Source organism: Meleagris gallopavo, chromosome 1 (genome assembly GCF_905368555.1).
Source record: "Meleagris gallopavo chromosome 1, MGAL_WU_HG_1.1, whole genome shotgun sequence".
NCBI classification, from domain to species: domain Eukaryota; kingdom Metazoa; phylum Chordata; class Aves; order Galliformes; family Phasianidae; genus Meleagris; species Meleagris gallopavo.
In genome coordinates, this window is record NC_139404.1 from 73,591,096 (window position 1) to 73,832,485 (window position 241,390).

A 241,390-nucleotide genomic window follows, 5' to 3' on the forward strand; every position below is an offset into this window, starting at 1 on the left:
GTAAGATAAATTCTCTGACATGGTGGTTTTTACAGCTTTATTCTAACAGGAGTGTGGTAAGGTCACAGCTACATCCCTCCTCTAATGTAATATACTCTGACTGCTGCATGGTGTTAGAAAACAGTAGTCCAGGAAAAAAAAAAAAAAAAGTAGTTAAGAACTGCTCCATAAAAATCTCAAATTGTTGCAACAAAAATTGCTTAATTAATCATTCTAATATTTCTAATATTTCTAATTTATTCAGCATAATGTCTGTCATAGGCCCCTGATCCCACTGAAGGAATTCAAGAGCATTTTGTACTGATCAAATTAAGTAAAATGACCTCATTTATTCATTTGTAGCCCCCATCTGTTACTCCCTTATTAATGAATCACAGACGTGCACTCGAAGGGTATCGGTATTTTTGAAAGGAGACCAGAATCACACCAATGACAGGGCACACGTATCTTTGTAGCAAGCCATTGGCAAAGTGATCTTATGTATATCTATTCTCTGCTTCAGTTTTTGGCTCTTTATTAAACAAATCACAAAATTTTCCTTACTTGCAGAATTCAGCGCCTTTCATACACCCTCTTACCTGTGCAGAGGGCTTCAAAGGAGGACTGTCTATAATCCCTGTTGCCTGAGATCATTACAGCCTGGGTGCATAGGAAAATTAGAGCCTGTAAAGCATGCCCAGGCCTTAGTGCACTGCAAGGATACTCTCAATAATATGTCTGAGATTTCCTTTTGGGAATACCAGATATCACTATTCGGAGAGTTGTTAGGGTATTTCTGTGGTTATGCTGTTGGAACAGGCAACAAATTTATAGTCAGGCTTGCTCAGAATTGGCTGTTCTGTACAGGAACAATGATATAGCCATTGGCTTCTTAGTGGGATTGATTTGCTATATAAAATAATATTAATATAGTATAATATATAAATATAATATTATATTAATAATATATAAAGTATGAAGTATAAAGTAAAATATGAAGTTATATAAATAGTATAATGTAAATAGCTAAACACCAATAGAATTTAATCTCTAAATTTTTGCAATACTTTCCCTATGATTAGAATTTAATGTTAGCACTTTCCCCAGTCTTATCATTTTCATTTTATCCTTGAGTTTACTCTGTACTTTCCTCTGGTTCCCACAAATAGGAAATCGACTTCAGAATCCTCAGAGTTAGTAGATACACCACCCATCTGTGTTTGCTCCAGACATAAGAGGCTATGACCTTCTTAGGCATCTTAGCACCAGTAGAATTATTTAAAAAGTATATGTTACAGTATATTTCAGGAAATATGGCGAATTTTCCTCCCTAACTGAAATGTCCTGAAATGCTGTGAGACTTATTTTGTTCTTAAAACACCAACTTGTATTATTTCACAGTCAAGTTAGTGAAGATAATACCAGATTTCAGTTCCCTATACTCAGTCCATCTGGTTTACACATCACTTTTTGTACAGCTGTATGGCTTGCAGCATTTTTTATCTTGTACTATAAATATGATTGTAGATATGATGTTATCGGTATGCCATGAAATGTTGTCAAATGTAACTTAAAATTGGATTCTTAATGAAGATCTAGTCCTGAATTTTCTTTTTCTTATACTTGAATCAGAGCAGAGTAGCAGCTCTGAAGGCAATGGACATGTGTCAATCTGTACATCTAAGGAACAACTCTGAAGATACTGAGCATGTGGGAATTGGAACCTGAATGTCATGTTTAATATTACACAATCTAAACTCTACTAATGGGTTAAGACTTCATGAATCCTGTCATCAATTAATGGGATCAAGGTTATTGTCTCAAGACTTTTTAATAATAGAAATCTGAAGGCAATCAATTAAAGGAGTTTCTTTTACCCTGCCACTGAAACAAAAAGGTCCTTGTGAGGCATTAATACAGGTAGGAAGAATTTACCATGCAGGGAAAAGAAAATTGGACAGGAAATGTTTCAATGCTTATTTTAAACATCTGGGTGAGGTAGCAGATAAATAAGACTAAGGAACTTCAGAGAGTTTGAAGTCTTTTCCTTTCTGAGCCAGACTGCTCTTTCCAGCTGCATACTCCTAAAAAATTAGGTATTAAAAGATTTATTAACTGAAGAGGGAAAAAGCTTTAAAATATTTTTCTTCATTGCTTTAACTTGAAGCAATTCAGAGAGTGTGTGCCCCCAGACATGAAGACAGAATAATATTCTTCCATGACAGAACTATGCTTTGATAAAACAAATCGCTTTAAGCTAAAGCTTGCTATGGAGTTTGGTAAAATTGTTTCAAAGCTGAATTTGTGTTTGAATACACGTAGATGCAAGAATTTGGTTAAGCAAACATATCAAGTTTTTCCAGTATAAGATTTCAGTATAAGATAAAAATTCATATTTTGCTTTATGAAATGCTACCACATCCTATACTAGATATTTATGCTACATATATATGCTCATGTCTGGTGTGCAGCTTTCAGCAGTCAAGGATATATCAGTCAGTACTCTATACAAAAACAGAAGTGCTATTTGGCGGCTGTGTGAAATTAATCTTCTCTGTCATAATTTCCACAGGTGAAAAAGCTTTCTTGAACATGTTTGGCTGAAATGCAGTATGTTAATAAAAGAGATAAAGTTCTTGGTAGCAGAAATCTGAAATATTTGTAAAAGAAATAGCAAGTAAGCAAAAGGAAGCAGCTCTGATGGGAAAAAAAAAAAAAAAGAAAAAGAAGAGAGACTATAGAAAAGATTTTCTGTCTATTGAAGACAATAGACACTCACTTATGAAAGCGGAGCAGAATAGGCAGCAGCAGGTTAAATTTTTCCAGTGATTCTCACAGAATTGGGACACAGAGTTTTCTTTGGCAAATAAACTAGCTGCAAGAGCCAAATGTCTTCAGAAAGAGCTTATTCTCTGGTAGCTGTCTTTTGCTTGAACTCTCTCAAGAAGCATCTGTAAAGCACTGTGAAGCATGAAGCCATTCCAAATGAAATCAGTTAGATAAGGCAACGTTGATTCTGATTTAGATGCTTGTTTTAACAAACTTAGTAATTAAAAGCTCTGTGGAGAAGAAATGTCAGACTGCCTGCTGTGCAGCAGAAGGTCAGGTTCTTATATAGAGGCCAAATAGTTCAGCAATAACTCAGCCAAGACGAAAAGACCAAAGGGAAAATCCTGCTCTTGTATCTGCAGGGCTGATCTCAAATCCCTACATCTATGCAATTAGAAAGCAGGTCGACCACTGCACATTTTTCCTTTTGTCTGCTTTCCTGTGATAAAGAACTGATGCAGAATTAAAGGTTGCTTGCAGAGAATATTCCTGTCTCTTTTCTGTATCTGATGTTTGATGTAAGACAGGAAGACATTCCACAAGAAAGAGCCTTTCTTCAAGGACATGCAAAGTTCCTGGATGGTTGCACTTTAAATCCATTCCATACAGGGCAATGATCTGATAGAAAAGGAAAGTCTCATGGGACACAGTGGCTTGTAAGAGGAAATTAATGGCTGTCACACAGCTGTTTATGTCCTCGTTTGTCAGCTACCAGGAACACAGACAAGAAATTCAATTCCAGTCAAAACCTGAATTACTGGTTGACAGTTTATCACTAGTTTCCCTGGTGTCATGTCCAAGTTGGCAAGAAGTCATAGTTCTAGAGTCACTCAAACATTTTATTTCTCATACATTTTATATAAATGATGGAAGACATCAGAAACAATTTCTAGAATGCCTTACATATTAACAGAAATAGACTGAATGTCAGACTTACGTATTCTATTTAAACCAGCACCTAAATAGATTTTCAAGAACTGGAAAAAATGATTCATCTGAACCCAGTTCCTTAAGCACTACTTATATGAAAAATTATACATATGCTTATTTTCACATAATGCCAAACCAGTAAATGGCAACAATGTGTTCATGTGTAAAAAGATGTCAGGAGATGTAGGATTAGACTGCTCATTTTCTACTTGAAATAGAACTTTTGTAGAAGTACTTCCTATTTAGCTGTACAAAAATAAAAATACATTTTTAAAATTGTAAAATTGTTTGAAATTGTTATGAATCTTACAGTACCCTAAGAGTAGATGCATCTTCAAAATAGATGGACAAAAGATAAGTATTATTTCATATGCATGGTAACTTTCACTGAAATATGTGATAGTGACATTAATTCTCAATATTAAGCTAGTATTTTTCATGTTTTATTTCTGTGTTTTTTTTTTGTTTGTTTGTTTTGTTTTTGTCTCTTAATATTGTCCATTTGTATAAGTAATTTTTTTTTCTAAATATGAACCCTAACTAGTGCAGCTCTCTTTAAAAGTGGAAACTCATGAAAGCTTTTTTTATTTATTCTAAGGGGCATAGGAATTCACCTGGATTTTTAACATTTTGATTTATTTTAATTGAAGTATGCCTACCATTTCATGTGAAAACTCCGCTGGACAGGGAATGGGGTGGATCAGGACACAAAAAACTGCTGCCTCACCACTCCTCAGAAGATCACATTCCTGTCTCCTCAGCATGTACACAGTTATCATAACAGAAGATAAGTTTCCACTTTCAGTATTCCAATTTTCATCACTTCTCTTTGATTCCTTTCCCCCTTTCTCTTGGGGACTTATAAAACAATCATGGCAATAATCAAATACTAATACTCGTTTGGGATATCTCTGTTTCCAAGCTAGGACATTATTTTGGTAGATACTGCAATTTAATAGGAATGACTCCCATGTAACATCATTGCGGTCAGATTTATTTATTTGTTTTTATTGAGAGAAAAAGAGAGAGAGAGAGAGTATTCAGCTCTTCCTTATTGCACAAATATCTGCCAAAAATAACATTTCAGAAATAACAGAGATCATAAGCATCTATACATGCTGTACTCTTAAGGAGAAGATATTTTGTAAAGGCTTTCAATAGCGGCCTTCTTGACTCCCAGTATATTCTACTTCTTGGAAGTAAAAGCAAATCCATAGGACTGAAAAGAAACAACTGAGTATACACACCTTCAATCACTATTCCAGTTCTGGATAATATGGAATTCAATAGAAAAACTACCTTTACTTTCCCTGAGGTTTGAGGAAAGCCTCAAGACAAGAAAGGGTACATAGTATAGACATAATGTTTTCCACCTTTTGATAGCTAAACTTTAAGAATGGTAAAGAGAGTTATGCAGAGCTTATTGCTTTTCTACTCAATTAAACTCTCCATATTTGGAAATGGAAAATAGCTCTATCTAGTGCATGTTGTTAACAATGGTAATTATAAGAGATTTCTTCCACTACCTATAATTATCAGCAACAATGTTATGTTCAGTTCAAGAGACAAAAAGTTATTTAAGCTTAGTGCCAAATAACTGCTTTAACTCACCTTTGAGAAGCAATTGTACTCTGTAAGCAGTTTTAACGTGCATGTCTCTACATTAATGTGAATAGCTTACCTGATTTACCAAGATCAGATTAGTAGTCAGCAAAGCTAAGCATAGCCCCGGGCAGGCAGAGGCCACCCCTGAAGGACATATAATTCCATGTCTCAAATAAGCTCAATACAATTTCATGTTTTTTTTTTTCAGTTAGGTAAGGTGGTACATCACAGAACATCCAGACAATCTGTAAGCAGACAGGAATCTGCGTGGACAAAGGGTTTGTCTTAAGAGTATGTCATGCTCCTTGCTGTTCCCCAAACCATGCTCGTATGTATGTAGCCAGACTTCTTACAAGATTAGCTATACTCTAATCTGATGGATGACACATTGCTTTTAATGAAGAATGTCACTTCTGAAGCAGATTTCAAAAGAAACTATGCACAGTAGTGCTTGAAATTTTCTGTATTTCTTTTTTGTGACTATTAGGTTGTAGCCACAAGTCCATATTGGCAACAGGTCTAGATAGCTCTTTGTTTTGTTATTTGTGCTTTTTTGTTGGTGGTTTTTGTCTTTTAAGAGCAGTCATACTTACAAAGAGATTTATTTGAAGACACTAGGAAGCTTAGTAGCAGATCCACCTGAAGAACCACTGTTTTACTTATTTATTTATTTCTAACATGTGGCATTATTCAAAGGCCCATGAATGCATCCAGGTCTTTGCGAATCTTTCATGAACAACTGATCATTCTCATTTGGTTACCTTGCTGAAACAACCCAATGGGAGGTATGGGGGACTGGGGAGAGAGGAGAAGGCAGGGAAGAGCTAGACTCACAAATCCATCATGAGAACACATACATTTGCTTTGGTTTTCATCCAGTATTTCAAGTAGTACATGTATCTTTCAACAAGGATGTAAAATCTGAGGGTTCAGTAGCTCTCCTTCTACTCCCAAAGGATCTCATGGGAATGTGTATACCCGTTAGGCGACACAGTAATGAAGAGGGGAGGTAGTGGAATGAAAATACTGTCTCTCTTCACTATTTAGTATGAATTCTCAGGGGAAGAGTTGTCCTGTGAAGAGTACCTGAATTTGCTTAATACTTCAGGGAGTGTAGAAATGCATTTTTTCTTTACATTTGCTGTGCTCAAGAACAAAATCTCAGTCTTTTGGAGACTTCTATTAAAAAGTTTATTGCATTAACAAAAGAATATTTGCTATGGATAGTTTGCTATGGATAAAGCCGCTTCAATGAGCCAACAAAGCAATAATTTCATTTATGGTGGCCAATGGTGCTGGGAACCTCTCTTCCACACATGCCAAAGTCTGCTTTTGGCAAAACCTTTCAAGGCAAACTGCAGGATGTTTTATTCTTCCTATTTTGTCTGCATGATTGCTCTGGATATTTGTGTGTGGAAGATGCATTGGGATTTGTGATTTCCTCTCTTGCAGTGCAGTGACTTTAAGTTTTACTTAAGGACATCCTGATCAGTTAGAAAAGATTATTTGAGCTAAATTTTGTCAAGGTGCCTTGAGTCTTGCAGTGCATTGGGTACTGGAGTGTGGAGAGAGAAGAAAAATACACTTATTATTTATGTAGACACAGCTCATTTTTGCTAGGCCTCCTCTCAGTCTTACATATCTGATGTGATTACACATTTATTACATATCTTTGTTGGAATTAAAACTCAGATGCTTAGCAACTGAGGCTCTTTGTCTATCAAAGGTGTTAATAACTTCAGAGTAAAGTTATTTTTGGCAGGGCTTTCTCCTCTCTACTGCATTTATCCATGTTTGTCTTCCAGTGTACAACTGGCTTAGACTTGTTCTTAAAACTGAAGATGAGCCACTCTATATATTTCTTAGGGAAAAGGGTGGTGATTTCTCCGCTAGATAGTCTAGATAACTCTGGTGGAGCTGAGGGAAGGATGTGCCGGATTTAGTGTCCTTCTCAGCTTATCTGCCTGCATGAAAACAATTCATTCTTGCTTGAATACAGACTGATGAGCTTGGACTAACAGCTCTGAGCAGTGATGAGAAGTGGATGACCACACCACCAGTTATAAGGATCTGTAATTTATCCTGTCTGTGAACGCATATCCTTCTCTGCATCCTGCTAGTGTAGCTTTTCTTTGAGAGCTATCCACTGCTCCCACATTTGAACTCCCCAATGTTCCTGTACTTGCCTGTTCATTAATGATGATAAACGGTTTGTGCCATTCTCTATTGCAGCATCAAGCAATGTTGTCTAATACTGTAATTGCATTAGTTTACACTGAAATAAATCCCAGATCAGCACATTTTAAACATAAAAAATAAAAAAAAAGAGGAAATGATCAAATAATAGTACTCTTCCTCGTGTGATGATATAGAATAAATGAAGGCAATGCAACTGCACTTGGTTATTTAAAAAAAAAAAAAAAAAAAAAAAAGGCCTCTGGCTTCCTGGAAAAAACAAAAATATATATCCTTTAGAAATCTCAGTTACCCAACACAATGAGATGGGGAAGATATCTGTCTCAGGCACAACGGACAGACTCCAAAGTGAATGTTTGCTTGAGTCAGCAGTCTGCTGAAGAAACACTTGCGGAATCAGGCTGACTGCTACTTTTTGTGTCACCAAGTTTCCAAGAGCCTGTCAGATAAGATAGGAAGAGGGCTCAGCTAAATGTAAAGGAAGTATTTTAAAAATCCTAGTGAAAGCTGTAATCTGGATAGTCATGCAACTGCACAAACCATCTGAAAAGATAGGAATTACTTAATTCAGAGCTGCTTCCAGGTAAAATCTCCATGAAGTCATGACATCAGGAAGAATAGTGCCTTGAAGGCCACACTACTGATGAACTATGTCAGTAGGGAATGCAGAAGGGAGTCAGACTTCTCCAGTCTTTTAAGCAGGGATGAATACTCCACTTTTTATGTAGGTTGCTCCAGAAGTAATGTTCCCTACTTATTTCCATCATACAGCAATAGATACCAAAAGAACAATAATACTATTTGATAGATCAATTTTTCAGCTACAAAACACTGATTTTCAACATAGTTATCACCATTAGTTATGCATTTTCACCAGGTATGGACAAAAGGCAGCAAGCCACACTCAAATCTACGCAACAGATCTGACTCACTGTCACTGTTGCCACTGCTAAAACACACTACCCACCACCTCACTCTGCTAACATCCACCATTTCATCTTCATAAATGTTCAACAAGTGTCAATGAATGTCTCTGGGAACAATTTCTGGTGCATGGAGGAATTAATTCCACACCTTTGTTTTATAAACTCTTCTGAATCAGGTACCATTTTGTCTAACTGCCTCTGCTGCCACCTGCTGCACAGCAACAAAATTTAATGGAATATTAGTGGAAAATTTCACCCTCTGCTGCTATCCCATCAACATCTGCCTCTGACATTGTAGACCAATACAATAAAATAGAAGGCATTACTTTCAGAGCAGCCCTTATATATACAACTAGTTGCCAAATCCATTGCTAGGATATCTCATTCTCACTCACATTTTTATCCTAAGCAAGAAGTTTGGTTTGCACAACCCCTGTCTCTTTTCTCTGAAGATCTCTGTGGTCATACAGCAGGCTTTCTCAAGTATCCTACATTCCATCCTGGTCTAGAAAGTCTTCACACAATATGGCCTTTTGCAATTCCTAAGGAAACAAATGAGTACAGGAAACAAGTTTTCTTTTCTGCTTTCTATAAATAACAGTGAAAACGTATTAGCTTACCCCTTCCAGATCATGCCGCCAATGGGCAAAAATCAACAGACATGAGAACACAAAGCAAGAACCTGGGGGACTAAGTTTCTAATATAGCAGTAACAAAGTGAGCGACCTTGACCCTGTCATATTTCATCTCCATATCTTTGTTTCTCCACCTATAAAGTTAGAATAGGATGATGTATAATTGAGTAGCACCATGTTAAAACTGAGCATTGTTATGTGATTGTTGAGAATAGAACCTAGTATGCTCCATCAGCTGGTTCTTTGGACGTCAACTGTCTCCCAAAAGAAGGCATCAAGAGATAGGAGAAACTCCTGTTATCTTTTATCAGGTAATTTAGTCACACTACTGTACTCCTTATACAGTAAGGAGAGCTGCAGCTTTAGACAGGTTTTAAATGAAGTTAAAAGCAGTCATCAGCACATGGAAACACAAATGACAGCCGTTCAGAATTAGCTCTGCCCCTTTTATCCTCATAAGTAGTCAAGCTAAACTTCTATCTTTGGATTCTCTTGACACATTAGCCTTTCATTAAGAATGAATGGCTGACCACATTATGACAGACAAATGATCAGCAGCAGGAGGGTCTACCACCATGCCACGCACTCCCACAGTCACTGAGTGGGAAGTCTAATGAGCAAATAACCTGCTGCAACTTTCTACTTATTTCCTGTAATGGAGAACTCTTCAGCACTTTGTCTGGAATGCAGATGCTTGTCAGTCACAAGGTCATAAATAGGATTAGAGGCTGTTTGTGGAAAGGCAGGCAACTAGCTTTAGATGCCTGGTTGAAAACACAGATGTTTTCTGGCTGCTCGACTGTTTGGCTGTGATGTCTCTAGGTCTGATTAAGCAGATTGGCAACTAGCTCTACTTTGAGGCCCAGTCTTGCAACAGGTGCATATTGCCACTGAGAGTGCAGAATCCTAATAAGTTTTGGCTGCCTAATCAGTTGCAAGATTCAAGCAGTGAAACCTCTGTTTAGACAGATACACCATGGAACATACTCTCTAGCCTCCAAACTTATCTCCAAAGTTTAATGAGCACATAGACCTTATTTCTGTTAAGAAATTTGTTTCAGACTATTGCACAAGAACTTAAAGTACAATCTCACAATCTCCCCACGAGGAGAATCTCTAAGTAATTTTCCTAGCTTACTGTAGAAAACCTGAAAAAAAAAAAAAAAGTCTGAGAAATTTAGTCTCCTTTATCCCAGCTATTGCTGCTGCATTTCAGAAATATATGAAAAACTTCTATTCACCAATATCTAGTTAGCTTTTCTGTGACATTGGCCAATACAATCATTTCACCACTATAGCTTCAAAAAGCAAATATTATGTAAAGAAAATAAAACTGTTAAAAGATTTTTTTTTTTATTTAATATCTTACAATGAACTGAGCTGTTTTTTTTCTGAGATTGTAAAACTTGTACAACTTTTGTCAAACTAACATGACCACTAATGGTAACTAACAGACTCTGCTCTACAGCTTTGCTACTCTTGTGTTTGTCTCTTCGTTTCCATATCTCTGTCAGAATTTATTTCTCTTGTCAGTAGAAGCTATGTCTCCTGTCAGTAAATCATATTAGTTTTACTCTTCTGATGATGTGTTGTTGCGCTAGTTATTCTGCCACAACAGAGCCTTAAGGACCCAACCAAGTTTAGGGCCGGTGAGTCCTTTCATAAGCACACAGAAAATAAATAAATAAAAATCTTGCCTTGAGAAGCACTTCAAATCTCCAGGATACAAAATATACAGGATGAGAGCTATTGTAGTGAAGTAATTTTGTCAGGGACACATAGGGAACAGCAACCAGATCAGGAACGTACCACCCCCACCTCACCTCTGTGCTCTATTTTCCTTTAGTAGAAAGGAGTCAGTGTTGAAGGCCATTTTAGCAGCTTATTCAGGATACACAAATCAGCTGAGAGCCTATTACATGATTAAATGTAATCAGAAAGAGGAAATCTTTAAAATCTTCAAGAGCAACAATATGACAGAGATTACTGTTTTTCAGTAATCTATGTCAAGTCACATAAGACTCCAGAGAAATATGGGGATGTGGTCAGTGCCCTGAGAAGCTGGCACTCTAATTATGCACAGAACAAAGAGGTCAGTGGATAAGATGAAGGTCAAAGTAAGGGAATTAGGTGGGGTTAGGAGGATGAAGACAAAATTATTCAGCAAAAACAAGCTCAAGCTATGTCTCCTTCCATCTTTGGGTTCATCCTAATGCATCCTCACTGGGGATTTCATTGTGAAGTGACTGTACCAAACACACCATTTTCTAACTGTGCCAGAAGAAAGTTTCAGGCAAATAATTCACTTCTCTGAAAAGCGTTCAGATATTCTAAGATCACTGCTTATTTTTAAGTCCTGGTCAGTCTCTTTCTGACGCACTCATACGTGCAGTATTTGCAGTTAAAAACATTCTACATATCTGCCAGCCTTACTTACCAATTTAATTTCCACGATATATATCACTTTCAGCATACATTTGTATTCCTCAAGTTGAATAATATTAACAAGAATACTGAGTTGGAAGCTGAGAGGTAGCAAGTATTAACATAAAAACTTCCCTTATTACATTTAACACTATGAAAGATAAATATATCTGGCTTTTGGAATGTGAAAAATTTGAATGAGTTTTATCTTGAGACCAAAAAAAAAAAAAAAAAAAGCAAAACTGATAATCTTGCATCCTTACATGTTTTTTGTTGTTTTCTGGGTTTCGTGTGTGTGTGTGTGTGTGTATTATCATTCAATCTGCTGTGGAAAATGGCAATATACTGTTCTGTAGATAAATTAAAATTCTATAAAGAATGCACCAATCAGTGCAAATCTAGTTCAGTTTAATACATTTTTTTATGTTCCTCTAACGTTACGTTTGCCTCAGCAACATACACAGAAATTAGTTTCACTTACCATATACATTTGTGCAATGCACACAACACTTCATATAAGATTTCAGCACACATCCAGTAGCAATAAGCTCAAAGACATATTCATGTGTTATTTTTATATAGCTTACAGAAGAGTTGAATTGTAACTTCAATACCTCAAGTAGTTAATAGGAGGGCAGTAAACCAGGAAGTTTACTCAGTTGCAGAAGTCTTCAGTTCTCAGAACCAGATTCTCAGATTTCCCAAAATCTCAACGTTTTCTTATCTTCCCCCAGCTGGAAGGGCTCTCATTGCAATGAAGAGTCTAAAGGTCTAGTACTTTGGATCCTCTAAAACTTAACAGATGTGCTTTGGGTTTGAAGTTCTGTGGAATTATTAGATATCCATTTTAGCAGTTACTTTGTGACCACAGTAATACCTTGTAATAATGTATCATAGGTATAAGTGGAAATGCTAAGTTACAGCTTGAACCAGTGATTGAGCACCTGGTTAGGAAGGCAGAGCCCTCCCAGGGGAGCTCAGGTGCAAGCAATGAGTGCAAGCAACCTGAGTGACCAGAAGGGGTGGAGCCAAGATCTACCCCTTCCCAGACTTCATTTAAAGCACTGATAGGGGGAGGTGAGTGTGGTGCCTCTGGAGATCCCTGCCTACCAGAGGATCTTATAGGTTTTTCTGTAGGCAATCAGTTGTGGCTTTTTTTTTTTTTTTTAATTATTTCCGCACCTACTATTGTCACATCTAAGCAGATCCACGCTTGCTATAGCCTGAGGCTTTACTATCTTGTTATGCTTTCTATAACATTACTGTAGGTCTCTAAAAATGTTTGGATGCCCAACAATACAGGTGGAATTAGCCAAAACTACCAGGTTACGTAAGATCACAAAAAAAAAAAAAACACCCCAAACCCATCATATTCCTCAGTCTCTGAGGTGCTCCAACATGAGAAATTTGACTTTGAAGAAAAGACAAAAATAGTAAGGGTCAAACTTTAATTTCTTTAAGTTCTAAGTAGTATTCAATTTCAGCAAAAGGAATGCAATCTTTCATAATCTTTAGTCTCATAGTTTTCTCCTGTTTATGAAGTATTTGGCTATGATTTTCCCTTATTCTTTCCCTGAATGTTTTGCAGTGTCTATGGACCACCCAGCTCACATCTATGCTGAAGACTGAAACTTCTCAAATACTTACTCTCCTGATGGAGCAGCTGTTACATGAAGTCACGTTCTTAAGCAATCCTTTTGATTACCCCTTCAATTTCTATTGTTAAGCAATATCTGTTCCAGGAGTATTAGCCCAATACAAAAACACTTGTCACCCTCATATATTTCAGGTTTTCTTCGGCATCTGGTCTGGGATATCCGGTTTTCCAGGGCTTCTCTCCTTTTTACTCCCTTCCAGCTCCCTTGTTTCCCTTCACTCTCTCTACTCCTGTGACAGAAGCAGATATCCTGTAGTTTTTCACCTGTAAGACAGTAAAATTCAGTTTTGTATGACATTGCTAAGATGACCTCAGCTGGCTCAGACTACAAAATATAAATTTTATAGCACTGTGCAGATTGGAAACTAGGCAAAAGGAGTTGCCTTATGTATTTGTCTCTGTCCATTTGAGTTCTCTAAGCATAATTCAGCTCACTTCCAACTGTCCTCGTAGAAAGTCACAGGTCTCTAATAGGATTTCTGTCAAATGAAGCAGATCCATTGGGATGTTTCTGATAGCGTCTCTGAGTAGATAAGAACATGTTTGCATGGGGGTAACTGAGTTGATTCTCAGTTTCTATTCTTACTGTTTATCACTAGATGTTTTTGTCAGTAGCTTACATTGCCATAAGCATCACAAAACAAGAGCCTTGAAGATAGAATCTGTTTTAAGAGGTGATTTACTTATGTCAGGTTGACAGTGGAGACTAATGACTCAAACATCAAGAGGGATAGCCAAGGCAGAAACAACTGACACAGTCAGCAAAGCTGTATCATGAAAGAACATGAAGGAAAATAAAAGAATAAAGGAAAAAATTATCATTTGTATAGGAACATGACCCAACAGCAATGATTTTTTTTTTTCCCCATTCCTGCATGCGTACACATGAGCATCTGTACCAACAAACTGGTGAACAGTAAATACAATCAATTTGAAAGGACTGATGGTGACACAGACCTCATTGCTTCTTGGCCTCCAGGCAATACATTTTAAAAATAATAGAAAATGTTCCCTGGTGCTCTTTCACAAGGCATTCTTGAGTACAACTGTGCACCCTGAAAGTGCGATGGCTTTCCTACAGCAAAGCATTTAACTAGCTCTTCAGTGGTATCTGGGATATCATTAGCAATGATATTCAAGAGCATCAGGAAGTCCTTCAGGAGGGAGAGTGGGATATTTAGGAAGGTATTAGGTGGAGCACATCATGGATGTGAAGGGAATGTATCTCTTACTAGATTCTATCAATTGACAGAAAACAGATTGGATGGGTAGGCTGCATGATTTTTTATTTTTTTTTTTTAAAGAAAAATTGCTATCTCTAGAAGAAAAGTTCATACAAAAAAAAAAAAATCACAGAGAAGCCTAATTCTCATATGTCATTTTTCCAATTACCAGAAGTAAGGAAAAACAGTAAAAAAATTGTAGATTGATCCTGTTTTTCTATAGTGTCTACCCAGTCACTGAGACAGATGTATAATAAATGAACATAGAGATGTTATAATTAAGAAATATACAGAAAAGTTAAGCTAAGTAAAATCATTGCAACAGGAAAATAATGCATAGAAAACACCAATGTTGTAGGCTCATAAGATACTCTACAAGGAGTGATCTCTAGAAAGAGATTATCCCTCAGTAGCAGTCAGCAGTTAAATGTGATCTAGGAGAGGTAAAGCTAGGCTCCACCCCTTCCAACAGCACAGATGATTTACCTTCACCTGTGCTCCTGTGGCTGACTCATTACTTACCTCAGGTGGTCAATCAAAGATTCAGCAGTTCCCATACAACGGGGAATGCACACTGAAGAAACACATCACCTGCTCTGCCAGTGCAAAATGTGGCTAACTTTAGAGGATTGTTTCCTGTAAGATACTTTGAATCTCCACTACTCTGACCTTAAGACATTAACACTGAAGTCTTAAAGAACAAGTAGTGCTGGTGGAGTTTGAATGAGCTCAGGAGAGGTAAAGTGAGCTGATTAGAAGTATCACGTTCTCCAGAGATTTGCTTTATAAAAGACTATAGGGGGGTTAAAGTTTCTGGAAACTCTAAGACTTAATGTTATTCCTATAATCCTCCACGTGGGAATCAAATGTTGTTTCTGAATTAGAATTGGATAATGTTTTTTTTTTTATTTTTATGGTCTCCACTGACATAGTTCTTTTTGGGAGTCTTTCTACTTTACTTGGGGTGGGAGGGTCTCTGATAGTTTGCATCACTTATCTTCTAGATGAACCTTCCACAAGAATGTATGCTCTGCACATAGTTGTATAAATGTATATTTTATCATACACATATATATGTATATTTTATCATACACATTGCAAGAATATCCTGCACAAAATTGATCAAACCAGAGAACAAGTCATGGCATGTCCAAGGAAGCACCTGAAGAGATATCGGGAAGGCCTGGCATCACCCCCACCCTCCGGTGCTCTTTGTTTGATGAAGACTTTGAAGAAAATCAATACAATAAGAAGAGCACTGAAACATCTTGGAAACAACAGGATGGCTACTGACTGACACCAGATAACACACCAATTAACAAATGTAAACTTTGATAAGACTGTGAACCTGGAGTACCCAGCCAATGGGGAATCAGGGGAGTGGGATAGGCAAAGGGAGAAACAAGGTACAAGAAGCTGTCATTGTGTTCATTGTGTCCTTAAGGGTGCTTCTGCTTACAGGACACCCGCCATTGCAATCGTGAATAGAATCTGCTTTTATCAGAGATACTGTCCAGACAAAATTATTTGGATATTTTCAACACTCCAGGTGGTGGATTTGTTTTGATTATTTAAGGTAATAACATAACTAGATAGAGAAAAATAGTAAGTTCTGCGTGTCTTAAACATGCTGTACATTTTGTACAACACTCACAGTATTCCCTGTATAGAATTCCACTGTATTTACAGTTATTCTCAAATCGATGAAAACTGGATGACATAACACAAAGTGATCAGCCTGTGACGTGTGGCACTGTTTCAAAGTGAGAAGTGTGTAATTAGCTACCAGAGAGGAATTAGTGTTCAAGCTGGGCTTGCTAATTTTCTAATTGTTTAAACTGAACACATACTAATATTATCAGTACACTTAGTATGCAGTTAGATTTTGTTCTTGGCTTCAGATGTTTTTTTACAACACAGAAACTTGCTATACATGAGACACATTCTTATTTCCAGGAATTTCCATTTGCTGCTTATTTTGCAGTAGGACCTGAAGAATAACTGAGTAAACAGAGTTGCTAATTATTTTTTTCCATTTAAAGAGTGTTTCCACATCACAACAGTTTGTTTACTGTAGAGGAACCACATAATTTTTTCTTTCAATGAAAGGTCAGACTTTTGAGTAAAGGTCAAGTTTTGAATAATGGGCTTTCTTAGAATTACAGAATCACCAAGATTGGAAAAGACCTTGAAGATCATCTAGTCCAACTGTCCACCTATCACTAATATTTCCCACTAAACCATGTCTCTCAGTATACCATTTAAACATTTCTTGAACATCTCCATTGATGGTGACTCCATAACCCCTCCTGGACAGCCCATTCCAGTGCCTGACCACTCTCTCAGAGAAGTATTTCCTAACATCCAAACTAAATCTTTCCTCGTGCAACTTGAGGCCATTTCCTCTAGTCCTATTGCTAGTTATGAGGGAGAGAAGGCCAACACCCACTTTGCCACAGCCTCCTTTCAGATAGCTGTAGAATGCAATAAGGTCACATCTGAGCCTCCTCTTCTCCAGATTAAACAATTCCAGCTCCCTCAGCTGCTCCTCATAAAGCTTGTACTCCAGACCCCTCACCAGCTTCACTGCCCTTCTCTGAACATGTTACAGGGCCTCAATGTCTTTCTTGTAATGAGGGGCCCAAAACTGAATGCAGTACACAAGGTCCAAACTCACCAGTGCAGAGCACAGAGAAGGTTGATCACTTCCCTGTTCCTCCTGTTAACACTATCTCTGATACAATCCAGGATGCCATTGTCCTTTCTGGCCACCTGGGCACACTACTGGCTCACAGTCAGATGAGCATTGACCAATACAAGACCGTCTCTTTCCTCTACATAGTCTTCCAGCCACTCTGCCCCAAACCTGTGGTGGTCTTGTGGCCAAAGTGCAGGACCTGGCACTTGGTCTTGTTGAAGTTCATCCCACTGGCCCCAGCTCAGCTATCCAGTCTGTCCAGATAGGGGCCCCAGGCAGATCAACACTTCTTGCCAACTTGGTGTCATCTGCAAACTTACTGAGAGCACTCAGTGCACTCACCCAGGTCATCAGTAAAAATATTGAGCAAGACAGGCCACAGTACCACTTCTGACCAGACACCATACGTTTTTAACTCCATTCACCACCACTCCCTGGGCCCCGCAATCATGCCAGTTCTTTACCCAGCAAAGAGTATATCTGTCCAAGCTATGGGATGCCAGCTTCACTAGGAGAATATTATGGGAGACAATGCTGAAGGTTTTGCTGAAGTCTAGGCAGACTACATCAACAGCCTTTCCCTCATCCACCAGGAGGATCACTTGATTGTAGAAGGAGATCAGGCAGGTCAAAGAGGCCTTTCATGAACCCATGCTGGCTGGGCCTGATCCCCCATTTGTCCCACACATGCCATGTGATCTCCTTCAAGATGATCTGCTCCATAATCTTACCTGGCATAGAGGTCAGGATGACAGGCCTGTAGTTCCCTGGATCCTACTTACAGCCTTTGTAGATGGGAGTCACGCTGGCAAGCCTCCAATCCTCCAGGACCTCTCTGGTTGACCAGAAAAGCCGACAGATGATGTAAAGTGGCTTGGCTATTACCCCCACCAGATCCCTTAGCAGCCTTGGGTGGATCCTATCCAGCCCAGTGGACTTCTGGCAGCCCAGGTGGAGTAGTAGGTCTCTAACTGCTTCCACCTGAATCATGGAAGTTTTATTATGCTCCTCACCTGAAACGTTCAGATCAGAGGGTAGAGCACCTTGAGGATAACTGGTCTGACTTTTAAAGACAGAAGAAAGACGTCATTGAGAACCTCAGTTTTTTCCTTATCTATCCATAGTGGTCACATTTTCCACTGCATCCAGTAAAGGATGGAGATTCTCCTTAGCCCTACTCTTACTGTCAATATTTTTGTAAAAATGTTTTTTGTTCTTTTTTACCCCAACAGCCAAGCTGAATTCAAGCTCGGCATTTTCCTTTCTAATTTTCTCCCTGCACATCCTAATAACCTCTCTGTATTCTCACAAAGCTGTCTGTCCTTTCTTCCATAGGAAGTAGATTCTCTTATTTCTCCTGAAACCTCAGGAAAAGTTCCCTTTTCATCCACACCTGCCTTCCTCCCAGCCAGCTCATCTTGTGGCACAGGGAGATAGCCTGCTCCTGTATCTTTAAGGCTTCCTTTTTGAGGAGTGTCCAGCCTTCCTAGACTCCTTTATCCTTCAGGACTAAATCCCAAGGGACTTTTTCTACCAGTGTCCTGAACAATTCAAAGTCCTCCCTCTGGAAGTTCAAAGTAGGAGTTTTGCTGCCCCCTTCCCCTTCACCTCCCGCTTCCCCCCTTCCTCTCTCCTCCCCAGCTTCACCAACAATTGAGAACTCTACCGTTTCATGGTCACTCTGTCCAAGATAGCTCTGGATGTCCACATCTCTCACCAGTCCTTCTCTGTTTGTGAACAGTGGGTCCAACAGGGCACCTACCCTGGTAGGCTCTCTTATAAGCTGCTTCAGGAAGATTTCTTTCATACACTCTGGAAACCTCCCAGTCCACACTGTATTATATTTCCAGCATATAACAGGAAAGTTGAAGTCCCCCATGAGAACAAGAACTGGCAATTGCACAACTTCTGCCAGACCACAGAATGCCTCATCTGCCTCTTCATTCTGGTTAGGTGGTCTATAACAGACCCCCACCAGGATGTTAGCTCTGTTGGCCCTTCCCCTGATCCTTACTCATAGAGATTCAACCTCAAGCTCAACAAAATCAAAACACTCTCTAACATAAAGAGCCACACCACCACACTTCCTTCCTTATCTATCCTTTCTGGAGAGCTTATAGCCATCCACTGCAGCACTCCAGTCATGGAAGCAATCCCACCATGTTTCTATAATGGCAACTAAGTCATAGTTTGCCTGCTGCACAATGACTTTCAGCTCCTCCTGTTTGTTGCCCATGCTGTGTGCGCTGATGTAGATGCACTTCAGTGAGCCGCTTGCCTCACCCCCAGTCCCAACATCATTCTCCTTGGCCCATCTCTAGTGGATCTGGTTTTAACCCCTCTCCCCTTCATATCCAGTTTAAAGCCCTCTCAATGAGCCCCACTGGGGCTCATCTGTTTCCCCCTTTGAAACGGATGAAACTCATCAGCAGACATCAGGACATTAGGCCAGTTGCTGAGTAAACTGCCCCATGGTAAAAAACAAAACAAAACAAAAACAAACAAACAAACAAACAAAAAAAAAAACAAAAAAACCCACAGAATTCTTGTGGTTGCTCCACTGTTTGGGGGGTATCATACCAATACCTTTCTCGCAAGTTCAGCAGAGTTACTCCACCAATCTATCTCCTGTTCACAGTCTCTCATACTCCTTAATCTCTCCACCTCTTCCTTGAGCTTCATCACCTTACTGAGCAGAGCGTCCACCTGCTCACACCTTACTCAGGTGGAATCCCTTCACCCTTCACTAACAGCAACAGGCTCAGCACTTGCAGCAGCCAGAGTCTTTAACTGCCACATTTTTAGGCAGATGCTCTGTCTGAGTTACCACATTCTTTCTTGTCAGAGTTTTCTGCCTAGCAGAGACCATGGCTAGATTTGTTGTCTGGGAGGCAGCCAGCAGGTGAGCTGGATGTCCTGAATGGACAGAAATATTCTCCCTCCTCACCTTCAAACAGCCTAGGCAAACTGCCATGCCACTCCCTTCTGACGTGCCACATGTTATGTTCCTGGGCCACTGTGCTCCCTAGAGAAAAGTTTTATACACAAAAGGAGTGATCCCTCCACTGCTCCTAGGTCCACCCTTGTGACATCAGAATGCTGCTGCCACATGGAGGACAGTGGCACCCAGAAGTTTCTCCCTGACAGGACTACCCCTCAACCAGGTTAGGCAATTCCCTGCTTTGGCACAGAATGAATCCACTCCAGAGCTGACTACCTTACCAAAAAGGCTGATAGTGGCTGTTTTTCTGGGTTTAAATTCCTCACTGCACTTGACTTGCTCAGTTAAAACATGAGGACATCTTTGTTCAAATGCTGGTGAAATGCTCTGTATGGATGTTCTGCCACCAACATAGGAAGCTCATTGCTCTTTTTAGACTGTATAGCTAACTAAACACTCTTTCTGGATGAAAAAGACAGTCAGTTATGAAGAGCCACTGCAGAGTCATAGACCTCAGTATATGAATCCTTCTTTGTTGTTGTTATTTTTTTTTTGGGGGGGGGGGGCTCAAAGCTTGCTTCCTGAGGTATTTCTTGTGATAAGACTTGTCTAGGAGATGAGTGATGGGTATTGCCGTGTGGCAATCAACATCACTGTGTGGACAATTTTAGCTGTTTGCCTTCAGAAGAGAGTGCTCAGAATTGTTTACTGGCAGAAGATCTAGCCTGTGATCAAATAACTCCAGCTTGCTATGGGAGATTGGGGGATGATATCACTGTATCCTGTGAAGGCAAGATACAAGTGGGCGCCTCCCTGCTCCCTCTTATCTGCTGGCAAGGCCTGGAAGATAGGAACAAAACGCGTTCCTGCGGAGATCCAAAAGCCAGAAGCTGTCACTCCAAAAAGAACTGACTCAACCACTTTGGACTTATAAATAAGTTGGTACTACCATGAGAAAGAAATTGCCATCATCGCCATAGTCACCGTTGTCGTCAACAGAACAACAATGCCCAATGACCCACCACTACTGAAGATCAATGACTGAACTACGAACCACGCTGGATCCATGATGGTGACTATCTTCCTCTTGCTTTCTATAAAGACTCTTTGCTTCTTCTTTCCTATCTTTTCTATTGTCCTCTTTCCCTTCCCCATTACCCTAATTCATAATAGTGTCCATCCTCCCCTTCCCCATCTCCCTGATTAAGCATCTATGACTCCTGGTAAAACAAAAAGTCCCATCTGTGTAACAGAAGAACATCCTAATAAGAGGGCGCTACGCCCATCCCCAAGGGGGCCCATGACACCTGTTGGAATGAGTGTCACGGTGCTGTCAGTCAGCGTCACTGTCTGGGTGGTGGCCAAATCCACTCCTGCGCTGCCAGTGGTGGCTGGTCTGAGTGAGCAGTGGCTGGTGGATTAGGGACCGTATTTGCTGTCATGGCGCATGGTCTCACACTCTTCTTCCCGTTTCCCGGAGGATCGCAGTGCCGTGCAGCAACAGGGAGTTTAGCTCGGCATTCTCTTGCCCACTGTAACCCCCTCCTGCACTGGGGACAGGGTCGAGTTGGAACAGCACAAGCATTTTTACTTGCTCACTTAGGCTTTTTGCAGTCCCTTTGTACATGACTGGGTTCCCCACAATTGTAACATTTCATTCTTTCAGCTGACCTTGCATTGAGTCGAGCTGCCAGCGTGTCTACTAACAAGTCCATTTTATGACTTTCTATGTCAATATCTTGACAGGCTTTAATCATGTCAGTAATGGATGGATCTGCATTCTTTAAGGATTGTAAAACCTTTCGACAGTCTGCATTTGTGTTTTCTATTGTTAATTGCTTAAACAAAACATCCCGGGTGGTTTGATTTTCTACTTGTCTCTCTAGCGTTTTTTGTAAACAGTCAAGAAATTTAATGTAGGGCTCGGCAGTCTCCTGCTTAATTGCTGTAAATGAGGAATTAGGCAAAGTAGTATCAGGTATCTGACAGATAGCACGCAACACCAAAGTGTTCACTTGTTCAAAGCATCGCCTATCCATCTGTGCCTGGGCCTGAGGTGTTGCCTGGACCCTCTCCCCCATGAGTTCCTCCATGCCAATATGATTTAAGTTATTGAAATTATTCATAGCCTGATTGGTAGCCTGTTCTTGGTATCCAGTCATAAACACAGCAAATTGCATGGGAGACAGGATCATTTGTAACAGAATTTTCCAATCGTGAAGGGTCATAACATAACTGTCACCAATTGCAACATAAAGGTTATATGTAAAGGAAGACTGAACTCCGTAATCTCTCACTGACTTCCTTAGCTCCTTTACTGCCTCGTACGGCAGGGATTCCCACTGGGGGAGCTGATTTGGATGATACATCACAGGAAAGGCTTGAATCGTATCAGCATCACCCTGTAATATTGCTTCTTTTCTGCACTTCTCTAAAGCACCGTAGTACTTTGTAGAAGAATTTATCTTACCCATACCCTTCAAATTATCATCAGGAGGGAAAATGCTCGGTTTGTCTTCCGGACCTACTGGACCAGAATTTAAAAGTTCTTCTAGTTCCGATCTATCCTTGTCTTTCATCAAGTTATACGCAGGCTGCAGAGACGCAGCAGCAGGCAACGCAGGCGGGGTGGAGGAAGGGAGGGGAGCGGCATGAGCGTCAGGGGAGGAGCCGAAGGCGGGAGCGGCGCGACGAGTGTCGGGGGCGGGGTCGAGGGCAACAGCGGGGATGTGGGGGGTTGCGATTTCTCTCCTCCGCGGACAGGGGTGAGGTCGGAGCCGCGGATCGAATCCGGACCAGGCTGCTTGCTGCACCGGGTGGCAGCGGCGGGGGTGGGAGGGAGGGCGATGGGGAATAGTCGGAAGAAATTCTTCGTTGTCGAATTTGTTTAAGCCGTTCCATTATTTGTTGCCAAACAGGTAAAAGTTTAGCAGCCGTTCTGTCTTTAGTAATAGAAGCTTCCTGGAGTTTTGCTCCAATTTGTCCCAAAGCTCTCCATCAAAAGAGTTTTCGGAAATTCGGGGACATTTTCGCTCATCCATTTGAGAAAAGTAGCTAATGCTGAGGTAGATGCAGGCTGATCCTGAAAGATTAAAACTAACTGTAATGCTGCAAGATTTACTTGCTGCTCCTTTGTTAGCGAGCTCCCCATAGTTCCGACTGCTCACCTTCTGTCCTGCAGAACAGCGCTGGCGCGTGCGAAACAGTCTCTCCATAGTTCAGTCAGGCGGCGCTGCCAGACCGGACTTGCTCAGCCTTGGCTTGATTTGTCCCTCGCAGTGGGCGCCATTTGCACCGTCTGATGCACGAACTCAGATGCGAATAATCCAAATCATTTATTACAATTCTCACATCACTTACATACTTTCACAAGTTTTTCTAGCTTTCCCATCCACCCCTACAACTTTCCCATCCACGTTTATATGTCAACAAGAGCATTCTACATAACACTCTTCAACCATTCACACAGACACTTATCCAATCAGAGCCGTGAGACGTTCTTTCTTCTTCTAGAGGTGTCCTTGGTTCTCATGCTGTTAATCTTGCTCCACAGCTTCTGCTCTGAACAGTTTTTCTTGTACTCCCACAGACACACATAGCATGTAGCAGGATATGAGAAATTTCAAACCATAGGAAAAATAAAACTGAAGCTGGCCAAGATGGAAATGTTTTCAATGGAAATTAGTATGTACATAAACTAGTTTCCATTAAATCTTTAGATAAATAGTGGCATTTAAATGCTTAAAAAATGTCTTCACTATTACAGAACTGGCCAACTTTTGTGATATCTGAGAGTACTTTATGACCACATAGTCTGTGTCTTGACAGTAAAGTTCATAATCAATTATCATTCCCATCATGAACATTAATTAGTAACTGATGCCTATTTTTTCTCATGTCTTTGGTATATTTTAAGAAAATATGATGGTTAATTGAAAATAAATGCTTTTCCCATATGGCCTGGAATGAATTTTAGGATAAGCAGAAGACTGAAGTGTCTGGAAACAACTGATGGCAGTATTTTTGAGATGAAGAGATGAAAGCTTGGATAACCAGTAGTAACATACGATGGAGGCAATGCACTTACATTTGGAAATTTAGCTCTACCATAATTTTAAAGGACTGAAATGTGTCCAAAATAGACAATGAGGTTGTTGGGAGAGGGACAGGAAAGTTATATGCCTGTCATACTCTATTTTATGGCTGTAATTAATGTTTCTAGAACATTTAGCAGATTTGGGATGGAGTTATACCATCATGCAAAGGTTTAAGCTGTCTCTATTATTGCTTTATTTGAAATCCTATGAGAAATACTTAAAAGAGGACAGGAGCAGGAAATGTAAAAAGATCAAGGTTCAAATGCATACAATAACTATGGTGCAAAATAAAATAATAAGTAACTTGCCCCATCCTTTAACCTATACTACAATCACATTACAGCTAGTTATCATGTAATATCATGTATTTAGCCATTATTAAAATGTCTTTTTCCTTGATACACAGAAGTAAGTGTAGCAGATTCATTTCAGTGATACCGCCACAGTTGGTACAAATTTTTGCATCAAATTGTGTTAATATTGAAAAATAATCCTGTCTGGCTGACATAGTCTTTGTTTTCCTCGATATAATGCTCATCAATATTTCTGAATCATTTTTGTGGGATATGTAACATTTTACAGAGAAATTTCTAGGACAGAAAATAAGACAATTCACCCTTTATATTTCCCTGTGATTATTTATATTTACTTTTTGGAGATGGGAGAAACAGAAGGGGAAAGAACAGAAAAAAGTCAAACTAAAGGATCTGTGATAAAGAAGAGATCCTCATTTGGTTTAAATCTTCACTGAAACATTTACAAATGTGGGCTTCTTTCATTTGTCCCAGGCTCAGGGCACTTTCTGCCAAGAGTATCACAGAATCACAGAATTGCAGGGGTTGGAAAGGACCTCAAGAGACCATCTCCCCAGCTAAAGCAGGTTTCCTACAATTGGTCATACAGGTAAGCATCCAGATGGCTCTTGAATATCTCCATAGAAGGAGACTCCACAACCTCTCTGAGTATGCTGTTCCAGTGCTCTCAAACCTTACCCGAAAGAAGTTCTTCCGCATGTTTTTATAGGACTTCCTACGTTCGAGTTTTAGGCCATTGCTCCTTGTCTTGTTGCTACACATCACTGAGAATAGCCTGACCTCATCCATTAGCCTCCCAATTCCCTTAGATATTTATAAACATTAATCAGATCCCCTCCCTAAGTCTTGTTTTCCCCAGGCTGAACAGACCCAGGTTACTTGTAGTGTTAATGCATGTGTACTAGCATAGAAACATTATCTTGAGAGATACAGCTAAGTCATGCAAGACTATAGTAGGAAGGAAAAATAACATTACCATTTGCTCTCAAAACTTGTATGCATAGAGCTTAAGATGGGACAGTACTTTCAGAATTACAGTAGAGGTACTGTTGGAAATCAGATATTAAAGTTCCTTATATGCATATAGACTTCAGGCTCCTCTAGTCAAGTGCCCCTTCTAAAAGAAATGCTGTTCTCAGAGCTTCACATATAACATTACTGGCAGGTCTCCCAGAAACACTAATTTCTGTTGCTGTAGACTATATTCTTCAGCTTCATTGCTCAGATTCACTTTCATCAGGATTCTGAAAGTAACATGAGGTAGATGTGCAAAGGAGGAGAAAAAAGCTGTGCCCCTTTGTTCTTTCTTTATACCACTGTGGAGGAATAAAGTCATAGAATAGAATCATAAAATCCTTAGAGAGGTCCATAATAGGAAGGAATCTCTGAAAGCAATCTAGTCCAACTCCCCTGCAATGAACAGGGACACCACAGTGCCTCGCTTCAATGTATAGGAGGGAGAGGAGGTTCTTTTAATATATGTATACCCAATGGTGAGATTAAGACACAACGGGTCAGATGTTAGCCTGATCAATTTATTACAAATCCTAGTAATTTAGGGAGATGGGGAAGGGAAGACTGGTGATAGAAAAGATAGGAAATAAAAGCAAGAAGTCTTTGTAGGAAGCAAGAGAGAGATAATTACCACACAGATTCCAGTATTGCTCGTAGGTCAGACATTGATCCTCAGTAGTCATCAGGGATTGTTTGGATGACGATGATGAGTAACTTTTCAATGGCAGTACAAACTTATTTATAAATCCAAGTGGCTCTCTTTGGAGTGACAATTTCTGGCTTTGGGATCTCAGCAGAAACTCTCTTGTTCCCATCTTCCAGGCCTTGCCAGCAGATAAGAGGGAGCAGGGAGCTGCCCACCTGCAACCTGTTTTTCACAGGATACAATGGTATCATTTCCCAGTTTTCCATACCAACATGGAGTTATTTGGTCACAGGCCAGATCTTCTGCCAGTAAACACTCCTGAGCATTCTTTTCTGGAAGCAAACAGCTCCAAAGAAATGCTTTCAAATTTAAAACTGTCCAAAAAGTGGTGGTGATGATTTCCACACAGCAACACCCAGCTCTCATCTCCTAGATAAGTCAGAGTCCTATCAAAAGAAATGCCTCAGAAAGCAAGCTTTGAGCCAAAAACAAAGAAGGGTCCAGACACACAGCTAGATCAGGTTGCCCAGGGCCTTATCCAGACTTGCCTTGAAAGTCTCCAGGAACGGGACATCAAAACCACACCACTGGGCAAACTGTTCCAGTGCCTCACTTCACCTCACTGTAAAGGACTTTTTCCTTATATTCAACCTAAATCTACCTTCTTTGAGCTTGAAACCATTTACCCTTGTTCTGTCACACAGACTCTACTAAAGAATCTGTCCCCTTCTTTCCTGTAGCTCCCCTTTAGATACTGAAAGGCCATGATCAGGTCACCTCAGAGCCTTTTCTTCTCAAGACTGAAGAGCCCCAGATCTTCCAGCCTGTCCTTGTAGAGGTGTTCCATCCCTTGGATAATTTTTGTGGCCCTTCTCTGGATGCTCTCCAACAGGTCCATGTCTCTCCTGTACTGAGGACTCCACATCTGGACGCAGTACCCCAGGCGAGGCCTCACCAGCTGTTGTGGTTTTGTGATTTTTTGTTGTCAGTATTCCACATCAGAAAATCATGTGGACCAGTGGGAGTTAACAAGTTAATGTTCTAGTTCCGTTTACTGTCTTTTATGGGCACTTTGAGTATCCTGATGGGAGGGAAGGGGGTGGAGGCATCCCTGGAGGACCTGGAGGGAAGAGGAAGTGGGGTGGAGCTCTGGACAGGAGCTCTCTCTCTGGCCCCTGCTCAACTGTCTCAGCTCCCCGTGAAGAAAAGCACTTGCTTTCCCTCACACCATCGTGGTTTGACTTGCATTTTGGATACTCATGTCTCTCATTTTGTTTTAGTTAAATTCAGTAAATTACTGTTCCTATTCAGATTGTTGCCATTATGTTTTCTCTTCGTTGAAACTACCTGCTAGTTCTCTGCCCTTTCCCCTCTCCCAGAGTGTATGCGGCCTGGGGCCGGCCAGGTCGTGGCAAATGTTAGTACTCCTTCCTTTTTTTTTTCTTTTACCCGGGGTCTGTGCCTCCCTGTCACAGACTTATATCTAAAGATAACCCCATGACACCAGCACAGAGTAGAGGGGCAGAATCACCTCCCTCGCCCTGCTGGCCACGCTTCTTTGGATGCAACTCAGGATATGGTTGACTCTCTGGTCTGCAAGGGCACATCACTGGCTCATGTTCAGCTTCTCATCCACCAGTACCCTCAGGTCTCTTTTGGCTTCAGTGGGGAGGAGCTTGACACAAAATGTCCTTTTGAGCATAGTCCTTCTGAGCAGAGGTAGAAGTCATCTTGCGTTGTTTGTATTTCTTTTCCCATGTTTCTAGAACATTTTATTATATTTTTTTTTATGTTTCATCATCAGTTTTGAGAACAAATTTCTTCGGTCTTTGCTCACAGAGTGCAGGACATCACTCTCAAAGCTGGATGCTTCAATGAAACCACATCTCACCCTTAAGTACAGAGTGAATTTTTTTGAGGATGTGCAAGTTTTTGCAGATAGAGTTTTATACAGTAGTTGTATGATTGTCATTAACACACTCCATACTCACATTAAAACAAATGGTCTTAAAATTCAGTAGGCCCTAAACATGCTTCTCTGAAACAGCTCTGATTTCCAAGATAATTTTTTTAATTAACATTCTTGGATTTGGATTATATATAGCTGTATTTTTTAAATTTCTTGGACCTGAAAGAGTAGGCTTTTTTGATTGTTACAGTGTTTTCATAACACTTTTTATTCATATATCCCACAGCTTCATACAGTTTTGTGTATGGAAATCATGCAAGACAAATGCACAAGCACATTCTAATAGACATCTTTCCTGAACAGTAGTATTAGGAAGTTAAATAACAGGAAGTATCACACGTAAATATTTTGCATGTGTATCTCACGTTCACTTGGGTTTTAATTTTATCTCATTTACAGAACTGAAGTAGTTCTTCACAGCACACTTACTAGCTGTTGGAATGAAACCCTTTAGGCTTTAGGCAAACTTTGTTAGCAACACTGGGCTTCCTGCACAGTTTGACAGTTTTGCCTGGAATCAGAGCTTCTTCCTCTCTCAAAGACATGAAATCAGGTGTGAGCTCTTTGGAATCAGTGGAGCAGCACCAGCATCAAATAAAGGTTGTTGTAAGTTAAGGCACCCTCAAACATAAGAATATGTAGGTTTTGATGCTATTTATTTAACAAATCCCACTCTTTTCCTGCCACAAACTATCTACAAGCAAGTGATTTTTTTTGTTTGTTTGTTTGTTTTTTGTAGGTTTTTATTTTGATTTTTAAAGTTGATGTAATAATAATAATAATAATAATAATAAAAACACTTACAGACTCAGAGCAGAATTCTTGTGCTGAATTCTTGCAAGATTCTAATCCTTGCTTTACTGTTGTGCCTCTTCAGGATGTGCCATGACTGCTCTTCTAAAAGATGTTATACAATTTGAAGACCATGATACTGGAATGACACTGACAACTAAATAGCAACTTGGAATGGAAAATGTTTGTGTCCAGACATAGAAATTTCCACCAATGTCAACTAATGATTAGACTCAGATCTTTCTCTATTCTTCGTACAACTCTCCTGTTCTCAATTTTGTTCTTCCAGTCCTGGACAAAAGGTATAGAAATTTTCCGTACAATTTCAGATGCTCTCCATGCAGTTGTTTCACCTTGTCAGAAGCTGCAGAACTCTAGAGATGTGAACAGTTTTTTGTTTCCCTGTCTTTCTTCTTTCATTAATGAACTGTCTCTCATCACTCAAGATGTCTTCTACTGAAGGGAAAGCTGTGTTTAATTCTTTGCACTGAGTGTTTACTCTCTTTGTGTTACTTCAGTAATGAGTGAATGTGCACAAATGCCTACCTGCTTATGCATCCAAATAATAGGCAAGCATGCAGGAACAAATCCTATTCATTCCCACTGATCCCCAGAAGTACCAGGAGGGGAGACCAGACCTCAACTTTCATCTATGTTCATGGATGATCACACCTTGAAGGTCACCTGAGTAACAGGTTGTTTTAAAGCAGGAGAAGAGGTGGCCTCCTTTTCCAGAATCTTTTGAACAAAATTATAAAGAAATTGGTAGCCTTAAAGGCGATTAGCATCTTTGTAGTGTTTTTTCCTGAATTATCTTTTTCCTTTTGTTCTGAAGAGATGAACCAATAAATTTTTATGTTATTTTCAATATGGCTTGTTTAATTCCATTTTGGAAATAAAAAGGGAAGAGCACAGGAAACTGAAGGGCAGTGAATACTTAAGGTGAGGTCAAGATGACCACTGCTGTCAGAAGATGTGTAAGGATAATAAAGGCTAGGTATAGAATGGCTTGAGAGCAGCCCTGAGGAGAAAGATTTCAGAATGTTGATTGATGAAAGAATGAACATGAGCTGGCAATGTGTGCTTCCAGCCCAGAAGTCCAACCATACCCTGGGTTGCATCAGGAGAAGAGTGACGAGCAGGTTGAGGGAGATTATTCTGCTCCTCAACTCTGCTCTAGTGAGACCCCACCTGGATTACTGCATCCAGTTCTGGGAGCCATCACTGGAAGGATTTCAAGCTGTTGAAGCAGTTCCAGTGAAGAGCCATGAAGATGGAGAGCTCAGAGGGCTGGAGCATCTGTTCTACAAGGACAGTCTGAGAGAGCTGGGGCTCTTCAGCCTGGAGAAAAGAAAGCTCCAGAAGGACCTTATAGTGACAGTAGAGTATCAGAAGGAGGACTCCAGGAAAGCTGGGGAAAGTCTTTTTAGAAGGGCATGAAGCGACAGGATGAGAGGAAATTGCTTTAAACTGGAAGAGAATAGACTTAGACTAGAAATTAGGAAGAAATTCTTTACTGTGAGGGTGGTGAGACACTGGAACTGCTTGCCCAGAGAGGCTGCAGATACCCCCTTCCTGGACGCATTCAAGGCCAGGCTGGATGGGGCTTTGAGAAACCTGATCTAGTGGGACGTGTCCCTGACTATAGCAGGGGTGTTGGAACTAAATGATCTTAAAGGTCCTTCCAACCCAAACCATTCTGTGATTCTATGATAATATCTGCAGGTTGGGGACAACGATGTAGGGCTTAAAAGAGACAACATAGGGCTTGTAGGGAGGTAGGAAAACAACAAGAGGAACAGGGCTGAAATCCCCAGAGCCAAAGTGGGGCAGGAGATCCTCCTTACTGTTAGCAAGTTTGGAGCTGTGCTTGTAAATATTCTTTTCTCCCTCCCACTCAGTGTCATAGAGTTCCTGGGTTGGTGACAAGACACAGACTTCATGGATGTTGCTGGCCAACAGCCAGAGGCTTCTGTGATAAATAGGCATGGTTAAGAAACCTTGCTGATAAGGGTAGGAGCTCTTTTGATTCATTTTCACTGAAAAAAATCTGTCTTATTATAGCTTTCTAGAAAATATATTAAAACGAGAGATAGAAAAGAGAAAGAAAGAGAAAAGAAAAAAAAAACAAACAAGAAAAACAAAGGAAAAAGGAAGGAAAAGCTATTTTATCTCCCATGAAGATCTGACATTACTTGCTCTGCAAAGGTTCTGTGGTGTTCCTAAGGAACTGTGGCTCAGCTGGCTTGCACCTGTGCAGGGCCTTCAGCCAGATTTCCTCCAGTACATCGTGTGTGCAGGACTCAGTTGTAAACAGAGAAACAGGGTCTGCACCTAGCATAAAGAGAAGGGCAGCAAACATAAAAGGCTAAGGAATCATATGGGGGATTTAAATCTTTTTTTCATTCAGTACTTTCTCGCAGCATTCACTTTTGTTAAAGGGTTAAGTGATCCTAATCTCCACTAAAGCCAAGAGAATAAAAGGCAAGTTACTATTCATTTATTTTCTTTGTTTCAGAGAAAATCCCAAGTGGTTATTTTTCTTTATCTACTAAACCCATTCAAAGGAAAAATCCATCGATGTCAGTTATGTGAAAAGTATTTCTGACTGAACTGGAACTCACAAAGTAACTTTTGAAGTACTTTGTTCTCGGATGGTTTGAGGTGTGTTCAGAGAACCTCTCTACTTTGCGTACCCTTTGTATAGGGCACTGTTTCTTTCTGCTTTCTTGCTCCATCTACTGGAATGAGTTTTGCATGGCATTTGAATGAATAAATCATATGATAGTTACAGAATCATAGAGTAATAGAATCAGTAATATTGGAAAAAAACAGTAAGATCTTCTAGTCCAACAATGAACACATCACCACCATGCCTACTATATCATGTCCCCCAGTGCCACATCTACTCTTCCTGAACACCTTTAGAGACAGTGACTCCATTGCCTCTCTGGGAAGTCTGTTCCAATACCTCACCACTCCTTCTGAGACTAAATGTTGACTAATAACCACCTGAAACTTCCCTGGCACAACTTAAGGCTGTTACATCTCTTCCTATTGCTTGTCACCTGGGAGAAGACAATCCCCACTTTGCTAAAACCTCCTTTCAGAGAGTTGAGGAGAGTGATAAGAAGCACAACTACTGATTTTTAAGAAAATCAGGCTGATAATATGACTGTAATGAGTTTCTCTTTAGGAGAAAAAAAAATCTCTGTGAAATACAAAAACAATGTTTCTGGTCACAGACAGCATCTCAAAAGTCTTTGTTGTTTCTCTTTTCCAAAGCTCACTTGAGATCTACCTGTGCTTAGAGGAACAGCATCATATTGACTAGGCTGCATGAGTTGGCATAGGTCTATTCCCTCCGGGAGGAGAAAAATTTGGATTCATAGGGAAGAAAAGTCATTGGTATTGCCAGGACATAGATGGGATTTCATCAGCCTTCCCAAAAGAGAAAGTTCTAGATGTCTTCTTTAATATTCTGCCATTCTTTATGTTATTCCTTCATGTTTGAGAAGTGCTTTCATCTCACAGTTTACAATGGGAATTTCTTCCAGTACTCTGAGAAGTGTACTTTGACTGTGATGACACAGGAGTATTCTGAAAGCTGCTCTTTGTGCTGCTCTTTCAACTTGAGGACAACAAAACTTCTGACTTGTCAAAGGAGCAGCATGAATGTCATGGAAAGTGTATTAAAGTTTCTGAAAAATCATGTACTTTGAAGGAGTGTTGTTCAGTCAAGTAAGACAGCAGAAAGTTCAAACTAAATTAGCCTATGGTTTATACCTTCCTCTTAATACACAGTGTTCTAAATAATCTGAGCTGTTGGTGCTTCATCAATTGTCATCTCCTGCATTCAGTGCTTATAAGATGTTTACAAGGGGGAAGCAGGGAGAGCAGGATATAGAGCAAAAGCTGAGAAAGGATCAGCAGAGAGACTGATCAGAAAGAACTGACATCAGGCTGTTATCCTTATACCCTTAGGAACAATAATCTCCAATAAATTCAGTTCTATTTTCTCTATCTACTTCCTTTCCTTCATGATTTGTGTAGCATAACTGTGCAATTGGACTCACAGTATGCTACATATATGTATGTGGGGGAAGACGTAACTGTGAGCAAGTTACCAAAGAGTTTATCAGACTCCTTGATAGACCCTATCGCTGTGAAACCTTGGGAGTCTGGAATGTAAGACAGAGAGCAAATGGTAACTGTTTGCGTCTAAGGGTAAACAGGAGGTTCTGTCTGTATGCATTGTTAACCTTATCACACTTAAGAAACCTTTCATCCTTTACCACTGTTGTCTGGGAGAAGCTAGGCCAATTAACTGATTAGAGGGACAGGAATTTCTGGCTTGTAAGTGAATGGTATATAAGATGTATGTTGAACACAATAAAGCAGAACTATTCGGAGAACTATTCTGATGCTACTAGAAATTGTGAGAGCTCTAACTTGACTGAGCGCCAACATATATATGTTTGTATATTTATTTTAGAAACATTTTCTTAATAAATGAAAAAAAAAATCCTCTAATCTAGTCTTTACAGTTGATATAACTTGTTCTTATAATTAAGAGTGTATTTTGCACACACTTTTTTATTTTTCAAACTTTTAATCAGAACCCCGACAATAATACTCTTCTTTATTTAGAAGTTCTTATAGTTTTATCTTCTTACCAACCTTCAGTGTTTCCAAATTCTTATGAAATTATGTTGTTGTTTCACAGAAGATTAGATTTAGTGAAATACAAACAAATGAGCAATCAGAAACTCTCCCAGCATCAACAGAAAGATATTTTGGATATTAGTTGGCTGTACTCTGAAAATTGCTATAAAATTCATAATTTGCATACATACTATTAAGTAAAAACAAAGGGGTAATTTCCTTTTAGTTTCTAATCTGTATTTTATTAGGCATATGTAACTATCTTCTCTCTTTTTCTCTCTTTTTTCTTCTTTTTTTCTTTTTTTTATTAAGTGTCAGAACAGATGGAAAAGAAACTGAAATCTAACAAGCAAGTTTAAATCATACCTGGAAAGCTCAAGATGACTTCATTTTTGTGTTTATCTGTTATTTAAAGAAGTGTCTACTAAAAATATTTTTAGAAAATAATCCCATTAGAGAATTGGCTTCTCAGGGTAAGGATAGCTTTCTGTTTAATTCCAAGGTAGAAAATGCAAGAAGCTCTCTCCCAATTTGTGTAGTTAAAGACCCCATTGCTTTCTGTTGTTGTTATTTGTTTGTTTCTTTTGTTGTGGTTTTTGTTTATCTGTTTTGTTTTAATTGCTGCTTTCCTTTGTGCATTAAAGTCAGAAGAGTAGTCAGAAATTACTCTGAAACAGACTTTGTCTTACGGGTCAGATTCAGATCAGACTGATTTCTTCCTTTTATTTCTCTTTAAGTAGAAAGTAGTTTGTTCCCCGATGTATTAATTTCAAATGAAACTGTTAAGACTTTATCGATATCAATATATCTGTCAAGGATCATCTCACATTAGTAATAGTAGTCAGTGCAAGAATAACAACTTACAGTGAATGGACCAAGGCATTTTCATTGTAGAATTTAGAAGTGCTAGCACTAGTGAGTGTTTTCCACTGATCCAGTTATGATAGTTAGAGCTCCACTAAAGATGAGGCTGCGGACTTGAATCTCATACTGACAACTTATAAAAGGTGTGTGTCTACTAACACTGTACAGAGATCTTTATTTGAATAAGAACAGCATTATTCTTACATCTTGGCTTTCCTGATGAATCTCTGCTTTCTTGGTCCAACCTTCTTAGCTAGTTTCTTTCTAAATTTAAAAGTGCAATTCACAGTCTTAAAACAGTTTTTCCCCAAAATATGTGGTTCATCTGCAAAGCACCAAAGCCTTTCCAAGCTAATGGATCACATTATTCTCCTATTTATTGAATTTACTGAAATCAACCACTACAACACATGATAACAGACTCTCTCTTACCAGAAGTTATATATCTTATATTACACACATAGATATAACTGCATTACAGAACAATGTTCTTATATTCTTCTCAATTTTATGTTATTTATACCAGCATCATGTACTACCACATCTTTAATCAGAATAGCTTTGATGATGCAATTCTTCTTTAATTTCTTATATACTTAAATTCAAACAGAATGCAAAGTTGCATAGAAGAAACTCTCTGATCAAGAGCACATTAAAGACAAAGGAAGGAAGACTTCCATTGATTCTATTGAGGTCTGAACCAGAAAATCATGGACCATGCTAGAGACAGACATGATATAATCTCAAGATTTTTAAACTGTGTAGGACTAGGACATCAGAGAAAACACCTTAGAAAATGTAGTGCATGTGAGTAAAATAAATGCTGTTAATGACTGCCTGAAGAATTGGAAAAAAGTAAACCTTCAGGACTGTGATAACAAGATGAATAAAATTCCATAGAAATAAACAGTTTTAATTAGATGATTATGTATGAACAAAGCTATTATTGGGCTGTCTCAGGAGTTACGGAATCTTCTAAATTTTAACAACTTCACTGACGCTGTGAAGAAGATAGTAAGGCAGCTCATTAATTAATGAAATGATTCATAGTTTAACAATCAATAATTATTGAGTACATTTCTACGTTATGGGAACTATAGGAAATATTCAGAGTTTTGGTAGTTCTGAGGGACTTAATATAATAATATAAAATAAAAATATAATAATATAAAATATAATAATATAAAAATATAATTAGACTTAGAGCTAATAAATCAAATTAAATGAGAGAGTGTCTGAAAGCCAAGGGCCTTACTCTAATGCAGAGGCGAGACATAAAGTCAGGACAAGCAGAAGGAAGGGGAGCCTCGTCTCGTGACCTTGCCAGGGGCTTTATCTCCTCTCTGAACACAAAGTCCTCTGGGGTATGTAGTTCTTCTGGGACAGGTATCCAGACTGGGAGAATTAAATCTTTAACTCCCAATGCATTACATGATGTTATGATGTGGAATACCAATAGCCCAAAATCGTAAAACCATGACACAGTGATAACAGGACATTGCAGATGTCCATGCAGATTTTGACAAGCATGGCACACAGATTCTTGTTCATGACTGGCAAAAATGCATAGCTAATTTGTTTAACTATGTTGAAAAAGCTGAGAATTTGCTCTGTCAAATACTGCTATTGTGTATTTTTGTTGTAGTTTTCAGGAAAATAAATAGATATTACTTTCAGAGCGATCCACTTACTTCCTTTTCCTTTCTTTTCTAAGTGCAGTAGAAACAATTCCTGCTGCTACATCTGAAAAACTGATGTTACCAGACGTGACATATATATGGCGTGGAGGAAGTTACCTACAAGAATGGGTCACACACACACAAAATAAATAAATAAAATAAATTAATAATAATAAATTGTTTGTAATTTCTTCTCAAAAGCAAAAGAATTGTACCAGGTGGAATATAAGGCCATCTATGCCTAGTTAAAGGATGAGAGTGTGTAACAGCAACAGAACAGAACAGCAACAGACTCTCCTGTAGTCAAAAGTGTTTATTGGTAACAGTGGTAGATACCATGCATGTTGAAGTAGATATTTCCAAGCAATAATTTAACAGATATACTTCCACATACGCTACCTTTTTATTCCCTGGACTATGTTTAACTAGTTTTTAATGCCATGAAAGATCAAATTGTAGGAGAGGTCTATATAACAACGTTTTTCTACTTTCTGAGAATGCTGAAAAAAATTACATTGATACTTCTACTAGTGATGATGCTTTAAAAAGAGGGCAAGTCTCCTTTAAAAAGGCATGATGGAAAGGGGTAACATCCCCCTGCAGCTTCGTTTAATTTTTGGAAGCCCTCTTTAAAACTGGAGATAGCCACCGTGGAGAGGTTAACCTGTCTGTATGGATTTGGATTCTCTAACTGAATGGTGCTTAAGTTCATAGTGTGACTCAGAAGCAAGGAGCAAAAACACCTTCAATCTGAGTCAATTTATTCTCTTGAATAACTTCAGAAAGCTGTTTTAATCTTGCACCAGCAGCACAAAGGAGAAGCTGTGGTATGTGGAACAACAATCTCTGTTAGTTACCATAAGATTCTGCTAGCAGTAGAGAGACTAAGAAGTAGAGACTCTTTACACTGCCTAATAATTACATCAGGACCAGTTATATCTCTGTTAAAGCTTTATATTACAGTCATTATATTTTTTTACTTCCTGTTCTCACTGTTCTGAATAGATATGTGTTATGTATGTCCCTCTTAATGCCACTAGACATGAAGCCTAGAATGTGGGTTCAGTATTTTGTGACTGTATCCAAGTAGCATTAAATATTTATACACAAAGGGATGTAGATTTTCATCTGTTTGCACTTACTGTTGTTTTTATTCTTACTTTACTGTTGGAATTATTGGATGGATCTACTAAAATCTGAACAGAATGTTTAGAGGGATCTGCACAAATTTCTTCTCTACTTCCTTTTCTCCTTTCTTTTGCAGAGATTTTAACTCATTTTCATTGCAAGGAATCACAAAAGCTCAGAGGCTTTGTAACTGCTTTGCATTTCTACTTGCATTCCTGCTCTCTTCTTCCCTAGAGAGAGCTTTCCATACATGTCTCTTGAAGTAGTCATTGTTTGCTTCTGAAATACATGTAATAGTAAGGGGGTACTTTGTGTCTGGACTTACAAGTATACTAATGAAAAGGGATCAGATAAAGTCTTTCTTTGTCCAAAGGAGAAAAGTTAGAAACTGGGAATGAATAAAGAATCAATCAGTGATCTACAGTTACAGGAACTGATGGAAATTAGTATCAGAAGAATCCAGAGGCTACCACAGAAGTGTAACAATGAATGCAGTCCTCAGGGACTGAGGTCAAGCAGCAAATGTGCAGGAATTTTCAGTGAAAGAAATCTCAAGAGAAACACAGAAAGCATATCACAGGTAAAGATAACTGAGCTGTGTGTGTCCTGCTTTTGATATCATAATAGATCCAAATCTGGACATCAGCTGTGTTTGCTGCAATGCCTCTTTCCCAGCCTTGTTTGGGTGAGATATACAAATCTCAAGAGAAATTTCAGAGCATCAGGGTATGTCTGCCTGCTTCTGTAGTTCCTTTTGCTAGGAAATCTAGAAGCACATTATCACAGAAAGCATTTCAGTTGCTCGTTACAGAAATTCTGTGCCTAATACATTCAACTTTGGCATAGTTTTTTTCTGACCATTTCTGAGTGACTCAGAATTTTTTAAAAGGGTATTTCCTGGTAGAGAGAAAGTGTGCAGAAATGGTTCCGTTAAGAAGAGTCTTCACTTTGACTATGTTGCATCCAGTTTGTTACTGGAAAAAGAGTGTAACTTATGAAACTCATTCTAAACCATGCATGTACTTCTGCCTATCTGAAAAAAGAAAAGGAGAATAAAATATTCTAAAGTTCTTGCTTGACTGTTATTTCTGCTGTTTAAAAACTTGACTTTTCTCCCCATCTGAGACATTTTGCTTTGAAGAAAGTTAATTGAATCAGTCAACTAGAAGTGTAAACCACAACAAGTAGACAGTTCCAAACCCTCAGATCTCCCTACCAAAATACTACATAGTGCAAATGAGATCATAGTTGTCATTAATATCAGCTGACATAAAATACGGGCCCTTAGATTCCCTGACAGGGCTTGTTGGTCCTTTGAAAGTAAAATAAGAGCCAAGAATTCGTGCATTTCTTTCAGACAGCAGTGTCAAGATGAGATGGGTAGCCAGTTTGCCAGTGCCTTTCTTTCTGAGGTAACTACAGAGGGAATCTACCTGAATTTTAATAGCTATGTTGTGATCATATCAAGTGCATTCTCTGATACACAAGATGCAGTATCATGACTTCTGTGCCTCACAAGGATGTTGTTTATCTGTCTGCAGGTGACTGTGAAGTAATCATACTAGGACAAATCTTAAATTGTATTTAAAAAGAACAATTTCCTGTAATTTTCCTACCTATTGGAATCACTTATGAACACCAAATATATACACTGTCAATAGTCTACATTCATTACATTGTTTCAGAAGGTCTTCAAATCACTCATTTTGGAAAATATGTATAAGAAGGAGTAATATAGTACGGCACAAAAAAAATTATACTGTCTGCATTAAGTTTATGTGAGAGAAGAATCAAACATGCAGTTTTCTGTTCAGGACGATGAATAACAATGAGCTTTCTAGTTCTAGCAGCTTTACTTAATTCTGATGCATACATTGTGGCCTCTGCTTATTATCACATGTGTTCAGTGTCCTGCAAAGCAAAATATGATATATATGGAGATATATAGGAAGTCCTCAGTTATTTTCAGTTCCTTCTGCTTTCAAAGTTGAGTGCACTTACCAGTGGCCCTGAATGCTCTGCCATGACATCACTAAGTGGCAGTACAAGTTAGGAAGGCACATTAACCCCCAAGACTCTACATGTTTATCAGCCATATAGTGACAGCTAAAAGCCATGAGACCATGTCTTGTGCACATTTCAGTAGGGTTGGTCAGATCTGCTAACAGACAGATATTAGGGCAGAAATATCCCTTCCATCTCCCATTCCTCACAGGGAATGTGTTCAGGGACTGCATAAGTGAGAAGCATTCCTGCTTACCTACTCAGTTGACATGCACCACTATGGGGACCAGCTACAGACTCAACATAGCCTATATCCTGTACTGGTAAACTCTGAAAATGTAGAAGCTCAGATAACATATAAAATGTAACAGAGACACTTACATATGGAGTTTCTAAAAAAGAAAAAGAAGCATCCTTTTTTGTTCCATTTCTTCCTTAACTGTTTCTCTCTCCCTTTCTTTTTTCAGAATCACAGCACACAGTAAAAAGTTATTGCAGAGGTTATCCTCCTTATGGAGTCATACTTCTGTGTGCTGTGAGCTGAAGGAGGCAGTGCTGCCTTTCTGACTCTGATTAAACTGAGAGAAGCTTGCAGCTCGGATTCTTTGGCCTTTGGTCCCACTTTCATGTTTGCTCTTGTCACATGTGATAAAGCTTTCAATTAATTTCAGTTTTTTGTGCTCTTCCTTTAAGAAGAAGTCAACAAGCACACTTTTTTCCTTTTTGATTTGTTCACTGATGTCCTTGGGGATGTCAGGAATCATCCAGTCAACCAAAATACTGAGGAACATCACCAAGTTCTGCAAACATAGAAACATACATGAAAGAAGAAGGAATAATACAAAACACCTTCCCTAAAGCAAAACCAAACCTGAGCTATAGGTATGATGTATATATCAACCACACTTTCCTGAAGTCACATAGTATTATATGGTTAATGACAGCCTTCTTTCAGAAAATCACTCACATTTGTATGCAGTTCCATCTTGGTGGTAAGACTGATTTAAACATGTTTCCATCAGATCGAAAAAGGATTTGACTTGGATTCATCAAATAGATGGCCTAAGTAGTTAAAATAGTCTTATTCCTCACAGAGGTTCAAAGGTATTCAGTTCTGAACATCAAGTTTGTTATTACTGAAGAGCAGCATTGCTGGAAGCATTTTTCTACACCATCATACCCATTTAGCTTTAAATGTCTTGCAGGTCATGGAAAATTTCTGAAGTCAGAGTAAAGAAGCAGAAGATGGCAATATAAACCAGGCAAAACTCTCAGGCACACTTAGGAATATTTGACAGATGAGAAGAAAATACAGGCAGATTTCAGTATCAGGGATGACACTGATTAAACTGTTAAGAGATCCCAGGTCAAGGAGGAGTACAGAAGGTTCTTGCCATTCAGAATATAAGCCATGACAGCAAATCAATGAACCAATGATCTTTCCATGCTGGGGGAGAATGTATTCTGTTGACTTATAGAAAGTAACAAAAGATCTCGGTGGATTTATTATTTCTGTTTATTTCTTGTTATGTGTAAAAAATACTATTTCACAAGCCTAGATAGTATTTGTGCTGACTCTGAGACAGCCCGCTTACCTGAAATGTTCAAGATCCTGTGCAGGCTGTGTAACTGCTCTTCCATGAAGAGAGAGAAAATTAAGGAATTATGCTACGCAGCTCCAAAGGGAGAATATTTGCTGCAGCCTAACGACACCTCAGAAAGACCAGTAAACTGAGTACAAGCAAAACAATTTGAATATTTGCAAGCAGAAAAACTCTATTGAAGATGGGCTTCTTTGGTATGTGCCTTTCTATCTCTAATAAATATTCCTGTGAAGAAAATTGCATAGCTTAACAGACTTACCTGAAATAGAATAACAAAAGCCAAGCGAGCAGATAAGACTGCCCAGTACTGTTTAGAAAACTCATACTGATTTTGGGACCAAGGTGGTTCTCTGTAATCTTTAAACCTGTCAATGAAAACAATTCATTTATCACAAAATTCCAGCAATATTGTCCTATACCAACTGCTTTGATTAACACTATTTTCCAATGACAAAATCTAAGGAATGAAATCTTCCAGATGTTTCTACTTTAAACTGTATTATATAATACAACTCTAGAATTATAGCTGGGCTATTGCCACTGAATGTAACCAAGAGCAGAATATTGTTCTAGTGTTGGACATTTTCAGATTTTTCTGAGTTCAAAATGTGTCATTTATTTTGTAAATTGATCTCAGTATACAGGGAATAAAGTATTGACACTTAGGCAGAAAGACAATCCAAGGCATTCTCAGACAAAAGGTGACAAGCTTGCATTCATCACACCTGAGTTCACTCTGGGAGTAAATTATCCAATGTAATATCTGATTCACATTCTTGCGGTTCCTGCCTCTGCATAAATGACAAGGCAAACCACAAGAAAGGCACTTCCTAAAATATCTGACTAGCCTTAGATAACATAAAACAGAGCCTTGATGGCTTAGTGCAAAGACTGATGCTTTTAGTATCACCATGAATCATTTGGAAATAAACAATAGACTAATAGAAATCACAGATGCTCCTAAATTGGAAAAATTTGCAAGTAGCGGGGAATATAGAAAGCAATAAGAAATACAGACAGGAAACACAATGAGCAAAATCTGAGAACACATAAAATAATTAAAAATAAAACAGCTGAAGGATCTTTGAAAGCATAAACATTGAAAGTAAATGCAATAAAAATAACCTTCAGCTTGTAGTGGTCTGGTTGACACAAGTTTGAAATATAGCAAAGTATGGCAACAGGTAAGTATTACTTGTGAATATATAAACAGAAGGCATGATGGTGTTGTGAGGTATTATCCCTTCTCTGAACAGCTTAGGTAAACCCCCACCTAGAATTTTGCATTCAGCCATTCAGCTGTGAGGATTTCAAAGGAAAAAGAAAGAAAAAAATCTGAACAAAAACAATAGAAGGAACAAACTGGAAGGAATTCAGCAAAAAAATGGAGGAGACTGGTTCACCAGAAGAGATTAAAGAAGGGCACATGTATTGCTCTGTTTTGGGAAGTAACAACCACAGTTGAAAATGATAACTACGCAGAAATTGTGCCCTTAGGACTGACAGAGACAACTGAATGCTGTTCAAAGAGTTTGGCTAGGAGTAATGGGATGAAATATTTGTTTTGAATACCACAAAACTCTTCCTGACAGTAGGATTCATTAGATTGTGAACATCCCTCCATCAGAGGATAATGAAGAAAGTTCACATATAAAATATGTCAGATTCACTTTGCAGGTGTTCTTACCAAAATTATCTTCAAGTTTTATACACAAGATTTTTACATATTAAATTACACATTTTCAAAAACCCCCAAACTCATAAGTAATTTAGTACAAAATGCTGGACGTAATTCCGAGTTGCACCTTTTGTAGAAGGTACCTAGGTTACAACCAGTGATGCAGAAAGGGAGGAGGAAGAAGAGGAGAAAAATTTAAAAGAAGTTTGTTTTTAATTTATGAAAGCAGTACCTGGGTTGGATTACACAATATCCCAGCATACACAGTATCCCAGCTTTCATTCCTATCTTATTTTGGGTTTGTATTTGGCTCTATGCTATGCCTGCATTGTGAGATTTCCCTCTTGCAATCTTTTGTACATGTAATTCCATTTGCTGCTGAAACAAGTGTAACAGGGCTGCAGTGAGGGCTAGAAGTAGTTCCATTGAATTTAATATGCTTGAATAACAAAGCCGAGGAAAGCTACCGAGTTTGTTGTGGAATAGGTCTAGCACTATAAACCAATTCCAGTCTAGGAACTGAGCAAAGGTCCACCTGGAATGATCACCAGCTGTGGTGGGCTTTCCATTTAATGTATTTGGAGATTCACAAACCATAACAGTATTGCAGGACATTAGATCCTGTAAAACGCCACCTGGCCAAGTGGGAAATTCTGCTGCTTATGATGTTGATCAACAGTCAGCAGAACACTAGCAAATGATTAATGGTGAAAGGTGGTGTTGTCAGAGCTACAGACAAGATATGTGGGCCTTGGCTACCCATTTCTCTTTTTAATTATTTTTTACCATGAGAAACTTTGAAGTTCAATAACCTAGGTCTTTTGTAATTACTACATTCTACAGGTAATTTCTTGGAGGGTGGGGAAGGTAGAGGATGGACAGAGTCCTGTATTTTCTCTCATCTCTTCAATTCTTTGCTTTTAAAATGCTTCATTCAAAATGTATGCTATAGGGAACAAACAGTTGATACTCCAAAGACTATTGCATTTTAAAGAGCAAACAACTCTTAATACCACTTTAATTCCACTTTAAAAAAAAAAAAAAAAGCAGTAATCAATTATGATTTTAAGAATAGAGCACAGAATAAAGAAAACTGCACACTGAAAGTAGAGAAATGTTGGGGAAGTTAAGTGAAATCAGAAAAATCAGGCATCACTTGGACAAAACTGATCTGCAGCTAGAGGTAAAAGAAATATACAGAGAAAGAAAGAAATATTTAGCAAGTAGATTGTTTGTCAAAAAGAAGAAAGACAGAAATAATCAGAATTGTGGATTGTGGGTAGGTAGTTGGAAATGCAAATGAATCTAAATAAGCTGATCTGTTTAGTCTCCTTTTAAAGCCAGTGTTTAACAAGAAATTGAAGACAGCATTACTGAATCAATAGGAAGTAGTGTTTCATCAGTGCAGAGATATATAAGAATTGTTCATAGAAAAAATTAGAATCCAATACTCATCACTGGGTGTAGGTTAGATGAATCCAAGGGCATTAAGGATATTAATTATTTCAAAGAGACATTTTATAAATTTGCTCAATATGGAAGCAGAGTTATGTTAAGGGAAAAGTCCTCGTAATTATCCCCTATCTTCTGCATTTTTTCCTTTCAATGTAACCAGAATGTTTGCATGTACTCCATTATCATACCTAATTATAAAGATTAAAAGGACTAGAGTTATGTCACATAACTTAGCAAGGTTTGCTTTGAATTTTGCTCCAGAAAAAAAAAAAAATTACAATAATGTTGTGTGTCTGTTTGGCACTACTGTAATGTTTATTTGGAAGCAGTGTGAAAGAGTTCACAGCATTGTATTAAATGCTGCTCAAAATCAACAAATGTATTCTGTATTTTTGATGGGAGAGTTGTTTTTGGTTTGCTGTCGTTATTTTTAAGATACCTTAATCTTTGGCAATGCCCATAAAGAGCAAAATTCAGGCTTATTTTAATCACGTTTATCTCTAGAGATCACAGAAATCTAAGAGAGGTCAACTTGTTCCCAACATACTTGCCAGAAGCAGAAAAACAGATTTTTTTTCCTGCTTAAGGAACAGGGCTTGTTGCCTGTCTCCTGGGACACAAGCAAGATACCTCCTGTTTTATCTCAATCGTAGTTCCATACAAAGTTGCGACTAGGAAGATGCAAATGAGGTGGGCTGATAATGAAACAATGAGTGGATATCTTTTCATAACTGTTTTCTGATAAGGGCACAGAAATAATTTCATAGTTGTTTCTCATTCAGAGTAGTATGTGGGCATGTTTGCAATCTATTTATTTATTCATTAAATGGTAGCACAGACCTGATATTCCTAGGCAGTGACTACTCTTATACCTAGTGTGTATTGTTCCCTTCCTGTATTTCACCTCCTCCATTAAACCCACAATAATCTGAGAAGTGAATTTCCAGATACACTGGTAGAGTCATACTCCAGAAGAGTCCAGTAACTGAGACCAGGCAAACAGTTGCAAAGTTAATACAGCAAAGTCACAACAAAGTGAGAGGTTCATATGGATGGAGGTATTTGCCGAAGAAAAATGCACACTAATTCTGTAATACAAATTAAAAGGTGCTAAGAACTGAGACCAATAAAGAGCTACACAGACTTACAAGTGGCTGAGACAAGTATAGAGATGCTGCACACTTTCATGTTTAACATAATGCTAAGCAATAACTCATAGCAAATGCTAACATAGGAAATAGCAAAGCTCATGGGAACAGAATAATGAGCGAAGAAAGAAGAGAGCCCTGAAGCTTAGGACATTTTACTTTGTCTACCATGAGTAGTTTTATATGCAGGAGAGCATTTATTTTCTCTTTTTGTCTGCTCTCAGCTCTCATCTGACTACATAAGAGGCAGCACAGATTCCTTCCCAGAAGTTCCTATGACTGGGAATGAATTTCCTGCTCTATTCTCTTTTCTTAACTGCCTAAAAGTTAGTAATCATAACCATATGCACTCATCTAGCCTTTGTCTGTAGTCAAAGTAAGCAGGTATATACATTCCATAGGCAATCTTGGAAGACATGCCCAAGATAGAGGGCATTTACTCTGTGCATTTACTCTGCCTCCAGTGACCATGGGAAAGAATATTTTCCATGGATTACAGCCAGGTGAGACAAATACCACAGCTTAATATCAGTGTGATCCTAAGCATGATTATATTTTACCTGTGCAGGAGTGGAAGATAAGCATGTGCAGACTACACCAACTTCTAGACTTCTTTCTCAAAAATGATTACATTCAAACATTTAATATTTTATGTAAGATGGGTATTGATGGGCCTCATGAAAGAACTTCCTTCCACCCCTCCTCTAGCAATATCAGCAAAACTCATTATTTCCTAAGAAAATCAAAGAATCATAGAATGGCTTGGGTTGGAAGGGGTATCAAGGATCATCCAGTTCTAGTTCTCCTACCATTTGTAGGTTGCAAGACACTACACCTGTCCAACCTGACCTTGAATGCCTTCAGAAATGAGGCATTCCACAACTTCTCCACACAACCTGCTCCCATGCCTCACCACACTCTTGAGTAAAAAATTTCCTCCTAACATCTAATCTAAACATCCCCTTTTAGTTTTAATCCACTGCCTTTTGTCCTTTTACTATCAATCCGTGCAAAAGTACTGGAAGACCACTGTGAGGTCTCCCTGGAGTTTTTTCTTCGTCAGGCTAAACAAGCCCAGCTCCCTCAACCTTGCTTCATTGTAGAGGTGCTCCAGCCCTCTGAACATCTTCATGGCTCCCCTCTGGACCCAATCCAACATCCTTCCTTTACTGGGGCCCCCAGGCCTGGACGCAGTACTCAAATGGGGTCTCACAAGGACAGAGCAGAGGGGACAATTACCTCCCTTTCCTTATGAGCCATTCCTCTTTCAGTGTAGCCCAGGATATTGTTGGCCTTCTGGACTGCAAGAGCACACTGCTGGCCCATGTCCAGCTTTTCATCCACCAGGACCCCCAAGTCCCTCACTGCAGGGCTGTTCTCAGTCAGAAAAATAAGCATGGTAAAAATTGATTTAGTAGCAATTAGGTATGTAGTCTTAATTCAGAAATATGCAATCATATAGAAGCAAGGGAACATTTTTGGCTACTTCAGTAATCTAACTAGAATATGATCCCTTAAATTATTTATCAATGAAAAGGGGTAGACTGCTCCAGAAGGCAATTTACAGAACCTAAGTTAGAAGCCTAATTACAAAGCAAGTTTCTCTCTTCACTTTCAGATGGTGGCTTGTCTTACTTTATTTTTAGAAGAGTAAACCCAACAAATAAGTAAGACCAATTGTATTATTTATTTATTTGTTGAATTGAAATGTGTGATTTTTTTCAGGTTTTTTTTTTTTTCCCCTCAAGAACTGTAAGATGAAGAAAAAGCTTTGGCAAGACAGACATGTGCATTCCAACTAGCTTTAGTTACAAGCTTTCCATGTCACTCTGAGAGTGTCTCTTAAAGATTTGTGGAAGAGATAAATAGTCATAACTTAACTGCAATCCTATTAAAAAAATCTGGCTGCCTTAGAGATCTGTATCTACTCTCTAAATACAATTTATTTTAAAAGTTACAAATACAGAAGTATATGGATCACTGGAAGTAATAGTGGGAGAAATATATCCGTATATTGAAAACAGATTTGTCAGTGAGAATAAAGTCAAGTGAATGGCAGGAAGAATTCTTAAGTTTTATTAAGAAAACACTCAATTCTATCTTCAATAACTACCAGTTTTTTTTGCCAGTATCTCAGGATTCAATATATATTGCAAGGAAAGGTGCATCTGATGTGAATTTCACCTGTAATATTTGTCTGATCATTCTGCTCTTCTTGGTAGTTAGTTTTGCAACCCTGCTTTGCCACTGATTTGAGAGAATATGCTGACAGATTTTCAGAATCCCACCTGTTTAACACTTCAGTGAAAATTTGATCTCTGAGTAAGACAACGAAAGCAGGAGACCCAAAATCTGAGTTGGAGAAAGGAGGTTGGAAAACACAGAGGTGAAACTAGTTTTGGGACTAGGAGAGTTACAGATGGTTTCCGTCAGGAATATGAGATTCAAAAACCATGGCATGTATCAGGAAAAAGAGAGGATGTATGAGAACATATCTCTCTGTCAAAACAAAGGAGACAAATTTAAGACGTCTGTGTAGTAAAAACCATATAAATTAAAGCTCTCCTTCAAAGGGAAATGAAAGAGAAAAATTTGCGATGATCTCTTTTGACTGCAGAAGCTAAATACATTGTGATTCCAAGAGAATCCAAAAGGAAAGTGGGCCAGGCTGTTGACTACAACGCTGACCATAGGGCTCAATTTTGAACAGCCTTCAGCTGTATCACCTTGAAGCAGTTCCCTGAATTCACGGATATTTTTATGGAAAAGCAAGGTTACATTAACAGTGTTGGAACTATTATAGTGATTTCTCTTATAAACTGTAACTGTTCCATAACTATTTCCACAGTACGGTTTTCTGCTCTTCCTGAGGAGTAGTGGGCTAGATATTTTCAACATATTTATTAGAAGTTAGACCTTGTTTCCCCAGCCTGAAAAGATGAAATTTAAGCATAAGATCTGTGTATAGGGGACAGTGTAGGTTTTAAAGATAGAGCATATTGAAAACTCAAATCTCCTAATGCAAACACTGAGCTTAACAAAGAGAAGGAAAGTCTGGTTCTAATTAGTGGGAATCTAGTTTAAAAGCTGAATTTTGTCCTTAATGAAAATTGTTTCTTACACATGTGGAAAGGATTTTTTATTTGATTAAGTCTGCAAAATTGTATATTTTGCCTTTTAATATGTGGGAAAACTCATTCTAAGCATCTTCTAACATTGGGAGAATAGTCTAAAAGCAGTATTCTTAAAACTCACCTTTTTAAGACACAACTATTATCAGTTCCTACTTGGGGAAACTTTTGTCTGTCAAAAGAAATAGAAAACTATCATCAGAAGTACTTTACCTGCAGAATAAAATGTCCTGTGCAAATGGGGAGTTTTCTGGTTGTGTTCCAGCCTTGAGATGACTGACATTGAAGTATGAGAGCGTGTGATTGATGAAGCCATGCATGCTTCCATTTTGACTATATGCGTATTGATACATAAGGCGTGGAATGAAATCAGATGTGACAGCAATTACAAAAGCCTGACACACACACACACACACACACAAATGGAAAAAAAAAAAAAAAGAGAGACAACACAGTGAATCTATGTCTAATGTGTCTCAGATTAAATTTATTTAGATGATAGTTTTCATGTTCAAATAAGTTTGGAAGAGTGATGAAGTGCAAGTTAAATGGACAGACCTTGTATTGGGGTACAATCACTGGGTGATTATATAAACACACAGTGATTTGCTTTGTGTCTGCAGGAGAAAGCAATAGTTAGGGAGATGGCATATATCTCAGATCATAGAGTAGCAAAAACAACTCATCCTTTTACATTTCTCCAACTTTTTATTCTCTTTCAAGCCATTAGAAGCTCTTTAGCTTTAAAGTGTAAGACATAATAGCTGGTTGGTATATTCTGAAGCATAATTTGGTATTGATACACAGTGTCATCTCAGTTAAATCATCTGAGTGTAAAGTAGTCATCCTCTACTCTCCATTCTGGAGCAGGACTTAAACATTTGGCACCACTGGATCTCATGCTGGAATAAAACTAGTGTAACTGTGAGTGAAAGATCACATCAACAAGAATTATCAGATTTGTTCGGAGCTACATGTTGCTAAATCTGCATCAATATTATACAGATGCAGAAAAGAAACAGATCTGGGCATTCAATTTTTTTCATATTGGGCATAAGCATATTTACATTTCTGTCAGCAACAAGTAACTAACTGATATTTCAATTAAATTTAAGAATGTTTAGAATTTTTTTGAGACAGTAAATAGTCAAACTTGCAAAGTTATTCAGATAAAACCAAGAAGCTGCAAAAATTTGCTCATCCAGCACAGATCAGTTATGGAAAGCCTGAAACCTATGCCTGACAGCAACTTCATGGGTATGTGCAAGGCTGCACAAATGTCCTGCCTTAAATCCTGCAAGCTGCTAACGCCCTAAGTGAACATCTTTGACTCATATCAAACAACTCTGCTTCTTTTGAGGTATTATAGTTGCCTAAGTTGTAATGATAGCTTACAAATTGATACAGAATGCTGCTGTGCTGGAAGTTATTTTATTAAATAAATTACATAGCACCTCTGCACACATTCTCCTTTAGTAATGACAATTAGCTACATTTCAAAAGTGCTTTGAAATCTATGGATCAAAAAGTCATAGTATTAAAACTAAACTCCTTTGCATGAGTTTTTTTTTAATCATAAAGCATACATAATATTTTTTCTTAAGGAATACATGTAGAACAATAAGCATAATAAATCTGTATACCAAACATATAGGTATTCTACATATATAATCAGTTTCGTTCTATTAAAGAATATATTTTCTCACTTACGTTTTGTAGCTTTGAAAATGTGTGAGCCAACTGCAAAAAAAAAAGCTACTCTTCCAGAAAAACTCATTCTGTGGGAGAAATTATACTTATTCCTCCATATTTGTAAAAATCAGAACAAAAAATAACACTTACTTCTATCTGGGGGCTAGAATGCACTTCTAGATTTTATTTTTACAACCTTTTCATTTGTATCAATAATTATAATAGCAGAGTGACAGAAAAATTATGGCAGCAAACAAGTTGAAAAATCTTTATCAACTCTCTGGAGTGTTGTTTGTTTAGATTCCATTCATATGAATTATTTTTATACGAATTGCTCTTCCTGTCCTATCTATCATAAGTGTATAGAAAATGAGGTGAGTGAATGGTCATCTCTTTCATAATTCAGATTCTGTTTTACACTTCCACAAGAAAGGACTGGATAACTTAGATTTTATTATATTTTACAGCGTTTAAGAATCACTTTTACATCATGTCAGAGGAATAATATAAGCTCCTAAAATCACATACTTACATTAATGATAACCGAAAGCTTTCCGATACAACTCAAAATGTTATACCAAATTCCTGTAAGTGAAAAACAGAACTTATTAAGAGGTTTAGTAATATCTTTTTTTTTTTTTTTTCTTTTTTTTCCCCCCTCCTTTGAATACTCGGTATTCTCATCATTTTAATGTTTTTCCATTACTTACCTATATCTTTTGCTCTTACTGTGTCTGGCCTCCTTAGTTCTGTAACAAACTTTTTTGCATCAAGCCGAACTTCTATGATATTGTTCAGAAGAGCAAAGAGTGGTGCCAGAGGAAAGGAGGCAACAAAGAGTGTGACAAAGCCGAACTGGATAACTGGAAGACAAACATGTATTGTTCTCAGATATATTTTGAAAAGAACAGGTAAATACAGGTGACAGTAAAATGTTGTGAGATTTACGGGTGATAAAACCTGCAACACTCCACTTTGCAGCTGGAACACAGCAGTATATATTGGAAAGCAAGGCTATGAAAGAGATGAAGGTTTGTCACTATGTTTTATGAATGGTTCTAATAATCTACTGGTATTGCATCAACACAAGCCAAAGTAAATAATAAATTTAATAAAGAACAAGGACTTTGCAGTGTATTCTGCTTTCCTATATAATCAGCTGAATGTGATGCTACTATTCATCTCCAGTGTTTACCCGTAGGAAAGTGATACTTTAGGGAATATCACTAAGGAATGATACATTAAAGGAGGAAATCTACAATAACTTTATATCATCACAGCTTCCTTTGGAAAATTTGGTGGCAATATAGCAAGAGTAGCGTATGAGAACTGCTGAATCACAGCCTGAACCTCTGATCACCTGAGGCGAGCAATGGGTCAGCCCTGAGAGCACAGTTGAAGGCAATTTTCACCTGTGCTGCCAGAAGGGGTGGAGCCTTGCTCCACCTCTCCTAGACCCCATTTAAGAGCTGACTACAAGTGGGGAAGGATCTTTTTTGGAGATTGCTCCTCTTGGAGTCTTCTCAGCAAGCCTAGGACAAGGGTAAGCTTTCCATCCATTTTTCTTAAGGATGATAACCCGTTTAGCCTATATTTCTTAATTATAACAGATGTATATTCATTAATTATACATGTGGTGAGCCAGCAGGCCAAATATACTAAAATTTACATCATGTCCTTTCTTTGGAATTTCTATAAATGGGTTAGGGGGGAAGAACGTTACCTACTAGATGAAATGATTCTGGGACAGATCCTTGGATTTGTGGGATCTCCCTACTCTGAATTAGCAGTTATCACTGAAAAATGGGTTCCCCTATGCTTTATGGGAAATATTTCCCCATGTCGCGTGGCAGACTACTTTCAAGGACTTAAAGACATACTAATCATGAAAGAATGACAACTAGCTGCCTCTGCAGTGGCATGGACACTATTAAATGCTTTAATTCATGCTGAAATGAGAAATAATACTTTAGAAAACGAAAACCAACTTTTGAAAGACCGTATTGAAAAGTTAGAGCAAGAACTTGGCATATTAACAGGGAGGAAACCAATTCTGCATCTTCCAATAGGTCAAGTTTGTAACATTTCAAAAAACAATGACCAGACTCTTCAATCAACACACTTAGTTGATCAAGAAAATAAAAATTCTAAATTAGATCTCAAATCTCCAATTCCAACAAATCCACTAGAGGTCCATCCTGTCACAACTCAGAAAACAAAAAAAATACAGGATAGACTGGCAGGGGCGTTGCCTAATCCGTGGCCCCCTGCCCAGACTTATTTGCATGTAACAGCCCAGCCATACACAGCAATGGACTTGATGGATTTAGTGCAACGAATTCAGCAGAAGCCTAAAGAAAGTGTGCCAGCTTGATTATTAAAACTGTGGGATTCTGGGGCAGAAAGTGTTTTGGTGAATGGCCCAGAAATAGCCAAGTTGGCCACCATTCTGCTCTCAGACAGAAGTTATATGTGGGTAATCAATGTCTTAACAAAAACATTCTATAATAGAATGGTTAATGGTGACCTGCTGCATGGTATGGCCAAATAAATCTGATATACGTCTACATACAGGGATGTGGTCCTCCATGGAGGACCTTCAAAATTATATCCATGAACTAGGCATAAGGGAAACAATTTACGAAGACACATTTGATGGCCCTGATATGGTCAAATTCTCTGCAGGCATGAGAGACTTAATTCTACAGTAAGCTCCCTCTCATTTGTATGGTACTTTGGTCTCTGTATTAAATCCCCTGGTGACCTCAGAAGCTGTAGTCCAGCCAGCTGCCCAGTTAGTGGCTGACCTAGGAGAAACAACGCCTGCGGACTAGGCACAATATTTGGACATTAGAAGAAGCTGAGGTCATGCCAGTGATTAAAACCAAGATGCCGGCTACTCAAACTCCTCAATCAGGACCCATAAGGGTCTCCCGAAAATAAATGTTTAATGATTTAATTTGGGCTGTGGTTTAATTTGCTAAGATTGACCACCAGCCCAATCATGTCCTTCTCCAGCTTTGGAGACAGCTAAAGGACAAACAAAAATTTCAGAATCTACCCTAAGAAACCAAGGGTAAGGGTTATAGAGAGAATACCAACAACAACATGGAACCTAGAAGATTTCATTGATCCTAATAGGGGGAAAAAAAAAGCCTCCTCAGGGCCATGATGCCTGAGCTACCAGAAACGAAAGAATTGGCATAGCACAATTCATGGTGGGACAAGGGATATTAGTCCCCCTAGGGCCTCCAGATGGGACCGGAGGCCCTAAGTAGAATTAACAATTTGCTGGTCCTGAAAAAATATTCAGAGAGTTATGGTGTTAGTGAACATTGGAGCAGAAACACCAATTATCTATGGAGATCTGACTAAATTTGGTGGAGACAGAGTGATGATTGGTGGTTTTGGGGATAGACTATTCCTGTCACACAAACATGGTTGAAACTCGGGATTGGGTGTCTCCCACCCTGGGAGTATAAAGTGTCTATTGCCCTAGTCCAGGAATACATCCTGGGCATAGATATTCTATGGGGTCTGGCTCTCCAGACAACCGTGGGAGAGCTTAGACTTTGACAGAGATGTATTAGTATCCAGGTAGTGCAGGCAATATTAAGAGGCCATGCGAAACATGGGCCTATTTGCCTGCTGATACCGTGCCGGATTACTAATGTAAGGCAGTGTAGACTCCTGGATGGCTTAGATGAAATATCAAGAACGGTGCAGGAATTAGAAAAAGTGGGTGTTATAAGACCTGCTCACAGACCATATAATTCCCCCATATGGCCAGTGCGAAAGTCAGATGTCACGTGGAGAATGACAGTGGATTACAGAGAATTAAATAAGGTCACGCTACCTATTCATGCGGCCATGCCCAATATTGCCTCCCTATTGGACATGTTGAGTAGGAAGATAAAAACCTATCACTGTGTCCTAGATTTAGCAAATGCGTTCTTTAGTATCCCAATTGCTGAAGAATCACAAGATCAGTTTGCATTTACGTGGGGAGGCAGGCAGTGGACCTGTCAGGTCCTGCCACAGGGGGTATGTGCATTCACCAACATATTGTCACAATCTAGTGGCGTGTGACCTGGCTGATTGGAGAAAACCTGATGATGTTAACCTGTATCATTATATTGATGATCTCCTGTTGATATCTGACTCACTGGAGGCAGTAGGACAGGTGGCAGATTCATTAAGTACCTATTTACAACAGAAGGGATGGGCTATAAATTCCCAAAAGGTGCAAGGTCCGGGCCCATCTGTAAAATTCCTGGGGGTGGTTTGGTCAGGAAAGACCGAAGTACTACCCAGTGCTGTCATAGATAAGGTTCAGGCGTTCCCTACAACATCGAAGCAGCTGCAAGAGTTTCTAGGTATATTGGGTTATTGGCATTCTTTTATACCTAACCTAGCGCAGCTGCTAAGGCCACTGTATAGACTTACAAAAAAGGGGCAGCTATGGGATTGGGGAAAAACAGAACAGGATGCTTTCCAACAGGCAAAACTGGCAGTTAAACAAGCCCAGGCATTGGGTATATTTGATCCTACCCTCCCAGCCGAGTTGGATGTTCACGTTACTCAAGATGGCTTCGGTTGGGGCCTGTGGCAACACCAGAGTTCTGTTCTAACCCGCACTGGTTTCTGGTCTCAGGTCTGGCATGGAGCAGAACAAAAATAGTTTTTGGCTACCTATTCTGCATTACAGTTAGAGCTGATAACTCAAATGGCTGAAGTTACAGTTAAGACCACTCAGCCGATTCAGGGGTGGATGAAAGATCTTACCCACCTTCCTAAGACGGGGTGGCCCAACCACAAACAGTGGAACAATGGGTTGCCTACCTCAGCCAGAGGAGTAGTCTGTCTTCATTACCATTAAAAGAACTTCAGAAGATCCTGTATCCAGTGACATGTCACAGTAATGCACCATAAGAAACATTGGTCACTCCACCAGGGAAGAGCCCTGTTCAGGAGGGAAAGTATCCTATCCCTGAAGATGCCTGGTACACAGGTGGGTCTAGTAAGGGCAACCTGAGCTAGTGGAGAGCAATGGCATACCATCCCTCCACTGAAACAATCTGGTTTGATGAGGGGGATGGTCAGAGCAGCAAGTGGGTAGAACTGTGAACCGCATGGATGGTTATAATAAGGAACCCAGTGATGGTATCCTGAATATCTGTACAGATAGTTAGGCCATGTACCAGGGGCTCACTCTTTGGATTGCACAGTGAGCGACCCAAGAATGAACTATGCACCCCTGACCAATCTGGGGCAAAGACATGTGGTTAGACATATGGAATACAGTGAAACACAGGACTGTACGTGTCTACCACATTTCTGGTCATCAGCTCCTACAGTCAGTAGGAAATGATGAAGCTGACATGTTGGCCCAAGTTCAACATTGATTGAGAATTCACCATCTGAGAACATTGCCCGTTGGTTACATCAGAAGCTGCGACATGCAGAACAAAAGTCAATGTGGGCAGCTGCTAAAGCATGGGGACTGCCCACATAGCTACCTGACGTCGTCCAGGCGTGCCGGGATTGCTACGCTTGCTCTAAGATGAGACCGAGATTGCTGCCTGAAACAACAGCCCATCTTGCTAGAGGACACAATCCTCTCCAGCGATGACAAGTCAACTACATTGGGCCCCTTGTTTGGTCTGAGGGGGCGAGATATGCCCTGATCTGTGTCAACACTGCAAGTGGGCTACTGCAAGCCTATCCAGAACCAAAAGCAAACCAGGCATATACCATCAAGGGACTCACTAAATTTATGTCTGCCTATGGGACACCTCAGGTCATCCAGGGCAACCAAGGGACTCATTTTACTGGTGCAATGATACAGCGCTGGGTAGAAGAAAATAACTCCGAATGGTGATTCCACCTGCCATATAATCCAACAGGAGCAAGCCTCATTGAACGTTATAACGGTATTCTTAAGGTTGTCCTGAAGACAGACTCCCAGTCCCTGCAGGGGTGGACAAAAAGACTCTATGAAACCTTGTGGGACCTGAATGAAAGACCCCAAGATGGCAGACCCAATGCCCTGAGAATGTTACAGACAACATGGGCTACCCATGTGGGATCCAAATTATGGGCACTGATCATCAGGTAAGACCCCAGATTGGTAATGAAAATAATATTCTGCTCCCTGCCCCATGAGAATTTAGATCCTGGCACCCATAGAATAAAATGGCCTTGGAAGGTGCATTTGAACCGAAGTGGTGTGGCCTACTTGCACCTTGGGGGAGATTATTAGAGGTGGGATGCTCAGTAGTCCCTCCGGTAATAGATACATGGCCTACAGATACTGTGGTCAACACTCTAACCTTCATTGCGAAAGGGACTCCCATCATGTCCCTGTGGCAGATCAAGACACCCCTTTTGGTGCTTGATATAGTTATGCAGCCGCAGACATCTGACCAGAAAGTGTGGTACGGGCAGCCAGGACAAGCCCCAGTACAAGCTGAAGTACTGACCCAGGATAGAAATACGGCCTGTATCTTTCCCTGGAGAGCAAACCTTCCCCTCCTGGTACCCCTGAAACATCTGTATTACTCCCCACAAGTCTTTGAGCCTTCAGGATCACTGGAAGAAGACAAATGCCATCAGAGCATTCCAGTGTTACTGTCAGATCACATGCAACACCTCCTAATGACAACATGCCTCCAGTAACATCATCGAGCACTGGCCCATAAAAGAATATGGACATTCACTGATTGTCACTCATCTTGAATTGTATCAACATGCTTCGTGACAGATACTGTATAATCATTGCCATGTATCAGATCTCTGTAATAGAGAAAGCTTACCCGTTAGTTGACTCAATCACTTATGTTGTGATATCAACTCATGTTGTGAAGGGGTGGAGTGTATGAAACTGCTGAATCACAGCCTGAACTTCTGATTGATCACCTTAGGTGAGCAATGAGTCAACCCTGGGAGCACAGGTGAAGGCAATTCACCTGTGCTGCCAGAAGGGGTGGAACATGGCTCCACCTCTCCTAAACCCCCATTTAAGAGCTTACTACCTTTAGGGAAGGATCTCTTTGGAGATCACTCCTCTTGGGGTATTCTCAGTGAGCCCAGGACAAGGGTAAGCTTTCCATCCATTCTTCTTTAATGTGGTAACCTATTTAGTCTAACTTTATTGTATATTTCTTAATTATAACATCCATATATTTGTTAATTATACAAGTAGGAAGACAAATATTTTCACACATGAGACTGTGGTGCCATATGGCATTTTCCTCCTTAATTGTGTTGATATTCTCCAAAATTAGAGATCTGCTCAAGGTCTTAGCAAAATAGAATTCTATTTCAGTGCTTTTTTTTTTATTAGGGTTCCAATTTGGGTAAAGTAGCTAGGTAGCAAAAAGCACTGTCCCTAAAGAACAAGTAGTATTTCAACAAGTGGAACCATCCTGAGTTCTCTGTGCTTACCAAAACAGATATGCTACTAATAAGCCTGGCTTCTTCCATAAGAAGAAAATAACCAAACAAAAATTAAACATCTCTCACCTTGAAGTAGATGGCACGTTATTTCCACTGCTAGACTACCAATAACACAGGTTTCAGCTCAGCACCAATTGTATAAATAAAAAAAACCCTATAGTTTTCTATGTGAATTAGAGCTGTTTTCTAGGTCATAGGATGACTTGTCTCTATGCAAACTCTCTTCTAAGTAGCTGAAGAACTAACATCACCCTGTAAAGCACAATACTGACAAAACAGTATTTTTCTGAAACTTCTCAGTTCTCTAGAGATGATAATGTGAGAATAATGTAATAAAAGAACAAGTTCCTTCAATAAAGCTTCTTCAGCTTTTGAGTGGGTAGAGTATCACTAAGTCACTTGTCTTTCAATGGCACATTCAGATGCATAAAATTAAACCTGTCTGAGGGAATTTCATTTATCCATAATTAGAGCCCGGAAAGGTCTATCACTCTTTTACTCTGAGGCAATGAGAAATCAACAAACTGCCTAAGACTCTTCTTTCATGAAAAGGAGGCATAAGCAGTGAATGTTACTTTTGAGTCTGGATCATTCTGTTGTGAAAATGATACACTATTTTAATGCAATATTTCAGGGAAGTGAGAGAGGTTTTTATTACCCCAGAAAACCAATGAAGAGTAGAAGAGGAAGGGGACTAAAGATATGCTGCCCGAATGCAAAGTAATTTGAATAAAATTAAGCATATGAATCTAACCATGGAATTATATAAATAGCAGTATGAAATAGGGGTTAGTGTTAGCACTATACACTGTGGCATCTTTTTCATCAAATCTCTGTGAAAGTTCTCCCTCTACTGTGGCGCTTTTTGTGAAAGTCATGCCTTGTCATAGCTTAAGTGTTTAATTTAAAATCCTTCTCTTAGGCACTATAGTAGCAGCCTAAAACTAACTGATTTTAAAAAAAAAAAAGCTTTATTCAGGATCTTTTCTTGCACAGGATCTTTCGTGTGCACAGGCTGCAAGTCTTCTAATTTACTTTCCTGTATTTCTCTTGCAAGTGATAAAATATTTGCATGGTAAACTATTATCTGTGTCTTACGTATGTCCTTTTGATTTTCATTCTCATTGCTTTGCTTTGAGATAGAGTATGTCCTTACATGGAAGAACTTCAGTGGATTGGCCAGGGGACCCCATGCAGACAGGCAAAACTGTGATGAAGCTGTGACAAAACACTATGTAAAGAAACACAGGGTGGATAAGGGAGACCCAGTCCTCTCAAAGTGGGAAGAGAAGAGTTCCTGACAAGAAGCGGCTCTGATGCAGTGTAGGCGGAGATGTGAGTGATGGCAGCCAAACCTCTATGCATACAGAGGCAGCTCTAGGGAGGGCAGTGACCTGGAGCACTGTGAAGAGGACCTGCAAACAGGACATGATGTGTATGGTGTGGTGCAGCAGTTTGAGCTGCAGCTAATGCAGGGAGGGCATATTCCTCCTCCCCAGTGAGGAGGCCAGCCCATTTAACTCTCATCGCCTTCTTGGTGAAAGTAGACAGATCATGTTCTCCACTTAGGCAAAAGCCATTGCCAAGAAGGCTGCAATCCAGACTGAACACCTATGCAAACATGCAGCCATCCAGGTCTCTGGCTGCAGGTAGCGGCTGAGCCTGGCATGGGTACTGGGAGGTAGCAACTCTATCACCTGCACACAATATGAACAGGTGGATGATCTAGTCTTGGTAGAACAATTAAAGGAGGACATAGAATGTCAGAGAGCGTGAAAGTGAAAGTCTGGTAGAGCTGAAGAAAATCTATCCAGAGGGCTTTCTAGCTTGAAGCAGTCAACCCCACCTCAAAAGACAGTGCCTGCCAAGAACAAAAGAAAGGTGATTGTCATAGGTGACTCCCTTCTGAGGGGAACCAAGGCCCTGCTATGCAACTGGACCCTACTCACAAGGAAGCCTGCTTCCTCCCTTGTGCCCAGGTCAGAGACATCATAAGGAAGACCCCTAGTCTAGTACAGGCCTCAAATTATTGCCCACTTCTTGTATTTCAGGTAGGTAGTGATGAAGTCAAGAGGAAAAGCCTGAAGGCTACCATGCAGGAATCTCAGGCATTCAGGTGGTTAGTTTACCGGTGCAGGAGCTCAGGTGGCATTTTACTTGATCTCTTTGGTAGCAGGGAAAAATACTGAGATGAGCAGGAAAACCCACTTGATCAACATGGTTGAAAGGCTGGTGCCTCTTTGTTTCTTTTGGTCTTAAGGCAGTTCATCAGGCACCAGGTCTACTGGTGACAAAAGGGGCCCATCTGGGTGAAAAAACGGAAAAGGATTCCAACCAGGATTTGGCACAGCTCATTGATAGGGCTTTGAATTGCATTTGAAGGGGGAAGGGGTTAAGACCAGGCTTGTTAGGGATGAGCCTTTGAGCAACATTCCAGTATCAGAAGTGATATCAATTGCCCAGCTGAAGTGCATCTCCACCAATGTATGCAACATGGGCAACTAACAGGAGGAAGAAGTTACAAGAAAGAAAATGACTTGCTGCCATTACAGAAACATGGTGGGATTATTCCCATGACTGAAATGCAGTAATGGAGGACTATAAGCTCTTTAGTGGGGAATAGGCAAGGAAGGAGGGGTGGTGGGTTACATTAGGAAGCATTTTGATTCTGTAGAGATCAATACTGGGAATGAGAAGGTTTGATAATTATAGGCAAGGATCAGGGCGAAGGCCAATGGGGCTGACATCCTGGTGGGAGTCCAACCAGGATGAAGAGACAAAGCATTCTTCAAGCAGCTGGCATAATTCAGGTGATTGGTAGCCTTTGCTCTTGTGTGAGACTTCATCTTAACTGATAACCCAGAGAGTGGTGGTGAACAGAGCTAAACACAGCTGGCAACCAGTCACCAGTGATGTTCCTCAGGGGTTGTGTCTGGAGCTGACCCTATATAATATCACTATTGAGAATCACAGAATCACAGAATCACAGAATCACAGAATCACAGAATCACAGAATCACAGAATCACAGAATCACAGAATCACAGAATCACAGAATCACAGAATCACAGAATCACAGAATCACAGAATCACAGAATCACAGAATCACAGAATCACAGAATCACAGAATCACAGAATCACAGAATCACAGAATCACAGAATCACAGAATCACAGAATCACAGAATCACAGAATCACAGAATCACAGAATCACAGAATCACAGAATCACAGAATCACAGAATCACAGAATCACAGAATCACAGAATCACAGAATCACAGAATCACAGAATCACAGAATCACAGAATCACAGAATCACAGAATCACAGAATCACAGAATCACAGAATCTGGAAGAGAGGATTGAGTGCACCCTCAGTATGTTTGCAGATTACATCCAATTAGGAAAAAGTTTTGATCTGCCTGAGGGTAAGAAGGCCTTACAGGGGGGTCTGTATAGGCTGGATCAATAGGCTGAGGCCAATTGTATGAGATTCAGCAAAACCAAGTGCCAAGTCCTGCACTTTGGTCACAACAATCCCATGCAATGCTACAGGCTTAGGGAAAGGCAGCAGGAAGAGTGTGCAGAGGAAAATGAGGTATTAACTGACAGCCAGCTGAACATGAGCCAGCAGTGTGCCCAGGTTGTCAAGAACACTAATGGCATCCTGACTTGTATCAGAAATAGTGTGGTGAGCAGGGAGGTGATTGTCCTTCTTTACTCAGCACTGCTGAGGCCACACTTCAAGTAGTATTCTGTTTTGTGCCTCTTGGCACAAGAAAAATATTGGGGCCCGGAAGGACAGTGAAGCCAATGAAAATCTGGAACACAAATCTTATGAGGAGGAGGTGATGGAACTGAAATTGTTTAGTCTGAAGAGTAAACTCAGGGGAGACACAGCTCTCTACATCTACCTGAAAGGAGGTTGTAACAAGGTGGGGGTCAGCCTCTTTTCCCTGTTAGCTAGCAATACAATCAAGCACTAAGGGCTTTAAGTTACACCGAGGTAGATTCACGTTGGATAAGTGGAAAAATCTATTCTAAGGAAGAGTGGTGAGGTATTGGAATGGACTGTCAATGCAGGTGGTAGGGTCACCATCCCTGAAGATTTTCAAGAAAAGGGTAGATCTGGCACTGAATGACATGGTTTAGTGGGCATAGCTGTGATCAGTTCATTGTTGGACTAAGTGATCTTAGTGGTCTTTTCCAACCTTAATGATTCTGCAATTCGATACACTAACACAGAGACTTTTCAAAGCATATGACCATTTTACCCTTGAAATCATACTTTCCTGAATATTTTATATTCATAGTCAGGAAAGTTAAGTAACAAAGAAATAAAAACATGTTAGAGTAATGTCCCCAAAAAAACTGTGAAAAGCTTACAAAAATACGCAGAACTAAAATATGCCTTATTTGGTTTTATGTCAATTTAGCTGGAATAGAACTGGAAGGATTCAATTAAAAACAACCACAAAAGAGGCATTTGCAATGCTTCAAGTATAAGCCACATACATTTGCTTTAATGAAGCTTGCAGCCCTTTTTATTCACTGCCTGGGAAAATTCACTTTTTTCTTTTAAGTTCATAAAAGAATATTCAAGGTGTGCAAAGGTCTTCTGTATAACTGCTTAGGAATGTCTACTGAAAAGTCATTGAAAAGTCAATGCCAGCAGTATTTGTGTGGCCCTCTTAAAATCTCTTCAGTGTTCCAACCTCCTAATAGTAGCAATCTCGAATTCTGCAGACACCTGCTCAGTTACAACAGAACCATTTACACCACTTCTATCATAAAGATTTCCACTAATGACTGCTGATGTCAATACATCCTATTTTTGGCCAGAGTACATGAATACGTGGAATATCCATATTACATTCATTTTTATATCTACTGCAAGCTCTCCATGCAAGCTCTTCTAGTAGTCACATATAATCCTATGACCACTATTGGAGCCCTGCTTGACTTGAGTGATTATTCTTATATGCTTTGTGGCAAAAGGTTATAAAGACCAGTGTAAGACCTTCTGTACATCCAGCTTTTTTGATGGATTTCCTCCCTGTAGGCCAGATTGAAGGACTACAAAGATGAATATAACCCCATTTCATGTCAAAACCTAGTGAGCAAATTGAGAGTTGTTATATAGGGAAAACTTGAGCACAAGGGAAGTCTACTCAAAACAGAGCACTAGATGTGTGGTCAAATGACATAGGCTTTATTTCTGATGAGAGAAAAAAATCCAGACTGCTAGTGTCAAGGACAAGACACCTGCACTGTCAATTTTATTCAGGAAATAAGTAAAGGCCTTAGAGCCAGCACACATGGAACAGCATTCCCAACATCTGGTGCCATATATACAACATTTTATTTAGGCTTAGGCTGGTTGGACCCTGAGACAAACAGCATCAAGAGAAGTCTCCCAGATCAGAACAATTCTCAGAAGACCACTTTCTGTGGAAACTAATCACCTGTATGCAGGACCTAAATGGAACTGAATCCCACAGCAAACACTGTCCCTCTAAGGTAGCTTCCAAGATAAGATTAAGAGTGCAGGTTGTTGGTTATTTTTCTTGTGTAAGAATCAGTACCCAGTATAAGATCTCTCACAGTGAGTATCACTCAGGTTCTATTTGATTTACACACTGAGTAGCATGGGTAACCTTTGCTTTTTTTTTTTTTTAATCAAAACCTAACCTGAATGAAGGTAATTGCTTATAGTTGTTTTCCCTTTTCCTCATTTCTTTATCAATAATATGTCATAAAACTATGTATTACACTAAGGAAAAAAATGGAATAAGTTTCTGTATAATCAATGAATATTAAGATATTATAATTATGAAATAAATAAGAGAATTAGGCAAAGCAGATTATAATAACAAAAAGAGAATAGATAGAAAGCTTACCCATATCCTGGGCTCACTTATGAAACTCCAGCAGAGGAGATCTCCAGAAAAGATCCTTCTCTACTGGTAGCCAGCTCTTAAATGGGTGTAGGAGAGGAGAGGAGCCAGGCTCCACCCTTTCCGGCAGCACAGGTGAATTGCCTTCACCTGTGCTCCCATGGCTGACTCATTGCTCACCTCTCATTGTAGGAGAGGTTCAGGCCATGATTCAGCAGTTCCCATACAGTTTCTAAGAAGAAATTTTTCAACCAAGCCTGGCTGAGAAATTAAGAAATAGGTGTCATTTACTACTCTTTAGTAAACATATGTATAGCGAGTCTACATACAACAGACTGAACTGGTATTTTCAAATCCATACTCATTATAGAGATCATAGAAAAATGTAAGTTCCTTTTCAATTATTATTATTATTTTTCCTTTTGCTGCTTCACATGTTGCCTGTTTAATGGCTTTTCCTGCTGTAGGGAAAGTTCTTCCAAACCTTCCTTATGATAGTCATTTGCTACAGACACTGGATCTGATCACTTGGTTCTTAGAATTCAAAAAAGTGTTTTGCCCAACTGCTTTTTAACAGCAGTAAGATAATGAAACTCTTTATTATATCTCTGAGAAAAATATGTTTTCATTTAATTGCCTTATAAACCCTGGGCTCTTAGAGACTGGAGAAGAGTAAATAGGAATCTAAATTCATTGCTAATGTCAGTTTCTTCTCAAGAGAAAAGTCAGTATGGTGTAAACTTCACAAGCATCACTCAGATGGTTTTAGACAGTTCTTTCTAAAGTTATTTCATTAGCGATGCTTATTGCTCTTCTAAATATCAACTTCTTGCCAGCTCCTAATATTGTAGGCTGCTTGTTGTGAGCGTACTGCCAGCTGAATGGGAAGATTGCTATACATGCTGCGTACTTTGGGAGACTGATATATTGGACTGTGTAAAAAGTCATTTCAGAGTTTCAGCAATGGAAAGTACTCATTAAAAATCTGACACGTTTACAGTGACGATTTACATTTTAGGACTCATTGCACAAAATTCTCAGATCACTCAAACATTCAGAGTTTCTGCTAAAGAGTGTCTACTAAAAAAGATATATATCAGTTAATAGTACCAAAACAAACAATCACCAAAAATTTCATTAGTGCAAATCGAAACTATTATCGATTAATAAGGTCCGTTTAAGAAGGAAGTTCAGTACAGTCTGCTGAGTGAAATCAGATTCAGAGTACTGAAGAAATGACTCACAAGAGCATTCTCCAAGGAAAGCAGAGTTTATTTGCCATTAAACATTAGCCTCTTCCTCCCACACTACTAGCGTATGTAAAATGCCAGTGAAGCCAATGGAAATTTACTTGTAGACTTTGTGGTTTACTTCTTATTTGTTTTTCAGATTTATTTATGATTTCTACTTTTAAAGCTACGTGCCTTAGTCTCAATTTCTTGCTTGCTGTATGTTAAATCAAAGTCATGTTTTTGACTTCCATGGACTTGCTCCCAGTTTAATGTTTCAATTTCATGAATAATAATTGTTGAAATAGAATTTTATGCAATAATCAGAATCCATGAAGTCATCATTCCTTTCACTGGCTGCCCTGAATTTTCTCCAGTGCCTTTGTTCCATACTGAAGCTACTGACTTTCAGTCAAGTGGTTCCAAGCTATTCTAACACAATTCTTAAGGAAAACTTGTGCTTCAGTTTATGAATTGGAAATAGATTTTAAACTCATTTTCCTGGATTCGCCCTAGCTGTCTACTTCATTGTTGTTTTAATGCTATGCATTGAGCCTTTATTCAAGGCCAAAAAACATCCTAATGTCACAAACTGCTAGCCTGAAGTTTCAATATACACGCTTTCTTGACTAAAAAAGTAAAATGACAAGTGGCCATACTTCTCTGAGTATGTCTTTCTGGAGAAGAAAGAGCTCTCAGCAAACTAATGTGTCTTTTTGAACAGGGAGAAGGGTTGAGAAGTTAACAGTCTGGAGAAATTATCACCCTGCTGATGACATCTAGTGCAAATGACTGGAAACCTTTCTACAGGCAGGCACGTTTGTTTGGTTTTGGGTGGTAGGTCACTCCTGAAGTGGTAGAGGTATGCATGGTGGTGTAGCTGCTGGCCTAGGGATAGCTGGAAGTGGAAGTCCCAAGGAACAGGATCACCTGTGACTGATTTAATTTAGAGTGATATTAAACATCCAAGTCCAACAGAACATTTAAAAAGCTGAACATTCTCTACTGCAGCATTAAGCTGCCTTGTGAACTGCATGAACTGGAAGGTAATTCTCCTGGGGCACATGAGCATAGACCAGCTTTAAGACAGAAACTGCTGATTCTTCTTCTATGTTTGCTGTTCTTAATGTTTACTGTTAACAGATTAATCACAAAAGCACCAGCTTTTGTGATTCCATTAGCCATCACACTGCCTGTTGCTTTAATGGAGTGGTGCTTGTAACTGTTGAAATGGAGTACTGTGAATGCAAATTGATAGAAAAAAAGTCCAGAAAACAAAAGCAGAACCACATTTCTCCACATTAAAATTTGGGAGATTCAGAAAACAAAACAAAACAGTAAATCTCATTATTTCTATTAGTTTAAGTAGACATTAAATAAATAAATAAATAAATAAATAAATAAATAAATAAATAAAAAAGAGAAGCTAACCAAAGATGCTCAGATTTCTTAATATTATAAGTAAGAATAAAATAAAATCCCAGCAGGTTTGAAATGGCCATTAGAAAACAGAAGTGAGAGAGATATATCAAAAACTCCTCTGTTCTTGACATGTGTACGGCAAAGCACATCCTGGTATTGCTCCAAACATCATCACTCAAAGAAGTAGTGCCTCCTCAATGGTAGTTGTTTCATAAGGGAAAGCAAAGAGAATCCACGACCAGAGTTCAAGTTTCTTACAGAGAGGGTGTCCTTTTATAAAAATGAACAGAAGTTCCTGAACTTTCAAGGGGGGACTGCAGGAGCAAAATCCCTTCCAGTACAAGAGCAGAGCAAGTCTGTGACCACCTCATGAGGCTGAATGTGTACAAGCCTATGGCGCCATTTGACATGCATCCCAAATTTCCTGGAGGATTTGGCTGATGTGGTTGCCAAGCCACTCTCCATCACATTTGGAAAGTTGTGGTTGGCTGGTGAAGTCCCTGGTGACTGCAAAAAGGGAAATATCACTCCCATTTTTAACAAAAAGAGAAAGGAGGACTTGGGGAGAGAGAGGCTGGTGAACCCCATGTCTGAACCTGAGGACATCATGGAGCAGATCTTCCTGGAAGAGATGCTAAGGTACATGAGAGATGAAGAAGTGATCTGAGACAACCAGAAAGGCTTCACCAAGGGCACATCATGCCTCACAAATCTGGTGACCTTCTATAATGGAGTGACGGCATCATTGGACCATGGAAGGGCAAGTGACATCCTGTACCTGAACTTGTGCAAGGCCTCTGACATAGTGCCACACCACATCCTTACTTCTAAATTGGAGAGATACGGATTTGAAGGGTGGACTGTTCAGTGGATAATGAATTGGTTAGATGGTCATAGCCAGAGAGTTGTTGCCAATGGCTCTACTTCTGGGTGAAGGCTGGTCATGAGCAGTGTCCCTCAGGGGTCCATCTTGGAAGTGATGCTCTTCAACATCTTTATCAATGATTTAGACTGTGGGATTGAGTGTACCCTCAGCAAGTTTGGTGATGACATCAAGCTGAATAGTTTAGTCAGTACAATAAAAAGAAAGCCACTCAGAAGAATCTGGATAGATTTGAAAAGTGAGCCCACAAGAACTTAACGAGGTTCAATAAGCAAAGTGCAAGGTGTCGCACTTGGGTCAGGGCAATCCTAGATATGAGCACAGACTGGGAAATAACTCCTAGAAAGCAGTCCTGTTGAGAAGGACTTGGCCTAGCCCAGGGCCTTCTTGTTGTGAAGCTTCCTGGCTTTCTCCCATCCCCTCATGTGACCAGATGAGTTCCTGAGATAAATGACCGAACTACAAACCATGCTGGACGCATGGTGGTGGCTATCTCCCTCTTGTTTCCTACAAAGACTCCTTGCTTCTATTTCCTATCTTTTCTATTGCCCTTCTTCCCTTTCCCATCTCTCTGAATGACTAGGATTTGTAATAAACTGGTCAGACTACCATTTGAACCGTTGTTTCTTAATCTCAACCTGGGTGTATGTATATCTCAAAGAACCTCCTCTCCCTCCTATAAATTGGAGCGAGACGATTAGGAAGTGCCTTGCTAGCTGATCAAGAGAAGGAATCCTTCTCCTCAGCACAACTGTGAACACATTTGAAGTATTGTTTCCTTTTCTGTGCTCCCTAGTAGAGAAAGATATAGACATGCTGCAGTGAATTCAATAAAGAGGTGCTAAAATGACTGGTGGATCAAAGGATTTTATGTACAAGAAGTTTACATAGCTGGGACTGTTATTCCACAAGAAGGCTTGGGGGGCTCATCAAGTAATTCAAATATTCAATGGGACCATTGAAAAAGATGGTGCTAGGCCCTTCTCAGGGGTGCCAAGTGAAAGAACAGAAGACAATGGGATCAAACTGAAATAGAGGAAATTCAAGTTAAACATAAGGAAAAGACTGTTTTAGTAGTGTCGTGGTTTTATGATTTTAGTTATCAGTACTCCACATCATAACATCATGTAGTGCACTGGGAGTTAAAGAGTTAATGCTGCAGTTCCATGGATTGTTGACAGTTCTGTGTACCTGTCTCAGAAGATAAGAACTACAGCTCCTACAAGACTTCACTGTTCTTTTTCCATTCAGAGAGAAAGATAAAAGTTACTGGGAGTCTTGAGACTTATTTTTTTTTCTGCTTGTCTCTGTGGTGTATGCTCCCTTGCCATCTCGCCTTCAGCAATGGGGAAAGACCTTCTGTTTTATGGATTCTCTCACTTAATTGATTTGTTAGCTTCAATTCCTATTATATTGTGTTATCTCCCATTCCACATCTTATTTAGTAACTTAGTTTTCTCCCATAGCTTGTTGTCACTGTTTTGTTTCTAGGTCTATCTTCCTACACTTTCCCAATCTCTTTTCCCATAGGTCCCCCCACCCCATTAGTCACAGAGCCAGTCTAGACTGGGCCAGAACCATGTCAAGTATAAGGATGATCAAATACTGGAACAGGTTGCCCGGGTAACTTGTACAATATACATTCCTGGAAACATTGAAAACCAAGCTGGACAAGGCCCTGGGAAACGTGCTCCAGCTGACCAACCTGTAAACAGGAACTGGGTTATGTGATCTGGGGGGTCCCTTCCAACCACAGCCATTCTGTGATAGAACTTCCAGCTGGTAACAGCAGACTCTTTGATAATAGAAGTAGTAACAGATGCTAAGACTTATCGTTGCTTCTATGTTGGTAGTTCAGTAGTCTCATACCCCTGCTGTCTCCTATGAAAAGCTATGAAAGTATTTTCGTGTTGTCATGGCAGTCATACAATATGTGTTCGTTAGTCCTATGAAAAAACTATTGTTGCAGAAAGGGAATTCAGAAGTCTTACTCATTTCCATGTATTCTGGAGTCAGCCCAGTGAAAGGTTCCAGGCTATAGTCAAGATCCCACTGCTGAGGGTCCTTTGGTTGGTTGGTGTCCATTTCCTTTGGTTCAGTTCTTTCATCCTTCATCTTCCTGAACAGCTTCTTTAATTTCCTGAGGAACAAAAGGTCAGACCAAATCTTTTTTCCTTTCCTTGTTTTATTTTATTTTATTTTTAATTTCCCCAATAGGATCTGACCTAAATCTTTTTACTAGAACATAAAATGAATATCAAGTTGCTTTGGTGCCACAAAGGCTTGCTTTGCAGCTTCTCCTAAGCTGCTGCTTATTGCCAGTTAACAGGCTGCTGAATGAAGTGATTCCTGTGTTCCTGTATCAGAAGAAAGTTACAACACCATAATATGCTATGATAAAGTTGAAGCCAGTACTTCATAGTAATGACTTGTCTCTAGATTCATATTGAACAAGCTTATTTCTGAAGCTTAAGCACCTTGGGCTTAAATAATAGTAGCAGTTAATAACATACATCTCCTTCAAGAAGGAAAAACAGGCAAACAAAATTCTGGAAGGTAATGTAAAATCTTCGTACTTCATATGTTGCACAGGTGCACTTTTCTCTCAACATGAAATTTGGAAAATTCCATATAGTATATTTCGTGGTCAAAATGACTGAATGTATATATTGCCAATCAATGAGGATACTAGAATATACTCATTCATAAACCTGGTAGACATGAAATTTAAGCATAAAGATTTCCCACTGTCAACACCAAAAGATTGCCTCTGCTGATACATCTGCAGCACCAAAAAATAAGTCTATCTAACTTACTGATAGGTCTGAAGCCATAGTAGGACTCTAAAAATAAACATCAGTGACTTCCAGTCAGCCCTGTAACCAACAGAAAACACTTGAAGATGCTTGGGTTCCAGTCATCTCTAATCTCAAACACGTGCAGTATTTAAGTCAACAAATAGATGTCTCTATATATACATATCAACTGCTTGGGGAATCTTAAAGAGACAACAGCTGTCTCCATATTAAAAAAAAAAAAAAAAAAAAAGGGTCTACAATTAATAAGAATAATGAAATATATACATACAAAATGTCAAGTTTAAACATATCTTAATTTTATTCTTAATTCTATATCTATGCCACCAATTTAATTTCAGGGAAACTAGAATGGCTACAATGAGCACTGTAACTCTGATAGAGCAAATTCTCAGCTACAAATATTTTTGAGCATAGTCATCACCATTAGCTCTGCATTTTTGCCAGTGATGAACAAGAGCTTGTATGTCATACTTGTTAAAACCTGCACCTGTGAAGGTGATTCACAGTCTCTGTTGCCACTGCTGAAACACACCACCCACCTACTAACTGTGCTCACATCCAATATTTGGTTTCCAACAACATGCAGCAAGCTGTCAATGGGTGCAACTTTTTCTGCATGGGGGAATTCAATTCTACACCTTTGCTTGCAGACATGCTTCTGCATCAGAAATTATTTTGTCAGACTGACCTTTTGCTGACATCTGTCACAGAGCAACAAAATATAATGGAATATTGATGGGAAAGTTCAACATCTACTGCCATACCACCACCATCTGCCTATGAAACTGTGGGCCAATGTAGCAAAATAGGAGGCATTACTTTCAGAGCAGACCTCATAAAATATGTAATATAGTTAATACATATAAGTAAAAAAAAATATTATAACTATTAGTATTTTTATTAAAACATAAAAAAAGAAATCAATAAAGCCAGAACACTAGTGGGACATTTGACCTTGTTTTTGTGAAACTAATGCATCAATCTGATTCGATTGAAGTGGCTGCAACACATAGTGAGTTCTCAAGGTGTGATTTTTGATAAAATTTTACACTTCCTCTGCTTTCAGTTGTTCACAAATATACATACTGTCAAGAAGGAAAGACAAAGTGTGAATTTGAATTGAGGAATATTTTTCTCTGGTAAGATAGTTCTTATAGAAGGCTAATAAAGAGACGTGATCAAATTTTGAGTTGAATATCTGATTGCAAATATATGTTCCATTTAAAAATTCTCAGGTAATGTGTCAACTGAAAATGGATTTGCAAATATATGAAAAAGTGATTTCAGCAATCTTGAAACCTGTTCGTAAATTAATGTATCAGAATGGAGAGACTGCTTATTTTTCACTGTTTGTAGTACTGTGTTTACCTAATATATCAAGATGCATAAAATTATTTGCCATGACTTGAGTTATCACCACACTGCACTCTCTCCATGTCCTGGTTTCAGCCCAGACAGCATTAATAGGACACTGATGTTTGGTTGTTGCTAAGAGATGAGTGCACGCATGGGCTGGGCTGCTCAGTAGAGAAGAACCACTGCCTTTAAAGAAGAGGGCTGGGGCCACAATGGCCTGTAAAACAGTTTGCTAACAGTTCTTAGGTAAACACAGGTTATATTTCTCACATCTCATAGATCAGATGAGTTGGAATCTTAATTTCTCCTTTTGACCACGTTTTACAACAGCATCAGCCATTTTAGGCTCAGTTGCCGGAATCAGAACTGGAGCAACAGATCTCAAAGTATAAGGATGTTTTAGGGATTTCCTTTGCTGGGGAAACACTGAGAAGCAAACCTACAGCAATTGGCAGCTCTTGTGAGAGAGGCTGACACAGCATGGCCATTGCCAGGGCATACAAAGGCCAAACCCACACCCCCAGAGTGGGTGCAGTAAGGTGGGCAGCAGCTGGAGTAGTAGCTGACACAGCATAACACTGAGATTCTGCCAGCTGCAGAAGTGAAGGGAGCTCATTCCAACTGACCCTTGAGGTAGAATTTGTTTCTAAGACTGCAGCTTTGGCATGGGGGGGATATACCATTCACAAAATCCCCCTGGACATGACCACTGCTTCCACCCAAACTGAGCTGTTGAAGGCAGAAGTAGCTATGCAGACACTGATCTATGGGAAGTGCCTGGTCCTTACTCCTGGAGCAGAGGTGGTGGCAAACTCACCTGCAAAAGATATGCCCAGGTAGAGGACCTCCTACAACAGGTGACTGTGATTTAGAAGACAGTCAAAAGGCTGTGTACTGTCTGGGAGACAGAAATGGAAATAAATAGCTGGATTCACATGCAACCTGCACTGAATCCACAGTCTGTAGTCAAACAGCCCCAAACTCCTCCAGAGACACATCCAGTCAGAGGTGAAGCCAACAGTGGTGAGAAATGGCAAACTACCAGGACAAAGACTAACATGATGAAGATGGGCCTTCTACAGACCCATGAAAGAGAGAAAAAAGAAACTGTAATAAGTCCGCAAAACTGACTGAGGCAACCAAACCAGCTCTCACATGCATAGCATCTACTGCAACTAAGAAAGAGTGGCTGGTGAGAATGGTGTATGATTCTCTTTTTAGCCATATAAAGACACCCATCTGTAACCACAGCCCACTATCTAGAGAGGTCTGCTGCTGGCCAGGGGTCTGCATCAAGGATGTGACAGAGAGATTGCCTGACCTTGTATATCACACTGACTGCTGTTGTTTCACATTGGCACCACTAACATAGCTGTAAGTAACCTGAAAAATATGAAGAGCAATTACAAGGAGCAAAAGTGAAGGACTCAGAAGCACAGCTCATCTTTTTCATGAATCCTCCATTTTAAAGAGATGGGAAGTGTATGGGAACTGCTGAATCATGGCCTGAACCTCTGACTGATCACCTGAGGTGAGCAATAAGTCAGCCCTGGGAGCACAGGTGAAGGCAATTCATCTGTGCTGCCAGAATGGATGGAGCTTGGCTCCACCTCTCCTAGACCCCATTTAAGAATGACTACCGGGGAATGAATCTCTTTCTGGAGATCCTTCGTTTTGGAGTTCTCTAGCAAGCCCAGGATTAGAGTAAGTCCTCTATCTATTCTTTTTTAGTGTAATAGCCTGCTTAGCTAAATTTTCTTGTATGTTTATTAATAATAGCACCTATATATTCATTGAGTTTACAGGGAGGGAAAGGGCTGACAGAATTGAGAAAAGCAGTAAACCTTTAAAGGAGAAGTGTCATGAACTGGGCTTTGACTGCTTAGGTCCTGAACTAGCTTTGATAAATCTGATATTCTGAGAGAGGATGGGGTTAATCTTTCAGAGAAGGGGTAATAAGCTTTCCAATTTAGTCAGAAGGGTTTTAAGCTAGAGTTGCTGAGGGAGGGTATCCTTAACCCATCCTACTTTGAGACTGATGATGGTAATGGATGCTCTAGGCCTGGAATTGGATCATGGGCTAGGAAGACATTGCATAAAGTACTAAATAAAGGAATTCCAATTGGTATATCAGACTCGATAAGAGCTCATTTCAGATGCCTGTACACTGTCAAACAGAACATGAGGAACAACAAACAGATGTGCACATATCTCCAGGGTTATGATGTCATTGGCATTATTGTGGTGACATAGATAGCTCTCACAACTGGAATATAGGAATAGATGGAGATTAACTTCAGGAATGATAAGAAGGGGAGAAGAGAAGAGTGTGTTGCTCTTGCATCAACAACCAGTTGGAGTCCCTGGAGCTCCACCTGGGAATGGATGAGGAGCTGATAGAGAACTCATGAAAGAGGATTAAGGAAAAGAAAGAACAGGAGATGTAGTGGGAGTCTGCTACAAGCTGTCTGAGCAAGAAGGCCAAGTGGATGAGGCCCTTGCCCAGGCAGAAATATTGACAATATTGACCAAGGACTGTACTTCATGTTTTTTACTTTGAAGGGTGGGCTTGCTTGTTCTGGTACCAGTTAAACACTTATTTTACTTGAGTGATTACTGAGGAGCTCCACCTTATCCTGGCTCTGTTGGGTCTGGCTGCAGGTTACCTGGAATATGGATCCTTTTTTTTTTTAATTGCCTCTGGTAAAGTGTGACAGAAATCTCTATGGAGATTCCTCTCTATGGAGAGGAAGGGTAAAGGGGTACCCCACATGCCAATAGGGAGACAACCCAAGTATGGCAGGACAGATTCCACGTTTGACAGAAGTAACATAGTGAGGGGGTGCTTGAGAGAAGCCCCTAAAGAGAAATGGTGTGCTAGTCCCTGTTAAGGGGAGTGCTTGAGAGAAGTATCCCCCATGCTGTACATCTTCCCAAAAGTAATGTGGTGAGGTGGCACTTGAGAGATTCAAGGCCCTCAAGAGAAACTGAAGTGCTTCATTTATTGATAACTGTGTTGCATTATGGTTGCTGGCATTGTGATTTTTGTATGTGAGTATTACTGTAACGGTGCTGATGTCTTCATTTTTTTGCGTCTCCGTGCTGTGTGTATGTGGTGAATCTGCAGTCTGTTAAGCTTTACTTTTGTAGCTGCAGCAGTGTGTGAAGGCAATTTGTACATTCCAGACTTTCCAGACATGGTGGAGTCAGTTGTGGAAATTGCAGAGGAAACTTGTTGAAAATTGTAATAATTGATGGATTGGAGAAATAATTAAAATTATTTGTGGAAATCTGGAATGTGTGGAAAGAAAAAGAAAAAAGAAAAAAAGTTCCCATCTTGCTAGGAGATATTGGTTATGATTTATCCTTGTAGAAATTCAGTATACAATTGTGCCTTGAGGGAGCTGATGGACTCCATTACTTAGCAATTTGTGGAGGGACAGTTGTCCAGTATGAAGAGTATTTCAATTATTGTGTATTTAGGTTGTTGTGATTGGTTGCTGTTTGTCAAGACAAATGAGTAGTGTGAGGAGAAACCCTGGTACTGCCCCCTCCTCCTCCTTCCCCCCCACCCCGTAGCTTGTGAACAGAATGCTCACAGAGATGAAGAGCCTAGGCCCGAGACACTTGCAAACTACTGTTCTAAAACAGTGTTATCTGAGGGGTGGAGAGCATTATACTGCAAGTGAGAGAATGTCCTTATCTGCAGAGATCCAGGAAACCAGATTATCTTCCAGCACTGGAAGCTTCCAGGGCCGGAGATGAAACTGAAATTTGGTGGATGCTATCATTTTGTATCTGCTAGGGCCAACAAAGCCCTTAATTGGTCGAGATTGGTAGGAGAGAAAACTAAAATTTAAAAATGGGGTCTTTCCTAGGCAGGAGAGGTGCCTGGAAGATCAAAGATTGCTGAGCCAGTTTGTAATGATGAAAGTTTGGGAAGAAAAAAAAGAGACTTGAGAAAGGCTTAGGCAGAGGAAGGCACAGGAGGGAACAGAGAGGAAACTCAGAAAGCAAAAGTAAGAAGGGAGAAGATAAGGATAGGAAATTACTGGTATTGGCCATAGCGCAAGGAACTGAAAGGAGGATGAGGAGAAACAAACAAAACAGTATATACAGAGGTCTAATATAGGTCTAACATAAATGCTGGAACCAAGAAGAGAGAATATAAGGCCAGAGATCTCAGTACTGGAACCTGATCAGTGTAGACAATGTTTGAGGTTTGGGCATTGGCAATGGGATTGCTCACAAAGAAACAGCAGCGGAGATCCAGAAGATCAGAGCCAGACGTCTCAAAAGCTATGGATATAATAGCAATAAATACAAAAAAGGAGGGGACGGGGATGAGACCCCAGCTGAACCAGCAACAGTAACTATCCAGCTGAAGATTGGAGCAACACCAATAAGACAAAATATTGTTTGGAATTATAGAGACTAGAGCCTTTGATAGAGTATTTTAGCTTGCTAACTGTTGTATGAAATCTTAAAAGGACAAATGGAAAACCTGGTGATGGACTCCAGAATGTGGTAGTCTTCAGAGATTGCGGGAAAGCCCCGGTTTAAAAGCAACCAACTACAATCTTGCATATGCAGGAGGACAGAAAATTGACTTTGGGAAATAAAATAACTTTGTATAGCCCACATATGTTTACTGCAGTACTGAATCAATCAAAAGGGAAATTACTGGTTATCCTGGAGCAGGATTATGAACTACCAAGTGATCCAGCAATCCTGGTGAAGCAAGAGCATATGAAAATGTCTGTGGATGGTAGCAGTTTTCTGTGAGATGGCTTAAGAAGGCTGGGTATGCTGTAACAACCAGAGATAGAACTCTGGCATTATCGCTTCAGCAGAGAAAGTAGAACTCATGCCTTGCTAAGACCACTAGACTTAGCAAAAGGGAAAAGTGTCAACATCTTGATGGACTTAAAATTTGCATTTGGGGTTGTGCATGTGCGTGGTGCTATCTAGAAAAAAAAAAAAGAGGCTATTAATCTCCCAGAGAACATTTGTGAAACATGAGAAACAATAATAGAATTGTTAGAAAAGGTTCAATTACCGGAAGTTGCTAATAATGCACTGCAAAGGCCACCAATCAAATGACAATATCAGTATGGTCAACAACTATATACAGATGGTTTGGCTGCAGATATAGCAGCCAAAATGCAGCAAAAGGAGTTTTCCTCCAATTAGTACCCTAGAGATATCAAGAATTGATTGATGAACCTGCAAAGCATCAGACAGAAGATGACAAATTGGCTTCCTTGCTAAAAGCTAAGAAAAATGAAACAGGATGGTGGGTAACTTCAAACAGTCAGGTAATAGTTCTCCAAGAAGATAATTATTGGGACATACACTGGAAATTAGATGCTATCATTGATAATCAAAAGACTCAAGTTTTAAGCATGCAGATGGGAGGAACTGTGAAAAGCATGGTAAGCAAGTGTGAAATATACCTGAAATATGCACAGAATGTAAAAAGACCACTCTATAGAGTTAAAAGGAGAGGAGACAGCCCAGGAAACAATGGGCAGGTGGACTTTTCTGAACTCCCCACTCAAGCCAGCTACAGATGCTTAGTGGTATTGGTTGATACTTACTCAGGATGGCCAGAGGCTTATCCCTGTCACACCAACAAAGCAAGGGAAATAGTAAAAATCTTGCTTAAAAGAACTCCTAGATTTGGGGTGCCAATAGGGATAACATCAGATAGAGGTTCATATTCTGTAGCTAAAATTGTTCAAAACCTAACAAATATCATTGAAATAGGATGAGAGTTACATACTCTATATTGGCCGCAGTCTAGTGGAAAGATGGAAAAAATGAATCAGACTTGGAAAAACGTTAATAAAATCTGTTACGAAACAGACTTGGAATGGCCTGAGGCCCTACCACTCACCTTACTGTATGTTATGGTAAAACTGTGCTAAATAGAAAACTGGTCCTTATGTATTTATTTAATTTATGATTATTATACAATATTATTATTTAATATAATTAGTCTGTATGTATTTGTCCATATGTATGTATTCTTATTATGTATGGAGTACCATTTTAGCTATTGGTGGGTAGTATTGATGTAAACCAATTGGACAAATTAAAACTAAGAGAATGTCATCTATTTAGTGAAAGTCTTAGCTTCTATCCAGAGATTTGTGGCTCAGGTGGCACCAACATTTCTAGAAGTCACAGTACATCCATTCTAACTCAGTGAGTGGGTGTATCTATGGACTTGGAGCTCTGAACCACTATCAGAGAAATGGAAAGGATCATATAAAATACTATTACAATGCACACCTGCTATCAAGGTGGCAGGAGTAGACTCTTACACAAGAACAAAGAAAGTGGAACAAACTGCACTGAAGAAATTGAAATTTCATGTAAATGAACACAACTTGTAAACAGGGAAATGGAAAATCATATTATGAACCTGAATGTAGTTACTGAGATATAATTACCTTTAGAGTATATAGTGATTTTTTTTTTGCCTTTTATTAATGCCTTAATTGTTTGCTTATGTTATTTATTTAAAAAAGAAACTTTTGCAGTACTTAAGGGATATATCCTGTTTGTCTAAAATGATAGTAATTTTAGCAATACTTATGCTTGTCATTTGGATGCATTGGGTCAAAACTAAGCACATGAAGTTGATGAAAAAGGTGGCTGTTGATAGCAATAATATCCTTGGAATTGCCAAAGTATGTGGTAAGTCCATACCTATTATGGGGAATACCGCTATCATAACAAAGTTGGGATACAGTATTTGTTAACAAATTCATAGACTACTTCGCAAATAAATACATAAAATCACAAACATGGATTGTAGGGACCCAGCCTATGAATGCTGTCTGACAGATGAAGGGACTAATCAAGTAGGGAATGCTTCAGAAGGAAAATAAACACATTGTAAATGGATAGTACAAATGACAGATAAGTATTTTTAAAAAACAGGCACAAATATTGGGTATCAGCTAAAGAAAAAGGATGATTATGTGGAGATTGAGTTGGAAGATATTACAAAGGTGGACCACAAGCTGTACCCTAGGAACAGTAATGCCAAAAGTGATGTGTTACAGATCAGTTAACTTCAATAATACAGGACTGAATACTCTCAAAGGTTAGGAGAAAAGTGTTCAATCCATTAGTAGAAAGGCTTAGTAGTTTTCATTCATTCACTAGGTGGTTAATTCCCTCTTTAGGAGTTGCAGAATTGGAAAAAGCTGTAGTAAATATCCCAGCAGTTATGGAACACCTCAAAAATGAAACATTAGATGCTATTATTGCCCTTAAGAAGTCCAAAGCTTAGCCAGGGTAGGACTGCAAAATAGAATGGCTTTACATATGTTGTTAGCTGCACAAAGAGGAGTTTGCACAGTAGTAAATGCTAGTTATTGTGTTTATGTAGATCAGAGTGGTAGAATAGAGACAGACATATATTAGATATGACACCAAACTGAAATATCGTGCAAAGTAAACCAGGATCATATAAGCTGAAATTTAACTGACATTTTAACTAAATTGACTTACTGGCTTCCCAAATTGGATTGGTTAAAGAAGTTATTCTTGTGGATAGTGTGTGTAATCATTATGTATCCTTGCTTGTTGCATTATTCAATGTGGGAAATGTATCTCTAAATAGGAAAGGTTGAGGATTATTAGAATATAAAAATTGTAAAAGATATCCATTTAAAAAAAAAAAAATGAGGGATTGATATAGGTTGACTTGTTTAGCTATAGGGATTAGTTTAAGAACCAATATATTAGTTTTACAAAATGAATCCATAAATTATAGTTTAAAAACTTTCCATTTCAGCTTTAGTGGGTGAATAGTCCTTTTTCCCTCAATAATTTTGCCACTGGGAACATAATAGAATACTCATATCTTTTGCCTCAAAACATGCAAAGACATTTTCCTCAGGGTCTAAAATATAATATAATAAATAATATATATATAATAAATAATATATATATATTATATATTTTATATATATTATTATATAATATATAATAAACTGTTTTTAATAAGTGGGTCATTATGGCCTAATAAGCAGTGGAAGTCTTTCAAACTAGGTAAAAGTGTATGGAAGTGGATCAAACTGTGATGATGAAAAAAGGGGAAGAAGACAGAAAATCCCCAGAATCCAGACCCCACAGATGAATGTCTGGATTCATCAGATGGTTTTTATTCTTTCTGTTAATACTTTTTCTTTTATAGAAAGCTAGTAAAATTTAAAGGGAGAAAACTGGATAGAAATTAAGAACCTGGAGCACCTTTATCTAGAGAAGAAGAAAGTTCAGTGACTCAGATTCTCCTGTTTGCTGCTTTGGGGAAGGAGCACTGAGAGTGTGATCTTTTCTTCAGTCATATTCCTGCAGTATGTTCACATAATGAAAGAACTTCTCGTATTAATGGGCAGAGTATACAAGAAGAAAGAGAGAATTGAAGTACTTAAATTTCACATCCTCATCTACAAGTTATTCTTTGCTGGTCCACCCAAACCTCCTGAATTCTATGGAAGCTTCAGCTGTATTTGTTAAGTATTGTATTTAAAAAAAAAAAAAAAAAAAAAAAAAAAACCAGCAAGTTACCCCATTAATTAAGAATAATTTTTGGTGAAATGCAACATACAACACGGCAGCTATGGTGTGGCTTTAAATTGATTTCATTATCTCTTGGTATTCTCATCCAGCACAGTTAAGAGCTTTCTGAAATAAGTGACAAAGACTAATGTTGAATAAAAGGCCAAAATTGCTGTTACATTGAAATCAATGGGAATTTTGTGATTGACTTCAATACGACCTGGATTTCACCTAGAGAGTATATCATCAAGGTCATGGACAGAGAGTAATAAAATAGATTTTTTTATTTTATGAGTTTTTTGTGTTTTGTGTGTGTGTGTTTGCTTCTTATTTTTATGTATTTTTTTCCCCAGCAAGTTGAGAAATTCAGAATAGAAGAAAAGTACTTTAGGTTAAGGCTCTCCAGACTTGCAGCCTTTTCTGGTCAATTTGCATGGAAACAGAAAAAGAATTATGGTATGTGACGAATCTGAACGAACTATTGGATAGTAATGTCCGTAGAAGTTCTGAATTCCAGCCCCAGTAATTCTAGCACTGTTACGTTAATCTAACTGTTGTGGTGTTCTTCAATGCAGAAATGGGAAAATAAATTGCAGAAAAGTTTAGAATAGCTGCAAGTCACATCTTTCATAGTTGTGCTTCAATTTCACAGAATCGCAGAGGTTGGAAGGGACCTCCAGAGATTGAGTCCAACCCCCACTGCCAAAGCAGGTTCCCTACACCAGGTCGCACAGGTAGGTGTCCAGGCAGGTCTTGAATATCTCCAGAGAAGGAGACTCCACAACCTCCCTGGGCAGCCTGTTCCAGCAGTCCGTCACCCTCACCGTGAAGAAGTTCTTGTGCACGTTTGTGCAGAACTTCCTATGCTGCAGCTTATGTCTGTTTCCCCTTGTCCTGTCTCCACACACTGCTGAAAAGAGTCTGGCTTCGCCACTCTGCCCCCCACACCTTCTATATTTATAGACCTGGATCAGGTCCCCTCTCAGTCTTCTTTTCTCAAGGCTAAACAGACCCAGTTCACTTAGCCTTTCTTCATCGGGGAGATGCTCCAGGCCCCTCACCATCTTTGTGGCCCTCCTCTGGACTCTTTCCAAGAGCTCCCTGTCTTTTTTGTACTGGGGAGCCCAGAACTGGACACACTACTCCAGGTGAGGCCTTACCAGGGCAGAGTAGAGGGGGAGGATCACCTCCCTTGACCTGCTGGCCACGGTCTTTTTAATGCACCCCAGAATGCCATTGGCCTTTTTGGCCACGAGGGCACACTGCTGGCTCATGGCCTACCTGTCGTCCACCAGGACGCCCAGGTCCCTCTCTGCAGAGCTCCTCTCCAGCAGCTCATCCCCCAGCCTGTATTGGTGCATGCAATTATTCCTCCCTAGGTGCAAGACTCTACACTTGCTTCTATTAACCCTCATCCGGTTTCTGACTGCCCAGCTCTCCAGCTTGTCCAGGTCTCAGCACAGCCTTCAGGTGTGTCTGCCAATCTTCCCAACTTTGTATCATCAGCAAACTTGCTGAGGGTGGCCACTATCCCCTCATCAAGGTCATTCATGAAGATGTTGAACAAGACCGACCCCTGAGGAACACCTAGTTGACCTAGTTACAGGTCTCCAACCGGACTCTGTACCGCCAATGATGACCCTCCGTGCTCTGCCAGTCAGCCAGTTCTCAACCCACCTCACTGTCCACTCATCTATCCCACACTTCCTCAGCTTTGTTATAAGGATGTCGTGGGAGACAGTATCAAATGCCTTGCTGAAATCAAGGTAGACTACATCCACTGCTCTCCCCCCATCCACCCAGCCAGTGACAACACTGTAGAGGGCTACCAGGTTGGTCAAGCATGACCTCCCCCTGGTGAACCCATGCTGATTACTCCTGATAACTTCCTTTTCTTCCAGTTGTCTGGAGATGGCATCCAGCACAAGCTGTTCCATCACCTTTCCAGGGACAGAGGTGAGGCTGACTGGCCTGTAATTACCTGCATCTTCCTTCTTGCCCTTTTTGAAGACTGGAGTGACATTGGATATCCTCCAGTCTTCAGGCACCTCCCCCATTCTCCAAGACCTCTCAAAAATGGAGAGCGGTTCACCTCTGCCAGCTCCCTCAGCACCCGTGGATGCATCCCATCGGGTCCCATGGATTTATGAACGTTGGTGTTGCCTGGGTGCTCTCGGACTGCCTCTTTCCTGACTAAAGAGAAGTCTTCCATTCCCCAGATCCTCTCACTAATCTCCAGGGTCTGGAATTCCTGCGGGAGAGCTTTTTCACTGAAGACAGAAGCAAAGAAGGCATTCATTATCTCCACCTTCTCAGCATCCCCCCGTTACCAGAACACTCCCCTCACTTAGTAGGGGAGCCACATTCTCCCTTGGCTTCCTTTTACTGTTAACATACTTCAAAAAGCCTTTTTATTATCCTTTATCACAGAAACGTAACAAGAAAAGGCAAGTATATGTTCCAATGACCCTGAGCAATGCAGAACTATTATGTGAAGTTTAATTCCATAGCTGCCGAGTCAGCACTGATAAGCCATAAAGAAGACCTCAAATGATGGTACCCAACTGCTTGAGCATTTGAGGTGCTATAGGCGTAACAAATGGCTGCTGCTAATAAACTCAGTCTATAGTCTGCCTAGTTGTATTTGTTTTTTTGTTTTTTTGTTTTTTTAGTGAAAGATGTAGAAAATGGGATTAAGGCTTTGTGATCTTCACCAAATCAATTAAACTGTTCTGGGTTTTATGACAAGTAAAATATGAAGATTTTCTGGAAATGACTCCAGAATCTTTTTGATCTGGGTCATTATATAATTTAGCAGAGAGATGATTCTATGTTATAGATGCCTAGAGGACAATTCCAAATTCTGAAGAATAAATCACCACTTATGATGTCCCTTCCATCCCTCCATATGTGTAAGGCTGATTGCAACACTTAACACTCTGACCTCAGTGAAAATGCAGGGAGGCAATGGAAGAATCCATCTTTAAATTTAAAGTGTCTCTCAGTCACTTCCAAACAGACACTAAGTAAGGGATAAAAATCACAGCTGCTAAAACTGGAGATAGAAAGGAGTGATCCATCTTTCTGCTACAGGACTATTTGTTGCACACTGCCTGAGTGAAAGTAATGCTGGGAAATAGAAGAAGAACCCTATTATGACATTATATCTTGGGAAGAAAACAAAAGCAGAAAACCCCTAATGGTAGATGAAGAATTGTCTAACATAGGAGATAAGGTTAGACAGGAAGCTCATGATCGAGCAGAAGGGGTAGCAGAGCAGAAAAAAAAAGAGAATATATTAGGAAAGCAGGCAAGAAAGCCAGGGGCTAGAGAGTGGTTTGTGTTTATCTACACATCTGTTACATCTGCTAACAGAAGCAGGCATAGATAGAACATGTGAGAAACAGACATGCTAGAAACCATGTTTGCACAACACATATGCATGTCTGTAGTCCCTATTGGTTTGTATTCATATGTGCCTAGCATCTTTGTGGCCAGCCCTCTGAAAATCTGTCTGATCCATACTGAAATTGTGGTGTCTCTGAGTGTGTGTGAGTGCAGGACAATGACTGAGTGCATCCTCAGCAAGTTTGCTGATGCAGCTGAGCAGTGTGGTTGATACAGCAGAAGGAAAGGATGTCATCCAGAGGGACCGTGTGAACATAATGAGGCAAAGTGCAAGGTTTTGCATCTGGGTTTAGGTAATCCCAGATACATATACAAACTGGGAGAAAAAATCCTTGACAGCAGCCCTGCTGAGAAAGACTTAGGAGTCTTGGTTGATGAAAAAGATATCATGAGCCAGCAGTGTGCACTTGCAGCCCAGAAAGCCAATGTTATCCTAGGTTCCATCAGAAGAGTAGCAGCCAGCAGGGCAAGTGAAGTGATTGTGCCCCTTTATTCAGCCCTGGTGAGGCCCCAGTTGGAGTACTGTGTCTATGTCTGGGGCCTCCAAAAAGGAAAGATGTGGGACTTTTGGAGAGGATACAAGAATGGCAGTAAAAAGGATCGAAAGAGGTGCTGGAGCACCTCTTCTACAAAGACAGGCTTAATGAACTGGTCTTGTTCAGCTGGGAAAAGAAAAGGCTGCAGGGAGAGTTCATTGCAGCCTTCCAATGTTTAAAGGGAATTTATAAACGTGAGGGAAATCAACTTTTTACACGGGAATATGGTGATAGAACAAGGGGGAATTGTTTTAAACTAAAGAAAGGGAGACATAGATTAGGTGTCAGGGGGAAGGTTTTTACTGAGAGAGTGGTAAGGTGCTGGAACAGGTTGCCCAGAGAGGTTGTGAATGTCCCATCACTGGAGGTGTTTAAGGCCAGGTTGGATGGGGCCCTGGGCAGCCCCAGTCCTGGTCTAGGACTCAATCTGGCAGTTGGTGAAGTTGGTAAGGTCCCTTCCAACCCAAGCTATTCTATGATTCTATGATTCTACGATTGTTTGACAGATGAGACAGAACAAAGTACCTTTAGGAACCTGGTCCAAACCAGTAGAGGGGTCCATGCAGAAATAAATTGTTAATTTAATGAGCTCAATTGCTCAATAAAGCACAGTGCTCCCCCTGTTGTAAATAGTTCTGGTGATAAGATATATAGATACTTTCTTGGTTTGCATGAGAATACAGAGCAGCAAAGGAAAACCATATGTGTTTATTTCATGACGCCAAGGTACTATTGTGACTGATATGAAGTATTTAGCTGGGAAGGAGAGGATGAAAGTATGACTGTTTTTTAAACTCCTACTCCGTTTTAAAAAATGAGGTCACTATATGGTGTCAGCAGAGTCAGAAAGCAGAAAACAGAAAAATTGGATGAAATTTCCACTAACAGATGTAGTCTTGGAACTGAGAAACAATTTGACAGTAGTATTCTGTTTTGACTGATCAAAGATAATAAACACAGTATTTTTAAGATCATAAAATTCTCATTAGAAAAGTCCAGTCAGTAAGTTTTTTGGGGAAAAAACATCACACCAGGTTTACACTGAGGAATTTTTAAGCCTTCAACATGTCAGATATTTTGGGAACAACTTGCCAACCTTTTCTCAAAATAAACCACGAACTCAATGAGATCTATACAGAAAACAGGCCTTCCTTGTGAACTTTGATGCAAGAATAATTAAACCATCCATAATCCATATTTGATTTGTTTGGGAAGTTTTTCTCTACATTTAAATTACTGTTAAACTATTTTGACAGGAAAGGGAGGGTAAAGGGCTCTCTTTTTAATTAGTTCATAATCTTCTAAGCATCACTCATTTTGGTGTCTCATTAGTATCATCAATGCCTTCAGTGATTCAGTAACTTTGTAAACTAGTGAAAATGTTCTAACTAACTTCACTGGGGCTGAGGCATGCACCTAAGCCAGACTCTTCACCTAATACAATTCACAGAGCACTGCCCTCAGTAGGGATGATTCACTTAACAGAAACAAAAGCTCTTAAGAGGCAGGAGCAGGACATTCTCAGTGGATTTTCCTAGCTGAAGATCCCCTTGGCACTGTAAACACACAAAGAGAGATTTCACATTGTGTTTGGAGCACAGGACACTGTGCAGGGAGCACCCTGTTTTAGTCAGCTGCTGAACAGCACAGCATTATCTCCCATATTCTCTGCCTCCTCTGTCATTCACAGGGACATAGAGGCAAATTAGAAGTGTGTGAACTTCATATGTAAACCTTTAAAACAGTTATAGATCAAGTAATATATTTTAACATCTTTTAGAAACTTGCTTTTCTCCCAGACCATTTCTCCTCTACCTTATACTAATTTGTATTCAGTACTGCTTCCCTGAAAGCTTCTCTAAAAACTTACAAGTCATCTATCATGCCTTCTCTGTTTTCCCAGGTTTCTAAAATGAATTTAGATAAATTATTTAGTATATTCAATCATTTTCTTTCAGACATTTACTGCAAATACAGCCAATCATTCAACATAAAATACAGTCATTCCATCACAACCAAAAATATGATTTAACATCACATTCTATTAGAAACCACTGAAGTCAGTGGTAAAACACCCACTCAGCTGAATAAAGATCAAGCCTGTAATTTACTGTGTCATACAAATAAAGTGTGGTAACAGATAAGGCTGGGATACGCACGGGATTCCAATTTCAAACAGATTGTTTTGAATCAATTGTTTTCCAAGCATAATGATGCTGAGCTGAATACAGAGTTCCATCAAACAGCCTCCTGGAGCACACTGTAATTAAACAAAAATGTAGAGTGTGAAGGAAATAAAACAATTAATTTAAAAGTATCCACCTAGAAGAGTACAAATGGGCCCCTCCAAACCTACACGAATTTCTGACCAAGTGCAGAACTCATTCATCAATGCAATCTATCCTTAACAAGGTATTTTAACTCTACTTATAAAACCACATTACAGAAAATATACAAAGCAGTAAAATAGTTAATTGTGCCCCTGGGCTACATATTTGCTTTTCAAATATTTACTGTATAATCAATGTAATAACCATAATGCAGTATCACCAATACTCTTCCAACCTGATGTCACCCAAGGGAAGAGAAAATCTTCAATCTTTCAAAGGTTTATGCATAAACTCTGCAATAATACCTTGGGTAAGTCTGTTGCTTTTCAAGGGGATACTCACAGCAGTTTTAAAGGAATGTTTGGGGAAAATTTTATGGATTTGCACCAAATGGCCGTTGTTTTAGGGTATTAAAATCACTAGGTTTGTAGTAATTTATAGAATAAGAACCCAGGCTAGTACTACCACAGGCTTCCAAAGGGTTTTCATCAAATCATGTAACGTTTGCATCTTAGTGGCTGTTTGTAAAACAGATAAATTGTGAAGCTTCACCTAAGAAGGACTGTCAAAACTGCAGAAAAAGAGAACATACAATTGCCAGAGAGAAAACTGGGGGTATATTCATTTATGTTAAAGTTTTAACAAATTGATAAACTAGTTCTCAGTAAGTGTTCAATTTTTCCCTCACTGTCTGGATTCCACTGAAACACTGTAAATGCACTTCAACTATTTCTTTTTTCAGTTTCTTGTGTACTTACTTCTTCCATTCGGTAACCATCAAACACATACACATAATGACCAGGACGGCCAACAAATCTGAAAGTGATGACAATACAAAATAAAGAAATAAAAAGTTAACTCCAGCAACATAATTGTTCTTTCATACTAGTTAAAACACTTCAGAACTGGATGCTTCAATTAATGAAATGTAAAAGACTGAAAACTTCAATTATTTGAATTTTTTTCAAAGTATTATGCCTATACACTTTTCCTACTACATATTGACAAAATAATTCTACTTAAATATTTTTCTGTGCTAAGAGCAAAAATCTCTCCCTTGATTAGAGATCACAGGCAAAACTGCAATATGTATTCTAAATCACATCCTCTTGGCATCTGAGTAACGCCCTGATTGGAGAACATTATTACACGCCTATGCATAATCAAGATTCTTCTGACTAAATTGGGTCAATGTTCTTTTCACTAAACTGGGAGAAACAATGAAATCGACTTTAGTATGACCATATGACACCAAAAAATGGTTAGAAAAGAGAGAAGTCAGAAATATTTTTCATTAATGTCTTATAATATTTACATCTTCTGATAAATTTTATCACTGATTCTTAAATCAGTGATGCTGCATAGGATTAGTGAACAACATAGATTAACTAACTTTACAGCCCCCGAAAGGAATGTAAATTGATTCAAAGAAGAATTCAGAAGATTCTTTTCATATTTTTGCTGAAGTTTTGGCAAACAGTTATTTGAAGTTTTCCATTCAAAAGCATGTGATAGGCTGTGGATAATTGCATCCCAAAGGAGAATGATCTTAGACTCATAAGAAGTAACACTTTATTTAGCAGAACAGCTGAATTAGTTTTTTGGCCGATCAGTTTATTTGCCAAAATATTCAACTTCCAGTTGACTGTGTTGTAATTTAACTTGGGTAAATAGTGCAAAATGTGAAGAAAGTAACAGGGAAAATCGTTCCAAAATTTTAAACCAAACTGGAACGTAGTGCTTTAAGAAAAAAACTCCAAAAGTTGAAAAGTGAACACAAGTGAGAATTCATTCACAGACCTTCATTTTTACAATGAAAGAAATTAGTTTCTAAGCTGTGGATTATTCTTAGTAAGAAAACTAAAACAACTGCATTTCAGAACAATGCTCTACTTTGAAGAGAGAAAGAACAGCAGTCAAAATAGCACTCAATGTCAGGCCCTCTCATTCAAGAGGTACCTTCACCACCACTGGTGAAGGTGGCCCAAATCAAAATTAATTAGGCTTTGTCTGTATTTTAGAACACAGATGCAAATCTGTGTTCATATCTATATGCATATCTTTCTATCCATCTATCTATATATAAATACACAAAAGACATTTATCCTACCTTCCTTTAAAAAAGGCAACATAAAAAATTGGTGCATATGAATTCACAAACTTCAGCAGGAATGCCTTCAAAATCAGTCTCTCCTCAAAAGTTTTCTCTGTTTTTGGCATCTCTGGAGAAGTTAAAAAAAAATAAAAATAAAAAAATAAAGCAAACCAGAGAAATCAATTAATCAATTCATAAATATGTAAATATCCATGATATCCCCGAATACAATACTAAACTACAAACTTCAGATTCACACTGTTTTTTCATTTCATCCTTTTAATTTCTGTTGAAGCACATTAACTCCTTCACCATCTAACTCTGGATTTCCAGAGAGCCTTTCCAATCTTCCAGATACAAATTAAAGATGCTTTGGTAGAAACTTTAATAATGACAACATAATGAACTTGATTTCAAGTTGCTTAAGTTTGTCTATGCAGTACGGTAGTATCAAAACCAATAAATCCTGACAGCCTGCCTGAATCTGACAATACCTCAGTTGTTTTCTCATCTTTTTCACTATGCTGCTGATAAATCTAGGCAGACCACATCAGCTTCAGGCCATGTCTGTGAAATCTTAGCTAAAACCTCCAAGTACTCTGACATTTATGATTAAACATATAGTAGCATTAAATATATTTTATTAATATAAGGTGTATATTGGTAAAAAATAGCAATAAAATGGAGGGAGGGAAGAGAAAATGATAAAGATGACATAAAGATGATAAAGATACAACTTATATTTACACAGTTCTACTAGCTATCTAGAGTCTAAAGAAAAAAAAAGAATTAGTTCTTGTCATTCAACTTCCTAAAGCTAAAGTGGAATATATATATATGTACATTCATATATAATGTGTATGTGTGCGCATGTGTATGTAGGTAACTTCAAAAGTAATACCTCCTATTTATTTCAATAGAAACTACAACAGATGCAAAAAAACACAATAACACTGTTTTGTAGAGTAGATTCTCAGCTACAAAACTCTATTTTTCAATATAGTAACAATTAGCTATGTATTTTCGGCTGTCATAAAAATTTGCACTTGAGGAGACGACCCACTGTTTCACAGATGTTATGATGGCATAGTTCCATATATCAATGTCATGCCCTAAAAATTGTGCCATTTCTTACTGAGGCAGGTGCAGTTGACAAAATTGCTCAGGTCATGCACAGTTTGTAACTTTTCAGTTATATGAAAGCTGAAAATCTGGATATAGTTTTGGCCTGAATGATAGGAAGCATGAGCTTCATTAAACTAGCACAGAGTTAATTTATGTAAATCTGCTAGATTCTGCCCAAAGTCTGATGCAAAATAGAAATAATCAAACAATTTAACCCCGTACAGTGGCTTTTTTTTTTTTTTTTCCTTTGAGAATGCTTTGCTTATTCTTGTGTTCTTTCAAATACTTTTGGAATCTAATATAAACGGTGAGGCTGTCCTTATTGGTACTATATTTCAAAAATTCAGGACTCAACCTATATGATAACTACAGAACTTTAAAAAAAAAAAAACAAAACAGGACTTAAATAGATGGTTTCACTTTAGACTTTTCTTGAGAAACTGAGAATAAGAGGCATAAGTTATGAGTTCCTAAGGTTTTAGATCCAAACACCTTTAGATCCCTGCAATTTCACATGGGAGGCAATATAAGATTTTGAATGAAGTTCCAATTGTCAAAAAGTTTCTCATTTGGCTGCCTAAATTTAGATACCCAAAAATTAACAGAGCACTTATTATAATTATAGGCATCTGTAGTCACTGATTGTCTTTTAGTCCCGAGAATAACTGACTTCACTTTCCTAGTGTTTGTAGCATCTAGAATTATAGGTGATATAAAAATATGCAAATCAATATTTAATGATAGCTGTAAGAATCACATTGTTAGAATCCTATCAGTAGACAGCTTTGACCTAATCTATATGACAAAATAAAATGCCAGCCTAATCTTCTATAGTTGTCAAAGAACCTTTAAATGATTCTAGTATATCACCAGGCTTATTGCAATACATCATCAAAAAAAAAAAAAAAATCAAACCCTTAATTAAAACAGGTATTATCATTAAAAAAGCCCGGTCTGGACAAATCCCTGTAACAACAGAAAAATTCTTTGACCTGATAAAAATTACATTAGATAAATAACATGGGAAGAATTTGCTTTTTAATAGTCAGCAATGTCTTTATAACAACCCACCCATTTTCAGCTCCTGGAGGTAAAATTATATTTCAAAATACATGCCAGGTCAAAAATTCTCAACTAATTCTAGATCTTGGTACAGAGCCAGTGCAATGCAGCCAGCTGAGATCCTGGAACCAGCACAGCTGCATTAACATAGCATTATGGTCAAGCTAATTAGTCCTATTAGTGGCACACTGCAAGTTGTAGCTCATACCCCCAGTTTACAAAGGCATGTCTGAGCATCTTGCCCCATAGGCCTGAATATTTTCACTGATACTCTTCCATGGGAAATATTCTTATTAGAATGTCCTTGAATACTCTCTTGTCAATACGTCTAATGTACTACCAAGGAATGTGGTGAGTTAGCTTTACCAATTTCTGTCAGCCATTTGGCAACAGCTCCATAAATTTCATCAAGTATAAGTATGACAATGAGATTAATGATGACAGCAGTGGCAGTTACAGTCACTCGAACATTTGACCTGGTTGTCTCACTTGTGCTGAATAACAAAGCTGCTGATGTAGTAATGCGGTATACGATCACACCAAATACTGCAGAAAATGTCAGTGTAATCTGTAAAGAAATATACACATATGTTAGTTTAATTGTGATACTAGCTTTTAAACAGAAGCACTGAATAATATGTTTAGTTTGTTGTATGACTTGAAACTCTGGTTATTTCTTCAAGCAAGACAATAATAAAGGTATAATTAAACTAAAATTTGAGAATTCAAAACTAATAGAGACATAATAAAAATAATCAATGCAGAACTATGAGGTAACACAACAATTCCTCAAAAAGTGCATTTCCTCTGAGATTAAGGCTCCAGAAATCATCCATTCAGTTCTGGTGGAACTCAGATGGTTCAGGTTTAAATGCAGGTATTAACAGTATTAACAAAATCTTTTACCTGCCAATAGGTTCTGGTGGTTTGGAATGAAGGACCTACATGTATGTGAAGCCAGGGAAGGAGGTCCTGCAGAAGTTCCACTTTATGATAGCAATTCTGTTGGTGTAAATATTGCTACAAATTAAAACATACTTATATATTTCCCTTACTTTTATTATTTTTAAGATAAAACACAGAGATTCATCTCACATTTCTGTCTTAAAAATCAGCTGGTATCCTGGGATACTTCAGGGGCTGCCTCTGGTCCATGAGATGAGGAAATTCAGCACTTCAACTAAAAGTAAAATTCTCACAAGAAGAATTTGATTTTCACAAGACTGTGTTGTTCTAGTTAAAGAAAATCTCCAAAACCCACAAGGAAAGATCAATTTAAAACAATAACAATTGAAAAATAGCCAATATTCATAGCCGTATCAAGAAAGAGAGAGAAGATTTATTTTCCCCTTCCATTTTTGCCTTTGGCAAGTATTCTAGTGGGTATTCGTTATTATATGTAAAACATCTTGAGATCCTCAGATAAAAAAGACTACTTAAATATAAATGATCAGACTATTGGGTAATTATTTCAGTGGGCCTAGGAGCCAAGGTTCAAAGCACAAGTTCAGCAAAATTTATGTATTAATTTTAATGACTCAGTAGAACTTTATTGAATCTGAATTGGTTAAGCACTGGAATAGGCTCCCCAGGGAAGTGGTTGAGTCACCATCACTGGATGTGTCTAAAAACCATTTGGATGTGGTGCTCAGGACATGATTTAGCAGAGGGCTGTTAGGGTAGTATGGTTAAGTTGCAATTGGACTTGCTTTTGAAGGTCTTTTCCAACTTGAGCAATTCTATGATTCTGTGATTCTCTGTATATAGAGAAAGACTGACTCGTGAATGGTACTAGACTAAAAGAACCAGAACAGGATTAAGAGCTAGTTTTTACAGGTTGCAGAGAAAAGCTACGCAAATTTTCTATAATAGTATTCATTATGAAGAGAACAAAAATGTGAAGATATCAGACAGAATTCACAAATAATTTTTCTGAGAAAACTGTAATAAAATGTTAAATTTAAAAATGTCATATTTTATCTCTTTAAAGGAATCATTCATTAATGTTAAATTAAATACAGATGACTTAAAAGTTTTTGCTTCGTGATAATATTTTTCATTCAAATCTTAGTCTAAAGAATTAGAATCTCAATATACAATATTCTGAATGAAAGTTTCTTTCCTTTTTTTAGTTTTCATTATTTTGCCTTTTTAGTTGTTCTTTTGATTTTTCTGCCAAGCATGCAAGTATACAATATGCACAGCTCTTACTATGACAGGAACACAAAGATCAGAACTATTATCTAACTTGGCCATTGAACTTGCCCACTACCAATTGCCAGATAGAGAGATTATCCTTGATAATAAGAAAAAATAAAACAAAGCTACATTGTTGTAATCTAATTCACTCTAGAGTCACTTGAAGCTTTTATTTTTCTTATTTTGGATAACAGTCTCCTTCCCCTTCATCACCTTGCAAGTATTCTTTTTTCTACCTCTTTTTCCTGTGAATTCCTTTATTTCTTTGACATTTTTACTTTTTTGATGGGCAAGCAAAACCAGCAAAGTAAGTTTGCATGCCATTCTGGAGCCAATGAGCAATCAGGACCTCCACAGACAACTATCTCTGTCACAAGCACCCACTTAAAAATAATAGCTTTACAGTTCAGGAAGAAGAGTTATTTTAAGAATAGTCATCACTAAACAGAGAAACTGGAAATTTCAACTGATGGAAGACAAATGCCAGAATCTTAAGCCTGACCAAAAGATTTAAACAAGACATTATTGGAAGATGAGATATCATCCTGGCACAAAACTTTCTGGGCTAAAGTGATACCTTCCTCCAAGTAGGATAACATTTTAATGTCCAAACAGTTCTCCAGTGGAACTATTCCAGAGTCAAGTATTATGCCATGTGACAGGAACAAGGCAGTAGTGTTCCAAAGAAGGAACAGACTGAACTCTTCTGCCATTACAATAATTGGTTTTCTTCTTCTGAGTCAAGCACATGTAACAGAAAGAAAGGTGATGCCAGACTACTCTCTAGCAGCAGCTACTGAGAATGTAATAACTACATTAGAAATCTTTGCTGCAACATATACTTTCTAAGTGCAAAGTTTATGAATTGTGACATAGATATGTTATTACTAATGACATACAAACAAAAATAGTATATGGACAGCTGAGGCTAGACCTCCTCCTACCACTAGTCTTATTGAGCAAAAATAAGATTTGTGAACTTATTTCAAAAATCCTTTCAAAAAGGACTGCTTAAATCAAGTTTGGATCTTGTGCCCTCTATAGTCAAGTAGAGGCTTTACATAAACAGAAGAGCTTTGATCAGATTTTAAAGCACCTGTAAAACTGGAATTGGAAACATTGGAATTATATGGTGGCATAAAACTATAAACCTGGTGTAACAACAAACTGAACAAGAAAACCAGTACACTTAGTTAAGAAGAGAAAGACCAGGAAAGAAAAACAAACACCGTTCTGCTTGAAAGGGGATTTTGCTTGAAAATGAGAAATAAAGAGAAAAACTTGCAATAAGAAAATTGCTAGCAGCTTTCGAGATTAGAATTTTCAGGAAAACTCCACTATATTAAGTTGGGAAAGAAAAGAATAGAACACAACATCCATGGCCTGTGGGCTGCAAGAGGCCAGCACAGCCTGTACTGTTGTACTGTAGTCAGCCCCCTACCACTGTGTCATCATGGCAGTGACTCCATCCCGCTGAAAGGAGGCATGCCCCATCTGTCAGCAACACTGATACTGTCAACAACCAAACACTGATGCATGATCAGCATTTTACAAGCTGAAACCAGGACACAGGGAGGTCACAGTGTGATGGTAACTCAAGTTATGGCAAATAACTTTAAGTATTTTCATAAACTGACTAAGCATAGCACTATGAACAGTAAAAAATAAGCAGCCTTACTTTCCATTTTGATACAGAAATTTGAGAACTGTTTTCAAGAATGCTGAAAAAATACATCCATTTTTTCATATATTTGCAGCTCCATTTTCAGTCACACAAATATATAACCGTGAATCTTTAAATGGAATGTGTAGTTACAATCAAATATTCAACTCAAAATTTGATCATGTCTCTTTACTAGACTTTTATGAGGACTATCTTACCAGGGAAAAATATCCCTTGGTTCACAATTGCACTTCATTTATGTCATCACTTATCAGCAGTATTAATGAACAACTATTTTCAAGGATGAAGCACAGGAAGAGTAAAACTTCATTAAAAAAAAAAAAATCACTGACAAGCATCTTAAGATCTCACTAAGGATTGCAAGCACTTCAATCAAACCATATTGATGCATTAGTTTCACAAAAACAAGATCAAACATCCCACTAGTCATATGTTTTCTTGCTCTCTTTTTTTTAATGTTTCAGTAAAATTAATAAAAACTAAAATAAGTATTTTTTACTTACATATATTAAATGTGTTATATGTTTTCTCTGTGGCCTAAAACAACCACTGTTCAGTAAATGGGACCCAGGCAACCCAAGTGTTCAGTACCCACTTTAACTAATGAGTTCATCTGCCTGACCTTTGGTCCTGGAAAAGATTATCTTAAACATCACTTTTCTGTACTCTCTTCTGCAACACTGAAAACACTGAAAAGCAGCATATGTGTGTGTATCATAAGCAAGAGCAGTAATACATAGGCTATGATGCAGGAAAGCATTTCAAGCTCAAGCTTAGCAGACATTTAAAGATGAAGTAAACTAACTTGAGAGCACCTGTAAGCACTCTATCTGAAAAAGAACAATTTGTTAAATTTAATCAGATCTTTGTGCTTAGTCATAACCACTATTACTATGTGACTGGTAACATCTGAGCTAGCTTTGAGAATGTAATTGTAGTTCTCTCAGTTATTTTGCAATTGTTGTTTCTTCTTGTTCGGTTTTATTCAGTGGCCAAAAAAAGCAAATATTTTAAGCATAAGCATGATGTTCCATTAATTCTAATCCAAATTAGTGAAAACATGTACACTGACTTAATAAAATGCAAATTTTTATTTATTTATTTATTTATTTATTTATTTATTTATTGTGCAGAGAAGAAAACTACTGTGGTTTAGCTTAGTCCCAGATGATGTCAGTCAGAAGTCCTGTGTAAAAAGTAAATGCTTCCTGTGACCTCAGGAAGACAATAGTCGTTCAAAATTTTGTAAATATAAACAAATGACACACCTAATACTCACATTCACATAAAATATACCTAGCATACTGTAAATACATCTCTCTCTCTAGATATATATACACGTTTATGAACATGTAAACATGAATTTGACTTGAATATGAACATGAAATGTCTTCTAGTATTAGAGAAAGAAATTAGACCTTCACATAACATCTTATGCAACTTATGCGATGTGTAGTAAACTAGAAATACAAACTTTTATGTATTTTAAAATAATTTAGTTGAGCAAGTTTCCCAGGTCAGAGTGTGATGCAAACTGGCATGTTTCATTGTTAGATGTGGATGAGAATGGATATTTGACAACATAATGTAAGGTTTATTAGCCAGTCATTCATATTTCTCTTCACAAAATCGAGCAGTTTCATCACACGATCTGCTACAAAATTTCTCTACAATTATAGTGTCCGTACTTTACACTTATCAGACCTGTACTCTTTATTCTTGTTCCCAGGTGAGGATTGTATATCATGGTCTTCCACAACTACAGTATAGTCCATCAGCATGTGTACTGGACAAATATTTCTCAACAGCATATTTATTTACCCTATACTTCACTAATTTCTTAAAATTAGAACACACTGAATTCTGTGCATTCAAGGAAATATGCAGCAGATTTCATTTTTTCAGATAATGGAGGATAGAGCAGAAGCCCTGTGGAGAGATGGCATCTAGTAACAAGCTGCTGTCATTACAGCATGTAATCCTCTCATAAGCAGCATTTCGAAAAAAAAAGAGGATAAAGTTGGAGATATATTTTAAGCTCTATGAATCTTCCTAGTAGGACATGTATTTCTCATCCTGTAGGTCATTATCCTAGCTATCTGTATATTTTAGCATCTTTGAGAGTATTATTCAAGTTTTCATCCAAGATACTCATCAATAAGTTTCTCACACCTAATAAATTTGGAGAAATAGATTATATTACCATAAATAACATCAATCCAAAATTTGCTGCATATCCAGGCATACGGTCATTCCAAGTCAATTTGTCTTCTCCATCCTGTGACAAAAAAAAAATAGACATTATAGAACTGTGTAAAAGCAAATATTAAAGTTCATAAGATCTATCAGTGAATAACCTTCTTACTTTCCCTTCTCCTGTTCTAGAATTGAAGTTGATTATAAGACGTAGAAGATTTAGTCCGATATTTTAAAGCAGACATTATGTTGAGGAAGAAACATGGTAAAAGTTGAAGACTATACAGAAAATACTTGAGAAATCAGGAAAAAAAGCGTAACTAGGTTTATAATATTTGCAAAAAAATGCAACCAGGTATATCTACCTTTCATCATGTCAGGATTAGGACCTAAAATTCACTTTAATTTACTTTCAGTCAGAGTAAGGTTCAACCACTCATTTTAAATTGCTTCTTGCAAAACTTCAGGAGAAATCATGAAAAGAATGCTATTCATCACTGGACCCAGATTTTCTGTCTAATGGCTTTATTAACTATATGTGGCCAGTAAGTTAATTCTTGCAATGATATCCTAATCATTCTTTGAGTACTTGGATTAACAGAAGAAGTACAATGGCAAACATCCTCTTTAACTTTTGCAGCCAACTTTTTTTCTTCTTCTCCCTCATTGTTGAATAATTTAAAGTAACTGCAATCGGTAAAAAATTGTATGCTTTTACTTTTCCCAAACTCAAGTCCATCTCATCTAAAAAGAGGTATGAAGATAGATTTAAGAGGAGGGAATCGTGTCTCCAATATAAAATAATAAGGTAGTTATTTTAAGATAAACTAAAACTTAACTAAACAAATTAACTATAGACTCTGAGCCCATTGCTGTTTGGATTTCAATGAACCACCATTGCAATCGCGTGGATGAGTATTTCATTTACTCTGGAGTTAGCCCAGAGTTAATTTGGAATTTAAATGAATTTGAATTGGATAAGAACTGAACTTGAACTGAAGTTTCAAATAAACCTTTTTCAAGATACAATTTTCCTAGATAAAAATAAAAATACAGAAGTATAACAATTTCATAAAAGGCTTTCCTAAAGTACCAGCAGGAATAGAACTTATACTCTAATAACTCATTTTAGAGAATTTTCTGAGATGTGGAATTAGACTGAAGACATGATCATAGGAGCATAGAATCCCATTGGGATGGGAGGGAGAATTGATAGAAACGGAGCAGAACTCATGGGTTGAGATAAAACTATTTATTAAAATAGAGAAAAGAAAAAGGATAATAGTTATGACTGTACATATGTATCTGTGAATGCATATAATAAATGATGCAGAAGAAATTGCTCACCACCCCAACCAGTGCCCAGCTAGCCTCTGAAGCAGTGGAAGAGAGCAAGATGAATTCCCACCCCTTTTTAAACTCCTTCTGCATGATATTTTATGGTACAGAATGTGCCTTTAAACAGTTTAAGTCAGCTATCCCAATGCTGTTCCCTCCCAGCTCCTTAGGCCCTTTGCTAAGAGTGGCCTTGGTTCTGTACAACACTGCTTAGCAGTAACTATAAATATCAGCATTGTTTTTCTCGCAGAACTAAAACACCTATCAGACACTCTAAAGAAAACATCTCTCTTTCAACTGGAACTAATACAGCAGGCCCTCATCCAACCTGGCCTTGAACACCTTCAGGAATAGGGCATCCACAACTCCTCTAGCCAATGTGTTCCAGCACATCTCCACTCATCTCTCCGTGGAAAACTTTCCCCTGACATCTAATCTAAATCTTCCCTCCCTTTGTTTTAAACCATTCCCTTTTTTCCTACCACTATTTACCTGCATAAAATATTTATTTCCCTCCTGTTTATAATCTAATCTCCCTTTTTAATTTTAGAAGGCCATAATGAGATCACCCCAAAGCCTTCTCTTCTCCAGACTGAACAAGCCCTGCTCCTTCAACCTGTATTCATGAGAGAGGTGCTCCAACCCTCTGATTATCTTTGTAGCCCTCCTCTGGGCTTTCTCCAAAAGCTTGACATTTTTCCTGTGCTGGGGACACCAGACCTGGATGTAATTCTCCAGACGGGGCAGAGGAGGAAAATCACCAAACAGCCCAGTACCTGGGCTAGTTTAACAGTTTTGCTAGTTTTGCTTGCTGGATTGCCTCTTGTTCCATTCTCCCCCAGTCCCATTTTTGATCTTTCATTGTGAGTAGATATGAAGGCCTCAGCGGCTGCATTAAGTGGAATATAAAGTAATGCCAGTATCCCAGTATACCCCAAAACTCTTGCAGCTGGCTTGGTGCAGTAGGGCCTGGGAGCACTTAAACATTGCCTATTATCTCAGTGTACTTTGGTCTTCCCTGACCTTGCACCTTCTGTGGGTTTATAGCCCACCCTTTCTCTTGTAGATGAGAAGTCAATGAACCTACTGCCTTTTCTAATGCCTCCAGTGAATCAGACATCAACACGAGATCATCAATATAGTGGTACAGTTTGATGTTATTGGGATTATTCCAGTCTGCTTGGTCGTGTGCTGTTAAGTTATGATGGTAAGTAGGTGAGTGCACATGCCCTTGCAGCAGGACCTGAAGGGTCCACTGCCTGCCTCCCCATGTAGATGCAAACTGGTGTTGCAATTCTTCATGGATGGGAATACTGAAGAATGCATTTCCCAAGTCTAGGACACAATGGTAGGTTTCTATCTCCCTATTCAGTGTATCCGTCAAGGAGGCAATATTAAGGATGGCTGCATGAATGGGCAGCATGACTTTATTTAATTCTCTGTAATCCACTGTTGTTCTCCACATGCTGTCTGACTTCCATATTAGCCATATGAGGGAATTATACAGGCTATGTGCAGGTCTTATGAATCCTACTTTTTCTAGTTCCCGCACTGTTCTGGAGACTTCTCTCCTGCTCCCCTGGGAGTCTATATTGTTTAGTATTAGTAATCCAGCGTGGACCTGACAGGTGAATAGGCTTGTGTTTCACGTGGTCTCTAAATACCATCTGCACTGTAAGATACTAGTGCATCTCTTTCTTAGTCTGAACTCTCCCACAGTCATCTGGAGAGAGAGACTCCATCGTGTATCTATGCCCAGTATATACACCAGGACTGGGGGAATAGACAACTTATACTCCCAGGTTGGAAGATGCCCAACCCCCAGCTTCAATCGTGTATGGATTACAAGGCTGGTCTGTCCTCCAACCCACCAGTCATCACCCTATCTCCATGGAATTTAGTTGGGTCACCATAAATATTTGAGGTTTCTGCACCTGTGTCTACTAACGCCATAGCTCACTGTATGTTCTTCCAGGACCAAAAAAATAGTTCAATATAGGGCCTTTGGTCTCTTCTGGAGGCCCTAGGTGGCATCCCCTGTCATGCAAGGAACTGCACAATCAACAATTCTTTTTTCTCAGGCGGCTCAGACATAGTGGCCCAGGTCACTTGAGGAGGCTTTTTCCTTTTGTTAGGAGCTATGAAATCTTCCAAGTTCCATGTTCTCATTGGTACTTTTTCAGTATTTCTTACCCCTGCTTTTTTGGGGATATTTTGAAACTTTTTATCTTCCTCCAGCTGCCTTCATAGCTGGAGGAGAGCATGATTGGGCTGGCAATCAGTTTTTGCAAATTGAACCCCAGCCCAGATTAAATAATTAAAATTCTGTTTTCAGGATACCCATAGAGGTCCCAATTGAGAAGTCTGTGGAGCAGGTTTCCTAGTTTTAGTTATAGGGAGGACCTCTGCCCCTTCCCATTTGCAGATATTGCACATGGTCCTAGGGCACTCTGTTTCTTCTAGATCAGCCACCAACTGGGTGGCTTGCTGGACAACAGCCTCCGAGGCTGCTAAAGAGTTTAGTATGGACACCAGTGTGACATATTTGTAGGGAGGAGCTTGTTGTAAGATAAGGTCCTTCATCCTGGCTGAGAACCAGGCCTGGACTCTCAAAAGCATCATCATGAATTGCCTCCTTCATTCCCAAATCTCTGATATAATTTTGAAGTTCCCCCATTGTGTCCACAGACCAGTTTTTGTTAGGACATTGCTTTTATTTGGACACTATGTGCAGCTATTATCCACTGAATCAGAGAATGATTTTCCTCATTATGCATCACAGTCCATGTGTGGGCCAAATGCGTGGTAATGGATGCAAGTTTAGAAATCTTGTGTCCATTAATAACCACACTTTCAGCCACTCACGTCCCCTAATCTTAAGAGGCAAGCTGGTATGCTCTCACGTGGTTTCTGTTTAAGTCATTGTAATAAATCCTTGAGTTTGGCAGCTGTGTGCACACAGTGTCACACGTAATGTGGTGTGGGCAGGGGGCTACTCCTCATGTGAAAACCCTGCTGGTCTATCTTGGACTTTCTTTGGTTGTTTTGTTTTTGTTTTTTTTGTGTTTTTTTTGTTTGTTTGTTTGTTTTTTGTTTTGTTTTGTTTTTTAGTAATTACTGGTCTTATTTCTACAGGATCTGACGTTCCCAGAATAATTTACTTTTATTTTCCAGTTGTCTGATATGGGCTTCTAAAAGCTTATTTTCATCTTTCAATCCTTTCTCAGAGGAGCGATACACATTAATTATAGGAGCAGCCATGCTACAGAGGCTCTACTGCTACTACTCCTTCCTCAGCTGTCAAAAAAAGGTTTGTTCTAGTTTATACAATAATTCAGCCATCTTACAAGGGCATTTAATAATGGGACCACTGTCCCTTATAGATCCCAGAGAAATCTCCGTACCTTTGGCTGGAGCACCTTTTTCTCCTCGTTCTTCTCTTCCTTTGCTGTTCACAGGCCTGTTTCTCATGTTTTCCCTCTCTCCTCTCTGCCTTCATGGCATTTTTCCCTTTCCTAAATACATTCTTCCAGAGCCACAGAGAGCTTTGCTGATGTCCCCTATTATAGGTCTAATGAAGATGTTGGAACTGACCATGTCCAGTACAGGTCATCCCCAGTCTCTTCTCAGAGCCCCTCAATGCCATGATACCAATTGCCCAGCACATTATATTTACTTTGCAATACTGAGCAAGAAAATGCAGGTTGAAGAGAACTCAGTGGAATGAAAATCACTGAAAGTGTTTTCCCAGCTTCTTGTAATGGAGGACACAAAGGTCTTGACAGAAGAAGGGAGGTCATGCAAGGAAAAGAACATTTGGATAAAGGAAGGAAAAGGTCAGAATACCATCTGGTCAGTTTTTTCTCTATTGGATATGTTTTCTTTAACCTTATGTGACCTTGCTATGAGTTTGCCATTCTCTATAACACCAAGCCAAAGGGGAAAATGAACATATGGTGGAATGAGAAGTCAGAAAAATTGGATGAAAATATTGTTACTTAGCATGGATGGCAATAATTTAAGTACCAAATTTTGAAATTTTTTGTCAATATAGTTTTTAAATGCTAATAGAAAATGCTATTTTCTGTTATGGCTCTTGGTAAGAAATTCAAATCTAGAACTTCACTTGGTATTTCACATCACATTCAATTCACTGTCAGTAGAACCATCTAGCCATGATAAGGCTGTACTGTGAGTTTTCAAGAACACCTTGTCTGAAAAGTGTTATGCTTGAGCATTGCAGATAATAACTGTGTTTTGTTCTAAATTAATGGAATTTGTCAGTAGATTTCTTAGGAAACTCATCTCATTTTAATCAATTGCATTCATTATTAAACATTTCTTGGATTTTAGAGGTTTCTGGGATTTTAGAAAAGCTTTCTGGGACATTAATGAAAACTCAACCAGATAGGTAAGGAATCTGTTTGGAGCAGTTCAAGAAATGTATACAGTTATTGACATAGTAGTCTAACACTGATCATCTGAATAACAGTCTCAGTGGCTGATATGTCATGCTGTGGCATGTTCCCCAAAGGAAACTACATTTCATGGAAATGTTTACATGAAGACAGCAAAGTTCTCAACAGAGATTATGTTTCTGTGGCAAACAAGCCAAGATAATAGATCATTTTTAAATTCTTTGAACACAATTCTATTTTCACTGCTGAATTAGAAGAAAAAGATATCAGGTATTTAGCTGTTTTGGATGTAGTCATGTATTCCTGATTTAATGTAATGTTTCTGGACATTTTTTTTCTTCCCATTAAGATTTTAAAAACATAAAACAAAAAAATCAGAAAAAAGATAATAAAACTAAACCAAACACCGTCTAGGCCAGGCACATCCAACCTGGTGCCCAAGGGCTAAATGCATTCTGGCACAGATCACACTGCAGCCAGACTTCTGCTTTGTTTCATCATGCTGGTGGCTCTACCCCACTGAGTAGCCTGGCTCAGCCCTGGGCATAACTTGGCAACAACCAAAATGGGTGCGCGATTAACCCTGTCTGCACTAAAAGCAGAGCATGGGGCACAGTGCAGTGCAGGCTCAAGTTACAGCAAATTAGTTTATTCATTTTGATAAGCTGGCTAAACACAGTCTTGAGAACAGTGAAAAAAAAAAAAAAAAAAAAAAAAGGCGTATTTGTCACTCCATTTTCAGTTAACATAAATACATGACCTGTAAATGTTTAAACTGAATGCACTGAGTAGCAATCAGACGTTCAACTGAAAAATTTGATCATGTCTCTCTACTGGACTTCTCTACACCTTATCTTACTAGAGAGAACTATCTCTCACTTTACAAGCATGCTGTATTTTGGCAGTATGTATATTTGTGAACAAATGTTTTCAAGGATGAAGCACAGGAAACTAAAATTTCATCAAAAAATCGCTGACAAACACCTTGAGAACTCACTAAGAATTGCAGCCTCTTCAATCAAACGAGATTGATGCTTTGGTCAAGGTCAAATAACCAGTATATATACCACAAATAACCAAAACCACTAGTTTTATGATTCTGTTGCTTTCTCTTTTCATGTTTTAATAAAAAATACTAAAAAATTTAAAAAATATATTACTTATATACGTTAACTGCATTATATATTTTATGAGGTCTGCTCTGAAAGTAATGTCTCCTATTTTATTATGTAGGCCTAAAACATCAGAGGCAGATGTTGATGATATGGCAGTAGTGGTTGAACATTCTCATCAGTATTTGATTATAATTTATTGTTTTGTGACAGATGTAGCAGGGGGTCAATCTGACAAAATGCCATCTGACATTGAAGTGCATATGCAAGCAAAGGTGTGAAACTGAATTATTTCATGCATAAAAAGCTACATTGAAATTGAAATTTATTGACACTTGCTACTCGTTGATGGAAACCAAACAGTGGATGTGAGCACAGTGGGAGATGAGTTTCAGCAGTAATGATAATGACAGTGCATCACTTCTTCTGGTGCAGATTTTTATGAGCATGATGTACAGGCTCTTGTTTATCAGTAATGGAAATGTAGAGCTAATTATGGTGAATGACTGCACTGAAAAATGTTGTTTCGTAGCTGAGAATTTGCTATATCAACTATTGTTGATTTCTTTGTATCTGTTTCAATTTCCATTGAAATAAATAGGAGACTATACTTTTGGAGCGACCTGTGCAACCAAAACAATTTCTCTTCACTCAGTGTGGCACAGGCAAGCCAGAATGTTAGACACCCATGATCAAGTTTTTGCTGGATAGTTCATTTTTGGATTATAACATCATATGTTACCTAACTTGATAAAGATCCAGCACATCTGCATAGTGCACCTGCATCTTCACATGAGCATTTTAGATGTGGAGGCATGGAAATATACCATGCTTGGACAGCACCAAGCAGCTTTGTGAAAGTTCTGTTTCTCCATGAATTAAATCACAGCCAGTTTGCTCACATCACAAGTATTACAGTTATTCATTTATATTTGTATTTTCCCACAAGAGAACATGTCAAAGGAGGTGTTTGTAACCATCAATAATGCCAGCTTAACCTGCTCTCAAGGAGTAAACAACATCTTTTATTTCTTATGTTTCCTGGCTTATAACTCTAGTTTTGCAGTTCAGGCTGTTCACTCACATGAACAACCTGAATGACATCACTGGATTTTACATATGTCATGGTTCTGTTTTTTTTTTTAATTGGAATTCCACATTATAACATCATGCAGTGTACTGGGGGTTAAACAGTTAATGCTGCAGTTTCTTGGATTGTTGATATTTCTGGTCTCCTGGACTCAGAAGAAAAGAATGAACTACAATTCCCAGAAGACTCCATTTTTCCATTTCTGTTTTTCATTCAGAGGGAAAGATAAAACTGACCAGGACTCACAGGACTTTCTTCTTCTTTCTTTGCTCCTCTGCTGTTTTGCTTACAGCATTAGTTACTCTACTAATGTAACTTTGATTTCAGAAACTCTCTCACTTTTATTTGACTTATTAGTTTCAATTATAGTCAAATTGTATTATATTTTATTATCTCGCATTCTACTACTATATTTAAGTTTTTTTTATCATTTGTCCAGGCCCATCTCCCTACCTTTTCCTCCCCCATATGTCTTTTCCCAGTCTGGGTCTGTGGGTCCCTTCTCCTTCTTGTCATTGATCTAGGTCAAACCAGGCCAAACCAAGACATAGAACTGCAGTAATTGACTGGAATATAGTAAAAGATGATCAGGAAAGAATAGAATCTAGGACCTCTTTCTCTTGGCTTCCTAAGATATTGCACAGCAACTAACAGTAAAAAGCTGTAGAATCATATTTCCAATAACAAAGTGCAGAAGTTCATCTGTAAGTACACGCAAAAAAATATCAAACAAGTTAATGCCATTTTCATATCTATATTTTTCTGAGCAGAAACAAAAGCTTTAAAATGTGCAAAAAATCTGATGTCAAAATAAACATCCAATATTAAGAATGGTGGCATGCTAAACAGTTCTGCATTTGAATAACACATCAAAAATTACATGTGTATTACAGGCTTAAACAAGGAATGAAATGAGCTTACTTTGAAATAAAGTGTCACTGTAATTTTACTTTAAGCATGGCATAAGATGAAGGCAAGGAGAAATGGATGCTTCAGAGCTATTGAGAGGGTAAAAGAAGCTAAGAGCCAGAAGGAACCTGCAGTGCAGGCAGTTTTTGAAGACAGCGTATACCAGGATGATCTTAGAAAAGGGGGTACAAATAAGACACATGAATATTTCTGGAATCTTACAGTGGTCCACAGTGACAACTACAGGTAGAAAACTGTTTTAGCAAATTCCTGGGACTGTTCCAGGAATTTGAGCAAGTCTGTACTAAGGCCCCCAAATTGTCTAAGAGGAAAGATAAAAATGCTGCTACCCTGACCATATGCCAATGCCTGTACCTGTACCATTTTTTTGCTAAAAGGATAATAAATCTGGTTTAACTAATATTCTTATTAGAAAAACCTCTAATCACAACTTAAGTATTTCTATGATGAAGTCACAAGCCTCATTAGGTCCTAACAATGTTAATTACCCTTGCTGTTGAAAATGCGTGACTTCTTTCCAGGCTGAATTTGCCTATCTTCATCTTCCAATCTTGGCATTTAGCTGCAACTTGGTTAAGAAAAACTACTAGCAGATTTCTGGTTTGGGCTGTAGGTTCTTACAGATGGTGACCAGGGCACCTCTTGGCTTTTATTCTAGCTTCAGCCACTCAGTCAGAACAGAATAAATCAGCCAAGAATGTAGCTGTGTTTTGTCCCCTGCACTACCATTGGAAACAATTCTACAGGCTACAAACTTGCCTTGAAATGGAGAAGTATGTCTGAGCAGCCAAGGTCCTTTGCCTCAAGATACCTATATCCCTTCCACAATAATAGACATATGATAGCACAGGTTACTATGCTAGATGAGGGTCATGGAGCACAAAAAAGCCTAGTGAAAGACGCCAGCCTCTTCTCTGTCAATACTGCAGAGAAACTGACAGAATGAAGGACAAGATAATTTAAAAAGTGTCTAGTCCTTATCCAACTTAAAAACTTTATTCTGAACATTCTCAAAAATGCTAAGTTGCGTATATACATATATAAATAGACACAGATATATATGTAGATAAGTGCATGCATGTTGACGTATGCATAGATATCATATGTATACGAGTATCTGAAAAAAAAAAACCGTCCTTTTTTTTTTTAATTTAGGACTAAGTTATGAGCAACAGTTCATAGATAAATATTTTATCAGCCTTCTACTCCAAGTTAGGGAATGTGGACATACACCTAATCATGCTAGTTCTTCTCAAAGATAATCTGCAACATTCTAACAAGCTCTCTTTCTGATTTTCTTTCTGCAGAAATAGCACATACCTAGGCTATGCTAGGAGATACATATTAGCTATCAAATATGATAGCTAGGGTTAGAAGACCTCAAAATTGCATTCCTATACAGTAATGTTACTGAAAATTCTACCTTAATTTCAAGTATAAGAAATCATTGTTCCTTGGAATAATTTCAGAGAAGTATTTCAAGTTGTTTAATTCACTTATAAATAATGACAAAAAGCCAGAAGTCTCCTACCAATGTAATTTAAGTTTGTAAGGCTAAACTTGTTTAATTTAATTCACTGTAGTTTATTCAGAAATAGAAATGTTTCCTTGATACACTGTATTTAATGCATACTTTGATAGTCATCTTAATGTTTCTGTTGCTATGATTGTAGCAAATAGTGATCATTATTGTATAAAAAGCATTAAGATGCTCAGTCTTCATATCACTGTTTAAAATCAACTTCTAGCTATTTACATATGGTTTGAGAGAGAACTGACAACTTTTTTTTTTTTTTTTTTTTTTTTTCCCCCTCTACAATGACAGTTTAACATATGGCTTTACAAGAATTGATTATTTATGAAAACAGAAGATATTCAGAACATTACCAGAAAAATACTGTAAAAACACGAATAATAAGTTTACAACTGTACTGTTAAGTATTCATTGTTTATCAGTAGTCTTCAAAATTGACAAAAATAGACTAGGTATATCAACAAAGTAAATTTCTGTAGTCTGGAAGCAGTTGCCATCTATGTATGAAACTGGCATGTATCTTGACAAGGATCAGTAAGCAGTTTGTCCTATACTTAACTTGATAATTCTGAAAGTCTTGCCACTAAGATGACCTCTGGGAAGTCTTGAGTCTAATAAGGCAATTTAGGATGATCCTTCTTCCCTTCAGACACTTTCTCAAAGTTCCCATGCCAAGCTGCAGATGTTCTGAACTTTCAGTGTTGTCACAGAATGTGAACAAGATCTTCTTATTCATAAACTGGAACATTCATGAACTGGGAATGGAGACAGGAATTTTTAGGGGAAATGCATCTCCCAGTAGAGGCAAGACTGCAAAGAGGCAGTGGTCCTTTTAAGACTCTCATGCAACATTTTTTTGCTGTGCACTTTCTGCAGTTTTAATCTGATGTATATTTTGCATCCTGAGGTATCACTGGCCTGTGCAAAAGACTCAGAGATCCTGCTACAGAGCATAGAAAAATGTAACATTGCTATGTAGGCAATTTCTAACTACATCATTTTGTATCTTTCTCTGGATACTACATGCCAGTTTCATGCATATATACAAAATATTTCTATATTCCTATATTTCTATATTTCTATAAGTACATTAACAGCAAGAGGAGGGCAAGGGGAAGTTTCCATCCCTTGTTGGACTCTGAGGGCAACACAGTAACCAAGGATCAGAATAAGGCTGAGGTACATAATGCCTTCTTTACCTCAGTCTTTAGTAGTAAGACTTGTTACTCCCTGGGAACATAGCACTTTGTACTGCTAGATAGGGATGGGGAACAGAATAGGCCCTGTATGATCCACTGTGAGATGGTTTAGGACCTGCTCCAAAAGCTGGATGCTCACAAGTCCATGGGACCAGGTGGATTGCACCCTAGAGTGCTGAGGGAGTTGGCAGATGTGGTTGCCAAACCACTCTTCATCATTCTTCGGCAGTCCTGGCAAACCAGGGATGTCCCAGTGGACTAGAGCAAATGTGACACCCATCTTCAAAAACATCCAGAAAGATGACCCTGGTAGCTACAGACCTATAAGTGTCACCTTGGTGCCTGGGAAGGTTATGGAACAGATAATCTCAGGAGCCATCATGGACCAATTAAAGGTCAACCAGGGGATCAGCCCAGTCATCATGGGTTTATGAATAGTAGATCCTGTTTGACAAACCTGATTTCATTCTATGACAAGGTGACCTACTTAGTGGGTGAAGGTAAGGCTGTTGATGTGGTCTACTTAGTCTTCAGTAAAGCCTTTGACACTGTCCCCCGTAACATTCTCATGGAGAAGCAGACTGTCCATGGTTTGGATGGGCATATGCTCTGCTGAGTGGATGGCTGGCTGGATGGCCAGGCCCGAAGAGTCGTGGTCAATGGAGTTAAATCCAGTTGGCACTGGTCACAAATGGTGTCCTCCAGGGCCCAGTACTATTCAAATCTTTATTAATGATCTTGATGAGGGGATTGAGTGCACCCTCAGTAAGTTTGCAGACAACACCAAGTTGGGAAGAAGTGTTGATCTGCCTGAGGGGAAAAAGGCTCTATAGAGGGACCTGGATAGACTGAATCGATGGGGCAAAGTTAACTGTATGAGTTTCAATAGGCCAGGTGTCTGGTCCTGCATTTTGGTCACAACCAAACCCCAGGCAACCCTACAGGGGTTGAGGAAGAGTGGCTAGAAAGCTGCTTGACGGAAAAGTACGTTGGTGTACTTATGGACAGTCGGCTGAATAAGAGCCAGCAATGTGTCCCGGTGGCCAAGAAGGTTTATTGAATAATTATGGAACAATATTGAACAATAAACCTTTCAGTCCTTCAAGCAGGCATAAATAACGCCTGGGACAAGTTCCTATCTTCATCACTGAAAATTTTTTAGTAAGAGGCTAAAGAAACATCTGGCAAACTTGACATGGTGTATAGCTTTGGAGCACAAGAACAGAAATAGATGTCTTCTCAGATTCTTTTTTTCTGTGATGCGTATGACTTTTGTAGTCTTAGAAAAAAAAAATTCTGAGTAGTTTGTTTCTTTTACTTGTTCTTCAGAAAAAAAATATCAAATGCTGATAAATCTCACAATCTTCATTTCAGGAGAACAATATCCACTGAAGAGATGCTGCTTATAAAGAAAGAGGGTATTGATGATTACCTCATGGAAATCTATACCCAGAATATAACCAGAAAAATCAGATATACCAGAACAGTGACTTCACAGCAGACAGAGCTCTGGAATGAAACCAAGGAGCTAGAGACTGGCTGAAGTACCACCTCACTAATATAGGTTCACTTTTCTATGTCAAGGCAACCCAACAACACTGCTAACCATTACAGTTACCATAACCAGCACATTCCCAGGGGAATCTATCCTCACAGAAAGACATAGGAAACACAATAGTGGCCTATTCCTTTACCTCTCTGTTTGGCAAAAATGGTTTTATGAGCCAACAGTCCTCTTACTTTTTTTTTTCTTTTGTTCAATTATGCTACTATTATTATATATTATTTTATATATATATTATTATATATAGCTCGTGGTCTTGAAACTGTTAAAATTCACCAACTGCAAATAGATGGAAGAATAAAAGATGTATCACCTATTCTTTCAGTAATAAAGCAATGCCACTGAAGTCTAACTAAGAATGAACAAATTAGCAACAGATTTAAGTATCTGAAGTTCTTTACATAGTTTGACTAAATGTGCAGGTTTATCAAGAATATGTTTTCTTCTATTGGGATTTCTGTTTAATATTTATTTCAGCACAGAAGAGCTTCATTGGGCAGCAGGAGAAACAGCCAAAGGAAAACAGTTTGCTTCTTTGCTCAATAAATAAACTATTCATTCTGTATTTTAAGGAAAGTGAAAATCAGCACTGCTAATCCTGCCAGGCATGGCCTGCATGTGGTTGGTCAACTGAACCCTGAAATATTGTTTGTAAAAGTCTGACAGGTTCAAAAGGAGACCGATGAGCTTAGTGAACTCGGACTTTCAAGGGAACGTTATACACTGGGGACTTCAGAGGCCCACCAAATTATTTAGCTCCCACTTTCCTACTACTAAGCTGAAACATGGAACCTGACACATTTAATTTCTCTGAAGAGCATCTACCTTACACTAGCATCATCTGCATCTACCTCTTTCTCTTTTGCTGAATTATCCTATTGTCAGTACCTCCAGGGATGTCAGGTGGCTATTCTACATGCAAAACAAGTTATTCAAAGATGCTGATCAGTATAGATTGCCAACCTTTGAACATAGAATGCCCTTTGGGGACCGTGAGTGGGTGGTAAGTTACCTAACAATTAAAAAGAAACTCTAACATGATTTCTAACACTGTGGATTTCTGCTACTCTAGAAATAACCCAGAAATATTAAAGCATTATTATCACAGAATTTCTAGAATCCATATTTTTCCATTCTTGTTTTAATTTTTTAGAGAGAGAAGGCAACTGCAGATATTTTCTTTGCTTTGACTCTCACATGAAGAATTATCTAGAGTGAGAAGTTGCATCCACGCATTGATGCTCTCAGAAAAATCTATTAATTTCAGCTACCTCATTCGTAGCATTCTTCTTCTGGTCCGATTTTTTCAAGCATGCTATGTGTGTGGCTTCACCTTAAAGAACATACAGCATTCATCTAATTCTTGTCAAACCCTATTTTTTGATGTCACTTTCTGCCTCTCTTTTTGAATGTGCCTGTGTTTGCTCTCTCTTTTGTCCATTATTCCTACTCTGTCCACAGAACCACTCATTTCACTGACACAGTCATTCTACTTCTATTTATTCTCACTCGCCTCTTCACACTGCCATGTTATTCACCAGTTCTCATCAAGTATTCATCTTAGACTGAAATCTCTCACTGTTAGGAATGGTATTCTGACTTGTGTTTCTATAAAATGTTCGATTTGCTTCCAGTCTGTTAGAATAAATTTGTGACCGTATCATAACTACTACCTTTCTTCTCAGTTAAGCTCATAGTGGTATGAAGAACAAAGAAGAAAGACCAAGGTGTTAATTTCAGTCTAAAAAAAGTAGTCAGAAAATTTGTTCTGAAGAGGTGCAAATGAAAAGCTAGACATTACAGGCACTTAAAGGTTAAGAATAGCAAAACATTAAATTTGCTTTCTACAGTGAAAAACATAATATTTCAGGAAAAAGAAATAAAGGGAGATATGACCCAAATTAGAACATAAAGTTTGTTTCCAAGTGTTCTTAATTACCATGAACCATAAGTCCAATGTCAACAACTTAGAATATTTTCAGTTCTTTACAAACTTTTTAAAAAGACATTTAATAACAGAACTTCAAAACTCCTTATTCTCTAAAAGTTGAACTAAGACATTTCACTAAAATCAAAACTTAAATAAATATATATTTATAAACTAAACCACATTTTCCAGTATAGTTGGGCTTCAGTTCTACTATTTTTTGGAAAAGATCTGTTCTCATTGTTCTTCCAACACAGAAATAACATGTCTGTAGAAGGGAAATGTTGTAGCATTAACCCTACTGTTAATACTTATTCATGCCATACAGTGCTATGGAAAATGACTTTAACTGGTAATGGAAGCTTCCACATAGTACCTACCCACTGGCATTAAACATACAATGAAGTATTTTAGTTTATCTGATCCTGCTAGTAAGGTTTGAAATAATTACTGTCAGTGCCTTATTGTGTACTGCATTGAATGCATTCCACCTAATCAACAGCTGCTGATGAAACAAGTAGTTCAGGATGAGATGAGGAAATGAGTTGAAAACTAAGGTCTCCTACGTGAAGCCCTGGTCAAATCTCACTGGTGTAGCACCATATCCTTGCATTCCTTGCAGAATTGTGGAAGACTTTCTTGCCTTTGACAAGGTCTAACAAAGGTGGATACAGCAAGGCCCTGAACAACATAAATTTTGATATTTTTATCTGGACAAAAATATGAGGAATTAGGTAATGCTGTTCAGATGTGTCAATTGTTTCATGATGTTTGTTCAGCTTGAAAAGAATGTATGATAAAGTGAGAAAGAAGAAGCTGTGGAAAACTAAAAACTTTCTCCCAGAATCATGTACATACATTACCAACATACTAAGCAAAAATCCAGCTTTTGCAAATACAGTCATATTTTCTCAGAAAATGTTAATCAATCAAAATAAAAAGGTAGCCTCTGTACCACCCCAGAGAATTAGTCTGTATTTGTATAGAGAAGTGTGAGAAACACATTAAGGAGTCGACTTCATGCTATAGTAAAAAAAGACCTTGTACGTATTTATCATACCTATATTCATAGAAGCATAGAATATCCAGAGTTAGAAGGAACACTAAAGGACTGTTAGGTCCACACAAAGGACCACTCAAAATTCAAACTCTTTGCCAAGACCGATGTCCAAAAACTTCTCAAACTGCAGCCTACTTGCTACTATGATCATTGCACTAGTGAACATGTTCCGATGCCCAACCACACTCTCAGAGAAGAATGTTTTTCTAACATCCAACCTAACACAAGATATGCATTAATTTTATAAAATTGAAGAAAATTGGCTGCAAAATTGAACCCTGGGGAATCCCAGTTGTGACAGGCCACCAGCCAACATAATCCCATTTAATATAACCCTTGAGTTCATTTTGTCAGTCAATTACCATAATTGTTATTGTAATAATAATAATACCCACTATATTATGCAGTTATGTTACAATCAAAAAGATCAACACAGTGGAAAGGTGATAGAGGAGCATAACAGCAAAGGGACTAGTGCAGATAGAATGGTGTTACAAAGGAAAAGTGTTCACCCGTTTCCAAAGATCTAGGCTTGCAGAAAAGATCTCTAATCAGAGCTCTTTCCCCAGTGGCAATCAACCCTTAAGTGAGGTCTAAGAGAGGTGGAGCTAGGATCCACCCCTTCCAGTTGCACAGGTGAAGCCTGGGGTTGCTGTAACCAAAGTTTAAGGATTAGCACTTGGTCTTGTTGAAGCCTTTGGCCTCAGCCTATTGATCCAGCCTATCCCAATCTCTCTGAAGGACCTTCCTACCTTCACACAGTTCAACACTCCCTACCAACTTGATAGGAAGTTGATCTTCAACTTTCATCTGCAAACTTTCTGAAGGTACACTCAATCCCCTTATCCAGATCATAAATAAAGATATTAAACAGGATATGCCCCAATACAGACCCCTGAGGAATACTACTCATGACTGGACACCAGCTGGATTTAATTCCATTCATCACCACCCTCTAGGCCTGGCCCTCCAGCCGGTTCTTTACCCAGTAGAGTGTACTTATCCAACCAATTGGGCTGCCAGCTTCCTCAGGAGAATACTGTGAAAGACAGTGTCAAAGGTTTTGCTGAAGTCTAGCTAGAATATGCCAACAGCCTTTCCCTAATCCATTAGTCTGTGTTATAGAAGGAGATCAGGTTGGTCAAGCAGAACCTGCCTTTCACGAACCCATGCTGGCTGGGCCTGATCCCCTGATTGTCCTGCACATGCCATGTGGTATCACTCAAGATGATCCATTCCATGACTTTCTCTGGCATTGAGGTCAGGCTGACACACTTGGAGTTCCCCCTGAAGGTCGTCCTTACAACCCTTCACATAGATGAAAGTCACATTTGCAAGCCTCCAGTCCTCTGGGACCTCTCCAGTTCAGGTGGAAAGTGGCTTAGCAATCACCTCCACCAGCTCCCTCAGCATCCTTGGGTGGATCCGATCTGATCCCATGGTCTTGTAACAGTCTAGACAGAGTAGGTCTCTGTCTCCACCTGAATTGTGGGGGGTTTATTCTCTTCCTCATCCTAGATTTCCAGATAGAGTACCCTGAGGATAACTGGTCTGACTATTAAAGACAGACATAAAGAAGGCATTGAGAACCTCAGCCTTTTCCTTATCCTCTGTGGTCACGAACCCTGAGTTGCCCATCCCTTCTTCCACCAGGGGCAGACTCTCTTTTTCTCCTGGAGTCTCTGTAAAACTTCCCCTTTCATCCATGCCAGTCTTCTTCCTGGCTCATTTTATGACACTCACGGACAGCCTGCCTCTTCGCCTTTAAGACTTTCTTCTTGAGGAGCGTCCACTCTTCCTGGATCACTTTACCTGTCAGGTCTGACTCCCAAGGAATTCTCCCTACCAGTGTCATGAATAGTTCAAAGTCTGCCCTCCAGAAATCCAAAGTAGCAATTTTGCTACCCCTCCCTCTGGACATTCCTTCACCAGGAATTCACCAAAAATTGAGAACTCTACCATTTTATGGTCACTCTGTCAAAGACAGTTCCTGACGTCCAAATCTCTCACCAGTCCTTCTCAGTGAATCAGGTCTTCTCAGCAGGTCCAGTGGGGCACGCACCTCCCTGGTAGGCTTTTTTACCAGCTGTGACGGAGAATTACCTTCCACAAATTCTAGAAACCTCCTAGACTGCTTCCTCTGCACTACATTATATTCCCAGCATACACCAGGGAAATTGAAGATAGAATGCCTCAACTCTTTCATCCTGATTAGGCAGCCTATAACAGACACCTTCAGGATGTCAGCCTTGTTGGCCTCCCAATTCTTACCCATAAAGACTCAACCTTATCATTGCCACTCCCAAGCTCAATAATATCTAAATACTCTCTAGCATAGAGAGCCACATCAACACTCCTCCTTCCTAGCATGTCTCTTCCAAACAGCTTATAGCCATCCATCACAGCATTCCAGTTTGGGAGTGATCCCAACATGTTTCAGTAAAGGTAACTAAGTCAAATTTGCCTACCATATGGTGGCTTCCAGCTCCTTCAGTTTGTTGCCCATGTTGCATGTCTTAGCATAAATGCACCTCAGCTGAGCCATTTGCTTCACCTCCAGCCCTAGCCTTATTCCTTCAGACTTTTCTTCAGCAAGCCTCATTTTATCCCCTTCCCCCTTCATACCTAGTTTAAAGCCCTATCAAATAGTCCTGCGAGCTCCTCAGCTAGGATCAGTTTCTTTCTTTGAGACAGGTGACATCTGCAGGTATCAGGCCTGGTACTGAGTAAACCACTCCATGGTCAAAAAAGCCAAAATTCCTGCAGTGGCACCAGTCTCTTAGCCACATTTTTATCACATGGATTTTTCTGGTTCTCTCAATATCCCTCACTGTCATGAAAGGCATAGAGGAAAACACCACCAGTACTTTTGCTCCATCAGCAAACCACCTCGATCCCCTGAAGCATAATCAAAGAGTAGAACCAGACCACAAAGTTTTTTACTCATGTCTTTGACTGAGGTCCCAGAGAGGCAGCACAATTGTCTACAACTAGAGTCTGATTAACGTATTGAGGCCTCTGTTCCTCTTGGAAGGGAGTTGCCCAGGACAATTATCCTTCTTAAGCATAGAATGTCATGTAAGCAATGCACCATTAGTGCAATTTTGATCAGAATGTGTTAAAGCCTAATTTTTTCCCACTGGGAGCTTACTCTTCCTTCATACCTGCCTCCTGCTTGGCATTTTACTGCTCTGTCTCAACAGAATGCTGTACATGGGACCCAGACTGCTTAGTCAAAGCTGCATTTTCTTCCTTAACTCTATTGTCAACTGATAATTATACTCATTTTGAAAATAATGGGACATTTACCCAGTGGCAGTATTTATAAAAGCATCCACTTTAATCATTTGCAATTTCTGTTCAGCAAATACTCAAAGCAAGAGCTGAAAACAGAAAAGAAAAAAAAGTAGCATTACCAAAAGTAATGCTGGAAGACAGCATCTCATATTATATCTCATAGATTTCTGCAAATTCAAGTGGAGTGTTAGTATGCCTACTGCTGCTTACTCCTAAATTATCTATAGTCAAAGAATAGCAGGCAGTGCCCCCTAGGTTGGATCTCTCTAGGTTGGAAATATTTTCTCTTATTTTTATGAGGTATCTAAGGCAGTGAGACAACACAAACTTCCCTCATTCTTTAGTTTCTACAGAGAGGAGCACTGACCAGAAAAGATAAATGCCAAGGCATCCTAAAAATTGCTTATTTGGGAAGAGTTCATTCTTTCAGTCCTTAAAAAGAGAAACTTTAGAGATTCTTTTTGTAAAGGCATATCTGGCCAGACTTTCAAGAGCTCTCAGCTCCCAAAAGGTTTTATGATTCTCAGTGGGCGATATAGTCTGTTAAACACTTCTGAAAATATAGTCATATATAAAATTAAAATGAATTGAATTCAGTGTATTCTTTGGCCTGTATTCCTGACAGCTGTGATCAGATACTTATATCTCTAGCTTGTGGATCAATCAGCAGCATCCCTGCCTGAGAACAGTCTAAATATAGGCTCTCTTTAGGAATGCACTCTACAACAGCAAATCTAGTAAGCAGCTACCTCTGCTATATACCTGGGTTATGTACTAACAGCAGCACAGTGTACCTGGTGGTGACTCAAGGTTTCTCTTCCTTATAATATTGCAGTCAAAATATTTGGTTGGCTTGGCAGTGAAATGCTTTGGCGCACTGTACGGATTCCAATTATTTCTACTCTGAAAGAGAGCATAATCCTTGGTAAACCAGAATTTAAATTGCATACTGCTACGTTATTGTACTAGGCCACTCCGAAGGACTGTTTCGTATTTATCTTGAGTGCTTGCAAAGCAGCATCCTGTCTGTATAAACCTTCAGGAGCAAAACAGGAAACCTGAAAAAACTTGATTGTCATAAACTTGGAACCCTCCAGATTTTCAGAGTTGGCTTGCCAAGGTTCATTGTTTAAATTTCATCTGACTGGCTCAGTTTTATTTTTGCTTGCCTGAAATTTCTACCTCCAATCCTTTCACCAAAAGTTATCCAGGGATTTAAAGAAATCTCTTAATCTCAGAATGGTCATTTTTCCTACCAAGCAGATATGATTGCAGCTGGCTGATCTACTTCCATTCAGAATTCAATCTTGCCATTAAGTATTATACGAAAGTTGATAGCTTTCTTTAAAAACAACCAGCAGTTGGACTGGTTTCTCAAAACCATGATGAGTCAACTGAGCAGCTAGGAATCATGAAAGTGAGGAACTCTTTCAGTAAATGCCTTCAGGTGGATAATAGATAGAAGAACTGTGTTCCTCCAGCATTTTGATTCTCTTTCAGCCTTGAATTCATTTGATTTGTCTAATGGCTTCTTCGGTAAAGAAAAATATTCAGACGAATGGAATTGACTTATTGGATTGACAACTGTGACTGCATGGGAACTGTTGAGTCATGGTCTGAACCACTGATTGATTACCTGAGGCAAGGCCTGGACGCCTACCTGTGCGACCTGGTGTAGGGAACCTGCTTTGGCAGGGGGGTTGGTCTCGATGATCTCTAGAGGTCCCTTCCAACCCCTACAATTCTGTGATTCTGTGACTGAGTCAACCATGGGAGCACAGGTGAAGGCAATTCATCTGTGTGACCAGAAGGGATGAAACCTGGCTCCATCTCTCCTACACCCTATTTAAGGGCTGACTGCCACTAGAGAAGGATCTCTTTCTGGAGATCTCTCCCTTTTGAGTTTTTTAGTGTGAGCATAGGGCACAGGTGATCGCTTCATTTATTTTTGATTGTCTCTTTCCACCACAATAATCTTTCTAACTATAAAACTGTAAAATACCATCCTATCCACACCACTCTTCTAACTGTGTGTTTGTTAATTGTACAGTGACATTTAGTTACTTTAGGCACTATAGCTACACATGCAACTGGAATGTATTCAATGCATCCTTTTTTTTCTACTACAGTTTCTCCAAAACTCAGCCCTAAGTTGGCTCTGGAGAGTTACAGCAGGGCTTTCAGAATTGTTTTGAGAATAGCAGGCCATTTTAAGAAGTACACGTGAAGCAATTCCTCTAGTTTTGTTGTGATCTTCATGATATCCAGTACTATAACTCACAAGCTTGAAATTATATTTCCTAAAGAACACTACAGTTTGCTATGTTGCCAGTTAATTGACAACAGATCCAGTGAAAGGAAAACAATAGCAATAGCTTCTTTATGGTTAAAGTTAATAACAATAAGAATTATTTGAAATTATTTTGTTTGCTTTATCTATAAGTTAAGGCCTCATATTCCACATTTCTATATTTGATAATATTGCCCTTAAAATATTGTCCAAGAAGATCATATTGGCTTTAATTTTTGTGTCATTCAGAATCATTTTTGTCAAGATAAAATATCTCCTTTCATGAAATGATGTTTTGCATAGTATTTGTAAGTTATCCTTCAGAAAAGCATAAGTAATGAAACAGCTACAATAAATATTAATCTCAAAAAAATAAAACACATTTTTTGTATGTTAGCAACTGCGTGGGAGGATTGATAAGGTAGCATATCTGATCATTGTCCCAGATCCATTACCTCAAAAGGCCTGGTAAAACTTCTTTGCTGATACCTTTAAATATGTGTTACATGCATTCGGACAAAAAGTGTAAAATTAATATCAGAATAATTGTCCTACAAAAAATTCAAACATAAAGACTCTTTCCTTACGCAATGTATATTGAAACATCATAAACCTGAAATTTCCAAATCATGATGTATTATTATAGGGAGCTGTTAGGTCACAACTTCAACTGGTGATTGAGCACCTGGTGAAGGGGTGTGGCTGGCCTAGGGAGCACAGGCAAACTGTTTGCGTCTGTGCTCTCCATGTGACCAGAAGGGGTGGACCCAGGGTGGAGCTACCCCTGGGTTCATGTAAGGGCCAGCCAGAGATGCAAGAGCATCTTTTGGACCTGGGTTATTCCCTGGGTTGCTGTGCAGCTGAAGATCCCCTTCATCAGCTGGATGAGTTCAACTCATCTGTATGTGTGTGACTATTGATTTATCTGTGAATATTTTTCTTGGTGTTGTGAAGAACCTATCAGAAGAAATTTTGCTTATTCATGAGCAGATCAATTATGAATATGTAAACCAGATTTTTTTTTCTGTATTTTGTTACATATTGATCTCTTTAAAGTACTTATGTCTTAAATCTGTAGGCAGAAATTAACCAAACCCTTTTAAGGACTTCCCAAGTAGGATGGATTTCTTCTATGAGAAATGTTGTGTGGTACACTTTTACTGCAATTCTCATTTGCAGCTTTGAATAAGGCAATCTTTTAATAAGGATCTTTCATTTCTTTCCATTGATGTACAATTACCAGGAAAAAAAAAAAAAAAAGAAATTTGTTCATCTGTCTCTTCGAAAGATTCCCTTATTTTGTTATTTAAGTTGCTTGAACATTTAGTTTATGAGTATAATCAATACTACAATTTCAGCTCTAAAGTGAAAAATTCTAGATGTTCCTGAACTTCAAACTATTAACAATTATTCCATAAGTAAACATGGGGTTTCTTCCTCCTTTAGCAGCTAGGCCTCTGTACCTTGCTATATTTCCTCTTACTGCTTATTTACTCATACTCTTTACAGGAAAATGAGACAGAATTGATGAGGAAAACACGAGATGCAAAGCATAGAGAAATAAAGACAGATATTTAGAGGTAGAGTAGAAGAAAAGCTCGGAAAGAAGGAGGAAAAAGAATAGAAAGGACTATGATAGGAGATACAGACCACTGTAATGGAAAGAAGAAAGGAAGGGAAGAAGTAGGTTAATTTTGAAAAATCTATTTGAAACATGGGAAATGTATCAACGCTTTTGAAATATTATTTGAATTGCTGTAGGAAATGAGGCCTGACCTATTTTTCAGATGATTCATCTCAATAAGAAAGCTGAACGTAGAACATGAAAATGAGGCCCAGATTAGGCATAAAAGTGTAATGCTTGATCCAGGAAGTTTTCTATGCTTTCCCTAAGACACTGAAATCTTCTAGACAAAGGAAAGATGACAGCCGGTATCTATGAGTTAGAAAACATTCTGGGTAGACGTTAAAGAAATTGTTCCACTGCTAATCTATGAGGATTTTCTTTATTGTTGTTTGGGGAAGGAGTGGGAAGGATTGGAATTATACAATACCATGTCAGTCAGGTGGAGTCTTCAAATAAGAGAATAATTTAATCATAGATTTTCAGCTAAGTTTGACAGTTAGACTACAGACAGCAGTAAAATATAGAACTATTCTTCCATGTTGGCATCAAACAACTGTAGAAGTTTCCTTTTGATTTTTCTGATTTTTATTCCATAGAACTTTAAGAATATAAGGAAATTACATGGAGGGTTGAATTTCTAACAGTTATGTTTGAAAAGATAAAATTCCATTTTAACTCATTACTGAATCTCTCTGATATTACAAATGCTTTACATTACAAACTAAGTCTTCTTTCATTAAATTTGTTTTTATGATTCCCAGGTGACATCAATAGGATAAAAATGATTTGAATGATCAAATAAGAATTCAAGTTTACCTATTTCATGAAATACTACAGTGTGAAAGATCTTCCAAACAGCTTGCCATTCTATTTCAAAATCAAGTGTATCATAAAAATTAACAGATCAGCAGGCAAGTGTTTTTTTCAACTAAGTGTAATAATAGCTAAAAAATTTTAGCGGTTTCAACTGGCTTCTTCAGCTTTTCAGGGAGTAGATACCCAAAGAAATTTAATGTAAATGTATTTAAAAATGCGGACACGATTGCGGCATGCATTAATATAATATCATAATCATCTTGGCAACTATCTTAATTTAATGTTGTTTCCACAGCCTATTTATGTAAATTTGTGCCAATTCTAGGCTTCTGTTTTAACCTTGGAAATCAATAGCATAAAATTTTCCCTATAAGTATGGTTAATGAAAGGTAAAAAATATACTCGGATACAGGATTTTGTAACCAGACACAGGAAAGAGAAAATACTCTAGTTTTCCTTATTCAAGCATTGGCATTAAATCAAAATCCAGCAGACTTCAGGAGTCTTATTATTTAATCTGAGACTTTGCTATAAATCTGTAACCTGTTATAGTCTTTCACTGGACACAATATGATAGTAAGTCAGTAACTGCAGACTTTATTACTTATTTTGGAGAAAATGGTTGCTATGGAGTTAGCATATGTGCCCAACAGCCCACCAGGTAGTGGACGTGATTGTTGCATGATCAACTGCTGACTCCCCTCCCCCAGTTCGGGGGAGGCCATTGCCTTGAGCAACCAGAGATGCATGAGTGCAGAATGAAGAATATATATTAAAAAAAAAAAGAAGTTCAGAGGTGGTGGTGGGTGCTCCCTCCACTGAACTGCAGCCATACAGGTCAACAAGACATCACTGATCAGCCTGCAGCCCCCTACAAACCAGCAAGATATTACTGGACTCCTAGTGGTTACTGTCTCTAATTCATAACCTGTTTAATAGGATTCCTGATTGCTGACTTCCCTATCTTCCCTGCATTCCTTAACTGCTTAGAACCTCTAATAAACCAGCTGGTAAACATTTGGACTCATTTGGTGTCTTAATCTTGTTCTGGGTATATATGTTGAACCATCTCCTCCAACAACTGGAGCAAGGCATCCACTCACTTTAATAGGAAGTTCTGCATCACTTTTGTAAATAAGCAGCTTAGGCTTCAGTTAGATAAAGCTCATAATTGTATCTGTACTCAGGACACTGAATGAAATTGTACTGAACATGAGATTTCCACAAAAACTCAATTTCTTGCTGTAAAACTAGTCACATCCTCACCAGAACAGAGGGACAAACATACTGGAAAAACACAAGTAGTATCATAGGAACATGCATCTAAGTAAACTCTAATTCAGTATTCTCATGAGCATAATTTTAGCATTATTTGTAGTCCAGAAAGCATCAGCTGCTGAACTGCAGACTTCTGATTTCATTTTAGGTAAGTAATTAGAAGTCTTAGTCACTAGTGTCAGAGCTGTCATGGTTTTATGACTTTTTTATTTGTATTTTGCATCATAACATCATATAGTGCACTGGGAGATAAAAGAATTAATGCTCTGGTTCTGTGGATATTTCCGGGTACCTGGTTCTCAGAAGAGAAGAACTACATACCCCAGAGGACTTTGCATAGTTCTGTTTGATTTCTCTTCAGAGGGAAACATAAAACTGTTGGTAGATCATAAGACTTCCCTCTTTTTTCCACCTTCTAGCATGTATGTGCTCCCAGCCATATCACCTCAGCTTACTTAGAGTAAGGCCTTTGGTTTTTCAAAGACTCTCATTTTATTTATTAGCTTCAGTTGTTATTATATAGTATTATGGTGTGTTATCTTGCATTCCAATATCATATTTAGTGAGTTCATTTATTTCTCTGCAGATGGTTGCGCTGTTTTGTTTTTAGGCCCATCTCCCTACTCTTTTCCCTTTCCTGGGGTGTGGGTCCATTGATTCCTCCATCCCACTAGTCACAGAATCAGGCCAAAACAACCCATAAACTGTTGACAGAGCATACAGCAAATTACAGCTGTTTACCAGCTATGTGCAAAATAAGTGACTTAATTATACTAGTTATCAAAAAATATTTAGGCAAGAAATTCATAGAGATCTATGTCATGGTATGACAGTGAATGAAGATACAATGAAACTGAGACTTCACAGGCATCTGTGTATTCACGTAAAACAAGGAAATCTTTAACTGCAGACAGACCTGTACTTTCATGAAAAGCCCAATACAACGGGATGTCCATTATTAATATGATCAAGTCTTGTACCCTGGCTTCTGTCCAAAAAGATGAAAGTACTGAGCCAGAGACCTCATGGAAGCCTATGCCTTAATATCAAGAAACCATGCAAAAGCTACCAAGTCTTGAAATGAGTAAAACATACAACTATTTAAAGGCAGAGAAATAAAGGATTAAAACCTCAAAAAATCAGGTGGAATGGCTACTCTAGTATTCAGTACTCATCATATTTAATGTCTAACTATTCAGTATCTTCTGAAGTGAAAAGCACTGGTACATTTGTGGGTTAAAATTAGGGACCAGACCAACAGAGGACATGTGGTGGTAATGGTCTTCTACAGGCTGTCTGGTAATGGGGAGATTGTTGACAAAGCCTTCTTCTGCTACAAGAGGCATTACACTCACAGGCTCACATCCCGATGCGTGATTTCAACCATCCAGATATCTGGTAGGAAAGCAACATGGCAAGCTGCAAGAAATCTATGTTGAGGATAGCTTCCTTGTCCAGGTATTGGACAGACCAACAAGAAGTGGTGTGTTACTAGACATGGTGCTAACCAACGCAGAGTAGATCATTAAAGAGGTTAAGACCAGAGACAGCCTGGGCTGTTGAGTAAGAGAAAAGATAAGCTGCAACTTACTTCATTTGTATTTTCTATTTTCATGTTTTTGTTTTTCAGCTTTTTCTGCAGCAGTTTGGTTTCATACTCTGGTCTGGGATGCTCCTAAAAAAAAAAAAAAAAAGGAATAAATAAAGAGAATAAACATTATGATCAGGAACTGTCTAAGACTGTACCTCAAATCAATAGGAGGTAATCAACACCACTATGTAGACAATTTTACATTTGGAAGCATCTCTCTAGAGTTGTTTGCTCCCTTTGAAAGGGAGGGCCCAGGAATGTTTATTGGCTGAAGATTGGCATGGGAGCAAATCAAACCAGCTTGATACAAGAAATAGATGATACTGTTTCATCCAGTGAAGACATACAAGCTGGCCTCTCCCTGCTGCTTCTTGTCTGCTGACTTAAATTTGCAAGGCCAGGAATAAAAGAGTTCTCGCTGAGATCCCAAACTCAGAATCTGTCACTCCAAAAGTAGCTCAGCCACTTCAGACTGTAAGTAAGAGTTTGTACTGTTGTATTTAGGCATTGTCAACTGAACAACACAACCTGCTATGGCCCATCTCTACTGAACATCAGCACCTGAAACCAAGACATCACTGGATCAGGGAGCAGTGAACTGCTCTGCTTTGCTGTGTTTGTATATCTGTCTGTCTTTTCTTGTTTTCTATTTTTTCTCTTCATTTTCTTTTATTTTTTTTACTCTTTGTAGTAGCCATTGCCTAAAATTGTCTTAACTGTAAAGCTTATTGATCATAATAGCAAATTAGCCAATTTTACCTTCAAGTAGTTGTTGTTGTTAGTTGTTGTTAAGAAAGCTTTCAATAAGTAATTCCTGTCTATTATTCCTTTGAGTCCTGAATGACTTCATCACAGTATATATCATATATTATGGTAGTATACCAAACAAATCTAAAGTAAACTCTAGCACTGTAGCTTGCTTTACAATTAAATTTCATATACTATTCAGATTAATAAAATATATTCAAGAAGAAAGCAAGAAAGGGTACCTATTGATCTACATTCAGTAGATCTCTGCTTTGAAAGTACAAGTATCACTTAACATCATGGAGTCCTTTTGCACTACTTATGCTTCACATAAAAATCAACATCACAATTAATGAAGTTCAGGAATCACTATAGCAATTCTTTTCTATTGCCAAGTTTTTCTTTAACTGTTCACATTTGGTCAAGTTATGTTTAATTTTCCTAGTAACCATTTCAACGTCCTTTAACTGCATTTCACGCACCTACATCTGGATCAGAACAGTTTATCTGTTTTCTCTGAATCTTACCCTTGAGTAAAGAGACTACAGGACCTCCTGGAATGCAGGTGTCTATATTTATTTTTTATGAGAATACCTCATGAAACAATATTTTATAATACAGATCTAGAGATATTTGAACAAAATTTTGATTATATATACATGGATATAAAGAAAAAGTTCAACTCTATGCTGTAAAAACAGCAGGATTCAGAATCAATTCTTTGTCTGAAAATGGGAAGAGTTCTACAGTTAGGACAATGAGCTAGAAATATCTGTGATGACTTGAGGAAATCCAAATACCCATATAAGGATAAATATGAATCCTACGATGCTGGAAGGGTACGGAGGGAGATGAGGTTCTTTTATTATTATATACCCAGCGTGAGATTAAGAAACAACGGTTCAAATGTTGGTCCGACCAGTTTATTATAATCCTAATCAGGGAGACGGGGAAGGGAAGGAGGGCGATAGAAAAGAGAGGAAATAAAGCAAGAATTGCGTAAAGCGGGGATAGTCACCACCAGGATCCCGCAGCAGTCCCGTTGCACGACGTTTCGATGATCCGGATCCGAGGTAGAAGCAGCAGGGGGGGAGAGAGAAGCAGCGTGGCCGGCCTTGGGCAGCAAGCAGGTGGCAGAAGGAAGTCGCAGAGCCGATCCACGAGGAAGCAGCAGGACTCAGGTAGCAGGCCCAGGGGAATCCGCCAGCACGCAGGAATTCGGTGGTGAGGGATCTGATGGCAGACTCCTTTCTCATGGTCCTTTTATCCTCCTTTTTCTCCTGCCTACGTGACATCCCTGGGCGCTTGAGCAAGAGTCATGTGCTATCCCCCGAGATGGCCATCATCCTGGGATAAGTCCACACAAAAGACCGCTTCACAGCTAATTAGCTGCAGCTTATCTTCCTCTCCTTGCCCCTGGCCTTGTCCATCAAGGTTCTCCAGACAAAGGATTTCACAACCTTTGCCCAGGACTTGCCTGGACTTGTTCATCTATGTCCTTCAGACAAAGGATTTCACCACCTTTGCCCAGGACTTGCCTGGACTTGTATAAGTCCATCTGTGTCCCCAGCAAGCTTTGAGACACTGATGTTAGCAGAATAATATCTTACACCATTATTGTAAGTCTAGGAAGGTTAAAAGATGGAAGTTAATGAATAAGCACATAGGAACTTGGTCTTCTAAAGTAACATAAAGAATAGAATCCTTAGAGTTGGAAGGGACACTTAAAGGTTATATAGTCCAGCTCCCCTGCAGTGAACAGAGACGTGCATTGCTAAATAAGGTTGTTCAGGGCTTGACCCAGCCTTGTCTTGACAGTCTCCAGGGACAGGGCACCAACCACACCTCTAGGCAAACTGTTCCAGTGCCTCACTACCCTCGCTGTAAAAGACTTTTTCCTTATAGCCAACCTAAGTCTACCCTCTTTGAGCTTGAAACCATTTCCTATTGTTCTATCACCACAAACCCTGGTAAAGAGTCTGTCCTCTTCTTTTTTGTAGCTCCCTTCAGATACTGAAAGGATGCTATGAGGTCACCTCGGAGCCTTCTCTTCACCAGACATTTCAGCCTGTCCTCATAGGAGAGGTGTTCCATCTCTTGGATCATTTTTGTGGTTCTTCTCTTAACATGCTCCAACAGGTCCATGTATCTCCTGCACTGAGGACTCCACAGTACACCAGGTGAGTCTTCTCCAGTGCAAAGTAGAGGGGCAGGATCACTTTCCTCGACCTGCTGGGCATGCTTATTTTGATGCAGACAAAGATACTTCCTGGGCTTTCTGGGCTGCAAAGGCACATTACTGGCTCATGTACATCTTCCCATCCACCAGTACCCCCGGGTCCTTTTTGGCAGGGTTCACTCAATTTTTTCATCCTAGATTGTACTGGTAGTGAAGGTTGCCTTGACTTAGTTGCAAGATCTTTCATTTAGATTTGTTGAACCTCATGAGATACACCTGGGCCCACTACTCAAGCCTGCCTAGGTCCCTCTGAATGAGATTCCATCCCTCTGGTGTGTCAATCACATCCCACTGCTTGGTGTTATCAGCAAACTTGCTGATGCTCAGCCCCACTGTAGTCAATGTCACTGATGAAAATACTAAAGATTATTGGTAGTACTGACCCCTGGGCCAGTGCATCACTGATCTCCATCCACACAATGAGCCATTGACCACTGCTCTTTAGACTTAATCCTGCGGTCAGTTCTTCGTCCACTGAACAGTCCATCCAACAAATCCATATCTTTCCAATTTGGAGAGAAAGATGTTGTGGAGTACTGTGTTGAAGGCTTTACTGAGGTCCAGATAGTGGCTCTTCACTTGTCCAATGATGCAGTGACACCATCATAAAAAGGCCACTTGGTTGGTCAGACGGGATTTGCCCTTGGTGAAGCCATGCTTATTCTCCCATATCACCTCTATATTTTCCATTTACCTTATCATAAATTCCAGGAGGATCTGCTCCATGATTTTTTCTGGCACAGAGGTGGGACTGGGGGTGGATTCCCAGGATCATCCTTTTTACCCTTCTAAAAAATGGGTCTAAATTTCCTTTTCTTTTCAGTCACCAGGGACTTCACCTATTGCCATGACTTTCCTAATATCATTGAGAGTGGCTTGGCAACTACATCAGCTAATTCCGTCAGGATTCTGGGATGCATCTCACTGGGACCCATAGACTTGCAAATGTTCAGGTTCCTCATGTGATCATGAACCTGATCTTCTCTTACAGTGGGAGGGACATTGCATCCCTGATCGCCTCCTATCAAACCAAACATTTGAAGGCTGTGTGGCAAGCAGTTACCAGAGAAGACTGAAGCAAAAATTTTGTTAAGTGTATCAGCCTTCTCCTTGTCTGTTGTTACAAGCTTGCCTGTGTCACTCACTGGGCAGATTATGCTTTTCTGGACTGTTCTTTTTTGATTGAGGTACCTGTAGAAGCCTTTCTTGTTCTTCTTGGCATCCCTTGCCAAATATAGTTCAAGCTGGGCATTAGCTTTCCTGATCCCATCCCTACACACCCAGCAGCTTTCTCATAGTCTTCCCACGGTACCTGTCCCTATTTCCACTGCCTGTGCATTTTCTTCTTGCTCTTCAGTTTGACCATCAGGTCCCGGTTCAGCCACACCAGTCTCTTGTGTTCCTGTCCTGATTTGCTACACCTGGGAATGGAAAGCTCTTGCATGCTGAGGAAAGCTTCTTTAATGATCTGCCAGCTCCACTCTGCACCTTTGCATATGAGAACAGTTTCCAGGAGGTTTTGTTGACTAAATCCCTGAAGAGCTGGATGTTAGCTTCCCTGAAATTTAGCATCCTAATTCTACTCTTTGCCTGTGTCATACCTCTCTGGAGCTTGCACTCAGTTATGGCATGGTCACTACAGCCCAGACAGCCTCTTATCCTGATGTTACCAATCAATTGATCATTTGCTTTGGTGAACAGCAGGTCCAGTATTCCATCCCCCTGGTGGGCCCTTCAATTATTTGACTCAGGAAGTTATCCTCAATGTGTTACAGGAACCTCTTGGATTGCCTACAGGTATCTATGCTACTTTTCCAGCAGATATCTGGCTGATTGAAGTCTGCTAAAAGGATGAGTGCTTGCAGTCACAATGCCTCCTGTACCTGGAGATAGAAGGCCTCATTGACAAGCTCTGACTGATCTGGTGGCCTGTATTCGACACCAATCACATCTCTCTTTGCCACCTCGGTCTCGATCTGTGATCCATTGTCTTTCAACTTGCTCATGACTATTTTTTAGCGACAGCTCTTCACATTCTATTCCTTTCCTAATGTAGATAGCAACACCTCCTCCCCTCCTTACTTGCCTGTCAATTCTAAACAGCTTGTGACTGTCAATAGCCACTCTATAGTCATGGGAATCATCCCACCAGGTTTCAGTGATGGCAACTATACCGTGGTTTTCTAGTAGCATGGTAGCTTCCAGCTCCTCCTGTTTATTTTCCAAGCTGCATGCATTGGTGTAGAGGCACTTCAGCTGGGCAGCTAGTCTTGTCACCTCCTTAAGGAGCAACTCTTTTATTCCTTTTAAATATTTCTCCATTGCCCCTTCCTATTTCCCCCAGAAGCTTCATCATCTTAAGGCTTCATATGTGCCGCAGTGTTTGCAGCACATCTCAAGGCAACAGGTCCTTCAAATTGAAGCAATCCAAATTAAAAAAATTATTATGTATGTTATGGAAATGTGTATTCTATATAGATAAACAGAAATAATGCATTGTAAATCAAGACCAGTAGTGTTTCTGAGCCATATATCTGTATGTGACTGTAAGGCTTGCTCCAAAAGTAATGCCTCCTACTTTATTATGTTGACCCACAATGTCACAGTGGGATGTTGATGGTATAAAGGTAGAGAATGAACCTTTCTACCAATATTCTGCATTTTGTTGCCATGCAACAAGTACCAGCAGAGGAGTCTGATAAATTGATGTCTGACATGGGAATATGTCTGAAGCAAAGATGTAGAGTTTGAATTTCTTTATACAGAAAGGACCCATTGACATTCAGTGATACTTGATGAATGTTTATGGAGACCAAACAGTGGACATGAGCACAGTGAGGTGGTGGATGGTGCATTTCAACAGTGGCAACAATGACATGAAAGACAAGTCATGTCCCAGATGACCATGTGACTGTTGTCACATTTCAAAATGAAGAATGTCTCAATCAGCTAATCAGCAAATTATGACCATGGAGCTGTGTATGGAGCTGAATATCAGTTTCAGTGCACTGCAAACAACAATGACAATGTTGGAATAGATATAAGTTTGCACCAGGTGGGCCCCACAAATGCTCACATAGGAACAGAAATAGCTCAATATGCAGCCTTTAGTAGGTAAAATGATGTGCACTGTCTTTTGGGAAAGGAAGAGGGAGATTCTTCTGGGTTTCCAGGAACCCTGAAAAACCATCAGTTCTGCTCACTCTATTGTGATTATGACTAAGCTGAAGGCTTGAATATCCAGAATCAGGCCTGGGACAATCATTCTCTTGCAACACAATAATGCCAGGCTCAGTACTGATTTGAAGACATGGAAGCACATTGGCAATCTTGTCTTGACTGTCCTACCCCTCCCATCATATGATCAGGATTTGGCTCCTGACTTCCATCTCTTCTGACCAATGAAAGATGGACTGCAGGGGCAACATTTTCTTAGCAGGTGAGAAACAGTGGATCTCATCCACTGGTGCAGATTTTTACAAGTGTGCCATGCATAGCTAATGGTTGTGACTATGTTGAAAAATAATTTTGTAATTGAGAATTTGCTTTATCAAATAGTGTCATTGTGCTCTTTGTATCTGTTGTAATTTCCATGGAAATAAATAGGAGGCAATACTTTCAGAGTTTTCCATGTATTTTGTACTGCATATATTTTGAAATGTACCCTCAGATTTTTAAGTGCCCTTAAAATGGAGCCAAAAAGCATATGCTGCCATTGCAATATCAAAATACCATGCTTTGTAGGAAACCGTGGTAGGATACAGCATCATTTATTTATCACTATTACATTTGATTCAAATGTAACCCATTGAAATACTTTTATGTTTGTAACAAGAATTTTAAGTTTGAAGCCAGATGCCCCTCAAATTGTTATGGGAATTTATGTTTTAAATTATTTGTTCTACTGCATGAGAAATCACCACTAAAACAAACATTGCAAACATATCATAAAACAAAAACAAAAACAAAAACAAAACAAAAACAGACACAAATCTGGGTATTAACACATTAAAATGTGGCATCACCCAACATGTCAGTAGAACAATGGAACAACTTTCTGTTCACTGTATTGAACTGTAATAAAAAATTTACCTGGATCCTAGAAAATTTGAAATATCTGCGCATATCAGTGTTATGTTCATTGTTTTCACTTGTCTTACAGGAGTATTTAAGTAGATACAGTTATGGACTTACTATCATATTCTTTTAGCCAATGTATAGGCATAGATCTCTTTCTCCAAACAAATGTTTTTGAAGAATGGATTGTTTCTTTCTTTATTTACTGGGCCTTGAACTTGTAATTGGTCCAAGGCATATTACACTCCACAGAGGTCTCAAGAATTTTTGAAAGAAAGTTAAAACAGACGGTAATTGATGCATGAAAGAAGCAAAAGTTTTATAGTTTCCTTCTATGAATGCTGCTCAGAGGTCATATATTTTATATTTATTATTGTCTGGGCAAACTCCTGCCCAAGTTGACAGATAAATCAAACTTGTAACATAATAATCTGATGGATGGGACTACTGAACATGTCATTTCTTTCCCTGTTGTTCCCTTAGCAGAGTTAGATAGGTGAATATAAGAATGTTTTTAGCATGCCAGATCTCTAAGTACCTATGAGTTTTTCACGTGTTAATAAGAATGCCTCACAAGTAGCATGTTTTTTTTCTGTTATCCATGAAATTCTCTACCAGATAGTATTTGTCAGTCTGGATTTTTGCTTATGAAATATTATTGTCTCAGCACTGATTATTTACGTTCCTGGAATTTTCATTTGCCAGGAGTATTCTTCCTTTCAACCTATTTGTCTCAAATCCATGACTTACTGGCAACCTGACTGTCATATATAGCATTTTAAGGAACACTTTATAAAACAACCTAAATCATACACATCAGAACCATACCAACAAAAACTTTACAATATTCAGAATTAATTGGTTCTAGAAGGTGACCAACCTGACCAATCACTGCATTTCCAAACCCTTGTGAACTTTTCAAGTTGAGCTATGATCCAGTTTGGAGCATATCTAATATTAAGAAGTAAAGATACTACTGCTAATCTGAACTGAAAATCTATTTTTGAACATAAAACTTTTTTCCAGGTTTTATTAATTTGTTTCAGCTGTACCAATGCCTTTTTTAAAAAGAGCATGGCCAAAAGAGCACAGTCAAGGGAGGTTAACCTCATCTACTCTGCCCTGGTGAGGCCACATCTGAAGTGCTGTGTCCAACTGGGTTCCCCAGATAAGAAAGACAGGGAAGTGCTGGAGGGAGACCAGACGAAGGTTACAAAAATAATTAGGGGCCTGGATCATTTTTTTATGAGGAAAGGCTAATAGACCTGGGACTGCTGAGAATGAGGAAGTGAAGACTGAGAGGAGATCTTACCAAAATTTCTTATAAATACTTAAAGAGCAAGCATCAAGAAATGGTGCCTTTTTTTTTTTTTTTTTTTTTTTTTTTCAGTGGTGCTCAAGGACAGAACAAGGGGGTAAAGGACACAAACTGGAACACAGGAAGTTACTGTGTAACCTTCTGAAGGGAACATGCTTTACAAAGAGGGTTTACTAGATTATCTCCAGAGGTCTCTTCCAACCTCTGTGTGATTCTTCCCTCCTCCTGCTCAATGCCCTTTAAAAACTCATATCGTTAATTTATTGCCTCACTACAAACACTGCCCAGTTTATTTCTGGAATTACTTTTCTGCAGCTTTAGTCAGTAGATTCAGATCACAGAAGAGACGCCAGAATTGATAGCAAGAATGTACAGGTGACATTTCTATCTATAGATAGCAGAGAACTGTTGAGCTGTTGAGGTCTAAGAAAGCTCCTTCCTCTTTTTCTGTAGAAGGTACAGTGGAATCAGAATATCTAATTCTCAGATTTCTTTGAAAATCTCATTTGAAGACATTTACCTTAACACACTCATATTTGAACATGTTATGGTAAGCATGCAATCAAATATGTTGAGAATTCCATTATTGCATAAGGGATTATTAGTTAACAAGGTACAGATCACAAGTTTTTTACATAAGCCTACACACAAAAATGCCAAAATAATTCTGTACTGCAAAGTACAAAGGCTGGTTTTATCAGTATTCCGTATCATAATATGTGACAGGCTGTTGGATGCAGAAAACACAATGCACTGCGGAGCGGTGTTTCTTGTTTATTTCTAGCAGTCTCACACAAGTTCTGAGTTTCCAAAGGGAAGATACATCTGATTGTCCAAAGGAAAGATATACGAGGATGTACTGTATCTTCCAGGAGCCTTCCGATTCTGAGTGATAGGGGAAGAGCTCTCTGGTCTCTTTCCAGGAGGTGAGTGATGGAGAGCCTGCTGATAAATATTTGGATTGATTTTCTCTCTTGCCTCCTGTTTTATTTTTTGTTTGTTTTCATTTATTACTCTTAATTATTTCGTATTATCTCACATTCCTTTAAATAAATTAGCATCGCCTATCTCAATCAGGTTTTTGATTCTTCATTCCACCTCACGCCCCTCTCCCGCCCCCCCCCTGCCCATTTTCTTCTGAGGGTAGGGAGGACTGTTGCATGATTAACTCCTCAAACTGCAACAGCTCCAAAAGTAATGCTTCCTATTTTGCTATGTTGACCCACAACACCAGAGGCAAATGTTGATAGGAGAGGTTAAACTTTCCAAACAATATTATGTTGCATTTCTTTTGCCATGCAAGAGATGATAGCAAAGAGAAGGTTTTGTTATCAAAATAGCATCTGATATAGAAGTGCATGTGAAGCAAAAGTGTGCAACCGAATTCCTCCACGTGGAAAAAATTGTACCTATCAACATTCATTGACATTTGCTGAATGTTTATGAAGACCAAACAGGGGATGTTATCAAAGTGAGGTGCTGGATGGTGCCTTTCAGTAATGGCAACAGATTTTTACAAGCACAGCATAGAGGCTCTTCTTTATCACTGGCAAAACGTATAACTAATGGTGGTATGTAAAACAAACAAAGGTGATGATGGAGCCTGTATTTGAGATACAAGCAGTATAGAACAAGATGACAAAGAAAGAGGAATTAAGTCACCCCTCCCAGCAACAGTTCAGAAAAAGGGTGAGCTCAGGAATGCAGCCCTTCCCAGTTCAAACTCTGGCATTTCAGAGGGGGACGGGCAAACCACTCAGGCTCTGAGTACATACAGTACATTATCAGCAGTAAGAGGAGGGTTAAGAAGAAATTGCATCCCTTGTTGGGGATACTGAGGACAACACAGTAACCAAGGATCAGAATAAGGCTGAGGTACATAATGCCTTCTTTACCTCAGTCTAGTAAGACTAGTTCCTTCCAGGGCACACAGCTCCTTGCACCACTAGATAAGGATGGGGAACAGAATAGGCCCTGCATGATCCACTGTGAGATGTTTTAGGACCTGCTCCAAAAGCTGGATGCTCACAAGTCCATGGGACCAGGTGGATTGCACCCTAGAGTGCTGAGGGAGTTGGCAGATGTGGTTGCCAAACCACTCTTCATCATTCTTCGGCAGTCCTGGCAAACCAGGGATGTCCCAGTGGACTGAAGACTGGCAAATGTGATTCCCATCTTCAAAAACATCCAGAAAGATGATCCTGGTAGCTACAGACCTATAAGTGTCATCTTGGTGTTGCGGAAGGTTATGGAACAGATAATCTCACGAACCATCATGAACCAAGTAGAGGTCAGCCAGGGGATAAGGCCCAGTCATCATGGGCTTATGAATAGTAGACCCTATCTGAAAAACCTGATTTCATTCTATGACAAGGTGACCTACCTAGTGGGTGAAGGATGTAGCCAACCTGGACTTCAGTAAAGCCTTTGACACTGTCCCCTACAACATTCTCATGGAGGAGATAGCTGCCCATGGTTTGAATTGGCATACACTCCAGTGGGTGAAACACTGCCTGGATGGCCAGGCCCAAAGAATTGTGGTCAATGGAGTTAAATGCAGTTGGGCAAGGGTAAACTGTATGAGTTTCAGTAGGCCAAGTGTCAGGTCCTACAGATCAAAACAACCACAGGCAACCCTACAAGCTTGGGGAGGACTGGCTAGAAAGCTGCCTGATGGAAAGATGCTTTGGTATTCTGATGGACAGTCAGCTGAATAAAAGCCAGTAGTGTGCCCAGGTGGCCAAGAAGGCAAGGGCATCCTGGCCTGTATCAGGAATGGAGTGGCAAGCAGGACTAGAGAAATAATCCTGTCCCCATACTCAGCACTGGTGAGTGCATTTCAGCTGTCATTAAATAATATCACACAGTTTTAAAATCCTTTCTCAACTTCATAAGTATATATGTTATATACATATTCTACAAATAACTTCCACTGAGTTTAGTATTATGCGAAGATTGAAAGAAGAACTATTTCTCCTTCCATTTTTTTTTTCTGGCTTATTCTTTCAGTGACTTTTTGGGAATAAAGATCATAAGATAAATAACAATAAAATGGAAGACTTTACAAAACATTGATATTTACACCTCTTTGTTCCAGTTCATTAAAACAAGAGTTTCTTCATACATTTCCAGAATTTTGCATATTCATTTGATGTTAAAGAACAGCAGCCTCCATTCAAATACAAGGATCAGGGCAACATAATAGTGCTGAGGTTTTTGAGTCAGGACCAGACTGATTGCCCTGTTAACATCAATAAATTAACCTTGCAAACTTCCAAAAGATTAATCTTGCAAGCTGCCAGTGTGGCTAATCTACTTAACAGTGAAGATGTCCTTCCTTCGTATACAGGAAAACTGACCTTTTTAGGTGCAACAGAGGAGAACAGAGAGGGGGAATAATGGTACTGAGAAAAAAAAAGAACTACAAATGGTGCCTAGGAGGCCTTGAATACAGATGGTTCTGGGAGAGAGAGTACTGTTTTATTGTGGGACCTGAAAAGTGCAGGCAGGACTTGTGGGACTGAGAATGGAGAAGGTCCACTCTCCGACTTTTCAGACCTGTCTCAGTCTCCCTCAGAATACATATTCCCTGGCAGTACAAGATCCTCTCACCTTATTCCATATCCTACTTCCACTAAGACAGCTGCCTCTAACCTTCTCTGCTCTGCAAGAAATTGCATTGCTGACAAACTGCTAAACTACCTGGATCTTCTGTATCACTGAGAAAAAGGAGGAAGGGCATAGAAATGGCCCCTGTTCCTAAAGGTGTTCAGTGTTGGATAGAAGATGCAGTAGGCCAAGACAGAACTGTTGGAAAGAAAGATTTTCCTCCTCATCACCCCTTTCCTCTAGCAGTATTTCTTATTTCCCATCATCCATGCAATGACCATGTCCTGATCAACAATGACTTCAGGTCTTCCAAACTCATTCCAGTTGCTGCTCCCACTCAAAGTAACTACCTGTTTCTACGCTTACACAGAAAAGGGTGGAGAAATTAGCTTCTTTTGTAAACTCAGGGAATTGCAGGACAAAAGGGATTATGTCATCCTGAATGGCTGGCCCATGGAAACATCCTAAGGAATTAAGACTACCTATAAGGAAGCAAAAGGTAGTAAGGTTTTTGAGTCAGTTCTGGAAAGGATACAGGAGATCATAACATAAAAGGAATAAAAGAAAGGAAATGATAGCTTGCTTATAGGTCTAGTAAAAGAGTAATGAAATGAACTGTATCTCCAGCATATTGTCATACTTCTCTGTCCCGACAGTGTTGGAATGAAAAAAATTCATGTATCTTAACTGACTCCTTGGCAAGCAATGAAGTTACCACCTGCTTTATTTCTTCCTGTTTACAAATTAAAACACATTTAAAGTGTGCCTTTGTATGTATTTTTCTAATGGAGAAACAGATGGTACTAAATACTTTCCCCTGATTTCTGAGAGATAACATTTGTTTTTCACATTTCTTCCCTAGTTTTTTCTGTTAAAACTCTTATCTTCCTAAACATAACCCTATTAAATCTAATGTTGGAGAGATCTGACCGGAAGATGAGGGCTAATTAGGTAATCCTAGTATCACTAAATAATCAGTGTTAACAGAATTTTAATGAAAATGAAAGAAAATCCACTGGAAGAAGTGATAAATTCTGAAGACATAATAAAACAACACAAATAGATTAAAAAGAATTGAAAACATGATCCTAGTGGGAAAAATCAGAATAGTCATAAGAAAAAGTGCTGGATAATACGTGAGGAAAGTAATCCAAAATATAGTAAAGTAGTAGTAAAGATGAAAGGGAGAGATCTGAGGCAACAGAAGTTATTGTAGCTACATATTTCTTTACCATCACCGATCACTTTTCCTAAGAGACATATACTGTGAATTATTTTGTTATTAGTTATTTCATTTGAGTCTGTTTCACTCTTCTTTTTAATCAAAAAATGTCTTAGTTTCTTTTAGTAGACATTGTTAAAACTTAAACAGTTTGCCTCCTTACTTTGCGATGTGGAAGACAAGCTGAAAACATCAAATCAATCAGCTCATTAAAAACTTACAAAAATTTAGTAGAGAAATTCAAATTAAACCATGACCCAAAATAAGAAAATAAGGGGAAAATAAGATACATCTGTAAACAATTAATATCCAAAAGGCTGCTTGATATTTAATTCTATTATCCAGCCTACCTTCCTTGTTATTTTATATAACCTCAGTTATAATCCTCAGAGTGTCTTAAAGATTTCCTTAAGGATTCAATAAATATCTGTTAGAAGTCAAACAGAAAAAGAGAAAAACTTGGGAATTGAAATCCACAAAAAAAAAAAAAAAAAGGAATTATTTTAAAGAGCAGAGGATCTAAACTTAAAATTGTAACTTACCAGGTATGTTTCTAACAAAGACAGACAGCTAAATTTCTCCCCATACTGATACAGTATAACAGCATTGAGTACTAATGCCTTTTCTGACTTGCATTTCAATTAGTATGGACTTTTCTGTCTGTCCATTTTTTATCCCAACTTCTGTTCCAGGTTCTAAGATGTCATCTATCAAATTTACTTTTTCATTCTGGATGACTTGGTAAAATAAGGTTCAATCTCTCCACCCAGAAAATCCGAAGCAGGAACATACTGGGTCCTAGAAATACAATTTCTGAATATTCATGGGAAGCCAGTAGTTTCTATTCTCCATATAATTAGAGTTTCTCAGTATTTCCTTACCCTTTTTCTCTTGCAAGTAAAAGGGAGTTCTTTCACATCCTCCTCAGCTACATCCTTTATTACACAAACAGAAAAACAGAACTTGCATTAGGTTTCACAGATACACATCTAGTATGAAAACACTCGCACTGAGTGCTTTCATAGTATTTCAAAGATTCATGTGATCTGTTTTCATGGTTCTAGTCTTTTTTTTTTTTTCCTTTTCCTCTCCCATTTAGTTATTAATCATTCAACTACTTTTCAAGACAATTACCCATCTAGCAGTCTAATACTCAATGACATCTATTATTTATGTGGATTTGAGATGTAGAAACATCACAAATCCTCTAAGCCTGTACAGCTGCCAGATGCACATATGCATATAAGCCTTGGGGAGTCTGCTTCCTCAAACAGCTATTTGCTAAATGAGTCTCTTGTGTGATTCTTCTAAAGCAAAAGATTCAGCCTAGCGTGTTTAAAGAAAGTAATTTTACTGAAATTTTTATAGTCGAGAGTCCAAAAAAAATTACACAGAACACATTTATTTCAATATAATTTTCACAATGCCCTTCTAAACTCATCAGCTCTTACAATCATCGTCATGTTTTGGTTCCATAACTTCCCTTTACCAAGAGACTTAATAACAAATAACTTAATCCCACCTGGTCTTAAAACTGTTAAGACTCCTGAACATATTGCCCCTTTCCTTCACACTCTGTTAAGTGATCCTGAGTGTTCCTCAGAGTCCTGTTACTTCCCTCTAGCCTAGCCTGATCAGACATGATTTTCCATGTTCCACCATGATTTTCATCAGTATATCAAGTCATCTGTAAACACTTCACTGCCTGAAGTGATTAGCACACCAATGAAACACAATGTCAACATCTATCTTAGAGACAAATTTATCTTCATCTCCATTAATTTAAAGGTGAACAAATCTGATCTAACTTTTTCATTTCTTCATTTATATCAAGAGAATGACAAAATGATATTCTGACTTCCTGTTTAAGTAAAATGTCAGTTCAAGTGTCCATTTTGACCATTACTTCTCACAAGAGATCTGGATCGGGTAGAAAATGTCCAGAATAGAACAAGAAAAAAAGACATATAGAAAATAAGTTCTAAGGAAAAAAACTGAAAAAGTAGAGGCTAGTTCATTTAAAAAAAAAAGAACAATATGTTGAATTTTGTTGAGGATGGGGTAATCTCTTTATCTTTGCATAAAGGAACAAGTGATAATGAACAAGGAAGTAGGTTTAAATTAGACATTAGGAAAAGCTTATCAGCAGTAAGAAGAATTAAATCAGTAGTATCAGAACAGATTGCTGAAGGAGGAAGTGAAATCTTCGCTTACAGATTTCTTTAAGAACAAATAAGACAAATATCTTTTTATAATAATTTAAATAGAACTGATCCTACCACACACAAGGGACAGCCCCTCACAATCCTCTCCAGCCTTTTTTTTTTTATGGTTCTGCACTCCTAATTCTTCAGCTTGTGTTAAGGTGTGTCAAACCCCTTTATTTGTCATAAACAAAGGATTCTTGCTGATCTCATGGTTCCTGTACACAAAACTTCAACACTTCACAACTCTTAATCACAGGGCTCACAAATCTATAGGTCCTTTCACAGCATTTTGCAAATACTGTGCGAAACCTCTGTATTTTGCAGTGTAAGGGATTAACTTGAAATTCAGTAAAATCTTCAGGGTTCATCAAGCACACTGCAGAGTAAAGAATTTTCTCTCCTTCCTCGGTTCGTAATGTAATCAGTACAAGATTGCTGTTCCCTCAGCTGACAGTATGACATTCCACATAGGACAAGCAATAATTTTTGATTGCTGTTGTACTGAGTTTATATCACACCTTAAAATGAAAGTATTGTCCACTTCATCATTGAATAGGGATTAGTAAAAATGTTGAGAAACCAGAGGCAAAATAGGGTAGGTTGGAAGGAATACTTCAGAGGTCTCTCACACTAAAAATGGTGCTGAAGGCTGCATTTTGGGACAGTGACAGGAGGTCACTAAGGTTTACTGTCTATGTTATTTTTTCCATTTTATCCAGTAATTCTTATCTGAAAAATTCTACAACAGTGGAAAATACAACCATACTACAGCATGAGGTACTGACTCATGACAAGATCTTAGTTTTCTCATTTATTTGAGCTCTACTTTCAATCTGAGCTGAGCTTAAGAAACAGGGCTGGAAAGTGGCCCTGTTCTAGCTTTGTATGTGGTCTGATATTAAAGGAACTGTGCTGGAACACAACAAAATGTGATCAGATTCCTGGAATGGGTGTTGTAGGACTGCCTTGATCTGATAGGAGAATTAGTCCATTTCTTCAAGTCAATAAAGAGAGCAATCAACAACAAATTATTCTTCATAGGTACAGAAAAGTGATAAAAGAATCTAATTGCTGCAATTCTTAACTTCTTTGTATTTTGAGCAGCATGATGCTGAATCTGACCCTATTTCAATGCCATGGCAGCATCTATCAGTATGGCATATGTAACGCAAATGCATAGTTACCATATTTAAAGGATATTAAGGGATATTTAGGACTAGTAGTTCCTCTCTTTTTAGTCAGAGTTTGAAATTAATCCTCCGATGACATTCAGTAATTTAAACAGACAGTACACTGACACAAAATAATATCTGTGAATAAAACTAAAAATGTACTTGGGATGTTGTAAATAGTAATAAACTATTATCTCTGACTTTTCAGCCAACTCATGTACAGTTTGAAGACCTATCAGTTTATTGCAAAGCACTTCAAAAATGTTCTTGAGTAATCAAACATATTGATTGCTTTAAAGAGCTCTGAGTGAGTACATGAAGCTTAGGATGTTTTTAATATGGCATCATAGATAGAGGACAGACCTAGATGCAAATATTACTTATGTTATCTTAACATATTACAATTGACATCAGAGGATTTGTTACACATAATGAAATGGCATCTATATGACGAAGTATTAACTTCATTCCGATATCATGTTCTGTACAATAGCATTTTCAACAAGGAATGGGCTGCTGACATCTTTCAATCCTTTTCAACACTGATTGTTAAAATTAGAATGCTACTACATATGTGAAGATTTCCTGAAGGATACATTGACACTCAAAACTGTACCGGGTCTAGCACTGAACTGAAGAACATTCATTAGAAAGTATCCTTGGATTGAGAATAACTTGTACAGTAAATAAACTCAGGGAGAGGAAACTTACTTCTTCCTCCAGTCCAGTCAGATCCCAGAAGTAACTCAGCCTCATCTGTAAACGCTTCCACTGCTCAAGGAAAATAGTAGCTTCAAAAAAAAAAAATAATAAATGGGAATTATAAATTCACTATTGTGAATGTTTGTGTTTCTTGTAAGCACCATCTGATATTTGAAGCCCATTATTCTAGACTCTTTAAAAATTAGAATTGGAATGGAGATCTTTCTTAAGAAAGAACATAGTACAAGTACAGAAACAGTAATTACTGTATTTTTTATTTTTTTTACAAATAAAGTACAGAAAAGAGACTTCACAGATTGCCCAAAGGCACTAGAAAGTTCTTGTCAGGAACTGAACCCTGAACTGTTGATATGTACCCCGAGAACATCATATCTCTTAGTTTATTATGAGCCACAAAGCATATAATGAAACAAAACTTAGACCTAAGTATTAATATTAACACTCTAATTATCCAAACAGTCTTTCAGTCAGAAACATGAGAAGAAAGTGTAGCCTGCTCCTGAAATCAGTCATTGATACATATATGTATATTATGATCCATTACTGTATGGATGAAAATAATCTTTATTTGAAATACATTAGGGAATAGTTGAATGATTTCACACTGTGTAAGCACATGACCTTAGGGTTTTGCAAAAAGCCATGGGCCAGTAGTTCAGTATTCTGTTTTTCCTTTTTCATTAATTTGAAATAACAGATCATGTAGTGCTGTATTTAGTCTCTTGACCTTCTCATAAATGCTGTTTCCTCTAGATACTCCTTTGCTTAGCTAGTTGTAATTTATGGACTTCTGGATTTACTAGAAATAGCACTTACTGTTTGCTTGTGGATACATATTTCCAGAAAATTATAGCAACATTATTCCAGAATATATCAAACATGTATATAAAAACAATACACAACAATGGACTGTTTTCCATTTTCTTATAGTTCTTTTCCTCTTTTCTGTTGTTTCAGAGAGGTTGTTTGATCACAGCTGTATTTAAATCACTTTGAATACCTTGTAGATAACTCCAAGACACAGAAGAATGGAGATTCAGATCTAGCTTCCTTCAGTTTCATCTACACTGGGTGTGAGCTACATGATAACAGTGTGAAGAGTTCCACTGCTATTAAAACAATCTGAATCTTACATAACACTATCCATTCCCACAGTTCACTGTGATCAAATATTTCCGCACTAGAATCCTTTATTTAAGAAATAAAAGACAAGATTGTCAGTATACTGGAAGTAAATCCAGGTGCTCAGTAATTAAGTTTCTAGTCTCTCTCTCCTTACAGAAGAGATGATATGCAAAAGTTATTTCAACTATGTTTTGAAAACTCAAAATATTTTAGATAGCCTAAAAAAAATTATTTTTTAAGGCGCTATTACTCACTGAATTTTTTCCAGTTTTTCTAGACATAATCACTACAGTGTACTAGCATTTCTGAAATTGGAAAGTTTGCATTAATTTACATAAGCAGAAAACTAGACCCACTTCATGTCGACAGGTAAACTGTGGCCCATTATCTGCCAATTTACTTTCCAAAAGGTAACCGAAGTAGGAACATAAGACACAAGACAGTAAATTCATCTTATTTGTAATCCCTCTAGCAGTGATTACATATTATAAAGCTTCTGTTGAATGATTTTCAGGAAGTGATAAACAAAATCTTTCAATTTATACAGACTATTCTCTGTCTGCAAGTTCCTAAAAACTTCAACACTGTTATGCTCAACCCCAAGATAATAGTCTTTTTCTAAAACAAGCTGTGAAATTTCAATAGAGTTAGAGTAAAGCACACTGCTGAGTTATAACTATAGAGAAATGTTTGCTCAATTTCATATTAAGAATTAAAATTTCCTTCTGTGAAAAATAAGAAAATTAAAAAAATCATTTTTACAGTAGCAATTACACCTTTAACTTTCACAGTAAACAAGATCTAGAGTGAATGAGGGCATAGCACCAGCAGTGACACACACACATAAGCACAGCGGTTGAGGTGAAGCTAGACAATACTACAATGCATTCATTGCTGTTTATGAAATGTTTTGACCCCTCAGTGAGGCAGAGTATTTTTACCATTAAAGAAAACCAAGCTTTCATAAATATATTCTAAGTACAAAAATAAGAATAATAGTTCCATTTTTCTCAGAATCTAATAAAGTTTTGACAAAATTGTGTCACTAAGTTGTCTCACTTGGAAGTGGAAGGGCTTAAATTAAACCCTTTTAGTTGCATACCCCATGGGAAAACCCAAATACACTCCAGTCCCAAATGCAGACGAGCTTAATAGGACTGCCACTTCAATAGAAAATGAAGGAAAACGTGACAAAAATTAGAAGTGAAATCAAACAAGGAAATAGAAGGGAAAAAAGATGCAGTTTCCCTACCTGGACTACCCATCTGTTCTTCATTCATTTCAAATTTTTCCGTTGACTTAATAATTGTAATAATTCCTTTTCCAGTTTCAGCACAGATTGTATTACTTGCCTTCTGAGGAAACTTTGCCAACTTTGGAAAACTATATGCATTACCACTCACTCTAATATCATTCTACTCTGTGTAAGACTACTATTTTCTACTGCCATGTATCAGCTTTAATTTCAATGAAAAGTCTGTGAAAGACAAAACTGTTTTTCTTTTGTTGTCTCAAAGTTTGCCTTTCTGGTAAAAAGACTCTAAATGAGAACTGCAAATTATCTAGGGGAGCAAGTGGTGGGTGTCACTATGCCACAGTACTTTTGCTTATAATTGTCAAGCAGAAGCAGACAAGCAGTCTTTTTTGGGGGCAGTTTGGAGGATGTAGTAACTGGAAAAGGCAATAATCTTGTGCATGGCAAGCCAGCAGGAAGTGGAGACTTCACTATCCGTTGGACCAGGTACATCACACTAACAGAGAGAAAAGAAGAAGGAAGACACCAGAGGAATGGGGGATGAAAAGCCCTCACTAAACTAAGGACTTTGGGGAAGAATTCCCAAAGAAACCTTTGATGGAAGACTACCCTGATGGGAAAAAAACCTCTTTGGAAGAACCCCTCCAGGCCTGCTTGCTGCAAACCTTCCTGCCTTTTTCCCATCCACTGCAGTGACTGGCTGAGTTTCTGAGATCAATAAGAGCACTAAAGACCATGCTTGGATCCACAGCGGTAACTATCTCTCTTGCTTTCTACAAAGACTCCTTGTTTTTTTCCCCCCCATCTTTTTTCTATCACCTATCTTCCCTTCCCCATATCCCTAAGCAACTAGGATTTGTAATGAACTGGTCAGGCTAGCACTTCACCCATCACATCTTTATCACGCCATCAGGTATACATATATTAAAAAGAACCTCCTCTCCGTACTATAAGTTGAAGCAAGACAGAGTCCAATGATCAAGCTTTGGAAATCTTACTCACCCCAGAGAGCCATAAAGATAGAGAAGAAGACTGTGGCAGGATTGTCAAATAAGTGGCTAGCTTGAGCTGTAGAACATGCAGAGCTGAGGTTCCAGTAATCACAGAACTTGTCACAGAGAGGGCACATGGTGAAGGTATTATGCTGGTCACACATTTCCTTACTGTCAATGATAAGACCATGAGTTCTTAGAGTAAGAAAAGGGTTGTACAATAGTGATATCAAGAAGCAATTTACAAGATATTTTCAATATGTGGCTTGCAGTAATAGGGAAGAAAAGCCTATCAGCTCCGTGTCTCTTAACAACATATTGCCAACCTCTGTAATATTAAAATACTGATACCTTACCACCAGAAAATTAAAAACAATGTCCAATTTAATAAATCACTATATACATTGTTAGTGATTTTGTGAAGACTACAGTAAAGATTTGAATTAACAGTACTACAAGAAAATAATTAAAACACAATCAAAGTGGAATTTGCCATCTCTGCATTTAGCTACATGATTTTAAATAGATCAGATTTGAATCAAAGAAAAAGAATTTTGTAGTAGCTGGAATGGAAATTCTATGGGTTCTTATCTCATTTGCCCCCGACAAAACAAATTTTTATATGATGGCACAAAAATCCACATTTAATACCATATTACTTTACGCATTTTTGTGCATATTACTGGCCACATCATTCTACATAAAAGCCAGGTCCAACATGCAGGCATTTTAGTTGTTCTGTGTCACGGACATAGATTACATCTACAATATCATTTGCTAGGAAGATACACTAGGTTGTTGTAGAAGCAACACAGGCATTGTACACTGTTCAAGAGTCTCATTTTTTTAGGAAAGATGTTATATTTCCCATTTCCTTTGTCTCCATTCTGCATTTTATTTTGAAGGATATTTATAATAGCAATGAGTGTTCACTTAAGATAGGGCTTAACACAAATTCTGGTCTGTACTACCATTTACCATAAAGTTTTGGCTAAGTTCTTAAAGTGCACCTAAGCAAATATATATTAAGAGTGTTCAGATATTGTGTCCACAGTGGTTTCAGAAAATGAAGTTCAAGGTCCTTGACACAGTTTCCTGACAGTTACAGGGCTCTTTGGCTGAATAGCTCCTTATTTTTCTAGTATAGAGTGCTAATCTAATTTTTGAATTTAAATAAAAGTTGTAGATCTTGTAAGAACTTAAAAATTTCACTTCTGCCCTATTTATTCATTTGCTAAGCAGTATTTCCTTTCCCTCCTTACTCTACAAGATCTGTTCAACTACCCTCCAGAAAACATGACATAAGAGACTGACAAATAGAAAAAAATTTCTTTAAGATCACTTTAATTTCTAGCCTTATTTACTATGCATTTCCTCAGTACCTACAAATAATTTAAAAATCATTGTCACTATTTCTTTAATATACCAAATCTTACTTGACTCTCCTGAATATGCTTTCAATTTTTTCCATAAGGTTTATATGTGAAATAACTTCATACCAGCACAGTCTCACTCAAATTGACTCATGAAAACCTCAAGTGTCCTTACCCAAGACTGTGAAATAGGGTAAAACTTGCAGCATTTTCACTTACAGCTGGTAAGTTGTGATAAGATCTACTTCTAAATCAACCACCATTAGATAGTACTTTCTCTATTACTTCAAATAAAAGAGCTCTTCAAACTGTACTATCAGTATGCTTTCTATTATATAATTTCAATGGCATATAGCTGTTAGCAGTTATTGTATAATTAAAATATTGCTTTATTTTCGAAGGCATTAGAGGATAGCGAAGATATATCTTTGAGATAAATCTCACTTCATTTTTTAATGTTACTACAAGCTCTCTCACAGACAAGCACAGCCCATAATTTGGAAGAAAATACAACTTAACTTAGATGTATTCATCCTTACCTACCAGCAGTAATGTTCTACTGCAGAATGATTTGCTTTTAAAGTTGCTAATTATTTGAAAGAACGCAAGAACTACTGCAAAAAACATGACCAATAGCTCTATTAAGCCAGTATGCTGTCTTTACCAAGAGTCAGTCCCAGACAGCGTTTTTTTCCCCCCCCCCCCACTGTGAAGCAGACTTCAATGCATCAATATTCATAGAATCATAGAATTCCTGAGTAGAAGGGAATCAAAGAATTGTTAAATACAACTCCCAGTCCCCTACACACGACCATCCAGAACTCAAACCTTATATCTGAGAGAATTGTTTAAAAAGCTTCTTGAACTTGAGCAGGGTTGATACCATGACAATTGTCCTGGGGATCCTCTACCAGTGCCTGACCACACTCTCAATTAAGAGCATTTTTCTAATACCCAACCTTTTTCTCCTGAGAAAACACCATGTCCCTCAGCGGCCACGAGGACGCCCTCAATCTCATCTTCTCTTGGTGACCAAACCAATGCACCCTTCTCACATCTTGTTCTCTAGACTCTTGTACTCCTCCTTTAGACACTCTGTAACTGTAGTAGTTTAATGTCTTTCCTGTATTATGGTGCCCAAAACTGCATGCAATAATCAAGGTGAAGCCCCACCACTTTCGAGAAGAATGAGTTTTCTTATGTATTTGTAGAGGAAATGCTACGTCATGGCTTGAACCTGGTAGGAAAGTAGGGCCAACCCAGGGGAGCTTAGTTGCAAGAGATGCACTTAACTGACCAGAAGCGGGGGGAGCTAGAATCCAGGATCCTTTTAAGAGTTGGTAGTTGAGGCAAGGGTCTCTCTCTGGAGATCCATGCTTATTTGTGGATCTTACAGTCCTCCTAAAGGAGTTTCTGCTATTTCTGCAGCAAATACTATCACATCTAAGCAGATCCTCACTTGCTGTAGCTTAAGACTTTGCTGCTCTGCCATCTTGTTACCCTTTTTATCACCTTGCAGTGTTGTATCTGGACACAGAGAGCAACACTAAACTTTTTTTCTAGTTGTCTAGATATCCATATAATTGATCTTATCTGCTAGGGAACATTTGTCTTGTGCAAATAACTTGATTTTACTATGTCACGAAGTTACCCCTAGATCTAAGTCTGTGACAGCAGGGGCATAGGCCTGGGTAAAAGAGCAAAGAAAAAAGAAGTTTTACTAGCAGTTTGCCGTGCGATCTGACAGGCCCTGGCCCTACAGCAAGGCACACTGTGGGCCACGCACTCCAGGAGAGGGGGAAAGGCAGAGAGCTAGCAGATGGGTCCAACAGAAGAAACACAACAGCAACAAGCTGAGGAGGAATGGTGATATACTAAATCCAACAAAAATTAAACAAACAGAGAGAGAAAGAGATAGATCAGAGCACCCAAAGTGCAAGTCCCCATGATAGTGTAAGGGGAGCATGCACATTTCTCCACCGCAAGCTGAGTGTGGCCAGGGGGAGAGCCACTGGGGTCCACTCCAGACCTCCACCTATCTTCCTCTGCACCAAGTCCTCCAGGAATGCCGCTCCTCCTCTACCATCCAAATATTCAAAATACCATAAAAGGCAGTAAAGCAAACCATAGCATTAACTTTAACTCCCACTGGTTCACATGCTGTTCTGATGTGGAATACTGACAACAACAATAACAAAAAATAATAATCACAAAACCACAACATACTAAGATGAACAAAGCTGTCCAAAACATGGTATTTTCATTAACTTCTGTGAGTTCTGGACTTTCCCAATAATAAATATTCATTCACAGAAAACAATTGGATGGCATAAAAAGAGAACTTACAAGTAGTCCAATACTTTGATCTATGCTTATTAAAATAATGCTGTGGACTTACTAAACATTTTTACATCAGAATCTGCAATACGGAGCAGACAAATGAATATTAGTCATTCAAGTGTCTCATCTACTCAGCGGATGTGTATTTCCAGTGCCCGAAGTATTAGTGCTGCATCACTGTACTTCAGACTCGTTAAAAGCAACTCTTCTCACTAAGGCTTACAATAGAAAAAAGTGCAGTCATAACTTTCAAGTAATAAAATATCTTCATAGAGAAGCTTACCTAGGAATGTCGCTCTCAATGGTTATACATCCATAAAGAAATACAATAATCCCAATGACTGAAGATGGAATGAGGAATTCTGTATATAAGCCCAGCCATGCAAAATAAAGTCCTATTTTTTCCCCAAAATACTTCCTGAAAGAGAAACAAAAGAAAAAACATAAGCCAAGGGTATCATTTTTGAAATGTATTTTAGTTTCTTAACAATCTCCAAAATTTAAAATAACTCTCAAAAACATGAATGAAAAGTCTGTATTTTGAAGTTAGTACCAAATGAAGTAGATGATTTGAGTAGTTTGAAGAACTTTGCTCTGAGAAGTTAAAGAGAATCCTGTTTCAGTATAATACATACTCAAAATCTGCTCAGAAAAAAACTACCTCTTATATCTTTGAACTGAAGTCAGTCAAATACTCCTCACTTCCATCAAAAGTAATAGTATTTCACCCAAATGTTTGGCAGAAAATGATGGGAAGGATTCAGTTCTCCAAAAGCACATCTAGGTGAGCCATCATTCTTTGCTTCTATAAATCCTCCTGGATTTATTTGGAGACTAATGTGGAAATAAGATCTGTAGGAATGTAATGATAGCATCCTCTGATATCTTTATAGAGTAAGAAACTTGAATTTCTATTAAAACAGGAAGGTTTACCTGAATATCTAGCATTTTCTCTTTAGAAAGAATAAATAGTTTTGACAAGTGTGCAGACCATACAGCTGGTTTGAAAAAAATAACTCCTGCTCTGAGGAACAGATTATTGTTGATACTAAAAAATGTTACTAAAAGCAGCATACTGAAAGCAGCCAAGTAAGCACAGATGAAAGTCATTGATCAAAATACTGATAGGAAAGATTACAAACACAACAACAAGAAATTCAAAGAGCTCAAGAACTTGACAATGACAATATCAACATTAAAATGAGACTAAATTTACATAAAATACATGCTGGTTTGAAACATATCACAAGCCAAAGGATAAGATGGAAGAGTGCTGTTCAGAAGACAGTTATGTACACTGAGTACGTGATTACATTTAGCCAGAAAAAATACACATTTATGAAGTAGAGGTGGAAAGAACAAGAATTTTGATAATATATCTAATTAAAAAATTGGCAATACTTGTTCCTGAGTTGAGCATGATCCCACTTAGAAACTGACTCTAAATCTCCTGACACTAGGAAAGTTTTACCCAGACTTTGTATTCTTCATTTAAGTTAATCCTAACAGGAAATGAGATTTTTGCAAGCCTGGGACAAACACTGCAGAAATAACTCTATTCTGACAGAAATTAGTACCAAAAATTCACACATGTGGAGCCTTTCAACATCATAGTAGTGCAGAAGTTTTCTATGCTGAAATATTCTATTCCAGAAACTAACTCTTAGGGCAAGCCTGCTCCTGCCACGAGAGACAGCAAAGAACTAGAAACAAGAAGGAAAGAAATGATGTAACATTAAAAGCCTCCACAGTCAAATTTACAGCTCCCAGGAAAGGATTAATGGTTGAAACAGTGGATTTTTTTTTCCATCACTACTGTTCCTGCTGCTGTTCTCATACCATCACTGCTGCAGCTAACTTCCCGTTCCTAAGCTCTTATATAGGGAAGAGGGCAGTGTTGTCATACTTATTTCAGTGTTGTCTTACATGAATGCCTATGTTTTATTTGTTCCAGAGAGAGCTTATCACTAAGGGAGGAGATATGCAATTTAAAGGGAGAAATAAAAGCACTAAAAGGTGATAAATAGTGTTGATCTTCAGTATGAGAGAATGCTGTAACTTGGAGAACACATGCAAAAGCAAGGCAAATTTCATTTCCATGGAAGACATACAGCCATTACACCCGAAATTTGCAAGATTGTAATAAACATCTGCAATCCAAGAAAGTCAAATTCCTTCATTTATGAAAAGATCAGAGAGAGTGAGGAATTTTAAATAAGGGATGTAAACATCACAGAATCACAGATTCATAGGGGTTGGAAGAGACCTCTGGGGATCATCAAGTCCAACTCTCTTGCTTTAGTAGGTTCTCTACAGCAGGTTGCATAGGAAAGCATCCAAGTGGGTCTTGAATTCCTCCAGAGAAGGAGACTCCATGACCTCTCTGGGCAGCCTGTTCCAGTGCTCTGTAAGTCTTACAGTAAAGAAGTTCTTCCCCGTATTTATATGGAACTTCCATATTGAAATTTTTACCTGTTTCCCCTTGTCTTGTTGCTGCGCAGCACTGAAAAAAGACAAGCCCCATCATTTTGACTCCTTCACTTCAGCTAATGAGATTCCCCTCTTAGTCTTACCTTCTCCAGGCTGAACAGCCTCAGCTCTCTCAGCCTTTCTTCATGTCTTAGTTTCAGCTGGAATTGGATTGTTTTCTTCAGTGTCTGGTATGACATCTGGTTTTGGTTGTAGAAGATAAATATGTTGATAACGTACCAATATTTACAGTTTGCTGCTTAACAGTGTTGTACAGACCAAGGCCACTCTCAAAAAAGGCCTTAAGAATCTAGAAGGGAACAGTGTTAGGACAGCTGACTTAAACAGGTTTCACATCCCCAACCAGCCCTTACTTGTTAGTAAGAACAAGGTTCAGCAACACAACTCTCCTCATTGGCTGCTCTGCCACTGGCATCAGAAAGTTACTCTCAATACGTTGCAAGTACCTCTTGGATTGTGAGTGCTTAAGAGTGTTGTTTTTTCCAACAAGCATCCACAAGAATGAGTGCCTCAGAACGTGAGGCTACTTTCAGCTGTCTGTATAAGACCTCAGCAACTTCCTCCTCCTGATCAGGTGGCCTGTAGTAAACACCCACAGTAGTGTCACCCATTTGTGTCCCCTTACTTCTCACTCATCAACTCCAACTCTCTATTCATTTTATGTTTATCCCTAGGCAGAGCTCAATAAATTCCAGTTGTTCTCTCACATAAAGAACAAGTCCCTGCCTTGCTGGCCTGTCTTTCCTAAAGAAGGCATACCCATCCATGATGCACTCCGGTCATGCAAGCTGTCCAACGACATCTTTGACTGCACAAAGAATGGTTTGAGTTGGAAGGGACTCCTAAGATCATCTAGTTCCAGCCTCCCTGCTATAGGCAGAAACATTTCCCTCTAGACCAGGTAGCTCAAAGCCATATTCAACCTGGCCTTGAATGCTTCTGGGAAGGAAGGAGGGAGCATTCACAACCTCACTGGGAAACCTCTTCCAACACTCACAGGAAAGAATTTCTTCCTAATATCTAGTCTAAATCTACCCTCTTCCAATTTAAAACCATTTCCTCTCATCTCTGTTGTTTCTCCCCAACTTTCCAGTAGGCTCCCTTCAGGTCTCTGGTTCTTTCTGTTTAATCCTATGATCCATACATTGGTGTACAGGCACTTTAAGAAAATAGAAGAGACTGTGTATCCATAGGGGGATGCAAAAGGATTCTTCATAACTATAACCACTGTTGAGCAGGCTGGCTTTATGACTCACATCAGTGGAAGGCAGCTAAAGAGCATTTCTTGAAGTTCCAATTGGCCTGGCACAATCCACAATTGATTGCAATGGCATGAGAATTTCCATTTTGTATTCCACACTCCAAATCCTTCAGTTTAAAGCCCACCTTGCTGTTTCAGTGACAATCAGCATATACCAGTATATACTCCACATTCACACCATAGCATTATCTTTAAACCTCTTGAAAGAGAAGTCTATCACACTTGCACAGAACATAAGGAAGTTTGAGATTACATTGTTTATAAATTTGGATAAGTCTATAAGTTTAAATATTTATGTTGTAAATATATTTGGAATTACCTTGTAGTGTAGCACATGCCTTTGGTGATAACATTTAGGACATGGTTTTACTTCATTTTCACATTTGTTATTTTATGAAGGTTTCTGAATATGAAGTGAGGAGGTAAGTATTTGACTGAAAAACAGAAGTAGTCAGATAACTTACAGCTTTTCTTCAAGACTGCCTGAGTGAACATACAGAAGCAATGCCCTTGGAAAAGCACAGGAACCTGGGAGACTCAACTTGCCCTTAGATTTCCTCCAGTTTGAAAAGTGACTTGATAGTAAGGCAAATGTTACCAAACACATCCTAACAATATGGATCAATAATCACAAGGGGGAGTTATAGCTATCCATCTTCTTGCTTCTTCTTTATTTAAAGAATACTGTACATAGCTATTACAGTGCTTCAAAGGGGTCAAAGTAGACTAAAAGTAGTCCAGAAATTTAGCTGTTCTGTGCTGCCTGCTGTTTTAATAAACAACCACAAATTACCACATAAATTTATATTTGGTAAAAAAAAAAATCAAACAGAACTAAAGACTAGTTGACCAGGGTAAATGAAGTTGGAGCTTACAGTTCATAAGGCTTTAAAAAAAAATCTGCAATGATGTATCACATCTTTAACTTATGAAGATATCTGGATTGAAGGAGGTGATTTCTATACTCTTCTCTGCTCTTGTGGGACATCATCAGCTGTACTGTATTCAGCTCTGGGGGCCCCAACATAAGAAGGACCTGAACCTATTACAGCAGGTCCAGAGGAGGGCTGAAAATGATAATCAGAGGGCTGAAGCATCTCTCCTATGAAGAAAGGCTGAGAAGGACAGGATTGTTTAGCCTAGAGAAGATAAGGCTCCAGAAAGACCTTATAGCAGTCCTTTAATACTTAAAGGGTGCCTACAGGAAAGACAGAAAAAAATTTGTATTAAGAATTACAGAGAGAGGACGGGGAGAGCAATTTTAAAATGAAAAAGGGTACATCCAGATTAGATTTAAAGAAAAAGTTCTTCACAACATGAGTAGTGAAATACCAGAACAGATTACTGCATCTTTCAAAGTGCTTAAGATGAGACTGAACAAGGCTTTGGGCAACCTAGTCTGGTAAAATGTGTTCTTGCCTACGATAAGGCCTTAGAACTTCACAATCTTTAAGGTCCCTTCCAATACAAACCATTTGATGATTCTATACTCCAGCACTAAAAGAGAAAAATAGAATGGTTGTAGTGAATGGCCAATACAATGTAGGCCCATAAAAAGGTCATCTGCTTTTTTTTTTTTTTTTTTAAATACATTGTTACAGTTGGTGTTACAGCTAGAAAGATTACCCTGGTGAAAATGGGAAAAGAAACAGTGAAGGAATGCTCACCTGCATCTGAAGATCTAGATTCACAGGAAAGACTCCACAAAGAAGGGATCTCCAGAAAGAGATCTTTTCCCAGTGGCTGTCAGCCCTTAAATGGGGTCTAGGAGAGATGGAGCCAGGCTCCACCCCTTCCAGTCACATAGATGAATTGCCTTCACCTGTGCTCCCATGGTTGACTCAGTCCTTTCCTCTGGTGATCAATCAGTGGTTCAGGCTGTGACTCAACAGTTCCCATATGTACATTAACAACAAAAGGAGGAGCAAAGAGAAGATGGATTCACTACTTGATGAGAATGGTCATCTTACAAACTGGAACACAGACAAGACATTTAGTGCCTTCTTTGCCTCTGTCTTCAATATTGGTGATAGGCTCTAGCACCCCATGTGCCCCAATTTGGAGGACTGCAGCTACAGTAAGAATCAAATCTCAGTCAACTCCAAACTTGTGCAGGATTTGCTGCTTCACTTGGATGCATATAAATCCATGGGACTCAAAGTAATTCATTCTAGGGCACTTGGAGAGCTGGCCAATGTCATACAAGACCTCTCTCAATTATTTTTCAATAACTGGGACTTGGTCTTGAAAATCTGGAGAGATCTCAGTTGATTGGAAACTGGCAAACTCTTTTCCAGTTTTCAGGAAGAGCAAGAAAGAAGACCCTGGTAATTACAGACCTGTCAGTCTCACTTCAGTGCCTGGTAAAACTGGGGAGAAAATTATGCTGAGAGTTATCAAAAAAACACCTGTATGACAGTGTGGTAATTGGTCACAGCTAACATGGATTCATAAGGGAAGGTCCTGTTTAACTAATTCAATTTCCTTTTATGACAAGGTTGCCCATCGAGTTGATCAAGGGAAGCCATTTCATATTATCTTTTTGGATTTCGTTGAAGTTTTTGATGCTGTTTACCACATTTTTCTAGACAAAATGTCCAGCTTACAGCTGGACAAAAACATAATGTGAACAACTGGATGACAAGTCAGGCCTAAAGGCATAGACTTAAATATTATATGGGTTTATACATCAGCGGAGTTCCCAAGTGCTTCACTTCAGGGACACTTCTCATTTCATAAATTAAGTAGATGTAGGACTAGGGGTGTGTTTTGAGCAAGTTTGTTGGTGATACTAAGTAGGCAGAGCTGTTGAGTCCCATGAGGATGGAAAGGCCTTACAGAGAGATCTAGAAAAATTAGAAAGCTGGGCAATCACCAACCATGTGAAAAGTAATAAGAGTAAGAAGTGCCATATTCTGCATCTTGGCTATACATAAAGTGTACTCTCAGAAGCAGTAATCAAACTTTTTTTTTCTGTACATTGTTACATTCTAAAGTGAAATTCTGAGTTTAATCTGGCAAACATTTTGAATGCTATTCAAATGGCCACCTCACCTACCAAGCACTATGTTCTTTTGAGTAAGAGACATGTACCTAAGGAAAGATTCAGTCAGACCCTCCATAGTCCTTTGGAAGATCAACAAAAGTTGCAGTTTCTCTTAACATCCGTAGATTGAGTAAATCATAAAAAACAATGTTTTAAAAGACTGGAATGAATGAATGAATGAATGAATGAATGAATGAATGAATGAATGAATGAATGAATGAATAAGTAAACACCAAACAAAAATCCTGCAAAAACTGTATTTCCTCTCCTATCAAGAGTTAGAATAAGAAATGTTGGAAAGGGTGCAGTGAAAATGTTTACTTCATTCCCCTTGCTTAGCCCATGTAATATTTGAATCCATGTATCTGCAGTGTAATTCTGTCTATCTGGTTGCCAAAACAGTGTATTAAAAAAAACCCTAATATTTAAATTATATTATATATTAAAATTATATATTTAAATTATATTTGCATACTGGTCACTGCTTCTATGCCAAGCTGTGTAATTTGTAATAGACTAAGATTTTGGAAGGGGGAAAGAAGGAGAGAAGAATAAATCCTTAGATTTTGGCTTTTCAAAAATGAATGTTGGCTACTGGAAATGCAAATACATATGCTGAAAAAAAACTCTGGAATCATTCAAGAACGATGCTAAAAAAGCAAAAAATCATAGAATCAATTCCCAGAATGTCCTGGGTTGAAAAGGACCATAATGAGTATCTAGTTTCAACCCTGCTACTATGTGCAGGTTTGCCAGCTGCTAGACTAGGCTGCCCAGAGATACATCCGGCCTGGCTTTGAATACCTCCAGGGATGGAGCGTTCACAACATCCTTGGGCAACCTGTTTCAGTGTGTCACCACCCTCTGTGTGAAAAACATCCTCCTAATATCTAGACTAAACCTCTCCTGTCTTAGTTTAGAACCATTCCCCCTTGACCTATCACCATCCATCCTCATAAACAGTCATACCTCTCCTGTTTTTATGCTCCCTTCAAATACTGGAAGGACACAATGAGGTCTCCCTGAAGCCTTCTCTTCTCCAGTCTATACAAGCCCAGTTCCCTCAAACTTTCCTCATAAAAATGAATATATGTATATACAAATATATTAAAAATATATGTTTTAGACATCAAGAATTGGGAAACCTGCTCAAAAATTTTCAGTTTTTTGTTTTCCATACACCACTGTAGGCCAGCTATTATTTCATGCATGCCATAATTCATTTCCCACAAAATCACCCCAAGTGAGTCAATATTTTCTATACAAAACTTGAACTGCATTACAATTAATTATTGGGTAGGCTCTCCCCTGTGCAAATGATTGAAAGTCACATGACTTCAAATAAATTTACTCTAAAAAAAAATGGATTAAACTCTAGCATAGACAAGTAGTACTCTCGAGGTACGGTTTTATGATAAAAAATTGTTACCATAGCGAGTTTAAAAGCTTTCTTCCCATCCCTGGCTTCCTCATGCTCTCTCTGACCTACCTGCTCTCTAACCTATCTTCTTAGTTGTACTGATGAATCATAAACCCGAGAACTGTTAAAAAAATATAATCAAACCCCTGAAGAGACATATCCACCTCTTCAACAAGCCAACTCATAGTATAGTACTATGTACAGTGGTGACAGATCATTGAAGAAAATGGTGCCAGAGTCAGGAACTCCTACGACAGACTAGGTCAGGAGAAGAAAATTTGTCCATGAACTGAAGGTTTACCCATATATGATTTGCTATATAAATACTAATTTCTCATATATTTTTTATCTTAGAACACAGTAATTTCAGTTCAATTTCAGTAATGAAACAAGAGTTTAATTATTATTGAGGTAATGGTTTCCAGCACACTGATATTTCCACCTGAAGTTTTGAAAACTGTACACTTATTTCAGAAACACAGCTGGAGTATAGATAAAATTCCAGTCACTATAATATAATCAGGAATAAGACAAAGCATTTCCGTACACCTCATTGTTTCATTCCAGGTAGTCACTTGTGTCCAGATTTTTCTGGACTTAGCATATTTTCTCCACTTGAAAGAATTTCAGGGTAGGATTCAATCATTTATTGAAACTATCTGGGACATCTGGGTGGAATTACTGCTCAGCAGCAGCATTGGGGTTGCTGTGCATCCAAAGATCCTAAAGATTTCTACCATGTAAGTGCCTGACAGCCTATATGTGCGTATTCTGTCCAGACAGTCCCAGGCAGAAATATATTACTGCTAAATCCAGATCTGCAGAGAGCACACAAAATGGAGAAAGATGGAAGCCAAGAAAGCCTCCTGGCAGAAAGCAGACCCACTTGGAATAATTTGACAGCAGGCTTAGAATTTTTTTAATTAAGATTTTCAGAAGAGAAATTAACTGTCAGAGAACCCCAGCTACGCTGCAGGTGATTCTCAGGAAAAAAAATAATAATAATAATTCCAAATGATTCTGTATACAGAAAGGAATGAAAGGAGTTTTTGTCCAAAGTGTTGCTTAAGCTGAAGATAAATCTCAAGACTATTCAGTAAAGAATGAATATGAGGGTGCTTGTGAAAATATTTGATAAACCAGCGTAAGAGCCCTGAATCAAACTCCTAATACTGAAAGCTATCTCTAACATGCATCTGCAAATATTCCCCAGCAATTTTGTAACACTTGACACCATTGGTAGGATGTAGGAATAAGTTCAGAGCCAAGACAGGGCACTTATTTCTACAAAAAAATTTCCTTTTCTGTGTGTTTCTTCAAACAAGTAACACACTGAATCATCTCCAGCGATTCTGAGGGAGAGTGTTCACCAAAGACCAAGAAAGAACTTATGAATTGATTCTTTTAGCCGGAAAATAGAATGAAAAAGGATGCCACAAAAACCATTTAATGAAGTTAACTTTTAGTTGAAGCTCTTGTTTGAAACTGTTATTTAACAAATTTTTTTGCTGCTTTCTCCAATGATACCTGAAGCCTGAAGCCTAATCTGCCTAAACTACAGATTCTAGCAGCCAGAGATGCATTTTCTTAAAAAAACACTAAGAATTTATTATTTTTTTTTAATCTGTGATAGGATGAAAAAACACTGAATGAAGACTGGAATCCCTTAGAGAACAGATGATTTGAAATTCACTTAGCTGTAAGACTGTGTTTTCCCCCAGCCTCTTGACTCTTTAGAAATAATAACTATTAAACACAGTAAAAGGGTGTTGTTTAAGGAGATGATCTGTATGGAGGGATGCAATCATTCAGTTTCCAAATTTTAATGTATTCAAAAACCTGGCAAAAAATGTTTTGAATAAAAATATAGGATTCGAATTTTAACAACAATTTAAAATAGCAAAAGATAAAACTTTATCCTGTAAAGAAATAAAATGAAAACAAATTGCTCACTGACTCTCCAGCTTTACTAATGTTATTGGTTGCATACCAAGAAGTTTCAGAATACACCTGGGAGAGCAGATTATGAGGTAATGGTGGATTATAAACTAAAAAAGCTATTGGACTCGTTACAAAGAAACAATAGAAGCTTATTAAGTAGATATGAGGACTGAGACAGAAATTAAGGCAGAGTACCTACCAACCGTGTAAGCAAACAACGTGATACTGGTTAGTCAGAAACACTGTAATCAAATTCTCTACTTTCTTATGGAAAAATACAAAGCTTTAAGGGCTTCCACAGAGAATTTCTGGATTGGTGTAAGTACTTTGTAGAATGTTCTTTATGGATAAAGAGAACTTTTACTGGAAAGCTAGGCACAAAGAGGATGTGATGTGTAGAATTATAAAAATGATAATCCATATGATTTTTCAGATGTAGTAGTAGCAATCTTTACGCAGTGTTTCAAAGGATTAAGTTGCTAATTACATTATTCAGTTGATATCTGGATTTGACTGTCACATTCTTTGCGTACAAAAAGTCTACATACCTATAAATCCATGCAGTAACCAGGCACTTACTCAAGATAGACACTTACAGCAGTAGTAGGAAAGAAATGCGTGTCTCATCACTTAGCTTTGAGAACTCATGCAATACAACCTATAAACATTCAGTGTCTCTCTTGCTAAATCAATCAAACCCTGACAATCAAAAATGTCACTAGATTTCCAAATCTGGCAAACTCAAAATTCACAACAGGTAGCTCAGATTGGCAGTTGGACTAGATGATCTTATAGGTCCTTTCCAACCTTGTGATTCTATGATTCTACGATTCTACCTGAGGATGAGTCAACACTACTCTGTATCAACAAATGTTACCTATGGGGAATGGAGTTCAGTTTCCCAACAGAAACATTTCAGCTCACTATGTGAAATTGCATAAAAGGAATAAATAATTCATTCAGTTACTCATATCATTCTTTTTCTCTCATAAGAAACTCTAAAAATGAGTAACCTATTTAAAGTGATCATTTAAAGTGCATCACCATTTCTTTCAGACTGGGAGGAGGTTTAACTTTTTTCTTTCTTTTTTGCATATTTTTTTTTTATGGCCCTTAGCACCTATTGATACTCTTCCAGCTTTTCTCTGATGCAAATGAGAACTTTGCCCAGGTTCATAGATACTTAGAAAAAATGTGAGGTCACTGAATTGTTCTTTCTTTCCTAATCTTCAATATTCACTAAATAGTTTCCATAAATTTCTATCTCATCTAGTTTAATAGAATTTGAAGTTCAGATACTTTATTATTTTTATAAATGATTAATTTATGACCAATATTTCTTGAAAGATTTCTTGCTCTTCATATCCGTATAGGTGAGCCTCACTATAGCCTCTGAATTCATTTCTTGTAATAGATTTGTTTGGGAATACAAGAAAAACTGTTCAGAGCAGCAGCTGTGGCACAAGACAAGCAGCATGAGAACCAAGGACACCTCTAGAAGAAGGAACGGCTCACAGCTCTGACTGGATAAGTGCCCGCATGAATGGTTAAGGAGTGTTTGTAGAATACTCTGTTGACATGTAAAGTTGAATGGGAAAGTTGTAAAGATGGATGAGAAAGCTAGGAAAAAAAAAAAAAAAAAAAAAAAAGGAAACTTGTGAATGTATATAAGTTTTATGAGAACTTGTAATAAGGGTTTGGATCATTCACATCTGAGTCCATGTATCAGACGCTGCATTTTGATGGCAATTTATCACTACTGTCAGATAGACACCATATAATGTTGTACATATAACATACAATGTTGTACAATTTCCCATAAAAGACAGGTATAATAAATTCCTTTTTATACACATTGGATAACTTGAGGCAGTCATTCTTAAGACTATCCTACTACTATAGTCTTAAGATAATAAGAGATCTATAAAATTTTATTTTTAATTTTTTTAATTTAAATTGCCAGTTCTTAAGACATGTGAGACTGTGACAATTGAAAAGGCAAAAAAAAAAAAAAAAAAAAAAAAAAAAAAACCTTAAATGCAACCTATAAGTGCAATTAAATGCATTTTTTTTTCATAATTTCAACTGCAACTATTTCACCAAGACAATAATACAGAGTAGCAGCCGTCACTGTCTCTGTATTGCTTTAAAAACATTTGTTTTTCTGTTCTCTGTGCTTACTGTGGAAGGTCAAGTATTTCTCATGTTAGAAACGTTCTTTATGTAGGTGTTTAGGGAATAATTCTTACATTATGCTCTGTTCACAATCTTGGCATCTTGTTTTTGTTCACCATTGGAGACAGGTGTGTCAGGGACCAAAAGGTCCTGGCCAAAGTGATTTTGAATTGGAACAAAGAATTCTGACAGAGAACATAACTGGTTGGCTACATGACTAGAACTATGGTCCACATGACAGTTTTAAGGATTACTTAAATTACAGGTTGCTAAATCAAACAAAGGTATGATTTATCCTAATGCAACTTTTTTACAGAGATAGTTGGGTGCTTCATATAGAAAAAGTCTTAATAAAGGCTATGTCTCTAAATTAGATGACAAGGGCACCAAAAATTCCTACTGAAATTAAGATGTGAAGAAAGTTTTAAAAGAAAGCTTAGCAGAACTGTAAACATTCAATTGCAGCAGCTGTTTTCTTTTCCCTGCAGTATTCAGCCATATGCACATCTAAATGCCTACAAATATTTGTATGCATGTATATAAAAGTTTATAGGATTTGTTCTAGTTTTTCTAGTATATAGGATTTGTTGTTTTATTTCCTGTCAAACTATATTGATGTCAGCTCTAAAGATACAAGTTGAATTAGAGCCTACCACTCAATTCCAATAAGAAATATAAATTACTGAGTGTTAAGTTTCAACACCACACAGGCACTAAGAAAATTATTCTGTGGCTAGATGAAACAGACTTTTAGCTGTCTGTAAAACTATGCAATCCAAGGGGTGGGAACAAAGAAGATGTGCAGTGATATCGTCAGCCTTCAGAGGCAGCCTTTGTGTAAGTCCTAATGTAGATGCGCATATCCTTTGATGAATCTAGCTTCTGAAAACCTTATCAGAGGAGTAAAGAGTCCCAGTGGAAAAGAGTCTTAGTGCTCTGAAAGTAACCTGAGGCCTGGGGATTATATTTATCAGAAGGCAGGGATCTGGATTTCCTCATTATTACAGTACAAGCCTACTGGTTTGAAATTCAATTTCAGAACCAATAAATAATACCAAGCTCTTGCCAAAACAGACAGAGGGAACCATTTCCTATAGGATTGGTGAAGACTTCTAAATGCAGAGCTGTAAGTAAATTATCAAACTCCATTCACAGGCTTGCAAGCAGCAGAATAATTGAAGACAAATTCTACATTGATTTATGCGTCATGAGCAGAAATCTGCTTTTTTAAGAACACAGACAGCAGCACTCATGTGAGCCCTGGAATAAAAAGTCCCAGGGTTGGAGGGAAAATTCCCTACAACTGTGTATGAAAAGTGGTGCCCTTGTCTGAAGAATCTAACAGTCCAATGGACAATTGAAGTATGATGTGATAAAAATGTCTATTCATAAATAAACTGGGTTCATGAGGGGTAATGGCATTCCTTGAAAAAGAGAGGTCACAAGGGTTAATTAGATCACACACACACTGGGAAAGGTAAAGAACTATACAATGGAGGAAGCAAGGTCCTATTTCCTTCTTACTCCCTCCTGGAAAGTCTCTTCTATTAAAACTGGCACAAAAGACAAAGTCAAGTTTGAGTGAAAGCTGTCATAGTACTTCCAGCTCTACCTAGTGATTTAATGCAGATGAACATACCCCATAGTGAATGAACATACCCCATAGTGACAATAAGCCTTTGTTGCGGAGTTCTTCGGAACCATAGAGAGATGTTGGACTTGAAGTGAAAAAAGGTTATAGCAAGATGCACTCAGATTATTATTTCAGACTTGTTCTCAGCAGAGGCTTGGAAAGGAGTTGGATGAAATTCTGTCAAAATTACTGTTAAAACTCACAGGCATTTTTGTACATAGTTCTATTTTCATTCGATTATTGCTTTTTCCCAAGCTTAAAGTTGTGTTCTCCTCCTTTTCCTAATAAAGAATTCCTTGTTTAAAATCTCAGCAGCTTTGTGAATATTAGAGATACATCTGCTAAAGACATTCAGGGAAAAATTGCAGTGTTCCCATAATTTTGTATAGAACAGAGTTATTTATCAAGAAGTGTTTTTTACTCTTGTTACCCACCTGGCATAAGAAGACCCTCTCCAGGATCCCATACATCAGTGCTGTCTCAGAAGAATTCTGCAGTAATTCAGTAGACTAAGCATGAAATCAACTTGAACACATTGATGACTATTGCACGAATAGTCATCACCCTCAAAGAGAAAGCAAACCCTCAGAAAATAAGCAGTAGCCACTGACATCCAGTGAATAAAAGAATTAAAAGGGTAAACTTGATGCATGATAGTTTTCCATTTAAAATGCATTTCTATTAAATAAGCAATCAGTCAGGTAGAGAAAAGCAAAAATCTCCTAACTGTAACACTGTGAAGACCCCAGTTCATGAATGATGTTATTCAGAAGGTAGAAAACAACAGTTGCTTCAGCAGAGAGAAAAGATCGTAACACTACTATTCTTCATGCATTAGCAACAGGGTATACTGCCTAGCTACCATAATGTCTTCTTTTCTCTCTGCAGCCTCAGGAGAGCTGGTGACAATCATTAGAGTGTTTGAGAGAGGCTCAGTACTTTCAGTCTGCTGATTGTATATGTAAGACTTGACTCATTGTTCTCTGCTTTGAAACCTGGCTTTCAGAAAATATATAAATACTTACTGCAAACCTGTGAAGTGTAAGACTGACTTGCTTGGTCAGCCAGCCCAACATTGAGTGGCATGTTATACATGTATCTCTCTTCCAAAATATTAGTCGAGGTTGATTAGGTTTAGCACTAAGGCAAGCATTTGAGAGGGTTGTTCAACCCCAATCTGAGTCAACCACATACCATAATGTGGTTACATTTTATAAAAAGTAAATATTGTACATTTGGCTAATAACTGAATAATAATAACTTAAGAGAGAAACAGAGTAATTTAAACATACAGGAAAATTTGCATTTTGAGGATCAGTGGTGCCATAATTACCACAAAAATTGACTGATCAACATTTGAATGTACCTCTGAAATTAGGGAATGCATCACAGGCCTTTAACTTCAAGTTCTTGCTGTTCCAGACTATATATACAGTGTCATATATTTTCTCTCTGGAGATGAAGATGCATCCACAAAGAGCCATGGTGAAAGAAGCCATGATTTGCTAAGGTATTGCTTACACTGAACACCACACTAAACAGGCTCCAAGATGCTGCAGAGACAAATAAAGTTCAGAATATTATAGGTCTATCTTTACTTTAAAAAATGGCACACAGTGATAGCAGCTGCTATGATTTAAGAAGACAGTATTCAACTTCAGAAACTGAGGAGAACGGACAGATGCTAAGTCAAGATTGAAATCAGAATGGCACGCTACAAAGAATTCTCAGAATTCATTATACACTAGGTTGAAACAATTTTCCATACATAAGAAAAATATAGTTAAAAATAGGAGGGAAGAAATATATTACATAGAATAACTGAAACTCCCATGTTATTTACATTGCTATACTTATAAATAATATTTTAGCTAACACACTTCTTTGCTGCAAAAACCTTAATTTTTACAATGACTGTATCTTCTCCATTTCGAGCTTTACATCATGATAAGTATGTACTGGCACTTGGAGTTTAGAAAGTAATCATGCTATAGACAATGTAGGCAGTTAGATATTAAGAAGTATTAGCAGGAGGAAATAGAAATGAAAACATGAAAAATGACTATTAGAGAGCATCCAGAGGACAACAAAGATGGTGAAAGGTCTAGAGGGGAAAACATATGAGGAGAGACCAAGATACTTTGGTTTGATCAGCCTAGTCAAGAAGAGACTGTGGTGTTCTACAACTTCCCCACAAGGGGAGTGAAGAGGCAGGTGCTGATCTCTGCTCTTCAGTGACAGCAACAGGACCTGAGGGTGCAGAGAGAGTGGTCACGGCACCGAGCTTGCTGAAGTTCAAAACGCACTTAGAAACACTGTTTGAATCTTGGGTAGTCCTGTGGAGAGCCTGGAGTTGGACTTGATGATTCCTTTGGGTTCCTTCCAACTTAGAATATTCTATGACTACAGTACTTATTCAGAGTGGGGTAATTTTACATTAATAAAAATACAGCAAAACACGGTCTTCTCTTTAAAGTGATGATCTCCTATCCAGTATTTCAGTTCATACAGAGATCTTATCTGCAGGTGTTTCAAGATGCTTATTAAGTATGCTTTTGTCTCAGAAAGATAGCCAACTTTTTGTGATATCAATAACCTCAGCATAGTCACTTCATCTGCCATTTAGTGATGAAGGTTACATAGAACCAGACGTATAATTCATTATAAATTCAATTTGACGCTTTCTTACTTGCCATAAATCATTAGAGATGCCCTGATAAAGGACGAGAGAGAAGGTTGGATGTTATTCCAAGGCAAATTTGGACAGGACAGATGGAAATCTTTCTCCCCCTTGAGAGGGCTGCAGTGCTGGAGATGAAACTATGGGATATCCTTCCTCACAAATTTCAAGTTTGCAAGTCACTTGATCTAGCTTTCAAATGACCTTTGGTTTGATCATGGATTAAGTTCATGGATCTCCAGAGGTCCCTATACAAAACTTATTCATTCTAGAATCACATCATTAAAAGTCTGTTTAACATACTGTAATCTTCATAAAACCTGTTCTCTTCAGAAAGGTTCATAAAACTCTTAGGGAGTGTCCTATCCTACCTGTCTCCAGATCAACACTGGTATTAGCTGTTAGGAAAATGACAAATTCATTAACTACAAAAATTAGTAAAAATCAAGTCTATGTTTAACTAAGGAAAGAGCATCAAGCATAGATTAAAAAAAAAAAAATCACAGGTAGACTTTATAGCTCTTTTTAAATTACAAGGATTAAGGGAAACTACAATTGATAAAGGCACTCCTACAAGACACGTACACTAGATAAAGTCTTTTCTACTATAAATCAATACTTAAATTATGTTTATTACAGACATATCTCTAGAATTCTGCACTTATTAGAATTGCAACTTGTATTTTCTATTTTTTAAGTCAGATATATCTGTTAGAAAATAATTTAAAATTTCCCTCTCAAAAAATATCTCATTCTGTCTATCTGAGTTGGACTACCAAAATTAAATTAACGTAACTCAAGCCTCAGTTTGCACTTTACTATCTACACAATCTGTTTCATAAATCCCCTTAAAATTTTTACTTGAAACTGTTCTGCATAAAAATTTAGAATTCTTACTGTATTCTCATTTGAAGAAGCTCTCCCCATTCATCACTGGATTTCTTAATTTATAATAAAAAATGACTTGTCTCCTGTATCCCCAAAGAAAGGCATACTAGCCAGAGCAAAATACTTCTACTAATAGGAACATAGGAATCAATGGAATTGTCAGCAAATATTGCAGTGCTTCCCTTTATCATTCTTTTTTTTTTTTTTTTAATTTTACATTTTTAAAATCATGAAAACATTCGAAGACCAGTCATACAACTATCACTCCTTTAGAATATCACCCTTAGCAAGGACCTCAAAGAGTCACAGTCTGTGCCAAGAGTGACCATAATAAATACACAGTTTCTAGCACTGGTATACAGTCACTTGGACACCAGTAACCTCTAACAGTAGCAAGGAACTGAAGATAATTCTACAAGTGCCGTATACAGTCCTCCACTATAGGCATCTTGGGTTAAAGAATGACTTTCATCTGCATTCTCACTGAGTAAAGGTGAAAGAGTTAAAAAGATCTACACTGTTGCATGTTGTCTTAAAAAATAGATTTAAAAGGCCAATTAATTTGGGGGTATGAATACTGATACAACATACTCCAAAAGATTTAATGAATTGGAAAATATTAGACTAAACAAATTTTTTGTATAAGGTAAAATAAATGCTGTTTCTGTTCATCAGATTCTGAATGTAAGTTTGTGAATTTACACAGTGCTTCCATAACCAGAAAAAAAATAATAATAATAAAAAAATGAGTATAGTCTAATCAATCTGAAAAAAGAAAAATTACAATATTTTTTCAAAATATGAGGTCAGTAGGCAATTTTTAGACATGTTGTAACGGTAATCATTTCCCTCCTCCCTGCCACAATACAGAGATGTAAAAACCCAGTCCAGCTGCAGAAAGAAAAGTGTGGTAATTTCTCACGTATATAAACTATAAAGCTCTAATTTTACCCAGAAAATAAAAACCATATTTATTTTACAGGTATCTGTCAAACTTGCAGTCAAGCAAAGAAAAAAACAAAAGAAAGAAAAATCATCACTGAAAACAGAGAATCAATTGCATGTCTGGACCTTTTTTTTCTTTCCCATAGAATTTCTATGAAATCATATAACTTCGTAATGAGGACAGCAAGATATAAATGAAGATGAAGCAGATGTGCCTCTATTTTTAATTCAGCTAAGCTGGCGAGTCTGGTAAAACTTGAGAATTTCTTCATGGTTTAACATAAGATTTATAATATCTACTAAGAATGTACCAGGTATTGTAATCTAACTTTGGGTTTACATAGTTCATCCAGTAGTCTGGCCTAGAAAAAAGTAGGAAAAAGTTGTCAAAAAGTATGTAAATTCTGCATGGAAATATTATGGCAAAAAGGGAAATTTCTGTCTTGCAGAACTTCACTAAGATCTAACAGTCTCCCTTCCATTTGCCAATTTGAAACATCTCAGAGTCAATAAAGTTCAATTCTGCACATCATAAATTTAATACTTCCGTCTGTGATAAATTATGCAGGACTTCGACTTTTCAAAACGTAATTATTATATTTTGCAAATGTTATTGCTTCTCAATATTACTAACACTGGCTCTTGCAGTTAATCACTTTGGGGTAGATTGTGTGTCATTGTTTTATGATTTTTGGTTATCGGTAATCCACATCAGAGCATCGTGTAGTGCACTGGGAGTTTAACTGTTAATGCTCAAGTTCTGGGTACCTGTCTGGAAGAGAAGAACTACATTCCCCAGGGGGCTTTGCGGTCAGAGAAGAGATATAACGCCTGGCAAGGTCACCTGATGCGCTCTTCTTTGTCTGCGCTTCTTCATCGGCTCTTCTTTGTCGGCTCTCCTCCTGTCTCCCTGCTGTTCATCTGGACTGCACATCTCACCTCAGCATTGTGGTGAGGCCTATCCACCTTTTGGACATTCTCTCTCTCATTATATTTTGATTTATTAGCTTCAATTCTAATTATATTGTATTATGGTGTGTTATCTTGCATTCTGATACTATACTTAGTAAATTAGTTTGTTTCTCCTCAGATCGTTGCCACTGTTTTTAATTATTTTGTGATCCCCTGTTTCCCTTGTCCGGAGGCATGGATCCGCAGATCCCTCCACCCCGCTAGTCACAGAACCAGGCCGAACCAGCCTGTAAACTGTTGACATTGTGTAATAAAGACCAGTTGCAGTTTGATTAGTCAGAAATAAACACTTTTTTCTTAAGTGGAAAAAATAAAAAGTAACAGATGTATTTTTTTCACTGTTTGCTAGTATCACAGTACATTTATCTTTTTTTATAATCTAGTATTTCTAGTATACAACAAATATTGTGGGATTTTTTTCCTTTTATTTATGTTTTAATAGGAATGGTGGAAGTTCCTTAAGAAGCGTGACGGTTCAGCTTTGCCTATATTTAAGCCTAACTTCTCTGTTTGAAGCATGACATAAATTTTAAAATTCAAATTCAAATACCAAAAACACTGTGAACACATGGATGTTCTCATATAAATAAAATTTGTAAAATCAGAATTAAAATAAATCAATTTCAAAACTGACAAATACTTTCACAAACTGCTTCTGGTTATTGACAACTTTGATCACAATCCAATAAAAATTCATGAAAGTAATCGGAAATATTATATTACTTTAGGATAACATGATATACAGAAAGAAAGGTATCATCAGAACTACAGAAAAGCAGGCAGAAATTTTACTTATGTATCAGTCAATCCAAGATATTATATGCTGAAGTAACTACAGGAACTCTATTAATCTGTATCAGATAAAAACAGGGTTCCTGTTGTCCCGACAAGTCCATATTACCTTATGAGGTCAATTGGCTGAAACTTGTAAAATACTCCATATCTTGCCCATTCTCGATACAGCAACTAAATAATAAAATAAAAACAAAACAAAGAAAAAAATAAATTGAGATAACTGTTCTTGTTTGTTTTTATAGACATTGACAAAAAGTTAAATTAATGGAGGAAAAAAAAAAACAGTTTACTATAATTCAGTATAAACTTACAAATACATTTTTTGAACAGCTGTAGAAGACTCCAATCATGCCAGAAATTCAAGTACAGTGTAAACAAGCCTTTTCCCCATATACCTACTTCCTCCACATCATATTTATGACACTGCAATGTTAAAAATAAGTGTTTAAAGAGTAGGAAAAAAATGCCATAACCTCATGAAAATCTTTGAAAGAAGCAATTATACTCCTAGACTAAAATTCTTCTTTAATATAATTTATTTAATGTCTGGAATTATACCACAAGTAAGTACTGTGCAGTGTTTTCAGCCAAATGGTGAAGTGAGCTAAGAAGAGCTCAAAACTGGTAAGTTGGTAAGTAAAGATATACCAAGATGTAAGAAATGTGGCAAGACTTTTCTGCAACTATTGAGACTACCGTGTCCAGTGGACACTATATATATCTCCTTCTCTCCTCATGCTGCTCACGCACACACAACTTTAAACATTTAGTGTTGGAACTCCAAACTCACCTACCACTTACAAGCAGCACAAAAGGATGCCCTTCTGAGAGCACAAGAACTCTCAGTCCCTTAGAATAAGAAAGCAGTCAGGGGAGGCAGGAAATTGCCATGGCTTGGCAAAGACCTGCTGGCTAGATTGAAGGAGAAGAATGGATTTGACTGGCTGTTGGAAACAAGGGCACATCACCTGGGGACAATATAGGGATGCTGTCTGGACTGGAGAGGAGATTAGGAAAGCCAAGGCACAGGTGGAACTGAACTTGGTGAGGGATATTAAAAAGAATGAGAAGGATTCTATAGGTATATTGGCTAGAAGAGACAGCCCAAAGAGAGCATATTTCCTTTGGTAAATGAGAAAGGAGAACTAGCTAAGACAGATATGGAGAAGGCTGAGGTACTAAATGAGTTTTTTGCCTTCGTCTTCACTCCAGCCAGGAGTGAAGGCTAAATTCTCGTATTTCTCATGTCCCTGAAACTTGTACCCCTGAACCTCTAGCTGGTAACTGAGGGAGTAAATCTCCCTCTGCTGTAAGGGCAGAGCAAGTCTGAGATCACCTCATGAGACTGAATGAGACAAGTCTATGGGGCTGGATGGCATGCTTCCCAGGGTCCTAAAACAGCTAGCTGATGTGGTTGCTGAGCTGCTCTCCATCATATTTGAAAAGCCTTGGCTGTTGGGCGAAGTCCCTGGGGACTGGAACAAAGGAAACATCACTTCCATTAACAAGAAAGGTAGGAAAAAGGACCTGGGAAACTACAGGCCAGTGAGCCTCACCTCCATGCCTGAGAAAATCATGGAACAGATACTCCTAGAAGGCATGTTAAAGCATATGAGGGATGAGAGGGTGAACTGAGACAGCCAGCATGCCTTTCTCGAGTAAGTTCATGCCTGACCAGTCTGGTAGCCTTCTATGATGCGGTGACGACATTGGTGGACAAAGGGAAGGCAACCGGACTACCTGGACTTGTGCAAGGCCTTTGACATGGTCCCCTACCACATCCTTATCTCTAAATTGGAGAGATACGGATTTGGGCATGGACTATTCGGTGGACAAGGAATTGGTTGGAAGGCTGTAGACACAGGGTTGTGGTGAATGGCACTATATCCACGTGGAGACTGGTGACAAGCAGTGTACCCCAGAGATCTGTCTTGGGACCAGTGTGCTTCAATGTCTTCGTCAATGGCATTGATGACAGGCTTGAGTGCATCCTCAGCAAGTTTGCTGATGACACCAACTGAGCGGTGCAGTTAACAGGACAGAAGGACGCAATCCAGAGGGATCTCAACAAACATAAAAAAGGGGGCCTGTGTGAACCTAATGAGGTTCAACATTGCAAAGAGTATTGCACTTGGGTCAAAGTAATCTCAGATATGTACAGAGACTGGAAGAAGAACTCCTTGTGAGTAGCCCTGCGGAGAAGATTCTGGGGGTCCTAGTGGATGAAAAGCTTACACAAGCCAGCAGTGTGCTCTTGCAGCTCAGAAGGCCAATGGTATCCTAGGCTCCATCAGAAGAGGGGTGGCCAGCAGAGACAAGGAGGTGATTGTCTCTCTCTGCTCTGCACTCGTAAAGCACTATCTGGTGTACTGCATCTTGGTCTGGGGACCTCAATACAGGAAAGATGTGAAACTCTTGGGATGGGTCCAGAGGAGGGCCACTAAGATAATCAGAGGGCTGGAGCACCTCCCCTGCAAAGACAGGCTGAGGGAGCTGGGCTTGTTCAGCCTGGAGAAGAGAAGGCTGCAAGAAGACCTCATTGCAGCCTGCCAGTATTTAAAAGGAGAGGTGAATCAGCTTTTTACTTGGGTAGACAGTGATAAGACAAGGGGGAATGGTCTTAAGCTTAAGAAGAGAAGGTTCAGACTGGATGTCAGGGCAAAGCTCTGAGAGAATGGTGAGGTGGAACAGGCTGCCCAGAAAGGTTGTGGATGCTCCATCCCTGGAGGATGATGAGACTAGGTTGGATTGGGCGCTGGGCAATCTGGCCTAGTGCCAAGGTCTGGTGGCCCTGCATGTGGCAGGTGCTTGGAACTTGATGATCCTTGGGGTCCAATCCAACCTAAGCCATTCTATGATTCTAAAATTCTATGAAAAGGCGGTGCAGATCCTTCAGAAACATCTTACAAAAGGAGGAACAAAACTTCTATCCCCTGGCTGTTGAGTCAGGGATAAGAGGAAACATTTCAGAACGCCGTATCAACCCCAATATACTCAGCTACCATAGGTGAGGGACTTGTGATATTCTTCCTCGTTCTCTGTTTTGTTTCTGTAATCTACATGTTACAAGCTTGTTGGACTTTAAAAAGAAACCTGTGATAGTCCTTTAGAAGGACTTCCTGGAAAGGAAATCAGTAATTATGGTATGAAAGGCATCACATTGTTCTGAAACCAGTGACAGCTGCTGGATAGAAATCTCCACCCAATTAATAATTTGGCAAAAGAGTTAATGTGATAGTAGTGTATTTTATAACAGTGTACATACTTATTAATAATTCAGAAAGGACTTTCAACAAGATTTTCAGAAACAGGTGAAAACCAGAGGAAGCTTAGAGGAAACATCAGAAGAATTTAACAAATTTAGATGTCTATTCATCATGTTTTAACTTCAGAGGAAAACAAAACAAAACAACAACAGTAACGACAACAACAAAACACAAGATTTTCTATGGAAACACCTGAATTCTTTATATTCCTTTCACATTTTTATGCTGTGGAAGGACTATAGACAGTCTAAGAAAATATACTCATTGCAAATTATTTCTTGAAGTATAGACTAATTAAAAAAATAATAAATGAAAACAAGAATATGTTGATAAATGAAAGTAAATGAATTACATCATTGTTTATAGATTGTGAATGCAGAATATAGTTTTATCCAAAGACATGTCAAGCCTTTTGTCCCTAATTTCAAAAACGAAATAGAGAGGGTGAAGAGAGAAAGAGTAACACATAAGAGGTGAGGTCAGCTCCTTAAAAATAAGGCACTACATCATTACTAGTACAGTAGAATAGTGAGGAAACTACATTTTAAGAATGTTTCTGTGTGGAATTTCTGTGTCTCCCACGGGACTACCTGTTCCCTTTCTATAATCACTGTCTGTGGCTTGCTGGTCTCACAGAAACTGGAGCAAATATGGAGCAATGTAACTGCAGAGTTAATACCTTGGAGATCTCTACTATTCTGTCAGATTTGGCTAGAACTGGGCAGTAAGTTTAAAAATAGCAGGAGAGGAAGACAAAGCAAGAAACGCACACAAATCAGAACAAAGAAAACAGAGTACATTCTGCAGATAAATTAAATATTTGTACTATTGATTTCTTTAACAGAAACAAAAGAAACAACAAAGATTCTCAAAAACAGATAGTAAGATAACAGTAAGATATATAATTTTTTATTTTGCTATTTTTTGAGCTTTCCCATTCTTACTTTTCTAATTTTTAAAATGCCTCTTCTCCTGCAGATGCTGTGTGAAAGGATTAGATAAATATCAACAGAGCAATTAAGATTTGAATCCCACAGACACCTGTCTACCTGATTATTATTGTTCAGAATAAAGAAACTGGCTTGCAGCCATTTAAGGAAATGGAGCTATGCCAATGTATAATTGTTAATGATTCAGTTCAGAGTACTTTCTGGTTTTAGATAAGGGAGTAAATCCCACGCTGTTGAAGAAATTGAAAATTCTGCAATGAGATTCAAGGAGTGTAGAATCTTATCTTATAGAACATTGCTGTTACAGAGCACAGTCTTGAAAAATGCTTTGCATTTGTATGAAGAAATGGTGAAACTACGCTCAATTTTCTTCAGCTTCAGTAGTGGCTGAAGAGGATTGCCCTGGATGCCATATTGATATTTTCATATGAATTCTTGTGGTTACCTCCTTAAAATCACCCCTTGCTTAAAATCTGGTTTAGTTTCATAAATAACCGTACTAGTAAGTGCATTCACTGAAACAAGAATGTTAAAACTATTAAATTATTAGGACTGCTTGAAAGCTAGAGAATTGAAAGTGAAGAGCAGAAAGACAGGTCTTCTAAAATTTCAATCATTGTAGGAACAGTTTGCTGCGGCATTTTATCAGACAGCAGAATCACATTGGTTATGTTGGCTCCAAAAGACATAACACTGAAGGTGAGTTTATGGTATGGATATTTTCCACTCACATGTTGCATACACTAATCCTTAGACTTAGCAATACAATTTTATAAGATTAAGATTAGTATGGAAAAAGGAATGGGCTTCCTTTCCTGATTTTTACTAAGTTGACTAAATGAATTCTAAAAAGAGTTTCCTAATATAGTTTGTTGTATTTTATTAATTTCACTTAAAGCATAACTCTATGTAGATTTATGATAACATTTTTTCAATCTGCTTCTAATAATCTAGGGATGTTGTAATAATATATGCTATAATATATGACAACTGTGTAATTCCCACACAGGTAATGAATCCCATGTATATTTCTCAGCGTCAAACATATTTCTAGTATTGAAGGGTTAATTAAAAGTTTAAAAAAACTAAGTTAGTGTTAATTATTATTGCAAGTTATTACCATGCTGCTGTGCAATGTGTTTCTTTAAAGGATTTTTTTTTCTTCTACAGCAGAAATCACACTGAAACAGAGAAGTATCTTTACCATAGTCTTAGGAAAAGATTATTGCAGTGTTAGGAAGAGAGTGGGTTTCATTGACAGTTCATTACTAATTCTAGTAGGACGTGACATAAACAATCACATGAAAATAGAGCATTTTCTCCAAGGAAATGCCGAAGAGGGTCAAATAATTATTAACCTTAATTACTGCTGCCTTATTGGCCTACATATTCCAGACTGGTTCTGTTCATCATTCTTTGGGTTTATACTACAGACTAGTGAAACAGAAGATGCAGACAAGTTAAAATGGCAAAACAAATAGAGATAGAGGAATAAAGCGCAAAAATGCCCCCCTTTCCTTTAGATCTGATCAAGGCCTGTCAGGAAATAAAACATTGAGACTATTAGATTCAGATAGAAAACAGATGATCTTACGCATAGAAATACTAGATTCAACATCTAGCCAGAAGAAACATGTGAATAATTAATTATTTCTGGAATAATTATTTTTAATATTTTAATTTATTTTTTTATTTTATATTTTTAATACTTTTATTTTATATTTTTAATACCTAACACTTCATAGCTGAGTCTACTAGACAGGATAAAATGAAGGCAACACAAAATACAAGTAGTATGGTGAATGCTTTTCTATGTATTAGTGCTTTTAGGCCCTCTTTCCCCTTCTCTCATATTACCCAATTTTCCTACATTGACTACTGATCATTTACCTTCCTTCTCTCTAAAAAATGTTCTAATCTTAGAAGTAAACTATGCATCTGACTTTCAGAGTCCCTTAATATATCACCATCATCACTTTTTGTTCTGGTTTTATCAGTATTCCATATCATGACACCATGCAGCAAGCTGCTTAGTGCTGGAACATGGTGCCAGGAAGCTTCATTTTCTGGGTCTTAGCTACTGGTAGTGTCAGCTATTCTTACATGAGATCTGGCTATCCAGGAGGAAGATACACTCAGAAGAGACAGACTACAGTTCCCAGAAGTCTCCAGTACTTCCTACATGATCTCCAGTTCCAAGTAATGGAGGTGAACTAGACTCTTCTTCACATCTGGGCAGCGTGGTCGCAGCATGGTCGAAACACCTTTCTGTCCCATTTCTTTGATTTATTACCTGTAACTCTTTTTTATATCATTATCTTATATTCTTTTACCATCTGTAGTAAATTCATATCTCTCCCTATCTTAGTTGGGTAATTTTTGTTTTTCTTCTCACCAAAAAGGGGATGGGAGAGTGAAAGGGGCCAGGGAGGTCTTTTCCCCCTTCTACTCCCCTCCTGTCATGCATGAAACCCCTCCTGTCATGCATGAAACCACTACTCAGAGGCAATTTCTTCACAAACAAAAGGTTCAAAATTATAGACATAAGTACACAAGCTTTTGCATAGTTTGCTTTCCAATTTTGTCTGAATAGTAAATGGAATTGTATATGTCTCATGAAGACATTTTGTGGCTGAATATTAACACTATTTAACGAAAACAATAAAGATTATGTTTTCAGATTTTTACCTACCCAATATTGAAGAAATCAAATTTATCTGTATGATCTATGAACACATTCTTAATATCAAGATTTCAAATAATCATAGCTTGTGGCAATTACACCCAGAAACTACACTGAGTATTCAGCCAAGTAAATGGCATTTTCTTAACTCTCCTTCACATAACAGATGCCAACATATAATATCAAAGATTCAAAAACATTTACGAAATGATTTGCAAGTTACCATGAGTACATGCAACTTAACTTCTAATATAGTAAACATTTTAGGCCTCCAGACATTCTCTTTTTCTTCATCCTTCCCTTTTCCATTTCCCGACAATTTTCCCTCCTTACTTACATTCTTATTGTTTGAATGTCAAAGAAAAAAATACAAACAGTAAAGAATGGAATGTCTCTTAGCGGATTCCATTAATTAAATGTGTTTACACATTCCTAATAGTAAGTATATCTACTAAATATAGTCTGAAGAGATTGTGCATCCATTTCTCTTGTGCAGATGGTGGGTGATACATTTTCAAGTCATCTCACAGCTAGAACCGTTTTCTTTACAAACTAACTGAAAGTAGATTTTTTAAAATTTTATATAATTAAAGTAAATGTGCAATAAAATGAATAATACAATTATGTTTTAGTTTCATAATTATTCATCTATAGCATCATTTGGTTATGGAATGAGAATAATCTTGTAAATTCTTGAACTACTTTTGCATTTTAATAGATTGAAAAATATTCTCTCTGCGTGTGGAGCAAAACTTGAAGCAGTTCAAGATATTTACATAAAGTTAAATTCACTGAAATACTTAATGAAATGTAATAGAAAGTCTTACAAACAAATTTTAGTGTGCAAAAGGACAGAAAAATAAGCAATGTAATAAGTGTTAAATGCACTGAAAAAGTATTTGTTTGACTAAATATCGGTTGCTATCTTATGACAACATTTTGGACATTAATTAACATAGCAAATTAAACCTAACATTACACTAATTCACTAATTTTGTAATGTACTGTACCTTTCTTTCATTCATGTCATCATTTTGGTATTCATATTCACCCTAGAAAAAGAAAATGTAAAGTACAAACAGTAAATTCAGTAATAGATTTCTCAGCTGCTAATACAGCGTAGATTTTACTTTTAAGTCACAGTCTGAAACATATTTCTACAAAGGTTTTAATGGTAGAACTGCACACTAAAAATAATAGAATTTATTTTCATTGTCACAGGAAATAATCTTTAAAGTCTATGGACATAGGTCACTCCAAAAGTAATGCCTCCTATTTATTTCCATGGAAACTACAAAAAATACAAAGAGCACAATAACATTACTTGATAGAGCAAATTATCAGCTGCAAAACACTGCTTTTAAATATAGTCACCACAACTAGCTATGCTTCCAGCAGTGAACAAGAGCCTGAATACCACATTCATAATAATCTGTGTGGCCATCTGTAATGTGGCTTGTCTTTCATGTTGTCGCCACTGCTGAAACACACCACCCACCTGCTCATTGTGCTAACATCCACTGCTTCATTTCCATTAAATGTTTAGCTAGTGTCAATGAATGTCAATGGGTGCAATTTTTTCCGTATGGAGGAATTCAGTTCCACATCATTGCTTCATATATACTGCCATGTTAGACATCATTTTGTCAGACTGGCCCTCTTCTGCCTACTGCCATAAGGCAAAGAAATTTAATGGAATATTGGAAGCAGTGTTCAGTCTCTGTTATCATACAATTAACATCTGCTTGTGATGTAGTGGGCCAACACAATAAAACAGGAGGCATTGATTTTGGAATATCTTGCATGATATTGAGTGATATCATGAGAGAACTAGATTTTTAATGGGATATACATACATCATGAAGTGGGTATGCAGCATCATAAACGTTGTTTGCTATTAATGTGCTAATACCTAAAATAAATAAATAAATAGATAGATAAAGCAGAGAAGATTATTGATTTCATTTGATGACATCACATAAAAGACTGAGACATTTTATTGAAAATGATCAAAATCATGTAGATGAGTATCGACTAACACAGAAGTATAGCAGTATCCAGCTATGGTAAACATTTTCATAGAAAAGTTCATTTCTATATGTGCTTTTTCTTGAGTGAACTAACATGATATAAAGACAGTTTTGATTACTTTATCATCCTAATATGAAAGAAGTATGTGACTGAGAAGGAAAATATCCGGGAAGTCCTTTCAGAAACTTGATAATGATCAGAATCATGGATCCCTACTGATACACAAACACACAAAAAATACATTTACAAAAGTTTGTGATTAAGAAACTCCTGCTCTCCATTGACTAACATTACATTGTGTTTATTTTTTGTGGAACCAAATACTAGTGTTTCTGTCCTTCCTCTTATAAATAAGTAACATTCTGAGTTTGAAACAACTCATCTTTGCAGGAGTTCAATCAATTCTCATCTAATCCGTCGTTATGATGGAAAGCTGCATGTATCATGGCAAGAAGTGCTGACTTCTAAAGATTGCAATAAAGAAGTCTGGTGAAAGATACAGCAAGATTTAAGGACACAGCAGTATCACAGAGAACTCTTATTACTAAGGGCTTCGGCAGTTGCATTCCTACCTAATGATTACACCACCTAAAGACCACTACAGGCTCTCAAGAGTTAGAACTTTTTACAGCTATTCTGTTTTCAGTATTTGGAAGTGAACACAATTCCTCCATAAAATGTCAGTTAAGATTAGTTTTATTCTTTATTCCAGACCTATGTGCGTCAGTGTCCAGCAGAAAGTAATTAGAATATTTGTCCTTAGGAGAAAACAAATGGTAGTCAAATTACACAACATTCTGAAATATTTTGGCAAAACCCTTGGCAGACACTCTAGACGGGCATTAGCAATAAATTTCTCCCTTGGCACATGCAAAATATCCTTATCCCTATGTGCACTAAGATAAAAAGGAAATATTAATGTTTGGATCATATCAAGTCCTCTATTGAAAGCATTCTGCTTTTGGAAAGCTGGTAGCAGTTCATAGTTATGCTAGAAGCAAATATACGTATAATGTAAAACATCATAGAAATAGAATCATAATCAGCCCTACACAGCTGCAAAAATCAATAAGCAAATGTATTTGAAGTATTATTTTCTCCTACCATATGATGATTCATGAAAACCAAAATATTGTTCAAACACTTCCAATATCATCATCCTACTTCCTATGCAAAATAAGTAACAAAATCCTAGGAAAACAGAATAAAGTCCTGCCTTAGGTCCCAGCAAAAGGAAGAAAGTAAGCAGGTTTCCAATCTGACAGAGGGAAAACTCGTGCAGGAAGAGAGAGTCTGGACCCTTGTCCCTGCTCAGGGCAGAAGGAGAAGATCTCCCCTTGCCCCTGAAGTCTCCCTAACCAACAGACATGAAGCTCTGAAGATGGAAAGAGAAGAAGGTATGGACAGTGGTTCAGAACCACAAAAAGGGCAACTACATTAAGAAGATCCAAACAAGAACTCAAGTCACAACTGATGCTAATAAAACAAGGTGAAAAGTCTTAGAATTGGAGAGTCTATGCTGAGAGTCACTGAGGCACCCCTCTGCTACCCAGATAATCTCTCTAGAGAGGTCTGCTGCCTGCCAGAGGCCTGCATTCGGGACATCAGAAAGAGGATATGAGGTATGATAAAGACAGAGAATTACACTTGGTCTTTCAAGCTGGTTCACACGAGGCTGCAACTAGGAAATTAAAAAATATCAAAAAGGATTGTACATTCCTTGGGGATTTGCTGAAGGGATCAGGAGTGCAGGTAGTGCCCTTCTCAACCATCCCAAACTGGAAGCTGGGATGAGGGCAGAAGGAAGAGAACAGACTACCTAAATGAATGGCTGAATAGGGGTGTAATGTCCAGAGCTTTGACTTCTGTGATCTAGGGCACACTTACAATAAACAGGGAATGTTGACATGGGATAGGACACAACTGACCAGGAGGGTCAAGAATATACTAGGAAGCAAGTTGGCTGGCCTATCACCATGGCTTCAAACTAGATTTCTTGCGGGAAGGGTATGTACTGCTGAGTAACATAGAAGAGTCAGGGAACACTTTCACTTTAGGAAGCAGCAGGGGAAAACCTTCGATTTGATTAAAGGTTTTTCGAAGGGCTCCTTCAAGAAAGTAATGTGGCCAAAAGCCCGCTTGAAGTGCCTCTATACCAAAGCACACGGTATGAGAAATAGTCAGGAAGAACTGAAAACCATGGTGCAATTGAAAAACTACCATCTTATTGCTGTCATGGAAATATGGTGAGATGACTCACATAACTGGAATATCATGACTGAGAGCTATGAACTTTTTAGAAGGAATAAGCAAAGTAGGAGATGTTGCCCTCTATGTTAAAAAATGGATAGAATGTGAAGAGCTGCCTCTGAGAACCAGTCAGGAACATGTTGAGAGATTTTGGGTTAAAATTAGGGACCAGACCAAAGTCATCTAGCGGATGGGGGCTGCCTGATCAAGGGGAACCTGTTGACAACCTTCAGATACAAGAGATGGTGCACTCATAAGCTCTCATCCTGATAGGAAGTTATACCCTCCAAGTAGTTCTCCATCATATTTGAAAAATTTAAACCCGGGAATTACAGGCCTGTGAGCTTCACCTCCATTCTGTGGAAGTACAGGCAATGATTCCTCTTGGAAGAGATGTTAAGGCACAGAACAAAGGACGTGATCCAAGACAGCCAGAATGGCTTCACTGAGGACAAATTGAGCCTGACTAATTTGGTGGCCTTCTGTGATGGACTGATGGCATTGGTGGACAAAGGATAGGAACAGATGTCATCTACCTGGACTTGTGCCAGGTCTTTGACATGGTCTTGCACCACATTCTTATCTTCAAATTAGAGAAATCTGGATTTGAAGCCTGAACTACTAGGTAGAAAAATAATTCATAGAATTGTAGAATCCTTAGAATTGGAAGGGACCTGTAAAGGTCATCTATCCCAATTCCCCTGCAATGAACAGGAACATACACATCTAGATCAGGCTAGGAGGTCATAGTCAAAAGAGTTGTCAACAGCTCTATGTCCAGGTAGAGGCCAGTGATGAGTGATATCCCCCAGGGTCTGTCTTAAGACCACTGCTCTTTAACATCTTTATTAATGATGTAGACAGTGATATTAAGTGTATTCTCAGCAGGTTTGCTGATGACACAAGGCTGAGTGGTGCAGCTAAAAATACAAGAAAGGGACACCATCCAGAGGGACCTGGACAGGCTCAAAAAGTGGGCACATGAGCACTTCATGAGGTTTAACAAGACTAACTGCATTTGAGTTGGGACAATCCCAGATATGAATACAGTCTGGGAGAAAAACACATTGAGAGTAGCCCTGCAGTGAAGGACTTAGGGGTCCTGGTGGACAAAAAGCAGGACATGAGCCAAAAGTGTGCTCTTGTAGCCCAAAAGGCCAACAGTATTCTTGACTACATCAAAAGACGGTTAGCCAGTAGGGTGAGAGAAGTGTTTTTCCCCTCCTACCCTGTGCTTTTTAGGCCCCATCTGAAGTACTGAGTCTAGACCTGGGGCCCCCAGTACCGGAAGGATATAGAGCTTTTGGAGATGATCCAGAGGACCACTAAGATGATCAGAAAGCTGGAGAACCTCTCCTATTAAAAAAGGTTGGGGGAATTGGGCTTGTTTAGCGTGGGGAAGAGAAGGCTTTGGGGATATCTCACTTTGGCCTCCCAGTACTTGAAGGAAGCTTACAAGCAGGAGAGGGTCTGACTTTTTACACTATCTGATAGTGACAGAACAAGGAGGATTGTCTTTAAAGTAAAAGAGGGAAAAATTAGGTTGGATATAAGGAGGAATTTCTTTACTTAGAATGTGGTGAGGCACTGGAACAGGTTGCCCAGAGAAATTGTGGATGCCTCATCCCTCAAGCTGTCAAAGGCCAGGTTAGATGGGGTCCTGGGCAACCTGATCTAGTGGTCGGCAACACTGCCTATGGCAGGGGCATTGGAACTTGGTGATCTGTAAAATCCCCTCCAATCTAAGCCATTCTATGAGTCCATGATTCTGTGAATGCTTGGAGAAATCTTTTGAGATACTCAAGTTTCACACTAGTGAAAAAGGAGAATCTCAGTGATACATGAAGCAAAGAACTTTTTGGGGACCATCTCAAAAGACAAGAACAATTACTGAATACAGGTCAAATGGGATGTATAATCATATTCAGGCCATTGGAAAAAACATTTGCTTCTTGTCAAATGGGTCCTTGAGTTGACCTAAGCTTGAAGTTTTTACCTTAGAGGAAAAAAAAACAAATAAGCGTAAGAAACTCTCCACATATGTTTCAATCTCTAAAGGTGGCATTTATTACATTATAAACTAGAACAAGCTATTAAACACAGAACTTTGAATAAGAGGCTAAAATGAAAGCACTTAGGTGTTCTAATACCACTTACTATATCCTTGAAAGACAGATTTCTTCTTTCCATCTTTCTGTCACCTCAACAACTTAAGAGTTTGAACAACTTCCACACAATCTCTCTGGATGCCATGGCAAAGTGTCACCTTCGGGAAGTGGCTTTTACTTCAACAGACTTTGTGTCCCTGCTACACTCAAGGCTTCTCATCTAATCTACCTTGAACATACTTGTCTCCAAATTTCTGTACTCTGAAAGTATCTACTTAATTGAAAAAGACAAAGGTGTTTTTTTTTTTCATATTAAAAAAAAAAAAAGTAAAATATCTGTTTCAGGTTATAGAAATTAATCAATTTTCCATTCCAGCAGCTGTAACAAAGAAATCTGTTACTGCAGCTTCACCACACAGTTATACCAAGTCTATGCAGGAAAACATTATACACAGTACAGCTATTCTTTGCAAAGGTGTAGCGCCCTCAAAATGTAATGCCTCCTGTTTATTTCCATGAAAACTACAACAATAACACTATTTGATAGAGCAAATCCTCAGCTACAAAATGCTATTTTTCACCACCATTAGCTATGCATTTCTGCTAGGGATCAGCAAGAGCCTTCTTACTGCCCTCATAAAGCTGCACCAGTGAAGGTGACCCTCTGCTTCACAATTGATGTGAAAGCAGTTGTTGTTAGGGTAATCTTGCATGTGCAATCTGTCTTCTATTAGTTCAAACAGATGGAAGTCAAAAGGCAGTAAAACCAGACTGCACAGTGTATAGAGTAGGACAGCGCAGCCAAGACTGACTATATGCTCCAGAGTCTTCAAACTGATATAGGTCCTGGTGTTATTGTGTTGCAAGTAAAAGGTTGTCTTCTTCCCAACCTGAATCTGAAAGTTTGAACCTTCAGCTTAGTCAGCATTACAATGTAGTGGTCATAAATGATGCTTTGTCCTGGTTCCAGGAATCCAGAAGGAGCACCCCTTTTCTATCTCAAAAGCAACCCCTCTAATGCCATCTGTCACACAGCAACAAAATTTAATGAAATATTGTTGGGAAGGTTGAACCTCTACATCTATACCATCAACCTCTGACATTGTGGGCCAATATAAAAAGGAGCATTACTTCAGGTACAGTCCTCATATGTATAAGTAAGAGAGTATAATATGGTTATATGTGAGTTCTTAAGGTTCCCACTAAACTTCTGTTATGCAGGTCAGCACCAAGAAAGGCTGATTTCAATGCAGTCTGTCAGATCTGTAGAAGTATGCAAATGTTTTCATTACACCATGACTTTCTTTTTTTAATCATCACGTGTCTTTTCAAAATATTCCAAATTTTTAATTTCCCCATTCATTAGTCTCAGACAAAAGAGACTGCATGTTAATTAAAAAGGCCTTGGTCAGGCTTAAAGGAAGCATGATACCCAAGGAAATACCTAGGAACAAAAGCCTATATAAGAAATCAATTTTTTATTCAATATCACTTGAAGGAAAAGGTCGAGAAGGTTAAATTAGATTATAGGTAAACTTGATTAGAGTGGTACTGTCAAATACCTCATTTGAAGAAAGGAAGGTTAAAATTGACCATTCAATTTCAAGTATTTGGCATTTCTTCAGATAAGCTTAAAAACTATTTAGAGGCTTAGTCCCCTCTTCCTTACAGAAATCAGCCACCCTACTACATTAGACAGTTTTCTCTATAAAGAGTATGTCCTCTATGATCTGTATTCTGGAATCTGGGAAGGAAAGGGCTGAATGCAAGGCTGAATGTAAAGAGATACAACTGAAATACTGATCGCTATCTAGGAGATTCTTACTCCTGAGTGCCCCGGAAAGTCAGGATGTGTCATTAAAACAATGTTAGCACAAGGTCCAGTAAGGCAGATGTACACAGGCTGCCAAAGACTTCAAGCTAGCACTTTTCTTTCAAAGGGACTCTTTGAAAGAACTGAATATCTGCATAATTCTAGATCTCTTGTCTTTTGGTAGAAACCGGAAGTAGCAAACCTGAAAAATGATGTCTTCTGTCTCTAATTCCTTCCTCTCTTCCTCCTGCCTGTGACAGTGTTTCCTCCTTTAGTCTGGCTGTTGCTCTCGAGGCCTAGCTCATGTTGATAATGAGCTCAGTATTGGTTACCCTCAAAGCCTTACTCTTGATAGATGGTGACCACAATTCTGGGTCAAACTAGGTGCTGAAATAACTGATGGAGGACACCTGGTTCAACATCTAAGCACCAATTGAGCATGCAAAATTGTATATAAACCTAGAACACTGTTATCTGTACAGGTGATCAAGCCTACAGAGAGACTTTCAGAAAACATGCAAGACAAGTAATAATGTCACCTGTTCACCTCCACAGAGATATGTGTTGTGATATCACAATGGAGAAAAGGAAAGAGTAGCAAAAAAGAGACTAAGTATACCTGCATATAATCTGAACTTCAAGGAAAAAAAAAAAAACAAAACAACCAGTGCTCCAAATATATCAGGGTTACCTCAAAAGCAGAGAATCACAGACTATCCTGAGTTGGAAGAGACCCATGGGGATTATCAAATTTAACTCCTGGCTACACACTGGAACACCTAAGAATCAAGACATATCTTCAAAACAGTCATTGTTAATTCATGTATTCCACTACGCCGTTCACAAACACCATTTGTAAAGAAGTAGTGATAAGAATAACCTGGAAAGATACATTAGTCTATTGAAAAGACAAGGAAAATTTCTTCCTGGAAGAATTAATGCAATATATTGTAGCTGACATCTGAATTTTCAAAAGCAGACCATACTATAATCAAATCACATTAAACTGAATAATTATTCTTGAAATGCAAGTTATGTGCCTGATCCTCCATCTATAGAAATGAAAAGCAAACTCCCATTTACCGTATCCTATCTAAAATATGTGATCCAGAAAGTCTGATTATATTCCTTTCTTCAATCTCTTTTTTATTTCTTTTTCTAGAAATGTGCCAGCGTACTCTTATGTTCTTTCAGAATCATAGAATCATTAAGATTGGAAAAGACCAGTAAGATCATCTAGTCCAACCATTAGACCATCACTGCCATATCCTCTAAACCATGCTCCTAAGTGACACATTTACTCTTTTCTTGAAAACCTCTAGGAACAGTGACTCTACTCCTGGGCAACCTACTCCAGTGCATTACCACTGTTCTGAAGAACAAATTTTTCAAAATATCTACCCTGGATTTCCCTGTTTGCAACTTGAGGCCATTACCTCTTGTCCTATCACCTCATTACAACCTCCTTTCAGGTAGTTGTAGAGAGCCTGAGTCTTCTCCAGACTAAGCAATTCCAGTTCTCTCAGCCACTCCTCATAAGACTTGTGCTCCAGACCCTTCACCAGCGTTGTTGCACTTCTTTGGGCATGCCTTAGGGCCTCACTGTCCTTCTTGTAGTGAACACAGTAGTTGAGGTGGGACCTCAGCAGTAGTGAATACAGAGGGTCAATCACCTCTAGTCTTGCTGACTACACTTTTTCTCATACAAGCCAGAATGCCATTGGCCTTCTTGGTATTTATACAAACTGTGGAAAGATCTCCTTGAGAGTAGCCCTGCAGAGAAGAAGGGGTTGAAACTTGATGATTATTGTGGTCCTTTCCAACCCAGGCCATTCTATAATTCTATGATTCTTCAGTGTTCTTGGGTGGAACATATGTGGCCCTGTGGACTTGAGATAATCCAAGTGGAGGTCTAAGTGGAATAACAGATTGCTAATTGTTTCCTCCTGACTAGCAGAGTGTTTATTCTGCTTCCCATCACTGTCTTCCAGCTCATGTGGCTGAACACCCTGAACGTAACTGATCTGAGTATTAAAGACTGAAGTAAAAAAGAAATTGAGATAATAAGCCTTTTCCCCACCCCCAGTGATAATATTCCCTGCCACAGCCAACAAAGGATGGAACTTCTCCTTGAACCTCCATTTGCTGTTAACATACCTGTAAAAATTTTTTTTATTATCTGTAACAATAGTGACCAGAATAATTTCTAGCCTTTCCAGTTTTCCCTTTTCATATACTAGCAAAATATGTGATTATTGGTTTTCCCAGTGATACTTTGCCTGGTATCACAAAGAACTTTTCAGATGCAGTTTTGGTTGTATCTGGTAGGATTCCAGGGAATGTATCTAGAATTCTGAACTCTTTCATTTGGCCATGTAAGTCTACATACAGCAACGAGCCACCGTAATAACAACTTGTTTTCATTGTTAGGTCTAATTGTCACATATAGTCTCTGCTGCATGGCTGGGTGAGATGTAATGGAGGACAGCTTTTGTATTTCAGGCCCATTAAGAATGATGCTTTGTGCTCCCATATCCCAGTGCCTTAACAGCCATGCAGGGATACCTTCCCTTGATTTCTACTTAAATCTTTGTACTACGTCCATTAATACAGCTACCATGAAAGGGCAAGCCATGGTATGGATGATGGGTTCATCAGGTGGCCACCCCTCAGATGGTACTCCTGCTCTCCCTTGAAATATTTCAGTTTTTTGGGTTACTATCAGTCAAATTTGTAGAGGTTCCAGTTGTATCAGACTCTCTAGTTGAATCTTTTTGGTGGTTTCATTAGTGTTTTCTTTCTTATCTGTATTTTTTGGTTCATTTGTATCCCAAGGATTCTGTTGTTCTGGGTTCTAATCATCTTTTTTAAGGATACAGCCCTTATTCACTTTATGGGTGCATTTCTACCAGTTGTTTTGGCATGTTGCCCCATTAAATATAAGTTTGTACACTAGTTGTTTAGTTTAAGCAAGTAACATCTCATTTTCTTCTCTTGGATTTTCTTCTGAGGATTGGTAGAAACTTAGTGGCATTAAAAGTAGCCACACTGCTATTGAAGCTGTCAGCTATCACTGTTGTCAAAACATCCCTTCCAAATTTTTGAAGATATTTGTCTATACTAGATGGCAATAAGGAGTTACCTTCATTGCTCCTTAATGGGACCTATTTTTCCACTATTTTCACCAAAGACTTCCATGGGGACCCTCATAACCCCAGAAGATGTCCGGGTAATTCCTCCTCAAGGAAGTTGGATTTCCCCCATTGAAATCATTGCAAGATTTCCTTTAGGACACTCATAGTGGGATGTAGAAAGAGGCAGTTTATGAGGAAAACTTTGAAGGCCCTGACCTAGTAAAATTTATGGCTGGGATGAGAAATTTGATTTTATAGCAACCTCCCTCCCACCAATACAGTACTTTAGTAGCCATTCTAAACTCTTCGGCAGATGCAGATGCAACAATCCAGCAGGCAGCACAAATAGTGGCCTGCTTAGGAGAGACAGAACACCTAAGATCTAGGGGTATTATACATTTTGTAGAATCCAGAGAAATTCACCTTTGTAAACTAGTTCAAACGGCTCCACAGTCAGGGCTGGTATCTTGCCAGCAAATGTGGAATGACCTAATGAAAACAAGTGTTCAACATAACAAAATTAATAACATCCAAATCAATTCTTACTAAGCCTATGGTGACAACTTAATATCAATAAATGTTTTAAGCCCTCTTCAATGAGAAAGGAGGATATAATGGAATTTGGAGAACATTCTAGAACCTGCCATGCAAAGACAATTGCCGCAGACAGTCCAGCTGTCTACTACTGGGTCTCCTGTGGAAGAAGATCTAGGTTAAGCAAGTGTAGGGTCTTACACCTAGGGAGGAATAATTGCATGCACCAATACAGGCTGGGGGATGAGCTGCTGGAGAGGAGCTCTGCAGAGAGGGACCTGGGCGTCCTGGTGGACGACAGGTAGGCCATGAGCCAGCAGTGTGCCCTCGTGGCCAAAAAGGCCAATGGCATTCTGGGGTGCATTAAGAAGAGCGTGGCCAGCAGGTCGAGGGAGGTGATCCTCCCCCTCTACTCTGCCCTGGTAAGGCCTCATCTGGAGTACTGTGTCCAGTTCTGGGCTCCCCAGTACAAAAAAGACAGGGATCTCTTGGAAAGAGTCCAGCGGAGGGCCGCAAAGATGGTGAAGGGCCTGGAGCATCTCCCCTATGAAGAAAGGCTAAGTGAACTGGGTCTGTTTAGCCTTGAGAAAAGAAGACTGAGAGGGGACCTGATCCAGGTTTATAAATATCTGAGGTGTGGCGGCCATAGCGGTGAGGCCAGTCTCTTTTCAGTGGTACGTGGAGACAGGACGAGGGGAAATGGACATAAGCTGTAGCACAGGAAGTTTCGCACGAATGTGCGTAAGAACTTCTTTGTGGTGAGGGTGACGGAGCACTGGAACAGGCTGCCCAGGGAGTTTGTGGAGTCTCCTTCTCTGGAGATATTCAAGTCTTGCCTGGACGCCTACCTGTGCGACCTGGTGTAGGGAACCTGCTTTGGCAGGGGGGTTGGTCTCGATGATCTCTAGAGGTCCCTTCCAACCCCTACAATTCTGTGATTCTGTGATTCTGTTTAGCTACATTAATGACTGAAGGGATGGGACGTGGTGTGTTGTGGGAACATAAGAAAAAACTGCTCAGAGCAGCAGCTGTGGAGCAAGATAAGCGGCATGAGAACCAAAGACGGGAGGCTTTAGCTGTCTTTATACTGGGGGCTGTTGCTGGGAATGCACAAAAAACTATGGTGGTATGTGTTGTTTCAATTTAAGTGACCATAGTGAGTCAATTCACAAGGCCATCACATATTTGAAAGGGCATGCATATAAGATACAGCAGGATGTCAGTCTGCTGGACAAATGGCTAGAGGGATTGGGTATTACCAGATGACTGTGAGGTTTGGTAAAGGAAGGTTTTCGTATTCTTCTAATGATTGTTTTGGGTATTATAATTATTAGCATAGATATCAGAATTGTAAAAAACGTGATCAACAAAATGTCCGCTCCTGTCTTGCTTATGCAAAAAGAAAAAGGGGGAATTATGGAGGAGCGGTTGACACAGCTCGGGCATGTTTACCCCTCTCTGGAACATTGTGACAAGCAGCCTGCACAAGGGATGGTGCCAGGATGTGAGAAAACCATGAGAAAGACTGATACCAGACTTAAAACAACTGGTTTGTGTGCTTCCTATTGTTTGGTATTGCCTTGTTTCCTGTATTGTTAATGCGGTTGAGTGCTTCTTTTATACTGAGTAGTAGTAGTAGTTACCAGTGCTGAGTCTACGGGAATAGCTCTTTTAATGTATTAGTAATATTTGGTTATGATGCTATCAGCTTATCAATTAGCCTTTCTTGACTTGCAAAGACAAAACCTGGAAAGGAATCCCAGGCAAGAGGATAACCCTGTATTATAGAATGATTAACTTTTTTTCATGCATCACCTGAAGCAAAGGTGCATGCTAAGAGAGTAAACCTTGATAATTTATTATGTTCACAGGTAGCTGTTCCACTTGAGTTCTGTATCACGCACTGGCCATGCGGATGCAGTGCATAAATGGAAAATATCCTTCAGACCCTGAGAAGAATAAAAGCAAGAGAGAATCTGTGATGGATCAGAGAAGAAAAGGGGAAGCAGGGGACGCCCTGCTGGCACTGCCTATTGCATTCACCACCACCATGTTTTTTCTCTCTCTTTTTTTGCAGGTTATTGTTTCTTGAGGGTCAGTAAGTAACAATGCCCCTAGGCGTAATCTGGCATGCAAGAGTTGTCCAACTATTAATTCTCTCTTAACCTAAAGGCATAATCATGAGCACTCTAAAAGCATCTGTTATACAAATCTTAACAGTTTTTCAAAATCAATATATCAGAATATATTGAAGTTGAAAACCTCGTTCAAGGCAGTGAGACACTAGCACAGAACGGGCCCCTCCAGGATTTGTTTGCAGGTTGCAGAAAGCTGGGCTGCAGATCAAACACGCATTTATTTTTTTAGTAGGTTAACGGTATTTCTTGTCATGATGCTATGTTTGCCTTGTCTCCTTTCTCGCATGTAGAGTATTGTCAGTCAAGGCCTTGATTAAGCTATAATGATTGTATTAATATAATTAGTGCTATTATTTTATAGTATGGTAGAAGTTTGTGAATAAACAAAAAAGGGGGAATTGTGGGAACGTAAGTAAAAACTGTTCAGAGCAGCAGCTGTGGAGCAAGATAAGCGGCATGAGAACCAAAGACACCTTTAGAAGGAGAAAGAATATCTCACGGTTCTGATTGGCTAAGCGCCTGTGTGAACAATTGAAGAGTGTTTTGTAGACTGCTCTGTTAACATGTATAAATAGAGTAGTGCTTAACAATAAAGCAGACTAACAGCTTTTAACCACATTGGTGTGCTGTTGTGCCTCCAACCGTATTCCTGAAAGTCCAGAGACTTCTTCACAGTGTGTGACTGTAGATTGTAGAGAACTGAAAAATTCACCCCAATAATTCATGCGGTGGTACCTAGTATTGCCACTCTCCTGGACACATTGAGAAAGGAGTTAGAAAACTTCCATTATATCCTAGATTTAGTCAATGCATTCTTTAGTATTCTAATTGCTGAAAAATCACAAGATGAATTTGCATTTACATGGGAGGGCGGGCAGTGGATCATTCATACACCAAAGGTACATTCATTTGCCAATCTTTTGCCACAATTTGATGGCACATGGTTTGGTAGGGTGGAATAAACCTCATATGTCAAATTATATTGCTATATCCATGACCCAATGTTAATGTCAGCTTCTTTGGAAATGTTTGAAAAGACGGTAGGCTCAATATTGGCCTACTTGCAAAAGAAAGGATGAGTTGTTAATACAAAAAAGTGCAAGGCCCAGATTATCAGCCAAGATTTTGAGTGCTTTTTGATCATAGAAGAGCATGCAGTCACTGAGAAATGATGAAGCCAACAGCCTGTCTTGGATTAGGTGGCTGGAAGATTTGTCAGCAGAGAACATTGCTTAATGGTTATAGAAGAAGTTACAACATGCTGGACAAAAGACAATGTGGGCAGCAATAGAAGTAAAAGTAAAAGGCTGCCTGTTCAAGTGTCAGATATCATCTAGGCATGTTATGAATGTGAAGCTTGCTCCAGAATGTGACTGAGACCTCTGCCAGAGACAACAGCCCACCACAGCAGAGGACAAAACAACTTGCAGGGATAGCAAGTCAACTACACAGATCTCCTCTCTCAGACTGAAGGAGCCAGATATGCCTTGACCTGTGTCGATTCAGCAAGTAGATTAATACAGGCCTATTCAATACCACAAGCAAATTCTATACCATCAAAGTGCGCCCTAAACTGATGGTGACATATGGTACTCTTCAGGTTATTGAGAACAAGTAGGGAATGCATTTCACAGGTGGGATAGTACAGAAATGACTGCAGAAAACAACACTGAGTGGTGATTTTGCCTGCCCTGCAATCCAATGGAGCATGCCTGATAGAGCAATACAATGGCATTCTAAAGGCCTCTCTGAACACTGACTCTCAGTTCCTGCAGAGGTGGGCCAAGAGAGTGCATGAGACACTGAGAGACTTAAAGGAAGGACCCAGAGATGGTCAACCCAGTCCCCCGTGTCTATTACAAACTACTTCGTCTTTCCCATTTAGGATTCAAATTTTAAAAAATGATGCATTTCTAAAACCCTGAGTTGGAACATCTTTTACTCCCTGCCACTGAGAATCTAGTGCCAGCAACACACAAGGTAAAGTGGCCTTGGGAAGCGTAAGTGGGATCAAAGTGTTGTGGCCTGCTTGCACCATGGGGTAGATTATCATAAGCAGGGGAGTGGTAACCCCACAAGTAATTGGTACATGGCCCTTAGAAATTATAATAAAAACCCAATTTTGGGGGGGATGCTAATTATATCACCCTGGCAAACCAGAACTATTCCTTTGGTACCTGGTAAAGTTATCCAACTGCCAGTATCAGGCCAAAGAATGCGGTATAAAAGGTCTGGACAGGACACTGTCCAAGCATAAATTTTGACCCAGGACAGAAATACAGCGTGTAATTAAGAGTGCCTCTTTTAGTACTGATTGAACATTTATTTTACTCCACCTGAGATCTGCAGCCTTTAAGACCACCAGTAGGAGCAGTGTCACAAAACTCCAATGTGCTCCAGTGTCACTGAAGGATCATTCCATTATGTCCTTTGGTGGCATCTGGTGATGGACTTTTTAACTGACTGCTCTAGAATGGACCCTGCAACAGTTGCAAGATTTACACATAGATCTTCACTGTGGAGACTAGACTACTTTCAGAGCAGGTAAGACTGCACTGGGCAAGGGATCTGGAGTGAAAAAGGCCAACAAAAAAGCTCTTTTTAAGGCTTTTTGAAGCCAGAAACAGTGCTGTGCTTGTGCTGGCGGGCTGGCAGCTTGTGGGCAGGTTGCTGAGGGAGCAAGGGTGGAGTTGGCACATTAGCAGCACAGTTTAAACACCCTATGAATGTGTCATCACCTGCCCTTGACTTTGGCATCTGGTGATAAGCTTTAAATAGCCTAGGAAAGCTAGCTTCCACTCACAGAGCACACCAGGTGAGTAACCATGGTAGCTGACCAATGAGAACGGGTAGGTTCAGTGAGTGAGCACAGCCCACACTGCCCATACAGTTCTGCAGCTGTGAGTGTGGGAGGTGGATGTTGTGTGGTGAGGAGTGTGTTGTCCCTCTTTGCTCAGGAGATTGGCTTTCCTCTTGACAGTCTCTGAGACCACAAGCCTAAATATGGTCTCCACCAGACAGTGGGCTTATTCCAAGAAGACCGTGGTGACCCAGACAGAGGGCCTGCCCAGAAATGTAGCTGTTCAGGTCTCCAGCTGCAGGGAATGTCTCGGGCTGCTGCTGCCCAGGGAGGATAGCAGGAATTCCACCTGTGTGAGGTGTGAGCTGATGGATGAGCTGCTCGGCCTGGTGATGGAGCTCGAAGAGGAGGTGGAGAGGCTAAGGACCATGAGGGAGTGTGAGTAGGAGATTGACTGGTGGAGTGACTCACTGGTGTGATGGAGGGAAGGGTTCCTGGGAGATAACCACAGAAAAGCGGTTGATCCCCTGCCCTGTCACAGTTGGACAGACTTAACAATCCTCCAGATGAGGATGGGCAGTGATGAAATCACTCAGAGAAGCCTACAAACTATAAAAAGAGATTTCAGGGGTTTTAGGAATTTAGTTGAAGGTGCAGGAGTGCAAGTGATCTTTTGTTCTATACCTTCAGGGGCAGTGAAGGGCACGGAGCAGGCTTGAAAGCACAAGTAATGAATAATTGGCTCAGAAGCTGATGTCGAGGCAGAAACTTTGGGTTCTTTGACTGTGGGGCAGTTTACTTGGCCCCTGGCTGTTGTCCACACAGGGACAAAAAGGGGGAAAAGAAACCTAGTGCAGGAGCTATCAGGGCTTATTTAAAGAGCTTTAAACTAGCTATGACAGGGAAACAGGGTTCACCAGAGATGAGCCTAGGGAATAATGCTTGAGCTGGAGGTGAGGCAGATGACTCAGCTGAAGTGCATCTACACCAATGCACGCAGCATGGGCAACAAGCAGGAGGAGCTGGAAGCGATTGTGCAGCAGGCTAACTATGACCTATTTCTTCAGAAGGGATAGACAAGGAAGGTGGGGTAGTGGTGTGGCCCTTTTTAATATAAAGAGTATTTTGATGTTGAAGAGATTGGGGTTGGGAATGATAAAGTTGAATGTCTATGGATAAGGATCAGAGGGAAGGCCTGTAGGGGCAACATCTTGATGGGAGTCTGTTATAGACCACCTAATCAGGACGAAGAGAAAGAGGTGGCATTCTATAAGCAGCTTGTGGAAGTTGCATGATCACCAGTACTCATTCTCATGGGAGACTTCAACTTCCCTGATATATGTTGGAAATACAATACAATGCAGAGCGCAGAGGAAACAGTCCAAGAGGTTTCAAGAGTGCATATAGATAGCTTCCTTACTCAGCTGGTATGAGAGTTTACCAGGGGTGGTGCCTTGACCTGCTCTTCACTAACTTGGGAAGGACTTGCATGAGATGTGAAGGTTGGGGACTGTCTTGGGCAGAGCAACCATGAAATTGTGAAATTCTCTATTCTTGGAGATATCAGAAGAGTGACTAGCAAAACTGCTATCTTGAACTTCCAGAGGGCGGACTTTGACCTGTTCAAGAAGCTTGTTGCAGGGGTCCCTTGAGAGTCACTCCTTAAGAGTAAAGGGGTGCAGGAAGCCTGGATGCTCCTCAAGAAGGAAATCTTAAAGGCACAAGAACAGGCTATTTCTGAATGCCATAAGGTGAGCCATAGGGGAAGAAGACCAGTGTGGATAAACTGGGAACTACTGTTGAGACTCCAGAGGAAAAAGAGTCTATATCCTCTGGAAGAAGGGACAGAGTACTTGGGGAGATTACAAGGAAGTGCTAAGGTATGCAGGGAGGAAGTTAGGAAGGCAAAAGCCCCAGAAGAACTCAGATTGGCCATTGCAATAAGTGCAGTAAAAGAGAAGAAATCCTTTTACAAATATATCAATGAAAAGAAAAGAACCAAGGAGAATTTCCATCCTTTACTTGATGCAGTGGGGAATGTGACCACTGAGGATAAGGAGAAGGCTGAGGTCCTCAGTGCCTTCTTTGCATCTATCTTTAATAGGCAGATCAGTTTTCTTCAGGGCACTTTACACCCTGATCTGGAAGTCTGGGATGGTTTGCAGAATACACCCTGGTGATTCAGTTGGACACAGTTAGAGAGCTCCTCCTCCAGCTGGACTGTCACAAGTCCATGGGACTGGACGCTCTCCACCATCTACGAGCACTCCTGATTATCTGGAGAGATCCCGGAGGATTGGAGACTTGTCAGTCCCATCTTCAAGAAGGGCCGTAAGGAGGATCCGGGGAACTATAGGCCTGTCAGCCTGACCTCAGTACCAGGGAAAGTAATGGAGCAAATCATTTTGGGAGAGATGACACAGCACGTACGTGCCATCTAGGGGATCAGGCCCAGCCAGCACGAGTTCATGAAAGGGAGGTCATGCTTGACCAACCTCATCTCCTTCTGTGACTGGGTGATTAGCCTGGTAGATGAGGGAAAGGCTGTTGATGTAGTCTACCTAGACTTCAGCAGAGCTTTTGACACAGTCTCTCGCAGTATTCTACTGGGGAAACTGGATGCCCATGGTCTGGAAAGGTATACCCTTCTTTGGATAAGGAACTGACTAGAGAGCCGTGTTCAATGGGTTGTAGTTAGTAAAGTCCAGCTGGTGGCCCATTACAAGTGGTGTCCCCCAGGGGTCAGTACTGGGGCCCATCTTGTATTATATCGTTATTGATGACCTAGATGAGGAGCTTGAGTGTACCCTCAGGAAGTATGCCGATGACACCAAACTGGGAGGTGGTGTCGATCTGCCTGAGGGTAGGGAGGCCCTTCGGAGGGATCTGGATAGGCTGGATCACTGGGCTGAGGTGAATGGGATGAGGTTCCACAAGGCCAAGTGCCGGATCCTGCACTCTGCCCACAATAACCCCATGCAGCGCTATAGGCCTGGGGCTGAGTGGCTGAGTGGGGATGACTGTGAAGAGGAAAGGGACCTGGGGGTGTTGATTGATGCTCAGATGAAGATGAGCTGACAGTGTGCTCAGGTGGCCAAGAGGGCCAATGCCATGCTGGCCTGCATTAGAAATAGTGTGGCCAGCAGGAGCAGGGAGGTAATCATCCCCCTGATCTCTGCACTGGTGAGGCCGCTCCTCGAGTACGGTGTGTTCAGTTTGGGGCCCCTCATTACAAGAAAGACATCAAGGCTCTGGAAGGGCAACAAAACTGGTGAGGGGTTTGGAGCACAAGTCTTATGAGGAGTGGCTGAGGGAGCTGGGATTGTTCAGTCTGGAGAGGAGGAGGCTCAGGGGGCACCTCGTTGCACTCTACAACTTCCTGAAGAGACGTTGTGATGAGGAGAGGTTCAGCCTCTTCTCCCAGACAACAAATAGAACTCGAGGAAATGGCCACAAGTTGCACCAGGGGAGATTTAGATTAGACATAAGGAAAAACTTTTTCTCTCAGAGAGTGGTCAGGCACTAGAATGGCCTGCCCAGGGAGGTGGTAGAGTCACCGTCCCTGGCGGTGTTCAAGAGGCGTCTAGATGAGGAGCTATGAGATATGGTTTAGTAGCTTGTGGGTAGTAATGGTAATAGGAGGATGGTTGGACTAAATGATCTTGTAGGTTCTTTCCAACCTTCTGATTCTATGATTCTAAACGGACGTCTGAATTTGCAGATTTTTTTTTTTTTATTACATTGTGACAAGAACTATTGATTCAATATTGTAATTAAAATATATGAATGTGTTCAATCACTGTTCATGCTGTGAAGGGGTGGAGTGTAGGGGAACTGTTATGTCATGGCTGAATTATCATACTTTTTTTATTGCATTATGACAAGAACTACTAATACAATATTGTAATTGAAGTATATAAATGTGTCAATCACTGTTCATGCTGTGAAGGGGCGGAGTGTAGAGGAACTGTTACGTCATGGCCTGAACTGATGATTGAATACCTGGTGAAGTGGGTGGCTGGCCTGGGAAGATTGACTGCGTGCAGTTTACCTGCACTTTCCCTGTGACTGGAAGGGGTGAACTCAGGGTCCTTGGCTCATTTAAAGGTTAGCCTCCAAAGGAAAAACGTCTTCTGGACAAATGTCACTTCCTGAGAACGAGTGGTCTTCAGCCAGAGAATCTCATCACCAACTGAATCGGTCAACTTTTTCGTATAAATGATTGTTGGTTTTCCCAATGATACTTTGTTATCACAAAGAACTTCCAGAATCAGTTTTACTGCTTCCTATGACCACTAGTACCTCTAGTAACTAGTAACAATTAGTAACTAGTAACAACTAGTAACTAGGACGACTAGGAACACTACTAATGTCACTAAGCTGGGCCCCAGAGAGGCAGTAGACTTCCCTGTGAGTAGGGTCCTGACAGCACATTGAGTCCTCTGTTCCCCTCAGAAGGGAGTGTCTTATGACAGCTACCCTGCTTTTATCCTTGGTCTCAAGAGGCAATTTTGAGACACTGATTATAAAACCCTCTGGAAGGACATTCTTCAGCATCCTCATTTACCTGTTCTTCACAAATATTCATTGAGATACTTAAGCAATTCCTTTCAAAACAACATTTATGATTATCTTCCCTTCTTACCCATGCTGTTTCTGGTCTTTGTAGAAGTGCGCTTCAAAATTTCATGTACCTATGAAAAAGAATAGTAGTGATATAACCTGAAAATTGTCTTTTAAAATTATCTTTCTCATGGAGGGAGCAGTAGAATGAAACTTCAAAAATTAGAAAATTCTGTTGCAGTTACTACTTAAAACTTAACAATGATACAACAGTTCATATTGTTTGATTTTCTGACACTCATGTAGAGGCTGTGTTCTGCTGTGTCTCATCCTTATAAAACTATTAGAAGCATAAGGAGTTCAGGTATAATGAGTGTTTTAATCTACAGAAAAACACAAGATAATCCAACTCTTAAAACAAAAACAAACAAACAAACAAAAAGATCATATTTGGAAGTATAACATTAAGCTACATATAGAAGTAATCAGTATATATACTGTTAAATATACTGTATCTATGAAGCCAAAGTGTATATGGCAAACATAGTATGCTGGAGAAGAGTTGCACAGCATCCTTAAAGAGAAATCCTGCCTTACTAACCCACTGGAGACTAAACAGAATGTCAGGAAGATGATAAAAACTTTCTCATCAAAGACTACCAGAGCAAGTAAATTACTATAGGATTGTAGAGGACTTTCATGGAAGAAGATCTGACTAAACAGCAGGAAGTAAGACTTAATGACAACTTTTAACAATAGTCTTGAGTCAGCAGTACATCCTTCCATAGCATCTACTCTCACCAAGCTATATGGACTACTGTGTAGCTTCAGCAGAGCATTTCTTACATATATATGCTTACACACATATAACTGCTTAGTGCTTTATAGGAAAAGAGAGATGAATAAAATGATGGGATTAGCAAAGTAGTCAACACTATTAAATATCATTCAGTGCGAGAAGTTACTTTTGCTTACTTACTATTCGACTGCGGGTAGCATTGTCGAAAAATGTGTCTTTATCTCTGATGTTGTACCTGAAAATGTTAAGAGAAAAAAATCGGGTTTGTTTTCGGAACTGAGTGAGACAACATACAAAATTTTACTTAGAATTAACTTACAAACCTCACTATGATAAACAAATGTTTTAAGGAAATGAAGATGAAACTGCACGATATACTGTGCCCCTTCATTCAGAATTCTAATGGGACTCCAGTAACGGTGGGCACAAAAGGTACATAAATATTTACTAATGTAAAATGCCTTTCTTTTAAGGAGAATGTTGTTTACACAAACTGACATTTCAATCTTTTCTTTATAAAATGCTCTCAACCCTATACAATTATGTGACAGTTCTAACTTGCCTAATACACATGCTTATTTCTCTTCTCCAGTCAACGTTTCACTTGCTTTAAAATAACAGTTCCACTGGAATCATCATTTGTGAAATTAGCCTTCCCAGTTTATTCCCCTCATGCACTTTTGGTGTATTTTGCATTAATAAAAGTTTTCAAAGAAGACAATAAATGGTATGTTTCATTTTTCACTGAATTTGATTTTTCACACATAAATACAGGGAAAAAATAAGGAAGAGAAAAGAAAAGAAAAGAAAAGAAAAGAAAAGAAAAGAAAAGAAAAGAAAAGAAAAGAAAAGAAAAGAAAAGAAAAGAAAAGAAAAGAAAAGAAAAGAAAAGAAGAAAGGAGGGTGGGATATATAACATCCAGATATATTATTCTGAGTGAAAGAGGAAGTGTCAAGAATTTCTTATCTTCATATTGCTAGCCAAGTTTTAATTATGTAGTCACTCTGGAAATAAAACCTCCTATTTATTTCCATGGAAGCTACAACAAATTCAAAAAGCACAACAACACTGTTTGATAGAATGAATTCTTAAATACAAAACACTATTTTTTAACATAGTCACTGCCATTAACTATGTATTTTTTGCCAGCAATGAACAAGAGTCTGTATGCAGCGCTTGTAAAAATCTACTTGGCTGCCCAGAACATGTTTTGTGTTTCATGTTGCTGTTGCCTCTGTTGAAACACGCTACTCATCACCTCACTGTGCTGACATCCACTGTTTCATCTCCATGAATGTTCAGCAAGTGTCGATGAATGTCAATGGGTTTAATTTTTTCCACATGGAGGAAATCATTTTCACACTTTTGTTTCATACACACCTACACGACAGACACTATTTTGTCAGATTGCACCATCTGTCTTATGGCAACAAAATTTAATGGAATATTGTAGGGAAATTTCAACCTCTACCTCCATACCACCAATATCTGCCTCTGATGCTGTGGGCCAACATAATAAAATAGGAGGTATTACTTTTGGGAGAGGTCTCATACTACAGTAAATCTTGCAAGAGGAAATATATTACCAAATTTCTATATAATCTTTCTTGTCTCAAAACAAGCAGTAATATTACTATCCTGTTAACCACAAATTTGTTGCTATGTTTTTACAGTTCATTATAAGAACATAGTTAATTTATTTTTGCACTGCTTCAAGTGCCTTATCTAGCAGAAAGAAGAACATTGACAAAATTCAACTTAGATTTCTGTTAATCCTCTGAAACTGATTTCAGTGTTAATGCACATTTCCTCAGAAATCCCAGAAACGGAACAATCTTAACAAATTTCTGCTTTTTGATTGAAAATCTCTTATAATTTATGCCATTTTTCCTAGTTTTATTCATTGCTCTTTACAGTTTAAGGTACTCACAAATATATTTTCTCTCTGGAAAATGGGTAAGACAGGCTTTTCATCTTGCTATCTTCTTGTGGCACCTGGGGTTGCAGAGGTTCAGACAATTTGCACCATATTTCACTTAACTTTTTGACTATTCCCTCCTCTTCTTTGATTTCATACATCTGAGTAAATAAAATGTCACATATGAACTTGACTTCCAAAAATACGCTAAAATGAAAAAAAAAACATCATTTTTATACACATATTTAATTCTATATTTAAAATAAGCACCTTAACATAAATTCTCATGTAAGAGCAAGCACCTGAATCTGCAAAGGTTCCAGTTCCAGGGACACAAGCTTCTTGCAGAAGAAAACTCATAGTACAAGAAAAATCCTTACTAACTCATCTCAGCTAGGAGCTGCAAAAGTATGATAGAAAGGTAGAGCAATGATTTTGACTTTGTAACTGTAACTGGAAATAGAGGGGCAGACAAAGCAAGAAAGGTGTTTACTCATTGTCAATGATACTGCCAAGAATAAATACGTTATTTTTGGGTAATAATTGCTAGTTTTGTCTAATGGCACACGCATACACCTGCCATTAAAAGTGAGGATGTCTGACTCGTGGCTTTATGGCAATTCCAAGGAAGTTGATTCAGATTGACATGTCAAGCAACAGAGCCTCCCAGAGATAGAGAAGTATTTATTTTCCTGAAATACAAACTTACCAAACGTGTTTATTTGCAATCTGATTAATCAAATTAAGTAAATGAACTTTATGTAACACCTGCATGAACCTATGACTAAATGCTTTTTTTATCATTTCAAATTGAAATTACATTAAGCACCTTAATTAAGCATCTTAAGTCTTCATAATTTTTAGATCATCTGATTCTTTACCTTCATCACATTCACAACTTTTTTCAAGGACTGCAGTTAGGATCCTTGGAAACTTAGACATTCTTTAACTTATAATATTGTGGGGGATTTATTTTCTTGTTTGAAGTTGTTACACATCTAATTATATTTGATGTATCTAATTTGCTCCAGTGTGGTGAATTGTCATTTATCAAAAGTAACAGTTCAGCCCTGTACAGAATAATACATGTAGCTGAATTTGCTCAGACAGCATCATTTACCAGAATGTCATTTGTCCTGAAAGATGTTTTAAAATTGAATGTTTCAAAAGACTTTTTTGCAACCAACTTATCATGTTTAGAGATGAATACTTTCCACTGAGCATCCTTTATTTATAGTTTTACTGGTTGTTTGGACAAATAAAAATAAAATCACAGAAAAAAAAATTGTGCTTTTAAAATAAAAGAAAGAAATGAATTTTCCTTTTGTTGTTAATGGCTGATTTTTTATTTTTATTTTTCATTTTTTATTGTTAAATTTTTGAAATACAGGGTTTCAGTTTTTCAAACAGGTCTTTGCCCTCACAGGAAGTTCATCTCCTGACTGTCTTTGCAAAAATCTTATGACAGTAACAGAATTTTCATGCCATGCTTGCTCTATTTAGCTGGTAATATTCAATTTCTGCAACTGAGAAAAAAACAAGTATAAAACCAGAAAGACAACTTATAGTAGCTATCCAAAGCCTATTCATTTTCAGAGGCTGATTACAAGTAAACAGTTGAGGGAGACTGTGTTTAATCTTACTTTATACAATAGAGTAAGAATATGCAAGACTAGCTTGGCCAAATCTCTGACAGTGACAGATAGTAATACTCTAAGGTGTGGACATCTTTTACTGGATGAAAACAACTGTGAGGTAAAAATCAAAACACTACGGACATGCCTTCACTATCATGACATACTGCACCTCACCTTTGAAGAAAGTTCCTTGACAAAATTCTGAATAGCTACTGCCTTCTGAACTGTAAATCCCTCCTCAAAACTCTCCTCTGTTGTTACTGTACAGAGCATGGTCTACCAGCGAGCTGCCTCTGGGGCCTCTGAAATCCTCTCAGAAATTCCCACCTTAAATTCAACTCTGAAAACTAAATCATCACAAAATAGTAAAATGAAAGAATAAGCATTACGTGTTATTTGAAATGATTTAGAATAATGTACCTCTAAGAGCTTCAAAACATTTATGTTTCTGATCAGTCTTCCTCCAGGTATAAAACTAGTTTTTATAAAATGGAAGATATTTACCTTTTTAGTGGGCATTTTTATTTTAAGGAGTTCCGCTTCTCGGCTAAGTACTTGCCAAGTTGCATGAATACGGACAAAGTTCAGTCCTTGGCTCTTATTCTGAAATATGTAGTGAAAATAACAAATTTCAATATTATTGAACAGAATACAGTAAGCAGGTTTCAAGACGGCATATCTAACTAAATCTTGCAACAAAGAGCAATCAGAGTGAATACCCAACTTCAATTACAACAAGAATTAATGTGACTTTCTCTTTGAAAGCCGAATCATCTAATGCGTGGGTGTCCAACCATTTGGCTTGCTTGGTGCACAATGAGAGAAGAGGAACTGTCTTTGACCTCAGGTAAAATATATAACATAGTTAGTATATATAAGCAAAAAAATTTATTATATATATTTTAATTAAAACATAAAAAAGTGAGCAATACATAGAACTACTGAGACATCTGACATCTTTGTGAAACTAATGCATCAGTCTTGTTCAGTGCAAGTGACTGCAATTCTTATTGCTCTTCAGAGATTTTTGATGAAATTTTTTTCTTCCTGTACATCCTTGAAAATAATTGTTCACAAATGCATGTACTGCAAAAAAAAATTGATGAAATGAGTAAGGTGTGACTGAAGCGAGGGATATTTTTCTCTGTTAACATAGGTATCTGGTAAAGTATGATAAAAGTATAATAGAGAGATAAAATAAAATTTTTTGAGTTGATTATCTAATTGCAACTCTACAAATTCAGTTTGAAAATTTACAGGTAATATGTGTCAACTGAAAGGGAAGTTGCAAATATACAGAAATTTTTTTTATTATTTTGGTAATCTTGAAACCTATTATCAAATTAATTTATCAAAACAGAAAGCAAGCTATTTTTTTGCTGTTCACAAGACTGTGTTTAATCAATATATCAAAATACATAAAAACTATTTGTCATAATTTGAATTAACACTGCACATTCTGTGTCCTGGTTTCCCTCCTGTCACTGCCAGTTGCACACCAATGGTTTGGTTGTTTCTGAGGGACAGGAGCATGCTCAGGGTGCATTTAGGACATGCCAGGCTTCTTGGCAGGGAAGAGATACCGCCATGATAGTACGGAGCAGGGGGTGGGCCACAGTACAAGATGTCCCATGGGCCGCAGGTTGGGCATGTCTGATCTAATGCTCTAAAAGCCAAATCTTCTAATGCTCTGAAAGACGTAAAACTGCCTGCCTACTCTGCAACTGTATGTGCACCACAAAGATGCAAGGTTTTGGGAATCATCTGAACCAGAAATCCCTGAGCTATAGGTTCCACACACAAGATATTTTGAAAGTTACATGGCTTCATTAGTGTACTTTTGTACCCATCTGAACAAGCAAAGACAAAACATTTCTTCTATTCTGCAGTTGACTTTAAGCAAATTGTTCTTGTCCTACTATTTCTTGTACACCTAATCAGATAAAATCAGTTGATCTTGTTCATTAAATCACAAAACCATGACACTGTTCCAATGCTCTGTCTCACTTACCATACACAAGATCTTCCACATGTTAGTATGGGACTTTCTATGTTCAAGTTTTAGCCATTACACCTTGTCCTATTGCTACATACCACTAAGAAGATCCTGTCCTCATCCATCTGTCTCCCACCTCCTTTTTGGTATTTGTAAACATTTCTCACATCCCCTCTCAGTCTTCTTTTCCCAGGCTGAACAGACCCAGGTTACTCAGCCTCTCTTTGTAAGGGAGATGCTCAAGGCCCTTAATCATCTTTTGGCCCTCGGCTGGACTACTTCTAGGAGATCCCATTTTTTGAAATGGGAATTCCAGAACTGGACACAGTAGTCTGAACGTGGCCTCAGCAGGGCAGAGTAAAGGGATAGGATACCCTCCCTTGACCTGCTGGACACCCTCTTTTTAATGCACCCCAGGATACAATTTGCTTTCTTGGCCAGAAAGACGCACTGCTAGCTCATGGCCAATCCACTGCCCACCAGGACCTCCCAGGACCTTCTCTGCAGAGCTCCTCTCCAGCAAGTCATCCACTAACCTGTACTGATGGATGCAGTTATTCCTATCCAGGGGCAAGACTCTACACCTGCTCTTGTTAAACATCATTAGGTTCCTCTCTGCCCAAATCTCCAGTCTATCCAGGTCTTGTTGAAAGGTAGCACAGCCTTCAGGCGTGTCAGTCAATCCTCCCATCTTTGTATCATCAACAAACTTGCTGAGGGTAGACTCTACTCCTTCATCCAGGTCATCGATAAAGATGTTGAACAAGGCTGGACCCAGAACTGACTGTTGGGCAATACCGCTAGTTACAGGTCTGCAACCATACTCTGCACCACTGATGACAATCCTCATAGCTCTGTTAGTCAGCTAGTTCTCAATCCACCTCAGCATTCACTCATCTATTCCACATTATCTAAGTTTCATAATATGGATGTTGTGGGAGACATTGTCAAACACCTTCCTGAAGTCAAAGTACATAACAACCACTACTCTCCTCTCATCTACTCAGCTGATGATGACATCATAGAAGGCTACAGGATAGATCAAATATGATTTCTCCTTGATGAATCCATGTTGACTACTCCTGATCACCTTATTTAATTCTAATTTCTTGGGGATGGCATCCAGAATAAACTGTTTCATCACAATCCCTGGGACAGAGGCTGACTGGCCTGTAGCTTCTCAGCTCTTCCTTCTTGCCTTTTTTGAAGGCTGGTGTGACATTGGCTGTCCTTCAGTCTTCAGGCACCTCTCCCATTTTCCACGACCTTCCAAAGATGATAGAGTGTGGTTTGGCAACCACTTCTGCCAGCTCCCTCAGCACTCGTGGCTGCATCCCATACGGGCCCTTGGATCTGTGTGCCTTAAGTTTGTATATAGATAATCTCTGTCCAGATCTTCCTTGATCAAGGGGAAGTCTTCCTTTTCCCAAATTTTCTCTCTTTACAGGGTTTGGAATTCCTGAGGGGCAGTCTTGGCACAAAGGCTGAAGCAAAGAAGGCATTCAGTGACTTCTCTTACCAGAGCACCCACCTCATTCTGCAACTGGCCCACATTTTCCCTAGTCTTCCTTTTACTGTCAATATACTTACTTAAGTAAACCTTTCGTGTTGTTCTTGACCTCCCTCACCAGATTTAATTCCAAGTGGGCCTTGGCCTTCCTTGTGGCATGCCCTGACAACTTTCTTATGTTCCTCCCTTGTGGCCAGACCCTTTTCCCACATTCCATAGGCTTTTTTCTTCTAATTGAGTTTTTCCATTTGCTCTTTGTTCATCAATGTGGGTCTCCTGCCACCTTTGCTTCATTTCTTGCTCTTACGTATGCATCTATCTTGAGTTTGGAAGAAGTGGTGCTTCAATGTCAACAAACTCTTGGGTCCCTTTAGTATCCAGTGCTCTAAACCACAGCATACCTCCAAATATACAAGTTGAAAAGGTCAACATTTGTTCTCCTAAAGTCTAGGGTTGTAATTGTACTTACTGCCTTGTTTCTTCCATGCAGGATCCTAAACTCCACTATCTCATGGTTGCTACATCCAAGGTTGTCCTCAACATTCACATCCCCAACTAATCCTTCCTTGTCAGCATTACAGTCATGCATTTTAAAACTACTTATTAGTCTTTTCTGATACTTAAAATAATACAACAGGAACAAAATCAGATTTACATTATAGCCAGATTTTTTTATGAAACAATGGGAATTAAGAATTAATTACAAAGAGAACAATAAATTAGTACTAAATAGACACAGTATTATAGAGGATTACTAATCAATTTAACATAAACTACAGCTAATTTATAATAGAATGAACAGCCGTCTTTCATAAAACCACCCAGCAAGTCTTCATGATAACTGTATCTGTCCTGCCAGGAAGTGAGTCTGGTGATTCTAGTGGAGCATTATGAAGGAAGACGCGGAAATTATCAACAAATCACACTTGGACCATGGAACAACTTTTTCTATGAAGAAGCTTGCTATTTGGTGACATTACATGACACAACTCCTATACATAAATATTTTCCAGGAAAGCCACTTGTGATCTGTGGCTCACAGGTGAAAAATAAACTGGAGTCCCTCGTGGTGATAGCTGTGACCTACACTGTTACCATGGTGCTTTCAAATACCTAGTGCAACAGATCCATTTAAAATTAAGTCCAGTCCTCTATTGAGCAAAATTAGCTAAGTGAAACCAAGCTTTGCCAGCTCTGTGGCAAAGTTGAGCCGTTTCTTAAGGACAGCATTTTAAAATAAGAGAGTGCAAGAGAGGAACAAGCTCCATACAGAAATCTTTGAGAAATGACCTGTTATAATGTACTAAGTTCTCGTGTATGTGGATCAGCGGATACCTTGGACTTTTTGACTTTGCATAGACCTGTGGCTGATGATAACTGACAAACAGGAGAAATCGATGATGGACTACCTTCATATAGATCAAAGAAAGATATAATGAGGAATGGCAGGATTGATACAGGTATTGGAGCTGAATGTGAAATGGTAGCTGAAGACATATTAGTATAAATGGAGAATCCTGGACAGAGCAGTCCTGTGGCAAGGAGGGCTGGTGTGAAGATATAGTAACAAATATTCAGAGACCTGAGACAGGTGAGCAGGTCAAACACTGATTAGGTGAAGCAGTGTGCACTGACCTGTGAAAGCTGAACAGTAACATTGCATATAGGGTAAACACTATTCAGTCAACTCACAGAGACCAGTGACAAACAGGTAAGCTTGCTAGTTTGTATTTATCTGTTCTGCAAAAACTTGACAGTATGTCCTCAAAACGCAGGCTACCACAAGGATATTCCTGGGTCCTACAATGCAGTGTGTGAGCAAATAAATGATTCAGTAGCCTTCCAATGGCCTTCAAAAGGGACAAGATCTTTAGGGAGCTACTTACCATGATTTCCTAAAAGGGTCCTGTGGCAGTTGAAAGTGCCAGTGTTAAAAAACAGAAAAAGAATAATTATTTAAAGTCTTAAATTGTATGCAGTATGAGAACTGGAAAAAGAGTGTGAATGTCAACAGTTTTCAAAACAGTCATTTGCAAAAAAGTGACAACAGCAAATGAGAAAGGTAAGAAAATTATATAAAAAATCACACACAAATTCAGAAAAACTGAATATGACCTTTAAAAACTGTACTAGAATTTAAACTTTTCTTCACAGAATTATAAAAGATAAGTAGTTCTTCACATACTATGACCAGTTTCAGTGGGAGCAGAGTCTACACTGATTTCAAGAAATATCCTACCCATAGAATCTGAACGGAAATGCTTTTCACTCATTTGGAAGGGATTAGAGGAAAATAACAGTTGTTAGAACTAGCACTTCGGAAGTGTCAGATTGGAGAATATATATGATAAATGCTGCCATATTTTAGATACTAAATATTTTATATATATTTTAATACATTACAATTTACAATTTACATTTTGTGTACTACGACATGTGATATATTACAGAATGAAAAAAAAGACTTTCTAATCTTTAATAATTTTAAATAATTTTGTAAAAATTATTATTACAGGATAGTGCAATAATACAAAATAATTACAATCATATATAATGATATATACTTTATATTATAATATTAAGAACTGTGATATATATACTGTTGACTAGATAAGTTTATATTTATCTATATACATGTATTCTGTACATGTAGTATATGCACAGACATACTGATTGAATTTTTTTCTGACTCACACTAAAACTGATCTTATTATTTCCTATTTTTCTCCACCAACATAAACAAAATAGGCTGTGGGCTGTGTCCTGTCAGAAGTGTGAAGGATAAAGCAGAGAGCACGGCTGGCAGCAGAAGCGCACTGGCGCCCGCTGGAGCAGACGTGCTGTAGGGCAAGAGACACGGCCGTCATCACGGAGCCCGCTGGCACTAACACATCAGCCACCACTGCTTCATGAGCTGGGGGCACCAGAGACCAGGCAGCCTCTATACCCCTGCCCCCTCCAAGGATTCCGCACAGGAAGAGAATGTGGGCAGTAGCTCAGATGGAACAGAAGAGTCCGATTTGTCAGTACTGGGACCCACCTTGTTTAATGTCTTTATTGATGACCTAGATGAGGGTCTTGAGCGTACCCTCAGGAAGTATGCCGATGACACTAAATTGGGAGGTGGTGTCGATCTGCCTGAGGGTAGGGAGGCCCTTCGGAGGGATCTGGATAGGCTGGATCACTGGGCTGAGGTGAATGGGATGAGGTTCCACAAGGCCAAGTGCCAGGTCCTGCACTCTGCCCACAGTAACAGTGTGTTCAGTTTTGGGCCCCTCATTACAAGAAAGACATCAAGGCTCTGGAAGGGCAACAAAACTGGTGAGGGGTTTGGAGCACAAGTCTTATGAGGAGTGGCTGAGGGAGCTGGGATTGTTCAGTCTGGAGAGGAGGAGGCTCAGGGGGCACCTCGTTGCACTCTACAACTTCCTGAAGAGACGTTGTGATGAGGAGAGGTTCAGCCTCTTCTCCCAGACAACAAATAGAACTCGAGGAAATGGCCACAAGTTGCACCAGGGGAGATTTAGATTAGACATAAGGAAAAACTTTTTCTCTCAGAGAGTGGTCAGGCACTGGAATGGCCTGCCCAGGGAGGTGGTAGAGTCACTGTCCCTGGCGGTGTTCAAGAGGCGTCTAGATGAGGAGCTATGAGATATGGTTTAGTAGCTTGTGGGTAGTAATGGTAATAGGAGGATGGTTGGACTAAATGATCTTGTAGGTTCTTTCCAACCTTCTGATTCCATGTGAAAATAAATTTGTCCCTTCCTGCTGCCCTTCTAGCTGTTCTAGTCAATGAGACACAGAATTTTCAGACTTAGACTGCCTTTTAATTTGCTTTCATACAGACAAAAACTCTGAAAGAAGAACCTTCTCATCTTTGTCTTGTATAGCAACAACATAAAATACGTAATGATATATAAATTAATGTATATATATTTATAATAGCAACATATTAAAATCAGGGAACACTTCCCTGCAGTGCTGTATCCACTCCCACACAAATTTCCAATGTCTATTACTTACACAGAGGAGTTGCAGAAGATCTCTTTTGTTTCTTTCACGTAAGGTATGAAACCAAGGCTAAGAAGAAATGTCTCCAAATAATAAGAGTTCAAATGATAGATACTCAGTCAGCAAGTATATGGAAGTTATTGCTTACTTGGTATCAGAAATTCTTGTAGGGCTGCTTCTTACTACAGACAAAACGGGCAGTTGTCTGAGGATAGTGAAGTGCTATTCTCCTTACTATCAAATCTCCCAAATTGAGGATTTCGTTTTCTGCCAAAGAGCAATTTGAGGCACACCAGGCAACCAGTAGTGCCACTGGAGGAGTCTTCATCCAGCAACTATGAAAGTTTCTTCCTCACCCCAATAAGCAGCAGTATGGTTTCTGTCCCTTAAAAGATCAGAAAAGCAGCAAATCATAGGACCCAAATCCCCAAATTATCTTATATTTAACTGCATTACTTCTGTGAAACAGCTATTCAGTCTGCACTAGTCTAAAGAGTTTACAGAAATTATCACCATTTCAGCCTCCAGATTTCCTCCAGGGGCTCTTTGGTGACTGCAGTATAATTGGTGAAAAGCAGCATCCCTCAGGGCTTCCTGCATTGCTCTTGCAGTTGTCTCCACAGATTTAATTTATAGATTAAAATTTCTGCTACAAACAAGACTACCAACAATTTAAAAAACCTTTTAATGTGTCAACCTGTGAATAAACCAAGCTGAGTTTGTTAGTTTTCGTACCTTTCCCCACAATTGTCACGTTCTCCCCCTGCCGTGTTCCAGTGGAGAAAAATGGGCCATGTCTGCTGTATTCTTATCTCTAGGTAGTTTGCAGAAAATAGAAGGTGGCAGCAGGTGGCAGAAGTCAGCACAGTACACTTAGAAAAAAAAAGATCACAAGTTTGGGAGGCTATTGCCATTTCTACCAGGCAAGTATATAAAGGTAAATGTGGGTAAAATAGGGATGTTTCTTGCTCAACTTTCATTGTAAATATCACCAAATTGTACACTTCAGATCTACTATCATCTGAAATTCTAGATTTTAATGCCTCTATTTCTGAAACCACAGATAATTTGCAAAATTTATTACTTCTGGCCCAAGAGCTCCAGAAACATAACTGACAGTGTATAAGCCCACTTCAAAGTATCCCTTTAGTTTTATCTAGGAACTTTAGTAGCCATTTTGACTAAAGTACCTAGTAGCTCAGCATTAAGTGTCTGGATGTCAATTAAAAGTACTTGGATTAATTCTGCCTGCCCAGTAGTCTATCTATTTAGGTGACAGTGAAATAATTAAAAAACAGGACTCATAATGCAAGCTTCTCAACTTTGACAAAACAGTCAACCTAGACAATTGTTACCATCAATCATTATTTTAACAGTATTTGAATCACATCCAACACCCATGGAGCTATTCCAACATCCTCTTTAAAACTGAAATAAAATTTCTCCTTAAATAGTTAGTTATTTTGACATTATTTTCATCATGGAATCATAGAATCATAGAATGGCCTGGGTTGAAAAGGACCACAATGAAGTAGTTTCAAGCCCCCTACAATGTGCAGAATTGCCAGTCTCTAGACCAGGCTGCCCAGAGCAGCCTTGAATGCCTCTGGGGGTGGAACATCCACAACCTCTTTGGGCAACCTGTTTCAGTGCATCACCACCCTCTGAGTGAAAAGTGTCTTCCTAATATCTAACCTAAACCTCCCCAGTCTGATTAAAACCATCCCCCTTGTTCTATCACTATCCACCCCTGTAAATAGCCATTCCCACTCCTGCTTATATGTTCCCGACATGTATTGTAAGGCCACAATCAGGTCTCCCTGGAGCCTTCTCTTTTCCAAGCTAAACTGGCCCAGTTTCCTCAACCTCTCCCCATCTCCACTTCACTATTGCTGCAGACCTTGCATCTGTTCAAAATTGATTTTATAATAGCAGTGTATTACATTTCAACAAGAGCTAAACATGTTTTATCTAATTAATGCTTCTGTAACAAGAGAAGTTGAAAAATACCCATCAGATATTTACATAATGGAGATCTGAAGTTTTCCCCGAAGAAGCATTGCCATTCTCTTGTTCAGAGTGAGAGAGATGAAGAGAGAGTGAACAAAATGTCCAAGTACTTAGGCCAGAAAGAACCCCACTCTTCTTCCAATATTACACCACTCTGCATGTTACCTCCTTGGCTTCAGAAAGCATTCATTAATATGAATAAACATCCTAGAGTCTTTGCTACCTTTTCCTACCTTCTTAGAATTAATGTATCTTATTGTTAAGCTTCCCTCTGCACTTCAGATGAAGGTACATTCTGAAATAACTTGAATATTTGTATTAAGCGCCTGAAAGATTCTTCATAGATGCTAAGGGCTTTTCTTGGAATTACCTGCAAATCACATTGAAAAAATATGTAAAATGGTATCATTTTTCTAATTATATCCAAACTAAGAAATATCACTATAATTAAAATCTGAAATGTTTTGTACTGAAAAATATTTTGTCAAGGAAAAAACATTCTATTGAAATGAATTAAAGTCTTGACCAGTTAAATTCCACTTTTCCCACTGAAAGATATTGACATTAAAATAAATTACATTATGACATAAATATGGTAATCAATAATATAACAGACCCAAGAAAACAACTTGCAGTGCAAAAACACAGGTGGGACTACTCAACAGAAGCGTGCTCTACTTGGACTATAATTTACCATGATAAGATTTTGGTTACTATTGTCTTTCACCACTGACAGGAGGCAAAAGATAAAGCCTTGTGCCGGAGAGGGAGTACCTTAGTGGGACAAAACAACTGCAGCACTATAATTTTTATTTTAGCCCAGGTGGGATTTTAGATTTTGTGGTTAAATATTTTGAAGATTTTTTGTGTGTGTACTTTTTTTTTTCTTGATTTTTTTTTTTTTTTTAATGAAGCTTTAAAAACATGTCTTGGAATGCTAAGTAGAAAAATCTAAACACCATCAGCACTACTCTTGTCAATAGTGCTACATAAGCTGATACACTGAGCACCTCCTCAAGGACTTCCTTGGCTTGAGCTGTGATGTAACCAGCATTGTTTGATGAGATATTTTGAATACACTAGCTCAAAAGTTGCAGTTAGATAAGCTTCTTGAAGGGTAATCTATGCTTGGTTTTAAAACTGTTGTCATGTTATTGTTAAAAGATATTCTCGTCTTGTAAAAGCTATGTAGAAAACTATGTTTCATTTCCCCTGTTCTTGAAAATGATGTACTTTGTCAGAATGCTAAATTAGTGTTTTTTCATTCTATTCGTGCTATGCTTTTGCCATGCCAGACTGAATAAAGTACATTTTACCTTTGCCTGATTAAGGCAGAAGGGGGAGGGGAAGGGAAAAGGAAAATCAAACCTCAGAACTTCCTGCAGTGTCAATAGTATTTATTGTCCTTCCTGAAAACTGAAGTGGAATATTCAAGGTGGCCTTGAAGTGGCCTTAGGTGACCTTATCATTATACTATTCTTTACATATCTAATGCAGAGGTTGACCTGTGTCACTGCCTGTTAAATAGGTGACTCTCACATCTTTGGCAGGTAACTTGCAAGGATAAATGTTACCTGTTGACTTTTCCTCTGAAATTTATGAAGATGCATTTGAATTTGGATTCTGGCACAAGCATATTGGAAAAATAATTTTACTGTGATTTTAACTGTGTTTTACTTTTGAAGGAGAAGAAGAAAATCCTGCAAATGCTTAACTCTGCAGATTAGCATTAAGTATTTGCAGGTGGGGTCACTAATACAGTACTGTAAAATAGAAGCTAGTTGATTCTACAGACATACACAAGAGTCAATACAAGACTTCCTTTATCTTCCTTTACCTTCATAATACCCAACAGACCAGTCACATATAGAAACATTATTTTCACTCATACAAAGTACGCAAAACAGTAGTTCCTTTCTGTTATCCTGCTGTCAGCTATTCTGAATAGGGAGCTTCCTCTTCTGTTCTACTCTTCTACCAAATGTCAATTCCACATAGCACTAAGTTATGGTAATTATACTGTTTTTCTGAGCACAGGCTATACTGAATTTTGGTTTGAAGAGATTAACCAACTAAAGAGCTCCTTAAACTGGGTCTGTTAGTTGCGGACCCTTGTGGATCATTCTATGCACTCAGTGTCATATTAGATGGGGAAAAATTTGGAACATACCTTTAGGTTCTTTGCCTTCATTGTGCACTTTACTTATACATGCAAAATAATAACTGAATTTAAAAAAAAAGAAAACCCATCAAAAAAAACCCCAAGAATGCTATATTAAGATGCAGAACAAAGTTTCTCTTTGGAGAGAACAACAGTAAAAAGTGATAGAAAATTATAAGGAAGTTAAAAACTAGACATATATTGCTTAATTTATTTAATAATTAGGTTCATGGTTTCCCCAACCCCGTCAGTCATGAAATTGGGCTGAATCAGCCCATAAACCACTAATATTTTTGTTGGAGAATGCAGGCATAGGCCGCTTTTTGGCTTTTAGAACAAATCTTTCTCCGCTTTCAGAGAGCTTCATTAGAAAGCTTATCAGGACTGCAGGTAGCTGTACTAAAAACAAGGCCTTGAAGTCCAGGCAGACTGCCAATATTCTGGGATATTTGTAAACATTTTGGGTGCTGCTAACTTGCTTCTCTGTTAAAAAAAAAAAAAAAAAAAAAAAAAAAAAAAAAAAAAAAAACCTTTCTCTTGTAAAACCGCTCTTCAATGTAAGTATATAAGTATATAGAATCAATTGAAAACACTAATGGAAGTACCTACCTAGTATATGCATACAATGTGGCATACTACTCCAGAGGGAGTTGCTAATTCTACAGAACTTGTATTTTTTTAACAGTTTCCCAGTCTCTCCCTTGAATCCTTTATGCATTTTTTGAATATTCATCTGATCATGTTGTTAATCTCCCTGAATGTACCCTTCATCATTTCACTCAGCGTCTATATTTACCATATTTTGAGGAAGCCTTCCCCAAAGCCAGAGAATACTGAATGGCAGGCAGTGTGGAAAGACTTGGGAGAGACTTTAGAGAGATATCCTGGTGTCATGGAACTTTACTCCTGAACACCTGCAAGATCCTAAGAGCCTAAGCAGATATTTGAGACAGGGATGTTGCTGCTCAGGCAGATCTGAGGAGGCACAAAGTATTTGGGGTCTGGCTTATGCTTATCAGGCCTTATTCAATACTGTCCCAGAGAGGAAGAGAGTTTCTGAAACAGAGTAAGAGGGTCTCCAAACTGAAAGGGAGAGTCTCTGAGCCAAAAGGAAGAGTCTGAGCAGAAAGGGAGAGTCTCCAGGAGAGAGTCCAAACAAAGAGGGAAAATCTCCACGTCTAGAAAGAGAGTCTCCTAGTTGAGAAACAGTCTCCAAACCAAAAGAGATTATCTCCGAGCTGAGAGATTCTCCAGGTTCAGAAAGAGAGTATTCTAGACAAGAAACAGAATCTCCAGACTGAGCAAGAGTCTCCAAGCTGAGAAAAAAATTGTCCAGTCTGAGAGAGAGAATCTCCAGTCCAAGAGAGAGAATCTCCAACCCAAGAGAAAAGACCGCTAATCTGAATAAGACACTCCCAAAATGAACAAGACACCTTCCAATCCAAGTGAGACACCCTCCAAACCAAGTGAGACTCCCTTCAATACAAACTCAATAGTCTCCAATCCGAATGAGACACCCTCCAATCTGAATGAGACACCCTCCAAACCAAGCAAGACACCTTCCAATCCAAGCTCGACAGTCTCCAAGCCAAACGAGACACCCTCCAATCCAAATTAGACAGTCTCCAAACTGAACAAGTAAAACTTCAATCTCAATGAGACACCCTCCTAGCTGAACAAGACATCTTCCTAACTAACAAGAAAGACTCTGAGCTGAGCTGGAAAGAGCACTGAAAATAACCAACTTGATCAATCACAAGAGGCACCAGAATTGATGGTAGTTGCCCCTGTAAGAGGATAGAAAATGAAATGAGTATCACCTTATTTAGAATGGAAGAAAGAGGGGAGGAGAAAGTAGAACAAAACACTGTAAAAGAAGAGGAGGAAAGAGGTCCAGAGGAGTGGCTCAGAGATCTAGGAGATCCAGAGAGAGGAACCCCCAGTAGGATCATGGTCACCAATGCCCAGGGGGGCAACAGCAAATCCTGAAAGAGTAGGAGGTGAGGAAGACATCATCACCATTACTACTCAACCTCTGAAAAAGACAGAAATTCGAGGTTTGAGAAAAGACTTTTCACGCCATCCAGATGAACCTATTGTCACCTGGTTACTTCGATGTTGGGACAATAGGGCCAACAGTGTGTTGCTAGATAGTAGAGAAGCTCACCAACTGGGTAGAATTGCTAGAGACTCAGCCATTGACAGAGTGGATGTGAGGATAAGACCTTCACTCTCTGGAAGTGGATGCTGTTAGCTGTAAAGGAAAAATATCCCTTCAAAGATGATGTCCAAGATAAAGAAATGGATTGGTACGGAAAAATGCATCCATTATTTGAGAGAATGTGCCACGGTGGGAATGTTACACAACCGCACATTCATTCCTGACAATCCAAACCAAGAGAATGATACTGAGAGGGTCAGGTGTACAACAAATATGTGGCAAAAATTCACAAGAACTGCACCAGAATAATACACCGGTACATTAGAAGCAATGTATGGCAGAGGGAAAGAAGACCCCTTTTTTTTTAAATGAACTGATAATAGACTTCATGACTTTAAGTTATATTTAACCTCTACGAGCTTGTGTTTCAACCATTTCAAAAGTAACTGAAGGACTGGACAGAGTAGAGAATAATCAAGAAGTTATGTCGGACTGTCTACTGTGCCTTATTGTGATGAAACAAATGAAACCTGATGGTGGCATCAGAGACACCTGATGGGGATCAGGATCATCAAAACAGCCTACTGGTGGGGCTGATCAAATTAGTTTCCTTCCATCTCACATACAACATCTCACCTATTAAAAGAAGACGTCCTGCTCAAGTAAGTAACAGTAAGACTGTGTCACATATTGCTTTGTGGCGTTACCTACATGACCATGGAGAAGATATGAAGAAGTGACACTAAAAACCCACTCCTGCACTTCAAGCTCAGGAAAAAGAATCACAAGACAGATGAACACCAAGATGAACTCCTCCAAAAAGGTGATCACTCTGGTTGCTATAGACATGGCAAAAAGCCGTGAGGACCCTGATTCATGACTCATAGGAGAACGATATTCTTCTTCTCACAAGAAGAACAATAGAGGTAACAAAGAGAGGAGCTTTGCCCCCAGCCGGGTGGGAAAGGCCAACAGAGTGTATTGCACTGTGTGGATTTGATGGCCTGGAATATCAAAACCACAGAAATATAAGGCACTGGCAGACACTGGTGCACAATGTACTCTAATGCCATTGAGTCATGAAGGGAAAAAGTCAATTTATATTTCTGGAGTGATTGGGGATTCCCAAGAGTTGACTATGTTGGAGGCAGAAATAAGCCTCACTGGTGAAGACTGGGAACAGCATCCTATTGTGACTGGCCCAGAAACTCCCTAAATACTTGGTATTGATTACTACAGAAGGGAGCATTTTAAGGATCACAAGGGGTATCCATGGGTGCTTTGGAATAGCTGCTGTAGATACAGACGATGTTAATCAGCTATCTGTTTTGCCTGGCCTATCAGAAGATTTGTCTGTTAAGTTGCTATGAGTGAAAGAGCAACAGGTACCAATTGCCACAAAAACGGTACACAGATGGCAGTACCACACTAACAGGGATTCCTTGCTCCCCATTCATAAGTTGATTCATCAGCTTGAGAGTCAGGGAGTAATAAGCAAAACTCATCTCCTAACAGCCCCATATGGCCCGTAGGGAATGGAGGCTGACAGTAGACTACCATGACCTGAATTAAGTCACACCACCATTGAGTGCTGCTGTACTAGACGTGCTAGAACTCCAGTATGAATTGGAGTCAAAAGCCACCAAGTGGTATGCCACCACTGACATTGCTAATGCCTTTTTCTCCATTCCTTCGGCCACAGAATGTAGGCCACAATTGGCTTTTACCTAGAGGGGCATTCAATACACCTGGAATCGTTTGGCCCAGGGGTGAAAACATAGTCCAACCATTTGCCATGGGTTGATCCAAACTGCACTGGGATAAGGTGGTGCTTCCAAACGCTTACAGTACATTGATGACATTATGGTGTGGGGCAATAGAGCAGAGAAAGTTTTCAAGAAAAAAGAGAGAATAATTCAGATCCTTCTGAGAGCTGGTTTCACTATTAAGGGAAACAAAGTGAAAGGATCTACACAGGAAATTCACTTCCTAGGTATAAAGTGGTAAGATGGATATTGTCACATCCCAATGGATCTGATCAATAAAATCACTGCCATGTCTCCGCCCACTAGTAAGAAAGAGAAGCAATCTTTTCTGGGTGTAGTGGGCTTTTGGAGAATGCGTGTTCCAAACTATAGACTCATTGTAAGCCCTCTTTATCAGGCGATGTGGAAGAAGTATAATTTTATGTGGGGACCTGAGCAGCAGCAGGCTTTTGACCAAATTAAACAAGAAGTAGCCCAAGCCATGGCCATTGGGCCAGTACAGAAGGGACAGGATGTAAAGAACATCCTCTACATTGCTGCTGGAGAGAAAGGTCCCACTTGGAATCTCAGGAAAGACCTGGGGCCCACCCCTTGGATTCTGGAGTTGAGTGTACAGGGGGTCTGAAGAGTGCTACGCTCCAACTGAAAAGGAAATCTTAGCCACATATGATGGGGTTCAAGCTGCTTCCAAAGTAATCAGTACTGAAATGCATCTCCTTCTAGCACCTCAACTGCATGTGCTAAACTGGATGTTTAAAAGATGGGTCCCTCCACCCATCATGCTACTGATGCCACTTGAAGTAAGTGGATTGTGTTGATTATGCAACGAGGTCAAATTGGGAACCTCAGTCACTCAGGAATCCTAGAGGTGATCATGGACTGGCCTAAAGGTAAAAAGTTTGAAACACCACCAGCAGAAGAAGTACTGTGTGCTAAAGAAGTATTGTGTGCCCACCATACAATGAACTACCAGAGAATGAAAAGAAATATGCCCCATTTACAAATGGATCATGTCAATTGTGGGGAAGAATCCGAGATAGAAAGCTGCTGTGTGGAGCCCTACACAACAAGTTGCAGAGGCCACTGAAGGAGAAGGAGAATCAAGCTAATTTGCAGAGGAAAACGCTGTCCAACTGGCCTTAGATGTTGCTCAATAGGAATGGCCAGTGCTTTACCTTTATACTGACTCATGGATGGTGGCAAATGCTGTATGGGGGTGGTTACAGCAGTAGGAACAAAACAACTGGCAGTGAAGTGGTAAATATATTTGGGCTGCTGAACTGTGGAAAGACATTGCTGCCCAAATAAGGAGTATGGGCATCAAGGAAAAGATACAACATATTAGAGGGCTAGAGATCAAGAGGTGGACTTAACACCTCTTTTTTATAATTTATAATTTATAATTTATAATTTATAATTGCACAGGTTATTAACGACTGTGAAACATGTGTGGCAATTAAACAAGCCAAGAGGATGAAATCTCTCTGGGGGGAAGGGCCATGGTGAAAGTATAAATATGGAGAGCCGTGACAGGCTAATTGTATCACCTTGCCACAAACCTTTGATGGTAAATGTTATGTGCTTACCATGATGAAGGCAACCACTGGGTAGCTTGAAATATATGCAGTATATCCCATGCTATTACCCAAAACACCATACCTACTCTCTAGAAACAAGTCTGTTGTTTCTAGGCGACATGGAACTCCAGAAAGAACTGAGTCAAACAATGGGACTCACTATAAAAATTCTCTTGTAAATAGTTGGGCCAAAGATCATGGCATTGAGTGGATTTATCATATCCCCTATCATTCACCAGCTTCTGGTAAAATCAAATGATGCAATGGATTGTTAAAAATTATGTTAAAAGCAATGGGTGGTGGAAATACTTAAGCAGAGGGAGAAGCATTTGGGAGAAGCCACCTGGTTGATCAACACTCAAGGATCTATCAATTGTGATGGCCCTGCCCAATCCAGCTGCCTGCATACTGTAGAGGGAGATAAGGTCCCTGCAGTACATGTAAAGAGCATGTTGGAAAAAGCGGTTTGGGTCTTTCCAGCTTCTGTTTGCTCAGGGACCTGGGTCCACTTGGTGGGTGATGCAGAAAAATGGGGATGTTCAATATGTACCATAAGGGAATTTGATGTTGGGGCATACAATCTGCAATTCCATGTAAATATATGTATATATATGAGTGTGTACATGTGTTTATTGCTTGTTAATTATTGTTTGTTTGTATATATTAAGCATGATGTAGCGATGTGGAATAAGGAGTGGAATGTCATGGTTTTGTGGTTTTTGTTATCGGTATTCTACATCATAATATCATGTAGTGCACTGGGAGTTAAAGAGTTAATGCTCCAGTTCCATGGATCATGGATAGTTCTGGGTACCTCATTCTCAGAAGAGAAGAACTACATATTACAAACTCCAGAGGACTTTGTATTGTTCTGTTTCCATTTTCCATTCAGAGAGAGAAAACTGTTTGCATATCAAGAAACACCCTCTCTTTTCTCTTCTGCTTGGCTCAACTAGGTGTCCCGCCTCAGCAATAGAGTAATGGCTTCAGCTTTTCGGACATTCTCATTTTATTTGATTTAGTAGCTTCAGTTGTATTATGCAAGTGTTATCTTGCATTCCGCTATCTTATTTAGTGAACTAGGTTTTTTTTCTCCTCAGATTGCTGCTGCTGTTATATTTTTAGGCCCATCTCTCTACCCTCTTTCCCCCTTTTCCCTTTCCTGGGGCGTGGGTCCCCCCACCCTGCCAGTCATGGAACTGGGCCAAAGCAGCTTGTAAACCATTGACAGGCATGTATAAAATAGCTCATATAATTTATTTCTGATGATTCCTAATTTGGGGTTACAGGAGCAGCTTTAAATCCTAAGATGTTCAGCAGTAAACAGCAGTGACAAGGTTTAGGATTAGCTTCTTAAACTGACTATGAGATACCTCAGGAACAGTACACATAACACGTGATTCTCCTATTGGTTAACATTATAGAAGAGAAGGTATAAACATAGGCTTGGCTCTGATGCAGGGTCACAGCCAGACTTCTGCTTGCCAGTGTTTATGCTCCCTGCGTGTCCATCTTGCACAGCATGGTGGCCATTACCTATCGAGCACCCAGTGCCAAGAAGGATACACAATTTTCTCCTTCTTACCTCAATGTCCTTCTCGATCTCCAGTCCTGCTGCCATTAGATTGGATTCATACTCTTCCCTCTGCAGTCGTTTTTCCTCCTCCAGGGCGTCCAGTGGGTCCAGCTCAATCACTTGAGTCTCCTGAGGAGTATGCTGGTCATTGTCTGACTGCAGGTTGAGGCAGCCCTTCTTGGTCTCTCCGTTTGAAACAATGGCCATGGAGGCTGCCCTGTGCATTGGTCCTGGTGATCCAGCCCCAGGGTTGTGCTGGGTAAGGCGTTTCCGGTAGTGGTAGACTAAAACATAGTCAACCTTTCTGTTGCTATCTCTGAAGTGCATGCCACTCATGGAGTCCATGGCCTCTCCTTGGGTCCCGTCCAGGTAATTGTTTATAATCTGGGATGGAAATACATGGATGGAAAACCAAAAAGTCCAAGGAGAAGCCAGACCTTGGATCTGAATTTACACAGATAGTTAAAAGCACTAGTTGAGCAGAGCAAAAATTGGTGATTAATTGAGAATACAAATGAGCTATAAATTTGTACTCTATTGTTCAGATTAGGTCATGTTGAGATCCTCTGACTGCAAACATACAAGAGTGACTAAATATAGCAGCTTTATCTTGCTCCCTGAAATGTACAAGATAGCTACCCCTCTGATGTGATGGTATGGTCAGGTATGTCAGCACTGTCTCTTTGGCCTCTGTATAAACAGGACATAGGAGACCACATCAGCATTTTAAAATGGGATTGAAGTTTGAGAAAAAAGAATCACATTACAGTTCATGACATAGAAAAGGATGAACTGTGGAAGAAAGTTGGACAGGGAAGAGAATCAGACAAATTTGTGCAGGAAGGAAAAGAAAAAACTGATTCAAGGTAGAACATGAAAATGTTCCTCCACGTAGTACAAGGGCAAGAAGGGCAGAGCTGGACACAGATTATTTGGCAAATGCCAGGGATTAGAGAGAAAATACAGCTGATGTGTATTTTGATAAGAGAAGAGTATGTGACTGAACAGCAGCACTGCAAAAGAAAATCAATGACTAAATCAATGACATTAAGATCACTTACGTTCTACTCAACTGTGGACTGCCTCTGCCACTTTCTCCCCTCTATACAAATCCCGGTATGGAACTACTTCTGTTCTAACCACCACCACCCCACCCCCTGCAGGGACAGCGAATCTGATGTGCATTTGTTGAACACTGAAATTAGATTTTAGGCATTAACTTCCAATTCTTTCACCAAGGTAGCTTGTATATTTTCCAAATTTTTTAACAACCACCACATCCTGCTCAATGCTGTATCTTAAAACCCTTCGCGTAACTCTCTACAGTACCATTCATTACCCTGACAACAGCCCTCCTGGGACTGGAACTACATAAAAGCAAACAGTCACACTAATTCAGATCAATCAACCCATAAATCCAGCTGTTTATGGCTCCCATAGGTTTCTACACAAGTAAAATATTGACAAGTACTGTTAAAAATTTCCTTCTCTTCCCTACCTCCCCTTCTATTACATGTACTGGTAGCACTTCAAAGTTAACCAAACGTACTTTTTGCAGTTTTCTCATTTGTTAACACAACATGAATACTTCAAGACATTATATAAATGCGCATGTTGCTAATATCGCCCAAAAAACATGATTTTCATTGTTTTCCTTCATATCTCAGTTTCCCACAAAGCAGCTTTCAACTACCTTATCTCCAAATATTTTTTTTAATATGCACACTCTATCCTTTCTTTCCTGAAATTATCACCAGATAATCTGTTCTACATATTACACTTCTCTCAAACTTCTGTGTAGTGCATTAATACAGTCCCTCTAGGCACATATAAATTTACACTCAGCAGTGCATTCTGACAGAATATAAATCTACTTGTGAGTCCTAGTTAAATTCATTTTCATGAAGTACTCACAGGCAATCCATGCAAACCTTCTGGATCCATTTCTACCACAATGAAGAAAAATATGTTTCCTTCCAGTTTTACACAGTACAACACAGAAGTGATGATGTCACCACCTCCTGCTTACAGGCACAATGCAGGTTTTCTTGTTTATTACCTGTGTGCAGCCAGCTGCCACATCCCAGTCACCTGACAGATCACCATAGCAACATTAGGTGTTGCTGGAGTTACACAAAATAAAAGGATGAGGAGATATCATTGTGCCCTTCTCCCTCTCTCCCTCTCCTGTTGACTCTTGCTTTTTCCTCACCACAGACTTTTGGCAGCAAAATGCCATTCCAATTACTGTGGGTTTCTATTGCTAAGAGAATAAGACAAAATTCCCATAAATTTTTGTGAATTTTTTTTTTTTGCCCTAAATTCGCACCACTTCACCTTTTTGGCACGGAAGACCTTATTAGAGAGAAAAACTTATCAAGTAAGTTGCAATTTGCAAAATTTCTGGAAGAGCCATCAAGATCTTTCCTCTCTCATAGCCATTTTAGAAGTTAGAGTGTTCTAAATTACCATTTTCAGTCCCAGATTCATTGCTTCATAATATTTCCAAGATAAGTAACTAGCACACCAAGCAATAAGAATATGGGATGATAGGATCAACATTTAATGAGTTCTAATCCTCTAATAGAAAATATATCACTACATACATACCCCAGGAGATCTCTCTTCTAATATCAGCTTTGCTAGGAAGGCTGTAGCCTTCCAGTTCCAACCTTGTTCACATTAACACCTGGGTATGTGCTGACCCACACTTTGAAGAGGGATTGCCAATTCTGTCATCAACCTGCAGATTTATTCCTTCACCAACGTAATGGCAACCTCTCTATTCTTTTTCAAAGAATTTTGACTCCAGTAAATAATCAATAGAATCTTGGTTATACCACTGGAACACCCATTATTAAGACACAAATTACAATACAAGAACCTACTGAACTATCTAAAGTTGTAGGGTATGTCTACTAGCATTGTCACTTTTCTCAGTACAGCTTGGTTTTGCCTAACAGAGAAGGAATGCATCATATTCTGCTCATCCTACTTCAAACCTTTTCTTCATCCCAAAGTTATTAGACTTACGTCAACAAACACAAAATCCTACTTACAGAACTGCAGTCAGTATCCACACAGCTAGGTGCTTCTAAAGATCTACTGATCCTGCTGCTGTGCAAGGAAGGCCTGTTTTGAGGAACTGTTAGTATTCGCTGTTGTATCCCAAGAAATACCCTCTTGATGATGTTGCTGCCTTCTTCCTGTTCAGACTTGAGAAATGAGAGTTGATTAGTGTTTTATAAAGAGGGCTTTTGTGCAGGTGGTTTCCTAAAGGAATAGGAAGTAGGACAATTAATGAACACTATTAGACTTCAGATACTAAACTAGTTCATTTGGAGAAGAATACCTACTTTCTGCAGAGGAATAGCAGGTACTGCATTTAGCTCAGTACTACCCTGATTGTTCAGTATTACTGTACTCCTCCTTCAATCACAAAATTAGATCCTGGAAATTAAGTGCACTGCAACTAGCCATGGACCTCCCTCCTAAACATGAGGAAGCTGTATGTTGTGTGTTTTGATTGCATCAGGGCTCTCTGGGTGAACCATTCATGCTGCATGGAAACTAAATCACTAGAACTGAAGTGAGTTAAATTTGCTTTTGACTTACAACTAGTCTTGAAGGCAACATGTTTCAGTTCTAGTATAACATGATCAAAATCTAGTTCATTCAGATAGAAGCTTCTGGCTAACAGTCTTTCTCTACTAAGAACTCAACTTCTGGATTTATTCTGAGGGACTAATGTCATGAGAATTTTAGTTTTAGATGTGCTTCCCATCTCCAGTATAAAAAAAATGCCATGGCCACAAGGCAGCATAACTGAAGGGGGGCAGTAGTTGCATGCCATTCCTTATTCACTACCAGTGCAATTAGTAACTGCATCTCTGCTGTACAGAATTGTACAATAACAATGGAGAAGAATAATTTTTGATCACAGGCTTCAAATGCAGATAGTCAACAGAATCAATAACACAATGCAAGAATAAAGGTAAAAAGTAATGTGTGCAGAAACCTGTGTAATGTACAGATGTTTCATATTTTCCCCCTCTAGTGGTACCATAGCTGTAAATGAAAATCATCTTGTTTTTACCAATAGTTTATTTGAGATGCTTATTGGATTCAGGAATTATGGTTTGGTCTTTCAAGCTCTAGTGTATTCTACCGAAGAGAAGACCCATTTGCCTCATATGTCTAGCCCCACTCTTCTTACCTTTTTAGTAAACAATCCTAGCAATGAAATTCTCTGTCTTCTGCATAAGGGGAAAAACAAACAAACAAACAAACAAACAAAGCATATAATGTAGTGACTTCGCAGTCTAAGAGGAAAAGAGGAAATGTCCTATGACATTTGCTGCTCTGTGTTAGGGGCTGTGTCAGGATCCTTGTATGCCATAAGAAAGTGCTGGGAAATTCCAGCAGTATCCTCCAGACCTTCCTCGTGGCATTGGAGATTAGGCAGATCTGAAGGCAGGAATAATTCTCAGTCTCATTTAGTGTTCATGACAGAGACAGAACAGTCTTTTTTCTGCACTGTTGAAACATCTCTAACTGGTGGCAGTATCAGTGAACCTAAACTGCATTTCAAAAGAGAAAGAACTGGAGAGAGAACTGCATGCAGGAAGCCAACAGAGTTGTGCAGAGTAAAATAATTTAAGGAAAATCTAAAACCACCATTCTTGAAGATGGTGATAACTAAACTCTGCATATTCGTCTCTTTGGGGATGGGAGGGAGAATTGCTTAAAAGTGTCCAGAAGTCAGATTTTCCTCTTAATTTTTGAATTTCTTGAATTTTTCAACAGTCAAAGGCAGGCATTGTGTAATCTTCTATACCCTCAATACAGCTTCGTTATGGTTTCATAGCTGGTACAGACTTGGTTATCTTTATAATGTCTGGTATGATGCTATGTAGCTTAGAAAAAAAAAACATTGTTGATAACACATCAATGTTTTAGCTATTGTTGATTAGTGCCTTACAGAGGCAAGGACATTTCAGTTTCTCAGCTTCTTACACTGTCCTGCCAGCAAGGAGTCTGGGACATACAAGGAGCTGGGGAGCTGGGCAGGGTCAGAACCAGGACAGCTGACCTGAAAAGGCCAAAGGGATATTCCATACTATATGGCATCGTGTGGAAAAAAAACCCTCTAACACTATGGGGAAGTTGGCTAGGAGGGGCTGCCGCTGCCTGGGGACTGGCATGGTCAGCAGATAGTGAGAAACTGCATTGTGCAGCACTTATTTTAGGTATATATATGTACTTACATAATTAGTGTTGTTACTGTTATTTCTCTCTTCCTTTTCTGTCGTCATACGTACTTTTTTATCTCAGCTTACAAGTTCTACCTTTTTTTTCTTATGCTCTCCTCCATCTCACTGAGGAAGAGGAGAGAGTGAGTGTGTGCTGTTCAGCTGCTTGCTAAATTAAACCACAACAAGATTAAATCTACTTACCTGCAATTGTGTAAAAAAGAGGCATCAGTAAAATGCTAAAGAAGGAAATGCTTGAAGGGTGGGGGGTTTCCCCTGAAAGTTATGATTATTCTTGTGTTTCCTGTCAGTAACAGATTAGTGTTCTGCAACATTTGAACCATGCAGCAGATTGGGTCATCAGTCTTGCTTTTCTGATTTCTCAAGGAGACTTAGTGTTTTAGTTCATTGGAGCACATAATGATGCCACAAGGGAAACTCAAAGGCAAATAATTAATAAGTGAAGCTTTCATTCCCAAGGGCAATGCAAAATATTTTCAGTTTAAGTATGGAATATCTCACAAGAACTTTAAGCACAGTTGCTGAAAGACCTTTTTGCTTCCTAGTCATTTTAGCTAGGCCAAGAGAAAAAACATATATATCTGCAGCTCATTCTTAATAAAATGATTTAATTTTTATTATGCTTCCCAGCCTTCACAAACCATGTCACAAACGTGAGGTTAACACTGGTAAGTAGGTAAGACAGACAGGGACTTTGAGTCAGAATAAATTTTTAGACAAAAGTGTAGATTCCATGCCAGAATTTAGAAGATTCCCATTCACACAGAAAGTTTTCATCTTCCTGAATCAAACTAACTGAACCAAAATGATCTGAATGGCTTCCACATTTGACAGTGCTTGCCAAAGCTTCTCAGGATATTGTGCTTCAGATGTTGCACGATATCATTTTACTCTGTAAGCTTTTATGATATCTGACTTATTTGTTCTCTTTCTTTAAATATTATAGAGGAATTGGTATAAATAGAAAGACTCTTTTTTCTCCAAAAGAGTGGCCAGGCTGGAACAGCTGCCCAGGAAGGTTGTTGAGTCACCATCCTTGGAGATGTTCAAGAAATGTTTTAGATGTTGTACTAAGTGATATCATTTAGTGGAGAAATATTGGTGGTAAGTATATTGTTGAACTAGGTGATCTTGAGGATCTTCTCCAACCTTGGGTATTCTATGAGTCTAAGTTAGGTGTGCACATACTCATGCACATACTCATTCATACGTAAGCTTATGCATAGCTTTGTGGTGTACATGTACACACACACACATGAAAACACCACAGATACTCCCCACAGAACAGTAGTAGAATGTATCTTGAATTCCAACTGGAAAGCATACATTAAAGATCTACACTCATCTTAGAAAAATATTCTTAGATCCTTCCCTTCAGTCAAGTATCCTAAACTTTCAAATGACTTCCAAGGACAAGGTACTCCCACAGCAGAGTTCAGGGAAAACATTTAGCAAGCAACTAGCTCTGGATTCAACATGTGAGAGATTGATTGTGCTTTTGCAGTGGAAGTTTCCAGTATTTCTGTATGTAGTGTAGGATAAGTTGTTTTTCACAAAGAAAGCTGCTGAACAGAGTAAAGTTGAGACTGAGGCATTCTCACCTGGGTAGAACTGGCAAAGGCACAAAGTAAGGTAAATATGCAGGGTAAGGAGAGCCTAGTGCAGGACAGAACGAATGCACTAACTTTTGGGAGCATTATCCTCCTATCTCCATAGAAAAGTACAGAACATGCCTAAAAACAATAGGTTGGTAACAGACTTTATATGGAAATGGATCATAGCAACAGTGTTGGGAAGATTGTGAGCCTGAGGTGCACAATCAGTGAGTGCCAGGAGAGACATTATTTGCACTGGGCCCAGGGTATATAACAGTGTGGATTTCACTGACTGGGCACACAATTTCTACCCCTTTCACCTAGGGGGTGTGCGCCCATTATTGCAATAATGAATAAACAGCTTTTTTCACAAAGATCTTTGCCTGACTAGAAATCTTGATTTTGAGCATGTTTCTCACAAACACCATGTCATAGCCAGTAATCATTTATTTGCCCAGTTAGTCTCTCTGCACTCATTTGCTTAAGTTTTTTTGCAAACGTAGGGGTTGACTACATGTACGCCAGTTGGTCTCATGATTTCAATTCCCAGTTTCTTGTCTAAAGTGTAATAATTAAGAATACCACCAAAAGTGGAAGGACTGAGGAGGGTGTCTTCAAGGACAATAGTAGGTTGAGCAGGAAAGAATCCCGGTGAGTCTCGCATATTTCCAGAGAAGACTTCACAACTTTAATGCACAGCCTGTTCCAGTGCTCTCTTACCCTCACAGTAAAAAATGTTCCTTTGTATGTTGCAGTTTTTGCCATTTCCCCTTGTCTTTTCACTGTATACTGATGAAAAGGTCTGGCCCATGGCCACCCTGCTGTACACCAAGACAACTAGGTCCTTCTTTGCAGATCTTCTCTTCACCTGTGTTGATGCATGCAGTTATTCCTCCCCAGGTGCAAGACTACAGTTGCTTTTGTTGAACCTCATTAGGTTTATCCTTCCCCAGCTCCCCTGTCTGTCTATGTCTTGATGAAAAGCTGCACAGCCTTCTGGTGTGTCAGCCATTCCTCCTAGCAAACTTTGCAGACAGTGGACTCTATCCCCTCATTCAGGCCATTGATGAAGACATTGAACATGAACCGGACCCAGTACAGACCCCTCGGGAAAACCATTAGTTCAGGCCTCTAATCAGGTTCTATGCCACTGATCATAACTCTGAGCTCTGCTAGTCAGCCAGTTCTCAATCTACCTCATCATTCACTCATCTATCACACAAATACTAATTACCTACAAGGACGTTATGGGAAACAGTGTCAAATGCCTTTCCTGAAGTCAAGTTGCACAACATCCACTGCTCTCCTCTTATCTATCCAGCTGGTGTATCATAGAAGGCTACAGGATTGATAAAATATGATCTCCCCTTGGTGAATCCATGTTGACTTCTCCTGATTACCTTATTTTACACTAATTTCCCAAAATAGCTCTTGCCATCCAATTTTTCATTGGCAAGATTGGGGTGTTGTATTTGGATTCCTATCCAATTAATAATCCAAAGTCCAAAAAAGTTATTAATTATTTCTTTTAGTCCTCCTACAATTTTGTATCCTCAAAGGGCATTGCTTTACCCTGACTGAGCTGGCTCCCGTCTTTAACTTAACTTTTACTGGGTTGTATTTTTGGCTCTGCCAGGCATTCCTGATGCCTGCAATTCTGTGTTTACCCGATTAAGGATTTACGTAACTTCTGCTATTCCCAGTTTGTGTTAAAGCCAAACTTAAAATTTTCAGTCAATTGGTGTTGCTTGACACTTGGCTCCAATTTTCTTTACCGAATTTAATCTCTACATTCAACTGTTCTAATATGTCATGCCCAAGTAATGGTTTTGGAGAACCTAGCATATACAAGAATTTGTGTTTTCCTACTTGTTCTCCTGGCCTATATTTAAGTGGTCCCCAAAAAGTAAACTTCTCTTGCCAGTAGCTCCTACAACTATTACAAAAATCATCTACGGGTAATAATTCTTGATGTAGCACAGAGTAAGAGGCAGCTGTATCAGAAAATAAACCTCTTTACCCTGCTTCCCCAGCTGCTTTCTGTCCAGTGGGGGTGGAACTCTCCCTGAGCCCTCCCAGACTCCCTCTTACCTCTTCCCTGAGGGAATCTGAGTCCTCAGGCCCTGTTCTAGTGCAGCAACATTAACAGCTACTATTGTTCTTCCCAATTTCCTCACTTTCCTGATATCTCTGTTTCACAATCAATTTTTCCAGACCCCTCACCTCTCTTCTTGGTAAGGACATCCCTGTTATACCTTGCTCAACTTTGCCTTCCTCAGCCTGTGTTTTTCCCAAACCTTTTTCACTTTCCAGATTTTCATCACTATAGAAATTACTAACGTTATATTTCAGTTTCACCCCCTTCCGTCCCCAAGCTTCCAGTGTTTACACTAGGATAACGGGTTTCCTTAGATCTCTTTAGATGAAGGCTATTCTCACTTTCAGTGTCCCATCCCATCCCCATTCACAAGTAATATGCCCTTTACAGTTACAGTGGAAGGCCCCGGCCCCCCAGCTCTTTCTCTCACTCTGAGTTGTTCTTACAAGTCGCCGAGGGGGCATGTGTTCTCATGCCGGCCCAAACTCTAATATCCCAAACTCACTGTTTTCCTTAACCTTTTCGCCTTCTTCGTTTGTTTGTTTTTCCACAGTTCCACTATTTGTACCCTCAATTACACTTCCATATACCATTAACAAATGCACTTACATATACCATTAAGACAGTTTCTCCCACTGCCTTCAAAATCCACAAATCAAACAATACAGTTCTTCAGCTTTCACAAACACTCAGCACTTGGTCTCATGATTAGGGTACTCAATTATAAAACTGGTCCCATTACTCCATTTATGTTCCTGGTTTCTAATTCAATATTCCCCCTGGCTCACCAGCAATGTTTCTCCAGTGAGCCAAAATACAACCCAGGAGGTCTTCTCGGTATCACTTTAGACACCCCTTGTTCCATAACAGCCTTGTAAGTAACACTTTCATGACATAAACATTTAACAATCACAAAGACAGTGACAATAATCAGTACAATTTATCCTCAGGATCCTTCCTCTCTCTGTCTCCCTCCAGGGCCCAACCTTCCCTCTATATTCTTTTCCCACACTTGCATAGCTGCCCACCTAATCACGCCTCTTTCTTCTCCAATAAACAACATGTTCATGATAAACATCATTTCCAACCATGAATAGAAATTAGGCCTTAGAAATTGATCTAATTGTTCTGCTACATTTATAGGATCCTCAATTAAGGAAATTATTTCCTTCTTGAAACTCCTAACTTCTGCTAGTAAAACCAGCAGGTATTAGCATACCCTATTTCCCTTTGACCTAAGGAGACTTCCCTAAGAGGATAAAGTGAATTATTAGTAAGGTTAGTGTTAGAGAAAAGAAAACTCTCCTGGTCCCATTCACATTGCTCCAACTCCCTCAGTAATCCAGGGTGCATCCTCTCTCCAGGACTCTCCACAGGATCAGCAGCATGGCCACTCCCCTTCTCTCGAGAGGTCACTGCCGATTGCATTGCTTTCGAAATTGGGGGGGGAGGAGGGGGGGAGAGAGAGTTTTCTAAGGGATAACATTTATTTTCTATCTGCTTCTCTTTCCTTTTCCTTTTGAACTTCAACTCCTTCTTGTCAGGAACTTTTTTACTTCTTGCACCCATTAAGAGGCATAAGCTAATTCTGTTTCAGAAAAAGGAATCTTACTGTTTACATATAAATACAAAGTCTGACAAGCCTAATCTTCGTCAGACCCCTATTTTGGTCAAAATAATGATTTTCCCTGTAGTGGCTCTCTAGACTATATCTGTATACAGTATTTAAACATCTTTTCCCTGTTCCTTTCCCTGGTTTTGGGATTATTTTCCAATTCAGAAGCTTCCTTCACAAGGGGCTATCTCTAGCATGAATGTGGGGACACTTTTCCCCTGTTCTTGGGAGCTCCTATTCCCCATCCCTCTGTAATGCTGCTGTGAATTCTCCAGCTCACAGGTTACCACACTCCGATTCTCAGATTTAGGGCCAGTCCCTCCAAAGTACCTCACTCCGATTCTCAGATTCAATAGGGGTGTACTGCTGGCACTTCGTCAAAGTGCACAAGGTACCACACACCAACAGTTCCCTCCCGAGACTCACCCGAGTCTCCACCGACCCCCAAGGCAAGAATTAAATTCCCTTACCTTGGTCCGTGCATGAAGTTTCCGGGTCTGCAGGGGTCAATACACTTGCCTACCAGCCCCTGGGCTTTCTCAGAGCCCGTCCTTTATGTAACAGTCTCTGTTTCTTATTGGCCATCCCAAGGAGTCACCTCACCACCCAGACAGAATCGCTGAAATCGGCGGGGTGCACCTATCCTGTCCAGGGCAATAGGGAAACCCCCAAACAGGCGATAATAATACCGGATGAGCCCCCAAATTGTTGGAAATATCCAGACAATTTTTGCCAGGACGGTATCTCTGATAAAAGCAGATTTTATTCGTGATTGCAATGGTGGGCGTCCCGCAAGCAGGAGCACCCCTAAGGACACAGTGACAGCTTTTTATACCTTGTTGCCAGGTATACCGTGATGCCAGGCCTACCCGATGTCTCTTCAGGCACTTCCTTGGGCATGGCGTAAGTTGTTCTCTGGTTTGTTCAGTCTCGTGCAAGATATTCTCGCAATGTGTATGATAAAATATACATTTATGCACCTATATACTGAGCGTGTATTCCTAGGGAAGGTTCGTTTAGAGGATAAGTTGTGCAAATTATCAGAGACCTCCCCAAGTAAAGTAGAAAGACTCCCAAAAAGAACTATGGCAGCGGAGACCATGAAATAAAAAAAATACTATCCAATGCTAATGCAGAAACAACATTTGATTTCCACAGTACCCATTCATGGTACCATCTGGAAAGAGCGAGGATTGCTTACACACAAGGAAAACAAATTCCTTCCCTAAGCATGACATAAATCTACCAAAGAGTAGCACAGCTGTTATACATTGTAAAGGACATCAGAAGACTGACACAGTACAGGAAACTGGAAATAAGATGATGGGTCAGGTGGCAGAACAGGCAGTTGAAGGCTTTAACTCCAAGCGACAAACTTAAAAACTCTAAACCTGAGTCAGAACCTGCAAAATTTTCTAGAGAGGATAGGAATCTAATTAATGATTTAGAAGGGATGGTAACAATGGCAAATTGACTTCTCAGAACTCCCAAGAAAAGGGGGGTATTGCTGTATGTTGGTACTAACTGATACCTTTTTACAGTGGCCAGAGGCATTCTCTTGTAGAACTAATAAGGCACGTGGAGTAACTAAAGTATTGTTACAGGAGGTTATTCCAATATGCTGAGGAACTACTTGATCTGTCAAGGAAAGTGCATCATCAAAAGTTAAAGTCATTAAGAAAAGATGAGGTGGTTACTAATTTGCTTTATTTCAGTGTACACGGGGTGTGTCTGCGGCAAGTTGATGTTGTGTGCTGTTACATTTTGTATTTTGGTTGCAATAGTACTATGTTTTGTTATATTTATTTGTTTGTTATTGTTAAACGTATGATTGTCACTCTTCTCCCTTCTATTTGGATCAACCTTACAGTTCTATACTTAACAATGGCTGCTATTAAGGAAAGTAATAACACTCTCATTAGTGGGTATGAATGTCATAATGGAATATAATGAGCAGGTGTCATTTGGGAAAACGCTTCTGGTGACTGGGGGAAGATGGGAGAGCTCAAACTCCCACTAGGCATAGTGAGAACTATTTGGAGCCAGCATCAAAATCCAAGGAGGGTTAAAAGGGTAAATAACCCACTGGTAAGGTATAATATAGGATACCATAGGTTCATGAGAGCCCTTATCCTGGTTTTAGGAGTAGCTCAGCTGGGAAAAAACTACAGTGAATCTCTGCAACTCTTTGTAGCTTAATCATCTTGCTCATTTTAATGTGTATTGCAATGAGATGTGTATTATGGATATGCAAAACTTCTGGGGATAGTTATGAGGAATGGAAAAAGCACAAGCTAAGGCAGAAAGTAGAAAGTGGGAATTATTTCAAAACTTCCCTTTTCCCTAATGGAGTAATCTAGCAAAAGAATTTGCTAGGCTCAAGAAAAAGGGGGGATTGAATTAGGAGAGGACAAACTGAGGGTTAACCATTGTGTAGGAATGTGAGTAAGGAGAGGACAAGATAAGGGTTAACCATTGTATAGGAATGCAGGTAAGCAGAATGTGAGGCCATATAAGAAAAGAACATCTCTAAACGCTACTATAAACTTGAAGAAACATTACACAAGGAACAGGTCAGGTTCAGATTACTTCTGTTGAAGACAATGAGCCTTCATCCCATGACCACTAGAAGGAGACCCCCACTGCCCATGGTGCATGTGCAAGAGGGAGGGACCATATGCTGATGAGTTCTCAGAAATGTAATGAATATGTATAGGAATTCTGGGAAAATAATTGATTATGTATTAGTTCGGCCTATATCTGTACCAAGCTTTTGTTCTACATTGTGCAAGTTAGGTGGAACGATCCCCCTTGCACCCAGCATCTGCATAGCACTGAATAAACCATACCTGCTTTGTAATCTTACTTGGGTTATGGAGTTTGAATCTGCACGTCACAGAAATATAAAGGCATGTGGTTGCACACTTTTCATAGACCTTCATATACAGGAGCCCTCACCTCTGACATTAGGAGCAGGAAGAACACACCTGAGTTAATGTAGGTACACATTTGCCTCTGGCACATACTATGAGAGTCGTTTAGGGTATAGAAGAATATGAACATATGAATATGAACAGTCGCAAAGAATATAGGAAACAGAGCAGAGCTGTGAAGAAAGATGTGGGAAGCAAAAGTACAAACTAAAAACCTGAGCCACTTTGTGAGTAGTAGCATTAACTGAAGAGCTAATTGAGCTGTACCCTCATAATAAATTTTGTGTAGAACTTCACAGGCTCTGATCTTTTCTTTCTTTTTTTTTTTTTCTTTATTTTTCCTAATCCTTCTTTAAATATAAAGGTTACAGAAAGCACCTGATTTTTCTCACGTGAAGTGTGTATCAAGGTTAAATCAAAAAGTGAAGGATTGGGGATAGCAAAGGGGGACTGAAGTAACGTTACAAAGCCAAGTCTTATTTCTAATAGTTGTTTGCACTCTGTGACTTGGTACGCAAATTATTTTATGAAGAGGACTGGGTGGGAAAACAAAGATTCAGCAGGACTCCATGAGCTTTGTGATAGTTCAAAATTCACAGCAGACCTACAAGTCCCAGAAACAATGAGCTAACCTGGGAACAACTGAAGAGCTCTGACCTGTAGCAGTAAAGTGTCACAATATTATCATGGAACATCATTCTAAACTTGTATTCTAGGAACTTAAACACAAAAACTATTATACACTGAACAGATTTATTCCTTGCCTATAGGAACTAAAAGCTCACTTCTGCACACTGCTTTCTAATAAAAGGATATTGCTGTTTCCCCAGGTTGCACTGCAATAAGGCAAATGCAGAGGAAAGCAGCAGAGATACAGCATTTCCATCTTAACTGTCTTTTTCAAATGGGTCATGATGTTTCCCCACAGTTGCAGTCCTGAAACTTTAAAAGAAGCAAACTCTGCGTGTTTTGTCTCTGAGCTGTCTGTATGTCACTTGGGCTACAAACTTTTTTTATATATAGTTCTTTTTGAAAATGTCCTGAAAGAAGACGCTGAAGTCCTTTCAAAGTAATGCCTTCTCTGTTCCCGATCTGTCTATTCATATTCATAGGCAGCAATTAACAGTGAAGTAGAGAACAAACTTACCAGATACCTGAGTTTCCATCTCGTTGAGAGGTTTGGCTAGAAGTTACAGCATTGCTAATAGGATGTGTCTGTGCTGATCATGTGTACAATCTGTTTCTGCACCGGCTTAAGCTGTGTCAAGCTAGCAGCTATTTCCATTCTTGCCTGATCCTGCTTTAAGCAAACCACAGACTGAAACTAATTAGCCAGACCTTCTGTTTTGGTTATTAACATCACAGAAAAAAAAAAGGGGAGGGGGGAAGGGGGAGGCAAAATTCCTATGATAGGAGAAGCCATTGAAATTCTCTGCTCGAACTTCAACATTTTTCCTCATGTATTCCTTAATACCTCAACAAGAAACATAGCATTTTCTCCTAACTCCTCAGAAGGCAGCTGAATAGAGGAAGGATAAAAAGAAAATGGGGGCTCTGCAATACTCCCAGAAAGCTGTTATTTCAAGGATTAAAATTTTCTGGGAGTGGTTTCTATGAGTAAGAGTTTCTGTATCTTCACAGCTTTGCAGTGTTTCCACAGAGGAGGTAAGTGTGGCAAACATTTAATAAGGCTGCATCTCAGCTATATTCAAGTTATCTTACTGCCTGGATGTTACATTGCCTGGATGCAGTTCTGTCATTCATGCATGAAAAAAATCAGGGAATTATTTTGTAATTAAGTATATAGTCAGACCAGGTGATCAAACTTGCTTAATTTTCAACCTTTGATTTAAACTATGTGTTGGGTGTGTTGGAAACATCCAAATAATTTTTGTCAGGATGGTATCTCTGATAAAAGCAGATTTTATTTGCAATTGCAATGGCGGGCATCCCACAAGCAGGACCTTGTTTCCGCATTTGCCTATCTCCCTCCCCTGTTTCCCCATTGGCTGGGTACTCCAGTTTCACAGTTTTATCAAAGTTTTATCAAGGTTTGTCTAGAGGATAAGTGATGCAAACTACCAGAGATCCCCCCCAAGTAAAGTAGAAAGACTTCCAAAAAGAACTATGACAACGGAGACCATGAAATAAAAAATATTATCCAATTCTAATGCAGAAACAGCATTTGATTCCCACAGGTGCAAAATTGTTACTGACCTTCTGAGAAAGGAGTTATATTTTTTTTAATGATAATTGAAAGAAGGTGTAATTATATGGCATTCAAATCTTTATCTTCTTTCAAATTTATCTATGTTACTACAACAGTTTTGGGTTTGTTTGTTTGTTTGTTTGTTTGCTTGTTTTTAGTGCAAGAGGAGGAAGTGGATTTGTTTAATGACAATAAAGTACAGTATTTACATTGGCATGCAAATTGGGATTGCATATTGTGTTGTGAGCTTCGTGAATACTGGGCATTTATATTACAAAGAGAAGAGTGATGCAATTCATATATGTATACCACAACTAAACTATCACAGTGTGTTTATATGGGTAGCAGTGCAAGTTGTCATGTCCCAGTACTTGGCCCAGGTGCTGTAAAACTTCCCCAGAAAGCCAGAGAAATACATGCATTGGTTGTAATCAGGTGTTTGTCTTTCTAATGAACGTTTCAGGCAGACTGAACAGACTGAGACAAAATTTCATCCTGTTAATTTGTTTACTTCAGCTCAATTGAAGTGCCACTTCAACAGTTTTATTTGTAACCTAGACACATACCACATTCCTCATTTGACCTAAAAGGCAGGGGGGTCAGGATTTCTGACTATGTCTTAACAGGTTAGTAAAATTGTTCTGTGCTACACTTTAACAGTGACAAAAGCAGAGAAATAACGATTAGTCTATCTCTTGGCAAGTAAGGAAGATGAGTACATTAGATGTTACAGATAACTTTTTAATACTTGCTTTAGTATTCACTAGAATAATTTCTTCAGATACAAAAAGGTTAAAGGTTAAATTGCATCACTCTTCTTCATTTCTTCATTTGGAATGGCATTTCTTAATTTCTAAGTAATACATCAACAGATATCAAATATTTGTCCTTCTCACCCTGCTAGTATTTTGTGTTAATCTCGGAACTTCACTTAGAGACAGTTATGAAGCAGTAGGCATCCTGAATGCCACAGCTTCTGAAGTGATTTTTTCTTGAAAGTATTAGATTGCAGAAATTAAAAAAAATAAAGATGTTGCTATGTGATGTTCTCTACCAGGACAGATGCTTCTTTGCATACAAACACATGGACACTAGTTTTGAGATGATGCCTGTAATTTTATTGTTTTTGTTGTTTTTCTGTTGGTTTTTTTTTAATTATATGAGTACCCCATCCATTTGAACAGATGAATCCCTCTTTGCTTGATCACTTTGATCCAGAACTGTACAGGTGTACACCTGCATTTCATAAAACTGTAAAATCATTTGAGTTGGAAAGAACCTTTAAAGGTCATCTTGCCCAGCTCCCCTGCAATGTAGAAGGACATCTACAGCTAGATAAGATTGCTCAGAGCCCTGTCCAGCCTTACCTTGAATGTCTGCAGGGAGAGGGTATCCACCACCTTTGTGGTGCTTCACTACTCTTATTATATAAAACTTTTTTCTTATGTCCAGTTTGAATCTCCCTTCTTTTAGTTTGAAACCATTTCTCCTTATCCTATCACAACAGACTCTGTTAAAAATTCTATCCCCTTCTTTCATACAGGCCCCCTTTAGATAATGAAAGGGTGTTATCAGGTGTCCACAGAGACTTCTCCAGGCTGAATAGCTCACCTTTCCTCAGCCTCTCCTCTTGGGCAAAGTGCTCCAAGTACGTATTTCATACATACTTACATAATATAATATGTATTATATATGTATGTGTATATATACATATTATATATTATAATACATCTAGTACACGTAATAAATAATATACAAAGAAGGCAATATGATTGAAAACAATATCCGGTTGGTTAAAATGAAGATGGGTTTGAGTTTTGCTTTTTGTTCGTTGTTTTAGGACAATTTTCATTAGAGAAAATCATATCTAAACAACATTGTTTCCTGTGGTAGGCGAGTATGGTGATAATTGATAGTGCAAAACTGCAAAAAATAATCCCAATACACCAAATTGTGTTTCACCTGCTGTAGAGGATCTTGGAAGTTAGTAAAAATTACCAGAGAGATTACATGCTTTTAATAATAAAGAAGCTTTATAAAGACTCCTCCCCAAATCCATTTACTGTTCATGTAAATCTGTCTTGTAGCATGTCCACCAATCAAACTGATCTTCTAAAGTGATGAGAGATGAAACACTGGTGGAAAGCCAAAGATAGCTCAAAACAAGACTTGCAAGATGTATCTGCAAGTTAAAGACAATGTTCCTCAAAGCCTGGATTTTGCAGGTAAGTGTTAATTGTACAATAAAATTGGGCTGTGCAAAAGGCACTTGTAACCTGCAAGGAGGAATCCAAATCTATTTCATAGAATCACAGAATCCTCAAGGTTGAAAAAGGCCTTCAAGATCATCTAGTCCAACTGTCCATCTACTACCAATATTTCCCCATTAAACCATGACCCTTAGTACCACATCTAAATGTTTCTTGAATGCCTTCAAAGGATGATGACTCTACCACCTCCCTGAGCAGCCCCGTTCCATTGCCTGACCACTCTTTCAGGGAAGAATTTTTTCCTAATATTCACCCTGAACCTCCCATGGAACAACTTGAGACTATTTCCTCTAGTCTTATCACTAGTTATATGAAAGAAGAGGCTGCCTCCCACTCCACTACAAGCTCCTTTCACAAAGTTGTAGAGAGCAATAAGGTCGCCCCTGAATCTCCTTTTCTCCAGACTAAACAATTCCAGTTCCCTCAGTCCTTTCTCATAAGACTTGTGCTCCAGACCCTTCAACAGCTTTGTTGCTCTTCACTGGGCACACTCCAAGGGCTCAATGTCTTTGTTGTAGTGAGGGGTCCAATACTGAACACAGTATATAGGGTGTGGCCTCACCAGAGCTTAGTACAGGGGGATGATCACCTCCTTAGACCTGTATTTCTACACAATCCAGAATGCAATTGGCCTTTTTGACTACCTGGGAGCACTGCTGCCTCATGTTCAGATGAATGCCAACCAACACTCCCAGGTCCATTTCCTCCACGCAGTCTTTCAGTCACTCTGACCCACACCTGTAGCATTGCAAGAGGTTGTTGTTGCCAAAGTGTAGGACCCAGCACTTGGTCGTGTTGAACTTCATCCCTTTGGACTTAGCCAGCAATACAGCCTGCTCAGGGCCTTTCTATCCTTACGTAGATCAACGTTTCCTCCCTTTTGTCATCTGCAAACTTCCTGAGGGTGCACTCAATTCCCTTGTCATCCATAAACATATTAAACAAGACAGGCCCCAGTACTGACCGCTGGGGAATACCATTCATGACCAATCACCAGATGGATTAAACTCCATTCACCACCACTTTCTGGGCCCAGCCCTCCAGTAAGTTCTTTATCCAACAAAGAGTGCACTTGCCCAAGCCATGGGCTGCCAGCTTTTCCAGTAGAGTACTGTGGGAGATGGGAGACAGTGTCAAAGGCTTTGTTGAATTCTAGATAGACTACATCAAGAGCCTTTCCCTCATCGACCAGGTAGATCACTCAATCATAGAAGACCAGGTTGGTTAAGCAGAACTTTCTTTTCACAAACCCATGCTGGCTGGGCCTGATTCCTGTTATCCTGCATATGCCATGTGATCTCATCAAGATGATCTGTTCCATAGCCTTCCCTGGCAACATTATCAGAAAGAGCTCCTCTGGGATAGGCTGCCTGGAAAAGCTAGTTTCTCATGTCAGCAGTTCAGTGCCAAAAAATCTGTGCCTTCTCAGTCTATTAAGTGAGATGCTATAAAATTTTCTTCCTCGTGCTCTTTCTCACTTGTCTGCTTCTATGAAACAGTTTTCAAGGGAGATGCTTCTTCTAGCATTGTACATCAAGTGCAACAGTGCCTTGGCTTTGCTTGGAATGCACTGGTGTTAGCTAGACCTCATAAATAAAAGTATTGACTATACAAAAATCCACAGAATTTTATTCTATAGGACAAAAACGGTGAGTTCTCATCACTGTATGCCCATTTTAGTTCATTTACTGGCACATACATTACTTTCATAGATATGAAAGTAAATTTGCAGGAGAGGAAGGTGAAGAAAAGCCAAGTAGTATGGGTCATTCTTCAATGGGTATAAAGTTTTAATACAGCTCTATTGTTCCCGTTGTATTGAAGTACAGCTACTTTGAGTTTGAATCTTTATATATTTTTTCAATGAATCTCTTGGCTCTCCTTGAAGAAAAATAAAAATTGCTCTAGTTAGAAGGTTGACATTTTTATTTTAGTTTGTTTCTCCCCTAAAATATTAGATCCATTAGACTTCTTGTTAAATGAATTAGAAGTAATAAAGACAGGAACGTTTGATTGTTTGTTGGTCAGACATTTAATTAAATATTATTTATCCGCTTTGCAGTTAATGAAAATACTAGCTATGCTCCTCTGGTATTTCAGAGGTTGCAGAAGAGAGTAGCTCCATCTTTGTCCTGTGGATGTCCTTGTGTGTCCTTCCCATGCCGATAAGCTAGACTTATATAATTATCTGATTAGAAGACCTGTCTGAACCCATGAAGCCCTCAACTGCAATCCTTCCAGCTTTTGCAAGCTAAAAAAGGTCAGTCTGGGTGAAGACAGAAATGAAGTAAGAGGAAGATGAAGGTATTACCTTATACCATCTATGTACTCCTTTGCTCTGGACCTCTCTGTTACAGGCTCTGATGTTCGACATTTACTTGTTTACAGTTTCAGATGAGATTCTGTGCACCTGCTTACCCGGGGGACTCAAATAGATCTATCAGGATGCTCGATATCCAGAGGTAGCTACAATGGAAGGGGGGAAAGTGGTGATAGATCTACTGCAATAAGTGAGAATGATGCTAATAAGGACATGTTTTTTCTTTTTCTCTCTGGGGTGGTTGTGATTTTCACAGAATCACAGAATTGTAGGAGTTGGAAGGGACTTGTAGGGTCCAACCCCTCTACTAAAGCAAGTTCCCTACAGCAGGTCACACAGGTAGGCATACAGATAGGTATTAAATATCTCCCAAGAGACCCCACAGTCTCTCTGGGCAGCCTGCTTCAGTGCTCCATCAGTCTGACAGAGAAGAAATTCCTCCTTGTGTTGTGTTCCCATTTCTGCCCATTGCTCTTTATTTACTGATGCTTGCCACTGAAAAGAGTTTGCCCCCAACTCCACACATTAGGTGTGTATAAAAAGCTATGAGATCCCCTCTCAGCTTTCTCTTCTCCAGACTGAAGAGACCTAGACTCAGTCTTTTCTCATTACAGGGAGGCTCCAGGATCTTAATCATCCCTGTGGCCCTCCATGGACTCTCTCAGGATGATCCTCATCTTCACTGAACTGGGTCGCCCAGGACTAGGTACACTATTCCTCATGTGGCCTCGCCAGGGCAGTGTAGATGAGGAGGATCACCTCCCTCAACATGCCAGCCACACTGTTTTTACCACTGACAAGGGCACACTGCAGGCCATCCTGTTGTCCACCAGGATCCCTAGGTCCTTCTCTACAGACCTCCTCTCCACCTGTATTGATGCATGCAGTTATTCCTCCCCAGGTGCAAGACTCCACAATTACTCTTACTGAACATCAACAGGTATCCCTCTGTCCAACTCTCCAATCTATCTAGGTCTTGTTGAAAGGCAGCACAGCTCCTCAGAGCTTTATATCATCCACAAACTTACTGAGAGTAGTATCCCTTCCTCCAGGTCATTAACGAAGCATCAAACAAGACCAAAACCTAGCAATGACCCCTGGGGAACACCAATGTTACAGGCTCCTAGTCAGACTCTGTGCTACTGATTACAACTCAGTTAGCCAGTTCTTATTCCAGCTCAGTCATCATCCCACACTTTCTAAGTTTCCTAGCAAGGATGTTATTTTATGTTTTTGATGCATATTTTGGTCTGTGATTTTGAACCTGATTTCTTCACCATTTCAGCTAGACTTCTCAGAAGCACTCTTATCCTTCAGGACTGTACAAGCTTCCCATTATTTCGAGAACACTTCTTGTAGAACTGGAGAAACTATGCTTTTGAACCCATAATCCATTTACAGACTCTACTAATGTCATCACAAAAATGTGGATATTTTGGCTTTTTTTAAAACACTCCCCCAGCCTCCCAGCTAATTTATAAAAAAGTTAACTTGGTTCAAAAAGAAGTCAAAATACTTCTTGTCTTTCAAAAATGCAAATGAAATGATATTCTATACTTTTATTTTTAAGTCAATATTTCTCAATAAAAGAGCTTCACTGGCACTAAATTCTATCAGAAATCACTCACTGGAAAATATTTTTTCTTCTGTTACCTGACTAGATCAAATGAAATTTAAATCTTGTTTATTTTTTCCCTGGGAGCAATAACTAAGTTAAACCTGCCCCTGAAAATTTCACATTTGAAATAACTCTTTTTTAGCTAACGCAACA

General features: G+C 38.8%; 1 protein-coding gene and 2 long non-coding RNA genes across 3 annotated transcripts; 1 reads left to right on the plus strand and 2 right to left on the minus strand.

Moving 5' to 3' along the window:
• Nucleotides 1–12,958: 12,958 nt before the first annotated feature.
• Nucleotides 12,959–22,679, minus strand: LOC116217163 (uncharacterized). The gene is made up of 2 exons (XR_014885947.1): nt 22,520–22,679; nt 12,959–13,445 (listed from the first exon to the last, which is right to left on the minus strand). It is a non-coding gene; the product is annotated as an uncharacterized LOC116217163 (long non-coding RNA).
• Nucleotides 22,680–22,870: 191 nt separating this feature from the next.
• Nucleotides 22,871–29,743, plus strand: LOC146545421 (uncharacterized). The gene is made up of 3 exons (XR_014885952.1): nt 22,871–22,961; nt 24,929–25,043; nt 28,961–29,743. It is a non-coding gene; the product is annotated as an uncharacterized LOC146545421 (long non-coding RNA).
• Nucleotides 29,744–36,381: 6,638 nt separating this feature from the next.
• ANO2 (anoctamin 2) lies at nt 36,382–219,648 on the minus strand. The gene is made up of 24 exons (XM_085234124.1): nt 219,316–219,648; nt 201,043–201,141; nt 198,914–199,062; nt 197,163–197,217; nt 196,266–196,314; nt 176,669–176,724; nt 175,823–175,864; nt 168,020–168,084; nt 147,951–148,085; nt 143,965–144,125; nt 140,571–140,650; nt 138,339–138,341; nt 123,269–123,352; nt 96,205–96,279; nt 90,485–90,686; nt 87,947–88,058; nt 86,595–86,652; nt 85,666–85,766; nt 68,799–68,947; nt 50,634–50,786; nt 50,456–50,508; nt 48,445–48,626; nt 41,079–41,184; nt 36,382–40,015 (listed from the first exon to the last, which is right to left on the minus strand). Exons 1-24 carry the CDS (start codon nt 219,640–219,642, stop codon nt 39,734–39,736), a joined length of 2,778 nt encoding a protein of 925 aa, XP_085090250.1. The 5' UTR covers nt 219,643–219,648; the 3' UTR covers nt 36,382–39,733.
• Nucleotides 219,649–241,390: the final 21,742 nt, after the last annotated feature.

Coding starts and splice junctions, on each gene's coding strand:
- ANO2 (XM_085234124.1), bottom strand. CDS start 219,642: ATGAGTGGCATGCACTTCAGAGATAGCAACAGAAAGGTTGACTATGTT. Junction 90,687..96,204: donor TTGGATTGATGTTATTTATG/GTAATATAATCT, acceptor ATTTCTTTACAG/ATTACACTGACATTTTCTGC. Junction 86,653..87,946: donor GTTGCCTTTTTTAAAGGAAG/GTAGGATAAATG, acceptor CATCACTTTCAG/ATTTGTTGGCCGTCCTGGTC.